The 288,358-nt window shown below is 42.5% G+C and overlaps 2 protein-coding genes, 1 long non-coding RNA gene, 1 other non-coding gene and 1 pseudogene across 6 annotated transcripts in view; 1 reads left to right on the top strand and 4 right to left on the bottom strand.

The window, feature by feature from the left end:
• Positions 1-49,787: 49,787 nt before the first annotated feature.
• Mcph1 (microcephalin 1) lies at positions 49,788-268,414 on the top strand. 3 transcript variants are annotated; one of them, XM_074055297.1, is made up of 14 exons: positions 49,788-49,894; positions 51,423-51,514; positions 56,037-56,155; positions 75,397-75,484; positions 78,200-78,314; positions 79,187-79,327; positions 82,165-82,254; positions 84,444-85,586; positions 92,503-92,612; positions 116,972-117,009; positions 119,823-119,985; positions 144,400-144,477; positions 246,142-246,379; positions 260,209-268,412. In XM_074055297.1, the coding sequence occupies exons 1-14, from the start codon at positions 49,855-49,857 to the stop codon at positions 260,259-260,261; spliced, it is 2,508 nt and encodes an 835-aa protein (XP_073911398.1). In that variant the 5' UTR covers positions 49,788-49,854; the 3' UTR covers positions 260,262-268,412. The 3 variants fall into 3 exon arrangements, with proteins under 3 accessions (XP_073911398.1, XP_073911399.1, XP_020037191.2); XM_020181602.2 differs by lacking the exons at positions 49,788-49,894; positions 51,423-51,514 and adding an exon at positions 51,567-51,605 and having other exon boundaries at positions 260,209-268,414; XM_074055298.1 differs by lacking the exons at positions 116,972-117,009; positions 119,823-119,985; positions 144,400-144,477; positions 246,142-246,379; positions 260,209-268,412 and adding an exon at positions 100,121-100,878.
• On the bottom strand, positions 99,306-99,813 carry LOC109697737 (large ribosomal subunit protein eL43-like; annotated as a pseudogene).
• Angpt2 (angiopoietin 2) lies at positions 141,570-195,659 on the bottom strand. Its single transcript, XM_020181614.2, has 9 exons — positions 194,656-195,659; positions 169,458-169,613; positions 166,340-166,461; positions 161,008-161,240; positions 158,992-159,119; positions 153,994-154,095; positions 153,303-153,469; positions 150,048-150,178; positions 141,570-147,394 (listed from the first exon to the last, which is right to left on the bottom strand). Exons 1-9 carry the CDS (start codon positions 194,941-194,943, stop codon positions 147,234-147,236), a joined length of 1,488 nt encoding a protein of 495 aa, XP_020037203.1. The 5' UTR covers positions 194,944-195,659; the 3' UTR covers positions 141,570-147,233.
• Positions 189,581-189,770, bottom strand: LOC141416972 (U2 spliceosomal RNA). The gene has a single exon (XR_012441616.1). It is a non-coding gene; the product is annotated as a U2 spliceosomal RNA (small nuclear RNA).
• Positions 268,415-284,537: 16,123 nt separating the features above from the next.
• The window catches only part of LOC141416945 (uncharacterized), an 8,818-nt gene continuing 4,997 nt past the window's right edge, over positions 284,538-288,358 (bottom strand). Inside the window, exon 3 of the long non-coding RNA XR_012441588.1 lies at positions 284,538-288,358. This exon is cut by the window's right edge and continues 1,718 nt beyond it. This is a non-coding gene — a long non-coding RNA (uncharacterized lncRNA).

Here is a 288,358-nt window from a genome sequence, read left to right as displayed (position 1 = left end):
CTTTCTAACAAGATTCACTGTGCTGCTTTCAAGCTTTTGTTTTTCTTCGAATAAATGTTTGGACTGATTGTTTCCCCAGATGAATTAATTCACCATTTCCTTGTTTAAAATATTTCCTTTCCTGCCCAGATTTCTGATCTCTGAAATTGGTTTTATTTCTTGGCTACCACTATCAAAGATGTTTACCTAGGGCACAAATCTATACACACGTCTTCAGGCTCATTGTGAGGGTCAGAAGATTTTCTTCTTTGGAAGGCCACATAGAAGAGTAGTTAAAAATTAAGACACATGAGCAAATAAACAAATAACCTGGGCTCTGGAATCAGCAGACCAGGTGGCTGTTCTTGCTACTGCGTAATGGACGTGACCCAAGACACCTCTTCCCCCCAGCTACATTTTTTTATTTTAAAAAAGAAAGATAATTTAAATATCTATGTATGGAGTTTATGAATAATAAATGTGGTCATGCATGTTCACCTAAGAGAAACTTGTCACATTTTGTGCTTAATAGTAGCAATCATTATTTCATTAAGTATTATGTATAATTCCTCTGGATTTTTTGAGTAATATAGTAATAATTACATTTATTAAACATGTTTCCTTAGGATAGACTTTGCTCTGAAATTTTTATATATCTTACCCTATGTTTTAAAACCCCTTTAAGGCTGATCTGATTTTCATCAATTTTGCAAATGAAGCAGCCCAGTGCCTTTGACCATACAATTATTAGAGCCAGAGAAACCTAAATTTCACTGCTGTTTCTATAATTTCTATAAGTTTCACTGCTGCTTCTTGGACCAGTTGTTCAGTTTCTCTGGGTCTTAGATTCCTCATCTGAAAAAATAAAATATATTAATCACAAGCCTATGTGAACTTTGTGTGCACTGAGTGTGACATACTTGCAAACTATGAAACCCAGTTCCTTGAGCATAACAAGCATCAACAAATCTCAGTCACTTTTACTATTGTCTTAAAGAAATTGAGATTCTGAGAGTGAGTAGTGTGCTGAAGGCCGCAGAGCTGGTAAGTGTCAAAGCCAATATCTCAAAGCAGACCTAACGCAAAGTCTGTGTTCTTTGCAGGGTACGAGTGGAGTGAGTAAGCTTGACCCCCCTTATATAATGAACAGCTTGTCTCCTTGCAGGCACTGTTAGATACAAGTGAGTTAATAGATTGTGGTCAGTCAGCTACTATAGTTACTTAATTTATTAGCTGCCTTGTTTCCTCCTAAGGGTGGTTACTTATACCTTACAAAGTCATCTATCTTAATCTCAGGCTATTGCAGAAAGAAGTTGGAGAAGAGATCATCCACAGAGATAAATGCATATGGACCAGAAGGACTTGACCTCATACCAAATCCTCCATCTGAATAAAAGTGATATGAACATGCTGAAAAAAAAGAGCTTTTCTGCTTAGGAGAAGATATATTGTCTTCCAAATAGGGCTTTTCTGCCTTATGATGTTTTTATACAGTGAAAAGGCAAGTCAGTATTGAGTACATTATTCAGTGCTTATTTCAAATATGTTATCTGTGAGCAGGTTATGTGGTCAACAGCAATGTTCCCTGAAATGTGAACTTGAAGTTAACAACTATTTCCTCTGATAGAATTAGAAGGAAGCACTTATAGAAAATAAGCCAGTCATCTGTAGAAGGAATTGTCTGCCGTAATAATAAGCAGCATCTTATTAAGACTGTCTAACAGCTCCTGTACCTGGTGTGAAGAATTGTGTAGTGTGAGAAGATGGAGAGTAGACTAATCTGGATCCCACCTGCGTGCCAGATGCTCTCATGTATCTCTTGTTCATTAAATTCCTACAACAATGGGGGAAGAGTTGCTGCTTCAGAGGTGAGCAAACACAAAAACATGGAGGCGTCATATTGTCCAGGAGCTCAGAGGTAAAATTTGAGTCAGAGTGTAACTCTAATCTGGTTCCCATTAAAAGAGACTTCTCTACAGCAAAATTGAAGATTTCAGGTGATCATAGCTTGGAATTCTCTGACAGTGGGGCCATTGACGGCTCAGATTCTCTGAGCACCAAGCAAACTTCTGCTCTCACACAGTGCCCCACGTGCCTCCCCCAGCAGGAAGCACACCAGCTCCTTAACACTTTTTCTTTCAAGTTTAATTAATAAAAGGTCATTCTGATTCATCCACTTGCTGGGTCAATCTCCAAGAGTCATTCTCCAGCCTCTTTGGGCTCCCCAAAAACAGTTTCTAGCCTCAGAGAGCTTCTCTGTGACAGCTCTCCCACCGCCTTTGTTAGCAGACCTTGTGAACAAAGAGTATTTGTACTTATTGGGTTTGTAAGATGTATTCCATTAATTAGTGTGAAGTCAGAGCCCCCAATCCTGGAATAACATTCATTCTCTCAACTGTTTCATAAAGAATTCAACAAATATTCTTAGTACCTATGCCAGGCACTAGACTAAATGATAAGGGTTAGGTTGACGCTAATTCAAGTATTGATGGCATCTGCCTCTGCCCTTAGGGATATCAGTCTAGTATAGGAACTCACGACTTCTCAGGAAAAGGTAAGAAATCATTTGACCAAATGCAGAGAAGTCCATTTTGCTGTAGAACAGAACATGGGGACATCAGCTTCAATAACCCTCACCAAATCTGAGGCTATCACAGGGAGCAAGGGTAAAAAGCCTGTGCTGAGAGAAGGGAAGTGCCATCTGGTTACTGTGGGGCTCCCCACAGTCTCTCCCCACTCAGTCTCTGTTGACACCCAAGGCAGATGAGCCCTCCTTGCTGCTGGATGGGGCAGTGGGTCTTGATAGGCCTCGGGTCTTGAGGGTCATAGCTGTCTGCCGCCTTCCGCCTTTCAGAGTCTTCTTCTGTTTGCTTTATGTACAATCTCCAGGGTTTTTAGTTGATTTCACTGGAAGAATGGAGAAGGTACTTCCCCTCCATCTCCCAGAAACCATACATCAATCCAGAGCTGGCTTGCCTTTAGGGACTCCAGACGATGGGGATTCAAGCCTTGTTTCAAGCTTACGCCCCACTTGCAATAAAGATACCTTCATCGCCCCCACCTCTATCATGCCTTCGATCTCTCAGCAGAGCCATACACCATAACTACTCGTTCCTGGAAAGGGGGAAGGACTGAGAATTACCTGAGAGAACAGTCATTTGTCTCTGGATTTACTCTGTTCTTGCCAAGTACCAGAATGAGTCAGACGCTGTGCTATATTCCTGGCTAATAACCCACAAAGAGGAAATGAACCCATTTCTCAACTACCTTGTTGATGCTCTTCACTTTGCAAATCTGAGAGTTATTTTAAGTACCATCTCTGCCAAAATAATCACTTCCCACCACTGATGTCTCATTGTGAAATAACCTTAGAAATTTTCTTCTTTATGTCGCATGTTCATCTTTACATTTTTAATTTACTTCTAACCTACAAGGCTTAATTCTGCAATGGCCACTGGCATACCAAGAATCAAAGCAGCAACAGTAACTAGAAAGATGCTGATGCCTGTCTGCCAGGAATACAAAAAAAAGGAGGAACTGTCAATACTTGGATTGCTGATGTCTATTTAAATATATCAAAAAATATTTTCAGCATAAAATTTAAGCAAATTCAGATATATTACTGAAAAAGCTACCTTTGAAATAGAAGTCAGTGCTAAATCCTGGCAAAAACACAATAAAATAAGATATAAACATTCTTCCAAGTGAAAACAGAAACTAAATGAAATGGAGTTTGCTCTTTGTTCTCCATTGTCTTTAAGTTTCTGCTCCTGCGTGTGATCTCCACTGACTGCATATTCAGCTCACTTTCATACGCTCCTTAATCTGTGCTACTGCATTTTGTAAATATACAAACCTCAAGAACCTGCTCATAGCTTAAGAGATACCTCATCCTTTTGCCTTCCTCTCCATGTACCCTAAAATATCCACAAGCACAAAGTGGAAAATGATGGTTAGCCAACTCCATAGACTAAAGGATCAACAGGCAGTGTACAGAAAAAAACTGATGACAAAAAATGTGGGCCTCTGGGGTGAAGGCAACACCCCAACAGGCAACAAAAGAAGAGACTTAGGAAACCAGTTTCAAGGCATGGTGGTTCACATCGCAATCCCAACACTTAGGAGACATAGGCAGAAGGATCATAAGTTTGGCCAGGCTGGGCTACATGGCGAGACCCTGTCTCAGAAAAAAAAAATCTCATGTTTCTAATCTCCTGTGAAATCTTACAAAAGCAATGAGTCTACCTCTGTGTCTTAAAGCTAGGAGAACACATCCCAAAAATGAAATGTCCTGAACTGGGAGTGTGGTTCAAGTGGTGGAGTACTTGACTAGGAAGTGTGAGGCCCTAAGTTCATTCTGCAACACCACCAAAAAAAAAAAAAAAAAAAGAAAGAACAGAAGGAGGGAGGGAGAGAGGGAAGAGAGAGGAGAGAGACAGAGAGAAAGAAGGGAGGAAGGAAAGAAGGAAAGAAAGAAAGAGAGAGAAAGGAAGGAAGGAAGAAAAGAATGCCATCCCCACCCTGCCACTAGACATAGCAAATTAATAAAAACCAATCACGGGTTCTGGTCTGCCTGCAGATTAAATCCCAATGTCTTTTCTTCTTATTTGTTGCCCTCCCAATGCTGCTTCCCACCTGATCCACGTAAAGCCTCCCCCTAAACAAGTCATCTATTGATTCCCTGTCCCTGTGGCATGTCATTTGCATGCTCACTGTCATTCGTCCACATTTGCGTGCATTCATGCACAAGTGTGCATGAAGCATCTGCTCCATGCCAGGTACCATGCTAAGCAAGGTGGGTGAAAAGAACAAACCACAGCCCTGCTGTGCATGCCTGTGCTCACGCTCTTTGTTCTCACCCTCCCTACGCAAAATCTACTCATGTCCAGAAGCCCCATTTCTTCCATGAAACCATGCTCTGGTGTCCTATACCACTCGTGTATACCTGAACTAAGATGCTCACACATGCTTGTGGCAAATGATGCTCTCAAATAGTGCCAAGTGTCTCAATCCACACACCATGCTGAAGTTTACAAGGGGTTTTTCAAAAGAGGATTCAAGTCCCACAGTAGTTGCACAGCAAAGGTTCAAACCCCAAAGTCTAGGAGACTCTGAAGTGGGATGACAAGTTTCACCCCTTGGCAATGGTGAGGAATTAACATTTCTTGGCCCTTTGAGTCAATATTTCACTTACTCTGTGCTAATAGCACACGAATTCTTCCCATTTTTATGAACAAAAGTGAGGCACCTACAGAGTCTCCATCCAACTAGAGAATCATGGAGTCCTTCTTTTGTGACTGGCTTAAGTCACTTAGCACAATGTCCTCAACACTTAGCCTTTGGGTCACACAGGTTATAGCTTCCTTTTTTAAGAGCGTCTACAACAATACTATTCCATGCTATGTATTTTATCTTATTTTATCATATTGTGTTTATCCATTCATCCACTGATGGACACTCAGGCAGCTTCCATCTCCTGGCCAATGTGACCAGTGTGCTGTTACCTGCATTTTACATTTAAAACACACACACCACTGAAGTTCTCTTACCACAGACTTGGGGCTGGGATTCAAACCCAGGAGAGCAAGACATACATCTTGCTGTCTGTCAGGCTGGCTCTTCTGCATTTATATAAAGGAATTTATCAACCTGGTCATCACTGGACCTATGAGGAACCAAAGAGATACTAAAATTCCCTGCGAGTTTGCTCACAACTTTCTCTGCTCCCACAGACCTCCTCCTGCTCTACCCTAAACTCAGAAAAACAACTGGGGTGAAAGACAGACAGATAGGCAAGCAGCCAGGTGAGAAGGGGGTACTTCAGCACCTTGTAGGTAAGGGCCCCTTGGGCTCAGCTTCCCAGCTTTCCGGTGTTCACTGCATGCAGGCACAATGATGGTCCAAGTGAGTGCTTAACGACAGGCTGTGATTCCCTACAAATCTGGTGTTGACCATTTATGTGCTGTGTGAACTGGACACAGTCCCAGAAAAGCCCCAGCTGCATCAGCTGTGAAATGAGTGTTAGGATCCCAATGCTACTGAGCAGTCTGGTGCAGACACCCTTTCTTCCTCACACAGTTCTCAGTGAGGAGCCAAAGGAAACTGTGTAGGAGAAAGAAAGGGCTTTTCAAACTCCAGAAATCTCCTCCAATCAGTCACGGCACCTTCTCTCTCTTCTCCATCACTGCTCCCGCATGTGCAGCCCCCCACAGCACCATCCCTCTGCCTGTGTCTTCTTCTGCAGGATAGCACTGGGTCCCTCATCCTGCACCTTCCAATCTCCACCTCTCTGGGAAGCAGAGCATGAGTTCAGGTCCCCAGGCTTTGCAGCCAGGCCACCTGGAATTGCATCCCCTGGAGTGCAACTCCAAGCAAGTCTCTAAGCCACTCAATGCCTGGGTTTCCTCATTTATAAAATGGCCATATCCATTTTATAATGGAACCTGCCTCATGGGAATTGACGAGGGAGAATAGAGCAACATGTGCTTAGGGAAGCACCCGGCTCCTGCACAACTTTCCTGGGTAAGGTCATGGTCCCTTTCCCACCATCCTATCTGAGATGAGCTCCTCCTTTTGGCCTTTTCTTTCCATCCTTCTCTCCTCATGTTGGACATGATTTTCTTTCATGGCTCCCTGGGAACAGAAATTACATCTTTGTCATCCATGGAGTCTAGTCCTGGTTCTGGCACACAGATGAATGTGCAGTAATGAATCAGTAGACGACAAGCGAGAGAATGAGCACAGCCTTCCATCCCTCACACCTCAAGCTGGTGCTCGTTATGCAACACCCGAGGATGAAGACTGGATCTGATTCTGGGTGTGTTCTTGCAGCAAGGAGAAGGGATGTGTGTACAGAGGCTCTCCGTGCTGCTTACCCAGTAAGAACCGCCACCTCCTTTCTTCTTAGATGGAGCCTGGCAACCGTAAAAACTAGTGTGATGGACGTGGAAATAGGAGCACGGGAAATCCCTCCTGGGAATAGTTATTTATTTGTTTATTGACTTATTTTTTATTGGTGTATTGTACTCAGTAAAGGGTTCTGTCATGACATTTCCATACATGCATACAATGTCCTCTATGCTTGCTTTTTTTTTCTTGGCAGGACTGGGGATTGAACCTAGAACCTCACGAATGGTAGGCAAGTGCAGTACCACTTGAGCCACATCTCCAGCCCCATATGTGCACCTACGTGCTTTGACCACTTTCACCCTCTCTTATACTTTCTCTTCCTCCTCTTTCCTTTGCCCTTCACCTCCCTAATTGTCCCCTGCTTACATTCATGACTGTGGTTTTTGTTTTGTTCTGCTTTTCCCATGCTTCTACAAATGAGAGAAAACCAGTGGTGTTTGCCTTTGTGGGGCTGGCTTAGTTCACTGTACATGATCTCCAGATCCATCCACTTTCCAACAAAAACTTAATTTCATTCTTCTTTAGGGCTGAATGGTACTCCACTGATGGGCACTTAGAGTGGTTCGTTAATTTGACTATTGTTACTAGTGCTGTGATAAACATGGATGTACAGGTTCCTCCACAGCAAGCTGACGTGGATTCTTTTGAATATGTACCCAGATGTAGATGGCTGGATCTTATGGGAATTCTGTTTTAATTTTTTGAGGAACCCAGGTAATACTTAATGGTTGTCTTAAACCCAAGGAGCATGTGTACAGTGGAGGCACGGCACACACCGCAACCAGCCTCATGCGCTGGGGTAAAGCCAGCTTCGCTGATGCGGCCCTTGAGTTAGCAGCACTTCAGCTATGGGTAAGACAGTTTTGTCACAGGTCCTGTGCCACTGCACAAATCTCTTAACTCAACTCAGAATCAACAAACTCAAGACATTTGCTTTGCTGGGAGCAGGAGAAAATCTTGCCAAGTGAAAACAGAGTATTTTTCTCTGCACTGGTGCTAAGTACACTTAAGGAGCGTGTGTCCATATGTTCATACATGGTGCACACACACCATGATCATCCCTCTTGGTCATCTCCAGAGCACAGCATGGACCTATGTGTATGTGTGCTTCCCAAGATAGACTCCATTCCTTCCCAGCAAAGCTTTGGGCAGCCAAGGGTCTGGTGTGATGGGGGAAGAGAATGTGTTCTTTCCACTGTCCTCCATCAGCCATTACAAGTCAAACCTGCTAAAATATTACAAGAATGTCAATAGGTCAATTAAATCTTCTCAATTTTATGTTGTAGGAAGAAAAAATGTCTTAAGAGATACTTTCTCCTTATGTTGATCTGCACCATGCAATCTAAGAAAAAGTCTTCTTGTCTCTGAATCCAGCCTTAAGACATCCTCACTGATCCTTCTCCTTCCTCCAGCCAGATCTCCACCTTGCCCCCACAACACCTCAGTGAAGGCTTCCCAGACCAACCAGAGATGGGGACAGAGGTCCTCACAGGAGGCACAAAATCTATGGCAGTAGCTAATGCTTGGTGGAAGAGGCTGACAGAAAGAGAAGTCAGATTTATAGAGACAGACTGGAGGTTGGGGCCCACTGAGGCACAAGAGGGTCCCGTAAAACCAAAGAGCTGGTGCAAAGGAAGAGGTGAAAGGGCCAGGTTGCTGTCAGACAGGAAAATGTCCACACTTAAGACCCCAAGGGACAGTGATATTGAACTATATGCGTGGTAACCAGAAAGGCTTAAAATACAAAGAGAACAAACAACGAGGCACCTCTTTGCTGAGTGCCAGGTTGGGGAGGAAATAAAGGTCATTGTAATTGAAAGAGTCTGGGAAAGTAACTGCAGGACCTCAGAGCTCCATAAACAAGGATCCTGCAGGTCTCTGAGGACAGAGCCTGCGTTTAACAGAAGACTGTTTTCTGGGGCGAAACCAAAAAAGGAAAACTTCATCAGTTTTCTAGGGGGAAAGCATTCCTATTTATATACTTGGTTCTTATCTAGTCACCCTGCATTGTGCTCCAAAGGAAAAAGACCTTGATGGGCATGAGCAGAACAAAGAAAAGCCAAAAGCCAATTGAGACACAGAGAGAAACTGAACACGAATGAGACAGGATGGATAGGAAAAATTAATTATATAAGCCAAATAACAATAAAATTACAGGATGAGTAAAGTATTCTGAGCACAGAATCCTTTTTGAAAAAGTAGTTCCAAGTGGTTCTTTTGTATCCTCCCAGATGAAATTTTTTTAAGAAAAAGAATGCTTCTTCAGGATTCATTTTGGTTATAATATTGAAAACAGAGACTATAATATGGAGAAAAAAATAGTTTTATCCTTTTATTAACAATAAGAATATAGACTGAATAATAATAAAACTGTCTCATTAATGTATGTATTGTTTAAAAAGTAAATATCTGTGCTCTGGGGACATAGCTCAGTGACAGACCCTTGCCTAGATACTTGAGGCCCTGGGTTTCATCCCCAGTACCACAAAAATAAAGATACAAATAAATAAACATAAATACATGAGTTGCCTCTATTTGAACTCTAAACAGGCCACTGAAGATTCATAGCAGCGAAGGAGGAAACCCTCTGTTCAATGTCACCATAATCGGCATAGTCTTAAGAGAAACATTTACCAAGACCTTTTCCTCAACGTACAGTACAGCACACGGAACCCCCAAACCCCTGTGGCTCTGCTCTCCCCACACCTGAGTGCCTGAAAACTCAGTTTTTCTTCAGTTCTAGGATGTAATTTTCCAACAGTCAGATTGACAGTTCTAGACTAGAGAACATCATGACAAGATTATCTGTCCCCAGCTTGGTGACAATGGCCTCCAGTCCATTTCTGCCACACAATCATTCCTAATATTTGACCGTGTCCAGTCCCCAGACCACACACTAACTTGTCATTAGATACTCACCTTTGAAATTCCAATGTCAGAAATGGAATTCCTCAGAGGAGCCCTCCTTCAGCTCACATGCTGCAGCAGCAGGAATGCTGCACCAGTGAGCCTCCAACCTCAAACCCTTCCATCATCCTCTGCCTTGTCACTTAACACTCACTGACTCACTCCCTGTGGACCCTGTCACTTCAGCCACTCCTTGCAATATTGCAGATTCTCTTTTCCCAGAGCTCATTCTCCTCACTGAGAGGCTCATCCAGTTTGACTGGAAACTCCCACTCATTCTGTAAATTCCAGACGAGGCTCTTGTAACTATGATCAGACACTCTGACCCACGGAGGAGTGACAGCAGCTCACGACTTCCAACCATATCATCTCTTGCTTTTCTCTTTTTACAATAGATGTGAGGGACCTGCTACATTATGGAGGAAACATCACAGAAATGGAAAACCTAGTTAGAAAAACACAGTGAGGCCACTACAAGATACCACAGTCAGGAGTTTATGACTAACGTGAAATTACAAATGATTCCAGCTCCTTTGGCAAAGACTGGAAATCCAGTCACACAAGGTGAACTGATAGAGCCATCGTGAATGTTTCTAATTATACAAAAGTGACAAATGGGTAGGCATACGCTCCACTGGCTCACTCTGTTAGTGGTCCTGTCAGCCATTTTGAGTAAAGAGAGAGACTTTTCAATATTCTTTCTTTATCTGTCAACCTTTAATACAAAAGCTAGGAAAAAAAAATTATTATTTAGTAGCTGGTGGCTGGGCCAAGGCACAGTCAACCTAAATTAGGGATTCTACAAATAAATACCTGAGCCCTGTCTGGAGCATCCAGAACATTTTCTGCTGTGTACCACTCTTGCACCAGAGTATCACTCCCTGGGAAAGCCCCGGGTTCTGGAGGAGACACAAGACAGAAGAAATATCTACTGTGCGCCCAACGGTTTATGTTCTCTAATCCTGAAAAATCCTTCCATCTGGAAGGATTTGGACATTTGGGAAAGTGGAGTAACTTGGCCAAGATCACAAGATCAGAACCATCACACCACCGCTGCCCCCCCCTTCCCCACGGTGAATGACGGCATTGCATTAAGCTAAGAGAAACTTCTGGGAAGTAAATTAGTCCAGGAATATCAAGACCACTGAGAGAGATCGACACTTTACACGTCTCCTAATGTATGTGTTTATGTAAATGGCAATAAACAAGCCTGATTTACATCGGTATCTGCGGTGTGAGTTTCCTTTGACTTTGCATAATGAATTTTAACCTTCAACACTGGGTAGGTGAAATTTAGAAACAAAAGTCAAAGCAGTGGGGGAAGCTCTCCTAAAGAGAAGGGAAGTACTGACAAGCAAGCCCTCGCCAGGCTCCTGGAAGACCTGGAAAAGGAAAACATAAGGTGGGGCAAGGGAAACAAGTGTTCTTTAGATTGGGGAAGAGGATGAGAAAGCAGGTCAGGATTATGGCGATGATGAAGAACTGCAGGTGGAACTAGATAATTTCCAAAGCCCACCGTGCAACTGCATCAAAGGAGCAGTCCTAAGTGAGCAAGGGGCCCTTTGTGGGGAGACTTCAGGGAGCCCCAAATCTCATCCCTGCTTCCTTGGCTCAAAGAGCCCAGCTGAGTCTTTAGAGTCCTCAACTCAGAACACGAGCTGGGTTGGCTCTTTACCCAGTGAACTTTCATCCTCTGGAATCCAAAGCCACCTGTGGCTGCCTGATGAAAGAGAGAGTCAATTGGCAGCATTTTCCAAAAGGAGAGAAACTATTGGCTTAGTGACGCTCAGATTCAGCTACTAGGCCTAACGCACACTTTTTTTTTAATTTTTTTAATATCTCTTTTATTCATATGTGTATACAGTGTTTGGGTCATTTCTTCCCCCTTCCCCCACTTCATTTGCCCCCTACCCCCTCCCTCTCCTCCTTCCCCCCTACCCCCTCACTTCCAGGCAGAAACTATTTTGCCCTTATCTCTAATTTTGTTGAAGAGAGAGTATAAGCAATAACAGGAAGGACCAAGGATTTTTGCTAGTTGAGATAAGGATAGCTATACAGGGAGTTGACTTGCATTGCTTTCCTGTGCATGTGTGTTACATTCTAAGTTGATTCTTCTCGAACTAAACTTTTCTCTAGTTTCTGGTCCCCTTCTCCTATTGGCCTCTGTCACTTTAAAGTTTCTGCTTTAGTTTCTCTGCATTGAGGACATCAAATGCTATCATGTTTTGTGGGGTTTCTTACCTATTCCCATACCTCCCTTGTGTGCTCTCACCTGGACTGTGACCAAAGTCCAGTCCCCTTGCTATATTTGCCCTTGATCTAAAGTCTGCATATGAGGGATAACATATGATTTTTGGCTTTTTGAGCCTGGCTAACCTCACTCAAGATGATGTTCTCAGTTCCATCCATTTACTTGTAACACACACTTTTAAAAGCCAGGTCCTTATAAATGTTCTCATAATAATCCTGGATGATGGGCATTCCTGATTTTCTTTCTTGGTACATCATCTAAATTAAGGTATAACTTGTATACAAAAATGCACCTATTCTAAGTGTTCAATGTGATGTGCTTTGACGTGTGTGTGTGTGTGTGTATGTGTGTGTGTGTGCAACCACCAACACAACCAAGGTGTTCAACATATTTATTCAGTCACAAAGCTTCCCCCTGCTCCAGCCCAGCTCTAAGCACCATTGATGCTTATTTTTACCTTTCCTAGACTTGCATGTAAAAGAAACCATACGGCACTGCACATTTGTGTTTAGTTTATTCCACTCCACACCACATCATCAAGGTTCACCCACATGGCTGCACATAGCAATAGCTCCTTTCTTTTCATGTTAAGTGGTATTCCTTGCCTACGTTGCATGGATATAAGATACTATAGTATATCTGTACTTTACCTGTTTATGGCTGTTTTCAGTTTGGGTCTTTTATGAGTTAACAACATTCATGAACAAGTCTTTGTTTTGATATAGCCTGAGTACACACCTGAGAGTGAAATTTCTGGGTAATGTATGCTTCATTTTGTAAGAAATTGTTCTTCAAAGTAGACTCCCTCTTTTATACTTCTACCAGGAATGGATGAGAGTTCTAATTGTTCTACAGCCTCACCAACACTTTGGAGTGCTAGCTTTTCCTGTGGGTGTGAGATGGTATCCTATTGTAATTTCAGTTCACATTTTCCTGAAGACGAATGATAGTGTGCATCTTTTCATGCATACTGCCATCTGCTCACCTTCTGTTCAGATCTTTTGCCCAGTTCTCCCCATTAGGTTATCTTTTATTAATAATTTAAGCTACTTAAATAAGTCTTCTGTCTGATATACATCTTGATGATATTCCATGCCTCTAGCTTACCTTTTCTTGTTATGGTAGTACTTTTGAAGAACATACATTCTTAATTGTAATGAAGTCAAGTTTATCAATGTTTTTATATCCCATACTTTTTGTGTTCTAGCTAAGTAATATTTACCTTCCCTAAGATCACTAGTAATCTCCCTGATGTGGACATTAAATCAAGGGCAAACACAACAAGGGGATTGAACTTTGATCACATGATAAAGCGAGAGCACACAGGGGAGGGGTGAGGATAGGTAAGACACTTAAAAAACTTGATAGCATTTGTTGCCCTCAACGCAGATACCTTAAAAGCAACTGAGGCCAAGAGGAGAAGGGGACCAGGAACTAGAGAAAAGGTTAGATCAAGAAGAATTAACCTAGAAGGTAACACACATGCACAGGAAATTAATGTGAGTCAATTAATGTATAGCTATCCTTATCTTAACTAGCAAAAACCCTTGTTCCTTCCTATTTTTGCTTATACTCTCTCTACAACAAAATTAGAGATAAGGGCAAAATAGTTTCTGCCTGGTAGTGAGGGGGTGGGGGGAGGAGAGTGGGTGGGGGGAAGGGAGGGGGTAGGGGGAAGGGGGGAGAAATGACCCAAACATTGTATGCACATATGAATAAAAGAAAAGAAAAATAAACAGGTTATAGTTGCATTATTTACATTTGAACTAGGATCTATTTTGAGTTCAGATTTTGTGTATGGTGTGGGGTTCACTTTTCCAAATGAACCAAATGTTCCAAATGTTACTCCAGCACTTTAAAGGTTGTTCTTTTCATTATCTTGGCCCCTTTATTGAAAGTGGTTGATTTTATATATATATATATATATATATATATATATATATATAGGTTTCATGTTAACAACAAAGAAACCAATGGGGGAAAAATAATGTATTCTCAGTCTCACTGCCTTTTTTTATGTGTTTACTAATTTTTATTCCCAGTCTTTTGGAAAGTTCTGATGCAGTTAAGCAACAATGAGTAAAAACAGCAAACAATCAAATCAGGGCTTCTGTTACTTATTTATTTATTTATTTGGGCAGTGCTGTGGTTTGTACCCAGGACCTCCCACTGTCTAGGCACCCACACCTCCAGCCCACTCAAATCAGCTTCTAATCCCAATTCACTGCCTTTTTCCTTTTCCTAGATTGTCCGACTACCCAGCAGCTGACACCCCTCCCCAGGTTAATTCCCACTGTGCTCCAATATTACTCAGAGGCTAAAGCTAGCCCTTCAAGAGCAATTATCCTAGAGGAGACAAAATGTAAACACACCACAGATAAACACATGGAGAGCGAGAAAAAAAATGAGATAGGTAAAATTTTCCGGCACTAGCAAAAAATGATAAGATACAGTAATTCAGTAGAAGAATTACTAACGAAGGACTACCATCACTCATGAAAGGACGACCTAGATCATAAAGAGGATAAAAGACAGCAAAAGGAACAGACAGTGCAAGTTCCTGAAATGAACTCAGTGAGGTGGAAACAAGGCTGGGAGACACGGGAAACAAGGGGGAAAATGGGGATGATGGAGTCATGTCCAATCTCATAGGCTGTAACGAAGTCTCTGCACTTTATCCTGACACTAAGAGGAGCCGCTGGAGGATCTGAAGCAGGGCAGGAATGATCTGATTTACACTTGGCGGGATCACTTCCAGCTGTCCTGGGATGAAGGCAAGGAGGCCATGGCAGCTGCAGGAGGCAGAAAGAGGTGACGCTGGGGAAGACTGGTGTTTACACAGAGGAGGTGTGGACAAGTGGTCAGTCAATATCCATCCCCATGTTGGAATCATCTACAGGAGTACTGCAGAAGTGAGCATCCAGAAGAGGGAAAGAGGAATACTGTCTCAAGCATTTGGATCAGGACTACCATTTGCTGAGAAGGGGCTGTTTTGATGGGGTTGGTTTGGGGAAAGTGAAATGAAAACAGGTTAGATCTATTTGGACCCTATCAAGTTTAAGGTACTCAAGAAATATTCCAGAAAGATTCTGAGTTAGCTGTTTGATGCACTCAGGAACTCAGGAAACAGTCCAGCACAGAGGTGTAAACTTGAGGGTACCGGCTAGGGATGATACGTGAGACCATGAAATAACAGGGGGTGAGCACATTGATGGAGGCCCCAATTTCTGATGTGAAGATTGGAGAAGAGCGACAAGACTTTTCTGACAACTATGCATATGATATGCAGTAGAGTTCAGAATTCGTGGAAGAAATTATGACTTTTATAATGTCCATTTACTGCAACGTCTAATGATCAGTGGTTGTGAGCACTTACTGGTTGTGTATCATGTTCCTGAAACAATGCTAAGCGAGTCAAATGAATTATCTCCAAAAGAGACAGACACTGTCATCGTCCTTTTACAGGCAGGAAACCAAGCATTAGAAAGGTTCAGTACCATCAAGCAGGCATGGTACTGTCCTTTTTGTGTCTTATAGCACTAAGCGGGTGAACTCTAACTCGTACAGTGTTGGTTAGTATAAGAATAACTAGGTTAACATTGGCTTCCTCTGTTCCATATCATTTAAATATCCTTTCCATGAGATGCACGGTTTATAAAACAAAAAGAAAAATATTCTTTCCACTTAAACTAAGACACAATTATCACATAGGATATCCATAAATAATTCTTGAAAGAACTCACTTAGACTACACTAGACAAAGATTTATTTAATACTTTAATTTGGTACGTTAAGGGGGGAGAAATGTAAGCCAAATGAATCCTGAAGATTGGTCTAACACTTTTCTTGTTTGACTCCAACACTTCTGAAACACTTTTTTTTCAGTGCTCTGAAGGTAAGTATATTTTTCACCTAAAATCATCCTTTGCATCATTTAACGTGTTGGGGATGTCGCCTCTCTCAAAAGAATCCATAATTCAACTAACAGCTGTTGTCGCTGGGCTTATCAGCCTGCTTCGCAATTAGGGAAGATATCGGCAAATGCCCCGTTTTCCCACCTTCCTGCTTACAGGAGTTAAAAGGAGGGGCGCTTGCGGTTTTTTCTCTTGCAGACCGAAGGCCGCAGCACTGCCGCCACCTGGCGGCCAGAGGTGGTCAGACAGCTCGGTGCCGAGGAAGTCCTAGCGGCAGAAACCCACGTGCTTGAAACCCCGGACAGGAGCGAGGGGACACTGGGAAGTAGGGCACCGCCGCAGAAGGACAGACAGGGTCCACACTTCAGCCTTTTGGTTTTCTAGATTTCCCGTATCACCGAAGCAAACCAGCCTAGCTCCTGTGAAAGCTCTGTTGACCGATCGCAGTTTTCCGGTCCTTTTGACCGTCTGCGCCTTCTAACTTTCCTAAATCAAGCCTCGATGACATGCGCGCTGCTTTTGAGGCGGTATTCGGCGGTGCCATGTTTCGTGGCTCCACCGAGGGTAATTGCAACAGCCCTCACATCTCCATCCCCCAGGCCCCTGTGAACAGAGTGACTGCGTCGCTGCGAGGCTGGGCACGCGTGTGCGACGCTCGGCCCAGCGATGCGTCCCCGGGGCTGCCCCGCATCAGCGCGGTCGGCGGGCTTCGGGTCCCCACCGTTTTCATGGCGGAGCGGCGCCACCTGGTGGTTCAGACCAGAACTGCATGCCTTCGCCATGCGGGTCACGCTGCAGTCATGAAACTAAAGGCAGGTCCTCAGTTTTGTCGAGAAGACAGTTACACAGTCAAGTGTCTGTTTCAGGCACTGATACGAGCCTTATAAGGGACCACAAAAAATGTCAAAACTTCAGAATTCTTCATAAGTAGTGGTGCACCTCTCCAGGATATCTTGTAAAACTTTACAGTAACTTTTCAAAGCTTCTTGTTTGTTTTTTACAAAATCTGGATTATATTGGCAAGCTGAGACATTTTACCTAAACATAGATGTGTTACAATGATGAAAGAATTGTTTCTATTATAAGATTGCATTAGAGTGTGAATCCTATTCATAATTCACCCATCATTATTAAATTATTTTGCAAATTTCCATGAGAACCTGGTCTAGGTTTATTGTCTTTTTATTACTTATCCTTAATGAATTTTTAGAAATTTTTAACTGGATAGGCTTTTATGATGAAGATATTTTCCACTAATCCTTCCTTGAGATAGACACTTTCTGGTACTTTAACAAGTTACATTTCTGGGATAATTTATAAAACATGACAGATAACCAATTCTACATTGAGTGTTAAGCTACTATGTGTGAAATTAAACTACTTGCCAGGAATACTGGTTTTATTTTGATCCTCAGTTCGCTGATTCTTTTGCATTTTTCATCAGAATTGTGTACTTTTAAATTGTTTTCCTATCTTCTTTCTTCAGTGAATCGCAGCACTAGTGTAAAGGGTTTTGATTGGTCAGAGTGTCTCTTAACTGTTACTTCCCCGTTTCTGGGCTATCATGAAACTTGATGTGCATGGATGTCCTATGCCAGCACTGTTCCCCTCCCTTGTGACATCAGACTCTACTTACCTTTTCTCTGTATTTCCGACCTGCATATGATCTGAAGTCACCAGACTGGGAGCAAGTCAAGAAAAAAATATTCAAAACTGGATGCAAGACAAAAGGTGAGTGAAATCTCCTTCCTTGTGAGAGGGAGGAAAGGCCCGAGGGGTATTGAGTACAGTTCCCAGACTTGGTGAAGACTTGTTAACATAGATTTTTTTTTCCAGTAGAGATACAAATATCTTCTGTTCAGAGGAAAGGCTAACCACATAAACGCTGGCTCTTTGGCCTGTACTTTAGCCAGTTCTGTTTCTACCCTAAATTGTCCAAAAGTACACAGCTTCTCAAATGCCCTCGAAGTAGCCTTGATCGCTTACAGATTGCCTCAGTAATTAGCAAATTGAATAAAATCTCCAAAATGTGTTCAGATTTCATATTGACAGGATTCCGCCTTTTGAATACCAGGTTTTAGCAGTTTGGACTGTGATTAGCTCATCTCTGAACCCTGGGCTGAACACTGTGCGTGAAGTACCGAAGGATGTTTGAATGAATGCTGAGTGGCGGGGAATGTTGCTGGAGTTACTTACACAGCAGAGGGTTTGCTCAGTTAGCCAGGGCTTACTGATCTGTTTTATATCTCCGTGTTAGTTTCCTATTGCCATCACAAATTTAATGGCTTTAAAACCCACACACTTATTATCTTAACCATTTCAGAAGTCTGAAATCTACCAGGAGTTTCCCTGGGCTCAGATCAAAGGGCTGTTAGGGCTGTGCTCCTTCTGCAGGCTCCAGGGGGCACCTATCACTGGCCTTGTCCAGCATCTAAAGGTGCCCGCATTCTTTGGCTCACAGTTCCACATCACCCAGCCTCTGCTGCTGTGGTCATGGCTCCATCTCTGACTCTGCCCTTCCTGCCTCCTTGTGAAAGGACCTTTCCCATGACATTGAGCCCACAATCTGCTTCTCCCAAGTCACATCTGCAAAGGCCATTTTGCCATAAAGGTACCACATTCACACATTCCTGGAATTAGGAAGTGGGTCTCTTTGCCCATCACAGCTCCTATTCTAATACAATCAACATATGCATTTGGAACTATTTTAGAAAAGAATAATACTGACCTGTTTTACCTGTCACAGGGCTATATACAGCCTTTAAAAATTCCAAAACAATTTGGTTCACCCATGTATTGGATAACTTAACAAATTACATTTTTAGTGGTTAATTGCTGGCTTCTGACCTTAACAGCAGTGTTCCATTTCTTAGTACCTTTTATGAATTTTCTTTAATTTCATAGAATTTAGTATTACATAGTTAGTTGTCAACATTTTGGGGTCAAACGGGTTCAATCCAATCCTAGCTATAAGCATTCTATCTTGGTCATATTATCTGACCATTTTCACCATCTATTTAAGCAGAAATGATTGTGCCTACAGTAAGAGTTTGTTGAGAGGCTAAGTGAGATGATGTTTGCAGTGTGCTAAGCAGAGCTCCTCGTGCACAACGAACACTCAAGACGGGAGCATTTGCTGTTCTCATCCCTGAAATCTGCCCTGACCAATCACTACAACCACCACTGTCTCAGGCACCTCGTCCTCGTGCGATAACAGTGATCACTTCACAACTGTTCTTCTGTAAGTCCATCTTTGTACCTGGCAATCTGTTCTAAAAATAGCAGGTGGAGTAATCCCAGTAACACTCAGTCAGATCCTGCCACTCTTTTCCATGTCCTGCAATGATTCTGTTGCCTCAAAGTCCTACTTGCTGCATCCCCAGCAAACCAAGTTTGCCCCAAGATTAGGACTTGGCAGGGTCTGTCTGATCCAGCAAGGGCCCTGGCCCACACCTGCCAGGTCCAGTGCCCCTCCTCCTTCAAGTAATTTCCTCCACCTCTTTTGTTCACATGTCACCTTGCCAGTGAGCCCGATCCTTGCTGCCTTTTAAAAATTCAGTCCCCCTCCCCCACCTCCACTGCAAGCATTCCCTACCCCTTCCTTACCTAAATGTTTTCCCAGGACTTGCCATCGGCTACGATATTCTACCCCACTTAGCTATCGTGATCCCTATGTGTCTCCCTTGGCTAAGATATAATTTCCATGAGGACAAGAACTATCTTTTATTTAGTTAGTAAATGAGTAAATAAATCCTCACATTGATTGCTGGAGCCAATCGTGTTTCCCAGTTTTCTTTGTTCCTTATTTCAGTCCATCATCTGCTGCCACTATCCACCTGACTGCCACAAGTACCGCAAGTGCCCAGTCGGTAAGGAGATATGAACTACTGTTTCCATACCATCCTGGTGTTCGCTTAGGAAAGTTAAAGAAGCTGGAAAATGTAAAAACCATCTCTTTCTCTAAAAATGTAGGGCCTCCTATCTGGGGGCTGTGAAAAAGGTAGAGGTTGGTCGTCAATGTGTTGAGCTCTGTCACCTAGGAGCCACACATTTTTCCCTGGTCACTTAACTTCACCCACTCTTCATTCTCCTATGCCTTTGCTTAATTTGCACCATTACTGTTCCAATCAAGCCCTATGAAGGTGCTTTATAAATATTAAGGTGCTATAAAAATACAAGTTTTAAAAAACATTTTATCATGAAAAATTGCCACATATTCACACAAATGTGAGAAATATATATGAGTCATTTCACATCCACTCAAATGGCTGAGACAAAAATAAATATAGAGAGGGTTGTGGAAAATGAGAACACTAATACATACGGGTGGGAATGTAAAATGGTGCAGCCACTGGAAAATAGCTCAACTGTCTCTCAAAAAGTGAAACATAAAACTTCTGTATGGGCCAACAATTCAACTCAGGAAATATGGAAAGAAGACTTGTATAGGACTGTTTGCAGCAGTATCATTCACAATTCTGAAAACAATCTGTCCATCAAGTGACAAATGGAACGACAAAATGTGAACCTCCACGATGGCACACTATGGCCATGGATGAGCATATAAACCATTTTGTTGAAACAGTACAGTAAGGACCTCCAAATGTCTGCCACTCCTCCTTCAGAGCAAGAAAAATACCCATGACATGGTCAAAATCGACTTGTCCAGCACTATGGAAATTAACAAGAGACTTACAACAATCTGTGACATGTTTATTCTAGGAAAAAAACAACTAAATTGCAGTAATAACACTGTCATGTCATGGTAGTGAGCCCTGTCCCCAAGCCCCTCTCTCCTGCTGGGCTGTAGCCTCGAAAACCAACAGCAGCAACCACTAGAGAGAAAGAGTTGGCTTGGAGGAGCTCCCCAAATTCCACCCCCAAAGAGTTGTGATTATTTGATCTGTATAATCACACCCCACCCCTCCCCCACTCCTCCCCACCCCCTCAATACCCAGCAGAAACTATTTTGCCCTTATCTCTAATTTTGTTGTAGAGAGAATATAAGCAATAATAGGAAGGACCAAGGGTTTTTGCTGGTTGAGATAAGGATAGCTATACAGGGCATTGACTCACATTGATTTCCTGTGCGTGTGTGTTACCTTCTAGGTTAATTCTTTTTGATCTAACCTTTTCTCTAGTTCCTGGTCCCCTTTTCCTATTGGCCTCAGTTGCTTTTAAGGTATCTGCTTTAGTTTCTCTGCACTGAGGGCAACAAATGCTAGCTAATTTTTTAGGCGTCTTACCTATCCTCACCCCTCCCTTGTGTGCTCTCGCTTTTATCATGTGCTCATAGTCCAATCCCCTTGTTGTGTTTGCCCTTGATCTAATGTCCACATATGAGGGAGAACATACGATTTTTGGTCTTTTGGGCCAGGCTAACCTCACTCAGAATGATGTTCTCCAATTCCATCCATTTACCAGCGAATGATAACATTTCGTTCTTCTTCGTGGCTCATTAAATTCCATTGTGTATAGATACCACATTTTCTTAATCCATTCGTCAGTGCTGGGGCATCTTGGCTGTTTCCATAACTTGGCTATTGTGAATAGTGCCGCAATAAACATGGATGTGCAGGTGCCTCTGGAGTAACCTGTGTCACAGTCTTTTGGGTATATCCCCAAGAGTGGTATTGCTGGATCAAATGGTAGATCGATGTCCAGCTTTTTAAGTAGCCTCCGAATTTTTTTCCAGAGTGGTTGTACTAGTCTACATTCCCACCAACAGTGTAAGAGGGTTCCTTTTTCCCCCGCATCCTCGCCAACACCTGTTGTTGGTGGTGTTGCTGATGATGGCTATTCTAACAGGGGTGAGGTGGAATCTTAGTGTGGTTTTAATTTGCATTTCCTTTATTGCTAGAGATGGTGAGCATTTTTCCATGTCTTCTTTGGCCATTTGAATTTTTTCTTTTGAGAAAGTTCTGTTTAGTTCACTTGCCCATTTCTTTAATGCTTCATTGATTTTGGAAGAATTTAATTTTTGAGTTCCCTATATATTCTGGTTATCAGTCCTTTGTCTGATGTGTAGTTGGCAAATATTTTCTCCCACTCTGTGGGTGTTCTCTTCAGTTTAGAGACCATTTCTTTTGTTGAGCAGAAGTTTTTAGTTTTATGAAGTCCCATTTATCTATGCTATCTCTTAGTTGCTGAGCTGCTGAGGTTCCATTGAGAAAGTCCTTGCTTATACCTATTTGTTCCAAAGAAATACCTACTCTTTCCTGTACCAACTTTAGAGTTTGGGGTCAGATATTAAGATCCTTGATCCATTTTGAGTTAATATTGGTATAGGGTGATAAACATGGATCTAGTTTCAGTTTTTTGCAGACTGCTAACCAGTTTTCCCAGCAGTTTTTGTTGAAGAGGCTGTCTTTTCTCCATCATATATTTTTAGCTCCTTTGTCAAAGACAAGTTGGTTATAGTTGTGTGGCTTCATATCTGGATCCTCTATTCTGTTCCACTGGTCTTCATGTCTGTTTTTGTGCCAGTACCATGCTGTTTTTATTGTTATTGCTTTGTGATATAGTTTGAAGTCAGGTATCGTGATACCTCCAGCATTGTTCTTTTGACTGAGTATTGCCTTGGCTATTCATGGCCTCTTGTGTTTCTATATAAATTTAACAAGACCACATTTTCTTAATCCTTTTGTCAGTAGTGGGACATCTTGGCTGTTTCCATAACTTGGCTATTATGAATACCATTGCAACAAACATGGGTGTGCAGAGTAACCTGTGTCACATTCTTTTGGGTATATCCCCAGGAGTGGTATTGCTGGATCATATGGCAGATCTATGTTTAGTTTTTTAAGAAGCCTCCATATTGTTTTCCAAAGTGGTTGCACCAGCTTGCATTCCCACCAGCAGTGTATCAGGGTTCCAAGCATCCTCGCCAACGTTTGTTACTGGTAGTGTTTTTGATGATAGCTATTCTAACAGGGGTGACGTGGAATCTTAGTATGGTTTTGATTTGCATTTCCTTTATGGCCAGAGATGGTGAGCATTTTTTCATGTGTTTTTTTTGGCCATTTGGATTTCTTCTTTGAGAAAGTTCTGTTTAGTTCAGTTGCCCATTTCTTTATTGCTTCATTGATTTGGGGAGGGTTTAGATTTTTGAGCTCCCTGTATATTCTGGTTATCAGTCTCTTGTCTGATGTGTAGCTAGCAAATGTTTTCTCCCACTCTGTGGGTGGTCTCTTCAGTTTAGAGACCATTTCTTTTGTTGTGCAAAAGCTTTTTAATTATATTAGTCCCATTTGTCCGTCATTTCTCTTAGTTGCTGAGCTGCTGGGGTTCTATTGAGGAAGTCCTTGCCTATACCTATTGCTTCCAGAGAATTCTCTGCTCTTTTCTGTATTTGCTTCAGAGTTTTAGGTCTGATATTAAGGTTCTTGACCCATGTTGACTTGATACTAGTACAGGGTGACAGACATGGATCAAGTTTCATTTTTCTGCAGGCAGATAACCACTTTTCCCAGCAACATTTGTTGAAGAGACTGTCTATTTTCCATCGTATATTTTTGGCACCTTTGTCAAAAATAAGGTGGGCATAGCTGTGTGGATTCATATCTGGGTCCTCTATTCTGTTCCACTGGTCTTCATATCTGTTTTTGTGCCAGGACCATGCTGCTTTTATATTGCTCTGTAATATAGTTTGAAGTCAGGTATTGTGATACCTCCACAATTGCTCTTTTTGCTGAATATTGCCTTGGCTATTCGTGCTCTCTTGTGTTTCCAAATGAACTTTAGGGTAGATTTTTCTATCTCTGTGATGAATGTCAGTGGGATTTTGATGGGAATTGCATTAAACATGTAGATTGCTTTTGGTAGTATAGCCATTTTTACTATGTTGATTCTACCAGTCCATGAGCACAGGAGATCTTTCCATCTTCTGTAGTCTTCCTCGAGCTCGTTCTTTAGAGGTTTGTAGTTCTCCTTCTAGAGGTCATTTACACCCTTTCTCAAGTTTACTCCTAGGTATTTGATTTTTTTTTTGAGGCTATTGTAAATGGAATTGTTTTCATATATTCTTTCTCAATTTGTTCATTGTTGTTGTATAGAAAAGCTAATGAGTTTTATAAGTTGATTTTGTATCCTGCCATCTTGTTGAAGCTGTTTATGGTGTCTAGGAGTTTTTGGGTAGAGTTTTTTGGTCTTTGAGGTATAGGATCATGTCATCTGCAAATAGGGATATCTTGACAGTTTCTTTACCTATGTGTATTCCTTTTATTTCTTCTTCTTGCCCAATTGCTCTGGCTAGGAATTCCAGTACTATGTTGAATAGGAGTGGAGATAGTGGGCATCCTTGTCTGGTTCCTGATTTTAGAGGGAATGGTTTCAGTTTTTCTCCGTTAAGTATAATGCTGGCTGTAGGTTTGTCATATATAGCTTTTATAATGTTGAGGTACTTTCCTTCTATTCCTAGTTTTCTTAAAGCTTTTATCATGAAATGGTGTTAGATCTTATCATAGGCTTTTTCTGCATCTATTGAGATGATCAAGTAGTTTTTGTCTTTGCTTCTGTTAATGTGGTTTATTACATTTATTGATTTTCGTATGTTGAACCACCCTGCATCCCTGGGATGAAGCCTACTTGGTTGTGGTGAATGATCTTTATGATGTGTTGTTGGATTCGGTTTCCCATTATTTTATTGAGGATTTTTGCATCGATGTTTATTAAGGAGATTGGCCTGTAGTTCTCTTTTTTTGATGTGTCCTTATCTGATTTTGGAATGAGTGTAATACTGGCTTCAAAGAATGAGTTAGTTAATATTTCTTCCCTTTCTTTTTCATGGAAAAGTTTAAGGAGAGTTGGTATTAGTTCTTCTTTAAAGGTCTAATAGAATTCAGCAGAGAATCCATCGGGTCCTGGACTTTTCTTTTTGGGAGACTCTTTATTGCTGCTTCAATTTCATTTTGTGTTATAGATCTATTCAGGTGGTTAATATCCTCTTGGTTCAGTTTTGGATGGTCATAAGTATCTAGAAATTTGTCCATTTCTTCAAGATATTCCAGTTTATTGGAATATAGGTTCTCCAAGTAGTCTTTGATGAGTCCCTGGATTTCTGTGGTGTTTGTTGTCATCTCCTCATTTGCATTTCAGATTTTACTGATTTGAGTTTTTTCTCTCCTCATTTTAGTTAGATTTGCCAGGGTTCTGTCAATCTTGTTTATTTTTTCAAAGGACCAGTTTTTTGTTTCATTGATTCTTTGTATGGTTTATTCATTTATTTATTTATTTATTTAGGTCTCTATTTCATTAATTTCAGCCCTTATTTTTATTATTTCTCTCCTTCTATTTGTTTTGGGCTTTGCTTGTTCTTGTTTTTCTAGGAATTTGAGATGTAGCATTAGGTCATTTATTTGAGATCTTTCTGTCCTTTTAATATATGCACTCATGGCTATAAACTTTCCTCTTAGAACTGCCTTTGCAGTGTCCCCTTGGTTCTGGTAGGCTGTGTTTTCATTTTCATTAACTTCCAGGAAACTTTTAGTTGCCTCTTTTATTTCATCAATGATCCACTGATCATTGAGCAATGTATTATTCAGCTTCCAATTGTTTGCATATTTTCTGCTGTTGTTTTTGTTGTTGAATTCTAGTTTTATTGCATTGTGATCAGATAGAATACACAGGATTATTTCTATTTTTTTATATTTGCTGAGGCTTGCTTTGTGCCCTAAAATATGATCAATTTTGGAGAAAGTTCCATGGGTTGCTGAGAAGAACGTATAGTGTGTGGATGTTAGATGTAATATTCTGTAGACATCAACTAGTTCCATTTGATCTATGGTGTGACTTGGTTCTAGAATTTCTTTGTTGATTTTTTGTTTTGATGACCTATCTATTGGTGATAGAGGGATATTAAAGTCTCCCACCACCACTGTATTGGAGTCTATTTATGTTTTTAGGTCCTTCAAGGTATGTTTGATGGAATTGGGTGCATTGACGTTGGGTGCATATAGGTTGATAACTGTTACTTCCTTTTGGTGTGTTTCCCCTTTTATTAGTATGGAGTGTCCTTCTTTATCTCGTTTGATGTCTACTTTGTCTGAGATAAGTATTGCTACTCCTGCCTGTTTTCCGGGGCCATTGGCTTGGTAAATCTTCTTCCAACCTTTCACCCTAAGCCAGTGCTTGTTTCTGTCAACAAGATGAGTCTCCTGTAAGCAACAAGATTGTTGGATCTTTCTTTTTAATCCAGTTTACCAAATGGTTCTTTTGATGGGGGAGTTGAGTCCATTAACATTCAGTGTTATTATTGATAGGTATGTGGTGATTCCTGTCATTTAGTCATTTTTGTTGTCTGAGGGTTTGATTGTGTGCAGCTGAATCATTGCTACTCTCTGATTCTTTGTCTTTTCTTCTCCTGTGGTTTGATCTGTCTGTCCTCTTGTGGTTTTGTTTGCTTTCATCTTCCGTGTGCAGAATTCCTTGAGAATCTTTTGTAGTGGTGGCTTAGTGGTCATACATTGTTTTAGTATCTGTTTATCATGGAAGATTTTTATTGCTCCATCTGTCTTGAATGATAGTTTTGCTGAGTAGAGTATCCTAGGCAGAAGTTATTTTTATTCAGTGCCTCACTCCATGCCCTTCTTGCTTTTAAGGTTTCCATTGGGAAATCTGCTATGATTTTGATGGGTTTACCTTTGTATGTTATTTGTTTTTACCCTCTTACAGCCTTCAATAGGGGTCAGTTCCTCTGTAATACTGTCTATTTATAGCTTTAATTCATTTATCTCTCTATTTATGGTGTTCTCTGTTTCACTCTGGTATTTATTTAGGGTTCCTATGAGTTCATTTATTTGTTTTTGTGGCTTCTCATAGTCTTTATTTTTGGTGTCTTGAAATTTTTTGAGTGCTTCTTGTATGTTTTGGTTAACTGTGCCTAGTATCTTCTCCATGAAATTCTCAGTGATTACTTGCAGGATTTCTTCTTTGAGGATGTTTTTGTAGACATCGTTGGGTTCCTTGGTGTCCTTTATCTTTGTTTTGTTGGAGTCCGGAACTGGGTATCCGTTTTCTTCATTTCCCTCTAAATCTTGTATCAAATTATTTTGGGGAGGAGAATGGTTTCCATCCCTTTTTCGTCTTCCCACCACTCCACTCGGTACTGTACAACTATGTTCTTGATAGGCTAGTTGGTGTTTTCAGTCACTTGTTTTCTTTCCCTTGATTTAATTTTTGTTTTGTGGGTATCTTGGGTTTTTAGCTAAGGTGGTGTGCAATTTCTGTCCCTGGTCTGGATGTAATTTTGTAATAACTAATCCACAGGTTTAATACCCAACCAGTAGTTCCAATGTTATACCCCTTGGTGATAATATCTACAAGCAGTGGGATTTGGAGGGTGTTAACATTTGTAAGGCTATCTATAGAAATTTGGGAAGTTGGATAGGATGGTACTAAAGGGGGAGGTGGGAACTGGGGTGGGTGAGTGGGAGAAGCAGTGTGGGGGCTGTTGGTTTTTGTGGTCCTTGTGTGTGTTTGGGTGTTTTCCTGTTGTTGTAGTAGAGGGTGCTTCTGCTAGGGATTGCAGGGTTTGTGTAAAGTTGGTACAGTAGGTTGGCCAGTGGGTGATGAGTGTGTAGGAGGGAGGGGTAGTCTGGTGACAGGTTGAGGGAGACTGGGAGGGGAAGGTGAGGGCTGGGGGAAGAGCACATGAGAAGGGGCAGAATGAGTTGTTGGGGAGGGGAGCAATCAATTTTAGCACAGAAGAAGGAGGGAGAGTGAAGGGGATGATAGTATGGATGAGAAGATGATGATGATAAAGTTGATAGTATAGAAAGAGAAAGCAAAAATAGATAATAGGAATAAAAATAAAAATAGAAAACTCTCAATAACAAAACAAAGAAAATAATGAAATCAACAGGAAAAAATGAACAAACAAACATAAACCAAACAAAAGGAAAAACACCAGGTTCAGGAACAACAGAATTTCAGTCTTAGTTTAAGTTCTGAAGTTACTCCTCCAACATCCAGTCCTGGTATTGGCATATAAACAGAAGCTCTGACATGGTCTATCCAGGTGATGGCTTGTGAGTAGTGTCTTGTTCTTCTGTCTGCCAGTTAAATTGAAATTGTGAGGTGAGGTAGCTTTGCCAGATCACACAGGGTGGTCAGAGATATTGATTTCCTCAGGTGATAGCTATGTTACCCTTCAGCTGCAGCTGCTTGGTCAGCTCCTGCCCAAGTAAGGTGTGGCAGTTTTAGTTTGAATGCTGCCCTCAGGTTCAGGAGGTCATGGCTGTAGTCCACTAGTTGCCCTGCTTTGGATGTGGTTTTTCAATGTACTTTTTTACTAGGATTTCCATGCTGGGAGCTTATTTCTTTGCCCCACCCCTTTCTCTGGGACATGGTCAGTGTTCCATCAGCCCTGTTTTGAAAACTGTTTGTTTTCAGTTTTGCATAGCAGTTTGACTTTGGGTGCTGTTCACTGGTTCAGGAGATGTGCTCTGTGATCTGCGACCTGCCCTGCTTTGGGGAGTGGCTTATTGCCCACCTGCTCTTGGCCTTCCTGCCATTTCAGCATTCATGCTGAGATTAGCTCCTTGCTCCTTCCCCCTTCTCTGGTGCATTTTCAGCATTCCCACCCCCTCTGCTATTGTACTAGATTACAATTTGCTGTTTATGATTCAGGGTTTTTTGGGGGGGTGGTTAAGTCTCCCATGGGCTGTGCTGGTTTATCCCAGGGGAGGCTGGGGAATTTCCACATGACATGTGGTGCTCACTTGTTTGGTATGTAGAATGTCTCGCAGGCAGCTTTGGAGCCAGCTGCAGCAGCTGCAGCAGTGGTGGCAGCCCTCAAATTTTCTCAGCGTAATGTGTTGTAGAGATGCCTTCCACAGGCTAAGGACTCAGAGTGTTGAAGGCATGATTCTGATTCCGCCAAGTGTGGCTCCAGTGTCTCAGTGAGGTATTGGAATCAGAGCTCAGGCTATCTGCTTCCATACCGTAGTCACCATCTTGGATCGCCCCGAGATAGATATTACAAACAAGAACCAAATAAAAAGTCTGGAGCTAATTGCTGAGGGAGTGGCTCAGGTGGTAGAAAGCCTGCCTAGCAAGCACAAGGCTCAGTTCAAACTCCAGTACCATCCAAAAAGAAGTCTGAACTGGGAGCCAGTGGCTCACACCTGGAATCCTACCTACTCTGAGCAAAGATTAGGAGGATCATGATTCAAAGTCAGCCCCAGCAAATCATTCCAAGAGACCCTATCTCAAAAAAAAAAATCACAAAAAAAGGACTGGAGGAGTCATTCAAGGTGTAGGCCCTTTTTTTGTGTACCACAAAAAAAGAAAGAAAGAACTTGAAGCTCAATTGTAATTGTCCAGTAGGAAAAGCAGGAAAAAAAATGAAAAATGAACAGAGCCTCAGAGACCTGTGGACTCTACCAGGTATACCAACATGTGCATCACAGGAATAACAAAAGGAGAGAAGCAGACAAATATTTAAAGAAATAATGACAGGAAACTTTGTCAGGATTGATGAAATGATCAGTCTACAAATCCACTCAATTCAACAAATTTCAGCTAGTATTAACTCAAAGAGAACCATGCCCAAAACACATTGCAACCAAAGTATCAAATGCCAAATGCAGAGAATTTTAAAAGCAGAAGAGAACAGACTCACCACGTACAACAGAACCTCAATAAGGCTAATGACTGAATTCTCATCTGAAACCTGGAAGGCCAGAAGGCAGTAAGATGAGATAACTCAAAGTAATATCTGTCAACCAAAAGTTCTATATCTGTCAAAAATATTCTGCCACCAGGCACTGCTGAGAGATAAAGATCAGGAGGAGAGTGTTGGAAGTGAGCCTTGGCAAATAGTTCATGAGACCCTATCTTGAAAATACCCAATAGAAAAAAGGGCTGCTAGAATGGCTCAGTGGTAGAATTCCAGAATGCCTGCCTAGCAAGCTCAAGGGCCTGAGTTTGAAGAGAAAGAGACAGAGAGAGAAAGAGAGAGATCTTCAGAAATTAAGAAAAATTAACAATACATTTGCTGATGGCCTCTTTATTCACATTTAATGGTATGTATAAAAATTTAGGGGAAATGTCTTATAAAACATAAAAATATTCTACTATGAAATGAATGTACTTGTTAAATTTTGATGTTGAACAAATGATTTTACCATATCTTTAGTCTAACATGCATGTTTCTTTCAAAAAGTAGAGTATGAACATCAAAGCTTTTCAAATCATAGCAGAAGACATTTAATAGCTTAGCCACCAGTGACTTTCATAAATTCTTTGGAGAACAGGAATTAAAGCAATGTGCTAATCTGTCTAGAATTGTAGTGGTTTTGTTCATCGTGTTTCAGTGCTACAATTTTACCAAAGGTTTGATTTAATATTTAACATGTATATAGACACAATTCTAGAAATTCCTTGTGAGATACCTATTGCTTAACAGTTAGAAATGTTTTATACTTCCTGAATAAAATACATACACACTATCTTTGTTGTTTTCTATCACATTTTACCTAATGAGGAGCAACTGAGTTGATAATTAACCTGCCTCGATTTTAGAACAAGTGGTAAACTTTCTTTTTTTTTTTATTCATATGTGCCTACAATGCTTGGGTCATTTCTCCCTTCTTCCCCCACCCTCTCCCTTACCCCCCACCCCCTCCCTCTCCCCCCAACCCCCTCCATACCCAGCAGAAACTATTTTGCCCTTATCTCTAATTTTGTTGAAGAGAGAGTATAAGCAATAATAGGAAGGAACAAGGGTTTTTGCTAGTTGAGATAAGGATAGCTATACAGGGCATTGACTCACATTGATTTCCTGTGCGTGGGTGTTACCTTCTAAGTTAATTCTTCTTGATCTAACCTTTTCTCTAGTTCCTGGTCCCCTTTTCCTATTGGCCTCAGTTGCTTTAAGGTATCTGCTTTAGTTTCTCTGTATTGAGGGCAACAAATGCTATCTAGTTGTTTAGGTGTCTTACCTATCTTCATACCTCCCTTGTGTGCTCTTGCTTTATCATGTGATCAAAGTAAATGGTAAACTTTCTAAAACTGCCTCAGCCTCCACTGATTTGGCGAAGTCTTTTTTTCACAGAATAGTGCATTTAAATTCTGAAGCTGAGCCAGATTGTAACCACTGTACCATTTATTGAGGATATCCTTGAGCCAAATCTGCAGCACTCATTAGGTCTAATTCTCCCAGCAGCCCAACAGATGGCTGTCACTATTACCCTCATGTTGTACATCAATAACACAAGGATCACCTTGCTGAAGCCCATGTTTAGTAAGTGATAAAGCTGTGATGTGAAGCTACACCCCAAGCCTGTACTCATTCTTACTCACCGTACTGCCAAAATAAGAGGGCTTAGCCCAGAAGCACACCTTCCATACCTCTCGCAACCTGAATCTGCTCTCAAGGTCCCCAACACAGACCCAACCCTTCAACATCTGACATAGTTGGAAACAGCCTCTCTCCTGCTTTCTGCAACACCAGGACTCTTCTGGTTTGTTTCTTCTCAGCCATTCCCTCTCAGACTGCCTTTCCTATGGCTCTTCCTCTACCTCACAGCAAAATGAGGGAGCCCTACACAGATTCTTTCTGAACTGCTTGTCTGCTCTCTCCATTCCTCTATTCACCAATTCAACAAAGATTTCTTGAAGCTCTGCTGTGAACAAGCACTTACTGTGCTTGCGGATCAGGCAGTGAGCAAGAGAGGCAAGCATTGAGCAGATTGTCATCTGATGAAGAATGAAAGATAAAAGGAGACATGGAAGGTGGGGAGTACCTGAGAAAGGGTGCAGCCTTGGGAGGCAGGGGGCAGAAGGAATGGCTGCTCAGGGCAGTTTTCCTGAGGAAATCACATTGAAGTTGCCATTTGAAGGACCAGTGGAAGTTTTTTCCTAAAGATAACAAAGTCATTGAAAGACTTGAGGATCTTATTTATGTTTTCACCAGACCACTCAGCTGTGGCAGTGAGAATAGATTGGGGAGGGAAGTGCAAATACCTTTGTAGCTTTGAATATTTTTTCATATGTGTTGCTGTCCTCCAGTGTGATTTTCCCCACCCCCAGTACTTTATTGCATTTTTTAAAATTCAAGAGTAGTATAGGCAAGAACTTCCTCAGTAGAACTCCAGCAGCCCAGCAACTAAGAGAAAGGATGGACAAGTGGGACTACATGAAATTAAAAAGCTTCTGTACAACAAAAGAAATGGTCTGTAAATTGAAGAGACCAACCACAGAATGGGAGAAAATCTTTGCTAGCTATACTTCAGACAAAGGATTGATAAATAGAATATACAGGGAGCTCAAAAACTAAACTCCCCCCAAAAAATAAAGAAGTAGGCAACTGAACTAAACAACTTTTTCTAAGAAAGAAATCCAAATGGCCAAAAAACATATGAAAAAAATGCTCACCATCCCTGGCCAAAAAGGAAATAGAATATTAGAATAGCTAGCATCAAGAACACCACCAACAACAAATGTTGGCGAGGATGTGGGGAAAAAGGAACCCTCTTACACTGCTGGTGGAAATGCAAGCTGGTGCAACCACTTTGGAAAACAATATGGAGGCTTCTTAAAAAACTAAACATAGATCTGCCATATGCTCCAGAAATACCACTCCTAGGGATATCCCCAAAGGAATTCTACTCAGGTTATTACAAAGACACCTGCACACCCATGTTTATTGCAGCACTATTCACAATATCTAAGCTACGGAAACAGCCAAGATATTCCACTACTGACAAATGGATTAAGAAAATGTGGTATTTATACACAATAGAATTTTACTTGGCCACAAAGAAGAATGAAATTTTGTCATTCGCAAGTAAATGGATGGAACTGGAAAACTGGCTAAGCGGTTAGCCAGGCTCAGAAGGCCAAAAACCATATGTTCTCCCTCAAATGCAGATTGTAGACCTAAAACAAATGCAATAATATTTTTGGACATGGGTCACACACTGAGGGCAGAACGCATGGGAGGAATAGGGAAAGGGAAGGAAACCTAAACCTTGAATGTGGCTGAGGTGCCCACTGTAGGTAAGCAAATATAGTAATCTTAAACTGGCAGAGGCCACTATGGGAAGGTGACCAGGAAGTAGTGAAGTGAAGAGGTCTGGTAGAGATGAACCAACGTGAGTTGTAATACACAAGTGCATGGAAACAATGCTTGGAATCTTTCTGCACAGCTATCTCTATCTCTACTAGCAAAAATGCTGTCTTTCTTATCTCTTATGTTTTCTCTTCAACAAAATTGGGGAACAAGAGGACAGAACTAGTTCTGCCTGGAAGTTAGGGGGAGTATGGGGAGGGGAGGAGGGAAGGGGAAAGGGGGGTGGGGGGCAGAAGGAGGGGCAGTGGCCCTAACAATGTATACACATGTAAGTAAATGTAAAAATGATGAAATGAAAGGAGAAACGAAAAAAAAATAAACTCTCACTGTCCAAAATGGGGGGAAAAAAGAGTAATATATGAATACACATTCATTGTGCAAAAGAAAAAAAACCATTTTTTTGGCAGTACTAAGGTCTGAACCTGGGGCCTCATGCTTCCTAAGCAGGTGCTGTACCTCTTCAAGCATGCCCACAGCCCTTTTTGCTGTAGCTATTTTTTGGATAGATTCTCACGTTTTTGCCAAAGGCTGGCCTCAGACAACAATCCTCCTACCGAACCTCCTTGTAGCTAGGATCACAAGCATACACCAGCATCCCCAACGTATGGATTGAGATGGAGTCTTGTTAAAGTTTTACTCAGGCTGGCCTCAAACCATGATCCTGTCAATCTGCGCCACCTGAGTAGCTGAGATTGCATTCATGAGCCACCGGACCACCATACAAAGTAAAAAGTGAGCATCTACTTTGGCTCTCTTCTGTAGAGCACTTCTTCTTTCCAGAAGGGAGCCAAACAGGATCATCGTTATGTGTTTTCATGCCAAGGGAAAAAGCAAATGTGCAATCAGGATAGTTTGGAATGCTTATTTCCATATGGTGATGCTATCATAAAGTAAACCCATCATTATGAAGGAAAGCTGGTAGACTCTTACTGGACCTGCCACAATTGCTTTTTGTTGAACAGGTCCCATGTTTTTGAGGAACCTTCTGCTTCAAATGTATTACGACGTTAAGAAAGGCAATGGTGTGGATTGGGTAGCTTGCTGTACTAGTCTGCTCAGGCTACATAACAAAATAGCACAGACTGAGGGGCTTGAAGAACAGAAATTTGTTCCCCACAGTTCTAGAGGCTGGAAAGCCAAGGTCAATGTGCCGCATATTTGGTTTCTGGTGAGGGCTCCTTTTCTGTCTTAAAAGCCACGTCTCAGTGCGTCCTCAGATTATCTTTTCTCCATGGCATTTGTAAAGAGAGACAGACAGACAGACACACACACACACACACTCACACACACACTCACACAGAGAGAGAGAGAGAGAGAAAGAAAAAGAGAGAGAGAGAGGGAGAGAATCCACACCCTTACGACCCGTATGACATCTTTTGACCTTAATCCCCTTCTTAAAGGCCGTGTCTCCACATGCAGCCATACTGGGGGACAGGGCTTCAACATTTGAGGTTTACGAGGACACAGTCAGTTTGTAAAACTGCCTGTTACTCTTGTTTCGGTCTGCATCGTTGGAGCACGCACTTCTCCTTCTGTACTGCAGAACTAGGCTATGAAATACTCCACTGCTTCAGCCGTCAGTATGTATCTGAACACAAGGCACTGACTTGAGGGACAGATGGTGACAGCAGGTGCACAGTGAAAACTGGACTCACACTGGCCATGTTCTGAGTCCAGCTGATCTTGAAATCTTGTCTCTGTCTACTTGGAGTCATGCAAGTGCAGGCTGGGAGAAGGGTTCCATTATAGCAAGCAGTTCCAGCCTCCCTGCATCACACTGTGAACCCAAATGACAGGGACCTTAACTTTCACTTCTGGATAGTTTTCAAGTCCACACAATTAATAGAATGGTCAAAGGTTCCATTAAATTAGTTTGATCACCTGCTATTGAATCCTCCACTCCAGGTGGGTTTCAGATAACAGAAAGTAGAGTCCTGGACAGAGCCATGGAGCTGGCCCACCCCTCAGGAGCTACTTAACTGAACTTCAAAGTCTCCATTCTGATGCCTCCCTGTGTTTGTAATCAAAAAATATTTTTGACTATTCAGTTTATTAAAGCTAGTGAAATTTTTGCTACCTTGACTCTTTAATTAGATTTATTTTAAAGGATTGTTATTGGAGTAAGAATCACCTAAGTAAATTCTCTTCTAGAAAATGAAAATTGAACACACTACTAAATGAAATTGAGATGAAAAGAAAATAAGTTTAAAAATTTAAAATGCTGTTAAACTTGTCAGTTCTTCTACCCCGAGGAGAGAACGGAGGCGGCTGTAGCCTCAGAGGCTCCGACAGATGCTCGGGGAAGAGCTCTGTCTATGGTGGTTTTCTAAAAGCACTTTTATATCACTTTCTGATCCAGATTTTATATGAAAAAGTCACCTAAAATTTCAATGGGAATATAGACAGCACTTCCCTCCACAATGTGAGGCAGTGTTTTCATTCTCTCTCTCTTTTTTTCTTTCCAATCTTTCTATCTCTAGCCAGTTCTTATTTGGTCCTTCTCAGTTCCTTGGGGCTGTGAAATTTAATACTACTCTCCAAGGTGTCATATCTATCCTTCTCTTACCTGGCTCACTTATAAGATCTTCTTTTTATGACTGAGTGTTTAAGGAGTAAAGAATCGAAGCGGTATTGACTGAAAAAAAGAAGAATATTAGAATATAGTAATGGATGTGTATTTATATCTATGCTTAGGTTTCTGTGAGTTTGATAAATAAACACTGATGTGTATGCACCACTATAGTGTCACACAGACTTCTGTCTAAAAACCCTCTATGCTTCCCCTTTCTCCTTCCCCTGCCCAGACCCCTGACAACCACTGCTCTTCTCACTGTCTCTGTGGTTTTGCCTTTTCCAGAAGGTCATATAGATGCAATCTCAGTCTGCAGCCTGTCCAGATTGGCACATGACATAAATAAAGTTAGTAACTGTGACACTCTCACATATGCAAATGTACATGTATTTACATGCATAATGTATTTCAAGTAGAATTACTAATTGCAATGGTTCTATCTTATCTTCTGTCTGATGGTCAGTTTCTCAAGGATGTGTACAAATCTCCAACTATAGTTGTTAATTTACTTGTCCCTTATAAGTTTGTGAGTTGTTGCTTTGAATATTTTTTCTGTCCATATTATGCTCATGGAAAACGATCTGTTCTACTTTAAGTCTTCAATTAGTCATCCTGTATTGAGTTCCATTCTCTGCTTAGTTTCCCTGTCAATAGCCAGTAAGTCTATTGTCCCAGGTCTTCCCCAATGGCCAAGTGGCTGCCACAGTTTAGCCTTTATATGATTCGTGTGTCATTTGGGAGCACCCTCCCTCAGGACCAGAACCTGCTGACTCCCTCTGGTGGAGGAGGAGAAATACAAAATGCTCTGAATGAGTCCCAGGCAATGATGGTCAGCTAGACTGCTTCTACTTTTCAGCTTTGGTTCTCGAATCTATTTATTCCATCTTTGGGGGACATAGCACCATAAAGGAACCCACAGTCATATTGGATCCTGCACCCTGCAAAACAGTGTCTGCACCAGCCACAGAACTGTGGCCAAAGATTGCCAGAAAGCAGAGGGAAGGACTGGCAGATTCTCCCTCACTGCCAGCATTTAATTTTGGACTTCCAGCCTCCATAACTTTAAGCCACCCAGCTGTAGAACCTTGTAGCAAATGAAGGCAAGTGATGGATGTGTGATTCTCCCACTGGTGCTCCTCAGCGACTCCACGGACGACTTCATCAACCAGAGGAATCTCTAGGACCATGGAATCTGCCAGGCCACATAATTCAAGTGGCAGTGCTGCTTGTGTCTGACTTTGACCCTCTCTGCATCTAATTTCCATTCAAAGCTGCAGTCCAGGACTAGAGGCATGGTTCAAGTGGAAGAATGCCTGACTCACAAGTGCAAAGCCCTGAGTTCAAACCCGAGAGAGAGAGAGAGAGAGAGAGAGAGAGAGAGAGAGAGAGAGAGAGAGAGAGAAAGAGAGAAAGGGAGAGAGAAAAAGGAGAAAGAGAGAGTTAGTGGGGGGGGGAAGGAAGGAGGAAGGAGGAGGGAAGTTGAGGTCCTTTGCGTGATACAGGGTAAGAGAATATTCCCACATGTGGAAAATGTTGCCTGCAAAACCCCAAAAGCTTGCCAAGTGTTGCACCCGTCTTTCTAAGGAATGGGAAGCACCATGTATGATAACATGTCTCTTGTCTCTAAGGGACATCCTGAGGAGCCCAGGACCACCACCCTCAAACCCTGTCACGTTCTCCAGTACATCCATAGTTAGTACAGCCCTATGAAGGTGAGAGCGCTCTGTTCGCAGGTGAACCTGAACTGCTCCCTTTTCCTGAAAGACGGAAAAGAATGATCTGGCCAGGTTAATAACACAGACCAGAAGGCAGAGCCATGGCCATCTGTTCTAGGAAGGCCACCACACCCAAGACAGCAGCTGAAACTAGAATGTGGTTATATTTTGGCAATCCTCTGTCTTCCACTGTCTTCCAGGGATCATGCAGGCAAGTAAAAGAGGGACGCACTGAGGTCCACTATGTCTTTTAAATCCTTAGGGGGGTAGTGATCTCAGTCCTCCAAACCTGGCAGGGTTGTTCTGTATACTTTGACTGATGGTGGAGGCAGTTTTGGGGTCATCCCACTGTCTCTTTTTTCCTACTACAATAGCTCTTACACCCCAGGTCAAGGAGCCAGTGTGAGATTTTGTCAACTGATAAGTTTTTGCATTCTGATGACATGTTTGGGATCTGTAGAAATGACCACAAAGTGTATCCATGGATGCAGCAGAACCATGTTGAGATAAACCTGGGCCGGGACTCCATTTGTACCAGGACAAGAGGCCATGCTGGCCCTTTGGCTCCCAGGGGTCAATGTCGACTTGGAGACTGTACCCAGCTGTCCTCAAAATTCAATTTATGTCTTCCCTTATTATTCAGGGCCCAAGAATATGACCACTGGTCTCTTTGTAGAAGGTTGAGGAAATCCCCTCTCTATATACCTGTTTTTATAGGGTCTTCCCTCAGGGAGACCTGGCCCTTACTTCTACTGGTGGGCTGTGGATCTAGAACAGGTTCACATCTGGTGTCTGACATGGAATCATGACTTTTCATTACAGTGGCTGACCCTGGCTTTCTGCTCATCCATTCTTGACCTTTCTGTAATATATACATATGTATGTACTATACAATTTATTACGATTATGTAACATTATATAACATGTTAGTGCTACAGAATTATTACATTATATAAAAAACATCATATATTACATTTATCTGGATCACCTATTATAGGAGTCTATGCCATCTGCAGCTGGAAATACACACCATTCAAAAAGCATCCCTGGTGAGCTACTGAGCCCTGGCAGAGACAGAATACCTGAGAGATATCAAGTAGCCAGGTGACCAGAGTTATCCATCCTGAACTGGGGGTAAGGGAAGAACATAAATCCTATTTGGAGGAGGACAGCTGGATACAGAATCCAAGTGGACACTCATACCCTGGCAATCAAAGGGCCATGGTGGTCTCCTATTGGAATGGGGCCCATGGAGTCCTAGCCCAAGTTTATGTCAAGAGGTCCACTGCATCCATAAGTACACTCATGGTCATCATGTCTTGTATATATGCATATTAATGTCCTGTGCAATGCCCCTCTGTCTTGGTGGTGGGAATGCCATGCCCTGTGAGCCATTTCCATGGAAGATCAGAGCCCTGCCTGCCTATCTGACCGTGTTGCCATTACAGTCATCACACTCACTTTGCCTTTCATTGCCCCCTGGACTCTTCCTAGCAGACCATCTGAAACTTCAACAGCTACCTTCAACAGAGCACAACTGCTGGGCTTCTCAGTGATGCTCTTGTGTCCTTCTAAAGTGTAGGACTCGTTGCCTTGGGCAAGGAACCACCTACTAATTCTCTGAAGTACAGTTAAATCATGGGATTTGGGATCCTCTATGATAGCATAACATCTCTGAACCATTTGATTTTTTTTCCCTCCATACTCCACCAAAGTAGTTCTGCCTTTCCTTTTTTTTTCTCACAATTTCCAAGAGCCATTGCAGCAGTACCTCAAGGTTGATCCCTAGCACCCTTGTCAGGGTTTTAAGTCCTGTGTCAAGGGAAATTGTCCTCATGTGGTCAAACCTTCATCCCTTCTTCTATGTTTCATGACCTACCTGCACTAATGTCAAACCAACAGAATTCATGAAGTAGATTCCCTGACTCCTTCTGGTTTGTACTGTTCAGGCCTTAAGTTTTCCATAATCCAATCCTTTTTCCACTTGGGTCATATGACAGCTCAACCCAAGTGTCTTGTTCCATTTTCCATTGCTATAATAAAACTCTTGGGAGCAGTAATTTATAATTAATAAAGGTTTATTTGGCCCATGGTTCTAGAGACTGGGAAGTCCACAAGGATTGTGCTGGCCTCTGCTTGGCATTTGGTTTGGGGCTCCTTACTGCATTATGGTGGAGGGCATCAGACAGTGAGTGTGCCTGCTGGCTCTGGTCTTTTGTCTCTTAAAGCCACTAATGTCATTATGAAGGCCCCACCCTCATGATCTCATCTAATCTGACTGACCTCCCAAAGGGCCCACCTCTAAATCTGATCAACATAAGACCTTGAGGATTGAGACATCAGTCCCTGGAAGCACAGACAAATCACAGTACCCAAATGGTCTGGTGTCCAGAAGGGGAGATGGCAGCAGGGTCTGAAGGGGAAGAGCATGGCCTGGGAGGCAGCTTCCTCATTTGAAGCCTTGGCAGAGCTCCCAAGCAAGACAAGAATGGCATATTATCTTCTAACTCCTCAGAGGGGGCTACTTTTACAGGTTGTTGAGCGAGGCTGTCTTCCCTGAGTCCTGAGCATTCCTGCAAACTCTTACTGGGTACACAAAGAATCAAGACACGGTCACCCTTTACCCAACCCATTTATCATGATTGACGTTGCAATGAGAATCCGAGAGGGGCTGAGTTAAACTCTTCCATCTGGAGGAAGAGAGGCTTACTTACTATATAAAAGGAGTAAATTCACCAGGCTCAACGCTCCTCTCTTTATCACTCAACCCCCTGCATGTGCAGACCCTCCGTGTCACCCCTGTTGCAATCAAAGGGCAATGGATGCAAAGACTCTGACTCCTGCCTTTGCAGTGGGTAATAAAGTCCTATCTCTGACACAAGAGTCATGCATCTTGTGTCAGTGTCCATGAAACAGAACAGGTCAGTTTGTCAGCTTGCAAACATAACAAGATCCTAGAGTGAAGGCACTGCTACTCCATGCTTAAGGACCCATTCCTTCCCCCTCTGAGGTATTCCTATGCCCACATTCAAGGGAGAGAGTTCCCAATGAATGCAGCTGGATCCATGAGTTACTCTTGACTGATAAATATGGCAGAAGTAACACTGAAGTCTTCTGAAACCAGGTCTTAATTCCTTCTCTTTGCCTGGGTTTCTTGGAACACTTGCCCAGGGGGAAGCCAGCTATCCTTCAGGAAGTTCTACCGCCCTGGCACCATGGTGTTCAGAAGAAGCTCAGAATATTACTAGCTGCTGTCTGTGTCCTACAAATAACATCTGACTCATCCTCCCATCCCAATCCCATCACCTCCAATCTCCAGAAAGCACTTCCAGTGACACTGGCTTCCTGTTGTCCTTAGAATGAATTCCAGATTGCTTACCCTGCCCCACAAGAAGCTGATGCCTGGCCCTGCTTCCTCTTAACCTGTGCTCACACTGACCACTTGTAGACTCTAGCTCTTCAGCTCTGTGTGGCTCAGGGCCTTTGCATACGCTGCACTGCTCCTGGAGAGTCTCTCCCAGCTTTTCTGTCTCAGTGGAGACAGGAGTGGGGAGGAGGAATGAAGGTTTTAGAGAATAAGAAAGTGAGGGCAGGGGGTAATAAACAAAGCATTTTTACTCTGGAGCAAAACTTAAAATCTATGTAAGTAAAAGATAACAAATGCTGTCAAGGACATGGAGAAAGGTGAACTCTACTGTAGGCAGGAATATAAATCAATACGACTATGATGGAGAAAAGTGTGAAGGTTCCTCAAAAATTAAAATTAGAGCTACCAAATGGGCAAGTGAACTAAACAGAACTTTCTCAAAAGAAGAAATTCAAATGACCAAAAACACATGAAAAAATGCTCACCATCTCTAGCAATAAAGGAAATGCAAATTAAAACCACACTAAGATTCCACCTCACCCCTGTTAGAATAGCCATCATCAGCAACACCACCAACAACAGGTGTTGGCGAGGATGCGGGGAAAAAGGAACCCTCTTACACTGCTGGTGGGAATGTAGACTAGTACAACCACTCTGGAAAAAAATTTGGAGGCTACTTAAAAAGTTGGACATCAATCTACCGTTTGATCCAGCAATACCACTCTTGGGGATAGACCCAAAAGACTGTTACTCCAGAGGCACCTGCACACCCATGTTTATTGCAGCACTATTCACAATAGCCAAGTTATGAAAACAGCCAAGATGCCCCACCACTGATGAATGGATTAAGAAAATGTGGTATCTATACACAATGGAATTTTATGCAGCCATGAAGAAGAACGAAATGTTATCATTCGCTGGTAAATGGATGGAATTGGAGAACATCATTCTGAGTGAGGTTAGCCTGGCCCAAAAGACCAAAAATCGTATGTTCTCCCTCATATGTGGACATTAGATCAAGGGCAAACACAACAAGGGGATTGGACTATGAGCACATGATAAAAGCGAGAGCACACAAGGGAGGGGTGAGGATAGGTAAGACACCTAAAAAACTAGCTAGCATTTGTTGCCCTTAACACAGAGAAACTAAAGCAGATACCTTAAAAGCAACTGAGGCCAATAGGAAAAGGGGACCAGGAACTAGAGAAAAGGTTAGATCAAAAAGAATTAACCTAGAAGGTAACACACACGCACAGGAAATCAATGTGAGTCAACTCCCTGTATAGCTATCCTTATCTCAACCAGCAAAACCCCTTGTTCCTTCCTATTATTGCTTATACTCTCTCTTCAACAAAATTAGAAATAAGGGCAAAATAGTTTCTGCTGGGTATTGAGGGGGTGGGGGGAGAGGGAGGGGGCGGAGTGGGTGGTAAGGGAGGGGGTGGGGGCAGGGGGGAGAAATGACCCAAGCCTTGTATGCACATATGAATAATAAAAGAAAAAAAATTTAAACCATACAAAAAAAAAATTAGAGCTACCATATTATCCAGCAATCTCACTCCTTTGCATATACCCAAAGACAATGAAGTGAACTCTGGTGTTTATTGCAGCACTATTCACATTCGTCAAGATATAGAATCAGTCTGTGGGTCCATTCATGGATGAGTGCATCCGAAAGTGGCATAGATGCATAATGGAATACTATTCAGCAACACAAAAGAATGAAAATCTGTCATTTGTAGTAACATGGATGGACCTAGAGGACACAATGCTAAGTGAAATAAGCCAGACACAGAAAGACCCACACACTGGGATTTCACTCGTTCGGGATCTAAAAACTCTGAGTTTAGAGGAGTGGAGAGTAGAGTAATTTCCCAGAGGATGGGTCAGGGACCTGGGGGAGATGAGGTGAGATTAGTTAACAGGTACAAGGTTGTGGCGAGGCAGCAGGAATAGGGCTAGTGTACCATTACTATTAAACGAACAGCGATTATAGTTAACGAGATTGTGGGGGTATATTTCAAAATAGCTAGAAAAGAGGGTTTTGAATGTTCTCATCACAGACGTGCTAAATGTTTACCATGACGGACACCCTAATGACCATCTTCACACTGAATACATGTATCAAAACATCAGACTGTACCCCATGAGGGTGTACAACTATTATGTTAACTAATTTTTTGTAGTTTTAAAAACTTAAGATTTTGAGCTCAGCAGAACAGTCTTCAGGTTTCCAGTCCTGGACATTCAAGGCCCTACTCAGTCATTGCAAATGGCCTTATCAATGAAATAAGCCAAAGCTAGATGCAGCGGGGAATGACCACTTCAAAAACAGGAAGTGAGACCAACAGGAAGAGAGCATTGCTTCCAGTAATGAGGACATTGGAGAGTAAACAGAATAAGATGTCTAGCACTGTTGCAGCCATTTTGTAACCATGAAGGAATATATTGCTGATATCCTCCAAATGGCAGAGAAGAAAGATAGAAATAAGGTTGGGCCTCATGCTTTTGCCTGGGCAGCCTTTGACCTTGGACTTCCTACCACCTCAATCTCCACCTCAATCTTCCTATACTGCCTCTCAAGTAGCTTGGGGCCACAAACACATGCCCCTAAAATTGTTTTAGATAAGCTTCAACATGTATTGGGAAATGAAATTACCTAATGGCAGGTCCTATAGTGTGTATTTCTCAAATATACGTCAAGTCTGAACATTTCCCCACCAAAAAATAAATAAATAAAAAACTAAAAGAAAATAAAAACTTAAAAGTTAGAGACAAGAGCAGCTACAGTCAGGTTTCTGTATTAGTAAAAAGTTATTTCTGCATATACACAGGAATAATTATTAAAAATATACACAGGAATAATTATTAAAAATATTCAACTGCAAGTATGGCCCAGACAGCACAGGTCGAGGGACATCAGCACGGGTCTGGGGCTGAGCCCACAGTCCCTGTTGGGCCTGGTGTGAACACCCCAGTCGCTGGGGCATCGGAAGCCAGGTGGGAACCAACAGAGGGGTGCAGGTGACTGGGCAGCACACCCTAGGTTCAGGACAGCAGCCATTTCTAAGTGACCCACAAGTACCCCTTCCTGTACTTCAGCAAGTCACACAGCTATAAGAGTGCATCCGGCCTGAGGATGGAGGTCCAGCTGTAATTTGGTACCCCACTTCTTTTCAGTTTATATTTCGTGAACATTTTCTACGTGTACCTCTATATGAACAGTGCACACTTTCTATGTGTACCTCTGCTTCAGAAAAGGATTTGAGGCAATTTAGTTTTGAACCAGAATAAGAGTGTTAAGGAAAAACTGCTTTAGACCTCAGGAAATTCTTTTGAACAATCTTTTGTAATAGTGACTTATTCTCCCTTTCATGGGGACAGGGACTGTATTTATTTGGTTCACTGGTGGATCCGTAGATCCCTCTGGGGTGCCTGGACCGCAGGAGACAGGCAGTAAACACCAGAGAGGCAAGTGGAAACACAGGCACAGGCAGTTTAAAAAAAATGAGGAGGGAGAGAGCTAGCTTACATTTTTAAATTGTTATTACCTGGGTAACAGAAAATATTTTCTAGCATTTTCAGTAAAGTCAATTCCCTGATCGTCTGTCTTGCCATTTTTCATGAGTTCAGGACACTAAAGACAATAGTTCTAGATTTTCTGAATGAGTTTTACTGAGATCGTCCTAGGACTAACGATTATGATTACATAGTTCTTAGCACGTAAGTCAAGTGGCCAGTCAATAAATTCCAATCTGAACTCATCTTTGAGTTCATCAGGACTAAAAACCCGACTGCCCCGGTTTCTTCATTTAGCCACTAAGTTCCATTTTTCTTGCTGCAACACCTTGCCATGACATAAAACTAAAACAGCTCATTATTTTCCTCCAGTTTGTTTGTATCCTCTGCCTTTTCTTCTCCTATCCGCTATTCACTCAGCTCTGTTCATTTACTCCTAGCTTCTAAAATGCTTTACTGTGGACTAGGATGCAACTCAGTGGTAAAGGGCTTGCCTAGCATGTGCAAGGTCCTTAACAATGAAAAAAAAAAAGTGAAACTGCTTTGATGTTTGTAAGTGCAAGAATAATTGTTATATTACATCATCAAATAATATTTTCACTTTAGAACATACAAAGCTTTCATTTAAAAAAATTATGCTGGGTGCCATTGGCTCATGCCTGTAATCTTAACTGCTCAGAAGGCAGAGATCAAGAGGATCAAGGTTCAAAGCCAGCCTGGGCAAATGGTTCCTCAAGACCCTATCTGGATAAAACCCTTCACAAAAAAGGACTGGTGGAGTGGCTCAAGGTGTAGGCCCTGAGTTCAAGCCCCAGGGCTGCAAAAAAAAAATTAAAAGAAGGGTGTTTTGCTGTTACTATTGAAAGAAAAATGGCAGATCAGCTTATAATATAAAGAACAATGAAGAGATATAATTTTAATAGAAAATAAAGTTTTTAAAAATAGATTTAATGTCTTCCTTCCAGCTTTGTCTTCTGTTCTGTTTGGTTTTTTGCACAGAATCATCACAGAAGGAAAGTGTACTGCATGGGCTTCACCTGTGAAATTCATGAACTCCTAAAAGCCCCAGATCGACGGCTGCCTTAAATGTCTATGCTGTGCTGTTGAGAATCGAACCTTCTGACCCTAGGGTGCCAGGGTTTTCCCTCTGAAGCAGCATATTTTATCTGACTAGTTTGCCGGGACTTCTCAGAGATGTTCAGTCCACGTGCTGTCAAGTGGCTGGGGAGAAATCTGTGGGAGGTCACTTCCTGCTGGGCCCAAGTAATGCCTCACAAAACTTAGTCTTTTTGTCTTTCCCTAGCCCTGAGTGTGCTCAAAAGGGCTTTCTAGTACCCATCCCTTTTGTGACAGGTGACTATTGGTAGAGAAAATGGCTTTCATCCTCCATCCTTCTGTGGGGAATAAAAAAGGAAGAAGCAGAGTTGCTCTATTTTAGTCTTTACCAGATCCTTTCTTTAGATGGAATTATTTTATTTAAAATCCTGAAGAGAAATGTAATGACAAAATAATAAACTAGAACACATTAGTGCAAAATCAGGGTTTCCTTACGCTCATTAATTTTAATTTCCTTTATTCTTAATACTGAATTTTCAGTCCTGTGTTTCAACGATAGTCTTTTTTGTAATTTGTTTTTTTTCCTTTTAAAATTTTCCTTTTGTGGAGAGTCTTTCTAATATGTAGAGGGAGTCAAATAATAGCTTTACTACCTAGGATATAAGAGGTGCTCAGTAAATGTCTACAGAAAGAGTGGGACGCCCATGGCTCACACCTGTAACCCTAGCTACTTGGGAGGCTGCTATCAGGAGGATCGTCATTCTTGTAGGAGGCTTAAATGGGTAGGATTGCCACCCAGGACAGTGAAACCCCATCTCAACAGAAAAAATCTAGGTGATGTATCATGTGCCTGTCATTCTGGTGATGGTGGATAGCACAAGGTAGAATTGTAGCCCAGGCAGTCTGGGCAAAAACCAAGACCCTATCTCCAAAATAACCAGCACAAAAAGGACTGGAGATAGGGCTCAAGCAGTAGGGCCTGACTAGGAAGTGTGAAGTCCTGAGTTCAAACCCCAATTCTGGACCTCCCTCCCAAAAATTTAAATAGGGAGAAAGATTGAAAAATGAATAAACTGAGCCTGATGACAAGATTTTGAATTCCAGAATGGATACATTTTTCTTGGCGGGGAGTGTTTAAGACAGACTTTCACTATGTAGCCCAGGCTGATCTCAAACTCAAGATCTTCCAGCCTTAGCCCTCCAAACTGCTGGAATTAAAGGTATGAGCCATCAGCCTGGCAAGTAATACTAATTTAAGTGGCCCTGTGCCCTTTAACCTTATTTCTCTAATCAATGAAATAAGTAGGTTGAGTTGGAGGAAAACATCATCTGTGTGTGTGTGTTTGCTGTTTGCTCAGCCAAGCTTTTTTTTTTTTTTTTGCAAAGGAAGGCTTTTTGATGCAGCTCTAAAACTGTTGCCACATCAACAGTAGTAAAAAAGTAAAAAATTAATTTAAAAAATCCCTTTCTTTTGATACATTTTCTGGACTGAGTGAATATATTTCCAAGATCTATACATGGATTAGGTTTTTAAAGTATATTTTATGCCAGCATTTCCTTAGACATAAGAATTCCATACTAAATTCATCCACCCTTAACAGAATGATTTTAAATTGGTTAGCAAAAATGTTTTTCACTAATGGAGTTGGCTCAAATGATGATAAAGTGCCTGCCTAGCAAACATGAGGCCCCAGAAATGCCAAAGAGATTATAAAAGAAACAAAGAAAGATAAGAAAGATTTTTCTGTTTTAGGTTGAGATTTTGCTACAGTCTAATGTTTGTGTCTCCCCAAAGTTCATGTGTTGGAATCTCCCCGCAGGTGGAACTGGATGGTATTAGGAGGTGAGTGAGGTCTTCAGGGGTGATTAGGTCATGAGGGCAGAGGCCTTTTGAGTAAATTTAGTGCTCTTCTAAGAGATCCTAGAGAACTCAGTCAGTGAGAAGTCATCCAGACACGCAGGCAGGCTCAAAGCAGACACTGAATCGGCCGGCAACTTGTCCTCGGACTTCCAGCTTCCAGAAATAAGTTTCTGTGGTTTTTAAACCACCCAGTTTATGGTATTTCGTTGTAGCAGCCCTGATCAGATTAAGAGATTAAATTAATACATTAATTGATTTCTTGCTTGCATCTTCTTGGACCCCTTCATTGACTGTTACCACGTGCATAAGCTTGAGTGGTTACAACCACTCCAGACCGGGTATTTTGCTTCAACATGTTAACATTTTGCCATACTTGCTCTTTCTGTATGTTCTACCCTATTCTTCCACTGGAACTTCTTCATTGACTAGAAGCCCATCTTCAAATATTTGCGACTATGTGCTCCACCACTATGGAGCTAACTAACTGTGTCACATTCTTGACATGATGTTAATGCCTCCTTTCAGAAAACCTACATCTCCTAAGAACTATGTGTTGAGACTGGAAATCTTAAAATCATGGTAACTGAGGGTAGTGTTAACGCCACAAGTTTTGGGAGAGAGTGTGACCCAAGGGGGAAGCTGTTAAAACAAAAATTATGGGTGGAGCCAGGTGCTGGTGGCTCTTACCTGTAATCATAGCTACTTGGGAGACTGAGATGTACAGGACTCTGGTTCAAGGCCAACCCCGGCAAATAGTTCTCAAGACCCCCATCTCTAAAAATAACCAGAGTAAAGTGAACTGGAGGTATGGTTCGAGCCACAGAGTACCTGTTTTGCAAGTACAAGGCCCTGAGTTCAAACACCAGTCCCACCAAAAAAATAAAGATAAATAATAAAAATAAACATGGGAATCCAGTGTTTTGGATTGAGCTCCTGTACTAGGCCTGACCAAATCAAAATGGAGTCACTCATGCTAAGTGTCATGTATCCAAATGAAAGTTTAAAGAAGCAGACAACTACCCAAACAGACCAGCTTTTTTTTTTAAGAACAGGAGATTCTAGTCTACCTCAACCAAATAAGGAAGTCCCCTCTACTTTGTTACAAAAAAAACCCCAAAAAACAAAAAACTTAATGTTAAGCAATAAGTCTTTTTCCATTGTTCTGTTTTCTTGGTCCCTCCTTACAAAGCCCAAGTTCTGCTGGTGCCCAGCAGGAGCATCTCGCATCCCTTCTATTTGTACAATGGAGTGGAGCTACCTCAATTCATGAACCCCAAATAAACGCCAATGAGATTGGTAACTAAATTAGTTGTAATTTTGGATTCTCTGTTTTTCACATTTTGTTATTTACTCAGGGATGGCCTCCAAGGAAGGAATGCCAGTCGTTCCTCAGCCTCCTCAGTGCTAGAATTACAAACCTGTACGACCACACCCAGCATAATTTTGTGTTTTGAGAAAAACAGAAGTTGAGACAATTAAGACAAATTTTCTCTGAGGGCTGGCAAAGTGAGACAAAGAGCTTAGAGTGTAATTAACTCATCCATGCCTTATAGTTAATGGCCAATACAGGTTTTCCAGGTCCAGTCTGACTAAACGACCAAAGCACCAGGTAAAAGGAGTCCCTTTAACTTTTAAGACTGTTATTCATTAACCTTGGGCACGGGATGCGTTCTCCATGGTGAAACAAGGGTGGTATTGAACTCAGCACTAAAAACAAGGTTCTTACACATTTTGTTCATTTTTTAAAAAATGTTTTAAATAAACAAAGTGCTTTAAATGGTCTGTGAGTCCAAGATATTAACTGGAGAGGTTTATCAACCCACAAGCAAGGCCTTCCCTGATTCAGAGTCACCCCCAGGGCAGCTCAGGAACTGCCCCACCGCCTCCAGGCAGCCAAAGCTCAGGAGGCCTGGGAAGGGGGTGCTCGGAGGCTGGGCGTTTGAACCCCTGGCAGCCCACCGCCCAGCAGGGTTGCTCTAGAGGCCTCGCTCCCCGCTCCGCTCCGGAATTTGCGGGGCGCCGCCAGCGACCTACGGGGGTTCTCGGTCTAGGGGTTACTTGGATCCAAGTTCTCAGGACCCCCACATCCCCCTGCGTGATCAGAGGTCTCAGGGTCCTGCACGGGGTCCAGGTCCACTCGCGGCGTGTGAGGTCTCGGGCACCCTCCGTGGGATCCGAGGTCTCACAGGCTTCCCGCGGGGGTCTGTGATCTCGGGGTTCCCCTCTCTGGCTCCCCCATCGGAGGTCTGGGTCACTAAGGTAGTTGAGCAGAGGAAGGTCGCGGGTGCAGCACGGAGAGGTGACGCTTGGCGCCGAGCACAACGCGCCCGAATGTCGCTCGCCTTGCTGCTTCTTGGTGCCCGGGCTGGGGGGGTGACCTCGGCGTCTTCATTCTAAGAAAGGTCGCTCTTTGAGGCCCCCGAGCCTGCCAGATGGGATCGTGCGCCCCCTCCCACGGCCAGACGCGGCCAGGAGCTTCTAAGTGGCCCCACGGAAAGCGATCGCTGCCGCGAAGGCTCCCTCGGAGAACCCCGCGCAGCCGCGGCGAGGCCCCGCCCACCAGTGGGAGGAGCCTCGCCGGTTCCCCGCCCCCTTCGGCGGCTCCCAAAACCCGGACGGGCGGAACCAGAGGAGCGGAGGGCGCGCGCTCGCCGGCCGCGCATGCCCAGTGCCCGCCCGCCCCTTCAGGCTCCCCGCGCGCGGTCCCACCGCCGTGATCCGCCGCGCGTCATGGCCGCTCCCGGAGCTGCAGGGGGTGCCATCCTAAAAGGTGAGGGGACGTCCTACTCAGGCAGAGGGTGGGATTGAGGACGCTGATGGGGGAACCCCGTAGCTCGCTCCCCCCAGACTGTTGTATCCGCTCCTGCCCACCCTGCGTGTCCCCCTCCGCCACCCGCGTGTCCCCCCACTTCCTGCGTGCCCTCCCCACTCCTGTGTCCCCTACCTGCTTATCTCCCCATTTCCCGCGTGCCCCCGCCGCTCGGTGAGCCCCCCCACTTCCCGTGTCCCTGTCACTCTTATGTCCCCGCCTCCCGCGTGTCCCCAAAGCCCAAGGGACATGAGGGGGTGCAGGCTCGAGGGCCCCCGTGGGCGTGGGGAGCCGACTTGAGGAGCTGGCCGGTGCTTGGCTCTAAAGACAGCGACCCCTGCCAGGTGTCCGCGCCTGCGGAGAGGGGAGCCTGTCCCAACTCGATGCATGTGGCAGCTTCTCTTTTATCCGCTCAAGCCGCTTTGTTACTCAGTTTACAGGCAGACGGGCCGAGGCGTGGGGAGGGCGCTCGGGGCTGTCTCCGGTCCCCGGGGCCGGGCTGTGCCGCGGGGGAGCGGCTGGCGACCTGTCTGTCCCCCGCCTACTTGGCACCTTGCAGGGGCGCTGGAGTTGTCGGTAGGGAAAGGGGCCCTGGAGTAGAATGAAGAAAAATAGTCGAAAGAAAAGACCAGCGTTTTACACAAACTCTAATCAGATACGGCTATTTTCCTAATATTATTAGTGTTTTGTTAAATGAACCTGGCTTTCCTTAGCTGTTTTTGCCAATGGCACACCTGGAAAAATCTTCTAAAATATCAGCATTTTAGAAGAAAATATTCACTAGAACAGGGTTCACCAAATCTGGGCTGCTGCTTGTTTTTGTAGGGCCTTGCAAACCAATAATTTTTTTTTTTTCATTTTCAAGTTAAATGAAAAAAAAATAGAAGAATGACAAATGAAATATATCAAATTCAAATTTCCTTCTCCATAAATAAAGTTTTATTAGAAAGCAGCTCTGCTGGCTCATTAACATACTGCCTATGGCTACATTTTTGCTATGAATCTGAATAGTTGGAAGATACTATCTGGCCTTGCACAAAGCGTAAAACACTTACTGTCTGTCCCTTTACACAAAGCAGACCCTATGCTGGGCATTTTGGGATTTGGGAGGGAAGTGCAAGACGTGTTAGGAATGTAAACTGTAATGTGTATATGAGTAAAGCTCTTCCTTGCTTAAAGTTTAAAGTGCCATAAACAGCACTATTGCTGTTTTAAATAGGTTTTAATTTTTTTAATTGCCTAGTTGTTTTTTATTGTTGTGCTGGGTGGGAATGCATTGTGGCATTTACAAAAGTTCTTACACTATATCAAACATATCATACTTGAATTCACCCTCCACCATTCTCCTTCACCCCTCCTCCCCTGAATGGGATTTTAATAGGAGTTTTAAATTTATTTTTTAACATAACTAGAACAAGAGAAAAATTCATGGCAGGGGATGTTGAAATTACCAGTGTGTCCTTCAGGCTCAAATTTTATGTGTTTTCAGATGTAGTGGCCTATGTAGAAGTGTGGTCTTCCACGGGGACAGAAAATTACTCAAAGACATTTACAAACCAACTTGTGGATATGGGGGCAAAGGTAAGAAGTTTGTTTTGCTGTTGCTACACACGATATTTGCATTTTCTTACTTAGGGAGCTTTCTTCTTAGAACATGAAGACATGGCAGTGGGTAAGTAGTGGGAGGGAAAAAAAAGAAAAGAACCAAAATATGAAGAATGTAGAACCAGATTGCTTACAGAGCAGCTGGTCTTCGAGGCAGTGAGGGAGAAGGAGGGATCTGGGTGGAACCTGGTACATGGCGCTCCTAGTCAAAAGGAGGAATGCAGGAGGAGCAGGTTTTTAAGGGAAAGGTTGTGTCATGACCTATCAAAGATAGAGGTCAGGATTGGGGGGGCGGCGTCAAGACCTCGGGTCAGGTGAGATGTTGTCCCACTTAGGGCCTGGTTAGAATGCAGAGTACTGAAGGAGGAGGCCTCTTGAGTATTTAAAGGAAAGGGATGGCACCAGTGACCCAGGGACAGAGATAGAGAAAAATCGGGAGAAGGAGGAAAGCCAAGTATGGAAGTCAGAGAAGGGAAGAAATTCAAAGGTGGAGTTTCAGAACACTGCACAGCCTTCGAGAGACGTAAGATAGTGAATATACTTTAGTTTGAAAACTGTGAGGTTAGTGTTCAACTTTGTGAAATTTTCCATGAGATGAGTAGAGAAGATCAAGATTAGTCCAGGAATTGCTGACCGACTAGGAAATGGAGACAGTGAACATTGACTGCTCTGCTGGGGAGTTTTGCATGAGCAAAACATGTTTGCCTGCATGCCTTCATGGTATTTGGAAGAGGCTGGCTGATTGAGTGAAAAGGACCAGAAGATAATGAAGGCAGTCTCAGGATTAGGGTAAGGCAAGCAGGTGCCCTCAGGCCAAGTGAGTTCTTAAATCTTGTACCCTTTTTTTTTTCTGTTTTTTAAATCGCTTTATTGAGATATCATTTACATACCATGGAGTTCAGCTGTTAAAACTGATCGTGTCAATGGTTGTTGGTTGTTTGTTTTGCTTTTTATTCATTTATTCATATGTGCATACATTGTGTGGACCATTTCTACCCTCTGCCTCCTGCCCTCACATGCTCCCCTCCCCCCTTCCAGGCAGAACCTGTTCTGCCCTCTTCTCCAATGTTGTTGAAGAGAAGACATAAGCAATAACAAGAAAGACATAGCGTTTTTTGCTGGTTTGAGATAAGGCTAGCTATACAGAGAGATTCCTAGCATTGCTTGCATGCACAAGTGTATTACACCACAAATTGATTCATCTCTACCTGACCTCTTCACTTAGTTCCTTCAGAGAAAGAGATCAAAGGGGGAGAACAGAATTGAGTGGAGAAGATCAGTACTGATGCTCTTCCACCTAGGGTTATATAAATCCATCATAAGGTAAAATACTGTAAGCTGGAAATGCATTTAATACACCTAAGCTGCATAGCTTCAGCATTGAACACCGTGGCATGTTGGCTCTGCTGATCGAGTAGATGCCACTGCCCAGTATATATGTCCTGCCACATGTTGCCTGCAGGTGAAGATCAAAGTTCAAAATACGGTTTCTGTTGAATGCAGATTGCTTTTGCACCATATTAAAGTCAAAATCGCAAGTGGAACCAGGACCCTTCTGTATAGAGGGTCAGCCCACTTTTGCAAGGAGGAGACACCATTGTTTTGATTCTTTGGAACGTGGGAAGCTCAGGAGTTTCCATCTTAGGAGGGTCAGTGTAGCTTGTGGTTCACTTAAGGACAGCCCTTGGTGTCTCATCCCAAGGTGTAGGGTTTTATTAGAGCCCTTTCTCCTGTTCTGAGATTTGTATTCCCATTTTTGTCCCACCTTCTCCCAAAAGGCATTTAGAAGTGCTGCTTCATGTCTGCTAAATTTGATAAAAACCTCGGAAACTCTCCCAAGTACTAGCCTCACCTTTCTTGGTCTTGTTCTAGAATCTCAGCCTAGTCATTCTTTATTGCCTTGACAGCAGTCATTTATTTTTTTTTTTTCATTTTTCTTTTATTATTCATATGTGCATACAAGGCTTGGTTTATTTCTCCCCCCTGCCCCCACCCCCTCCCTTACCACCCACTCCACCCCCTCCCGCTCCCCCCCTCAATACCCAGCAGAAACTATTTTGCCCTTATCTCTAATTTTGTTGTAGAGAGAGTATAAGCAATAATAGGAAGGAACAAGGGGTTTTGCTGGTTGAGATAAGGATAGCTATACAGGGCATTGACTCACATTGATTTCCTGTGCGTGGGTGTTACCTTCTAGGTTAATAATTTTTTATCTAACCTTTTCTGTAGTTCCTGGTCTCCTTTTCCTATTGGCTTCAGTTGCTTTAAGGTATCTGCTTTAGTTTCTCTGCATTAAGGGCAACAAATGCTAGCTAGTTTTTTAGGTGTCTTACCTATCCTCACCCCTCCCTTGTGTGCTCTCGCTTTTATCATGTGCTCATAGTTCAATCCCCTTGTTGTGTTTGCCCTTGATCTAATGTCCACATATGAGGGAGAACATACGATTTTTGGTCTTTTGAGCCAGGCTAACCTCACTCAGAATGATGTTCTCCAATTCCATCCATTTACCAGCGAATGATAACATTTCGTTCTTCTTCATGGCTGCATAAAATTCCATTGTGTATAGATACCACATTTTCTTAATCCATTCGTCAGTGCTGGGGCATCTTGGCTGTTTCCATAACTTGGCTATTGTGAATAGTGCCGCAATAAACATGGATGTGCAGGTGCCTCTGGAGTAACAGTCTTTTGGGTATATCCCCAAGAGTGGTATTGCTGGATCAAATGGTAGATCGATGTCCAGCTTTTTAAGTAGCCTCCAAATTTTTTTCCAGAGTGGTTGTACTAGTCTACATTCCCACCAACAGTGTAAGAGGGTTCCTTTTTCCCCGCATCCTCGCCAACACCTGTTGTTGGTGGTGTTGCTGATGATGGCTATTCTAACAGGGGTGAGGTGGAATCTTAGTGTGGTTTTAATTTGCATTTCCTTTATTGCTAGAGATGGTGAGCATTTTTTCATGTGTTTTCTGGCCATTTGAATTTCTTCTTTTGAGAAAGTTCTGTTTAGTTCACCTGCCCATTTCTTTATTGGTTCATTAGTTTTGGGAGAATTTAGTTTTTTAAGTTCCCTGTATATTCTGGTTATCAGGCCTTTGTCTGATGTATAGTTGGCAAATATTTTCTCCCACTCTGTGGGTGTTCTCTTCAGTTTAGAGACCATTTCTTTTGATGAACAGAAGCTTTTTAGTTTTATGAGGTCCCATTTATCTATGCTATCTCTTAGTTGCTGTGCTGCTGGGGTTTCATTGAGAAAGTTCTTACCTATACCTACTAACTCCAGAGTATTTCCTACTCTTTCTTGTATCAACTTAAGAGTTTGGGGTCTGATATTAAGATCCTTGATCCATTTTGAGTTAATCTTGGTATAGGGTGATATACATGGATCTAGTTTCAGTTTTTTGCAGACTGACAGCAGTCATTTATAAAAGTACTGTCTGTACACTCTTGGAATGGCTAATGGGCACAGCTGTGAAATTCATAATCTAAAGAAAGAAAAACGAGCCATCCTGTGTTCTGTAGTCTTTTTGAGACGCTTGGGATTGAATTTAGGGCCTCTCCCAGGCCAGACAATGGTTCACCAATTGAGCTACAACCTCAGCCCATCCCTTTCCATTTTCAAAAGACAGTTGCTTTTCAATCTGTTGTACCTGTTTTTGGTATTGCCTTCATATTGCCAGTGTACAGTAGTTAACCCTTTTCCACAGGGTCTATCTTCCAAGACTCCAGTGGATGCCTGAAGCCATGAGTATTAACAAATCCTATACTTTGTTTTTCCTATGCATACATACTTATCATAAAGTGCAGTAAGGGATAACAGCAATAACTACTAATAAAAAATAGAACACTATAACAACACTGTAATAAAAGTTATGTGAATGTAGCCTCTCTTCAAATCGTGTATCATACTCACCCTTCTCTCATGTGTAGTAATACAATGCCTATGAGGTGAAGCAAAGTGAGGTTAGGTCTCTGATCTTTTGTAAAATAATGTCGTCTTACCACATGAGCACAGTCTCCTCTGAAAATTTCAAGTCCTTTCATTTTAATTAATGTGTTCCCTTTCTTGTCTCTGTTTCCTGAGTTTCATTTTGCTTCTCTTTGATGTTGAGAGCTTTTCTTTCATATCCTTAGTTGTGTGACATGGCTTCCTGTCGTCCCAGCTGTGAGCACGTGGTGCCCTCTTATCTACTTTTTCTGTTCTGCTCTCTTGATCCTCATGGGGCTCTACTTGACTTTGTTCTTTCTATCATTCTTCAGGGCTTTTTGAGGGGGCATAAAGGTAAACACATGAGTGTGGTTCCCTGTTCTAAGGAGCAGCATTAAGCATGTGCTAGATAAGGTGATTCTGTCACATATTCCAGGAATTGGAATGCTGGGGTAGTTTTGAACATTTTTATTTTGAAAAATTTTGAATAAAATATTCTTTTTGATCAATTATACTTAAGAAATTGTGAGTAGATTGTAATGTATATCTTCTTTTCTGCATTTTTGTCTATAGGTCTCAAAGACTTTCAACAAACAAGTAACTCATGTGGTTTTCAAGGATGGCTACCAGAGCACTTGGGACAAGGCCCAGAAGACAGGGGCCAAGCTTGTTTCTGTGCTCTGGGTTGAGAAGTAAGTGCTTCTTTCATTAGTTTCCTGGTATTGCTGAAAATCTACTGTTGCTATTTTGCGTGGCTCACAGAACCAGGGGAACTTTGATTTTCGTCTTTTCTTGGCCTCCTATTGGACAAGTAACTTGACATCTTCAAGCTCTATTTCTGTGAGTGGAAAATGGGTTTGGGAAAACACATGTAATCACACTTCTCACACCAAATGTGTGGGTTTTTTCCACACCAAGCCATTCTGCCACTCCTGAACACCAACTGGGTGTCTGAGAGTTCAATTTTGACCTTCTCTTCCTGGAGTTAGGGTCAGATCCCACAAGGTACCAGCTCAGTCCTACAAGTCTGTCCCCACTTGAGATGCCAGTCAAAGTTCAGGTCTCTGCCACTTCTGACTGACCAGCTATAAATCATTGTTCTATGACACCTGCCTTGGTTTGATAATTTGCAACCACAGCTCACAGAACTCAGGGAAGCACTTTCCTTACCTGTACTGGCTTATCACAGGGGCACAGAGCAAGGTATGGGGTGGTTGTGCATGGAGCTTCCATGCTCTCCTGCAAATGGGTTCTGCATCCTGAAAGGACCGTTTCCTCATTGAAGAGCTGTGCAGAGGTTAATCTCCAGCCCCTCCCTTTGCTGGAGGTGGGTGAGTGGGACTAGAAGTTCCAGCCTCTAATCCTCATCTGGTCTTTCTGGTGCCTAGCTCCCCCTGGGCTATCCAGGGCCCACCCTAAGCCACTCATAATTTAAGGGGATTATTATGAATAACCTGAGGCTCACTCAGGAGTTTTGAAGGGTTTTAGGAACTCTGTGATGAGACAAAGACTAAGTACCTTTCAAATTATACCAGTTTAGGTTTGTAGCAAAATTGATCAGAAAGTATAAATTTCCACATACCTGGCACCCCTTGCCCCCAGAGCTCCCTTACCATCAGCTTCCTGTGTGGAATGGAACCTTGCCTTCACCTGTCATTGTCACCCAAAGCCAGGCCTATGTTTGCTTTGCTGCTTTCATTTAAATTCACTCTAGTTTTCTAAAAAGGAAGCAGTGTGACTTCTTTGCGTCCGTGGGCTTCACGGAACACTCCATTCATTCTCCAGAGGTCTTTGTGAAATTACCTTTTGCCAAAGACAGTCAGAAATTTGCTGCTACAGTTTTTCCTCCACCTTGGTTAGTTACCTGATGGGATAGAGCCAGAACAAGAACACATGGGTTCTGATCTAGTGAGTGTGTTTTCAGGGAGAATGTGAAAAGAGGTTCAACTTCCATCACCATGTGTCTGTGCAGTGCCATATAATTCCTGTGTGGCTTTGCAGGGTGGCTGTTTTAGTGGTGTGGACTTCATAGATAGCCACTTTTAGGAAGAACATTCACAGGAGGCTGAATGACAACTAAATTAAAAAAGAGTAACAGCGTCACGTTTCTATGAAGAAACACCTGAGATAATTAAAATATGCAAAGGGAAGGGCTTATTCTCGCTCACAATTTTGGACCTTCCAGACTGTGCTGGGCATCTGAAGTGAGCCCATCAGGGCAGGAGCACCTGGCAGTGCAGACTGCTTACTCCATGACAAGGAGCTGGGGTCCCACAGTCACCTAAAGGTTCCTCCCACTGGTTCCGCCATCTCCCATAGGATTATCCTGGGACCAGGCCTATAACACATGAGCCTTTGGGGAACACTTACCCAACCATAGCATTAGAGCTATTTCATCAGAAAATGAAGTTTTCTCCTTTTGAAATTCCCATCTGAAACCGTATCTAGGAAATCTGTTTTGAATGTGTCAGAATTTTGCCACATACCCTAGCCGTGCCCCTTGTAGCTTATTGTTCTAACTCCAACACAAGATCTAGTCTGTGATCTCACATTGTACTTAATTGTTGTGTTTCTTTCATCTCCTTTGGTCTGGACTGCTTCTTTGTCTTTTATGACATGGGTGATGTTGAATACTATTCTGTCATTCCCACCATTTTCTTTAAATTAAGATGCCCTTCCTTTGGGTTTGTCCAGTTGGATCAGGGTAATCTTGAGTGATGCCCTGTCCTTCTCAGAGCATCCCACCCTGGCATACTGTTTCCTGTCCTTAGTGGTCATGTTTGGTTCAGCCACCTGGCAAGGTATTTGCTGAGTCTCACTGTGTAATTAAAGCAGCCAGTGGGGAACAGACAGTTTACAATCAGAGATGGGTCTTCCTATCTCTCCCTGCCCTCCAGGTGTAACATCCATGGGTAATTCTTGTGAAGCAGTTTTAACTCTGACTCTTACAATTTGATTATCTTCCAAGTCTACCACTTTCTCCATTTTTTTCCTGTTAGTGCTGGGCAGGGACTGTAATCATTGATTGATTAATTAATCTCTACTCATTGATACCTGTTTTTTTTTTCAGTTGCTTATAATTCATTACTGTTTGGTGCTTAAATTATCCAGATTTGGAAAGTGGGAACTTTAGGATGATTTTTGTGTCTTTGCGTCATGACCCTTAGTGTGTTCTTTTGAGTACTCCCTGGCATAAGACGTTCTAGGTTTATCTCGTGCCTATCTACTCTACCCATGGAATCAGCCATTTCTACAAAAGTCCTTGTTCCTTTTACTGAGGAATAGTGTCAGAGACTGAGATCTGGTTGCTAGCATGCTCAGTGCTACCCGGACATCGCTGTGCTGAACTTTGAGCAAAGTGAGATAGCCATTTTGTGCCTTTCTGCCCCTTTATTTTCCTATTTGGGATTACTTCATTTGTTGACTTTTAAAACAAAAATCTTTGCATTGTTTCCATTTTTTAAAAAACTTTTAGTGATTACTTTAGGAATTATATATTCCTTTTTTTTTTTTTTCCCGGTACTGGGGCTTAAACTCAGGGCCTACACTTTGAGCCACTCCACCAGCCCTTTTTTTTGTGATGGGCTTTTCAATTGGGTCTTGAACTATTTGCCCCAGCTGGCTTCAAACCATGATCCTCCTGATCTCTGCCTCCTGAGTAGCTAGGATTACAGGCATGAGCCACTGGTGCCTGGCCATATATATCCTTTTCTAGGTCTGCTTGAGTTAATATTGTACAGGTTTTGTATCCCATAATCAAAATGCTTAGGACAAAAATGTTCCAGATTTTGAAGTTCTTTGAATTTAGGAAAATCTGCACAGACTCTGTCAGTTAAACATCCCTCATCTGAAATTGTCTGAAATTGGAACTGTTCCAGAATCCAGCATCAGGTTTTCAAATTAATGACATTAACCTGGACCACTTCTGACAGAATACAGAAGTCTAGTGGTTGTATGTGTCCGTTGACTCTGCCCTGCTTTATGTTAGGGTTGTTATTTGCATTATATCTGTATGCATTCCAGGTTCCGTTCTAGTATAACTTTGCTTTACGCAGTTGTATTTTAAATATATTAAGAGAGAACAGCCTGTCATTCGTTGATGTATCTACTATTTCTATTGGTTATCTTTCATTCCAAAGATTTGAGTTTCCTCTGGCATAGTTTCCTTTAAATGTATAATTAAGTAATTCAGTGAAATAATTATTCATTAAATAATTATGAATAATTCTGTCAATCATTTCTTTTAAAAAATTAAAATGAAATTCAGATGTCACAAATTCACCCCTTTAGTGTGCAAATTCAGTGGTTTGAGTATTTCCTATTCACAGAGTTGTGCAACCCTCACTACTGTGTACTTCAAAACATTTCATTAGCCCCAAAAGAACTCCATATCTGTGAGGAATCAGGCCTCCTGCCTTTCTGCCCCCAACCCCGACAACCTCTAATCTACCTTTCGTTTTCATGACTTACCTGTTGTCACACACATGGAATCCTACACTGTGTGGCCTTTCATGTTGGGTTCCTTCAGTTAGCAAAATTTGAACATTTTTTAAAGTCATAGAATGTCAGTACTTGTGGCTGAATAATATTCTATCATGTGGATAATACCACGCTTTGCTTATATACTAATGAGTTGATGGACATTTGCTTTCTTTACACTTTTTGGCTATTATGAACATTTGTGTACAAGTTTTTGTGTGAATATATTCAATTATACATATATATACACATTCAATATACTGCTAGGCTACATGGGAACTACATGTATGCTTAGCTGTCTGAGGAACTGCTAAATTGTTTTCCAAAGTGGCTGCATTGTTCTACCTTTCCAACACTGATATATGAGGCTTCTAAATTCTATACATTCTTACTCATTATCTCTCTCTCTCTTTTTTTTTTTTTTTTTTCACTGGAGCATGGCTCAAGCATGAGGCCTTAAGTTCAAGAGGAAGGAGAGAGGGAGGAAGGAAGGAAGGAAGGAAGCTAGGAAGCTATAAAACTGTACTCTTTGACTTTTGTTTTTGCTGTGCTGGTGATTGAGCTCACCTGATGATTGCTAGGCACGCACTCTACCATTGAGCTACAAGCTTAGCCCAAGTTGTAAGATTCTTTACACATTCCAGCCGTAAAACCGTTACCACATACGTTATTTAAGCATTTTTCTCATCTTGTGGTCTCTCTTTTTCACTTCCTTGCTAGTGTTCCTTTGATGTTGTTTTGGATGGGAGTGGAGTTTGAACTCAAGGCTTCACAGCAGGTGCTATACTGTAGTGCTCCTTTGAAATGTGAATTTTTTTTAATTAAGTTCAGTTCATCTATTTTTTTCTTATGTTGCTTATGTTTTAAATGTCATATTGAAGAACTCATTGCCTAATCCCAGGGCTCAAAGATTTACACCTTGGCTTTCTTGTAGGAATTTTGTAGAATTTACCTCTCACCTGTATGTCTGTAATCAGTGAGAGGTCACTTTTGTGGTGTAAGGTGGTTCCACTTCCACTTCAGTTGTTTCTCGTTTGGTATGTAATTGCCCAGTACCATTTGTTGAAGGGACCGTTCTTTTCCCAATAGGTGATCTTGGCCCCCTTGTTGAAGACTGGCCACCTGCAAATGCGTGGGTTGCTTCTAGGCTCTGTGCTCTTAATGACTGTGTGTTCACCTTTGCACCACCACCACAGTCTCGGTCATTGTGCCTTTACTTTGGATAAGTTTGAAACTGTTACGCGAGTCCAACTTTTTTTTCGAGATTGGTTGGCTGCTATGGATTCTTTGCATTTCTATGTGAATTTTAGGATCAGCATATCAATTTATGTTAAAAAAAAACATGGTGAGGACAACTAGGATTTGATAGATTATCTTACATTAATTAGGAGACTGTTACCATATCAACAATACTTAATCTTCCAATCCATGAACATGGGATATGTTTTCAGTGAACAAGTCTTAAACCCTGTAGGTAAATTTATTCCTGAATATTTTGTTCACTTCATGCAAATGAAGTTGTCGTAGCATCGTTTTAAGTTGTGGTGGTCAGCATGGTCAGTATGGCTGCCTTTTGTGTGTTGATCTTGCATCCTGCAACTTTGCTGAGCTTGTGTGTTAGCTTGCGTGTTTTTGTGAATTCCTTAGGATTTTCTATATATAAATTGAGTAGGCTGTAAGTTGAGATAATTTTATTTCTTCCTTCCCAATCTGGCTGCTTTTTATTTCTGTTTCTTGCCTGATTGTTGTGGGTAGAACCTTTGGCACAAGCTTGAATAGAAGGGATAGTGGGAGTACATTTCTACATCTTGTTCCTGATCTTAGGTGAGAAGACTTCCGTATTTCATTATTAAGTATAATCATAGTTGTGGGTGTTCTGTAGGCGTCCCTTTGTGGGTTGAGGAGTTCCCTTCTATTCCTGGCTTTTGTTTTCTATATTAATTTTTTTATCATTAAACTGTGTTAATTTTGTCAAGTGCTTTTACTGCATCTGTCGAAAGTCATGTGGGTTGTGCAGGGCACGATAGGATAAAGTACTTTGTATGGTGAACCAATCTTGAATTCCTAGAATCAATCCCACTTGGTCATGGTGCATACTTCTTTCCTTTTTAAATTGCTAAATAGATTTGTTAGTATTTTAATTGGAAATTATATATGTTTATAGGCTGTGATGTGATAATTTGATACATGTATGCAAAATCAGGGTAGTTAGTGTTTCTTTGTGTTGGGAACCTTTGAACTCCTCTCTTCTAGCTATTTTGAGATATGTATAATAAATGGTTATAAACTATAGTCATGCTGTGTGCTACTGAATACCACAACTAATTTCTCCATCTAACTTTTTTTATACCTATTAGCTAACCTGTCTTGCCCCACCACCCCATCCTCCCTAGTTTCTAGTAACCTCTATTCTACTCTGTACTTCTGTGAGATCCACGTTTTAGCTTCCACAAATGAGTGTGAGCATCCAGTATTCATCTCTCTGTGTCTAGCTTATTTCACTTAACATAATGTCCTCCAAGTCCATTCAAGTTGCTACAGATGACAGGATCACATTCCTTTTATGACACCCCACTTTCTCTTTTTTCTGATTAGCCATATATCAGGGATTGGAAAAGTTTTCCTATAAAAAGATAATGACTGCTTCTGGCTTTGAGGGCTCAGCTCCCTGGAGTGTGAGAGGCTGTGGCTGTGTTGCAAGCCTGGCTTTAACACCTGGCAGTAGGCCTCCTTTCCCGTTCCTCCTGTGCATTACACCTGTAGACGTTTTTCCATTTGCCCTGAAGCTTTGCTTTTTGTTATTCTTCAGTCTTTTCTCTGTCAAGACTGATGTCTTCATGATCTTTGACTGCTTCATCAACTGTTATTTATCTATGGAGTATACTCAGATACTTTTTAGTTCTAACTTTCCAGTTGTCTCTTTTTTGTGCTTTTTAACCTGAGATTTCTTGTCTTTGCTTTTCCTGTCTTTTATTATGAGTGTGTTTTCCATTACCTTTGTGAGTGCACTTAAAAATACTTGCTTTAATAGTCTTGTCTTAGTATTTCAGCATCTTGAAGTTAGCATTTTTTCCCTACAGTGTGTTGTATTTTCCTGGCTCTTCATATAGCAGGTAAGTTGGGCTTGTATTTGAATATTGGATATCATAAATATTATACTCTGGGTTTTTGTTGTTGTTTTTTTACAGTCAGATCTCTATGTAGCCAGGTGGCCTCAAATTCTTCCTGTGTCAGCCTTCTGTGTGCTGGGATTTCAGGAGTGCTGAGGATTCTTTTGTATTGTAATGGAGTACTGATATTTTTGTTTTAGCAAGTAGTTTACTTGTCATTGAAAGCTAAATGCAAACTAACTAAAATGCAGGCTGTGCAAGGGGATTGGACTTTGGTCACATGATAATATGAGAGCACACAAGGGAGGTGTGAGGATAGGTAAGAAACCCAAAAAACAAGGTAACATTTGATGTCCTCAGTGCAAAGGAACTAATGCAGAAACTTTAAAGTGACAGAGGTCAATAGAAGGGGACCAGGAACTAGAGAAAAGGTTAGTTCGAGAAGAATTAACTTAGAAGGTAACACACATGTACAGGAAATCAATACGAGTCAACTCCCTGTATATCTCTTTACCTCAACTAGTAAAAACCCTTGGTCCTTATTATTATTTCTTACACTCTCTCTTCAACAAAATCAGAGATAAGGGCAAAACAGTTTCTGCCTGGAAGCGAGAGGATGTAGGGGGAGAGGGGGGAGAAATGACCCAAACATTGTATGCACATATGCATATATAAAGATATAAAATTTTTTTAAATGCAGGCTGTGATTCTGAGACAGCGGTGGCATTGGCTTTGATTCATTCAGTCCTTACGCCTTAGCCACAGGCTGATTTATTTGCCTCAAGAACATGTAGTTCAGGGTCAGCCAGAAACTTGGGTCTTTGTACTCAGAATTTGAAGTTCTTCTGGTTCTTGTATTTTCTGGATCCTTACCTCATCTCTGATGGCCCAAATTGTCCAGGCCCGGTTCTTGAGCCGGAAGACAACAGTTGTTGGAATGGCTCTGAGCTGCCTAGCGTTACCCCCTCCCACAGAGACCTCCACCCTCAGGTGTGGACACAGGAAGTGTGAGAAATCCACAGGGATTTTGCTTTGCTTTGTTTAAAAATCTGCCTTTCCCTCCAGCTTCCAAAGAAACCCTGGGGTAGTTGCTCTTTGTTTTTCATAGTGTGTCTGCTAGAGTTGGTTTGTTGTCTTTGCCTTGGGACTCTGGGCTTTTTCTTCTGTAAAGTCTAGACAGTGACTTACTATCATATTTTTGGGTTGATTTTTCTAGTTCTGGTTGGCTTTCTCCACAAATTCAGGTCTTTATTTCAAAAATTTTCTTGAATTATTGTTTTAAATATTACATTCTACTTTGCCTCATTGTTTTGCTTTTCTCTTCTGGGACTCCAAGCATGTACATGCTGGGCCTCCTTTGCTATCTTTTTTAAAAGCCATCTTGACTGACTCTTTCACTTCTTTTCTTTTAATCTTATTTTCATTTATTACTTTTTCCTACTTTTCTTCATTCCTCCTTATTAAAATTACATTTGAATCTACTTAGTCTTTGGCACTTTATATTCATCTCATCTCTGACATGATTTTGTCTTTTTCTTTCTTGAGTTTAATGCTTCTTACTTAGTTTCTTCTTTTTTTCTTAGTTGTGTTCCTACTCTGCCTTGTTCTGTCCCACTCATTCTCTGGAGTGGCTCCTGGTCGCAGAGCTTGCACTGTAAGTTCTGCCATCTTGCCGTTTTTTGGTAGAGAATTTTGATGATGGAGGGAGACAGGAGGGCTCCAGTATCTCCTTTGCTTTTTCTTTCTGTAAGATCCTTAAATGTTTCCATTTTGCTCTCCATTGCTCTAATAGAATTGATGGTTTTCAGAGACTGCTGGTTCTGGTCCTGCATCCATTAAAGCCCCTTCCCTGGAACTGGTGCAGTGACCAGCTCGTGCTCTCTGAATGTTGGACATCCCTCCTTTTGAGACTCACTGTACGCATGCTTCTTCTGAGTCCCTCAGGTCCCTCTGTCTCTTTCTTCTTCTTTTGAGGGAGAAGGGGCAGTAACAGGGTTTGAACTCAGGGCCTCACACTTGCTAGGCAGGCACTCCTACCACTTGAACCACTTTGACAGCCCTTTTTTGTAATGGTTACAATACAAAATCGAGGTAGGATCTCACGATTTGCCCAGTCTGGCTTTGAATTCCTGTCTTCCTGATCCCTGCCTCCTAAGTAGCTAAGATTATAGGTGTGAGCCACCAGCACCTGACTCCCTCTCTTTTTCTCTCTCTTGAGAAGAGGTCTATGTTGCTTATCCATTCCTTGGGCTCAAAGGATCCTTCTGCCTCACCCTCCCCAGTGCCTGGGATTACAGGCATGCTTCACTGGCCAGCTTCATGCTCCTCTGGTTTTATGGACTCTTTAAGCCTGTTCCCCCCCTCTACATACACACACCTTGTTCTCCATCTACAGACTTGCAGCCCCATTAGGATTTGCATTTTTCTGCTTAAAGTTCATTTGAATTTGTGCCTCTGTCTCCCCTGTTGGTGAGAATATCAGTCACATGTATCCTTTGTCTAAGTTCCTTTTTCAGTTTCTATTTTCTTGAGGCTGTGGGTGAAGATTCAAAATCAGGCAGCTGTTATTCTTCCTCCGTATCTTCAGGAAGTCCATCAAAATGGCCTATTGATTTTCATCCCAAAATGGACTTCATCCATCCTTATCTCCACTGTTACTCACTCCTGCCTCCCTTTCATCCATTTCTTCTACATCAGCAAATGTAACAAATACATTGGTTTCATCCCTCTTGCTGAGATAAAATGACTTAGAATTAAGTGGTTCACAGGAAGGAATGACAAATGGCCCATGGGCCAAATCCACCTTACCATCCTGTTGTTTTTCTTTTGAATGGCCCATGTGTCATATTTTTTGCAGTTTTAAAAGGTTGCAGCAAACTAAGAGACTATTTCATGACATATTTAAATTACGTAAGTTCCAATTTCAGAGTCTGTAAGTAAAGTTTATTGGAGCAGAATTATGACTATGTGTTATCTTTTTTTGGTGCTGGGGGGTTGAACCGAGGGCCTTATGCCAGCTACGCAAGTGCTGTACCACTGAGCCACATCTCCATCCCTGATATATTGTCAGTGGCTGCTTTTGTACTGCAAAACTGGATAGTTGTGGCAGAGACCATCTGGCCCGCAAAGGCTAAGGTAGTCACTGCCCTTTTTACTGACAGCTTCTGACATCTGATCTGAGCGCTGTGTGAGTCTAATGCTTCTGTTCCAGCCCCTGCTATCCCGCCCTGTGTGTGTCCCCAGATGCTCTGCTCTTCCAGGTCCCGGGGACAGCGGACTGCTTGGCCTTTGCTTCTTGCCTCCTGCTCCCAGAGTGTGCACTTTCCTGATTCTGAACCCCGTGTGTACCCAGCTCCTTCATACACACATTTCCAAGTCACCTCCTCAGGAGAGCTTTCTCCACCCTCCCCATCTACAGTAGTCCTATTTGTTATTCTTTCTCTATTTCCTTTTTGAGCTATTAAAACTTTTGACTGTCTTTTCTGCCTGTATAATACATTGTAGCACACACTCTGTAAGTGTGGCTACTCCGTGTTTCTTGTTCCATTTCCAGTAAGTAGCTACGCTGGCTCACAGCAGGTGCTCAGTAGGCATTTGTTCTAACAAGTAATGGGCAAAGGAGAATTTAGTAAAGTGGCCTAAAGATGTCGGAGAGCATTTCACTTGGGAGGTGACGTGCTGCATTCAGAAGGATATAGAGAAATGTGTAGGGGAGAGCCCAGGGAGATTAGATTTACTGAGTGCTTAAGTAATGAAGATTTATGGACAACGTGTAAAGCTGACTACTGGGCATTTCTGCACTTGAATAAATTATTCTAACTGATCTCTCCCCAGAGTCCTGGCTTCTTGCTCTTGTTTGCTGGTCTGTGCCCTGATTCCCTCTCCTCAGCTTCACCCCTATCTCTCAGGTCTGATCCTTCCCCCAACTCCTGTTTCTCAGTGGATTCTTGGAACCCCTAAACACTTGTATTGTCCCCCCAAAAATTTAAAGGTCCTTGAAAATCTACTGGCATTTGTAATACAAATTCTTTTTCTTATTATCCTTTATTATAATCACACTTTAATTATTACATGCACTTAATTACTGGATTTTGAATCTCCTTTGCTATTGTGAAAACATAACTTTCTTTTGAATTAAGCATGTATATATTTTTTAGAGTGAGAAATCCCCCTAATCTACTCCTTGTCTTATTTTCCTTTCCCTACACTGGGGGATACCCTCTGCGGGTAATCTAGACCATGGATAATTTAGCATGTAAAAGCATGCAAATACTACACACTTACACATTTATATTTATATATGTCCATACAAGTAACTAGGTCTTCTTTTTTAATAGAACACATACAGTCCTTTAGCTAAGTATGTATGAGAGAGCATCTTCCCCTGTTTATATACAGATATGTCGCACTGTTTTTGATATGTAAAATCATCTTTTGTGATGTCTAATAATTTATGTCTGATCTGTGAGTGTGGGATTTTTCCTTCTGTTCTTTTTTTCCAATCAGAAATAGTATGACATTGAGCCTCTGCATTTGTTACTTCCCTGCAGATGTGTACATCCTGTCACAGTTTTAAATTTCATACGTGAACTGAGTTCAAAGGGTTTGACTATTAGAGTTTATGATAGATGTTGCCAAGATATTTGGGAAGAGTGTCCTAGTGTCCCTTTTTTTTAAAACTGTGTAAAAGGGCACCATTCTCAGTACCTTTCTTTCCTAATTTGTAGGTGACAAATAATGTTTTCCTTTGCATTTTCCTGATTTTAAGTGAGCCATACTGACCTTGGTACATGTCTACTGTCCCTTTGCTGAGTGTGACAGTAAATGTGTGCAGTCACTAGGTGTCACTAGAATTCCACTTTGTGGGTCTGTTTAAAGAATGAGTGTTCTAAGAGCAGGCTGCACACTATGGAACGTTCTATAAAAAATTAAAAATACTTTGCACACATCTAGAAAATTTCACAATGCAACTCCCTCATGCTATTAATGATAAAAAATTAAAATTAAAAATTATAAAATTAAAAATAGTAATCCCGTAAGATACAGCCATGCCATTTCTGGGTGTATACCCAGAAGAATCATAGTCAGCTTACTACAGAGGCACCTGCACACCTATGCTTATCACAGCACCATTCACAATAGCCAAATTTTGGAATCAGGCTAGGTGTCCATCAATGGATGAGTGGATAAAAAAAATGTGGTAGACATATAGTGGAGTTTTACTCAACCATAAAAAGAATGACACTGTGTCACATGCAGGAAAGTGGATGGGACTAGATATCGTCACGTTAGGTGAAATAAGCCAGACTCACAAAGATAAGTGTCATATTTTCTCTCCTTTGTGACAGCTGGAGGGAAAAAAAGAAGAACAAGAAAATAAGAGCAGTTATTAACAGATGTGAAAGGCTAAAGGGGGGGTGGGAAGGAGAGATAAGAAAGAGTAATGGGGTGGGGGTGAATATGGAAATGTCATGACGAAACTGCTTACTTTGTTCAACTAGTATGCACTAATTAAAAATAAGTGAATGAAAAGGTAGAGCAGGCTATATAAAAACCACTGCTAGCATTCTGGCATTTCCTTTGGATAGTAGGAAATTTTGTCAAAGAAGAAATTCAGGTGAAAGAAATAAAGTTAACTTAGGGCTCACCTCCAGGTTGTCTAAAAGAAAGCTGACCTGTCTGGAAGCCCATCACCCCTGACAGGGGACATGTTCCTGTCCAACCACAGGCAGCAAGCAGCCTTAGGAACCCTGTTGGGGACCTTCTGCTCCTGGACTCTTCAGGCCCATCATCCTGTGCCCTGCAGTCCCAAAAGGCATCAGTGAGGCTGAACCTTATGGTATTGCTGAGGCGGCTTTACCTTTCCCCTGGCAGCTGGTCCAGCTGACAGGTGCCGCTGCAGCACTTTGGGTGCTGAAGCAGGTGGCAGACTCCAAGTATTTGTCATTTGCATCTCTGGTCATGCCACTTTATGTTTTGTTCGGAAAAAAATTTTTTTTAAATAAAAGCTATTATAATGAGTATTATTGTCATTTTCAAATGAATTAACAAATAAAAACTGCTCAGTTTTAATTTTGTTAGCCATAAGTAATAACTCAGATAAAAAAACTTGTTAGCATCCTCAAATTGTTTGAGCTTAAAGAGCTCTCATGTTCATGCAGTTAGAGAGCTACTGCTTGAAAGTTGCAAGTGTCAGTGGTTTCCAGCTGTGCCAGGTGAGTCTGAGCAGCAGCACTTCCTCAGCAGCCATCCTGGATGCTCCCCACAGTGCCTTGTCCTGCCCGGCTGTTGCAGGGGTCCCACTCCTGCAGGTGGTCAGTGCCTCCCAGGGCTCCAGAGTATGGTGGGTGAAGCCGCGTGAGTCAGGTGAAGCTCCTAGAGAAGGACAGAGGGACGGGGTTCACTCTACAGACATAGTCGGGAGGCAGCCACTGTCAGGGACATGTCCTGAAAATGGGTGTTGACTGCTGGACATTTGCACAAATAAATAAGTGGGAAATGCTACTGAACACGAGGCACCTCTTCACCAAGGAAGGTGCGGCACTTGGCGGTTGGTGGGAAACGGAAAAGGCCAACTCTTTTTCCCACCCCGCTCTAGAGTTTTTCTGAATTCAACACGGACTAGAATACCTTGGGGTTGAAGCCTGTTTCACCCTTGACAGGAATATTTGTATAGAGCAAGGCAAGTTTGAGCTTCTGATAAGTTATTAAAGAATAAGCCATAATATTAATTCCACTTTTTTTTATTCTAGAGCTGTTTTACTCCGTGGTAAAATCCAGGATGGAGTTCGGCAGCCTGTTAACCACAACTCCAAAGGCCCCATTTCAGGGTCAGGGCTGGGACTGGTAGTGGAGGACACCCCTTTTCCCCCAGGGTTCAGTGTGGGTGGGGGCTGTCGGGAGCTCTAGGTGCTTAGTTCAGTTTTCAGAAGGAACACTTGAGAGAAGCTGGTGATCAGGAAATTCATTGCCTTAAAAATTCTCCCAGTGTTGCTGCCCTTTGGAAAGTCTTTGGCACCCTCTACTTAGATGAGTGAGTGGGCTGGTCATCATGCTGGGTTCTGCCCTGGGCAGGGTCGGCAGGACCTCAGTTGTATTAAAGTTCTTTCTTAATGGCCTAGTTCAAATGGCATCTCCTCTGATAGCTGACCCAAGCAGCAGTACCATGCGTTGCAGAGATGCAGGCATGGAGACTGGCAAGTGGTCCATGGGCTCTGGGAGAACTCGAACCTCACTGGATAGAGCTGGGTGCTCAGGGTACAGTCCACAGTGGGGGTCCACGCTTATGCCATAGCTCAGATCTACCTGTGCATTCTGTGCTGTACTCCCAACTCCTCAGGTGGTGCTTGTGTGTTAGGATAATATAACTTGCAGGCTGGAATCTTGAAAAGTTGTTGCTTTTGCTTTTTTGTTTTTGTTTTTTGGGTATTTTTTTTTTTTTGGTGGGACTGGGGTTTGAACTCAGGGCTTTGTGCTTGCAAAGCAAGTGCTCTGCCACTTGAGCCATACTGCTCCATTAATTTTGGAGGTGGAGTCTTGCAAAGTATATGCCCAGTCTGGCCTTGAGCTATGATCCTACAGTTCTCAGCCTCTTTTAAGGCTAAGGTGTCACTTTTAAAATCCCCTAGTGCCCAACACAATACTACCTCTGTGGGAGGTTAATGAACTTTCACTGGATTGACTTAATGACTGTGTTTGTGGAATGAACTGGTGACACCAGGTGGCTTGGTAGAGAAGAGGAAGAAGCAGCAAGTTGGCCCAGGTAAGGGCTGGAGGGAGTTAGGCCCGCAGAGCTAGTGGGCACGCAGGGGAAGGCTGTGTGAAGTGTCATGGGGAGAAGAGCTCAGTGCGGGGCTTCCAAGAGGAAGGGCGTTCCTGGTCTCTGGGCTCTGACATAGCATCAGAAAGAGAAAGGTCCAAAAGTTGGCTGTTTTTAGGGCATCTCTTCAGACACTTCTCTTTTTGATCACTAGATGGGGGGCTAACATTTTACATTTCTGAATAAACAGAAATCTAGTAGGAAGCTTTTTTGGTCTATTCAGTGTATCTTGACTGAGCAGCTGGTTTGAACTCAGGGCTTTGAGACTGCAAAGCAGACACCCTCCTGCTTGAGCCACATCTCCAGCCCTAAGTATGGGTTCAGTCTATGCAAGCGCGCAAGTTGTTTGCATGTAGAGGACATTATCAGTGTTACGAGCAGTTTCTTCATTGTGTGAAATCATACTTAAACCCAGGCAGGCTGGATTCAGGGTGTGTCTGTACGCATCTTTACACCCTATCACTCTGAGAGATAAGTGTAGAAAGCCTCTTTTCCAAGTAGACAGAATACCTCTTCTACACTGGTATCACCTGTCAGGCAACATCTTGCTGGTTATGTCAAGCCTTTCTCAAACTACTAACTGCACAGGACTGAACCTCCTGCTGCAAAACAGAGAACGTTACCACTGGAGTTGTTGGGAGACTGACTTCCCACAAGCTAGCCGAACCTTGTCCTTAAGGTGACTGTGCTCTTGATGCTATGCATTTGAGAGTAGGATTGCCCAGCTTCTGTTCATCCCACCTTGTGTGCAGGTACAGCCTAGCTACCCTGTCCTTTTGCCATTCAGTCACTGGCAATAGTGGTAATAGTTGACATTTCACTTGCGGGGAGGAGAAGCTGGTTAAAATTCATAATTTAAAGAGGCAGTTCCCACCTGTTCTCTCCCAGCCTCCTGTGGCTCCATCTCCCATTAGGTTCCACTCATCTTGAGTTGCAGGCTTTCTGCAGACTTGGATGACCGCTGTGTTTCTTAAAATGTACCCGTGTTGAGTTTTGACAAATGTGTTAGTGATTTCACAGCCACAACAATCAAAATGTACAGCATCTTCATCACTCTGAAGTTCCCCATGGCCCTTTGCGGTCACTGTCTCTTCTGCCCCAGTCCTGCCCAGGGCAGCTGCTACTCTTGATGCTGTGGCTAGAGATTATCTTCACCACTGGGGTTTTACACGGATGGTCTCACCCAGCAGGCACTATTTTGTTCTGGCTTCTCTCGCTCAACATGATGGCTTTGATATTTACCCATGTCATTGTGCATAGCAGTGGTTTTATTTCTTTTTTATAGCTAAGTAGTGTTCTAGTGCGTGCATGCACCACCACCCATCTCCTCTTTCCCAGTTGGCAGTGTGGATAGTTTTCCACTTTTGGTTATTGTGCATGGAGTTGCCATGGATGCTCATGTTTGTGTCTTTGTGTTTTCGTCTCTCTTGAATTATCACCCAAACAAGGTGGTCATGTGGCCCTGCGCCCCACCGCAATGGGGATGTTCTGTTTGTTGCACGGCTTCACCAACACTTGGAATTTGTCCACCTTTGCAATTTCAGCCATTAGAGTAGTTATGTAAATATGCCTCATGTTTTCTCTTCTGTGTTTTCATGTCTCGTTGGCATGCCATACGACTTAACTATTTCACGTTCACGATCCGCTGCTTTTGAACCTTCACAGAGGTGTGCAGCTACCACCATGAGTTTAAAGCATTTTTATCATCTCAAAATGAAGCCATCCCTCAGCCAGGGCGACTGCTAATGCACTTTCTGTTTCTATGGATTTTCCTATTCTGGACATTTCGTTAAAAAATGCAGTCACATAACATGTGGCCTTTGTGTAGGCTTCTTAGCAAGGTCTTTCCTGTTGTCTGCCATATCAGGATTTCATTCCTTTTTCTGATTCAGTAATGCTGCATTGCATGTGTACACATACCCAGAGTAGAGAGAAGACCCAGGCATGACAGGACTCATGGTGAAAAGCAACCATCCCTTTCTCAGTCCCCTGTTCCGATCCCTTGGAGGGATCCGGCTGTTCTGCAGTCCTTAACTCTCACCTCCACGTGTCTGCGGTGGTCACAGCCTGATCTTTGATTTGGATGTTATCTAGTGATGTCTGATAGGGAAGGGGAGGAGTTAGTTTTCAACTGGCGCCCTCCCAGGCTACCTCGTCCCACGCGCACGTGTGTGCACGTCAGTACAAACACGCTCTTTTTTCTTCTCTTCATTTCAGTGTACATGGTAAATTTAGGCTAAGTCAGCAGTGTGTGTGTGCATTACTGTGACTGTGAAAGTGTGTAGCTGAATCTCAGAGATTACCATGAATACGTTTCCTTTCATGTAAACCTTTTGTTTTCCCGAGCTTGGCCTGGCATCCCTCAGTTCAGAGCTTCTGGGTTCCAGTTGCCTCAAAGTGACCCTGCGCCTCCACTGTGGTGGCGCTTGAGGGTGAGTGTGTGGCGAGGGTTGCAGCTCCCCCAGTGTCCCAGCAGCCCTCTGCTCAGCTCTGCTGCCCAGTCCTGGGGGCTGCTGCACCTGAGCCCCTGAGGCTGGCAGCCATGACTCCTCCCAACCTCACCCCGCCCAAGCCCTGGTTTCCTTTTTCTTTATTTGTTTGCCTTTTGGTTCCCCAGACAGCTCTTATCTCCTCCTTATTTTTGTTGGTTTATGTCTTTTTGTTTTGTTTTACTGTCATTTTATTGGGAGTTTGGGGTCAAGAGAAGACTGTGTACGTATTCTACCAGATTTAACTAGAGGTCAAGAACTTTTCATTTTTATTACCTAAACATTGCTCAGTTTAGCCCTGCCCCCACTGCCCCTGCTGAACCCTCAGCACCTCCTGTCCAGTTATTACAGTTCTGTGACTGGCCTCCTGCCCCAGTATCGTCTCCTGGAAGCTGTCCCCCAGGCGGCCTGACCAGCCTTCCCTGCCAGCTCCAGGTTCTTCAGCATGGCACGTGCAACCCCATGGTGACCTGAGCTCCTTCTTCATGGTGGATCTCTGACTTGCATTCATTCACTTAGTCATTTAGATACTCTGTTTCCCAGGAACTCTGCTCTCACCCTGTGGTGATTTTGTCTGTTTCTGGGGGCGGGGGGGGTGGGGAGGGGAGTGGGAGGCCCCTGTCTTCCCAAATCTGCACCCATCAGAACTGAGTCTGGTAAACTGTCTGGGGCATTGTTCAGATTTTGAGTGACTCAATGCTAAGAAGCAGGTAATGGTTGGAGAATCCAAAGACTAGAGGGTCAAGTGGTGTAATGAGAAGAGAAATGGCAGGTGTGGAAAGGGCACAACTACAGGAGCTGGGATGGCACACCTGGAACTCCAGGTGTCTTGACCGAAACACACAAAGGAAAATCAGTTTGGGAGGAAGGGAACAGTCTCTGGCTTCGGTGTTATTAGGCCCCTCATAGCTCTAAAGTGTCTGTTTTATGTCCTGTTTACTCTTACTTTATACAGCTAATAGCGTCTGCTTTTACAGTTTGAAATTTGTTACATGGCTAAAATTGGTGCATAAAAATTGTACTTCATACACTGCCTCTCATTTCTGTTCTTTTTTTTTTTTGAGACAGAGTCTCACTATATAGCCCAGGCTGGCCTCGAACTTGTGATCCTTCTGCCTCAGCTCCCTGGGTGCTGGGATGACGAGTATAAGCCATCACACTGGGCTCCCTTCTGCTCTTATGCTTTTTTAATGTGCTGTTTTTAATTAGCCTATAATAGTTGTATAGGGGATACATTGTGACGTCTACAAATGTGCTTATAGTCTGTCTTAGATTAACCACCACTATCATTCTCCCTCTTCTCTCCTCATCTCCTTCTTAGAACAATTTCAGCGGGTTTCATACTTCTGTTTTCATGTATGAATACAAAATACATCCACCATACTCACCTTCATTCACCCTTTCCCTATGTCTTCCCCCTCCCACTTGAACTCACCCTGAGAAAGACCTGTTTTACTTTACTGTTCTTCATTTTTTTTTAAGTGTATACTAATAATCCATGGGGATTTCACCTTGGCATTTCAGACATGTATATATTGTGCTTTAATCAACTCCCCCACCATTGCTTACTCTTTCTCTGTCACCACGCTCCCTGATTACTCAACACTTACGGTGTTACGTTATATTATACTCATTTATAGATGGATTGTTTCAATATTTTTCATTCTCTAACATTTTCTTTCCCTCTCAGACAGACCCGCCAATACAATCTTGGTCTGTCTCGATCATATATGTATTTATGTATACATTTAACTTACAGCTCTAGCCTCCACGTATGAGAGAAAACGTGTGACCTTTAATGTTTTTGTCTGCTCTTACACTAAAATGAATAAACAATAACAAAAAACCCTACCATGGAAAAGAGATTTTGACAGTGTCATTTAGACTGATATTTGCATTAGGTATTGTATATACGTATTGTAAAAGAAATGTCTACTAAAATCACCTGTGCATGGGTTTCTGCCACAAGTACGGTGGACTGCCGTGTGACTCCAGTAGAGACACGCGCTTACTGGGCTTCTTGACTTGTTACACAGATGCAGGACAGCCGGAGCACACGTGGATGAGTCCTTGTTCCCCGCGGCCAGTACCAATGAGCGCTTACCAAGCCTGGTAAGAAAAAAGGTGAGTCCGCAACTTCCATGTAGATGGGCATGTGAATTCACTCATTCCTAGAAAATAAGACTGTTAGAAATATTTTCAGGAGTGTCTTAACCATACTGTTGATCTTACTGTTCTTCTCACGGGGTGTTTTAGCTCACTGTGGGCACCGCCTAGTCCTATAAATGCTTTGATATAATCTGTAGAAATGGAAGAGGCTGTGGTGGGAAGCTGCAAGTGGCCCAAGGGTTGGCCAGCCCTTAGGGTTCACTTCAGAATTTGGGGCTCACTTTAGAATTTTCTTGTTGTGTCTGTAGTATTGTGTCTTGGTTCCTCTCGACTGGAAAGTCTCAGAAGTCTGATGCAGATATACCCAAGTGTGCAAAGTCATTTATTACAGAAAGCTTGCTTTAGAAGTAGAGTTCAAGACACTGCTCTCCTTGAAAGTCTCTTTCGCATTTGAACTGCGGCCTTTTCAGTTTTTTATTTTTGAAAAGTTTAGTTTCTTTATTTGATGATAACCTAGTTTTCTATGAAACATCTAAACTACTTTGTTTTTACTTAAGAACCTCTGTTAGAAGATATGATGACTTTCTCCAGACTGAATTAGGTACAGGAGAACTGTACTAAAGATTAAAATAGAAGTAGCTTTGGCCTCTCCACATTTCCTAAAACTCGTACATGATAGATCTCCATGGCACTTACCTCAGCCACTGGCCAGGCAGGGACGGAGAAACAAACGTCCCTCAGTCTCCTTCAGAACTTCTTATCTGATGGCAGCCAGAAAGTGTTTGGCAGAGTGTCCTGACAGTGACATGCTAAAACAAAGGATTTCTGGTAAAAACATACCACCATGCATATTTTCATTTAAAGCACTGTGACGAGTCTCCTTTGGGTTTAGAGTCCGCAAGACTCATTACTCACGTACAGACACACAGGCTCCTCATGAGCCAACTCTGCCGTGTTAGGCATAAAACTTGCTGGGTTGTTTTTGGTCATACCATACCAATTCCACTTCATGTAACTACTCATTTCTCTGCCATACAGTGTGAATGTGCCCTTCCTGTACTCAAGCACGTTCAAGTCATTGTCAGTTTTACTAAGCATATCACCTGTGTGATACGTGTGAGCTGTTCTTCCAGGTTGTGTGTCTAGAAACAGAATTACTGGCTCAGTGTATACACATTTCGAGTTTTACAGCTGCATCAGTAGTGTACATGAGTGACCAATGCTGTGTATTACTAACCTTCTTCATTTTTCCTAATCTGATGTGTAAATAATGACTACTTACATACTTTGCTGCTTGAATTTTTACTCATGTCTGAAACCTTCCCCTTTCCAAGTGTAATTGCAAATTCAATATGACTTGATACCTTATTATTTTGGGTTCTTGGAGGAAGTTCTCTTTTTTTCTCCCTGTCACTCTTTCTGCTACCAGCCTAACCAGCTAGCTTGCTGCTCAAAACATACCAAGTATGTTTCTATTTAGAGCCATTCTTTGCATTGTCTGTTCCAACTACCCAGCATCTGGGAACTGGGGACACAAGGCGGAGCCTCCATCCTGCTGACAGTTTCCCATGTGACCCTGCCCAACTGGTAGAGCCTTCCAGGCCAGCTGCTAATCCCCGTGATAATAGACAGTGTGGAAAAGCTATCCCCACTATCCTCACACTCCTTGGACCTATGGTTACAAAGTGGCACCGTTCATTTGTGTATCTCATGCTGTGCAGCAGGATGCCTGCTGAAATTAACCTCCCAGCACAATGCAGTATAGCTTAGTCATTTACTAGGTTCCATTCTGGTCGTTACTTCTTAGAATACAAGATCAAATCTTTCTAGGCTCAAGACCAGTGCCTGACACATACAATGTTTGTCAATGAATGAGTGAATAATTAGCAGATAGAGCAAGATCCCAAGTCAAGAACACAACTGAGACATGAGCCTTAAAGGGTCATGTGTCCTACAAGATGGCAATAAGAAGCTAGACCAGGCACCTATATAAACAAGTTTGTGTTGTAGCATCAACCTTAAAAGCCAGAGACTTCCACAGAAGACCTAAACTTTTCTGCGATGCTTGCTGGGAGGGCTCGGGCAGAGAAGTAGTAGGTTTAGTCAGTGTGTAAGGTGAAGCTGGACTGTAGAGAGGCACAGTGAGAGGATCTGAAGAAGAGAAAGTGGGTGAGGCACAGAGGCCAGCTGTCTTAAGATGGTAAGATACGCAAGTTAACCAAGGCTTTCTGGGGGGTTCACCTGTGTGTGTAGCTAAAACTTTAGTGTTTTACTGGCTGAATGGAGGACATGTGGCTTAAAGACAAGAAGGCAAGCTTAAATAATGGTTTCTTTTTCCTTGGTAATGATGCCTTTGTGCTTTATGGAAATGTTAGGAGTTTGGAGGAGGATATGTGAGAATAGTGAAGAATGGAAAGCAGCTAGCTTTCCTGAGAGCCTTAGGAGATGCTAGGAATACTGGCATCCTGAAAATGCTCAGAAAACAGCTATGCACAGCCTTTCGTTTGATCTTTCAAAATCTGTCCCTTTAAAAAATAATTGTACAAAAAGAAATACTGTCAATTCACATGTAGTGCAAAAAACACCCCTTTAAGAAATTTTTTTCCATTATCCAAGAAATTCTAATTATTGGTATTATGAAAGGTATTAGAAATGTTTGGGAAAGGGTATTTTCCTGTCTTAGAAACAATCGCAATATGGAATTAATAATTTTTATGTCCTTTTGCACAGCGTAAGTGTATGCAACCCAAAGATTTTATTCCAAAAACACCAGAAAATGATAGAAGACTTCAAAAGAAATTTGAAAAGATGTCTGAAGAGCTACAAAGGCAAAAGACAACTCTAGGTGAGCCAAGAAACATAAAATAGCACTTGCCTGATTGCTCAGGGTACAGAGGACCAGATAACTGAGGAAGACTGCAGTTGTGTTAGGCTAGGAAGGAGAGCACAGAGGTGAGTTGAACACCAGAGGCTCAACCAGAAGCTGTAACAACTACAGGGTAGAGGGAATCGAACAGAGTCTTCATCATTTATTAAGTTCATGGAACTTTGTATTTTTAGGAATGGTTATAGAAGAAAAGCAAACTTTGATAAAGTTTTTTGAAATAAATCTCATTTATTTATTTTTTATGTTTCACTTTTTTTACTTAATACTTGATCTCTTGTTACTCAAAACAGGCAAATCTTTGGTGATATACTTTTAATGATTTAGTAAGACACTCTGAGCATACTTCATGTAGTTAGGTTCACAGGTGTGGGCATGCATTGAGAGTGAGCTGTGGTTAGTAGGGAGCTTTCCGAAACTTGGGTGTGAAACCACCTTTAGGTTGCGTTCTGTTTTCACAGCTTCTTGCTGGTTGTATGATTCTGGGTGAGGCATTGAACTTCCTCCTGTGTCTTGGTTTCTTTATCTTTAAATGAGGATGCTGGCACCTGGTGTGACTGGCATAGGGCCTGGGTACAGTAGGGCACTGAGTTAGCACAGTGCCCCGCATGTGGTAGGAACTCAGCAGGTGTCAGCCAGCAGTGGCTGCATGGCAGTGCCATGGCCATGGAGGTGGAGGGGCACGCACCCTGTTAGTGGAAGGAGCTGATACTATTGAAAGGGAAAGGAAAGGCTGGCGGCAGGGGGTGGGGGGGGTTCCTTAAAAGGAGTCATGCTGTTGGTGTCTGAAGGCATTTTCTTGAGCTTAAACTTGAATTCTTCTTTGTTTTCAGAGGACGATGTCCCTGTCCTCTTGTTTGAATCCTGTGGCTCACTGATGTATAGCCCCACAAATAAAATTAGCAGTCACCACAGTGCCATGGAGAAGAGATTACAAGAGATGAAAGAGAAGAGGGAAAATCTTTCCCCTACCTGTAAGTGATCAGTTCTAAAATGAAAAGAAAGCAAATTGTTGAATAGCTGTTTTTTTTTTTTTTCTTACCTAGTTTTTTGTTTTGTTCTAGCTTTTGCAGTGCTGGGGATTGCAAGCAGGGCCTCACACCTGCTAGGCAAGCGCCACACCACTGAGCTGTACCTACATCTCTCTTTACCTGTTCTTAGTGTTAATTGATTCTAACGCCTTGACTTATTTCAGTGAAAACCTTACTAGTATTCCAGAAAATCTTACACTTCATTAAGATTTTTGAAGCATATATTAGGGGTGTAGTATTCTCTCCATTTAAAATCCTCTTTGTCATAGCTTATCATTTGTAATATCTTTTTTATTTTTTAAAAGATTAAGTTAGTCAGTTCTGTGTCTTTCAAAGGAATTTACTTTGCATTAACGTATCAGCTTTTTTTTTATATCTAACTACTGAGCACTAAGTACATTTTAATAAAGCATTTAACATAGCTAATTGTAGAAAGTCAATCTTATTCTACCTAGTTGCTCTTTTTTGCTGGAGGATAGCCTGCTTTAACTTGATGTGTTCTTCCAGATTTTTTTAAGCCCCTGTCTTCTCCATGAATGCATGGAAATGAGACAGGTCTGGTTTCTGTGTAGAGGTGAGATTTATCTTTTTATTTAGATTGAATGATGGCATATGCATTTTTACTTAGCTCTTTCCCCTACTTTTTACTGTTTTACCTGCCCTACCTGTGTCTAACATGGACACTTATATTCCTTTATACTTTATGTACTTTAATGTTAATTCCTTCTTTTTTTTTGGTGGCATTGGGGTTTAAACTCAGGGCCTCGTGCTTGCTAAGCAGGCACTCTTACCACGTGAGCCACTCTGCCAGCCCTCACTATTAATTCATAAAGACAGGATTTAAAATTTTTGATATAGTCAAACTACCCTTCAAAAAATTGGGGCTATTTTACCCTTCATCAATTATATACAACAATGCCAGTTTCAATCAGATGTGGTAGCAGACCCCTGTAATCATAGCTACTTAGAAGCCAGAGTCAGGAAGATCGCATTCATCGCCAGCCTGGGCACAGGTAGCAGTGAGATTCCGTCTCAAAACAAAATTTAAAAAGGGCTGGGTTATAACTTGAGTGGTAGAGTGCCAGTCATGTGCAAGGACCTAGCTTTAATTGTCCAGTACTGAAAAAGAGAAAAGAAAAACCAGAAAAACCAGTTTCCCCATACTCAGAAAATTAGATGGCATTATCCTTTAAGTCACTTCTAATCTGAAGAGTAAAAACTATTTTGCTTAATCTGCTTCGGATTATTAGTGAGATTGAGTGACTTCATATGTTGTCTTGCTAAGTGTAACTTCTAATGTGTTACCAACAATTGCCTCTGAATTTTTTGTCCATTGACCATCTGCCTATTAATGTTTTTCATTTCTTTAAAGTTTGATATTTAATCTGTCTTGGGTTTATATGTGTTTATGACCTAAAGTGGACACCTGTATCAGTTAAGGTTAGTTTGAGCTGCACATAACAAAGAAACACAAAGCCAATGGTGTAAATGAGATAGAAGAGCATTTTTCTGCATGTCAAGTCTGGAAATAGGCAGATGGGGCTCAGGTGGCCTTGCTGTGGAGTCTTTAAGAATCTGGTTCCATCTTTCTGTTTTGCCTTCCTTGGTACTTCCCTTCAGTTCCAAGCATATGTGCCTCCAGCCGAGTCAGCTCCCCGTAGCAGCTGTAAAGACTCCCCATCTGATATCCCTGCCTATTCTGGTGTCTGGGACCTGGCCATATGGCCACGCTTGGTTACAGGCAAGACTGCAATGTGGTCTTTCCTAAGATGCAGTCGGGGTTCTGTTGCTAAGAGGGAGCTGAGAATAGATATTGAACAAGTAGCCACCTGGATGTTAGGCTAGCCAGGTGGCTTCCTCGTGTAGTTAAGCATACGGACTCATCTATCCATGACTCTGCACTGTTGAATCTGTTGCTGAACTGCATCCAGTGCAGTTTAAACCTCAGCAGCTGGGCACTCAGCCCTGTGCTCACCTTCCTTATCCAAATTGGCCCTCTTTCTACAATCATTTCGAGTTTTCTCCGAACAGTAGTACCCTTTGAGTCTCTGTTAAAGTTGTCTTTGGGCATGATACCCAAACATTGCTTTTGTTTCTTATCTGTTGCACACACAGCCTTTGAAGATAACTTTTATGGTTTTATTTGTTAAATCACTGATGTCCTGGATATTTTCTATGAGACCTGGAGGCTTGTCAACCTTGGCACTATTGACATCTTAGGACAGTTCTTTGTGTTGGGCACTGAACGTTGCATGGTAAATGTTTAATAATGTCCTCAGCCCTTGCCCACTCCACAATACCAGTACCATCCTCAGCCCCCACACTGAAACATCCAACAAGGCCTCCAGGCTTGACCAGGTGTCTTCTGAGAGCCCAAATCAGTCCTGATGAGAACAGCTGCTCTAGTTATAGAAGTAACCACTATGAGTTTCCTTAAGAAAGAGCCATGATTTTCAACAGAAGACATACTGAAAACATCCATTTGCCTTTATTGAGCTTCTTACTAGATTCAGGCAAGTTTGTTTTTCAAATCTCTTCGATCTTTTATGATTTTATCACATTTTTAATAATGAGCAGTACAGGTATTTTTGATGACTCTCATCACCTGCAGTGGACTCACTTGGGGTCTTTGTGCTGTTCTAAGTCTGGGATATGCAGCAGAAGGAGGGAGTCAATGTGTGAGAAAGACATAATCGCAGAACAGCAGACTTACTGTGTGATGTCTTACCTACCAGAAAACAATGCAGTGGATTTAGTGAAGTGGTTAATTCTCTCATCAGCTTCCCAGATGACTGAGCAATCTCAGGAGAACCCAGATACCTCTCTGTGTGAAGCATCTTTGAACATTTCACAGAATCCTTTGTGTTCAGGTAAAATTTTTATTGTCTTTGTTGTGATAGATTTACCATTCCAGAATCCTATGACTTTTCTATTTAGAATTTCATGTTGTTAACCGATCATGGCAGGGAATGCCAGTAATCCCAGCTACTCAGGAGGCATAGATAGCAGGATTGTGGTCCAAGGCCAACCCTTGGCAAAACGAGCAAAGCCCTATCTGAAAAATAACTAAAGCAAAAGGGGTCGAGGTTGGCTTAAGTGGTAGAACACCTGCCTAGCAAGCTCAAGACCCTGAGTTTAGACCCTAATACTGCCAAAAAAAAGAATTTCATGTAGTTTCTTCTACTGAAATGAACAACTGGTAAAACTAGAACTCACAGATTTAGTATTGTAATAATATTGACAAATGAGAAATTCCTTAGTTAAACCTCTTTTTGGCTCCTGTGGGTTCTCTCCTGCGTAATTGTTTTCTTGCTACAGAGTCAATTGCTCACTTTAAAAAATTCTTGTGCCCTTACACGAACCGATCTGCATGCAATTTAAACTGTGTAGAATTGAGTCAGAGCTAAGAAAAAATGGCTTTGCACATGCATAATGAACATGTGGAACGTGTTATTGAAGGGGGTCGCTGTGTGTGTGCATGTCTGTGTATCTTTAGTGTGAGGGTTCTTGACTTGCTTGGGATGATAATTTCTCAAGTTATAGCTTTCCTTTGGTGGTATCAAATCTCTTACACTTTTCTTGCCCAGCCTCAAGAGCTGTCCAAAGTGCGTGAAATGTATGGATGCCTTGTGAAGGCCACAGCAGTGACAAGCACACCCAGGGTGAAGGTCCTGGGTTTAACCTGAGGCTTCCTGGTTTGTTCTTTCTGTAGCTCCTGTATGTGTTGGAATTATTTACACATTTATCGTAAATAATCTTTTTAAATGCTGGATACATTTATTTTGCGTAGGTCAGAGGTGGATGATGGTAACCTAATACTGATTTCACTTCTGCCGCATGAGGTGCTGCTCCCCACAGCTCACTTACTGCATCTCCTTTAGTCTCCCTTAGCCCTGTGAAGGAGGTAGCATCACCTTCCGCATTTTGCCACAGAGAAAACCAGGACACATGCTGCATATCACCTTTTCAAAAAGTGCAGTGAAAGTATTCAGCTGTTAAAACCAAAGTGACATATACTCCCAACTTCTGCCTAAAGGCACACTGGCACCAGCCCGCTGTGCCTCCCTGCCTTCCCAGAGCACAGCTGCAGGGAAAGGGCTTCTCAAGAGCGAGTGCCCGTGTCCTTCCTTTGTAAAAGTAGACTTCAGTGATTTCAGTCAGCGTTACAGCACCCTCATTGCCTCCAGACCGTGTGGGGTTCTCTAAATTGGTGGTCCTCATCCAGGCAGCCATCTCTGCACCCCACTGGGGAACCAGCAGCAGCCTTGGGTAGAGTTCAGATTGCCAAATGAAAAGAAAGTGGAGTCCATCCTCTGGCAGCTCATACTGTGCCAGAGGGACTCATCGCTTCAGTGTGGTGTGATGTGTGTTGCTGTGTGACAGGAGGGTGTGACTGACTGCACCTGGAGAGACCACGGGGTGGCGGTGGTGGGGGGTGAGGGGGTAGAGAGATTTGCAGGAATGCTGACACCCAGATGGTTTGAAGGGCGAGTCCTACTTACTCACAGTGAAGTGTGGAGGAAAGGCAGGTGTAAAAGACGTGGAAATCTCAGAAGGTGGGTGGCAGTCTAGCACCACTCTCAAGAAAGACATGCTGTGCAGGAAACCAGAACATTAAGGGGTCCTGGATGCTCACTTCTGAGTATATATACACACACTTGCTAGAAGACAGGGAAGGTAAAGGTGAGCTATGTTAATTAGGGGAATGTTGCATTGGAGACCAGAACAGTAGCAATTGCTGTGTTCTAGAGATACTGACCTCCTAGAGAATTTATTGATGAACTGTTAAGTGCACGTGCATATGGACACTTGGCTAGTCTCTAGAGGTTCATTACCTCTCACAACTGCTATCCATCTATGAGCAGAAGCCCTGGTTCCCTAGTATAAAGTACAGGCCTTAAAGATGGTCCCTGAATGGAAATGAGAAGAACCAGAACAGGGCCAGTACTTTTCTTAACTAATAACTATGCTTTAAAAATTATTTTAATGATTAGCTGAAATTATTTTTATAGTAACTTAAACCATTTTTAAAAGTTAATTATTTATGAATATTTTCCAGATGAATCCTTTGCTGGTGGTTTACACTCATCTTTTGATGGTCTGTGTGGAAAATCAGAATGTGGAAATCAGGAAAGGAAATGGGGAGAATCTGTTAATGAAATTAGAAGTGATGCATGCACCTCCTCACCTGGGTTGATGACAAATATCCACTTGTCAGCATCATCCAGTGACCTCAGTCAATCCAGTCCTCAGAAACCCATGAGCAGTTTTGCAAAGGAAGAAATAAATCAGGAGAGAGATATTACAGCTGAAGCAGTGGCCCCGGGCCAAACACAAGTCGAAGGTGTGTCTAAGGCGATGCTAGGGAAATGCATTTTGTCTCCTACCATATCTACCACAAAAGACCTCCTTTTAGTTCATTCAAGACCCAAAAGTTCCTCAGCAAAGAGAAAAAAAGTGGCAGTGGACATACATTCACCTCCACGGCAAAAACTGAAGAGAAGGAGGTGCAGCAGCAGGGCTGCCACGCAGCACCTGCAGCTGTTCAAGTTGGAGCGCCACCTGCCAACCATGGCCACAGCTGCTCTGGAGTCTCCTGATGCTGGAGGCTCCTCTTACGAGGACTACTTTTCACCTAACAACCTTAAGGAAAGGAGTCCCAGGCCTCTTCCTTCCCACTTCGCCTGTGGAAGTCTCTCTAAAAGGGAAAGAACAAGCATTCTAGGGATGGCTGACTTTTCCTGCATTGGGGAAAAACCCTCAACAGTCAACATTACCGATTTAACAGCAAAACCTAGCTTCAGTCTTCAGAAACCCACAAACGACAAAGGGAATACAACATCTGCTAGCATGGCTTTTGGAGAAACATCTGCAGCTGAAGAAAACCCAGTGCTTGGTAGCCAGTCTGGCCCTCAGCAGAGGGACACTGCCTGCCCAGAGGGAAGCAGCCGGCCTTACGCCGTGGACAGCCCCACTCATCCGAAAGGACACCCTGGCTGTTTAATGCCTAAGAAGGGAAGCAGTAGGGTAGTGAGAGGAGTGGTTGGCATAAAAAGTATGCAGGAAGAAGGTGCCACCTCCAGAGGGCCGGGCTCTCCTGAGGATGAAGCAAAAAACGATTGTACACCAAAGTTTGAAGGTGATTATGATGTAGAGAAGTCGACGGAAGACAAGGAAAATGTGACTGCAGGACGTAGTGAAAGTATGTGACTCCTTCCCAGGTTCCTTTGTTATACCAATGTGTAACAGTGTGTCCATGTTTTATAGTAATGACAGCTTTATAATTTAAATTATTCCTCCCCCCCTTTATTTTAAAAAATGTGCCCTCGCTATTTCCCCAACCACACACTGTTTAGGCATGGGTGACTTGCCACCCTGTGGGATTTCTAGGCTTACTGGTTAAATCCATTATAAATACTTCCCCCCATCATTTTCCTTGTCCTGACTCAAAAGAGTAGGGCGTCCCTACTGTGAACAGCTGACTTGAGCTTTCCCTGCTCAAGGCGGCCTCTCCCTCCAGTGTGACTGTGATAAAGAGACAATTTGACAGCAGTTTTTAAATCTGGGTTCAAACAATGAGGCTGTTTGTTTTTTGTAGAAAAAATTAAAGTAGCATCAGTCATTGATTCTGCCAAAAATGAGGAGGTATGAAAAAGTCAGTTTTGAAAGGTGCCGTCAGTATTTATTTTTGAAGAAACTGGTAATGTTAAATATAAAGAAATATTTATAGAGCATTTTTTCCTCAGGAAAGAGGTTTATTTGTGATAGGTCTTGACTGGCTTCTGTTTATCTTGTTTCAAGCCTGTCATTCAAACAGGTTGATTCCCATCTGTAATTTAACTGTAACCATTAAAAGGACTCCTTTGTTGAGCATAACAATGTACTATATAATTGTAGTAACCACAGCAAAGGTCAATAATAATAATAAAAACACTTTGCACTTAGTTCCAGTGGTCAGAACTGAAGAGATAATAAACTTTGACCATCATTATCTAACAATTTGGTTAATCTGAGTAAGACTAAGTTGACTCATCATCATTTCTCTGCTGTTCAAATGATTTTAACCACTGTGTTTTCAAGATGGAGAAGTCTTAGAAGTGAAACTATCAGATTTATTACATATCTTTTCCTTTAAAGAAGTAAAATTTTTTTTTACATTTTATGCCTACTGTTTGTAGCTTAGCTCTCTGAAACTGTACCTTTATGTCTAACTAGGATTAATATGTGTTTTACAGGTATAATATGAAATTATCTTGCTCTACTGTTAGTGGGAAACCATGTGTGGGTAGAATTGTTTTGGTAGTTCAGAAGATCCTGTTCTTAAAACTTTCGTTCTGATTCTGTTTTTATCTAGAGTGTTTTCTACATTTTTTGAATAATACTTAGTGACACATTAATGAAAATTTGGTGGAAAAAAACCTGGTTCCAGTGTGGCACACCATAAATCTCAGTGCTGTTGGAGTGCAGTGATCCCTGGAAGCAGGTGTATTTCCTGTTCACCAGGGCTGAGCCTTCTGTGTTCGTAGGCCTGAGTGTCTGGGTGGAGTAGAAGAGGATGAGGGGCACAGCCATTGGTTGGCCCTGAACTTAGTGGAGATTTGAACGTTAGGGCAATGACATGGTATGGATCATCTTTCATCTCACAGGTGTGCAGGCAAGCCTGGTGTGACTCAGTGTGACTCAGTTGGGAACACTTTGTGTGCCCTATTATAGGGTGACGTATAGTGTCATGTCATGCCCACGGGACAGAAAACTTTTGCACCCTAGGGTAAGAAAAGACTTACACATTGCCTAGCTTAGATCTAAGCCCTTTCTTTTATGCTAAACATTAAGACTCATTGATGTTTTAAATTATCAACTGTCAGTCCAACTGAAATTAACTCTTGGGGAATCTACCTTATGTAAAACCTTAAAGCCTTCCATTTAAATGGACAGGTATATCTGCCAAAACCATGGAGCAGGGATGACTACTACCAGACTTCTCCAAATCTTTTATGTTGAAATAAAGTCTTTTCAATTGATGTTTCCAACTCACTTGTACTTGTCGTCTATCTAAGATAGCGTGTAATAAAATTTCACTAGCAAGTCAAAAAGGGCTCAACAGTGGACACTAATTGAACATGAGTGGAGGGAGAGCGTAAGTTCCTTTTTTAGAATAATCCTTAAAAGCAGTAATTTTATGTTAATTCTCTAACTGTAAACAACATACAGGTACATTCCCATTGGAACAAAGATTGTTAAAAAGAATAAATACTCCTGTGTCACGCTCTTCTCCCTACCTCCTTTCTCTGCTCGATTAATTACTTACGTCTTGCGCACTTCTAGCTTTAGGGGAGACAGGAGGAAACAACCTGTACTCCCCTAATGCATCCCCCTGCTGCATTAGAGGCTGTGTTCTGTGGAGAAGACAGTAAATCCACATATGAAGAGGGTCAGCTAGTGGGCAGCACGTAAAATACACAGAAAAACGTCAGGCATAAAAGCACAGGTGGGTAGATGTGCGGTCAGTGAAGGCTTCTCTAAGGAGGTAGGGAGGGCAGGGAAGTGGACCTGTGACTGCTAACGTCATGTTTCAATCCAAGCTATGGGCAAATACGAATGTCCAGCAGTAGAAGAAAGCCGGCAGGAAAAGAGGCCGGTGTAGTGACACGCCATCGAGCTTTAGGGAGGCGGCTAGGAACTGGATCAGAAAGGCAGAGGGAGCCAGACCATGAGGGCCGCCAGTCCTCACCAGGAAGAGTTGTTTTCATTTGTTTTCCAGTGTGATGAGATGAGAAGCCACTGGGGATTTTGAGTAGGGGAGTAACCAAATCTGATTGATTTTAAGCGTAAGCCTGGGTACTTTGGAGAACAGGCTGGTTTAGCATGTTCACTAGAGGCCATCGTTGTCAGCCTTGTGCTCCCCTCCAGACAGCTGTGAGCACAGGTTCACAAATGCTAACAATTCAATGGGTGTTTTCGCATACAGAGAATTTTATTCGGTTGCTTTAAATTTACCTTTTTAAAGTTAGTATGTCAGATGTGTTTCCATATTGGTTATCAGTAGATCGTCATTTTTTTGGTATTAGTATCAAAGACTGAAATTTTGAGTAATGGATCAGATTAGGTTTATGGGTCAAACTGAGGAAGGAGGTACTTACCTAGATAAATAATGAGAGAAAGATGTTTTCACAAAGTTTTTATTTGACACTCAGATTTGAGTACAATTTTTTGTACTGATAAGAACGGAGTATTTTTGAGGGGGAGAGTTGTATTTCATTTAGTTGGGGCTCAAATAATTGAAAATTCCCAACTGATAGTAAGTATTCATCAAGGCTGATGCAAAGTAAGATTTTCTTTTTGCATGTGGGACTGGGGCCTGAATTCAGTGTTTCGTGCTTACAGAGCACCACAAAGCAGGTGCTCTACAACTTGAACCACACCTCTGGTCCGTGTTGCTCTGGTTATTTTGGAGATGGGGTTCTCAAGAACTATTTGCCTAGGCTGGCCCCAAACCACGATCCGAGATCCTCAGGCTCGCAGGCACCCAAGTAGCTAGCGTTATAGGTGTGAGCCACTGGCCCCTGACTCAAAATAAGCTTTTCTGTCTTTCACCTTGAATATGACCAATAGCACAGATGGGTACTGCCAAATTCTGAGTCCAATCCACAAGCAGGGGGTTTCCATCACCTGCTAAGAGGTTATTTATGCTGATTTTTGCTAAGAGGGCATTTAGGGAATTCTAATAGATTCATCTCGGCATGCGCCTTCCAGTGTGTCCTTACACTGTAGGTTAATCACTTGAGATTGGAAGCCAGCAGAAGCTCTGCAGCAGTGCAGTAGAAAGATCTTGAAATCTTGAAGAGATCATCCCTTTGCTCTTGTGTCAGGTCTGGAAACCCTGCTGTAACTGGCCAGAGCCTAGGAAAAATGTCCATGACAAATTTTTCTGGGCATGGACACCTTGCTTCTTGTTTAACTTTTATTTATTTATTTATTTTTTGAGAAAGACATTGCCTTTGTTGGCCTTGAACTCAAATTCTCCTTCCCTAGCTTTCCAAGTGCTGGGACTACAGGCATATCCCACTGCACTCAGCTGTTTTAACTTTTGACACCACAAGAGAGGAAGCGTATAAAGCAGTTCAACAGTATTTAGTTATTGAAATGATACCCCTCCTGTCCCCGCACTGCTAATGATAGCTCTTCACTCTCCTGAAGTCAGTTTGAATTGCCAAGTAGATAAATCCAGTTGGTCAACCTAAGCCTGTGCACAGTGGTGCTCCTAGCTGTCTCTCACCAATGAAAGTGACTTGGGCTCCACAGGTGTCACTTAGCCACCACAGAAGCAAGTTCTTTCCACACCCACACCCCACTGTTGACTGTTGCTTTAGTGCAGATTTTCTTTTGTGCTGTGTGTGATGGGATTTTACATGTCGGCATTTTGTACATGTGTGTTAGCTTATCTGAGCAGTGTGGGCATACCCATCTGCTAGGTTCTTTCATAGACAGTGGTCACCAACTGTTGAAAGTTGATTATTCTATCGCCAGCTCCAGCTGCCAGATATTAATGAAAGCAAGTCACAGACACATGTGAAACGTTTGTTGTCAAGTAGATAAGACACAGTCCACCAAGCAGAAAAATAGCTGCCATCCCAATCTCTATCCCTTAGTTGACTGTCTATATGTTACCTGAAAAGCTTATTAGAAGGCAGACAAAGTTGTAAGCACAAGTTCCTATAACCTTTTTGTCAGTACAGGCTACCGGTGATACTTTGACCCTGTACTTTGTCATAGGGGATCAGGGCTTGGTTAGCATCCCTGTAACACTTGTTACAGCACGTATTAGACTTTCATGCTTTACTCATGCATGAAAGTCTAATACCCCTGTGATGTTCAAACCATTTTGTCTTTCTTGAGTCCATGAATTAGTCAAGGAGAAACTTCCTGACATCCATTATGCTGGTTAACCAGCTGGTGGTATCACTATTACAGCTCACTTGTATCAGCCATTGGGCAGCAAAGGATCCAGTACTGGGCTGAATGATGTGGATTGTCTTTGGAGTGTGTTGTCTGTTAGCATGGTAACTGACCACCTCTGGAGTGGGCTTTTCTTGGGGATGAAATAACACGTGTGCTTAATACCATATAACCTGTGCTGAAGTATTATAAATGATTACTGCTATTGTCACAAAATGTTTAGTCTTAATGCATCAGTCTCTGATGGAAAGGGCAAATACTGCCTGTGCGGATCTCAGGTTGGTGGTCACTGCCTATGGCCCTAGGCTAGAATAGATGATGAGGTTGCACCCTGGCATTCAAGAAAAGTGACATGCATTGCAATGTATGCCTAGAGAAATGATTAATATGGTTTAAGGTGGGGTTATATTTAGATTATAATTTTGGTGGAAAATTATAGGCAAAAATGCTACAGTAATTGTAAAAGTTATATATATATAACATGTATATGTAACTTATAGGATATATATACATATATATATATGTACATAATCCTAAAGCAGGGAACTGTGTTTATAACTTCAGACTGGATTCATGATACAAGCAAGTTTGATAATGCTACTAGTATTTTTGATGCATTTCACTGAAGCATCAGCAGTACCATTTTGAAAATGCTTCAGCTTGAGATGTGAGTCAGTTGGTAGAGCACCTGCACAGCAAGTGCAAGACTCTGAGTTTAATGCCCAGTAGTCTTTCCCCCCAGAAAAAAGTTTAGACTATTTTGCATATTCTGAGTATTTCTTCATCAAGAGGAAGTGAGTTGTTACTGTAGCAAATAAGTTATAGCGTGTATTTCTTAAACATTTTAAGTTGAAGGGTAGTTATTGCAGTTTTTAACTCAGTCCACAAATATATTCAGAGCCCTGTTTCTCTCTCTATGTGTCTTCCCCGAGGGTGCCGGCGTTCCTCATAGGCTAGAGATGGGGTGGAAGCAGTCCTGAGAGCCGGACGTGGTCAGTCAGGTTTAACATGAAGGCTGGCCACAGGGAGGGTGGCTACTGATTATTCAGCTGATGGCTTGGTTTGTTTGTTTATTCACTTTTTCACTACCCCACATCTACTGTGCTCAAAGTATTCAAATAGGCAGCATGAGTGACACTGATAATAGGAAGCTCTGTCCCTTCCCTTCCCTTGACAAGCTTGGACAAGTAGGGAAGAGAGACCATCAACATAACCCGTGTACAAGTATCAGGGAATTGAAAAGATGGAGAAAACTCCCAGTGGGAAAATTATGTAGTGTTAAAATTAATTTACACAAAATTGTCTTTATGGCAATTTTAAATGAAAATCTTCAACATTATCTTCGGAAGATCATGCTTAGATTTTGTCAAAGCAAGGTTGTTATTTTAGCAGATGAGTGAGCCCAGTCTCAGGTTATGTGGCCCATGTATATCATCCTTAAAAATGTCAACTAATTCATCAAGCAGGGACCTGTTGGGGCGTCGGGAGAAGAACAAGGAGCACATGTAAGGCGGTAGCAGTTGGAGTCAACTCTAAACATTCCACATTGCATTTGTGTGGTTTATAGGATCTCTACAGAGCTCAGCATCAGACAAAACCACATTTCACTTGATGGGTGTCTTAGTTTGTGTGTCTTGGTGGCAAGATGTTGGCCTAAGGTGGAAATCTGGGGACTGATGATGGAAACAAAATAGTTATCATTTGTAGTTTGAAACCTAAGCTTTGTACTGAGGACTGTTTTCTAGAGAAACTTACCCCAAAGCTGGGATTGCTTAATGCATTAATATTGCCTTCTCTGACAATCTGGGTTCTGTTCGGTTTTTTTAATCTAAGAATTGAAGTTTGAAGAACACACAAGATATAGGCACAGATTTTCTTAAAGTATCAAATTGACAAATGTGATACTATACGACATTGTAAGCAAATGGGAGAAATTGTTTCTGACAACTGAGTTAAGTGAATCACGAGGTATTTCGGTGGAGAAAAGTGAAAGTTCTCAATAGATCTAAAAGAGCAGGACCGATGCATTGTTTATTTAAAGGCCCTATAGTTTCCTGTTACCATTATGCATAAATGTGATTTTTAATTTTTATTTTGCTTAAATTGCATTAGTATTCAGTCCATGTAAGTTCTAACTAACCTTCAATCCACTTGGGTTTTAGATGTTAAAAATGGACCAACATGGCGTGATGTTTCAGACAGCTCCAGTGAAGGCTTTCAGAACCTTGCCAAGCCTCATGAGGAACCAAAGAAAAGTTGGAAAGGCAAAAAGGTCAGTGCGCGAAAATATTATTTTAAACTTTCAATACTGCTAAATCTTAATGTTCTACTCTGGGTTAATGAAACATAAACTAGTCTATGCAATTTGTATTTATTTAAAAAGTTGATTATTGGTGAATGCTGGAAAAGTCTTGAGTATAAAGCTGAGCACGTTGGTCTCATTCAGGGTGCGGAGTTAGAATTGATGGACTGTGCTTGTTAGGTCACTTGGCAGTGCTTTCCTGGCTTGGGCTTGCGAAAGTACCTACAGCTTCTCTCCAGCACAGTGACTTTCTGCAATCAGCATAAATGTTTCCTAGGTGAGAAATCTTTCATTTGTGAACTAATCAAGGTATGATGTAAGACCCCCAGCGTCTTGGTTTTATGAGGTCCATGAAATATGGTGAACCTGAATTCAGAATGAGAGGGGAAAACTGGGTCTAGGGAGATGAGTCAGCGAGTGGTAGAGTGCTTCCCGCATGCACAAGACCCCAGGCTTGATCCCCAGCACCACACACACACACACAAAGATCCAGAATGCTGGGGGAAAATGTACTAATGAACCACAAATGAAAAACGATAGTAGTTAACAGGAGATTTGTTTGTGGTTTGAGTATTTTAGAAATGGAAATTTAGATAGTAGCATAGAGAAGGATCATGGCTTATTATTTTACAGGCTAAAAGGAAGAATGCAATTTTAGATTTTAAAGATACAACATTCTACTATCTTGACAGAGGGAGTGAGGAGAAGAGTTTATTTGGCAATTGTAGTAAATTTTTAATACCAAAAACCTGAATCTAATGTTTTTGTTGACTCATTGCACATAAGATGTCAAATAAACTCTTCTCCTCACCCCCACATTTCATACATGTATGAAAATATCATAATGAAACTCATTATTTATGTACAATTACTATATACTAATCTAAAAAGTACTGCAGAACTGTAGATTGGTGAATTGAATAGAAGTTCCTGACTTGTAACCTACAGTACAGTGTTAGTCTTGAAGGTTGTGTTGGTGTCTTGCTCATCCCCTTTTCCCCACTAAGACAGAGGTTTTTACCTGCTTGTTTTTATTTCCCTATTAGAGTTTAAGATAATTTATGTTAGGCTGAAATTTGAGACTTTTTAACAGTCCTGTTTTTTGTATGAGTATATATTAAGAAATTAGATTTTATTAAGCACAAAAGTTGTTGCTAGTTTTTAAAAAATCTCGCAATTGAATTTTAATGTGGGGAAAAAAGCAGTCTGTAGCAACTGTCTTTCATCGGTGAATTGCCGCAGGACAGGCCTCTGCGATGCAGGGCTGGTGCCCCGAGCACAGGATGGGCATGTTGGCTCTCTGGTGTGAGCTGGTCACATGCTGCTGGTGTGGTAGGAAAACAGCTTGGAATCCAGGTGTGCCTCATGGCCCTGGTGAGCTCCTTCTGCTTTTCTTCTTAATCTTGAAGTCGCACATACAAGTAATGCCCTATCTTGTCAGCCCCCTGCACAGTGGGTCGGATAAGAGCTATTGATCCTGAATTCTGTGTAATATGAAGGTGTGGGGAGAAGGTAGGAAGTCAATGATCGGAAGCGTGGCGCCTGGGGGAAGGTGTGGCCGGAGAGATGCTGAACTTGGTCCCAGCGCAGGTTCAGGGCAGGCATGGTTCTGATCCTTGGTTTTCTGTGGCTTTCCCATGTCTCTGCACCACAGTGCTGTTCCTGTTGTTAGCTTTCTGGCGGGTCACAGGCTTTCCTGCCTGATCTGTTCTAGAGAATTCTCAGCTATTATTTCTTCTGCCTGTTTTCTCAAGCCGCCACTGCTGGGAAAGTGGTCCTCATGATATCCTCTACCCCATCTTTTTCTATCTCTTAGTGCATTCTGGATTTTTTTTTTATTGATTTCTCTTCCATTCCCCTTTCACTCACTCTTTTTAAGTATTATCAGATGTTAAACCTACTAAATCTAGCATTTTGTGTATTGTACTTGATGTACTTATCAGCCCATATACTTCTATTTATTTTATCATTTTTAGTTCTCTGCCGAAATTACTAGTCTTGCATTTTATTTTTTGAGCACATGAAGCATACTTATTTTTGAAATCTGTACCCTGCAACTCCATTTTCTGGCTCCACTTTGTTACTGTTTTTACTTTTTTGTTTCGTTTTTAAGTTTTTTATTATTATTGTTGTACTGGGGGTACATTGTGACATTTACAAAAGTACTTACAATATATCTTAATTAAATTCACTCCCTCCCTCATTCTCCTTTATCCCCCCTCCCCATTCTTAGAATAGTTTCAACAGGTCTCATTTTTCCATTTTCATACATGAGTACATAAAATTTTCACAATATTCACCCCCCTATACCCTTTCCTGTTACTGTTTTTACTTTCTGTTTTTTTCTCTTAAGTTTCAATCATATGTTCCATGTCTAATAGTATACCTAGTAAGTTTTGGTTTATCTTCCAATCAGGAATTAAGATGATTTAAAGTTGGGCTCCTATCTCTGGGAGGCTGCTATCCCCAGGGACCAAGAACTTCAGGTGCTGCTTTTTCCTCTTCTTCCATAACTCAGCATCAAACTAGCTGGGCGGTGTCTTCACATAGCTGGTGCTAGTTTGTGTCTTGTCCAGCTTTTCTAATTGACCACAGTGAGGAGGTTGTTCCAAACTATTTGATCCACCATTTCTGGAAATAACAGGTGAATTTTAATGACACTTTTAAAAAAGAAGATTTACAGTGTTTTTTGATATCAACCCCTTGAGAAGAGAGCATTGAAAGACCCAGAGAAAGGATTTTTAAGTTGAACTTTCTAAGCAGGGCGCCAGTGGCTCATGCCTGTAATCCTAGCTACTCAGGAGGCAAAGATCAGGAGGATTTTAGTTCAAAGCCATCCAAGGCAAATAGTTCAAGAGATCCTATCGCAAAAATACCCAACACAAAAAAGGGTTGATGGAGTGGCTCAAGGTATCGGTCCTGAGTTTAAACCCCAGTACCAGAAAGAAAAAAAAAGATGAACTTTCTAGTTATTGTTTGCAAGAGATCCACTGAACATCTAAAACCATCTTAATTCAGCTTCTCTTAAAGAGTGAAAATAAGTATGATTCAATAAAGAATGATAGAATCTCAGAATTACAACTTCCATTTGAGCATTTTTGGTTTAAGACCCACTTTCAATGAGAAAAGTCACTGCATAAATAGTGGGAAAACCTGTTGTCCATTTCAGACTTAGGATTTTCAGTATATACCAGTTTGTTGACTCTGTTTGTTTTGAAGATCTAGGTAAACAGTTTTGTTACCTCGGTGCTCTTAGCTTATAATATATAAGTCACAGGCAATGGAAGGCATCTTTTCAGAGGGAGAAATGTAAGCTGTCAAAATTTGACCTGATTTTCCTTGTTGAATATTGTCAAGTATAGAACATGAAGTAGTTCAGTTGTAGGATTAATGATAGTATTCTGATAAAAATATTTTTTCTCCAAAGTTTTTTATTCTACTACTTCTGAGTTTGTTATTGGGGTTATTGTTGTTCAAAAGATTATTATCCTCAGCAAAATTTTTAAACTGAGTCATCAACTGGGTTGCTTTTCATAAGTGGCTTTTACATCTCGTTTTGGAGCCATACCTGCCAATCCAGATTGTTCCATAAGAGGGCAAACTGTGGGTCAGAGCTCAGAAATGTTTACAGATGACTTTCCTGAGCTTGGAGACCTGGGGAGAACAGAGGACCAAATGCAGTGCCCTTTTTGACAGTGATTTTTTGTTGGTTTTTTGTTTTGTTGCTTTTTAAAACAAAAGGAACTGTACACATCAGATAGAATGCTTACATTCCTAAAAGTTTCTTAACTATGTTAGGAGACACGTGACTAATAGCTTTCATATGTTTTGGTAATTGCTTAATCTTATATTTTTTTGCTGGAATATGAGCCCATTAGGACATAAACTATGCTACGTCCTATGCATCTCTAAGTCCTCAATATAATATAGCACCACACACAAAAAAAGCATACAGTAAATATTTTCTAAGCAAACAAGGAATATAGTGAGATGCCTTTTACTTTTTGTTGAATGAGTGTAAATCATTTCTAGCACGCCTGCCCCTCACCCAGGAGTGTAATCATCACCTACTACTTCATCTCTTTGTGGACATTCTTCCTCACCTTGAGAGATGGTCTTGCATCAATGAAAGATAAATTCTCTTCTCCATCATTGCGTGTTGCAGTTTGTTGTTGCTAAAGGATTGACTGGGTTGAATCCTGCCATTTCCTCTACCCCAAGAAAAACGTCCTGAATGAGTATTTCATTGCTATAAGGAGGCAGTAATATTTTATGAGTGTGGTTTTCCAGTTTGTGGTAATCCTAGGACTTTGGCTATTTGCCACAGGATAGTGAATTTGTCTGGAAGCATCATACTTCTGTAGGTGGTTTTGATTTAAAATTTAACTTTCAAGTTGACATAGCAGTGACTCATGCAAATGACAGGTGATTTTTTTTTTCTTTTGCTTAAAAATTCAGTTCCAAAATTTTGTTAGTAAAGATTTAGGGGAATTGCCACACTTCCTCAAGAACGACACTCTGTAAATGTCCCTGTAAACAATTTCCCATTGTTCATTCCTGCTGCTGTACACAGTGAGATAGGGCCTATCTCATGGGTAGGTCCTTTCAGTGCAGATCACTTAACAGATGGACTTACCAAAACTGAAAGTGCCCTAGATTTCTAACACAGGTGGTCAGTGGTCTGTAATTACTTTGATGAACTCCTGTTGGCAGAGGCGCTCATTGTGATAGGTGTGAGGTCCATTGGCTGGTGCTACTTCATGAAGCCATTTAAAATCAGCTGCTTCTTGATGGCCCACAGTTGATTTCAGCTCCATTAGCATGTTAGTTTTTTTCTTGTTATGCAAAAGAGAAAATATTTCCATAGAAAACATTAAATGGAATCTTCAGAGTACTGCCTCATTTCTTTAATGTGCTTTCGATGTTTAATAAGAATGGCTTTTAAGCCACACATTAGATGTGTGTGGTTCAGAACATCAGATGTGTTTGGAGTGGAGGTAGTGGAAGTGAGGGCCATCATTGTGGCCCCCTATGCACTCAGTGGTCATCTTGAGCCACAAAGACTGGAAGCCAAGGTTGGAGTACTTTCCCCACTGGGAATGACCCGTGTGGAACAGAGGGGAGCTGTTTGGGGAAACTTGTCTTAAGATCTACCATCAACAGCCTTGTCTGATGACAGGGCTCGGGTAGAGTGTGGAGGCCCAATTTAAACATGTGTAGCTGCTAATTTCTAAGCCCTGGCTTAATCAATTGAGTGATGTTAGCTAAATGCCGGTAAATCATGGGATTTGCTTTAGACGGATCAAGTTATTTAGCTTGAGATAGGTGGAAACTCAAAAAATAATTTACTGAAGTAACAAACTTAAAACTGAAATAAAGTTAAGAAAAATTAAAAGAGGATTTCTTTGGGAATAAAAGAACTGTGCATAAGTAAAATGATGCTCAACTGCGCACTTCCTTAGCACAAATACCTATTTTTCAGTGAGGGCCACTCTGCCAGGGAGCTATTTGAACTTAATCACTGTCTTCCCACCTCCCCAGTGTCCATTCTGTCCCCAGACGACTCATCTAAGCAAATCATGGTCACTGTGTTCTTACCAGTAATTAGTTTGGGAATATGACTCACTTCTGTCCAATAAGACGTGAAGGGAAGTCTTACTGGGAGGTTTCTGGAAAAAGTGTTCTCTCACTCGGGATGGCCCTGGGAAGAAATGGCTGGATGTGTCCCCTGGAACAGCCACAGCCTGAGGTTGAAGCCAAAAGAGTGAACTAAAGAAAGGAAGGAGCAGGGAGAGTCCGAAAGTCTTATGGCTTATTTCCACTGACATCAGAAAGATGTTTTCACAGGGTGGAGCTGCTTTGTTCGTTATGTGCCTCGGGAGGGATATCATGTGTACGTATACAAGGCATAGCTGTGTCCGTCTGTCCAAAAGGCTGGACCTCACTTTACACATGCATGGTTTTCCCAAGCAGGTTTGATGTCTGTCTCTTCTTTGGAAGACAAATGATTTCCTCCCCCATCAGCAGGTTTTTATTACTTCGCCCTTGCTTCACTCTTTTTAAATGTTATTGTTTTCTAAATATTCAGGGGTGTAAATTGTTTAGATATTAATCTGAGGTAATTTTGACTTCTGAAAAAATAAAAACAGGATTATTCAGAAAGAAAGGGGGTATAGAGTGACAAGTTAAAAGCTGAAATTTAGCATCAGAGAGGCATTACAGAGTTTGCTAAAAAATAAAATATGAGGCATTTCAACTAGTTTTTGGCATAAGCTTCTGTGGCTTTTGACCATGAGTTAAGGTTTAGTTCTTATATCAGCAGGGAGTCTGAGTAAGAAAGCGATACCCCGTGCAATGTTTGACCGGAGCAAGTCAGTATGAGCACTCATTTAATCTTATCAGTGATCTTCAATCTCGAGTACATTTTTTATGTTATGCTATTTTAATTTTCTGCGGTATCGTCTTCTGCTTCTCATTTTCTTTTGCTACATATTTATAATCTAATTCTGTATAAAAGACACTAAGATCTATCTTGGTATTTTTACCCTTTTTGTTGGTTTTTTTTTTTTTTTCCTTTACTATTTTCGTTCTACTTCTTGGGTGAACTTTAACAAAAAGGAGGGACCAGGACTAAGGAAACGAGGAGTCATTGTGGCCCTTGAGGACTTTGCAGGTGGTGGCTCATGTCAAAATAACAGCACTAGCCCGGAAACCCACAAATTTGCATAAGCCCACTTGGTTTGGTAAGTTCGAAGTTGTAGGTAGAATGCTAGGTGAAAGTAGTTTCTGCCCTACACCTGAACTTAAGCAATTTGAGCAGGATATTTTTAAATATAAATCAGCCCATTTTATTGTAGGCTAGGAATGTCTCACATGGTAGAATTTCTTCTGGTCTTTCAATTCCTTCAGTCTTCTGATGGCAGGCTTGACTGTGACCGCTGAAGTGGTGGTGTAGGTCTAGGCACCACCAGCCTCTGTTTTCATGCAGGAACCACAGTGCCAGATCCCCACAGCCTATCTGTCCATTTTGAATTTGCCACAGAGGAGCAGGTGTACTTGGCATGCTGGCTGAGTTCAGTTTTCTTCACCATTTTCCAGAGGGAGGCACCATAGCAGGTCCTGCTGTATTTACTGCTGATCGTGATCCGACCTTCTTGATGTGTTTGGCCATGTCTCTGTGACCTGGGCCCGAGCCAGAGAGGCTTGAGCAGGATTTTTAAAGGTCTTGCCGCCTCCCTTTATGCATATGACAAGAGGCTGAGGTGCCCCAGCCTTCGCTTCCTAACCTCTTCCACGCTCTAAAGCTGCTCTGCCTGTGCCACCACTCCACATAGTCCTATGCATTCTTATTTTATTTAGTGTTTGTAATTCATTGCCGCCAATTTTTTTGGGGGGGAAGCAAGTGCCCAGGTTGTCCCAGATCTAGCCTGGGAGAGTCCTCTGAAGATATCCTTTCCTTATGTGTCCTTCTCCTCCAGGACACTGATGTGCTGTGGCTCGTTCCCCTCTGTTCACGTGAAGAATGGCTCAGCAGAGTCTGGCATTGTGTGTGCTCCTCACTGCAGCATCATTGCTTCAGCCCCTCTCCACCTGCAGGGCCAGGAGATGGGTATGAGTATTGACCCACTCAGAATTGTAGTTCTACATGTTAGGTTTCCTTCATTAAACATCTGAGTAAGTGAGGCAATGTACATGTATTTTGTATTTTTTTTTAACAGCTTGGACTTGAATGATGACTTCCTGAATGTACATTGGCTCTGTGTATTTTTTAAAATTATCTAGTACAGTGAACATTCACAATTGACACTGATGCTGTATTGGTCACTATTATTACACTTGAGAACATTTAGAAAAGGCACATCATTCAGAAGAAGTAGATTGACTATTAGGAGACTGGAATTCTAGTAAAAATGTCATATAAAGAAGGACAGTTAAGTTATGAAACTGCTAATATAAGAGAGAAAGAATTTACACGCAGTTTTCTGCAGTGAGCCCCACTGGAGTGCGTGGACTTCATTTAGCGATATCAAGGGTGCATGTAGTGAGCAGGCGGACTGAAAAGAACCCAGGTCCTACAGGAGCTGCTTTAAGTGATGTCACTGCCAGGGTCTGGATAATAGGAAACCCTCAGGGAGTTCCAAAATTTATCTTTTGTGATATTTGATTTTTCTCTGTAGTCAAAATTCATATGATTCAAAGGTTTCATTTGTGCCCATACATTTCAATGGACTCTTATCAGTAGTGAGCAAGACCAATGTTTGCAAATTCCTGTATTGGCTCATTTCACTTCTTTTTAAGGAAAAGCAGTTTTACTATTTGTCTAAAAACTGGCTCTAAACCCAAAAGATTTCAAAGAATGTTTTGTTTTTAAAGTGTTTTTTTTAATCACTAATAAAACAAGTTCATTTGTTTAATTTGACTTACCTTTGATCTTATTAAAACAGTCAACCACACTACTTCCTAGAAGTCATTCTCCCATTTCCTCCATCCTTCCGTCTTTTCTTCCTCACCTCCCCTCTCCACCCACTCCTTTTGAACTTCCAAAGCATGCTTCTGCTTAAATTCACTGCAGTACTCCATATGGTAAGGGTTCCATGGCTCTTTGGTACTCTGTTACTGTGAGGACCAGCACTTTTTCTGCTCAGAAACAGAGTCCTGCCTGTTCTTTTTCCACTGAGTAAAAATGTTAGAAACACAAACGCGATCTCCTTCTTTCTGTAATGCATACCTTGAAATGTGAGAACATGTGACCAGAAGAAGGATGAGAAAGTTAAATTTTATATTAGTGTATTATTCATAATAGTAACAAAGTCTTCAGCTTTTCTTGGGGCTGCCCACATAATGCAGTTTTGGTAGACCTTTTTTTTCATTTCTGAGGTCCTTATACTTTTAACTAAAATGTTTGGATGTATGTTTTCTTCTTGTGTTTGATGAATACAAGTAAATCTATGAATCCTATAAACTCCAGGGCTAGACTGTGACCCACAGCCCTACCAGAGCAATCAGAGCTGTCCCTCCACTGTGTGGTCACCTATGTCACCATTACCAGCCCTGGTAACAGATGTGGGGAGGGTTCTTAACCTGTGTTATCTCAGACTGAAGGAGAAAATCTGTGGTATTCCTAAAAGATGTGTGAGCTAAGTGGTACCCATCCTCCTGTCCTAGTGAGAACTAGGAAAAGTCCCTTTTCTCTGCAAAAACTCACGTTCTTCCAAAGTGGTTTGCCTAATTCTCTCAGTAGAGCTCCTGCAACAGAGACTGCCGCAGGTTAGAGAATCGTAGCTCTCTTTTAAAACTGTATTGCTGATTTCCAGACCTCCTGTCTTGTGTTGAGTAGAAATAAAAGGTGTTCCCTGCTAACTGCATGGTCCTCCAGAGTTCACCAAATGTAAACAATGTGTGAAGGCTCAGTGTGTTCAGAGCTCAAGTTTTTATTTTTCCTCCTGCGTCTTCATGCTCATTCTCTCCCCATTCCCTGCCCACCTCACTCTCACCCTCCTGTACCCTTGAACGCTGCCCGCTCCAGTATCCTCAGTCGGGCTTCATCTTTTTGTCTTCCTTGCTGTTGGCTTGGTGCTGACCTCCACCCTTTCTTATCCAGGCTTCTGCAAACTCTGACCATTTTATCTTTCACCTTACCTCTGGTCTGGCCACAGTTCTTTCCAAGATTATTTTCTTTACTGCCTTCAGGAGCTTTTGTAATGTTTGTCTCCTAAGTGACATCTTGGAGAAGTCCTACAGACTTGTCCCAGGCTCCCAGCAGAGCCTTTCTCTCACCTGCACTTTCACCACGTTTATTCTCTCTGTCTGGAGGCAGTACAGACCATACCCTGTTGGCCAAACTCCTTTTCCTCCTTGAAGCCTTTGCATGGTCAGTTGTTTCTTTTAAGACTTTCCTGGCCATCTTTCCAGGTGAGCAGATAGCTTTCTTTCCTTACTCCAGGCCACATTTATATCTGGCCCTAGCTAAAATCTGATTGGATGGTGATTGTTTATTTAGTGCTCATGGCCTCAGAGTACTGCATGCACTTGGGTCCCTTGTGCCTGGTTTTATGATGCAGTATTGTCCTGACTCACTAAATATTCAATTCACGAATACTGAATGTCTGACAGCGTTCTTTCTCAGGGGTTGAACGATTCTGTTCCCATTAATCATTCAAGTGTTTCCTCATCTTTGCATCAATTTTTACTTAAAACTGGCCAAAGGTAAACTTGAACTTTGAAATCAAAACAAAAGTTATTTATCCTGCAGAACTGTTGCTGCAGTGGTCATGAATAACCTAATCTGCCAGTTGTGCCTTGGGTATCTAAGACAAGCACATGAGTGACATGTGCCCTGGACAGCAGAGGAGCTAGCTTTGTTCAGAGTACAGTGACAGAGCAGATGCCCTGATGAGGAGCACTCAGAGGCAAGCACAAGACATCACTAAGAAGCCTGCAGGCCCCTTGAGCATGGGAAAGGTGGGGATGGACAAGATGGAGCAGTTAGCCTGTTCCTCATACCTGGGAGACAGGGGAGACTGGGCTTCTGACCCAGTTGTCCAGGAGCACAGGCTCTGTTCAGCATTATCAGTCGAAGCTGGGTCAAAGTGAGTATCATTTCCCTTCAAGCAACTCAGCCTGAGAAGGGACTCCTCAGGGACATCCTGCAAAACCAGTTGGATCTTTGGTTGAGATGTGGTGGTAAGCCTCACTTTCTTAGGGTGTGGAGATCTTAAAACAAGAAAAACAGGAGTTGCTGAAATGAAAAGGAGACCTATTAATTAATACAATAGGTTGTCTTACAGGGGAGAGCTAGGATGGAGCCCTGAGGGTGAGGGTCCAGGGGATTCCAGGAGGTAAGTGGAGAGGTTTTGCAGCCTCAGCTAGTTGAGTGTCTCTAGGCTCTTGAGTGAGGCCATCAGTGGTATTTGCCCACAGGCTTGGTTAGTTCTCATACAAAGGAATCTGTGGCCCAAGCATGGTGCTGTTCTGCAGCCAGTACAAGGAGAATCCAGCCTAAGTGGTCAGCTTCAGTGCCAACTTCTGCAAGGTTTGTACCAAATTGTCGGCCTCAGGTCCTGGGGAGATGGTTAGTTCCACTATAACCATAGCAGCCAGGCCCTGAATCAATTTTGAGAAACCACCGTGATTGTAGCAACGTATTAAAGGAAACCAAAAGGAAGGAAAATTTAGTAAAGACTAAGCATGTAACAGGATCTGGTATAACAAGCAGGTAAGTACTGAAACTGGTCTTTCCATCAGGGAAAACAGTCATCTAAATCACTACCAAACAAAACAGAGTCTCTATAACCACCAGCAGCATGCAAAAGAGGTTCAAAACCCACTCAAAGATGGCGACAGGACTAGTGGATAACTGAAAAGGGCGTACTATAGACATTGCACTGTGTCCCATGGACACATTTTCCTCTGTGTTCCCTCTTCTGTTGATCAAAGAAAATCTCAAAGAAAGATTATTCATGGTCACAAAATAAGACCGGTTTCATTGTATTTGTTTACACAGATGTAACAGGAATGGTAATTTCCCAGTAAGCCCTTAAGTTTCATTTGTGGGATATTTCTTAAAGAATCTTAGATCACATATGTAGCAATCTCTTAGGCTGGAAAGCTAAGCCAGGATCTGACTGTCACATTTCACCTACAATTCCTATAAATTTGGGTGAATTTCCTTTATCTGAGATCTCCAACATACGCCCTATAGCTCTTGAGCTTACCACGAGGTGACCCATAGTCACCTGTAAGCTAAGGATCCTGCAAGACAGGTCCTAAGCTTGGTTTCCCAAGAGGGCTTTGTAAGTGCTCACTCCATGAAGCCAACCTTGTTTCCCTAAGTGTCTGATTATTTCTGTGAAATGCGTCATTATCAAATATGACAAGGCACGGCCATGGGTGAGAGCCATGTTGTCACTTATTTCTGGATAACAAGGAAGAAAATTGCTTTTGGACTATGCAAATAACTATATTGCCCTGGAAATAAGCGTACTCACTAACAGTTTCTGAATTTCAGAGACGTCAGTGAGAGTAAGATGTCATTTCCAAATGTTTCCCTTCTGTTTACAAATGCAGCTTATAAAACTGGTATGATATAGCATAAAAAGAGAAAGGCTCCTTTTTACATTTGCAGTACAGAGCATTAAAACACCAACAGGACTCCAAGAAAAGACCCTGTCTTCCCTCAGCAGTTCACCTAGGCCTAGTAATTACTTGTTCTGCTGGACTCTGGTCTAGCATTCCCTTGGGTCCAGCTGCTTTTGGACTAGAGCTCTGGAAATCCTGATTTAATCCCTGGGGAAGGTCAAAGCGAGCCAAACCCTGTAGATGACTGTGGTTAACTTATTTCTGGGAATATTCAAAATTAAAAGATCTGATGAAAGTTAATTGTAAGAATAATGGCAAATGACAGGTAAAGTTGGCGAGGGTGTGCAAAACACAAAGCTTTAGAGAAAGCACTTATAAGCAATCATTCACCTTAATCTCCAAGAACAGAAGAAGTAATCTGATTGATAATAATGGAAGAAAAAAACATCAAGTCTAACAAATCAGTCTTGAGATATATTCATAAATATGTCAAACACAAAATTGGAACAGAGCAAGAATATAGAATAAAGTGATTCTGGGGTAAAACCTACACTTCTGTATATTGCTAACATTTTTACCCATATGCATTAAACATAGGGAAGGCTGAACATTGTTTTTTGGTTTGACAATTTTTCCCATACTCCTCACTAATCTTAGCACTTTTGTGCTAAATGGACTCAATTATTTCTGGTACCTGTACTTCATAAAGTAAAAGAGCAGATCTTTGTCATTTTCTAGGTAGCCGGTAAATCTCACAGCTTTACATGCAAAGATCATTCATGGCTTTATTTGGGGAAGTCAGGAAATTTCAAATGCCTGGTTTAAGTCAGGGTCATAGGTTGCTTGGAAATATCAAGTACTTGCGTATTAGTCCAGCAAATCTGGATAGCTCTTGGAAGAACATGCAAGAGTAGAATGAACATGTATACTCTTATATTTCCTCCCAGTTGCTCACAGAAGACGTAGTTATTTTTATTAAACAAAAATATTCAGTTTGTTTCACTGCCAAAGATTTACCTAAATATCTAAATGTGAATTATTAAAATGTTTGAGCCGTATAAGGATTTTTTTTTAGTACTGTTGAAAATATTTTGGGAAATCAATTTCCCTAAGTTCTGGGAGTTTTAGGAATACTCAGCTATTTATCTCTAAGCCGATCAGAACAGAGCTTCTTCCATAGCTGGTACAGACTCATTTAGTGACACTCTCATGAGGGTTGTCTCTGGACAGGACTTAATGGCTGTTTGAGAACCTCCAGATAAGTTGGGGTTCCAGTAACAGAGCGGCTAACAACCTTGCCATGACAGGGTGTGGGGATGCTAGGGAGCTGACCTGTGCTCACTTGTATCTTTCACAGGGTACTTCTTTCACCTGGAGAACAGCCTGGTTCCTAGTTCAATCTATGACCAGGGGTCTCTCATACAGGAAATTCATTTATGTGGCCAGCACTCTTGTGCTCTTAGCTGATGTGTGTCCAGTTTATACTAGCCTGGTGTCACTCTGATTTGAAGAATCAATTTGAGGTTGATTCTTCAAATGGGAAGTGAAAATTCAACACACCGCACAATAGGGAATACGTTCAAAGATTTAACACTTATACATCCTGGTCTGGGAGGGTGGACTTCGATGCTTGTTGTATAGACACCTGGTTGTATAGACCTGGATCAGCCACATTGAGACCTTCAAGGGAGAGAGTATAGAACTAACTAGGAATCACGACAAAGGTGACTGAGCCCTGCTTCTGTTTGAAACAGTTAATGCTTACATTTAAAACGCATGCTGAGGCAGTATAAAATTTTAAGTGTTCATGGCAGTAGCATTCTGGAGTACACACACAGACACAAAGTATGTATGACTTTAAATTTAAAATTTCCAGTGTGGGTCAGGCATAATCACAGAAGTACTAGAAGTCTAGGTATCTAATTTGTGGTGGCATGAAATTCTTAGTTGTTCTAAGCTCATAACTGAAAAGCAAATTGAAAAAAGTAACCTGGTTCTATTATGTTCATCAAAGGAGACAAGTTCTCTATAAACTATCCATCCACCCTATGCAGAGATCACCCAGTTGCCATACATGAAACCAAAAGGCACTGGCACCAGAAATCAAAAAGAACAGAAATCAAGGTCCTACCTGCTACCAGCAGGTGAGGGTCTAGCACAGGGTCAGGAACTGGACTCCGAAGTGGGTCCCTACACCTGCAGTCAGGAATGAGCACAAAGGACTCCTGGGCCCCTTTCCTGGACAAGGAAACAAAGCTAGATTCCCTGTGGAAGAGCTGGGAATGACAAGCACGCCCATTAAGGTTGGATGGAGCGTGCCTGTAATTCCACCTACAAGGGAGGTATAGGTACGAGGATCGTGGTCTGAGGCCAGCCTGGGAAAAACTTGAGACCCTGTGCAAAAAATAACTAAAACAAAAAGATCTAAGGCCGTGGCTCAAGTGGTAGAGTACCTGTCTGGCAAGCATCAGGTCCTGAGTTAAAACCCCAGTGCTGAAAAAAAAAAAAACCACACAACCCACACACACCCATTACGATCCTCCTTTTCAGACCTGACATGGGCTAGGGTGTCATTTTGTACTCAAGGACAGGGCAGTGCTTTGGCTCAGCCTTTGCTAAAAATGTAAATAGCTGAGGAGATTGTATAGCTAATGGTGTGTTTTTCTAGAAGCAATCAGGCTCAACTTTGTCACAGGTAAAATTCAACTTTGTCACAGAGAGTGAAAGTTCAGTAAAGAGGGGTGCATGTTACAGCCCATCCAGGCCTCAGTTATAAACATCTGTTTAGTTTCCAACATTGACTCATGTAAATGTTAGTTTCTCCTTTGGTCTTTTCCAATCATTTTTAACATTTTAAACAAGGTTTCCTGATTTACATTAGATCTGTACATTATGACTATAATTTTACACCGTAGATTTCACTGGGGGTGGGGGTTGTCAGGTTACCCTCATTAAAAAGAATAAGGTACCCAAACTTTCACATAAACGTGACTAAGTTAGGACATGGCTCATATTCTCATGTAATTGCAGGCTATGCAGGTTGTAATTTACAAAACTGTTGATGTCAGTACTTACTGTTAACAGAATTATCAATCACACACACTCAGGAAGTAATTTAGTATAGCGTCTGTTACGTAGATCACATGAGACATAGCGAGGCCAAGTGGCCTGTCAAGTATAAAAACCGCCACCCCAGGAACTTCAGAAAGACTTCCTGAATGCGGTCTCATTCTGGATCTGCTAGCAGCTGGTAATATTTCTTGTACCTTCTATGTTCTTTTTCGTAATTGAGTGTGATTAGAGGTCTTGTGGATTTTCTAACAGTGATAGGGATGAAACACATTGAGTTTTACATACAGGAGTTGTATTCAGCTGGTGCTGGCTGTATTCAAAGTACCTTAGAGGTAAAGGGCAAAGAGACCTTCACCCCCATTTCTGAAGTTTCCATGATTGAGTCTGCCAAAATAAACTGGCAGTGGTGCAGACTGACAGAAGAAAAGGCATACGAATTTATCTACATGCACGTACACAGGAGTTGGGCCAGGTATGGAACACAAAGGAATAACAGATTGTTGAAGCTTCAGTAGTGAGATACAGAAAGTTTCTGTGAGGAGGAATTTGATTGGTCTCCCAGTTTTGATTGACTAACATTGATTGACTCCACTCTCTGTCATCATTGTAATGGACTTATTTGGTCTCAATATGGATCTTACAAGTCACAGTGTCACTTCAGTTGAATGATTATGTTCTTATAATCTCGTCAAAGTATCACCTCTGAACAGGCCATGACTGGCTGCATACAAACACTGAAGAAGACACAATACACCAGGGTACAATTATGATGACTGTCAGGATACTAATTCCAAAAGACTGAAGTATATTCCTTGCCAGGAGACCCTGTGAGCCAAACCAATCAAAATGACAGACATATGGACGGTTCGCGAGTATTTGAGTCCAGTTAGTCATAGGCCATGTTCATAGGGTGTTAGCAACTCAGGACTGTAGTTTACTGTAGAATGTCCTGATTTAAAGGCTGGGTATGGTGGTGCATACCTGTAATTCGAACTAGTGGGGGAGTGAAAATAGGATTGTAGTTCCAGGCCAGCCTGGGCAAAAGTGTGAGACTCCATTTGAAAAACAAAACTAAAAGGGCTGGAGGCATGGTGCAAGTGGTAGAGTGTGAACACAAGGCCCTGCCCCCATCTCCTGATTGCCAAAAAGAATGCACAGATAAAAATTTTTAAAATTAAAGAGCAGTCTGGCAGAGTGGCTCAAGTGGTAGAGCATCTGCCTAGCAAGTGTGACCCTAAGTCAAACCCCAATACTGCCAAAAAAGAAAATTAAAGAGGTATCCATTTTTTCATTAGCCTGATAACAAAAGTCAGAGTACCCTAGAGATCCACTGGAAGAAATTAAAAGGTTGAAAAGTCTTGGAAAACTCAAGCTTGTCACCACCATCTAGGATTCTTGCAAACCATTAGCTGTCCCCATTAGCACAGAAAGGAGACAAAAGCTGTGTGATGGTCCATGACATGTTTTTGCCAAACAGGTGTGTTGTCATCCAGGGTGACTTTTACCCTTCTGCACTCCTGGGAGTTCTGTTTGGCCCCAAAGTCCAAGACTTTTCTCAATTAATAGGTTAATTTCAAATTCCACACTGCCCTACAACTGTCAGGAGTGAGTCTCCTAGAAATCCCACTGAAATCTTCCTTAGTAGAAAATGCAAATTAGGTCATCTTCATAAACCTGACAGTTGTCCTAGGTTTCTGTTGTTATTGTTTTTACCTAAAGCAGAAATCTTTTAGCTGAGAAAGTAACTAAACAAAAAAAGTTAGTAAATTCTGCACAGGGTAGATAAAGGCCAGGAAAAGGTACATTTGGAATCACCAGTCAATGTAAAATACTTTCTAGCATCAATTAGTCACTTAAGTTTTTCTTTTAAAAAGCTCTGTATGCCAGTCAAAAATGTATCAGATTGTTTCTGAGCCATTTAGAATCTCTCTCTCTGTCTATCTATCTATCTCTCCCTTCTCCATTTTTCCTCTCCAAACCACCCCATAAATGAGCGATTTTCTTTTAGTTAAATTTTCCCCATTGTGGCATGGTAACTGTTGAGCAGGTAGGGAAGGTTCACCTGCTGCCCTAGAAAAGAATAGCTTCCAACATGGAGGCATTCCAAGTTCCAAGATGGAGGCATTGCAGCCTCCTTGGTTTCATATGAACCTCCACTTCTCTGTCTTCTTATTCCATTAGCCACCTCCTGAACACAGTCCAGTTTCTGTCTGAGCCATCAGCATCTAAGGCCTCCAACTAGATCCTCCAGTTATTAATTAGATAATAATTGGTCCTGTTCAGTCCAAACATTGCTCAAATAAACTCAGAGAGCTTAAGACACGGGTTCATGGAGTTTGAAGCCAAGGGAGAACTGTCCCATTGCCCCACGTGATCGGGGTGATTGTGGCCCCAGCAGGTACTTTCACTTGGTCACGATGTTAGGGTAGCTAGCCATCTGCTCTGGATCCCACTTCTGACATCAAACCGTTAAAGCTTTAGACAAATTAGATTTAATAGAGTTTAATGGAGCAAAGAGTGATCTGTAAATTGGGCGATCTGAACTGGAAGAGATTTAGAGAGCTCTGCTCCTGCAACATAGGTTGGCAGCAGTGTGGGCAGAGATTGGAAGTGAGTACAACGCAGCTCGCATTGGCTTTCTCTGAATGAGGTCTGATTCTGTGGACTCTGTAGTTGACCAAAGTCCAGTGGCTGTGTGTGGCTGGGACTCAACTGTTTGTTGCAAAAGTTTTGCTCTAAGTTAGGCTTTCTGTGAGTGGGTACTAACTTAGATTACAGTTCATGACATAAGGAGTCAAGGACAGAGGAGGCATTCTCAAGCTAGACTTAACCTAACTTAACAATTATGAAAATAGATTAACAAAGTAGGTCCTGTGTTGTGTCTTACCCAGAAGAAAATGGATCTCTGTTTTAATCCGTTTACACAGAACACAAAATAATTGGGCCATACTACCAGATTCTGAAACATTGCTTTTCTAATGGGGAGCAATTTATCCATAAATGAAACAAAAAAAGCAAAAGCTACTAGGGAGGAAAATTAAAACTAGAACAACAGAGTTAGCAGCATTCTGAAGATCTTCTGGAAGCCACTGAAAGACGCACCTGGGTCTGAGCACCTGTGATGCTGCTCTTGGCTAAAGAAATTCCCTGGGTGTGTGTGGTCAGCAGTACAAAATATTTCATGGTGCTGCTCTCCAGCTCGATTCTTCAAGTGTCACTTTTAGGGGTATGTTTACTTTCTCCTGTGCTATCCATTTCTCCGCCCATCAACCATCTCGAGTTTAAACTCATTTCCAGGTACTGCCTGTAGCATGGTATGAGTTCTTTGGTTGATCACAAAGGACATGTTTTCACACCCCTATTTACAAGATGAGATAAGCAGATGTGCTGGCCCTCATCCAAGATTGCTCTTTTCACTGTCATTGCACTTCAGGACAGGGCCCATTTGTCACACAGCCAAGCATGTGCCATCCATCTTTGCGTCAGTTGACACCGTACACTAAAGGGTGCTTGCCTCTTTTAGACTTTGTCACTGGAACAGGAAAATGAACCCTTAGGTGTCTAGATTTCTTATGACATCTACAAATCAATGGAATGGAAAAGCTGTTATTTTCTAGCCTTCTTTATATTTTTTCTTTCTATTTTGGGTTTGGAGTTTGTTTATTAAGCCAATTCCTCTCCCTCTTCCTGGAATGGGACGTGCTACCAAGCCTTCAGTTGGCTTGGAATTGTCCAAGCCATCCAACACCCAGACACTGTAGAGATCTTGTTCATGGTTCTGTTTGCTTGAGTGATAGTAATAAGACTTCAGAATAGATTAATAGATAACACAAAACATTTGTGTGTAAATGAAGTGTATGTATGTAAAGTATATAGAGACAAATAGATACCGACTTTTATTTTCCGTTTTTTATTGATCCATTGATATTAAATATTTAACAATTTGTTAAGTGCTTGCTGGCTGCCAGGCACTGTTCTGGGTGCTGGAGATGAAGTAGTAAACAGAAGTTCCTGCCTCCATGAGTCACTTTCTTTATGGGAGAGGCAAAGATAGACAGTAAGCAAGGTGAGTAAGTAAAGCATATGTTGTGGTAAGTGCTTTGAAGAAATAAAGAAGAGGGGGAGTGGTGTGGGGCTGCAGTTTCAGTGAGGTGGTCAAGGCACATGCTCCCTGGGAGGGTGCCTGAATAAAGTCTAAAGGAGATACGGGGAGAACCCTGCTGGGTCTAAGGAAGGAACATTTCAGAAAGAAGGGAACTCAGGACAAAGACTGGGCTGACACTGTGTAACTCGTGTACAAGGAAACGTGTGACTGACACCATGTGAGAGGAGGGGGAGAGAGTGGGAGGCAGTCACCAGGGTGCCTCGCACCAGGCCTTTTGCTCAGAGTGGGCTGTGAATCCGGCAGACGCTTTGAGAGTCAGAGCAATGCAGTCAGCCTAGGATTGAGCAGTTGGACTGAATTCTGTGTTGGGCACTGATGAGAGAAGACACGATGGTAGGAGTGGAGGAGCTGAGGAGGGGTTAGACTCTGTGCAGCCAAGAGACTGAGCGATAGGAAACGTTGATGGTTTGTGTGTGCAAGTAGGACAAAGTGAAAGTCAGTGGTGATGAAAAATGCTTTTGGCCTGAGTGGAATTGTCCTTACCAGCTGAAGCAGGGAAGGAGCAGGCTTGTGGAAGAAGACTGGGGCTTCTTTTCTTTTACTGTGATAATAAATATTACAACACACTTTGACCATTTTAATTACGTTCATGGTGTTGTTTGTACAGCCTTCACCACTATTGCTCTTTAAAACTTTTCCCTCCACCCAGACTAGAGCAGTATACCCCATTCTGCAACCCACCCCTAGTCCCTGATAACTTCTAATCTACTTTCCGTCTCCCGATAAATTGCCTTTCTAGAAACCTCATGTAAGTGGAATTGCGGTATTTGTCCTTTTGTGTCTGACTTTTTTTCACATAACATAATGCTTTCAAGGTTCATCCATATTGCAGCATGTGCCAGAAACTCATTCCTTTCTACAGCTGAATAATACTGCATTGTATGCCACATTTTGTTTAGCCATTCATCTGTTGATGGACGCTGGATTGCACTATGAGTTGTCTGTACCTCCGCACAAGTTCATGTTTTGGAAACCTAATCCCCTGTGCAGCCCTGTTGAGAGGTGAGACTTTCAAGAGGTGATGAGGTCATGAGGGTTCTGAGCTCCTGAATGGATTAGTGTTAGTGGATTTCTCATGCTCACTGAAGTGAGTTGGGATCTCTTTTGTTGTCTCACCCTTCCACCTTCCACCACAGGATAACACAACGTGATGGCCCTCGACAGAAACCGACTCCTGGGTGTAGACTTTCAGGCCTCCAGAACCATGTGAAATAAATGTCTTCTCTTCATGAGTTACCAGTCTGAGGTTATACCGTCATCAGACAGCTTGTTAATACTCTAATGAAAATTCGCGTACAAACATCTGAGTTCTCACTTCTTTTTGTTACCATCCTAGAAGTAGAAATGATGACCCCGTGGTGGTCATGCACCTGACTTGGGAGGAACTGTGAACTCTCCCACCATGGCTGCGCCCTTGTGCGTTCCCACCAGCAACGGATGAGGCTTCTGCTTCTTCACATCCCCGGGGTGTTTGCTATGCTCCATTCTGTTTGTTCTTAGTTTTTGTTGTTTTTTATTAAAATTTTTTATTAGCATTTTTATAGATGTCTCAATTAAATTCACTTCCTCCCTTTTTCTGCCTTGTCCACCCTCTACCCCTTTATAGAGCAATTTCAACAGGTTCCATTGTTCTGTTTTCATTTGTGGATACAAAATGCATCGGGCACATTCACCCTCCTCCACCCTTTCCTTGTGTCCTCCCCAAGTAGGTATGAAATGTCACATCGAAGGGTTTCCTTTGAATGCCCCTAGTTACTAGTGAGCTGTAACTTCTTGTCATGTGCTCATTGGCTATTTGATTTTTTTTTTTGAGCAATGTTTACTCAGGTTGTTCACTTACTCTTATTCGGGTTTTGGTCTTTTTTTTATTGAGTTGTAGGTGGGATGGATAAATATATATCTAAATCTATATATCTCCTGTGTATTAAACTCATATTAGCTGTCTAGTTGGGAAATGTTTAATGTTTTTTCTTATTCTGTGGGTTACCTTTTCGCTCTCCTAATAGTGTTCCTTGATATATAAAAATACTTAATTTTGACTAAGTCCAATTTACTGACTTTTTCTTTGCCTGTAATTTTGGTAACATATTTAAGGAAATATTGCCAAATCCAATGTAATGTTTTCTGTTTTTTCTTATAAGAATTTTATAGTTTTCACCCTTAAATTTAGGTATTTAATCTATCTTCAGTTAATTTTTATATTTGGTATGAGATTAAGGTCCCACTTCATGCTCTTCCCAGTGACTATCCAGTGTTCCAGGCAGTGTTCTTTACCCATTGTATAGTCTTTACAGTTGACTTGGTTAAAAGGAAATCAATTGGCCATAGTTGTAAAAATTTATTTATGGACTCTCAATTCTATCCCTTTGGTCTATATGTCTATCCTTATGCCTCTACCTTAATTTTCTTTATGTAGCTTTGCAGTAAGTTTTCAGATTGGGAACTATGAGTCTTGAAATCCCGTGTGGATTTTGACATTCCTGCAACATCAGAACAGAAACGCCAGTGGGATTTTGATAGGGATCTCATGGACTCTGTCGATTGTTTTGGGTAGTACCGATGTCTTCACAATGTTTGATCTACTGTTAGGTTTATTAGGTCATCTCTAATCTGTTTCAGCACCATTTAAAAAATTTTAATGTACAAATCTCCTTAAGTTTATTAGTGAATATTTTATTTTTCCTGATATAAATGGAAGTATTTTTTAAATTTTCTTCTCAGATTGTTCATAAGTAATTTATGGGCATCTGTAACTGATTTAGTGTGTTAATTTTACATCCTGTAATGTTGTTGACTTTATTAGTTCTCCACGTTTTCTTTCCTGACTCTTCAGAGTTTTCTGCATGTAAACTCATCTCATCTGTGGACAAAGAACGTACTACTTCTTTTCCAATTTGGAGCTCTTATTTCTTTTTCTTGCCTAATTACCTGGCGAGCACAGTGATTTCATTTTGGACATGATAATTTGAGATCTTATTCACCCTCCAAGTGGAGATGTCAAGTAGGCAAAATATTCGAGTCTGGAGGTCAGAGCATGTCTGTGCTGGAGGTGCTGACATGGCTGATACTTAAAACCACTCGTCCACTATGTCAGGAGTGAGCACAGGAAAGAAGAGAATGGTGGAGGATGAGGCATGGAAAGGAAGCCTGACACTGTAGAATCCCAGTAGTAGTCAGCCAACTTGTTTTCCTTTCCTCTGTTCCTCATGTCCCTAAGAGATGGGCTGTCCCCAAGGGAGAAGCCTCATGGCCTTCTTTTGGGTGGTTCAATAAGGCTGTGTGTAGGACTGGGCACATCACTGGGCTGGCGTGGTGCTTGCTCAAGGATGACATCTTTTTTGATGGTTACAGATTCCCAAGTTCAGGTCTTGTCTCCAGACTTAACCCACAGAGTTATACTACAGCCATCCCATGTGTGGTGTCAGAAATACAGAAGAGCTAATGGTAGAATATTCTGGAGGACAGCTGAAAGGACAGGGAAGCAGTCATCTGTCAGCTTATCTGTCACTCCTCGGAGCTCTTCCTGCGGTTATCTTTCCCTTTTTTTTTTTTTTGCAGCACCAAGGTTTGTTTGTTTGTTTGTTTGTTTTTTTTAGCAGCACCAAGATTTGAACTCGGGACCTTACTCTTCCTAAGCAGGCACTCTACCACTTGAGCCACGTCACCAACTCAGTTATCTTTTTGATTCATATTCTGTCTTCACTCTACTTTCTCCACCTTCCCCAAATGTAGAGTACTTGGCCCTTCGAGTTGTTCATTTTTGTCAGCCTGAGACCCTTTGAGTACCGATTGTTCTCTCGTTTACCACCTTTTGACTGTTGGCCCTCCAAGATGTGAGTGAGGATGCAGTGTTCACGTTTACACTGTGCAGTTGTGAAGAACCTTACATGAACCGCACAAGTACGCAACTAACTTGGATCCACATAAAATTGTACACACACGCACACTGCCGTGAACTGCATGCCTGGCTGAGTATAGCACCAAATTGTTAAAATTGTCGTTTCTAGTGAGAACTGCGAAGTTTTCACATTTCTAACCATTTATTACCACATATTTAAATTTTTTCCCAGTCAGTATGCACTTTTTTTTTTTTTAATTTTGGTGAGATCGGTGTTTGAACTCAGGACTTCATGCTTGTAAAAGCAGGTGTTCTGTCACTGGAGCCACGCCCCCCGTCCATTTTACTCTGGTTATTTTGGAGATGAGGTCTCATGAACTATTTACCCAGGCTGGCCTCAAAACACAATCTTCCTGATCTCAGCCTCCTAAGTAACTAGGATTTACAGGCGGCAGTCACTGGCACCGAGCCTCTGTGCTCTTCTTGTTAAGCAAAAGAGTATTTACAGTCATTTTTTTGGCTGGACATAGTGGTATACATCTGTAATCCCAGGCCTCGAGAGGCTGAGGCAGGAGGATCACAAGTTCAAAAACAGCCTGGGCTACATAGTGAGACCCTGTCTCCAAAAAAGAAAACAAAAGAAAAACTTTTAAGAAAACATATGCAGTGCTAGGTATCAGCAGATGTCAACCTAATAATGAAGGTCTCTGTTGCTGGATGGGGTGGGGATTTGCTTGACTGTGCAGCAGAACACAAGTGGTGCTCGACGTGGATTCTGGAATGAGGCCATGGCTGTGCAGCAGCCATGGAGAAGTGTCAAGCCTACGGAACATGCCATCCCCACATGTCCCTAACTTTAAAGTCCGTATGTCGACACTTCTGGAGGTCTGCTAGCTAACTGGCAGATCAGACTTATGCAGGAATTTTTTTGTGCGAGTGTGCCTTTCTACCTCATGTTTAGATTATTTTGGACTAGTTTTGGAATTTCTATCTCTTGGGCTGTTTTTTTTCCAGGAATATAAAGGGTTTTTTTTGTTGTTGTTGTTTGATATATGCTTAAATGTTTGTTTTTAGGTGATGCAACTTTTCAAAAAAACTTATTAAAATTTATTTCTGTGGGAAAAATATTTTTATATTTTTAACTGTTTTTTGTTCCTTCTCTTTTAAAATCTTTAGCCAACAAGAACATTAGTCATGACAAGCATGCCGTCTGAGTAAGTACTTGTTGTTTTGATAACTTTCTATTCAATGTAAAATTTACTCTTTTCTCATATATACTGTAGTTGTGTGTGCTTTTAGGCAACTCATACACTATACTCTATCACTTTTAATTGGTGTAATTAGTTCCAGCTTCAGAAGATCATTGAACATAAAATTGTGATGAAATGTGACAGTTTAGTAGTAAAAAGCTTTTGGGGTTGTTTAGACAAGGCTAAGAGGTTTTGTGCTATTCTTGCTTCTTTTTTTTCAATTGCTGATTCCTAATGGCTTTGTTTGTACACCCCTCACCCTACGGATGTTCAGTAAACCGAGCAATGCCAGGCAGAAACATTTTCCTTAACGATCTTAAAGAAACACCGCAGTAGAAAGCTTTCCATATCAGTATTAAAGCAGCTATCTCTGCATCTGGTGGAAGGGTTAATGGCTTTTGCTGGCATGCTCTTATCATCTTCCTTAAACATTTAGCATAGTAAAGACCATCCAACAAAAATACAGGACTATATTCTTTGCAACAGATTTTCAAATTCCTATTTAAAGGGGAAAACCACATTTTTTATACCAATTTTAGGTTTGAGGTTTTAAAACATTCATCAAAACTTTGGTACATTGCAGTGAAAAATACACTGGGGAAAGAGTGTATTGAGGCCACCCTCTGCAGAGGCTCCCTTTCTAACCCCGGCATGAAAATAAAAGCACTGATACTTGTACATTATGTGTAGAAAAGCAGCCCACTCTTTACTTTTGTAAATATATTATGTAATAGTTTCAACATTCAAGATAGTTAAATACAGAAATGAATCTTGAATATGGGTGTGATATTTTTTAAAGTTGCCTAATTTTGCTCCCTAAATTTAAAAAAAAAAAAAAACCAAACATTAATAACGAGTTATTTTCTCATTGAAAGCTTTAAAAAGAATTTTTTTCATTTAGGCCTTATTCTAGTCATATTCTTCCTTATCTCAGTTTTGTGCATCTTAAGATCAAGACTGGCATGTCATCTGTTCTTAAATTTTGTTTACGATGATAATTTTAGTGTCTCTCGTTTTTTTAAGTGTCCCATTTCAAATTTGTTAAATTTTCTCTAACATTTATTTTGCTAACCAATCAGAATATTTAGATATAAAGGATGGAGTATCACTGATATGCTGTCTGATCCCTCTGGGACACTTTAAAACTCTGTGGATGTCTGTATTTTAATTTCCTATTTATGTGTACATTCCATCATAAGCTCCCCACAGGAAGATAACTGTATCTCCTTTGTTTCTTATTGCATAAAATCTTGACTGTAAGTTAAGTTGAATTAATTATTGAGCTATTGAGTTATTAGCTATTTCATCCCAGCAGCCTTTTCCTTGTGCTGTCTTTGCGAATACCAGCTCCTTGCTAACAGGCAGGACTTCAGTCTGTTTTGTTAACTGATTTTCCTTAGCACCTAGAGCAATGCCACAGCACTGTTAAAATACAGAAACTTAATAAATATTGTTTCACAAAAAAAAAAAACAAAAAAACAAAAAGGAACGAGATTGGACCTTCTGATTCACATGGGTGAGCTCTGGCTTAAAAAAAAATACAGGTGTTACTAACTAGCACACCCAAGAAACTGCAGGAAAGCTGCAAGTTTTGGCATGGAAGAAGTCAGATGTCCAGAAAGGAAATGGTCTTGAGATCTAGTTTGAGGTTTTTTCTTCTTTTGCTTTTATTTCAGTTTCCTTTCATCTTTCTTGCCTTTATTTTTTTCTAAATTTAATACTTGTCATGACGCTAAAAAGCGTAGCTTCTCTGGTTCCAGTGATGGCAGAGGAGGACCAAGGCCCATTCATCCTGTGCCCTACAGAGCTCTGAAAGCATGGCATACCAGCCCTCATGTCACAGGTGGAGACAGAGCTCTTGAGATTAAACAAAGAAGCACTGAAAGGTGGGAGGAAGAGCACAGAACAGCATGCACAGGCAGGGGTGGGGGTGGTAGCCGCCTCTGTCCCTGTAATAGTCCAAAGAGAGCAGAGGCCCTTATTACTTATTTTAACTCACGGAGTATGTTGGAGCGCGGCTTAGGAAGACTCTGTGTGCTTCATGTGTCACTGATATCTCCAGGTCTTGCTGGGAGAGAGGAGCAATGCCTTGCAGCTAATGGTACAAGACAGGGCATTGCACACAGAGGGGGGCAGCCCCAAGGGTTGTTTGCCAAGGAATTTAGATGGGAAGAATATTAAAATGGTAAATAAAAAATTAAAAGACACATAAATACATTAAGAGAATGATAGACCAGAAGGTATACAGTAATGAGCTTTGTAAAATTAAGAATACTCTGTCAAAATTTACCCTAAGATTTGATTGGATGATTTAATATTTTAAAGGGTCTTTTTTTCTTTTCCAGTAGGAAATCTATGTGTTTGACAATTAAAAATATTTTTCAAAATAAAACAAGTAAATAAGAATTTTGGTCCTGCTATATACCCTTTATTCAAATATGCCTGGAAAGTAAATAACTGTTATGAAGGGTAGACCCCTGGGCTGGTGTCAGGGGTCTGGTTTCTAGTGCTGGCTCTGTCCCTACCCAGCTGGTGACCCTGGGAAAGCCGTGTACAGCCTCCATGCCTGACTTCTCAGTCTTTGAAAAAGATGAGTTGGAGCTGGATCTGAAGGTTTCTTGTTTCCCCAAATTTTGTGTCACTGACTATAAAGACATTAAGACATGAGGACTATAACCAAAATCAGCTGAAGCATCTAGTTTTCTATTGTTCAGAATTATCACCTGGACATTTTGCGCAGCTGATGCTCATCTTGTTGACTCTTCCATTTTTAACAGGAAGCAGAACATCGTCATCCAGGTGGTGAATGAGCTCAAGGACTTTGCTTTTGCACCCGAGGTCTGTGAGACCACCACTCACGTGCTGGCTGGGGAGCCTCTTCGTACCCTGAATGTGCTGCTGGGGATCGCCCGAGGCTGCTGGGTCCTCTCTTACGAGTGGGTAAGTTCTGGCTTGAATGACAGATTTTCAGACAGGAGGCGTTTGATAGATGTGGTCATCCTAAGGTGGTGACCCTAGGAGTCGTGTCAGTATGCATGTCTCCCTGAGAGCAGGAAATGAGTACTTCCTTCAGCCAGTGCTGGCCTCACTCAGGAGAGGAGGGTGGTGAGACTGGAGGGCAGGAGAACAGGGGGTCTGCAGGACAGACTCCACCAGCAGCAGAAATAAGATCAGAACAGACTTGGACCGAAAACACCAAGTGCGTTTTCTCACACTCAAATGAGTTTTGCTCTGTGTTTGACCAAGAAATAATGTGTTCTATGCTAGGGATGGTTTGAAAAGCCAAAAGAATTCAGTGATTGTTTTTACAGATGGATTTACTTAGGATGAAACATGTTCACTTAACTCCATTTGGATTCATCTTGGGTACATCTATCCATAGCATTGTTTGTCCTATTTCTGCGCATTAAAGGTAGCCTTTAAAAATATATCATTATTTTCATCATTCATAAAAATTGAAATGGTCTGTTATTCACTTTGTTTTCACTTTGATCCTCAACCTAAGGTCACCCTGAAGTAGCATCATTTGTTACTGTGTTACACTTTGCATCCCCCGCTTTCCTCCCTCAAGAATGTGTAGTATTAATACTGTGTTAATTTAAGCCAGTAGAATTATACTGTGCAAACAAACTACAGATGTATTTTTAAGAATGGCTTTCATCGTTCTCCTGTGTCATAGCTTAACCCCACAGCTCTCTGTTAAGGGGTTTAAGAAATTTGTGGTTAAAGTCACGAAGTACAAAAGGTTGACATTTTTTTAAAAGTTCTATTTGCATTGGAGTCAGCCGGGGATTACTTTACCTAATTATATACTAGCACTGCTGTGTGCTTATCTGTATAAAATCTAATTTATAACTCTGGCTTCAGTGGGTGAATCCCCTGCTTTCTTTCCAATTCAAAATGTCTCTATCTTCATCAGTCAGCACCTCCTTCCTTCAAGTTTCAGAAGAAAAGTGTTTTACCTTTAATAAAGGTACACATCTGTACTTGGTTCTGCACCCAGTCTGTTATTCAGGAACTTTGAGCAGTCCAGAGAGACAAGACAAGAGGACTTAGCAGTTCTGTTAACTTGTGTAAAGATGCACGCCTCCGTGCCTGGATGCCTCTGCTCGGATTCTGGCCCTTCTTCTCCACTAATCACTTATGGAAACAAGTGAGTGCAGGTTTAGGTTATGGTAACTCTACATGGGGTTAGCTGAAATGCACTTTATTTAATAAACTTCTAATGTTCAGGCTGGACTCCTGGCCTGGAGGATAAGCCTGGGATACTCCATCACACAGTGAATGAAGCAAGTACTGGTGCAACATGGCATGAAAAAGACATAAAAGGCACTTGGGTTAGCACGGAAGAAATAACTCCATCTTCACTCAAGTGCAGCACGATTGTCCGTATAGACAATTGGAAGAAATCTACTAAGAAGCTCTTAGAACTAGTACCAATGTAACAAGTTGTCAAGATACAAAGTCAACCCTGAAATCAAGTATGAGTTTAGTAAGGTATGTGTAAGAGCTCTATGCTAAAAACTGTACATCCACACAGAATCAGAGACATGCTGTGTTCGTGGGTTGAAGTACTCAATACAGTCACAGTGTCATCCCTCCCCAAAAAGATGGGTGGATTTGACACATTCCCAGGTGACATCAGCAGGCTGGAGATGTGGGCAAGCTGCTTGTAGAATTTATGGAGGGATCAGGGAACTGGTAAAGCTCAATCCATTCTGAAGAGAAGAGTGAAGTTGGAAGACTAGCTCTACTGGATGTTAACTCATCCTTTAAAGCTGCAGTGACCACAGTGGTGATGGATCACCAGGTACAATGGAGCAGAGCAGAGTTCAGAAAGACACCCACAAAAACATGGCCTATTAGTTGTGACAAAGCACAAAGGCAATCCAGAGGAAATGCTCAGTGTTTTCAACAAATGGTGCTAGAGCAAGTGAACATTCACAAACAAAAAAGGGACCCTCAGTGTGTGCCTTATTCAGTATCCAATAGTCATCTCCAGAACCAGGCACAGTGGCTCAAGCCTGTCATCCTAGCTACTTGGGAGGCAGAGATTGGAAGGATAGTGGTTGGAGGCCACCTTGGGCAAAACGTTTACGAAAAGCCATCAATCAAAGACTGCATGCTGTGTTGCACACCTCGTCCCAGCTATACAGGGAAGCTTAAATAGAAGGATCACAGTTTAGGTTGGCCTGAGCATAAAGTGACACCCTGTCACAAAAATAACCAACATGAAAAGGGCTGTCAGAGTGGCTCAAGTGGCAGAGCACCTGCCTAGAATTCCCAGTAACCACTAAAAGAAGAAAAAGAGTCATTTCAAATAGTTCACCGACTAGATTTAAAAGTATAAAACTCTTTGAAATAGGCTTAGGAGAAAAATCTTCATAACCTCAACTCAGGCAAAGAGCTCTCTGACACAACACCAAAAGCAGAATGTACCATAGAAAAAATTTGATAAATCAGACTTCCTCAAAATTGAATTTTTTTAGTCTGTTAGAGCCAAAGTAAAGACTACAAAAGGCTATTAGTATCACTAATATTTGCAAATCTTTTATCTGACAAAGAAATGACTTCCAAAATACATAAAGAACTCTCAAAACTCAACATGAGCTGAGGGTGTGGCTAAAGTGGTAGTACACCTGCCTAGCAAGCATGTGGCCTTGAGCTCAAGCCCCAGTTCTGCCAAAAAAAACAAAACCCCAAACAACAAAGCTCTCAACATGAAAATAGCAACCTAAATAAAAATTGGCAAAAAGAATTCTTTGAGCAAATATTTTACCAAAGATAAACAGATGGCAATTATGCACTGCATACATGTTAGAATAGCTGACAGAAACACCAGTGATGCCCCGGCAAAGAGTCAGGCATTGGGATTCTTATATGCAGCGAGTGGAGTGGAAAGTTTGATGACCAGTCTGAAAAGCAGTGTGACAGTTTCATGTACAGTCAAAGTGCAGTTACTACCTCACCCAGCAGTCCCACTCCCAGGAATTTCCCACCTTAGAGAGATGACAGCTTACGTTCACACAAAAATCTGTGCACAAGTGTTTGCAGCACCTTTACTTGTAGTTGTCTGAACCTGGAGACAACACAGACATTGTCTGAGTGTCTGAGCATCCATCCGGGTAAGGGGCTACTACTCAGCCATGAAAAGAATAGCAATGTGTGCCAACTTGGATGATTCTAGGTGAACAAGCCGGTGTCAGAGGTCATATACCTTATGACCCCGTTTACATACCGCTGCAGGAAAGGTGGAACTGTTGGGCAGAAGAACAGATGAGTGGTTGTCAGGGGTCAAGGTCAGAGCAGGGTCTGAATGCCAAGGGTAACACCTGAGACTGCTGAGGTGTTAGAAGCATTTGGTGTTCTGTTGTGTTGACACATGGAGGACTGTATGCACATGCACCCATGTGCACACACAAGTAAACTTGACTGTAAACTTTTTGTAAAATGTCCATCTAATGAGGCTCTGCACACTGCTGTGGTTCTGGAACCCAAAACCGTTTTCAGCCCTTTGCATCTTCACTACCTCCCCACCTCTGATCTCACTGCCTCCTGACAGCATTTAATCTTTTTTCATTTCTTCAATTTTTTTTTAATTTTAAAAAATAGCTTTCCTGGCTTCTTCTTTGCTGTCTGTGCTACCTTTCCATCTCTTTTATGACAAATTTCACAAATGCTCGTCTTTTCTTGTCCCCACTTCCCAGAGTGCCATCCAGTCTTCCACACATCCCATCCAGCCAGTGCACCAGCGCTGTGCTTGTGAGGGTCACCAGGACCCACTGCGTACTTCTGAATTGCGTAAGTCACACACACCGCCAATTCTCAAAATCTAAGAATGCAGTTTAACAGCAGTTATAAAGCCAGCACTACAGAACCTGCCACCCAGACCAAGGAAGAGAGCTTCAATGCTCTAGGAGCCCTGGCACACCCCTTCTCTGTCTCCCTAAAGGGCTGTGTCTTGACTGATGATGGCCAACCCTTTCTTTTCCTTAGAGTTAGTGTTTAAAGTCAGTCTAGCCTGTTGTCCTACATTTTTTTAATCAATACATAATCACACGGATTGTGTTGGAATTGACCAAATTGCAAACTGTTTCTCTGCTCACTCCCTGGACCATCTATTGATGGACATTTTTTTTTAATTTTTTTATTCATTTATTCACATGTGCGTACATTGTTTGGGTCATTTCTCCCCACCTTCTTCTCCCCTCCCCCTCCATCTCCTCCTCCCCCTCCTTTGCTTCCACGCAGAACTTGTTCTGCCCTTTCCTCCAATTTTGTTGAAGAGAAGACATAAACATAGTAAGAAAGACAAAGCGTTTTTGTTAGTTGAGTTAAGGATAGCTATACAGAGCGATTCCTAGCATTGCTTGCATACACAAATGTGTTACAACCCAGGTTGGTTCATCTCTAACTGATCTTTACACTGGTTCCTGATCCCCTTCTCGTGTTGACCTCTGTCGCTTTAAGGTTTCTGTATTAGTTCCTCTGGAGTGGGGACATCAAACGCTTTCATGTTTTGGGTTTCCTGCCTATCCTCATACCACCCGTATGTGCTCTCCCCTTGTCATGTGACCCAAGTCCAACAACATTGCTGTGTTTGCCCTAGATCTAAAGTCTGCATATGATGGAGAACATAACGAGTTTTGGTCTTCTGAGCCTGGCTAACCTCATTCAGTATGATGTTCTCAAGTTCCGTCCATTTACTTGTGAATGATAACATTTTGTTCTTCTTCATGGCTGAGTAAAACTCCACTGTGTATAAGTACCACATTTGCTTAATACATTCATTGTATTGGGGCATCTTGGCTGTTCCTGGACTACCTTTATGAACTAGGTTCCTGGAGTAGATGGTCCCCTTCCCCCTTAGAAGAGCCAACCCAAGCTCATCCCCCAGAAGTCCTGTCCCCTTCTCCACCAAGGACCCCAGGCCTTAAGGTTCTGGCTTTTGGCATTCCCAGAGAGATCCTGTTATGAGCCACACCAGATCAAGACTGTGAGGAGGAGGGGTACCCTCTTTTAGGAGGTTGTAACCTGGGGGTCGGCTGTGCTCCATCCTGGCCACTCCTCCCTCCCTGAGCAAGAGGAATCCTGCCTGCACACCAGGCCTTGCACTTTTGTGACTGACTCTTTTGGATCAATCTTACCTCTTACATTGTTGTATCATTGGATGGATTTCATGATTTTTCACTTGATGTTTCAATATCACTTTATTTACTTTTATAAGAAAAAAGGCTTCATTTTAGCTCACAATTCAGCAGCATTTTAAGCAGCTGATGGTAGCTATTTTTCAAATGTTCTCACCACTTGACCTCCGTGTGGCACCTTGCCAAGCTGACCCTTGCACACAGAATAAGTTGCTCTTTCTCTCTCCCATTACTTCAGGCTTCGGGCTGCCTTGAGCTTCTCATTAGCACCTGTTCTTATTGATCCTCTCTCTGTGGTTTCTCTGTGACCTACTTCACCAGAAGCCACACACTCCGGAGCCTTCAGGGTGGAGCAGGTTGGGACAGCTCACTGTGCAGGAACTCTAGAGTGTTACCGCAGCCAATGACAGGGTATCTGTGTCCCTGTGAAGACAGTCAGTGCCTCCAGAAATCTAAGCAGCACTCCTACCACACAGGCTTCTAGACTGACCTGCTTTAAATAGTCTTACACATCGAAGGCTCCTACATTTAAAGCTGAGGACTGCTCTCTTAACATCTAGACTCCTGTCTAGAGCCTACGAATTCTTGCTCCCATGTTTTCTGCTCAACTTGTATCTTCCCTGGCCTCAGATATGTACCTCCCCCATCTCTCTCTGTCCACTCCATTGGCCTTGCCAGAAATTGAAAAGAATCCTTCATTCTTACCACCCCAGGTTCATCAGTGCTACTGACAAATAAGGCTACATCTATACATGCCGTCCATCTCTTCTACACACCGGGTGGCCCTCATCCCTCTGCGACATGCTGGGCTTCCTGTCATCTCTGTCCTTTTACAGAAACAAGGGGAGGGGGCCGCTGACTTCCATCAGCTCATTGCCCACCTTCAGCTCCTGCAACTCGTGCCAACTGTTTCATCCTCCTCACCTCTCCTTCCTTCCCCAGAGCTAGGTTATTCCAAAGGCAAATCCAGACATCATATCACTTTGCCCAAAACTACCTGTACATATATCTCTAAAACTTAAACACTTAAAAAAATCATAATACCGTTAGCAGTAATTCCTTAATACCACGTCCTTGCTCAGATTTCCCCGGTTACCTCATTTTAAAATCATTAATTTAAAACTGGAGCCATTTAAATAAACCATTTTCCATGCACTTGCAGGGGTAGCTGCTGGCTCTGGTTACCATTATTTTGTTGGTTAAATTTATACAATTGTGGCTTGTCATAGCAGTTAGACTGAAGCTCCATCCTGAGCAGGGTGTGACTGTCTGGCTTGCTTGTCCTTCTGAGTTGGTGTGTTCCCATTCTCCCCTCTGTGCATCTCAGCCTCACCCATCCCCTTCTCTTCTCCCATATAGAGCCTCAGCCCAGATACCCCATAGGTCTCTGTCTAGCTATGGCTCATGCTTCACGTCTCTCCTGGTGTTTCTTCTTTAGGAAAATCTTCTGTGATCTGCTCCCCCAGAAAGGAATAGGTTTGGCTATATTTGCACTTTTTAGGCAGCATTTGTCAAAACTATAATTAATCACTTCTGTGATCATTTAACACCTTTGTCCTCCTTTAGACTATAGCCATATGGGCCCAAAGACCATGACTGTTTTGCTCACTTCTATCTCACCACTCCTGTTGCATGAATACTTGAGTAGAGGAAGAAAGCAGAGAATGCCACCTCAGTTGCAGAGTCTTAGTAAGTATACATTCATTACATGTAAGGAATGCCACATGTCTCTGATGGCTTCCCTCCACACACCCACACACACTTTGCTTACCTCCTTTTTGTTGTTCACATGCAGACATGATCAGATACTTTAATGTGCCCGTTATTATCACCATTACACTCTGAGTTCTGTGTGTGATAGCTCAGCTATCCCACTGTATGGAAAGAGCATTAGAGAGAAATCCTTACCATGTTGTCTGTTAGTGGCATTCCTTTTTTCTTTTTCTTTTTAGTACTGGGATTTGAACCCAGGGCCTTGTGCTTGCTAGGCAGGCAGTCTACCACTTGAGCAACATCTCCATCCCTTTTTGCTCTAAGTTATTTTTCAGATAGGGTCTTTCTTTTTGCCCAAGGCCAGTTTCAGACTGTGCTGCTGCTACCTGCAGTCCCCTGTATAGTTAGAATAACAGGCACACACCTGGCTTATTTTGTTGAAATGGAGTTTTGCGAACATGTTGCCTAGGCTGACATCAAACCATCATCCGCCCAATCTCCACCTTCCAAGTGGCTGGGATTATAAGCATGCACCACCTGTTCCTTCTGTCTCATTGTTTCCAGCCTAGTCCTGTATAGGGCAGATATAAGGAAAATCCTCAGCAGTTGTAGGTCACCTAGGTTTCGGTTAGAGTTTGGTGACAGTCCATCCTGTTTGCATGGTAACGCATGCCAAGATCAGCACTCACCCCATACTCCATTGCCTACACCTCACACAAGCAAGCAAATATGTCAGTAACACTATGCAGGATTTCAAAAACTATGCTTCGTTCAAACACCAGTACCACAAAAAAAAGGCAAATATGTACATAAATCTAAATTAAATTAATACTGGCTGTATAAAACAAAAACTATTACTATCTAAGTGTGAGAAGCATGAGGCTCTGAGTACAAACCCCAGTGTCACCAAAAAAAGAGAGAGAGAACACTTAAGAATGTTCCACTTATTTATTTACAGGTAGCATTTATTTACAGGTAGCATATTCACAGGTGCAGGAATTAGGATGCAGACACCTGGGGGGCTGTTCCATGTGCAACCTAGGTCCTAATGCACTAACCCATGAAAGCAGTAGAGTATGGTTCATGGTGTTCTCAGTTGATAACTTTCAGTTTATTTGAATGCAATAAGGATAAGCCTTCAAAAGGTCTAGAAAGACTAGAAGAAGGCCACATGCACACAGAGGCAGAGCCTCAAGTGTTGCTTCTAGAAACCCAGAGGCTGGGTGAAAGCCCTGGACCAGGTCTGGAGTCTGCTAGCACCTAGGCTTAGGGTGTCCAGCCTTCAGAACTGGCCTCGTCTAGTATAACCAAAAGGAAGATTCAGAAATGCAAAATGAAGGAAAATTTAGGGAGGAAATTTAAAGAAAGAGGAAAGTGATCACCTTAGCCCTCAAATCCAGTTGTTCCTACTCCCTTGGGAGGTGTTGTTCACTTGGTGATGTGGGGGAGAGGGGGAGTAGCAGCCCCCGGGGACTGCAAGCTCCTTTTTGGACTCCACAGGAAAGTCAGACCTGTCCTCAAAGAGAGCTACAATAACACTGGAACCTGAGCATCTCTCCAGGAACTGTGTTTAACACTGGCAAGGTGCATGCCTAGAAGCTTTAGGTGACATTGTCAAATGACATGTTTTTAATGCAGTATAGTATTTTAGGTAAAGCACTACTTATGGTTGTGTATTTCCTTTATGAAGCCACTACTTAAACACAGGTGCTTCTATAAAGATGACTTCTGATAGGTTCATATATTTTATTTATCTAGATTCCTTCTACTCAGCAAAAACAAAAAATACGTATTCAGAGAAGAGCAGAAGGAATAGAGACTTTCTGTTTAAATGTTACACTGCAAGCACACACATCTGTAAACAAGTACTTGCCTGTTCTGCTTAGAGCTTACTGTGTATGGCTATTTTATTATTGTACTTATAGTGTCCTAATCAGCAGTGTATTTACATTCAAACTATTTTGAAATAGAAGAAAACGCCTAAAACTATGCCACACATCCCAGGCCTCCGATGTTTTAACAACTAGAGGAATGAGTACATGAAATGAAATAATAATAGTAAGTTCAGTGCAGTATAGGTAAGTTCCATGCTACACTGCTGCATTCAGATTTGGGGATCTGCTGTGTTACCTTCCATCTCACTGCCTGGCATGCGGAACTTCCTAGGGCCATAGGCTTGGGCAAGACACTCCAGCTCTCTAACTCACAGTCTCCCCTTTGTTCATGGAGCTGATGACAACACTAACAGGTGAACCTGCACAGTGCTCATGATAGTGACTGACATAGAGGAAGAACTTAGCCCACACTACCCCTACAACAAAAATAACAACCTGTTAATTTTCCCTCAAACAATCAATTATGTATTGTCACCATTGTTTTATGTATTAAGAAATTGCAGTAGCCTTAAAATCAAAAATAAAATGCAAAGATAATTTTGCTCTGGACTGGTGAAAACTTTACCATGTTGGATCCACAGCAGTGTGTGACCAGCATGTGTGAATGTGTGGTGCCACAGCTTACAGGAGAAAGTAGCCCTGGGATCTGTCAGGTCTGGGGACACCTAGGAGAGGAAGCAGAGCCCGAGATGTGGCATAGCTGGGGAGATAGCAGGCAGTGTGTCTGCACTGTCCTTTTAGATGCCTCAGAAGACAGCTCTTCCCTCATCTGAAGTTGGAGCCGTGTTAAGTTTTCTTAAAGGCACTATAGCCTGATGTTCATGTGTTTTAACTTTTCCCAAAACTGCTGGGCAGTAGCACTGCAAGTGACCACTTCAGCTGTTGAGAAGAATGGTTTGGAGGCTTTCTATGAAGACAACTATGGGCATTGCGTTTATTAGCAATACTTAGAAGCTTCACTGTTTGTGAAAAGTACCAATACCAATACCCGGCATGCTGGGAAGGATCAGACAAACTTACATGAGGTTTAAAGAAGAGTAACTGTAACGGTGCATAATCATGACGGGTGTCAGGTGTTTCCCTTCTCTACTCTGACATGCATATTAGTACGAACAGGTTATTGCTGACTGCACCCTCAAAAATAAGTTTAGAGCTGGGTGCCAGTGATTTACACCTGGGAGGCTTCTATAGGGAGGATCATGGATTGAGGCCAGCTCAGGCCAAAAAAAAGTTAGCAAGACCCCATTTCAACCAGCATCTGGTCGCAGTGGCATGTGCCTGTCATCCCAAGTTGAGAGGAGGCTTGTAGTTAGGGAGGATTGCTGTTTCAGGCCAGTCCTGCAAAAACCGTTTGCAAGACCCCATCTCAGCAGAAAAAATCTGGGTGTGGTGGCATGGACCTGTTACCCATGTGACATTGGGAAGCTTAAAATACGAGGATCGAGGTTCAGGCCAGCCTGGGGAAAAAAATGAGACCCCATCTCCAAAATAATCAGAGCAAAAAAAGCTGGAGGCGTGGCTTAAAAGGTAGAACCCATGCCTAGCAAGTACAAAGCCCTGAATTCAACGCCTCCCCCACCAATAATAATAATAAGTTTAGAAATTAGCTGAATCTCTTTCTGTGTGTAACTCAGTCTTCAATGAAACGGTTAACTACTGCTTCTTCTATGGCCTCCCTCCTTGAAATCTTAGAGGAAATTCAGTAGTATAAACATAACACATTTCTTTGGGAAAAGACGGTTCCTGCCACCATCAAGAAATCTGCTTTGCATAATATCTAAAGCATCCTATCCAACTTAACATACAGTTATATATAACATTAGATGACTTTTCACGGGTTGCAATCTTTTAGGGTCAAGATTTGGTGCGTCCATATTATGTATTGAAGGATCACATTGACTTTGTTGTAAAAGGAATCGCTCTCTCTCTCTGGCCCTCCTTCTTCTAACCCTCCTTCTTCTGGGGGATTCTTAAAATATTCTCTTTGGCTAGCATTAGAAACTTGTCTCCAAGGAAAACATTACTGAGAATGTTATTATTTCAGGGTTTGTGTCATGTTCTCTGGAAATTTCTGTAAAGGATCATTGTAACAGTTCTTCAAAATTAGATGGTTGTCTGTGGCCAGTTAGTCATATCAAAAAAAATGATGATTTTATAACAAAATTCAGTTTGAACTTTTGCCTCATCTTTTTGTTGTTGTTTTTAGACTTTGTTGTGATTTCTACATGTTCACAGGAGTTCGTTCTTCCCATGTTAACTCAACTTTCAGGAAAGACAATGATTCGTGTTTTTCCTACCTCATGACTGAATTGTCTGGCAGATACATAGAAAAGAAAACCATGTCCGGAGTTGCTCTGTTTCCTGTTCATGGGAGACAGGAAGTAACACAACAGAAAATAAAGAAATTGATTTGACCACAGTGTCCCTTGAGGTTGAAGTTGCTTTGTCACTGTTTGTTCGAGCAAATTGCTATGTGAATCTTTAGATACTCTCATCATCTCGTTCTTACTTGATTGGTGTCTCCCACATTCTTTCTGACTTGTGTGCACTTGTACACTGCCTTAAGTCCCTTTGTGCTCAAGTGGAGTGTCCTGTGACCCAGCCACCTCCCTCTCCCAGCCCCCACTCCATGGGGCTGTGACCTCCCCCTCCCCATCAAAGACTGCAGAACAGTGATACAGAATTCAGCCTCTAGTCTGGTTTCAAAATACAGGTTCTGGCTGCCTCGTGAATAAAGCTTGATAATAGCGAAATCAGTTATGAATGCAAATACAGGTTTGTAATCTAAATCTTAATCGGACCACTAAATGTTAAGAGGTTATTCACAAATAGCCAAGTGTGTCATAAATAATGAGTGGATTGTCTTGAAATAATGTGATCCAGTTTGGGCTCCCTCACACTGGGTTCAGTTGGCAGTAGGCGCAAAGATACATTTTGCTGGTGATGAGCATACAATCAGATGTTATGAATAGAGAAGAATATGTACTTCGTGTCGTTTGTACAGCAGGACTGCTAGTCCCTCTGCTAGAGTTGAACAGAAGTAGAACTTGAGCCAGAGTCTGTCTTCTCTTGTTAATGTATCACACTGCCTTCCCAAGACTGCTCGCTCACAAGGAACCATCTGGAAAACCGTTGTCCTTTTTCATCTTGAATTAGCATAATAGCTTAACACATCCTGAGAGTGTGTTTCAGGCCGATTGCACTTGGCCTGTCATACCTGCAGCCAGTTTCAGCACTGTTTTTCAGTCCTCTCTAGTGGGCATCTGTGGTATAGCTAGTTACATGCTAGCCCTGGCCACCTCCGGCTGGTTAAGGACCTTGAGCTTTGGTCTTTGAACTTTCATGGACTTGTTTCCAAAGTTCTTTTTACTCTGTCACAGATTAGGCCTTGGTAAAGGACTTTCCATGTTACAGAGCATTTTCACATGCACCAAAGCACTGGGTTCCCACAGAACATTTTTGCAGTGGAAAAGGACCCTGCAAGATGGTGAATGTTGGTAGGGATGGGAACCCAAGGCAGAAACAGCTTGAATGTGTGTCTTTGAAATGGTTTTGGTAAAGGCACTCTCCTAAAGCAGTGACCAGGAGTGGTTATCTCAGAGCACACCTGATTTATAGATTTTCATCATCAACTCATAGGTTCTTTTCAGATAGACATGTAAGCTGTGGAGTCCCTCTGTTCCTTTCCCTTGAGGTCACCAAATGGTTTCTCAGTGCTTCCTTGCAGGACAACTGGCCGTAGACCACCACAGTAGGGGTTCTTCCTGGAGTCCTCCAGGTCCATCCTTTCATCATCCTGGCAAGACCCCAGTGTGCTTTCCTCACATTGCACACACTGTACTGTGTAGTCACATGATCTCATGATTGAAGAAAGAGTTTTCAAAAACATGATTCTCCCGGAAATTGAGGGCTTTGGTACTGTCCTCCATGAGAACAGGGGAGAAAAGAGCACAGACAACAGTGGCTGCCATTGAGGAGGGCAAGTGCTGGAGTATGACAGGGTCAGCTACTTTTTAGAGAGAAGACCACAAAGTCATCGTGAACTGTAGACCACAGACTTTATTCTAAGAGAGATTCCACCATCATTTTCCTATCTTTAGTAATACTTTCTTTAATTTTGTCAAGGTGCTATTAAAAATTGACATAATACACCTGGCACAAAAAAGCAAGTGCACAGGTCCTAAGGATGCAGCTTTGCAGTGGAGAGAACTACCCACCTGAGGACCGGTGCTTAGAGAGGCTGTCAGGGACCAAGTGTGGCTTTGAAGTCACAATTAGGAGTGTGGGAAGCCACTCCAACTTGTGTGCAGGGTAGACTTCTGCCTCTCTGGTCTCTGCACAGAATGGACATCAGGGAGGGGGAGCAGAAGCAGAGTGACCCGAGCAGGCAGTACAGTGATCCAGGGGAGATCAGCCCTGGGCAGGCAGGGAGAAGAGAACAGGTTGGCAGATTTTGTAAGAAGACCTAACAGACTAGATGATGTGTGGTATATGGGAATGGAGGAGGCATAATCACTCCCACCTACATTGTTTTGCTGGAACTACTGACAGAATATAGGGGTGCCATTTCCTGAGATGGGGTAACCAGGGGAGAAAATGTGGGCAGTAGAGAATTCTGTTTAGGCTTATTGAGTTGGAGATTCCTTTCAGACACTCAAGTAGAGGTATCATGTATCAAATTATATACGTTGAGAAGAGAGGCTATGGCTATAAATGTATATTTGGGGACCATTGGTATGAATTTCCTACATAGCCATGGTACCTAGGGAAGGAGTGTAGGATAGGACTAAATACTGGGATGGGCTGACACTGAGGAGTCAGGAGGGAGGGCTCCCTGTAGGTAGGGGGAATCCGAAAGGCCATGATGTTGCAGGAGAAATTTTTGTCAGGAGAAAATCCAAAAAAGTGGGTTAAGGTTAGTTATATTAAAACTATAGTTAGTTGCTATGTTGGGCAAGTAATTTAAGTGGATTAGGCCAAAATTCAACAAGTAAAGTGATTCAGCCTTACTCAGTTTATCACCATTTGTCCTTTTCAAAATCTGGATGTAGGGTACCACTAGTTTTCCTTCATTTTAACTTGCAGCAGCTGACCCCATCTTTAACTTGTTTAAAGCTCTGTTGTCCCAACCTTGCCTTATGATTGAGAACACTAGGATCTCACCTTGGCCCATGCCGCATTGTAACACAAGTCCAGAGCTCACTTCAGCTGTGTCTAAGGTGCATCTCTATCTAACCTTCAAAACTTCCTGGTTGTTAAATTTTCACGTGTTTCTAGCATCTCAATCAAGTAGTTCATGCTTCAATGACACAAAATATCTTAACTCTGGGTGCAAAATATCTTGAGCACTGGGTGCTCCGTGGGAGGTTCTCCCATGATTTCATTGTCAAAAAGCTGTGTTCTCCTGTCTGTCATTTAGACATCTGTCAGTGACTATGGGGATGTTGTTGAATGTCTACTCAAAGGGTTTCTGAACACTATCCCTGATTAAAACACATTGCCAGAGAGCATCAGACGTGAATGACATTGATCCATGTGTGCCTAAGGGCCCTCTGTGACCTAGGCCTTAGTGACAGTGTCAGCTTCTGAAGAGAGCTGACAGAAGAAATACATGCTGGATTTTAGAAAAGAACAGTTGATATTATTCATTTTGCTACCTGAAACTTTCTGTGTCTGATCCATACAACACATTTCTCCTAACATGTATGTCATAGAAAACAAATTTTATGGAAAGCCTTTTGAGCATTCCTTTGACAGAGAACGAGAAGTGTACGGCTCAGTGAGAATCTGGCAACTGAGATAGCCTGCTCTAGGTTCAGAATAAGCCCAGTTCTCAGTTCTTTTTAATTGGTTTTTGTTTCCGTAGAAGGGTGCTTCCCTGCCTGAATATTAAAATTCTGCATAGGTAATAATTTCTCAAGCATTGATGACCTTGGGTTGTGCACAGAATTGTGGACCTTAGATTTCACACATAAAAACCGTCATGTGTATGCTGGTTGTGGGGCTGGGGAGGCCACAGCAGAGAATTGGACTATTGTCTTAGACCCAGTCTTCTCTTCCTCTGCGGGCTGCTGCAGTTGACCACTGTTCATGCCTCAAATGAGCTGAGCACAGAGACACGGCTCCCCTAAAGGTTACAGGATTCTTTATTAGTTTGTTTTTGTTGGGTTGCAGCAAAATAAGAAAGAATAATCTACAAATACTCAATTTTGCTACTAAGGTTTTTTAATCTCTTTAAGTATTTCCAGTATTGTGTGTACACTTTCCAGTATTGTAGCAGAACATTTGTTTCCATTGTTAAATTGTAAACACTGTTTTTGACATATAACTTAGAGACAGCCATACTCCTCTTGCCACGTGAAGAATGTTTCAAACATGGAAGAAGAACCTCTTTATTTGACACTGGTCATTTAGGGATAAGTAAATAAGGTCCCAAGACCTAGGACCAGACATGGAACTCAGTACCTGTTTTTCAAATGAACAGATAAGAAGGTAGATGACTTCCTTCTTTCTTAAATCTCAAAATTTCTTCTTCCTTCTAATGAGGCATATTGTGATCATTCAAAATTACAGAAGTACTCATGTAGTTAATATCTTTCTTTTTTAAACTCTTTAAAATAAAATGACTTGGTGTTCATTAAAAACCACAACAACTATCATTTGAATGCATGGAAAGAATGAAAAACAGTGGTTCTCTTGGTAGCCATAATACTCAGCAGCTTGTCTGTGTTGGCAGTAATAATATCTGCTTTGGTTTCATACAGTGAAGTGATGTTAGTGCTATTTGTTTTAGTTACATTGGAATTTGTTATGCTTGTTCCTTTGTTTTCCTTTTGATAAGAGAAGTCCGTGCTCATGTTATTTAAAAAGAAGTTTGGACTTCTCTGTGTAAGCACGGTGGTGAAATGCTGGGTCACTCTGGTCATTGCTTAGCAATATTTAGAAAGTGCCTATGACTGAGCACTTTAGTCATAGGATCTGAGAACAACCCACTTTCATTTTGGGAAACCAGAAAGGATTGGGTCAAATAACTAGGCGAGTAAATCAAACTTAAGATGCCTGTACACAACAGAGCTCAACCTTTTGTGAGCTCGAGAATCTGTTAACACACACCTTGCTTATCCTTTCATCAACTTATAGTCTCTATCAGCTAATATCTTTTAAGGAGGAAAAAGAGTCCTTAATGCTTATTTTTAGTACTTTATTGCTAATCTTCTCTGTATAATTAGTGTTAAATTTTAAATCTCTTGCCACTCTTTTTCATGACACAGCTAGAGCTATGCTTTAAAACCTTAATAGCGTACAAGTCACCCACGGTCATCATTTCAAATGCAGGTTTTGATTCAAGAGGTCTTGGTCCAGAGCTGTTTCATGTGCTACAGGTACCGGTTGACATCCATATGGCCAGTCCTTAACCCTGTTAAATAGGAAGAAGCAGGGGGTCAAATAGACATTTTTAGGGGGTGGGACTGGGGCTGCTTCTTGGTGGTGTTAGTTGCAGAAAAATTGAAGACATGGCGCTACTTTGTTAGCCAATTGGACAGTGATAATTTTCTGGAGACTCCAGCCTGAATGCTTATAGCTTATCATCACAACGTGGTGTGTTGTGGATTTGAACTCAGCTCTTCATATACCATGGTCCATATCATTCTGATGTCCACTTCCAAAGGCAGCCTACAGAATAGTTCCATTTTCTATAGCCTTAAGCTTCATTCATTCTGGGATTACACCACCTTGTGTGTTTTTAGATTAGTGGATATGTCAGTGATTTTAAGGCTAACCTTGCCACTCCCTGTCTGTGTGACCTTAAGTAAACAGTTAAACTCTAAGCCTGCTTCCTAATCTTCCTTGTATTCTCTTCCTAAGAGAATACAAAGATCATCTGAATAAAGTGCCCAGTAAGCACTTAGTAAATACTAAGTCCTGTTATTCATGTATTTTTGACACCTTTTCACTAGCCTTTTTTAAAATAAGTCAGAGAAGTCTTGACAACATTGGCTAAATGAAACAAGCGACAAAACATGTCACACATTGTGTGAGACCCTTCAGAAGTTACTTCCAGAACAGGCAAGTCCAGAGGAATGGGGGTTGGTTAGTAGCTATCACAGACTGGGGGAGAGAAAATGGAAAGTGGTTTCCTAATGAGCACAGGGATGATTAAAAAAAGAGGTGGTGGCCACACACCATGTGAATGTACTGGAAGCCAGTGAATTGCTCACTTCAAAGTGGTCAATTGTATGTTTGGCAAATCTCACTTCAGTTTTAAAAAGTCATATGAAAAATTGCTTCAGTGCGACAGGCATTACATCTACTAAATAGGTTTGTAATTTTAAGAGAACTTTTTGAAATTATAGGAAGCATTTCTTGATCTTCTGAGATGTGTTGGAAATACAGTAGAATGGCTTATTTTGGAGCAGTTTATTGCCTTGAAACTTTGCCAGTTCAAGCTGGTTTCTTTGGAAGACTAGAGCTCCTCTGTTTTCTGGCTCCAAAGTGCACAGGACCTAAGTACCCACTTATTTTGTCACTAGAGGTTGTAACACTGGCACCTCACCTTTTTTTCTCCTGGAAATAACTTCATTGCCACCCGATTTCATAAACTGCATGGGCGCTTTGTAGTTGGTAACCATGGATAATGTACCCATGTGACAGAACCCTTTGTCACAAACCAGTACTTCATTACAGTGTAACTGGGGAGGAGTCACGGATACTATTTTTCTTTCCCTAGGGTGGAAAAATGCATAGTAGTAAATGCTGTCAAGTTTTGTTGTTTGAGAAAATTACCCTAATAACTGAGACAAAGACTCTATGAAATCATGTGAGAAAATATTTATAACTTATTTTTTCATCATTTTGTTAGCTTAAAATAGTAACAGATTAGTTTGTTTCTCTTGTAATGACGAAGAAGTTGCAGATGCCGAGTATGTCTCTACACCTTTCACAACCTCTGTCAAAACTTTTACCGCAGTTGGTGGGGGAGGCTAGGGAGGACAGCTAGTGGCCAACACCCCGTCACTTTGCCTTGGATGAAGTGGACAGAAACAGACGTCCACTCTATCTACTGATAAAGTAGAGGAAAAGTAGACTTTGGAACTATGTAGAATTAACTCTTTTTCCATGGAATAAATTTGTGGCCCAAATTTCTGTCAGGTTTGATTTTTAATTAATTAGCCGGTGTTTTATATAACAGGAAGTCTCGTATGCAAAGACTTTTGTGGACTCTTGGCTGAAAGAAGGCCCTGTTTTTGTTCCTTGCCAGGTTGAGTCCACAAGAGATCTTAGTAGAACAGCTGCAGTTGGGTTTAACCTAGGCAACATGCCCTGGTGACAGGCTCCAAACTAGAGATTGACAAAGCTGGTTATTTAGAAATTTGAAGTAAACTTAGTATTAGAATTATAATAAATTTGCTTATCAAAACTGGGGTCTGTTAATAAGTGTTTTCAACATCACAGGAAATGTTTTCAAGGTAATTAAATCAACTTCATGTTACAGATGTATTTTTCACACCAGTGGTTAGTCTGGATGTTGGTTGTTAACTTTTTCAAGCCCAACCTAAAATCTCCCATGTAAATGTGTTTCCACTTTACTCTCAGCCTACACTCATCTTTTCTAATTAAAATAATTTGGTATGCCGTGCTTAAAGGTTTTGCTAATGAAATACTTTGTGAATAAGTACATTTTTCCTCACACAGCCAAAGAGAATTTTTTAAGCAGTTAAGAAAATACTAAGAAGCCAGGTGAATCTTAAGAAAAGTTACTTTGATTGGTACTGGTTGGGGATGTGGCAAGTACTGATCTTGAGCAGGAAGCCAAAGCAGCCAAGGGATGCAGCATGGGCACCATCCACCCTACCCCCACCCTCATGGTGTGCACTTCTCTACTTACCAGAAACATCAAAGTGGACCTCGGGCAACAATGATGCCTCCATGTCAGGTCATATTGCAACCAAAGCACAAAGCACTCTGGAGGGGGGAGCGGTCTGTATGGAAAATCTGTGTACTTTCATCTTCATTTTGCTGTGAATCTAAAACTGCTCTAAAATAGTAAGCTCTTTAAAAATAGCTAAAGAAAGAACTTGTGCTTTCCATAGATAAATTACTTTGTACACGGGACACTTTTTTTTACAGTACTCTATTACTATAATAAACCAAATTAAGCTGCCTGTGGAGAGTGGATTATGAGAACTGAACATTGCAAGGAGAGATGCAGCTCAGCTGCTTTTCCTAAGATGTTTATCTGTAGGCTGAGATTGACACAGCCCCGGCCACAGAACAGGAAAATGCAGAACAGCTTTTTCTCCTAAACTGTTTACATTTAGAGAAGCAAGAATGCAGGTTACTCCTGTTATAATGTCATATCTCTCCCCAAGAGGTTTTATACCCTGTTTACCACTGGGTATGAAAGACTCACTGAGGAGGACTTTTGCTGCTTGCTTTGAGGCTTTTCACTTTGGGACTTTTGCTTTGGAGGCTTTTGGCTTTTCAGCTTTTGGCTTTTTGATGTGGGAGGCTTTGGAAGGGAAAAAGATTGCTGAAGGGAAAAGGATTACCAAAGGGAAAAAGATAGCTAAAGGGGAATTGCTAAAGAGGGGTTGATAGAAAGTCTCCACCGAGAACTTTAACATAGGCTTGAGAAAAGCTAAAGAGAACTGGGACAGAGAGAGTCTGGGGGCAAAGACTTTAGGAGAGATTATGCTAAAAACAGCTAAGAGAAAACATGGGACAGTGCGAGTCTAAGAAGAGAGACTTTAAAGAACAGAAAAAGAAGACTTTAAAAGCAAGGTTTTAAGAAAAAACTTTAGAAGCAAGGTTTTAAAGAATTTTAAAGGAGTAAGGCCTTAAAGAATAAAGGTAGAAAAAAGAAGCAATGAGGTTGGGCATCTCCACCTGAGCGCCCACAAACCTGACTGACCCCAGCTTTCTATCTGTCTGTCTATCCTGTGTCTTTTCTGCATCTCCAGTCACCCCCAGTTAGCCCCAGTTAGGTTCAGTAATAACCAGGAGCGAGAGAAAAAGCTTGCTCTCCACTGCCTCACAAAGTAGTTCAGTTTTAATGTTTTATGTGTGCAGGTTTGTGTGTATGTGTGAACACATGTATGTGAATACCATGTGACTACTGGGTCACTGAGCCAGTTAGTGTACTAAGATTCTATTGCATTTCTGGAATTTTTTTGGTTTTTTGTGAGTTAATAACCGACCATCATTTTGATTGCTCAATTTTTTTTGTACCTATCACCAACTCACTGCAAAAGTATCCAAGTCACATTTCTTCCCAAGTCACATTTCTTCCCTCAGGTCAGCCTGCACATCAGAGAGACTTTGCACTCTGATCACTTTTTCTTAGAGATATGACTCATGAGTCCCTTGGTTGTTCTGCCCCCCCCACACCCCCGCCTCCATCAAAACTGGTTTCTTGTAGATTCACAGATGGATGTTCTCTTGGGACTTCCCTTCCCCGTGATCCAGGAATTCCCCTTTTCTTTGGTTTGATTCATATTTCCCTGCCAGAGGCGCTCTCAGATGGCTGTAAAACCACGTCTAACACAGGCAACTGAGAAGTGGCTTGACCCTGTCTGGGTGGAGCGTGCAATCTGATACGGATGGAGATTTTGATGAGGAAGGTCCAAATGTTAGTATTTGTACGCTTTCCCCCACACCACTACCACCAGGATGACAAGTGTCCTCAAAAAAGACTGGCCAGGGTCCTGCCTGAGTATGCTGCTCCTGACAGCATCCAGAGTGAAGCTGAACTGGAGTTGGAGATTGCCTCTCCTTACCCACTCTGCACCCGCGTTTCAGAGGTGTCTAGTGCACCCGACTCTCGGGGACTTGGCGGAGGGAATTGGATGTTCCTATCGCCTTCCTTCTCCAGAGGCTTGAGTGTCTGCTTTCTCAGCCGGCCACTCTGCTACCAGAATATTGTTGTTTTCTCTCCTGTGGACATTTCACTTAGTACTGGGAGATGGAGGCGCTTGCGTGGAGGCTCATTTTGCTATACTGGTCATACTTCAGCTTCATTTTCTTCACGGCATAAATGCCATTCTGGTTTTTTTTTTTTTTTTTTGTGGTACTGGAGTTTGAACCCAGAGCTTCATGCTCGATAGGCAGGCACTCCAACACTTGAGCACTATGGCAGCCCTTTTTTGGGTTGGGTATTTTTTGAAATAGGGTTTCGTGAACTATTTGCTTGGCTGACCTCAAACCTCGATCCTCCTGATCTCTGCCTTCTGAATAGTTAGGATTACAAGCGTGACTACCAGTGCCCGGCTAAATGCTGTTCTTCACCTGCAATGAACAGCAGCACCATTTTCTGGCTTTGGTTCACTGCAGCTAACCCACCTCTCACTCTGCTAGTAGAGACCATTTGTATTCTCCCTGTAGTGAATGAACTGCCTGGTCTGTCCTACATGGTGGGAAGTTGGCTCTTTGGGAGCTATTCATCTAAGAATAAAGCAAGAAGATGGTTCCTTTGTAAATCCATCATCAAAATTTGGGTTTTATGAGTGATAGTTTTCAAATGTCAGAAACACCGTTTCCATTATCTGGTTGTCATGTGCAAGACACTGACTTTTTGTTGCAGTGGATACTAAAATAACTTCATCGCCCTATTAAGGGCTGCACACATAGGATGTGATCCTCTGCATCATGCAGCCCCACTCCTTACTTTATTTAACTTCTCGATTATTTTTGTTTCATTGAATATTTTATGGGAAATATGTCAGGTCAACCTTTTGTTTTTGAGTTCATCTAAAGCCCCACCTGTGGTGCTGCAAAGTAGCATTTCCCCTGTTTGTGACACTCTGCTATAGTAAGGATAGGTTTGACTAGCAGACGTGCTGGAACACACAGAGTTTGCACTGGATTTCTCACTGAATGACTTTAGTGCAAACAGGTCCATGTCATTTGCTATCTCTGTACAATATTAATTGCTGGGATACTAATTAAATTAAATTTACCAAGTTACTCACCAGAATTCTACTGCAACTGCCTTACAGTTTTGTTTTCTTAACATTTACAGAAGGACAAATTGAGAGAACATGAATTTTCTCCGCGAGGTTGTTTAAATTCAGTTGACATTTTATGTGGATTATAGTTGAACTTTAGTACGACATGCATTTTTAAGAACAGTTCCCTGGCTTCTGTCACCAGCAGGTTGTTTTTCCATTCATGCTGTCTTACATTGGCTGAGTCTGAAATGAACCCGGTTTTGAAACTTAACATTTTATTTTCTGAGCTAACTATATGAGTTTGTAGAGACCTACACGTATTGATAGTGTATCTGTAAATGATAAAAGTAAGGTAAATACTTAAATGTTTTTATCCACCCATAAAGAGCCATATAGAAACAGGATTTTGGTGTCAAGTTACCAATTTTCTAATACGTCCTTTCATTAAACTTAGTCTTTCTCTTTTCTCTCTTTCTTTTTTTTGGGGGGGGGGCAGTGTTGTTTAGACAATTAAAATTAGGGGAAAACAAAAAGAGACTGAGAAGACAGACTGCTCCTGCCTACAGAGATCTAATTGCAGATTGACATTCACACTTAATACAGGAACAGGGCTCCTGTGAACATTCTCCATCTCTAATGAAGACAGACTTTCCCACACTATTCTCTGTTGCAACACCCTCAGCTGCTTCTCCAGCTCATCAGGGTTGTCTTCTGACTCTGGTACCCTGTGCTACGCCACTTGGCACTCTGGGTAGAAATCATGTATCACACCTCACCATCAGGACCCAGCCAACCCTATTTCCTCACCACTTTCCAAAACTCCATCTCTCTTGCCAACGATAAGTAGACAACTTAGTCTCCTTCCCAATGTCATTGTCTTTGCCTAATGAACTTTCTGCATCATCCGTAATCCAGCTTGAAATGTCAGCTCATCTTTGGGCCTTCCCTTGATTCTTCAGGATGGAGTTTGCTTGCTTCCCCTAAAGGTTCCCAGAACACTACTTGAGAGAACCCATCTTGTGTGGTATACCTCCCGCTTCCCACCTCCCAGAGAGTGGACTCTTTGGGTTTGAAGTTGTGGTCCAGCACCCATCCTGGGTTTTCACTGGTCATGGGTTCTTGCTGAATTTTTCACAGGTGAAAGGATAGTGCCAGTGTTGAATAAATAAATGCATCTGTTTAAAGCAAGAACCAGGTTGGTGCTGCAAACTGAATTTAGCTTCTCCATTCTGTATTTATTCTACCATTAAGCCTTTGTTTTCTTAGAAAAAGTATCGTTATACTTATCAAAATAAGTAGTAGCTATAATATAGCAGAAGAAAGTTCTGTAAGACAGAGCACCCATCGACAGTAGTGAGCATTATGAAATGTCAAAAGGCCTCATTCCTGGTCATCCAACAAAAAGCAAAAAGAGATTTAGGTAGCAACTACAGAAATAAAGGATGGACTCCCTGAATGTGAGAAATAAACATGGGTATGTAGTTCAGTTTGATTATCTTAGCTGTAGAATTCTGGTATAGAGAAACATACATATTTTTAGGGGCTCTGGACAGGGCATAGAGATGACTGAAGAATTGCAAATATTGTTGTATTAAAAATGCAAATATTGTTTGGACTGTTTAAAAATGTGCTGATTGAAATAACTATAATAATAAAATGATAGTTGAGGTTATTCTGATGATAGAAGCTGATTTATGAAATTTTATTCTTCCAAACTCTAGGAAGGATTTCCAGGTGGGTTATGAAGAACCATTTTTTCTGACGATATTGGCCAATATTGGAAATAAAGTTACAAGTCGAAGAGACTGCCTTTTGAATTTGGACTTGTAGCCTGTCTTTTCCCTATTTGTGGCTGGTCATTCATTTGTTTTATTTATTCATTTATTTTTGCAGTACCAGGGATCAAATGCAGGGCCTTTTGCTCAAACCAGGCAAGCACTCAATCACTGAGACACACCCTAACCCTATTTATTTTTTTAATTAATAAAATGGAATATTTGTGGTGCATTATTTGTAAATACCTCTGTAAATTAGTGAATTGAATTATTTTAATGTATTGTGCTTCATGTGCTTAAAAACAGGTTGACATTTAAATATTTGGCCTCACTAAGATAATGACCTAGATTTCTGGTCCTGGTGTTGAGGCAGGTTAGGTTAGGGATAGTCTGGGACTGCTCCCCTCTTGACTCAAGAGCTCCTCCCCCCGGCCCGCCAGGTGATGATGATGTATTCTCTCTCTACCTCCAATTTCAAGGTGATATAAAAATGACCTTCCAAGAGACCCCAGCCTTTCTTCTGCTCTTCTCTGACCTGGCAGAACCAGTGACTCCCCTTCCCTCAATAAAGCTATTCTACCTCACCTCATCCACGTGTTCGCCCAGAACACAAGGACCAAAATCTTCTGGAAACACTGTTTGACGTCAACAGTGTGAATTTTTTTTTCTTAGCCAAGTGTTTGATATTCATAACATTTATGCAGCACAACCGTTCTGAGGGCACCGTGGTGTCCAGAAAGCATTTGTGTCAGACCTGTGACACGTCACCGCTGTTTGTTGTTTTGTTTTGCTTTTACTATAATCATTGTGATTCTTGGCTATTACCCACTAATACCCCAAAAAGCCTATAATCCATTTTCTGTTGTGTCCCTTGTAGGTACTCTGGTCTTTGGAAATGGGTCACTGGATTTCCGAAGAGCCTTTCGAACTTTCTAACTACTTCCCTGCAGCTCCCGTAAGTCTAGTTGTTTTGTGATATAACTGTAATTTGGTGCTCTCAGGAAGTTACTACAAGCATAAACTCAACTTGTTACCGCAAGAGCAGTCATGCTCAAACTAAAAAGACATATCCACAGAACTTAGCACCTTTTTCCCCCATTTATTTGTGAGATCACATGGGAGAATGTGTGCATATTCTGCAGAAAAGTAGTAAGACATGTAATCTCAAGAAAATTGAATTATGAAAGCTGCAGGAATGAGGAAAACAGAAATGAAAAATAAACTGGATTCTTGGGATGGTAGCATCCTATCTTGTTCACTTTTTTAAAAAAGTAGCTAATGCTTTCCCTGTTAGTAATTGAGATTGAACTGATAAGTGTAAAAACTGTGACTTGCTGCATTATGGTAATGGTCATTGTATTTTGATGTTTTTCCTAAATCTACTTCAACTTTATTGATTTTTTTCAAGAGTTTCAAATGTTTAATGGAAAAATTCCAGATTCTAATTTTCTTTTTAGGATTAAGGAATAATGGAGTAGAAATTTAAGGTCTGATTGGAAGCAGAATTGTGCAGATGTTGGCTTTCATTTTCAAAAGTGTTGTCAGGTTTGAGACAGTTTATTCTTTCTAAAGAGGCGTATCTGAAAGGTAACGGATCTCTGTCTGCCTCCGTCTTGCGCAGTTGTGTGCACAGGCACTGGCTAGCCCTGTGACTGTGGCCCAGCAGGGGGGCAACTCCACACTCCAGTCACTATAGTCGTTTAGATTGCTGCACTGTTTTGCTTTCATTTTTAAGATTACTCTTTTGGTTTCCTTTCAACTTTGTAAATGTTTTCTTAAGGAGAGAAAAAAATTCCTCCCCAAAATACTGTTTGTTTGAAATACGGGTTAAGGAGTTGACGTATAAAGTGAAACACATATTCCTCCCACTCTCTATCGTGAGAGGTATGGATAACTCTGAGTAATGTAACAAGGCTTGTCTCTCACATTCCTTTTTCCTGTCTCCATGAGAAATTGTGACAAACTAGGCAGGTGGCTGCCAGTTTTTCCTGTATGGTCATCTCCCCACTTCAGTACGTCATTTTGGTCATCACTGGAATACCAAACATTGGTTGTCTTTTGAAGCTGTGAGGTTTTTCTTACTATCAGATGTGCTTTTAACTTGACACAAAACCCTGTTGCGATTTTCAAGCCTTTTTGGTTGTAACAAGAGTCCTCAAAGGAGAAGGGTCTTCACTTGGGAGAGCAGCTTGGAAGGGCAGCACGGCAGTTGTGGATCAGGGCCTGAGCCCTTGCGAGTCCACAGACTGACTCAGAGCACAGGGCAATGCATGCAGGTCTAAGGGAAGTGGAGATGAAATGAATTAATGAAAAATGGAATTCAGAAAAAATAGTGTCATGGCAGGGTGGAAGAAACAGTTCCATAAGAAAAGCTAGCTGCAGATTTGACTCTCAGCTTCCCAGCAGTTGACTCAAAAATGAGTTCTTAATTCATTACACTAACATTCATTAATATAAATTGTACTATGAAAACCTCAAAAGGAGTCAATATGATCGGAGTTAGGTTTTTCGGTCCTGAGCATAAAGCTGTGCTCTCAAACTTTTCTATAAACGTTTGAGTATGCTATGAGTAGCAGATTTTATTTTTGCATTCTAAAAAAATCTCATTTTCAGTTTGCTGATGGACACGAAAATATTATTAATGCAAATTGTATGTTTCCTTAAATAAATTTAGAAGTGAGTCTTGAGAAATATAGCTTTGTAAGAGGCTTAAATGGAATAATTGTTCTCAGCCACAAATTAAATTTTAGCATAGTTTTCTAAAATACATCTTGCTAGAGAGAAAGTAGAGCTCTGTATAAAACTGAGAAGATAGTCTCTGTCTTGAAGTTAAATGCATAATTTTCTTCACTATATTTCACGCTTTCCCTTGTCATAATGGCATAGCTGTTTCATAACTGAATTCCAAAATTGTAAATATTATCATAAAAGTTAAACAGAATCGTTTCACCTAATAAGTTATATTTAATTGCTAAAAATGCCTTCATATTTAATAGCCAGGCAGAAAGGATAAAACACTCTCCATATAAACCGATGTGACACATACTCCTACTGGAGTATTCAGAGCCCCTGGAAGTTTTCACCTTAGAAACTTGGAATATATATTCGAGCATTAACTTAAAAACTAAGCTAAATGTGCTGTTTTCAGAATGAAAATTTAAAGCACCTAAGCGAAGTAATGCACTAGCTGTGTTTTTTCCCAAATATTAAAACTGTACTTAGAAAATCCCTGAATATATATTGATATGGCTTGGAGAAGGCTGTCTTCCTTTTAACTGGGACAGTGACGCTGTGTTCAGGACCCAAGGCTGTTTGCACAGTCTATACCCAGTGCGTGGAGAACCGCGGTTCTAAGACTCTGTAGTGTGTAGCGTAACACTCTGCTTTCCAGTTATTTACTGATACGCTCGCAGATGCTTGGTTGCGACAGCACAGCCAAGTCACAGCAGTCACTGGTCTGGCTCTCTCACCTTCGCACAGATATTCTGCCAGACCACAGTACCAGGGCACTGCTTGCTTTGGATTTTCCCTTGGTTCGTTAAGCGATGCAGGCTTCAGTGACAAAGTTCATAGGCTCTAGCCTGGTGCGTGTGTTCTGTGGCACCCAGGAGCACGGTCTGAGGCAGAGAGGAGAAGGGTGCAGCGGTGTCTGTCAGTGCTGTGGGAGGAGCCTTTGAAAACAGAACCCTCTTCCCAGGTGTGCGTGGGCCTTTAGAAATCTGCTGGCCGGATCATCATGGTTGTAGCCTTGAGCGAGTAACCTGACCCCTTCCAGTAGTACCACTTAATTCCGTTGAACTTGTTCATGTTCTGCCTTTGTGGATAGTACATTCCATTCAAGTTGGACGGACCACATGCATCAAACCACCAGCCTGTGAAAGCAAAACACAGAAGGGATTACGACCTGGGTACCACCACCTCCCCCACCCCCTTCCCCCGCTTGGAAGTGCTCGGCTGAGCTGCCGGTCACATTCTCCACCCCTGATGCAGACACACACGCGTTGTCATGGCTGGGGCGAGCTACACTACACTGACATGCAGTCAGAGTTTCGTCGTGGCAAATGTCCTTATAAGTTTTCTAGCTTCTATTGTCTTGCTCTGTAGAAAAACCATCAGGTGTCCTGATGTGATAAAGGCATAACCTCATTGGAAAAGTAGAAGTGAGTGAGTAGAAATCTCCAGAACCATTGGATGACTCTCAGCCAACATTACTTTCCAGCCCTGGCCTCATGGTGGCCTGCACGATTCAGGCTTCCCTCTACCGAAATTGCTTTGGTTGAAATAGAACCCACATGTCAGGTACTCAGTGCTAGATTTAAAAAGAACTTTAAAGCTAGAGCTGGTCAGCAGGGGGCGCCCGGCACAGAGGCAGGGAGAGGACCTCCCCCCTACTCTCAGCACACTCACATGGCAGCCCCCATCATAACCCACACACAGGAGCACGCAGGAGCCTGGGGTTGCCAGAAGAAGGAATGACATCCACGTACGTGTGCCGATCTGAGTACATCTCAAAAGCGTGGTGTGGGAGGGGCACAACTTGTGCAATGTCATTTCAGTACAGCAAACAACCTGAGTGTTATTGATGTCTTCATACTGAGTAAAACAAAGTGAATGAACCTCAACTCAGCGTCCACTCTAGGGCAGGTAGTATTAGGAGGGAAGCTTCTCCAGTATCTGTAATATTCTACTCTTGAAAAAAAATTCAAGTCAGGCATGGTGGCATTAACCTATAATCCCAGCATTTGGGAGGCTGAGGCAGGAGGAGTGTGAATTCCAGGCCAACCTGGGCTACGTAGCAAGACCCTGACTCAAAACAAAACAAACAAACAAAAATTGCTTGTAATGAATCATATATCTAGTGTTTCCACATCACCATGTGTCCTCATGATGGACTCCCAGCATGAGAAGTTCACACTAGTGTAGGTGTGGCAAGAAGTCTGTGTGTTACTCAGACTTCTTGGAATATTCAGGAAATCCAGTCACAGAGCTGTCCCTTTCGGAGCCTGTTGCCTGCCCATCTACAGAACTCACACTCTAAAAACACCCAGCTGCTTGAATGGCTGCTTCCTTGTGGTCCAGACCAGTGGCTGGAACTTGGCCTCTGTACAGCCCAGACTCCACTTTCTCTCTTGGGTTGTTTTGCTTCTCTCCAGTCAATCCCCCAGTTCCATTCTCAGACCCTAAATCTTGATCTGGGTAAATAAATACACTGTTTCCTTGGCTATCACTGCAACTTTCCTGTCCTGGAGCAGCAACCCACATACGGGTGGTCTAAAGACCACTAGCCTCTCCAGCGTGTGGGAATGGCCAGCAGGAAAGGATTATATGGTTGTGTCCCCAGGTCCCTCACCCTGACCCTCCTCCTCTTTGTCATTTGGCTTTAAAGAAGATCATTATGGTGGGATGAGGAAGGCTAGCAGCTTTTTACAAAATCTGTACAGTACTTTTCTCTCCTTGAAATAAGTGTGGCTAATGGCCAAGACCCATGTCCTTGAGTGGCCACTATCTGGTCTCAAGAACCACACTATTGATTTTGTAGTGGGGCCTAATTCTTCCAGTAGTAAAGAAATGCAATTTAAAGTCCTGACAACTACTGAATTTCACAAATAAATCCTCTACTGTCAGCAATATTTAACTGAAGTGCAAATACAGGATAAGCTTAGATCTTTACTCCTTTTAGCAGTGACTTTGCTCATACAATTTGGGTTCTCCACTAATTAACCTCTGCCAATGTCCGTTTGCACTGTTGGCAGAGTTCTTGTTGCTATTTTAAACCTTTCAATGTTTTTAAGAACTAACTTGACAGCATTTGTCAGACTTTTTCCTTATCTGAGTCACTACTAACTGGTCCCATCACTCAATTTCTAAACTTCGACAAAATCAGAAGAATGAGTTTTCTTATAGTTGCTTCCTCTCATTGAGCTCTTTCTGAGCACCAACCCAGCTGTCTACGTGACGACCACAACAGGTTTTTGCTTGTGGGGACAGTCTCCATTTTCATTTTTAAAGCCAGCTGAAACAAAGGGTGGAAAATAAGAAAGGTCTTGTTTTAAACTCAGCAACCACCCATTTTAGTCTGCTGCACTATGAAAGCAGGTTGATTAATTCGTTGTTTGTGTTCATAAGTGTTTCCTGTGTATTAACAGATCTCTATGAGAAAAAGACAGCTAAAAACTCCTTGTTCAAACATTAAATTATTAGTTGGAAAGAGAGCAAAATGGAGTCAAGCCTTCTCTCTGCCATCTGATATTCGGCAAGTACAAACTGAGGAGAGCTTGTTTGATTTCAAGCACCCCTCTGTGTGCCAAGCCTGCGTCCACAGGACTTGCAGCTGACCTTAATTCATGTTCTCACTTCAACCTCAGGTCAAAAAAGGGAAAAGCAGATTTACCTGTGTCAAGCTAATCTGTGTATTTATGAGATTTTGGACACTGTCATCAGTCAGTTTGAGGTCCAAATTGCCAGCCTCTCAGACTGTGAAACCACTGCTTGCCAACACAAATAGGAAGAAGGAGCATCACCTACCTCCTGTGAGCATCTGCGAGCATTTGCAGATACATTTGTCGTTGTCTGCATCCTTTGTGCTAAAATCATTTCCTGGTTGGCTTATGCTGCTTATTTTGCCAGCCGTGCCTGTAAGTCCTTTAAGGTGAATCCTGTAAGCATGCAAAGGAAAAAATAAAAGCTGTAATTGGCTTGGGTTGTTGATTTGCTGTAGTGGAAAGTTTTTCACGGTGAAGAATTCCATTCTTCAGCATGCATTCTGTGCTGGTCAGTGCATGCCAGTGCCTACTCTGAACAAAATATTTTGCACTGGTATAAACAGGAACCAACTTATCATCAAATCCTTCGGCAATGAGGGATGTTTTCATGAAAACTACAACACATAATCGCTTGCACGAGTATCAGCAGGGACCATGGGGCCCTATAATTTATTTTCCTGCTGCTTTCAGATAAACAGAAGAGGGGACTGTTCTATGAAGGGACCTCCCCGACCCCCAGTGGAAAGGAGTCTGAGATGACTGGACAGCCTCACAGACATCATTGTTTTCCGTGGGGGTGGGGCTGTGGATGGAGTAGGCAACAGACAAGGAATGGCCTTGACTTCGGGGTAAAAATCTACACAACTGTTTATAAACAGGCATCTGTGTGCCAGCAAGGAGAACCCAAGGAAAGAGACAAGTGCGTGATTTTTTTTTTTTAATTTCCCCTAAGACCACATGATTGCTATAGATAGCCCATGGGCAGGTGGTGCAGGACAGGTCAGAGCTGGCATTCACATGGTGGGGTGGTTGTGGGAATTTGATGCTACAGTGTTGGCACACAGGCCTCTTATGCTCAGAGCTGGCTCAGCGTTCCCGTGTCCTGGATGGAGACATACATGTGAAGGTCAGGGTCAGGGTCCCCCAGAGCAAAATCCTGTAGTGGTGGCAAGGAAGTGTCCTTTGAGTGCCCCCAAATTATGCTCATCTTTGTGAAGACTAATGACACTTGCTGACTACTATCTTGGAAGTAATGCAGTTTTGCAGCACCCATGTTGGAACAGAGTGCCAAGAAGACAGGGGAGGTCCCTCGGCTCTAGGCACGGATGCAGGTGTGTGCAGGGAGAGCTCATGATGGTCTCCAAACACTTGCTAAGTTCTCATCATAGTAGGGATTCTGAAACACTTCTCTCTTTCCAGATCCTTCCCATCTAGGTAGACCCGAACTACCTCCCTAGCTTTCCTTCCTTCAACTGTCTCCTTTAAACAGTCAGTTTTTATGGGACTCATTAAATATCCCCAAACAGATTAAGGGAGATTGCTATTTTTTTATTAGTCTCTTACTGAAACTTTGTATAATTTTAGATCCTTCAATGGCAAACTGGTTTAAAGTGTTTTTTAAGGATAGCCATGTCCTTGAAATTGGTTTAAATTGGTCTTGGTTCATTTTTTATGACTATGGGTTAAAAAGGCAATACACCATTTAACAGTTAAATCTTAGTTTTTGGTATAAAACTGCCAGAACGTTTGTGAAAAGTGGCCAGTTTTTAAGGTTTAGTGTAGTTTATTGAGTCCTGTGCTGCTGGTGCAATTATCTGTTTCTTCCAACATTGTTTTAGAGGAAAAGCAGCTGCTACACATGACTGGTGTTCCAAAGCATTTGGAGTTGTTGAAGGTGTCGGTCACATCAGCACCACGTTTCTTTAGCACAGCAGTTTTTAGGTAGTATCAGTTTTATGTTGCCAAGTAAAGAAAGCTTTATACCAGTGTGTGTTTTTAAATGGCGTATTCTAAAGCTGATTGCATTTCTAAATGAGATGTCTGCTGAAAACATCTTGGTCTAAAATATGTTTATAACATCAGCATATGACTATAATGACCCATTTTGTAAAATCTTCTTCTGCAAACAGCCTAATCCTTAATTTTGTGTGTTTTCTTTAGTTTATTTTTTTCAATTCCTCTATTGTAGATTCGTAATTGTTACCAGTTGAGAAAATATTTATCTTGGAGGTAACTCAGTGAGGACCACTTGGGTTTCAGGATTCATTGGTGTTCTGATGTCTTTGGAGTGAATTGGGCCCTGCGGGGAGGCCCAACACCTATCTTTCCATTCATCTCCCTCTCGCCTCTCCAGGGGAGCCTCGCTGGCTCTGTAATGAGAACTGATAGACTGTGCTTCGCTCAGTTTTCAAAAGCCACGTCAGTGATTTCTAAAAGAGCCTTCTGAATCTTGAGTCACTGTCTGTAAGGTGGCTGTCCCGAGCATCGCACAGCATTCAGGTGTTGTGCCCTGGCCCCTGGCCTCAGCTGGCTTTCCTGCACTGTCCATGACATGCCTTAAGATGCCAGCTAAAGGCTCTACACTTGAGTCACTCTCCCAAGGGTCTCAGCAAGGTATTAATGAGGTGGCGATGACTATTTTCTATGGAGTTCCCATTGAAAGTCTCTTGCTCACAGTGGCCCCACTGGTGCTCTGTGGTTGCCAAACACCACAAGTCCATGTGGAATTTGGACTCTTATTGTGCAGTGTTGGTAACAGCTGTTCTCAGACCACTTCCTTTGGTGCCACTAGCCCACTCCCACTTACTACCCACCTCCACGTAGCATGCACTTGAGAGCACCAGCACCTCTGTGTGCAAGGTTGCTGTGCTCAACCTGCAGAGGGCCATGTACCTTGCTCCTCTCTGTCTCTGCCTGCATGGTGTTTTAGAGCCAGAAAGTAAATCCCTGGTCAGTGTTGCACATGGGATTTACATTGGTGGGTAGAAAACAAATCCTGAAAGGCTGCTGTGGATCAGATGCGCTTTTCTACTCCAGAGAGCAGAGCAGTTGGATAACCATCCACCTAATCTTGCCATTTTAAAACTTGGTCACTAATCCTGCCTTTGGAGCTCAACGTTAATGTGTTCAAACTTCAAAAATACGCTCGTTTTTAATACCTTTTGGAAGAAAACAGTATCCCCTCCCCCAGATATCTGTCATTATGATATCCTCATTATAATAGAGACCCAGTATTCACTTTTTCTGCAAGTAGTTATGAGCTCCGATTATCTGCTGTGCAAGATACACAGAAAACACAATAAATAAGCGACTACCCTCGTGAAGGGTCCTTTGTATTGTTTTAACCAAAGTTAGAATTTTGAAACTAGAGAAACCTAGCCAAAGACAGTAGTGACTGTAAGAAACATGACAGTCTATGGTAGTCTGTGTCTAGATCTTGATTGAATGAATATAGCTTTCACTTTGTGGGATAACCACGCAGCAAATCCTCTAATTTTTGCAGTTACAAATGACTTACCTATAATTGAGTTCTTCACTGGACAGATAGAAATGTTCATAGAGTGAGTAAGCCTCATTCCCTTCCCAGTCCTTCAGGTGTATCTTCAGCATGTAGCGTTGCTGGTTTGTCACTTGTGAGACAAACTCGTTCCCCAGCCAGTACTCTCCCGAAGGGTTACCAAATCCCTGTGGTCCAAGTGGTAAGATTCAGTTACCTCATTTGTTTTTTCTTTATGTACTTAAAATCAGCAGTTCATCAATTGCCCATGGAATAACAGTCAGATAGCACAAACTCCTTGAACTATGGAAATAAGGGGTCTTTCCTGTAGAAAATGGAGTTTTAAAAGGTCATTTTAACAAAACTAAGCCATTCCTGGAAGATGATTAGTGTTAGAATAATTAGAATTACTTGGGGGAACCACTAGCAGAGACTAGAAAGTGGAATAGCTAAATTTATCAGTGTGAAACCTCATGACAGAGCAGCTGCTCAGAGTACCAGGTGCTCTGTTTTAATGCACAGATTCAGTTCGTTTGACGGGACCATTCTTTAATGGGGAAACTGGAACACCAGTTGAGAAGAACTCTTTCCTAAAATATTTCAGAAATCATTGGTTAATGTAGAATTTGTGGTTAAGGTTCTGAAAATCTTGAAAGTTTTCACAAAAGAAATTATTTCTTTTGAGATGGTTTCAAAAAAAGAAAAAACATACCACTTTATATTCTTTCCATGTCCTCTGAAAATCAACACTGCCATCTTCACGACGCTGAATGACCGTCCAGCCACCTCCACCTGTCTCCATGTCACAGTAGGCCTGCAGGGGGAAGGGCACAATTACTGACCCCGATCTGACCCGGCCCTTCATGTCCGTGATGGAGTGAGATGGCTGTGGACACCCACTTTAAGATGTGCTCTGCAGGGTCTCTGGGATAACTCGGGGTAAATCTCCACTCTTAACTTTTTAAAGAGTGAGTTGGAAACATTTAAACGATGACGATGAAAAATAGGCAGTAATGTAATACAATGTGCTGATGAAAATATGGTCAGCATACGTTCTAGACTAAAGATCCCACCCCATAGTTGACCCAAAGATCACTGATTTTGGGAGTTTCATTGTGAAAGGGGTGAGGAGAGATTGGCTCCAAGCCTTACGTCTCCCACCTGTAGAAAGCCATCAGATTGCCTTGTATTCCCAGCCCTGCCATCCCCGTCCACTCTGCTCTCATATCACAAAGTGCCAAGACTCCTGTCACCTTCTCATGCTGTTGAGCTGTCAGGATTCCTCTGTTTGCATCAAAAACAGGATTTCTGTGTCCAACCATGAGCACAAGGGCCCTGAGGCACCAGCGTGCCAGTACCACTGACCCATGCTTGGCTGGGCAGTTCTGTACCCGGGACTGCCTGTGGTATCATTCTTCCCAAATCTTTATTTCTGCTTTTAAACTGGCTCACTAGGTTCCAACTTTATCCAGAACACAGAATTCTTTCTTGGGTTAAGAGGATGCATGCTTAATTTCAACTCAGCTGGAGTTTTATTATGAAATCAAAGCCCCCTGAAAATAAGGTTGCGTAAGTAATTTTTAATAATTGGATTCTAGCAGGACAAACTAGTTTTCCAGAAAGTAAGATAATTTCCCTACAGCATACAAGGTAGAAAACACTAAAGCTAAGCAAAGCAAAGCACAAATACTCTTCCTTTGTTGTTTTTCGTGGTCTTTTGGAGAATAAGGGAGAATGTTTTGGCAGAATAAGCTTCATGTGAACTGGTCTTATGGATCTTCGGGACAAAACTAAAAAGGAACCAAGAGGGACCAGAGCCTCAAGGAAGCCAAGCAGGCCTCCCTCTCTCATGGAACTAGAAACGTTCCCTGGAACTCCTCTGGGGACTTCTTTCCATCACTGTTCCTGTCTCTGTCCATGAAGATCACTGGCTCATATCGCCTTCCCCAGTGGAAGACCCCCCGTTGGAAAGATGGGGGCCGTGCAGGACAATCACATTTATTAATAAGAAAATCATTTCCCCAGTGTAAACTAATCACATATATAAATTGGTGAAAAGGAAACTTCTTTTGTCACCCTGTGTTGACATTGTTTTTATTATTACTCTTATCATTGAGACAAGCCACCCTTTTCTAAGATATTTTCTGCGATCTCACAGCCGCTCTGCTGTGATAGCCTCATTCCTCAATGTGTGAATTTTGACATATGAAAAAAATTTCATGAAAGTTGATTAGTCCGATCCATCACTCAGCTATTAAATAGTGTATAGGATTTGAATAAGGTCCCTTAATTCCTGTGTAAATTTTTCCCCCACTGCTTCATGCTGCCAAAAACAGAGAAACTTGACCCTTTTGTTAATAGGCCAAAAGTCCCTCAAGCCAGCTCCAAGTTGAAATCAGCTCATGGATAACCCTGTCTCTTATTTGCCTGTGGTCAACAAAATGGTCAGCGTTGCTCGAGTCTGTCATTGTCTTTTTAAAAATCCATTTAGTAAACTCACTGAACAAGCTACAATGGTTTGAGGATCCATGTGTATATGCAGAAGTTAATGCTTCAGTATCCTAAGTGGCCTGGTGTTAGCTGAAAGAATCCACAGGGTGCCTAGTGAGCCTACCCTTGTTCTACGAGTATTTGATTCTTCGGTGTCGAATCACCATCATGAAGTTAGTGGTATTTAATGGTATTTACAGATATGCTATATCTTGTTCAGAGGACAAGTTTATTTTGTTATGGGAGTCAGAGGCGAGATTCTCAAATGTCAGGAGTCATTGCCCATGCACAAATGACCTGAGCCATGTCATTTTCTTAATACTTCACCCATATTAAAAAAAAAAAAACAGATCAGAGGATTTATAAAAACTAAAGAATTATGGTTCATTGGGTCATGAAACTCAGAGAGAGTGTTCAAATATTTATCCACATAGCCAGAGGACATTGAGTGAAAATGATGTAGATCTATCAGATCAGAAAGGCAGAAGTACTCAGGTATTGCCCAAGACCTGGCCCTCCAGTTGCAACAAACCTGGAGGCATTTAATACTTTTGCTAAACTTGGCACTGCAGGGCTCAGGGATCTGAACTCTTGCTGTAAAGCTTGATGCTGTCAGCAGGTAATGCTTGATTTAAGTGTGGTGCTTCAGCTCCAAGTCTTAGGTTAAATCACTAGCAAACACAGATGAACATTGGGAATCAGGTGTCCTGAGAAACTGAGGGAAAGAAACTTAAACTTCTAACTAGCAAAAACATTCTTTCATGCTTCTGATGAGTGCTCTCTTGCAATATCTTGTATTAAAAAAAAATGACTTTAAAAAAAATAAATTGTAGTATTTAGATCTTTAGTTAAAAAAAAAAAAAGAAGCTCCCCAAAGAGCTACTGTACAGACCCAGGGCAAAAGCTAGAATCTAAACCCAGGTCCATCCAGATCTGTCCCTAGATTGCATTGGGAATTATGGAGTCTTAAGCCTGGAAGGGAATCAGAGGTAACTTAATCTAGACCATTTATTTTAGAGAAAAGTTGAGGTTTTGAAAGATTATTGTTCCCTGCTGTGTAAATGATTTTTTTTACTGCAAATGTTTAAAAGGAATATAAATCCTAATGTTTCCAACCGTGACCTGTGACCTGAGACTCACCTAATCCCAGAGTGCTAGATCTTTTCGTCTTTCTACAGAGCATGTGGGTCGTCCAGAGCTGGTATGGTACGTGGGTAGGAACACTCTGTTAGCCACAAAAGCATCCCTGCAGCGGGAGGATGGATCTGTAGGATCAGCGCCTCCCCCAGGATGTGCCCGTCTCCCCTGTTCTGTCCCCATGCTCCCCAGGCCAAGAATATGCAAACATCTGGTGACACACAATCACATGCAAAACATTGCCATGAAAACCAGATAGCAAAGGTAGGGGGGTGGGGGGGGGCGGTGAAAGGCTTAGCCTTGAGTTCATAGCTTTCCATCTACAGCAGACTGCTTTCTTTTTTCCCTCCTCTTAATGCACTGCCTTCTGGCCTCTAGGGACATTAACTGATTTTCAAGGTTGGTTTAAAGCAGCATGAATGAATTAGAACAATTTCTTTGGAAAGTATTATCTTAAATAGCACTGTATTTATCTTTTAATTCATAATCAAAGTATATGTTACTGTTTCAAATTCCACATCTTTAAACCTTTAAATGCTTGTGTTTTTCTTTGATACCATGTTAAATACTGAAGAAAATAGTGACTTCAAAAAAGATACAACTTCCAGGAGTCTCTAAAATCTCCATTTTGACATAGTACCCAGTGCTTTTTTTTTGTAGAGTTGTTTTTGTTGGTTCAATATGTAGCTGCTTCTAATTATTTTATTTTTTGGTACTGGGGTTTGAAATCAAGGTCTTGTGCTTGCTGCACAGGCTCTCTAGCACTTGAGCCCACCCCCAGCCCTTTTCTGCGGGAGGTATTTTTCAGGTTGGGTCTCACACTTTTTGCCTGAAGCCTGCCTCATACTGATCCTCCCATCTACATCTCCCAGTAGCTGAAACCATAGGCACATACCACGATGCCTGGCTTCTTGAGATAGGGTCTCACTAACTTCCCTGTCCCCACCCCTCCTACCCCAGGCTGGTCTTAAACCATAATCTTCCAGATCTCACGCCTGGCATGGTTTTCCTTTTACATACAGCCATCTTCATACACGTTTAGTGAATACAGCCATCCTAAGTTTCAGAGTCCCTCACACTAATTCTCAAGCAGGGCTATTCTACCTCATCAGACCTCAGAGAGAAGCCACACTGAAATATTTCCCGGGAGAGTGATTCTCTTTAACACATCTAAAGCTCCAAGACTGCTTAGTCTCTCAGGAGGCATGCTCACTGAGTAATGCAGAATATCTGGGAAAGGTCAAGTTCGGCCATGCGGAAACTTGGCCTCTGGAAAGTGCTGGTGGCTCCTGCACTCTCCCTGCGGTCATGGAACCAGCACCATGAAGTAAGCTCCCCGTGGAGGGGAAGATGAGGAATCGCTCTCCTGGGTGGTGTGTTCTAGGTCTTCCAGCTGTTACTTAGTCCATAGCCTGCCCAGTGGCCCTTCCAGTATGGACTGGGGACCTTGTCTGTAGGTCTGAAAGGTTGTAGCTGAGATGTCCCTGGCCTGTGGCACTGTGTTGGTGTCTACACTGCACTGAGGATGCAGAGAGTTGGTGGTAAAGTGGCTCGTGCCCTGATGTGAAGCAGGCAGAGGCAGCACACTGCACTGGAGTCCCTACGATCTGCAAGGCTCACCCTCAGCATAAAGAAAAGAAAGCCAGTAGTACTTAAAGAAGCCTTCAGTAAGGCAGTAAAAGTTATTTTTTGTTGTTTTTGGTTTTTGTTGTGATAGTCTTACTATGTTACCCGGTTGGTCTTGAACTCCAGGGCTCAAGGGATCCTTCCATCACAGTAATAATAAATGACAGGGGAAATATGTACAAATGACTTCAGCATACCAAAATGCCACCATTGTCTCAAATAAGTCGCATTTGCCTGATTGCTTTAAGTGTGAGCTGGAAGAGCCTGGCAGGTTTTTTGTTTTGTTTTGTTTTCCTTATGGAATTCAGCCGTTGCTTGAAAGATGATCAAAAGACAAGCTAATGTGTGGAAATACCTCAATGAAACCCCTTACTTTGTGCACGCATTATACGCTGAGTGAGGCTGGGGGATGAGTGGAAGCTCTGCTCAGGAAGGGGATACAGTTAGAGAGAGTTACCTTTATCTCGTCTGTGGAGTTCGGGAACGTTAGCACATAGATACCGTTGGCGGTGTGCCCCGATCTGAGCACTTCAGCACAGTCTCTGAAAACAATTCGTTCTTCTTTGGCAGCAAAGGAGTTCTTCACTGTGTTTAGAAAACAGTAAAGCATTTCATTGGAGTTTGTGAAAAGATGGAAGCTTGCTTGTTATTTCAGGACCCAGTCATGGGGTGAATTTGAATACACTGCAATTCTTCTATTAGAATTCCTATTAGGCCAGAAGCTAGGCCAGTTTTTCACCTTCCTCCAAAAGCCACCCTTTCAGCAAGCTTTCTATTAATTCTGAAAGATGGTTACAAACAAGCCAAGCTTCCCTTTTTAAATCATCAATAACATGTAAAACAAGTACTTCATAATAAGCTATTACTTTTTGAAAATTTCCTGTCTTGAGTAGAATTGGGTAAACTTATTACAAAAATTTTTATTTAAAAAGAGACTATAGCTAAAACAGCGCTACCTCCACCTCGGCCCCATTGCATGTCTCTTTAGGGCACTGTCCCAGCAGAGCTAATGTATGCCTTTCTTTCCTTTCTTTTTCTATATCTGAGGCTAAGCCTTTTTATTTTAGAGTATTGGGTGGAGACATTTAGTGTTTTTTGGATCTTTAGCAACTACACCATAACAGCTTACTTTTTAGAGGAACATAACATTTATTTACTTGTGTGTTTTACCTTTTTCTAATTCTAAAACTTGTAAGTCTATTAAAATGCCTTCAGTTTTTAATTCTGCTCTCAATGCTTGGATTTCCCGTTCCTTTTTGCCACATTTTTTAAAAAAACGTGTGTGAGTGTGCATGTGTGCACACATGCTTGCATCTCTGTGTTTCATTCTAGAGCCTGCAGTGCACAGGTTTCCGTGCTCCAGGGGGTGCAGGCAGGCATCACAGGCAGACAGAGGCCGTCTTTACTAGCTAGCGAGCTGCCCATATATAGGAGGAAGCCTGTTTTGGTGCTTCTTTTTGCCAAAATCTGAGCTATAAGGTTCTCTCTGTTTTGGCTTATCAAATTGGTGGCTCACGTTATCAGTCCCACCAAATGCTGTCAGATGATTACCTTTTCTTTTTCTATGAATATAGTAAAAGCAAGATGTTTCTAAGTTGGAAGAGAGTGAAACGAAACTCCTATTTGGAAAACATTCTGTCAAGTGTCACCCTGCACTTATGTCAGGATTGTGGTCCTATTGCTTATGTACTTGGTTGGATAGGCACTTTGTTTAGTGCTTTTGTTGAAATCAAGATAACTACATCACTCGAGAAAAATAGTGGGGCGTGCTTACTTTTTGAAAGTGAAGAGCACATTATTCACACCCATGAATCCACATGACTAACACACAAAGCATATCTGTGTCAAGAGTTCAAGTCGGAAGGACGTTTTGAAAACCACAGTAAGAATTAGATCAAATTTGGTTAAGAAAAAAAATCTTAAAGAAAAATGACACAAAGATTGTATAGCTCATCTTTAATTAATGACAACATTCTTCCCTTCTTCTCTCCTGTATCCAAGAAAAGCTAAAAGATAAAACAGTAGTAAAGAAGGTGAAGTATGCTGAAAGGCCTGGCTTCACATGGGCCCTGGTGTCTCCTTAGTGACAGTTTTATCAGTCACTGGAAGTGTTGTCTCACTTAATCTCCTCATCCATCCTATAGACCTGGTTGTGTTGTTCCCATTTTAAAAACAAAGAAATGAAGATCTGTATGGTTTAGTAACTTCCCAGCCTCATCCATCCAACTAACGACACGATGAGTTCAAAGTAGGCTCTCTACAGCCTTGAATCAAAAGTATTTTTGGGGTGTTTTGCTTCGTGATAAAAAATTAATATAATGTATATTTCCTCTCCTCCTCCTGTTCTACTTTGAAACCCTTTTGAACTTGCATATGAATTATACAAGAGAAATTGTAACTTCCCTGAAAGATAAGAATTGGTAAGAATTTTGGGAGTTCACTGAAGAAAAAGTGAGCTGTAAACTCTACTTACAGTTTGATGTTGATATCATGGTCAATAAATTATTAACGGTCTCCATCAGATCGTGTTGCTGCTTTTGGAGGACTGAGTTGTTCACGGTGGCAGTAACTAACTGTTTCTCCAGTTCCTCGAGGACAGAGTTTTGCCGTGATACCAGCACTTGGAGCTGATCTTTCTCCTCTTTTATCGACTGCAGTTGTACTACATGTTTGTCTTCCATGTCTAGCACTTTCTTTTCTAGGAAACTTACGGGGAAAGTACTTGTTAGTTAGTGCTAGGAATTCTAATTGTCACATGACCATCAGAGCCAAGTGCTTTATAAACATCTAATCATTCTCATAATTCTAAGAAAATCTTTTATACTTATTGCATTTCTATTCTGGTAAAATGTAATTGAAGTTATAAAGTAGTAAGATTTGTCTCAGTCCTCTCAAACTCTCAAACTTGCTGAGATTAAATACATACATGTGTATATGATGTGTCTATATAGATGACGTGATGGTAAACCTTGCTAAACAGATTAACCTGTTTAGTCAGAGGCTTCCTCTGATAACTCATTTTGAGTCTGGATTATATCTTACCTTCCATCTATTTATTACATAATCCTTTTAACAGAGATGTAGTGAGCACCTACCACATGCATGGTGTTTTTTAGGTTTTAGGAGAAAAATTAAGAGGTGAAAATATGAACCATAATCATGAAGCATAAATTCTGCAAATTCAGATATCTTGATGGTCTTCAGACCGACCAACTGAAGTGAAAAAGCTGTGTATGTCCCCACTGATGGAGAAATACCCTTATGAAACTGAAACATCCCTAATTAGGAGTTATCACATGGTGTGTATATGAAGACCATGTAACACTGAGAAGTCTTCAGTGTAACCAACACCTGTGGGTAAGTGGAAGGAGCATCAGCTGAGAGGCCACCTCTGCTGGTGGCTACACGGGCAGCCTTGGGCAGGCCACCATTCTGAGGACTTGTCTAACAATCCTATTCAGATAAATCCATATCTAAAATGAAGACAATGGACTGATAACCTCAAAGACCTCTTCCAGTTGAATTTATCAAGGTACATATTCTCCTTTTTTTTTTTTTTGGCAATAACATTTTCTGACTCTTTAACTCCGCAAACAACATCAACCAACCAAGAAGCTAGGCTACCCATTACAAATCTCGTCCATATGTATTAATAATTAATAAGTATTAATAATTATTATTAGAAATTTAATTATAGCTCTTACGTTATTCCACAGCCCTCTCTGGTCATTACAGATTTATGGTGGTAAATATACTATCAATATACTAATAAATAGTCCATTATTGTAACATAGACATTTCCATTAGAATTTTACCAGTTTAGTATTCTAGTGTTCAACTATTATTTCTTAACATTTTTCCTGGTATTAGCTATTCATTTTAAAAGAAACTCATATAGCACTTTCATTAATTTGTAAATCAAGATGACTCCAGTAAGTAAAAGATAAGTGCATCTTAAAATAAGTGCATAGATTTTTTTTCCTGCTTTCCACCTAAATTCATTTTTAGTGCCCAGCACTCTGAAGTATGCTTTGGGAACCACTCCTGTAGGGCTTGATCTAGAAAATTAACACAAGAAACATCGGGCACCCTTAAACCATTCATCTTCATGCCTTCACAGTGCTGTCACTGAGATTGGCTATCCAACCTCTTGTTTTTAGTAATCTATGAGAGAGGCACAAAAAAAGGATGTGCATTTGCACAGTCTAGAGTGTGAAGTGGAGTTCAGTATCTTGAGATGGACAATTAAAAAACAACTACTGCTTCTTTCTCCCACAAGCCTATACCAGTACTGCTCCAGAGGGCAGTCGTACCCTGATCTGAGAGATCTAATCTTAAGATTAAATGCAATCATGTATTTAAGAATGAAACCCAGCATTGGGTCATCCCATTCCAGACTGGCTCTGAGAGCAGTGAATTGAATGAATTCAACAGACAGCTTGCTACATTTAAAAAACCGTTAGCAGTCTTGGCAGTCATATTGTAGAACGGAATTTTGCAAAATGCAGATCAGGACCCATTAGTGGCTTGTGGTATCAATATAGTGAGTTGCAACCAGTATTTTTTAATGAAATAAATGGGATTAAAAAACAGATGAAAATACAGAGTAACTTCGTAGCAGTTTATGTATTGTTACAAAAACCATGGCCAATTATTGACAAGCACTGAAGTTTAAAAGGACACAGAGCATTGACTGGTAATAATTCATCTGATATTTTGCTTACCAACATCTTACTTAGCTTTCAGATGTAGGGTAAGTATGATCACCGTAAAAGTTAGACTTAGGTACAGCTTCATTTTATATTAGAACAATTCATGGTTGAGAACTGTGGGGAACTGCAATGTTGGCAGAAATATCAAGGGTTTGAATCACATTTGTTATGATTTGGATATGGCTTGAACATGTGCTCCAAACATTCATATGTTGGAAGCTTGATCCCCATGTGGCAAGGTGGGAGGCAGCAGAACCTGTAACGGGTGGGATATAGGGGAAAGTCCTTAGCTTGGGGGAGGCGGGGGCTGCCTTCGGAAGGCATTAAAGTATGTCTCTTGGGACCTCTGAGCCCTCGCCAGAGTGACGTGAGGGAGCCCACCCTTGACTCTGCATGTGACCTCTTCCTCCCACAGGGCTCCCAACATTGTTACACATCTGCCATGAGGTCCTACTGCAGCCAGTCCCGAGGGGTTGGCCTGCCTCAGCTGTTTCATTGTAGCCATGAAGACTGGCGAGCAATCTTTCTATTATGAGTCTCACTACATCTCTTCCAAAGGGGAGGGAATCAATGAGAACATGGCTCACGGCCAGTTATTTAAGTGAACTGGTACAGGTGGTCCCTAAGTTAACCGTTTATTTTTGGAAGAAAAAAAAAAGATGAAAAAATGCACAGTAATTTTTGTATTAAGTATTTTGACTTAGTTTAAGCCTATTCTATAACCAAAATAATACTTGGCATAATTGAAGGTTATTGAAAATAGGGTTTGTCAAATGTGGACCACCATTCACATGTCTTTGTAATTATGTTCTTGAAAAGAAATCTTAGGCCAAAGTTTAAGGCAGGAAATTTACTCATTGAAATATCGAAAATCATAACCAAAATTTTATTTTTGTTTTTTAAAGTTATTGGTGAAGAAACATATTGTTATCTCATTTTTTTAACCAAAGAGAAGACAATTTCTGTAGCTTCTAAGATATTCTTGCTTTGTGTATAGATTTTGTTACATAGGGTTTTATGGCAAACCTTCTGATAGAAACTGCACATTTTTGTGCCTGTCCTAACTCTAACTCTGAGTTAGATTTTTTTTTTCAACCTAAATAGTATAGCACCACTTTTGCAGGGCACATAAAATTTTTGTTTTCTTAGATATGTTTGATAAGGTAATTTTATGGAGAAAATGTTGTGCTATTTAAACTAACTCATAAAGCTAGATTTGAATTACTAGAAAAGTACATTATTGATCCATGTAAATTAAACTAGGGGGAAAATGTGATGCTTTTCAGTGTAAAAAATGTAAAGAATCTTAAATTTTCAGAAAGTTACAGAGTGGTTAATCACGATTCTATGCATTGTAAAACCTTGAATGCAAGGAAATTTTTGCCAGGTCCTGACATGATCAAAAAAAAAAAAAAATGTGGTAAAAGTTGTTGATTGTATTTCCAAGGAGTTCTCCGAATAGCTGACTTTGTACCGAAGTTTGCCAATTCTAAATGAGTCTGAACCAAGGAATGAGTTCATTCTTCTAAAGTAAAAAACAATGTGATTTGACAAAAACAGTTGTCCCTTCATGTCCATGAGTTTTGAATCTGGATTCAACCAACCTTGAGTTGAAAATATTTGGGAAAAATGTGCCTGTGTACTACACACGCATAGACTTTTTTGCCTTGTCATTATTCTCTAAACCCTAAATTACATTAGCTGCTGAAGTATCTAGAGATGACCAACCTATATAGGAAGATTATGTAGGCTCTATGCCAATACTATGCCATTTTATATAAGGGACTTGGGCATCCATGGATTTTGGTATCTGAAGGGGGACCTTGAAACCAATCTCTGGTGGACAGTGAAGGCTGAATTTACAAAGAGGCATTGGATGACAAAATTGACACATTTTACTGGCCTTGAAACCTACAGGGAGAAAGTGATTAGTGCTAGGATTTGTTCAATAAACCAGGCATGTCTCTGGCTTCTGAGAGACATGCACACTATGGTAAAAGTAACTACCAGCTTTGACGTGTTTCCAACATTACTCTAACCTGAGACGGGCAACATTGCCTTAGCTCATTATTGGTCTCAAACTTACATTTCCTACTGTACAGAAGAGAGATTTTGAAACATGAATGAAAAACATTTGGCTAAGAAAAATCTACGCTTGGGGGCATGGCTTAAGTGATAGAGCACCTGCCTAGCAAGCACAAAGCCCTGAATTCAAATCCCAGAATCACCCCAAAAGTGAAGAGGAAAAATATATTTGCTTTTCATCCCCTAAATCAATAATCAGTTGAACTTGAAACCCAAAGAACAGCAGGATAATTGCAGTGTCTTTAGTTCGTGATTAAGATTGATTATGAAATAATATTTTCCTCATTTCGGGTTAAGACTGGAGGATTATTTAAATTGTGAAATAGAAGGACTATCGTCTTGTGACTGCTCTCCATGTCAAATGCATGTCTTTATTTAAAACAAGTACATGTGCAAAATTACTTTCACGTGTCCCTGACTAGAGTAAGCCTATGACTACAGTCCCCACCTAGCACCTGAAATTCTTCATTTTTGTATTGTTTATCTTAGGATTTTTCTACATTTGATTTAAATACTAATGCCATCATTGAACAGTAACTTTTGGTTTTACTTTTTCGTAAGTTTTAAAAGGAAGTATGGCGTGACATCAGGAAACACATTCTGACTTAATGCAAGTGTAGTTTTCCTACCGTTAATCATTTGTGTTGAAGGAAGGAAAGTGCCCCATAGGGAAGTTGGTGAAGTTAGTATTAAAGTGCCTGTAAGGCAGTGTTACTCCACACATGAGCTGTGTTTTCATAGGTAAATCTGCATGGTATTTAGACAGTTTGGAGGATTACTGTCAGAAGGTCTTTAAGGGACCAGAGAATGAAAAACAAAATCCACGGCTGAATTAGAAGTGCATGATTTTTCTCAAAATCTTCTGCCTGTCTTTTCTTCACAAGGTTTCTGATCTGTATACTGTACATGAAGGAGTCCATTGTTTTGGAAGTCACACTTATAATTAAGTCACATGAGATAGGTTTATATCTGGAATTATGAATTACAAATATTTTTAACTCTTATTACCTGTTCTTATCTTGCAATTTGTTTATTTCACTGGTCTGGTCCAAAATCTGTTTTTCCAGTTTGTTCGTGGAAAGGGAATGTTCCAGGAGCTGAAGTTCAAGCCTTGTTGTCTGATTTAATACCTGCACATAATAAAATGAGAGTCCTAGTTATCGCTTAATCAGTGCACTTTTATTACTTCCTTTTAATTCAGTTATCAAAAGTATCAGAAAATATAATACATTATTTATTAGTCCAAGTGTCTTATTTTGTCATGTTTTTCACTTTCAGACAAGACTTGGTGCCTTGAATTGCCTCTAAGCGTGTTAAACTTTTTCCATGTTTTTATTTAGAACATGTTTAATAGTTCTGTACAATAGCATTTGTGTCAAATACATAATACCATTTTTCTACTTCTGTGGTATTTTATTGTTTCACATAATGGGTCACATGGGAGTACAAAATGGCTGTATTTTATAAATCAAGTGTCATGGACAAATCAAAAACATTTTCCTTATTCTCAGATGAAATACTGTTCTCATGGTTATTTGTCAGTAGACAACAGGATGAAGGATCACAAGCTCATGTTTAAACTGGCACTTCCCAGTTCGTGTCCACTTGTTTAGTGTTTTCCTTTTTCTGCCATTTTTCCTTTTCCTATTTGATAATTCTCTTCAACCAATTAGGGAGCAATAAAATCTCAATACAAAGTGGAAACCCAGTTTTGCACCATGGGCCTTTCTGAGGGGTCACATAGGTGGGCTCCTTTTCCCACTGTGATCAAGTATCTTTAAAGACGGGTTCTTTAGTGTCTGGCTGCCTTGCAGCAGGAAGAATTGATTACTCACATCCTGTACCATGGTCATTCAGGATGTGATGTCACCTGTAAATGTAAGTCAGGATTGTTGCCAAGGAGTCAGGGCCCTGAGGAGTCATCGTTTGCTGGGTGTCTTTGTGCCTCATGGTGCAGGTCTCAGGGACAGTCTGGTTCTTAGTCCCTGCGGTTGAGCTCCTTGCACAAGAGCTGCTCTGTAAGTGAGTAGTAACACCTGGATTATAGACTTGAACTGCATCTTCTTTGGTGCAAGCATCCCATGTTGGTTATTTCCCAGAAAGCTGGGAAATCAGCTCCTCTGTTTAATTAACTGAGTGCAACTCATTTTTCAAGGCAGAGAAGGATGCAGATAGATCCTGCTTGACTGGGAATGACTGCGGTGTTTCCCACATCCCTTCATCTGAAGTCATATAGCTGCACAGATGCCAAGGCAGTCTTCAGGCGACTGTCCAAATTGTCCAGGTCAGATCATTGTTCCCTCTAACATCTCAGACCTCCAGCCACCCATCAGAACCCAGGTCATAGTCTCCCACTTGGACAGGCTGGAAGAATCTTGAGTCTAAGCTGAAGTTTCCACAGTGGAGTTTCAACTATTTCATATAAGCAAATGCCTCCAAGTGAGTTGGGTTCCTAATTCAATCTCTTGATGTCCTTATGTAGGCTCAGCCATGCCACTGTATTTGAACTTTATGGACTGTTTTCTTCTCATCCATTTTCCTCCTATTCTGGGCCATAAGAGAACCAATTCATAATAACTTTAAAAAAAATAATGTGACCCATAAAAGCACATTAAATCCAACTTAAATAGAACGTGGCAAAAGTTTACATGGTTGGTATATATCTTAATTGTTTTTTGTTACTATTATCTGAAAACACAAGAAATGTTATATTTATGGAACATTTTTTGGATGAGCCTGAGCTGCCAGGTTTATTATCAGAAAGACAGGGAATGGCCCTAAACCATTGCTAGTTGATTTTACTCATTTACCATGGACACATGTTATATTTACTTCTAAATTCTTTTCATCTTTAGCTTTTATTACTAACTAGAATTAAATTTTAGTATCTTATACTATTCTCCACTGAATAAAATATTTATTTCTTTTGTTCCTAGACTGATCTGATATTGCTTAAAGACAGTAATCAAATGATTTGTTATTCTAGCCTATTATAAAAATTGTTAGCCTACTGTCACTTTCCTTCTGTTTTCTCTACCTCACCCAACAGTTTTTGGACAGTCAGTCAATGAAAAGCATGTACTATTCTGAAAGTCCTGTCATTTCTCCTTCTTCACATTCCATCCTGACTGACGTCTAGTAGTTGTTGGTTCTTTCAGCTGAGGCAGCACAGAGGGACAAAATGTAGTGGAAATGGTTTACAGTTAAATCCACCATCTTTGAAAGCATTGCTTATGGCTCATAGTACAAAGGTGCTAACTTCATAACCTACAAAGGAACTCGGAGTAGGAGTCAGAGAGCAGACTCCTGGAGAGGCAAGCCTACAGTACAGCGGAGCATGGAGCCCGTCCATAAGTCCACCTGAACCTCTTCTTTCGCACCTGGACTGTTCTTACTGGGTCACAAGTTGTGTATGACTAAGCATGATTCTGGATGATTTTTTTTCTATTGTTTTGATATTTTAATATTTTGCTGCCCTTTGGTATTTTCATTTGTATATTCTTGTTTCTGCTACTGTTAAGCAGTAGCTCACAGAACCTTAAGGCTGAATGAGAACCGAGCAATCACGCATGACCCAGCTCCTCACTGTGCAGTTAGAACCACTGAGGCACTGCTGAGGACCAGGCCTTGTTCAGACTTATGTGCCAGCTTGCGGAGGAAGGGGACCGTGGCAACACTCGGGCTCTTGGCTCATGGCCACACCTGAGTTCTGTTGTGCGCTGTTTCTCACTCTTCCTTCTGTTTCTTTCTCTATAAAGTCAGTCCACGCATTGTGTTCGACTCCAGAGTTAGATTTAAGAGTAAAGTTTCTAGCTCTCTGCCTCAGTGATTTTGACTTCTCAGATGCACAGAAACAGTGCAGGACTTGGAAATGAAATGTATCTGCAGTCCACCAAAGACCTGTGATATTAAGGAGCATTCTTCTTGCAGTAGTCAGGTACAGTACCATGAAAATGACGAGAGTGCCCTGAACAGAACAAATGTAATTTAATCACAGTGGAAAAATGAAAACGTATCTGCTGACTAAGTCCATAAGTAGCCATAAATTCCTGGTTCCTTAGAAAGTGGCCAAGTGCTGTCCTCTAGCCGGCTGGACCGTGCGTGTGAGAGTGTGTTTCTTACTCACCTGGGCCTCCACGTCCGTTAGTTTCCGTGTCTGCTCTGCTGTTTGGTTTAGCAGGTTCGTTCCTATTTCTATCATCACGGCGGTCTGATTCTGCACTGCATTCTGTTGAATCTCTACCATTTCTTTCTTCATGTTGTCCTGGATATAATTCTCCAGCTGGAAAAGAACAGATGTTAGAAAGGTAGTCGTTAGTCAAATGACCACAAACCTTATTCCTAGTATTTGTCATCTTTTCCTTCTCTTTAAAAAAATGAGTCCAGATGTGGTGGCTCACTCCCGTAATCCTAGTTGCTCAGCAGGCAGAGATTGGGAGAATTATGGTTCTGGTCCAGCCAGGGCAAAACATTTGCAAAATCCCTATCTTAACCAATGGCCTCGGCCTGCACCTGTCATCACAGCTACATGGGAAGTGCAAATTGGAGAATTATGGTCCAGCCAGCATGTGCATAAATGGAAGATTCTATTTGAAAAATAGCTAAAGAAAACAGGGATGGGGGCATGACTCAAGTGGTACAGTACCTGCCTTGCAAGCACAAGGCCCTGAGTTCAAATCTCAGTACCACAAAAAAAAAAAAGTATTTGGAGACCTGTGCCTTCCCCTAGTGAGAAAATCAATGTGAAGTAGAGCATTTCTCTCTTAGGGCTAGGGCTTCTTGCTGACACAGTTCCTAACTGTGTCTTGTGACTGACTGTTAGTATGTGGTCCAAGAATGAGTACTAGAATTATAAATTTACTGCTTCTATTGCTTGTTTGCTATTGACTCTGTGCCTCCTCCTGTCTGCTTCCGTCTCCCCCCATACCACTTAGCCTGATAATTAGTGGTCACTCCTTTACCCAGCAGTTTGTAATCCCTGTCACCATGGGACTGATGGAATCTGTGAGGTTAAGGTTAAAGCCAGGCCATCAGAGGAGTTGTCTGCGTTACTTAGTTACTTTTAACACCCAGCAAAGACAATATTTACAAAGATTGATTTTGGGAAGTTTGGAACTACAAAGATGTACTCGAGCTGTAGTTTAGTTTAGACCCATCCCCAAGAAACAATAATTTACAAAGTAGTATAAATAAAAATGTTAACCTTCATTTTTATTTCAGTATTTAAGACTTAAGTAAAAAAATAATTCCGTCTTCACTCTCTAAAGCACATAACTAGAGAGGGAAGACAAACTCTTCAGACTTCCCTCCCATTTTCCGAGCAACTGGGTCAAATGTGGTTTCAACTGTCAAGAGTCATGAGAGGGTTGTTTAGAATTTGAATATTTAAAGTTGAGTTCCAATTTAAAATTAGACTTAGCATCTTTAAAAGACATACAGGCCTGGTCTTTTAGAAATAAAACTTCTTTACTTTATTGCTTTAACTTTTTCTAAGCTTGAAAGCCAAAGAATACTTAAATGTTTTTAAAATTACCATTGGTCAACTATTTTTGATAATAAAGTGTATGCGAGTGTAAATCTTAGAATGACTGCAAATTCCAGACACGTGTATATGTGCTACGTATTTGTATACAATGTATATAATTCATCTGTGTACAACATACACAGTTTTTGAAGGCATGTATCATTTAAATAAATTCCATATGATCCTGACCTGATTGCTAAGAGTTGAAGTCATTGGGAGAAAAATTAAACAGAAACATCAAATAATAGACATTTTACATTGATGTAAGAATTTTGTGTTCTTATGCTGAAAGTAGTGAAATTAAAGGTATGAGAGAAACGTATGACCTGATAGCTGGTTTCTTTTGCAGAACATTTGTTCTTCAGAAGCATTTACACCAGTAACAGTCACAGTAACAAAGGTTAATGTTATTGGTCACCTGCCATGTCTCAGCTGCTCAGTAAATCTTTTGGGGGCTGGGGATTCCAGGTGTCTAATTGCATGCTGGTGTTTGTAAACCAAACTTAGTCCCACCCAGAGGCCAAGTCCAGCATTGCTCTGCCTTTTAGCCATCAAAAGTGGCGACTGTCTCAAAACTGGCATGAGCGTGTCTTCCTGTGGTGGGTTCCACAGTGTCTCAAGGAGCAGATGGACTGACTGCCACTGTTAATGACCATTTTTACCAACAAGAAATCCTGGAATTAAAAATTACCAGTGCCAGTTGTATCTCCTGAGAGCATCATGACAAAAGAACCTGTGGGTTTTTTTTTTTCTTCAGAACTCTTACTAATTGTTACAGATAGGAAGAACATGAAAGCTTATCATATATTATACAAATGTGCATCTCTTATTTAATGTGACCTTGCAATAAAGTCACCACGTCTCAGGGAGTGTAAGACCCAGTCTAGAAAGGATGTCCCTTTGGCTGCCGCACTCTGAGAGCTGTACCTTGAGATTTCTCTGTTTCTGGAGTTCGATGAATTGGTTCTTTTTTATTACCCTGAAATATCGTTCTGGTATTTGTTTCTCTTATTTTTATTGTCTGTGACTACCACCCAGAAATACAAAAATCTGCCCAGTGAAATTCGTTTCTGGTGTAAGGAAGTCTTAGTGCAAGAGGGGAATGAGGTAAATAGGGCTGTGTGCTTGACAGCTGCTTCCCTTCCTTCCCACTACACCTAGCTGCACTTACCAAGAGCAGTTCTAAGATACCTTAGCCTCCTCCCTCCCGTGGGAAGGGACATGGTTCTTTCTAACGCCACAAGCACAGCCTCACATATTCACGTTTTGCAGGAGCGTTTGACGTTATCTTTATTTCTAAAGATGGTTATGCAGCGGGCACAATTGTGAGAGGATACCATGCACATGCTTTGTCCTTTTCTGTGTGGCTGAAGCACTCTTGCAAATGTGGAGCCTGGAGCTGCTCCTCTTTGCTCAGAAAACACATGGATTTTCCAAATTTCACATCTCAGGGCTGTAGCTGGTGTTATTTTGCAGTTACTCAGATTGTTGCAGTGTTGTTTGATTTATTTAAAAGAGCTGCACTCCTAACAGCCTTTAAAACTTTAATATTTTAACACAACACACACACGCGCGCACATGTGTGTCATGTAAAATATTCTGGAGTTCTTTATTACTCCCTAACCTTTTGAATGATCAAAATTGATAGGAAAAATAAGACCATTTGTGATGCAACTATGGCAGATCGGTTACACATTAAAATGTTCCTCTGGCTATCTTCCTTACCACAATTATCATCCTTTTTTTTTTATACCAAAAGAAAAGTCATCTTGCAGTTGCTGGGGAAGGAAAACATTGATAGTATACAGAAATTATCCAAGCTTGGGGTTCTGATGTTGGTCCCTGACCAACCTTGCTGCTTGTTTCTACTCAAATAAAGCCGAGTCCTCAATTCCTTTTCACTAGCTAGTTTTTGGCTATTTGAGGAACCTAATTTTCCTAAAAAATTGACAAATTATCTGAAGTTTACTTAGAAACATTTCACTCTAGCATCTAAATCTGTTAATGAGAATTGCAACTGTTCTCTCTGTCTCTGTCTCTCTTTCTCTCTCTCTCTCTCTCTCTCTCTCTCTCTCTCTTATTCCCTCATACACACACATACACACACAGGATGCTTTTTATACCTAAGTGATCCCTTCTTCCCACACAACTTATGCAGTGCTCTCTTGTCTGAGTCCTCATGCAGCCCCCACCTTGTCTCCCACCACCCCCACCTTCGGTCAGGAAGTCAAGTGCAAATGTGATCAATCCTTCAGTGGTTCACATTATTCCCTGCACCTTTGCCTGTTGCATGAAGTTCAGATTCCTTCACTTGATAACATACAGGATTGACATCCTCTGATCTCTTTAGCCTCTATGTTAGTCTGTTTTGCATTACTATGACAAAATTCCTGAGGCTGGGTATTTTGCAAAGAAAAGAGCTTTGAGCTAGCTGTGGTGGTACATGCCTGTAGTTATTCAGGAAGTGGAGTAGGAGGATCACAGTTGGGCGCCAGCCCTGGCAAAAGACCCTGTCTTAAAAACAAGCCAGTCACGGTATACATACTTGTAATTCCAACTGCTTGGGAGGTGGAGTTAGGAGGAATGAGGTCTGAGGCCAACCTGGGAAAAAATGTAAGACCTTATCTGTAAAACAAACTAAAAGCAAAAAGGACTGGGGGCTTGGCTCAAAATGTAGCGCACTTACCTAACAAGCAGGAGGCCTTGAGCTAATCCCTTATATCACTAGAAGTGGAGGGTGGGGTGGTCAGGGAAGGAGGGAAGGAGGGAGAGAGCTTTATTTAGCTCACGGTTTGGGATACTGAAACTCCAAACAGCATGGCCCCGAGGCCCTCTCTGGCCACTTTACATCATGATGGCGGATACCATCACAGCAGGAGCTCACGCAAGCGGGAAAGATCCATGGTGAGGCAGGAAGCCAGGGGGACAGCAGAGGAGCCAGCCTTGCTCTGTTACAGCAGTGCTCTTGAGAGAACTAACTAGGGTCCCAAGAGAACTGCCTGAATCCTTTTCCAGGGCAGTACCCCCGTGACCCTCAACTAGGCTTTAACTCTAAGGTCCCACCACCTCCCCAAATTTCCGCACTGGTGACCTAGCTTCCAACACACAAGCCCACGAGGGCACCCTCTGTCCATACTCACACCAGAATAACCTGCTGCTCTGAGCACAGTAGCCTCCTCGCTCTGCCACCTCTGAGACTGCTCTGTCCCTCCCACCTTGCCTCTCCTTTGCCCGGAGTCCTTCCCCTCCTAAGTCACCCCTCCCCCACTGTATTCCCTCATCGGACACTGTTGTATGCTGCATTTTGATACCAAAAACCATTTTGTATTGTCTCATTTATTTTTAAAATCTGCTAACACTGAAGGTTGATATTCGTGTTTGCTTCTGATGCTCAAATTCTGTAACCATTTTCCGTACATACCCTAGGAATGACAGGCAAAGCATTTGCTCTCATAATTAACTTGAAAACTTGACTGCAAGATTATTAAATCCAGGGATATTTGGAAGGCTTTTGACCTAATGTTCTTGGTTCTCTTGTTATGAGGAGACTCTTGAAACATCATTTGAGGTCTCCAGACAAAAGTGACAAAACTGGGCTTTCTTCCCCCCCACCCCACCCCCATAGAGCTGCTTTCTTCATTTTGGTTTTTAAGTCAGAATCTGCTGGCTAAGCAGTTCTGTTCTCTGCAGTGCTGCTGGGAGATGCTGAGATTAAAGGGGAATGGGCTGGGAGATGCACGTTTGGGACAAGCCTCTGTCCTACAACTCAAAAGAGGCCAGGAGAGGCATGTTGCCATAGGTTAGAGGTCATGTTCGGATGCCCCTGCAGCTGGGAAGCAGGTTTGTCCCTGGTTGCTCTGCATGTTGATGCCAGAGGTGAATTACGTAACCTAGAAACGTGCACATCAGAGCAGCCCTCCTCATTGGCTCTCCAGGTTTGCCCCTTCCTTTGCACATTCAGTGCAAGGTAGCGTAGAACGTCCCGGAGGAGGAATGAAAGCTGAGGTGGTTCATAGGGATTCTCTTAAGAAGCAGACGTGTTTCCACCTGCTGTGAACATGGAACCCCTCCTCACCTAGGTAGGGTCTTCCAGGAACTTCCCATCACTAATCCCTTCTGATCTGCCGTTTTGTACCTTTTGTCTGTTAACATTCGGATGACTTTCTGTTCTATGATGCTAGGTCTGGAAAGTCAGCCTCTTTCCCGTGTCACAGGAATGAAGAGACTACACATCGTCGTGGTGACCTCTGTAAGCCAGGGTTGCAGGCCTAAGTTGGGGGTGTTGTCCTCTCCTGAGATGACAGAACTTTCACAGAATTTGTGTGAGCCAGTTTCCATCCGGTCCCATCAGCTTGTTCTTGCCTTGCTGTGACCGCATTTCTTCACATGTGCCCACACCTCTGTCCTCTGTGTTTCTCTTGCCATTGCTCCAGTGTCTAGGAAGGGAATCCGCTGTTCCCCTCAAAACATTCCTGTCATTTCCCCCATACTGTGGCTACTTTATCAGAGGCAACAAGTGTGGCTGTGGGTAGGTCTAACGGGACTGGTTTAGCGATGTCATGTAGGCTGGAATGAACATTCATTTTGGCCCAAGGTATCTGATTTTACACAACTGTTATCTAGAATGTTCTTGGGGTGAATATGTTTTTACCTAAATACCTGTTAGAGCTCAGGCTCACAGCCCCTTCTAGATATCTGACACTTGTACAGACACCTGTATGTCAAGGAACAACAACAACAAGAAAAATGCAGCAGACTTTGGAAGGTCAAATATCCCCATAGATAGCAGGAACCACTAGAGCAATCTGTAATAGCAGAAATGCTTTTTATATACATCTTTTTTTATCTCAGTGGATTCTCACATTCCTAGCTTGGGTTTCCCCAGGAGCAGAGCCTGAGACCAAGGCAGGCATGCAGGAAGTTTATTTAGGAAGTAGTCCCAGAGAGCGGCTGTGGAGGACAGGCAAGGGAGGCAGAGAGGAGAGACGGCCAGTTCAAACACGTGTACTCAGCCGGCCACCACTGTGGTGGCTGGCGAGAAATCCCACAAGACCTTCCAGGGAACCCTGGGAACTATGTCTCAGACCCGTCACCTGGGGCATGAAGGAGCACACCCGCATCCCTCAGCGGGCAGGGGTGGCCCTGGGGGCATGAACCCATACACTTTGGGTTGTGTGGTGGAGGTTCCCACTGTTGTCTCAAAGCAGCGTTGAGTCCAGGAATCCCAGGCGGGGGCAGGGAACTGTGGGAAGGCCCATGACCAGGCCTCTGTCTGGGAATGGCCCAGAGGGCTCACAGAGGTTACAAGAGACACTCCCTAAGATGACAGGCTGGTACTATGAAGAAGAGGAAACTGAGGCTCAGAAAAGTTAAATGCCTCCCACCAAGTCTTGTGGACCAGGGTCTGGGCAGTGACAAGACAGGCTGGGTGGGGGGATTCAGGGAGCTGTGTCGAATGGGTCCTTTTGATTATAACTGCCACTCAGCCATCCACCACAGTGAGTGCCTGGGAGAGCACAGCTGTGGCAAGAGCAAACATTCTGAAAATGACAGATCAGAGAGGGCAAGGCCGGAGACAGGAAATGCAGGCCGAAGTCACCATGAGGGGAGGACTGTCACCACCAAGCCACTGAGAAGAAATTCCATTATCCTCAGAAAATGCCCAGTTGCATCTAAAAGATGCTGAAAGGCCCACTGCTGTCTACTGCTGGGATGGTTTCAGGTCAGTTCTAGGAGGCACTGGTCATCTTTCCTGCAGAGGGAGGGAGATGAAAGCTATTCTGTTCTTTTTTAAATGCACTAAATTAGAAACGATTACACAAAGTAGCGGTCGAACTTCAACTCCTGGAATGAGATGGATGAACTTAGACTAAGTACAAGAAGGATTTCTTTTTTAACCATAGCGAAGTGCTCTTACCTTTCTGGATTTAAGGCACACTGAGAGAGAAAAACAGAAAAATACAGAGCAAATTTCTCACTGTCTTTCTAAGCCAGACAGAATCTTTGAAACTTACATATCTGCAGACATATATGCATATATAGGCCTGCACTGCCAGATGCATGTGTGTATGTATGTATCTATGTATATCCTTCTCAGTGCTCTGTGGAACCGTGGGTGCTGGGAAGTTTGGTTGGGGTAAGGCTTTAGACCTCTTTGTCCAGACCACTACACTGACAAACCCATACTTACCTGTAAAAGCTGTGCTACCCAAGGGTGCACATTCTTAGTTTTTCACTTTTGTGATGAAGTGTTCAGGTATCAGAAGTTATCTGTGCCTTTCTTGTCCTGTTTCTCCCCTCTTTCTGTGTTATATGAATTTGCTAAACTCCTGGGCAGATCTCTTGGACAAGACAGTGTGATTATTACCAAGGCAACCTTTTTCTTTTTAACAGAAACTGGATTTTATGCCACAATGACTGCATTAAATGACTGAAGAACGGAAAAGGTGAAAGAACGTCAGGTGTTTTTGTTCAGAAGCCACGTACAAGGCACAGTCATTCGCTGGCCTTTGCATGGATGCAGGAAATTTGTGTTTTGTCTTTTCAAAGGCAGTGTGGGCCTGGGAATGCCAACAGGATTCTCAAATGGGCTCAGATGTCCAGCTGGGTGCTGCTGCTCTGGAGAGACCCCAACTAAGCCCTCATGCTTCTGTATCCCCTCTTCTGCTAGCACCCCACTAGTGTGAAGGATTCCAGGGTGCAGAATGCTTGGGGTGACGTTGGGAGATACTGGTATGCAGGATTGAATTCCATGAGAGCTTATGGCACCCAAGCCATCCTTTGCCTAGGAATATGTGCTCCTGCTTTTGCAGGTGTCTCCTCAGGGATGGTGGCTCTCCTTCAGAGACCCCAATACCTTGTCTCTGCTTTACCTTGGATTAGAATGCCAGGATGTGATGTGTACGGTCTCCAGCCACAGCCAGGCATGATGGTACATCGTGTGCACATGAGGCTCCCATCTGCAAGATGACGCTGCCCAGACCCAGTGAGAGTTCCTGCCATATGACCCCAGGATTTAGACTAGAAGTGCGGTCATAATGCTATACCTGCAACTTTTATAATTTAGCAACTTTTTTTTAATTACAGCTAAACTTCATGCTTTTCTGAACTATTTAACAGGGAAATTCAGCTCTACTATTTGATTAGATTATCTCTCCTTAACCTCTGGTTCAATTCCCATTTTCCCAAGTGTTTAAAACTACAAGTCTTCTCATATTCCATATTTATTTACACAATTTCAGTCCCCTTGTGTGCACATAGTTTACAGAATTGTACATCTGCCTGTGCTTTGCAGAAGCTAAAAGTGACCAATCTTTTTATAACTCACATTAGAAGCCCAAATTACTTATTTAACAAGGCACTGTTTTGCACATTAATCTTTGTGTGTGTGTGCGTGTGTGTTTGTGTATGTGTTTGTGTGTGCATGTGTGTGTGTGTGCGTGTTTGCGTGTGTGTGTGTGTGTGTGTGTTACTGGTGATTGACCCCAGGGCCTCACACACTTGAGCTATGCCCTCAGCCTAGTTTTGTTTGCCTTTTCATTTTGTTCTTGAGACAGGGTCTTTCTACCTGAGCCAGAGCTGGTCTGGAACTCCCGATTCTCCATTGATCTTCCTGCTTCTGCTTCTTGAGTAGCTGGAATTATAGGTGTGTACCACCATGTATATTAATCTTTAAAGTAGTAATAGATGTATGTGTATATGTAAATATCTGTCTGTGTAGATATATATATATTTTTTGTTGTTGGTTTAAGGTTTGAACTCAGAGCGTTCCATTTACAAAGCAGGTGCTCTACTGCTAAAGTCACACCTCCAGACCATTTTGCTCTGGTTATTTTGGATATAGGGTGTCACGAATTATTTGCCTGGCTGGCCTTGAACCGTGATCCTCCAGATCTCAACCTCTCAAGTAGCTAGCATTATAGGCGAAAGCCACTGGTGCCTGGCTTAAAGTTATAACTTATTTTTTAACCATTTTAGCAAACTTATTTTAAATCTGATTAGCAGTAGAATTTTTAAAAGAAGCAGGAAATATATTAAGTATACACCAGTTTATTTACTGTTTGCCATTTAAGACTTTGAAAGTTAAGCTGGGTCCCCTGTTCACTTTGGAAGGTTGTAGGAAAACTCTTAAGCATGTCTACTTCTGTCTGTGGCTTGCAGTCCAGCAAAGATGTCCTGAAAACCACACGCACTGTGTTCTGTGGATGGTCATAGTTTGAGTCCACTGAGAAGAGAGACTCAGCTGGAAACTGCAAGTGGTGATTATGACTGTAGGCAATCATCAGGCTTCTAATTAGGTCTTCCAAGGCCTCCTGACCCCAAATAACCAAGGATCTCGCCACAAAATATATGTTGCGCCCAACTTCTCATTACAAAATACCAGATCTGAGGGCGATGTTGTTTCTGATTCATTTTTCAGAGGGAATTGATCAGATTTCTGTCTCAGAGGGGTGTCATTCATGTTGAAGTGGGAGAGGGGCCACTTTTTGTCCAGTGATCGAGTAGGAGATACATAAAATCTGGCCTTAAAATGAAGGTATGCTGCTCCATGTGGAATTTAAACGCACATTGTTTTATTTCTATAGCTTTAATTATTTATGATAAAGTAAATCTTGCATTAAATTGCACTCTAAGAAGGAATTCATCTAAGGTCCAGAAATACAGATGTGGTATCCCAAGTCACCGTCTGCCATGGAAGAAGCTTTCTTTTACTTTCTAACTTGCTGTATGTAACGTGTCCTGAATTGTCCAAATCCTGAGGAATTGAAGTCTGTTTTAAGGTCAGTTATGTGATTCCAAATGGAACCTACCAACCTTCTTAGGGAGAGGCATTTTTCACCTGTTCTTTTCCTACAGTACGCTCTTTAATTTGTGCATGTTGCTCCATGGAAATGGGTGCATTAATGCTCTGTGACTCAGTTTGCTAAAACAATGTAATATTGTCAAAATCCAGTGCTGCCACATGGAGCAAAGGAGGCACAGGAAAGAGTCCTTGCTGACACCAAGCTCAAGAATAGATCGAACTTACTGGTGGGGATAGAAGTCAGAACAACAGCTTCTAGTGGGAGGAATTTGGGGCCTGCAGGAGCCAAGGATGTTCTGCATCTGAGTCTTGGTGCCAGTAATTGAATGAATTCACATTTCAAAAGCTCACTTAGCCACATGTGTAAGGACAGTAAGTACACTTTGTACATCTCCTATGCTTCATATCTCAATGCAAAGGTTTTTAAAAGGATAAGATATTTTAAAATGAAATGTTTGACAATTTTTTTCCTGAGAAACCATGACTCTAGTCACAAGGCTTGATTTTATTTATCTCTGGACCTTTCATCTAGGAGTGCCTAAAAGGGACTTTGGGGAAGTAATTTTAAAGTCACTGTCTGCAGAGAACTGTGAATTAAACCACCCCATCTGCCTGAGGAGGGTTAAAAGTATTCAGTTAGGTAAATTAGTAATTTAACATTCCGAAACATGACTCTTCCCGGATCAAGCATAAAAGGCATGTGCTCTTGGAAGGCCAAGAAAGAATTCATACAGTTCCCATTAGTCTAAAAATAAATAATAAATAAATAAATGTCTGAGTCATGTATTGCACTTTGTTGGAGTTCAGTGGCTTCAAGTGTAGGGAGAAATCTGCTCTGAATAGTTCTCCTGCCCAGCACCCCCTGTGATGAATACAAAACGACTCTGAGAAAAGTGAAATGAACCCATTGAATTTAATTCTGTTTGAGTTCCTCTAGGGCAATAGCATAAAGACCTGAATAAAACAGCTTTATCCATGCTGAGTGTGACTGGGGAAGAAGGTATATTTGTGGTCCTTGAGGCTGTTATGGAGGCATCATTGCAACAGGTGTGGGGATGAAATAGAGCTGTGTGGGAATCCCAGCTCTGCTCCACAGGAGCTATGGGTTCACGCTTTTACACTTCCTATTTCTTGGTGGTAAAACCAGAATGTAAACACTTACTGTGCTAGGTTGGTGTGAAAATTAAATGGAACAAATTAGCACAGTTTTCAAACTGTGTGACAAGGTACCTGAGTCCCTGTGGCAAACTGATAGCACCACTGGGACATAGTTTAAGTGTTTGAGGGAACCAATATTACTCAACATGCGTCAGTTGCTGGGAGAATTGGGAGCACAAGCCACTGTACTAGCACACTGTGCCTCTCTGTAAAGCTGGGTTTCTGGTGGTTAGTGTTGAAAAAAGAAAACACAGGCAGTACAGGAAAATCATGAGGTTGAAATGAGGGGACAGTGTCTGATCTGATTCCAAAGTCTGACAGGCTGACTATCACCTCCCTGCAAGTCTGTTCTATCCATAAGTCACTGGGGCTACTCAAGAAATAAAGCATTTTTTTTTCTTTTAATATACTTGTTTGGTTTCCAAATGACCACTGAATTGTCAGGACATAACTATTTTAAGTTGTTTGAACCTAACCAGTTACTAAAAGCAGCTCTTACGTATTTCTTTTGGTCTAGAGTTGCTGTAAAAAAAAGTAATGAAAAAGATACTGTGGGTCCCAGGAGCTGAGAAAGTTTGAGAACACATCATCAAGAACCTTGCATTGGGTAGAATGGAAGGTTGACCCACTCTCTTCTTTCCCTGCCCCCCAATCCAGGTTCTGTCTTTAATCATAATCTCTATATTTATTGGGAAACTAGAAATTCAAAAAGAGTACATAAATTTTGTGAGACCTTCATTAAGACACAGACTTCAGTATTTTCCTAACTTCTGATACCGTCGAAGAAAACACAACCATGTTCCTTGCAAGCGCGCTGCTTGGCTTTGTGTCTCAGGTAGGCAAACAGCCTTTGGAGGTGGAAATGCCTTAGTGCAGTGGTCCTTGTGCTGTGGAGAGCCATGGCTGCCCCAAGGCTGGTGCCTTTGGGATGGTGGGTGGAAGTCCAAAATGTACACCAGCTTTACAAAGAGTAATGTGGCCCATTTCTGCTTGTGATCTGGAGTTTGCGGGTCTACCATCTTCGCTTGTTCTAAGGTGAACTAGTTCTATTCCATTAAGTTATACAGAAAAGCCAAATTGTCTTGAACACCACAGCAATTTGGGAAGGAACGTATCAGCACTATTCTCCAAATGCTTGTGGTAAAAAGTACAAGGGACTTGAATCATTTTCCCATAATTAGTTTCAGTTCTGGAGGTCTGCCCCCTCTCCCTCGCCTTGCATGCATGGCTATTCCAATGGAAGCTAGTGGAAAATTCCTGTCCCCTTTCACTCTGCTGCCATGAGTTATAAAAAGCATGCCATTCAGAAACGACTTTTCTTCTGCATGCTTGGATTTTTCTTACAACCGGAGGGAAAAAAATCATTTCAAGAGCTCTTTTTCTACTTATCAATGGGGTGAGGAGCTGCAACATCACTGTGGTCCCCCACAGAATGGCTGGCCCAGACTGCTGCTTCTTTAGGGGCTCACATATCCCTAGCAGTAAGAGCTTTTGGGGTGCAACTCTTTTTCGGAGCCACAGGGTCACAGAGCACACAGGTCACTGGAGATCCCATCCTGAGTGGGGCACTCGGTGGGAACGGAGTGTTGAGTGCAGGAAGATAGAGCAGTAGCAGAGGTTTTCTTTGTTAGATTGGTTTGTTTGTTTCAATCAAAATATGAGTCATCGTGCCCCCATTTTTAAACCAAAGCTCACTGTGGTCACTTCTGTAATTTGGTCTTGAGTCCTACAAGCCAGTTTAATTTTATCAGTGGTACTGAATTCTTGAAAACTTCCCTCAGCTGTAGAAATTTAGTTTCAAATTCAAGAGGTCCAAGTGCCAGCCTAAACTTTGTGGCTCTGCGTCTTTATTGAATCCCCTGGCAGAAGGACCTACACTGGAGTTTGGGCTGCTCATTGGGATCCAAATTATGAGTATTTGATTCCACTGGAATCTTGGCTGGCTCCTGGGGAGGCTTTAGGAGGCCAAAGTTAGAACTTAAGTGCAGGTTTTGCCCCCGATGCCTTTCCTGCACCCCAGCATTTTCCAGGTGGCATGTGTAGACCTAAGAGCACCTTGCTTCTTCCTAGCCCCTCAGCCACCCGTCCACTGCAGCTTGGTTGCCTTTGAGGCAAAGTTCATACCGGCCCAGGAAATTCCCTCAAAATGGCAATGTGAAAACTAGGAATCAGGACATGAATCTCCAGCAGCCTTAAGCTCCACTTGGCCCACCTTCAGCAAAAAGCTCCTGGTTTGTCATGGCACTTTCGTGCCTTCCTATGGTCCCAGCAGTGGCTCAGGAAGTAAGATGAGGTGGTCAGTTCTGAGAGAGGAGCTGATGTGAGCAGCACAGGAAGCATTCTCCATGGGCTTTCATACTGATGCCCACAGGTCACACACACTGAAGCATAATGCTATTAAAAAGATCTGATGAAAAGAAAGAAAAGTCCAGGTGCTCACAGATGCAAACTCTGATCTGGAAAATCATTTTGTGTGTAACGCTCTCTCTGATGGTGCTAGAAAATGAAGGTGTTGGGAACCAGTGATGGTCTGACAGCAGCGAGGGAGACTTGTGGGTGTTTTCTTTATTCCCAGCTTTTCTGTCGAAATGTTGCTATGCTTCAGTCTTTCATCTGTTGTCCTTATGTCAACATCTCCTGTGAACCTCTGATTGTAACCTTAGGTGAAATTGTGTTTGGCCGGTACTTAAAGCCACCAAAGCAATCTATTCCTTAAAGTTTCTCCCTGGGCACGTCAGGAATGAGCACCAAGACCTCTCCTCAATGTGTGTTCTGAAGAGCAGATGTCATTAGAAAGAACATGCACCTTGGAACTCACTCAAGGCAGCTTTAAGTCAATCCAACTGTATAGATTCCAAAGATAACAGTACAAGAAAAGCAGCACATGGATTTAGCCAATTAAGGAATATTTTATAGGCGGAGGGAAGTTATGGAAGAACCCCGCTAGGCCTTGCCTGCCTACCATGACTGAAAATAAAAATATTTTATATACACCTGTAGTGGGACAGGGGTATGTGAATTGTGTTATATGATGGAATATATGTATGCATGTGCAGTAATGAGGGGAGGCACATTTTAATATGCACAACAACATGGTTGAGCCACAGAAATAATAAAAGTAGCCAAAAAAATAATATATGGTGTGTTGTTCAATTATGTGAAATTTAAAACTTAGCTAAATTAAACAACGGTGGGTGGTAGAGAGCAAAACCAAGGTGAATTTTGACAGGAGGGGACATGCAGCCAGCGGCAGTGCTAGGCACGCTCAGTGTGTCTGGACCTGGGTGGCCATTACACAGGCATGCACAAATGTAAGTACTCATCAAGCTATGTGCTTTGGATGGGTAAATTTTATTCTGTGTGACTTATTCCTTTAAAAAGAAAATGGTAGTTTTTGTAAAACAGCACAGCACAGATTCTGAGGCAGCTAAGCCACCATCTTGATTCAGTAGAATTGTTGTGTATTTTCACAGGGACAAGAGAACAAGTTTGTACGCTTCAAGTTTTATTTTGTTCACTCTTTGTTCCTGCAATCTGCCTTCCAGAGAGGACCTTTTTTCCAGTTTTGCCATCCTCCCCATCTCTGAAAACCTCACCCTGTCATCCTTTGTCTCCAGACCTAATAGCTGCCTCTGTGGTGCACCTGGGTCTTGTGCTGGCCAAGGTGGCAGCTCTCCTCTCTACTCCACCAGAGTTGAGTCAGATGGAGGGTTTAGCCTTGTGCTTATCATGCTAGGCTCTAGGCAGGAATAAAGAAGCAAAGCCAAGGAAGGTGGACTTGTCACTGATCTCAGGCTCCAGCCAGACCGATGTGGGTGTAAGTCTTGCTTCACTCTGCCCAACCCCTGACCTCACACCTCAGCACTTCATAGCAAAGCACAGTCCCCAGAGTCAGCCTTCTCACTGTTCCATTTCCTCTCTTTTAGCTCATTCATGGTAAGGTGACAGTCGTGTGCTGAGATAGAATGGCAGGTGTTAGGGAATGAAGTAAAGTCCATTATCTGTCCTGAGCCATGCAAAAAGATGTGTGGGTTTGTTGTTCAAATGTTTTGAAAATCTGCTTTCTTGTAAGGAGCTCTGAAATGAAGAAACTGTCTCAGTCTTGCTGTCTGTGTTCTCTACCATACCTTCCTGAACCAGGTTCCTCATCTCCAAAGGGAGGAGAAAGCATCAACCTGACAGGGTGCCCTGAAGTTAAATGAAGTTAAGTCCAGTTAATAAAAAAGCATGTATGGATTTCTTGTGCTTGTTACCCAGAGGGAACCATATTTTAAAATGTGGACAACGAATTACACATCACAAAATGATCAGTTGTTCTTTGAGGGGATAGTGTTCTGGTTAGTCTTGATTTTTAACTTGTAACATCTTCTTTTTTATATATCCCAAACCTTAACTGGTTTTGAGAATATTTCACTGTATGGTTTACTTAAAAATTATACTTGTCAGGAATTCCTGTTAACACTTTGTTATATTAAAATCAGACAAGTCTTATTCTAAGGAAAATTGAAGAATCATCCCTTGATAGTTAAAAATAACAAGGAGTTTCATACACATACCTCAAATATTAAGCACAGATAATTAGCTTGTGGTTGGAATTTGATGGTTTTATTTTACTCAGCAAAATACAATGTATTCTCTCCGGCAGCATTTTTGCACCAAAATTTCCCATTAAAAAGCCCAGTTTATCAGGGAATTTTTAAGCTACATCTGTATGTAATAATTTTTCAAGATTCCAAAGACTAGATAGTCTAATAAAACTCAGTACTTAAGTTATCTTCAGACCAGTATTTATCGTTCTGAAGTAGATAACCAAGAATTGATATCATCTGTTGATTCCGGAAACTTAATGACAAGGAAAATGCTGCAGAGACCCAGAGAAAATCAGACGAAATTGTACCTTAGAATTTCTGTGTCTTACCCACCCAGCTCTGCGGGTGGACTGGTGAGCCTCAAGAGAGAGATGGTAGTGTGGGGCTCCCCTTCAACTCGTTCAGATTCTGTCCCCGAAAAGAAAACATGAAGGGACCAGCACTGCACACCTTACTGAAGCATAAAAATGCATTTAAAAGTAAAGTGTGGCCATTTTACTAGGCTCAGTGCAGTACTGTGAGCACAATGGGAACTAGCCAGGTGGCTTCTGTTTGTGGGGTGCTGATGATGGGGGAGGCTGGGTAGGTAGGCACAGGTTGTGTATGGGAAGTCTCTGTACTTTTCTCTCAACTTTGCTATCTATATTTCATTCACATAGGAACAAACAAAACAACAACAATGAATCTATTCTGTAGCTTCAGGTTGCACCAGTAAATCTAGCCAGTACTCATTTAGGTCTTTTGATGGTGATATGGTTAAGTAAACACTCAAATTCAGACCCTAGGAAAATAACTTCAACGGAACCTCATCTAATGATAATAGCATGGGCTTCATATATAAGCTTTTTTTATATTTAGATTTTTTCCAATCTGACTGCCTCCAAGATTCTCTCTTCTTGTGATATAGAATGCCTTTACTCAAACCCTGGGAGAATATGAACGATGTATCTCCCTCATTACTGGCTCAGAGCAGAAAAGAAATCTCTGAAACAATCTCAGTTTTTTCCCCTCTTCCTTTTTCCTTCTGGCTAGTGGTCCTGAAGGACTCAGGCCCCTCAGCTAGAGGGAGTGCACAGCATCCCAGCTCCCTTTCAGTGCATCTTGGAACAGAAAGACTAATGTCAGACCATCCTTCAAATTCATATGCAGCTCAGACTATTCTGCTGAGGAGGACAGTGGCCTCCTTGCCATGCATTCACAAAGAAGATAATTTAATGACATATATTTTCCCTGTTGTTGACTATAACACTCAAGGTATGCTTTGGGCAGCCAAAGTAGACAGTGGATACTAGCTGTTAATTGGTGACATACAGAGATGAACCCAGATTCAGGCTTACCCTTCATCACGGGAATTCATTGGAACAGCCATAATGAAGGTGCCAGTGTGTGTCCTGGAGTACTGACAAATCCTACAACAGGGCGATATAGGTGGTCTCATCAGCAGACTGATGACCAGGTTAACCCACCTGGGGGAGTAGGTCACATCCCATCAACAGGAGTGTTAGCAAACATGTGAGCAGGTGCTGACACATGCCCATTTGTTCTGGATGGAATGTGACAAAATGGAGACATGGGAAGACTGGGTGCTTGCTTCATTTAGTAGTTTACTAATATTCTCTCTGCAAACATACAACAGCGGTCAATACTCACCATACAGAAAGTGAGCTGAGAGTATGGCTCAGTGGCAGAGCATTTACATAAGAACTTTGCTTGATCCCCAGAGCCACAAAAAAGAAAGGGGGCAGAGGGGAGGAAGAGAGAGGGAGGGAAAAAAAGAAAGATGAGAAAATGGTCCAGTCTCTACGTGATTTCATCATCATGATAAAACAATAAAATAATGTATTTCCTAAGACCTCTGGATTTTAGTATCTCTTCCCAAATAAACTCCATTTTTATGAAAAAAATAAAATTATTATATTACAAATTATGGATTAGATTTAATGTGTACTTTTAATTTATTTTCTTGTTGATTTTTTAAATACTAAATATTGATTTACTACTTTGTATTGTTATCAAATTGATTCTAAAGGTGATTCAAAGACAAGTGAAAAGTTGCTCCAAAGAAGAACTGAAGCTGATTTTGGAGCAAAGTAATTACCATCTGAGGAGCCCCAGGGAGGGAAAAGGCCAGAGAGGCCTTAATTGATTCTAGTTGAATTACAAAGATAATGGTTTTCCCTGGTTAAAGGAGTGATGGAGTAAAAGGATTAGGTCCACTTCTCAGGAGATTTTTAATAGTTTTCTCATCTTTTGTCAACCCAGGCAAGGTAGGATTAGGACATGAAAGAAAGGTAATTTCATGGGGAAATCTAATTAAAATATTAATTTAAAGACAGTCATTTAACATGCATGACCCACAGTTCAGGTGGAAGACAGACTTCCTTCTCTTATTGTCAAACCTCACATAAAACACTCATTTTTATCCCAATAAATTGTTGAAACTTTTACTCTAAAACATTGCCCATGAATTGTTTTTATTTTCATCAAATCATTCAGCTTTATACTATTTTCTCATTCTAAGTCAGACCGTCTTTGGTAATTCCCGACATGGAATGCCAGATGGGACAGAGACTTCAAGTGGCTTCTAAAGTCACATAGTGGAAAGGGAAGGCCACACAGTACTTCCCAAGCTGGATTGTATGGCCTTTCAAATGTTTTGCTGTGAAACTGAGGATTTCACCCTCCATCAACTTCCGGGAAAGGACTGGGGCTAGATGTATGATTTCCAAGAGTTTCCACATATACTTTCTCTGGGTTATCATAGTTTGTTTTCACTCTTCTGAACTAACAAGTAGAGCTTCTTGTCATTACTTGGCACAGGATATATTCCCAGTTGCTTTCCCCTCATGTTGGCAGTTTGGCCTTGTCCTCACCTGGAAAGGGTGGTATGTCTCGCCTATCTGGTTTGGTAACAAAGTTGTCCACTGAGCAGCCATGGTGGGCTCAGTCTGCTGATGCCACATGACAGTCCCATGCCCGTGAAGGCTGGGCGTCACTTCCATTACTGACGGGATGGTGGCTTACTTAGCCTCTCGGGCTCACTTCTCTTTTACTTTTAACTGAAAACCAAATTATTGACTACGTCTAGTTCTACATAAGTATGATCGTATACACAGTATGTTTTAATATTATTACTCATTTATAGACATTCATATATACATGAAATATCAAGAATGGTTTCTTTAGGATGGTAGAACACAATGTTTACTTCTGTGCCTCTGTGCCTACTCCATTTTCTACAATAACTGTGCATTTCTTGGGTAATGTCCATTTAGAAATAGTTCCAGTTGATTTTCTTTTCTTAAAAGGTTTCAGTATAGTGACAAAAGGGCTTCACATGGCCTTCCTACCACTCTCCAACACTCCTGGCCCGTCTCCCCCATTAATTGTTTTCTTTCTCCGGCAACATTTTTATCCCTCTGTGTCAGGCCTACATCCCACCACACAGAATGTTCTGAGAATGTAGTTGGCTATCATCATGTGTTCACAAGGGACAAGAATCAAGGATTTACCTACCTTCCATTTATCCCAGCACCTGGAACAAATGCCACTTAGACACGTGTAGGCCCTCAAGAAATATTTTTTGCGCAAATGAATGAATTTTAATGACTTGCCCCAAACCAGAAATACCCAAAAATAATATCCACATATGTCAATTAGCTAAGAAATAACAGCACCTCTACAAAAGTCCATGTTCACACACCCCTCTCAGGCTGGCCCAAGTTTGTTTTCCTTTTGTGTGGTCCCCAGGACTGCTAAACCACAGGGTGTGTGGGTGTCACTGTGCCCAGTTCATAAATGACTTTAAAAAATAGTATACTTTTTTAAATGAAGGACAGGAAGGTGAAACAGGTCCTGTTTGGGGGTGAGTAGCAGTGGGAGAGGGGAAAGTAGTGAAGGTAAATGTGATTCTTGTACTTCGTATACCTGTTTGACTGTAGAACAATAAAAGACATACATGAAGAGAACCATCCACCACACCTGTTGAGTGAGTTCTTGGGGCAAAAAGAGTGAGGTGTGGATTAAAGCAGTTCAGTGCTGTACCTATTTCTGTCTCCCCACTGCAACATTACCACAGCTGCATCAGCAAGGAAAGCCCAGCTTGGAAGTTCGGTGTCTCACTATATCAGAGGAGCTCTAGGAAGACAGGAGAATTCTCACTGTCGGCTCCTTTTTTTTTGTGCACCGATCCTGGAGGTACTGCGATACCAGGCCGATGCGTGGAGTAGATGGAGCAAGCTCCTATTCCATCTCCTGCTCCCAAAAATCCATTTAATGTATTGTCCTCGGATAGAGATGTATCAGCTATTAAACTGATAGGAACAGATACTACACTTGATCTTAGCCAAAAGGCCGAGAAGCAATTGTCAGTTCCTTCAAGTCAAAAAAAAGAGACATAGTAAAAAGAAAACAGACCATGTCTAGATGAGCCCTGTTTAATTAGAATACACTTTATGGGTGGCCAATAAACCCTGTTTTAAAGGCCCATTATATAGAACAAATACACACACAAAATACAGAGAGACAGAGGCGGGGCGGGGGGTGGGGAAGAGAGAGAATAGTTTGCCTGCTGGGCTGTCATTATCATAAAGTAATAGAAATACTCTGCAAATTTTGGGCACCTGATTTGGACCTGGTCTGCCCCTGTCATGACTCGTTGTTTAGGTCCTTTTGACCTCGACTCGGGAAATCCCCAAAACTGCTCCGTCCCACCATCATTTCGTGGGCAGATGTTTGAGGACCGTCATTCCATGTGCTGTCTGTCTTCCTTACCTCCATGATGGCACAGGCATCCTGTCCCTCCCTCCCTCCCTTCCTTCTTTGCTCCCGTTCCCTTATACATGCACCTCTGACCCATGCACTTCTTCACGTCAGTCTTGTGATCTTTTGGGTTTTTTTGGAGGCACTGGGGTTTGAACTCAGGGCCTCATGCTTGCTAGGCAGGCACTCTACCACTTAAGTCACTCCACTAGCCCTTCCCCTAAATAAAACCTTTCTTCCAACTTCCTTTCTGTCACTTGTGAGCTAGAGAGACTCTGACTGTGGCATAGTGCCTGTGCACATGGTTTAAGAAGGAAAGCCACACATACTTATGTTAAATCTGTCACAGAAAAGGACTGTATACGTCTCTAAGTGCTAATCTCAAAGAAGGGGACTGAGTGTGTGGGAAAAGAAGTAGCTTCCTATTTTTTATCATTTTCATAGTTTGACCTTTATTTTTACATTGCTCATATCTTACTTTCATAATACTTTTGGTTTTTGTTTGCCCATATGGTGATAAAATTGATTTGGCCGATTTTCAGAATTTCAGTTATATTATGGCTTAAAATAGGCACAATGGGGCCAGCCTGAGCCTATGATTACTATTTATAAGATCATTATCCTTATCAACTTCCAAATATAGTGAACTGGCTTACAGATGAACTTTTGGATTACAACCTCTTTGTCAACTCTGTCCAGCCGTATTCGTTAAAAAGCAACAGATTGTCAAATGTCAGTATTGAGACCAAAGGGATGGCCTCGTGTCTCAACAGGAAGTACAGTATTATGAAGTCCACTTCCTACCTTAGACTCTGCAGGTGAGTCATCTCCCCATGGTCGGATACCTAAGTCGTTAATCAAGTGAGTCGGAAGAGTCCATTTTATAAGCAGAGACTGCTTGACTACAGAAAGCACATATTTTCTATACATATATAATATCCACACATGGTAAACTTTTATTATGCTTTATATGCTATGCGTGCTTAGCACATACTGTACTCCTTACGCTGCATAAAGTGCATGCTTGTCTTGGGAGCGCGTACGATCCATTGCAAAAGGTACACAGTAAACTGTAATGTACTTGTACTTTTCAAACTTCAGTGTATTAAACTTCCCCTACCATAGTGAGACTTTCTCTTCCCCCTTATAATGATATCAACATATAGTTAACATAATAATGGCAATTGTTTCCCTGTGAGCTTGAATAGAAGTTTAATCAGCCCATCTGAATGCACAAAATTTGCTTCTAATACTGAACACACTCTTTAACAATTCAGGATTTAGCTGGAGGAGCACAGCCATGGATATTGTGGGGCTGTCTTTCCTGTAATGGACCAGTCTCTGTATGTTTTTGTTGTTGTTTGTTTTGTTTTGTTTTTGAAGATACAGCTAAGAGTGAATTACAGCCATGCATGATCTCACACACACACACACACACACGCACACACACACACACACCCCCTGACGGGTGGGGAGGAACTGCTGGGCTGAGTTCCTCTATGAACCGTATGTCATTTGTTCTTCCCGTTGACAGCAGTGATGCTCTTAGGAGCCTAACAAAATTGTTCCCTGTGCATGGGCTGAGGGACTGCAGCTCTCATACCTTATTAAAAGGATTTATTATTATTGCTATAATGGAAAAAAAAGGGCAGTTGCAGCTCATGTTTACAGTTCCTAGCCTGTACTTCTGCTGTGGCAGAGGAAGTGTTTACATCAGTTTAATAGGCATCAGCTTTATTTTGAAGTCCTTCTGTTTTTACATAGCTGCACAGTCGGTAGATGTTTATAGGATCCAAGGCATTCCTCAGTGTGAAGTAGTTGTTTATTTCCTCTAATCAGAAAAATAATAAATTTGATTTCCTAGCAAAATATAATCTGTTTGCTCAGTTGTGAGTTTTTATAAAGTATGTTTAATATCACTGGGACAGAGGTTTAGAATAGTTGCAAGGGAAACATGACATAGTGGTCTTTCAGGTGGTGGTGATAAGATTGGTGCACTGACTATCATGAATGTATCTTACCCTGTTTAACCACTACACAGAAAGCGAGCCTTCCCTGTATTGTTTCATTCATGCTCCTCCTCATTCATTCAGAAGTCTGATGCTTCCTTTGCCTGCCAGATTAAAGGGGTGGTGTGGGGCCTTTTGATGATGTGCAAACGGCTTTCTTAGCCTGAGCTCCCTGAGCTATGCTCACCACTTACAAGTTCAAATAGTATTCATTGCCTTCAAGCTAACCAGAAATTTGGTCTTATTTTCCTTCCAGGCAACTTTTTAAACTTTTAATAAGGCTTAAAGTTTTTTTGTTTTGATGTATCTCTTATTTTTAATGTAAATCGGGGGAAGAACAAAACAACAGCCCAAAAAAACATGTGACAATCTATAGCCAGGTGTTAGGTCTATGATGTTGGTTCTTTCTTTGTGGGGTTTATCTAGCATTCCACTAGACATCATTTTCTTCCTTAGGACAAAAGCAGTGTTTATTATTGCAGGTGCCAAAATATGGAAGAGAAAAACAGCAGAAAGGCTGTATTCATCACTCCAAGTGGGCTTCATATTTGCCCTTTTGCTTTCATTCCCAAGCTGGGAGTCTGGAAATCAAACAAATGAGTGGTCAAATTGCCTTTCTCAGGTGTGCATCACCCAGATGGAGCAGGTGGTGAGAGGAGCAGGTGCTGAGCTGATGAGAAGATAAGCAAGAAGTCACTCTTGGTGATACTCAGCTAGGAAGCTAAAGCAGGGCTTTCCAAATACCATTGTGCTGCTGTTCAAATATTTACTAATCCACCCTGGGAAGCAAGAGATTGTAGTTATCTAACAGAGGATTGCTCGTCCTGTTTCATCCTTAAGCAGTGTCTCAAAAACCTGGAGAAGGGTGGTTTGCCTCAGAAGGAATTCAAGCTTTCCTTACAGAGCAGCAGGTACACCCCATGTGGACTGAATAAAGCGAGTACAGCTTAGCAGCCCTGCCTTTGGCAAAACATCCTTTTACATATGGTGACTTTATTTCAGCAGATGTTTACTAAATGAGATGCCTTCCTCCCTCTCTGGGTTCTGCTCCATGGGATATGGGAGGCAGATATGGGAAGTCACTAACCTGAGCCTGAGCTTCTCACAGAAGCAGAAAGAGATAAGCAAACATGGGCCGGGGTGGGGGGGGGTGCAATGTGCCTTTCAAGTATTAGAACCTGAGTTGCTGCATATTTTAAAGTTTAGTGTAACTATTTGCACATCTGTAAATAAAAGAGCATATAGCACAGTGACCTTAGGAAAGGAGGAAAAAATGGAGAATTCATCCACAAACTGATAAAGACACTGCCGAGAACTTTTTGGTATATTGTCTTTGCCAGGGTCTTTTTGGTAAGTTTTTGTTGTTTTCTGGCCTTTGATTTGAAAGACCTCTCGCCACAATAGCCAGCAGTGCTGGGACGGTCATTCATTTAGACTCATTCGCTTCCTCTCTGAAGGTCGGGGAGCTAATGAGAAACACAGATTAGCATCCCAGATCTATTCTGAGATTAAGGTAGTGTCCTAACAAGAAGCTTATGATGAAGTGAAAGATTGAGAAAATAATCGTACTTTTATGGGAGAAAGTGTTGAATGAAGCCCACCAACTCTTAAAAGATCGTGTATTGCTTGAAATAATTGCCCTATACTGTTTAAGCACTGTGATGCAGTGTCACTGTTACAATGTTTAAGGATTAATCTATTATTTACATGTTTTGTTAAAAACTTCCTGTAGAATGCATATGGTTCATATAAAGAAAATTCCAGGGTCATTTGGGGTTTTTATGAAAACAATCATTTGTGAAAGAAAAACAGAGCTTGCAATATCTTATTTTGGTTAAGCTCTCTATAAAAAGGCTGTGCAGCCCTGAGAACAAACTGTCAGACCGTCTCGGCTTGGCATAACTGAGCATGACAGTCCCACGTGGGGACGTACACAGAGCCGGGACGCTTGCAAAATACACCTCCGTTTCCAGATGGCAAACCCTTGGCAGTGGAGTTCTGAGATTCTGAGAAACATGAGGTCCACTTTATTTAATTTCCTCTCGTTTACCAAGAGTCAAGATCTATTTTTGTAAAGAAATTCAGGAAATTGGTAAAGCACTTGACTCTGCCCCTTAAGTGTCAGTAATTAACATGATTGTCACGCTTTTCCTGGCCCCAAGCTGCCTTGCTGGCAGCCTCCCTCACATGCCTGCCCCCTGAAGGTCCGGGAATGGGTGCTCTGAGCTCCAGCCCTTCAAGCAGCACAGCCACAGATTTGCACACATGCTTCCTCTGCATCCTGGTGAAGATTCCCAGCCTCAGACTTTCCCTACCGATCCTGGTATCCTTTCCATTGCCCCTTGTCACTGGCCACCCACGAAAGAAATGGCGCTTCATTCAAGGATGCCGGCCACCACGTCCCTCCAGCCCTGATCCCCGTTAACACAGGGCTGGGACTTAGTGGTTTTGCCTGCTCCAAAGGCAGCCCATCCTCCTACCTTCATCAGCCACTGCGTGTTGTTCTCCATGATGTTCTCCAGCACCTGCAGCCTCTGCACCGAGTCGTCGTAGTCAAGGGGCGCGTCCCTCTGCACAGCATTAGACACGTAGGGACTGGAGGAAGAGCGGCAGCCGTCCGTCTCCGGCAGCAGGAACGTGTAGCTGCAGGGCCCGTGCTGGACCTGGTACTGCTTTTTCCCCGTGCTGTCCACGCTCTTCCGAAAGTTGTTGTAGGCTGCGGCCAAGACAAGATCACAGCCCAAAGTAAAGAAAACAATCTGCCACATTCTCTCTCTCTTTGGGTGATAAACCGCGGGCTCAGCAGACTTCCAGGCACATGCGAGTCCAGAGCCTTCGGTGGCCGTCTAGAGCGTGGGGCCGTGCTGCATGGCTGAGCCCATCAATGAAAGCTTTTTTCTCCCTTCCTCCTTTCCCGGTGGCAGGCTCACTTCCTAACACTGTCTTCTCTCCCGGCTCGCAGGGAGCTGTCAGGCTGCAGAGGGGAGAGCGGTCCTGCTCACTCCGAGGACTGCACTGGCTCTACAGAGCAGCTCTCATGGTTCTTTGTTTCTTTCCCTAGATTCTACAGTGTCAGTATCCGAATCAATCACTTTCCTTTCCTTATATGATAAGTTGATAAGAGCAGCCAGACATGTGTAGGGAGCTGCTCCACCCTCCCGGCTTATTCGTTATCTTCCTGTAGGGGGGTCACTAGCTAGGCAACAGGAAAAATCCGAGCATGACGCTTGCCGTCCAACCGGGACTGTATACTGCAGAAGCCCTCTGGGAACAGGGATCTGTCACAGGACCCCTGAGCATATCCAAGGCACCACCCTAATTAAGTGTTTCCTAGAGCGCACATTGGGCTCTGTTGTCTGAAGCTCACTTAACCGTGCTAGGCTGGGAGTCTATCTGAGGTAATAACTTTTAAAGCACAATGAAAGTTCCTGTTTTTTCCTTTAGGAATAAAAACACTACAAATATGTCAGGACTTCGGCTTATTTTTGTTATTACAAATAAAGAGGAAGACGTTTGGCTTTTGTAAACTGTACCTTTTCAGAGGGAAAATAGTTTCATTAATATTGCTTGATTTTTAAGCTATTAGCTAAGTTATGTAAAATATTCACTTTAAATTAGCTTCATATTATTAAATCAAGTTAGAAAGGTCAGTTTCCAATCTCTGACATCATTCTTAAAACTAAATATCCCCTTAATATTCAAAACAAACTTAAAATATACTGGATTAGCAGTGCAGAGTTGCAATAGATGGAGGAATCAGAATTGAAATAGAAGTATGTTGAGAAAGGAACCTAACCTTTCCTTTTATCTTACCAGAATCTGCTGAAATCTCATTTTGTAACATGTTGGCAATGCTGAGCTCAGGCAAACCACTTCCCCTTTTTAATGAAGCTCTACTGTCCTTACCTATAAAATTCAGGAGGTGCACTAACTTTTAAGACTCTCTTGCTTCAGTTCTGTGGCTCTGTACATCCTATGAGTTACTTCCTTTACTAACTGAAGGCTGACATTGTGCTGACTCGCCAGCCCACACACACAGGGAAACACTCCAAACCTGTTTCCATCCCAGTGCTCAGGATTAATTACCCCAGAGAGGGACAGCGTGTCTGACACCCTGACTTACAGGGCCACCTCTACGTGTGAATGCCGAGTACCTGTCCACACGATACAAGATTTCTCAGTGAATTTTGTTGTACTGGAGTCTGTTTCAGAGACCCTAAGTAGACCTTTGAAAATTCAGTCGTACTAGTGAAGTTCGTAACCTGAGGTCCGTCGGCAGAACTCGTGGAGTCCATAATCTTGGAGAGGAGAAAAATGTTCTTACTTTTCACAAAGCCCTATCTGAACTACAGCCTTTCCTTTAGCTATGAAAAGTTAACAAACAATTAATTGTTGATACATGTGATTATCTCATCAGTTGAAGTCACAGATATTTTATTATAGATATGCGAGCTGTGGTTCATACTCCACACTGTGTCATCAGCAGCCCCATCTTCAGATCTTGGCATTGATCTTTTGAATAAAATCACACACATCATCTTCTGAGAAGGGGTTAGGTGCTACAAACTACCAAAAGGTTCTGGCTCAGAAAAGCCAAAACTCGTGCCTTGGATGAGCTACTAGCAGAAGAGGGAGTTTGATTCCACCAAGACCCAGGTGCATGGTTTGCACAAGGGACCAAACCAAAGAAGATGTTCATGCTCAGAGAGTGCACCGTGGAGGGTAGCAGATAGGTCTTAAATGTGAGCCTGTGCTGTGTGACCTCAGCAAATGCTTAACTCTCCTGGCTTATTTCCCTTCTTGTAAAAAATGGGTACCATTCTTTCTCTGTAGAGTTTTTCAGGTTAAGGTGCTGGAATACTAGTTTCCTTCCTCACAGGCACTTTATTCAGTGGAAATCACTTCTCCCTATTCAATAGTGCAACTGTTATTCTCGTATTCAATATGAAGCAGTAGTGTAGGGTGTGAATTTCTTCTGAGCGTATTCCTTGTTTGGAAAATCATATTATAAGGTATGAATATTGCATGTGTGGCTTTAGGACCCATGCAGTTGTCTGCCAGGTAAATGAGGTGGTGTAACAAGCAGCAGGAAGAGGAGATACACCAAGTGCTGCCTGTCCACCAGTTTTGTGTCAGTCGCTCTGTGGGACACAGGGGTGAAGACTCACACATCTGGGCTTCTGACCTGAAGGAACTCCTGGTGCAGGGGGAGGAAGCCCCATAAGCAAGGGACAGTGAGTGCACATAGAAAAAGGGGACGCTGCTTCTTAGGGACACCAGGCCTGCATGCTGTTGGCTTGGACCTCATCCTCATCCAGTCCCCTTGGGGTCAGAACATGGGAGGAGCCACTCTGTAGGTTCCAAAATGGAAATTGTTGGAGCTAGAGAGTAGGGGAAAGCTCTAGTTAGACCAGGGTTTGGCACACATTTCTGGGAAGGATCAGGCATTGCAGCCACCGTGTTTGCAACTACTCAGCTCTGTGCCTGCAGTGCATGCTGGGGCCGCGAATGCCGAACTGTGACTTTCTTGTAATTTTCACACTCGTGAACTAGTCTCCTTACACTTTTTTAACCACATAAGAATGTTGAAAACATTCTTACCTCACCAACCAAAGCTGACTTCTGCGTTAGAGCCTGAGGGGATGTGGTGGGTAAGGCCACTGTGCAGTGTGCAACCAGCACAGCAGGGAGAGCTCCCCTGCTCCCCTCACCCATGACTCCAGCATGACACGTGCCAGGGCAAGGTATGTATGACTGGTCTAAAGAGAAAATCCTGTGGCGTGAGAAGTCATGCTAGGAACATGAGGCCAACGTCGAGCAAAGTGTGGCACGAGGACCATGGAAAACGTCGCAAGACGCAGATCCAGGGGAGGCCAGCAGTGACCCAGAAGGTCCGAGTTTTGCCCAGGTTGTAAGTGCACCTGCTGTGGCTGTGTAGGACACGCCACCAGTAAGTGGCCTGCGATTCCTAACACTGGCCTAGGGGTAGAGGTTAAATTCAGCTTGGGGACCTCCACCCTCGAAATGGGCTTTGCTGTGGTTCTCCAAACTGCTCGTTTTCTGTAGAATCTGGGGTTTTTTTCAGACTCTTGCTGACAGGATAGCTAAAGGCAGATAAAGATATAAAATGTGAAATATTATAACAGACTTCCCAAACGCTGCCTGCCTGCTCGCCCAACCAATATTTTTCCTAACAGTTCTGAACAGCTGTGCATGTGCTCTTTGTTTTTTTTAATAATGTTTGTTTTCTACTCATATTGTATGTCATCGGCTAAAACTTCAGAGGCTCCATTTATTTGCTGTTGGATGTTCCCAGGTTTATATTAAGCTATTTGACAGCACCAAAATTACCAACTCCCCAAAAGAAAGAGGCCAGCATTACAAAGAACCTTACAGCAGGACTCTTTGCTTCATTTTACTCTGTTCAGCCAAAGCACTAGCACATGGTAAAGCAAAATACTGTCCCTAATCTGTGACCTCTCTGGTCCCCCAAGAATGTATGATGACACAGCTCTGCTGCCGTCTTGATCACACAGAATCATGGTGGTCACTACCCTCCAGGCACCCCTGCTCACCCAGTGCAATCTGCATGCCTTTCAGAAATTTTCTGTTTTACTGGTGTTTCAGGAAGCCAGAAACCAAGTTTGATGCCAACTTTAAATCAACACAAAGTAGGGCAGCCACAAAGGCACAGGTACCAAACAGAACTTGTGAGTGGAGTGATCTGGTCCCATGTGGCCTCAGCTTTTGGCCAGGGAGCCACTTTACATCAGTATTTCACTCATCTGTGCTTAGTCAGATCAGTGGGTGGGAGTGGAAGCTTGGACCTGACCTGGGAGAGGGCTGGGGCTGCCCTCCCAGCCCATGAAGCACTGATATTACACCGTAAGGAGTGCCTTGCAAAAGCCCTGCTCATTGAGAACTGCTTGGAGAGCTCAGATGTCTCACAGGCACACCAGTCTTTGCATTTGGAGCAGTGCCTGCTGAGCCAGCCTCCTGTCCTCACCCCTGCCCTACGCAGCGGGTCCACTGTCCTCATGTCATCACTGCCTTTAGCCTGGGGGGTGGTGACTGGCGCAGGCATATTTGGCCAGCATGCCCTTAATTTTCAGAAAGTGCATGTTGGTATCTGAGGAACTGCAAGTACTGAATTACCCTAAAAAATGAAGCTGGGACATTATGTTTTTGCAGAAGGATGGGCACACTGGACATTCGGGCGCCTGGCACACTAGAGCTGGGAGGGAATTGAGAGACATCTTGGCCACCTCTCCTTCCTACCCTTGGCGTCTTTTAAATTGGTGAAATAAAGTCAGTCAGCATGTCTGTGTACAACATAATGTTCAGTGTGCAGGACAACCCATTAGAAAGTCCACTGGACACAAAGCCATTGTCAAGAGAAAAAGTTATTTTTACTATTCCTCTCCCTCTAAATTGTATGCAGAAATGAGAACCAACTAAGCATACATAACTGGCCAAAAAAAAAAGGAAAAGGAGCATTTCACCCTTCTCAAAATAGGCCTCCATGTCTTGGTTCCTTGACATGCCTCTGTTTCCACTCCATTTCCATGTACGTTGAACTGGATTTGAAAAATACGAAGGTAGTCCAGGGCCATTGGCAAAGACCTGTGTACACCAACTGTCACCACTGTCCAGAGCTTGCCCATCACATCGGCCTAGTATGAAACCCGGAATCTGGAATGCTATGAAAAGATAATCCCAACCATGGGAACTGAGAAAAGTACCAGAGGAAAATCCCTTGAAGTTACTATAAAGACAGAAGCAAAGGAAGAAAAGTATAAACACACACACAGATCCTTAAACATGTAAGGTAGCCTTTTCCCTGTAACAGATGAGAAAAGAAGAATGCTATCAGCTGAGGCATTCGTGTGCCTTCAGTTTATATCAATGGTGATGAATTTAAGGAGAATTGAAGGCAATAATTTTTATCCTGATGTTAATCTGGCAAAACCCAACCTCCTTTGGAGAGGATCAAGATGTACCATTTAGTACCAGCTGTCATCTCTGTATAGCAGGAGCATACATCCTAGTGACAGAATCCATTTAACAGCTTTTGTGGCCTTTGGTCACCCACACTGAAGCTGCTAGGTCTTGTGTGGAAGCTTACCAAGCAAGCATCAATATGGCGGACCTGTGGCCTTCTGTGCACAGGGACAGTCCTCATGTGAGTGCAGGCTTAGGATCGCATGGTAACTGACCAGCCCAGGACAGAACCTGTGGAAACACAGCATATGACTAAATGTATCAGTGAACTGCATACACACATTCCATCCACTCCTTCATTTCTGGCTTTAACAGTCCTTTTCCACTTCATCGGCTCTTCAGTTTCATCCTATGTAGAGAGCTGGAAAAGTCTGATGTACCCTTTAGAACAGCATCTGAAATAACTTTATGTAACGGGATGCTGAGCTGAGCACCATTTCCTGTTCTCATTGCCATTGATATAAAATAGCTGTTCTAAAATACTTAGAGTATAAGATTAAGTGTCATCTGCTTAGAATCGAGCATTGGCTCCACAGAATTCACCTTGGTAAGAGGTGAGGAAATGTGTATTTTGTTTAAAAAAAAAAAAAAAGTCTGTGACTACCAAAGAAGGAGAAAGAGCCTCTGCCAGATGTGTTTTCAGGCCACTTCCTTTCCGGGGAAACAGCTATTTCCCCCACATGACCAGCATGTCTTCCTCTGCAGTAGAGGAAGATGAGCTGGTCCCTAAGGATGAGGGCTACATGGCTCACCCTTACGGCACTCAGTTACCTTCCTCATTGCAGCTGTGTGACTCCTGTGATCTTGTCTGAATGACATTTTAGATAGGACAGATTATTTTTACAAGAAACTTAAAAGATTCTAAAAATTGTTTACTGTTTGCTTAAGCATGAGCCAGCATAGCATCTGTTGAAGTGCTTTTGTGTCATGATGGTACCCTGTAGATCATATGCAGCCTACAGATTTTGAAAGGGGAAGCTTCTTATTTACTAGAAACTTGGGAGCTATCCAAGGAAATATTTTTTTAAGATTGCACCACAAATTCTTTGAATTTTAGGAATATTTTAGTTTATATAATTATCCTGTTATATAAAGTTATTTCAAATGCTGTTTGATTTTTAAATATTTTCATTCTAATATTTTTATGGAATAGTTTATCTTCCCGTCAGAAAACAAATACCTGAATGGTCAAGATACAAATCACAGGTTAAAAAGGCAGCAAGTGAAATTCTTAAGCAGTGGATGAGTGAATTAACCTGACAGTATTTTTGCCAGCAATTCTGTGTCCTGTTTCTCCTTGGAGAAAGAAATGCTACACATTCTTTTCAATCGTGTGATGTCAGTTTTTCCCATGACCTGAGTTAAGTCATCTAGAATCTTTTGAACTAACACAGTATTTCACCTGAGATGCCAAGGTTGGTTTATTAGCGATAATTTTACATAAATGTTCCTAAATCCATTTTAGCAAAGTTGTGGGGAATTCGGAGTCCGTTGCTTCTGAGCCATTGTGCACTCTTTTGGTCACAGCCATGTGAATAAAGAACTGTCCAAACTTCTCACAGAGTGAATTTTCATTTGAAAGTGACTTAGTGCCATCTAAAATTAATCTTTGTTTAATCTAAATTTGTAAAAATTTTTATCTTAATTACTGAGAAACATTTTTAAAAGAGAGATAAAAATGTCATATGCACTATTTACATTAAGATATATTATCTCTCTTGGTTATAGGTTAACATAAATAAAATTGCTTATGTCAAAGATGTTTAAAAAAAAAAATCACATGACCCCCCTCTTGGTATTCCCATCTATCTGGCTGACTTACTATGAAAAAGTCTTCCTGTGGGAAATTGTTCTTGATTATGGAGTTATATGGACCAAAAGTAGTTTGTGAAAGTTGTATTAGAACTAGGATAGTTATATATGGAAGTTATGCATATAAAAATACTCTTGCATTTAAGTAAGTGGAGATACTCCGTGCCGTCCTTGTCTCCTCTGGAGTCTTGAGTGTCTGATGAGGGCTTGCGCTCCCCTATGGTCTTCCACGTGTGCCCCATGCTTTTTCTCTCAGTCGGTGTGTCCAGCAGCGCATCTGTTAGGAACAAACCACATTTCCCCAGAATCTCACTGTTCCAGGAAGAGGGCTCTAGTCAAAGAAAGACTGACACAAAAGAGAAAATAAAAGGAAGTAAATTGTGCAAAGACCATAAAGACAGGACATTTATAGCAGTATTAAGGCACCAAGTTCCTGACATCTGTTTCCCTCGAGAAAAAAAATTCAGTAATGTTTTTTAAAGCCCAAAAACTATTCTAGTAGAATATTTACAGGAAAAAAAATTGTATTCTCCCCCAAAATCCTTCCTTTAAATGGCCTTTTTATTTACATGTCAAAAAGTCTTGCTTAATTACAATAAAAATTAAACCAACAGAAAACTGCTAAAGCTAGTGCCTACCAGAGAATGCCTCATCAGACCCACTTACACTACTCAGCTGCTCCCTCTGCTGGTCTCATGACAAGTGACAGGCAAAATGAAACTCATGACTAGAACTAACAGACAATTCAGGACATAAGTCACTTGCAACTAATAAACAATCTTGAATGCTTTTATTGTAGCTTTAATGCAGAAGATCAGTACACAGCCTGCAGAATTAAACATCAATGCATAAGTGCACACACATGCACTCAGTGAGGAAATACTTTTAAGCATTCATTTAGCATACACAGAGCCTGTATGGTCTGGGGATGTAGAGTGACTGCCCAAGTGAGGAGAGACCGCTGTTCTGACAGCAGAAAAAATAGAGGTCTGTACTGCCAGTCTCTACATAAGGAATGAAGAGCGGTGCGGTCTTGCCCACAGTAAGGCTACAGTCTAAGCAGACTCCACAGGCAGCCCAGCTGCAGAGGGCAGCCCTGAGGGCAGGTGAGGACTGAGAGAGCCACTAGAATGCTTTCAGTGTTTATCCAGATCCAAAATTGTTGATTTAATTAAGAAAAAGAGGTCCCCGTAGAGTAGCCCTGACTTAGAGAAATTACATCCCAGGCTGAGAAGATTGTGCAATTAAAAGAAGGAAGTAAAGAAGGAAAGAGGGAAGGAGAGAGGAGGGAGGGAGGGAAGGAGGAAGGAAGGAGGGAAGGAGGGAAGGAGGGAAAGAAGGAAGGAGGGAAAGAAGGAAGGAACTTACTTGACCATGCAACTTAAGGGAAATGAACTGTAACTAAGCAAAGGGCTCAGGAAGGTGGGAGCCTTTACCTGCTGTCCAGGACTAACTCCTAAAGCAGCTGGGGGGTTGCTGAAGAAAAGCAAAGCCAGACTCAGGGGAGGGGCCAGATCAAAGCTGTGCTGGCTTTGGGTTGCTGTCAGGGGAGAGGTTGACAGAGGTAGAGGCAGGGCGGCCCGAGGAGCAGCTGCTATGGTAATTGAGGCTGGATATTTCAGTGGCCTAAGCCAGGGCATTAAGGCGCGGGGCTCAAGGATATTGAACAGGCACAGCAGTAGGACTTCTAGGCTGCTGGCTATGGGAATTGCAGAAGGGTTTGCCTGGGCATTGGGATTTACTGTCCCACTTAATTCAGCTAAGAATGCCAGGTGAGGCAGGGGGTGTTGCTCACTGGTAGACCACTTGCCTAGGACATGCAAGGTCCTAGATTCCATCACCCACAATGCAAAAAATCAAAGTAATCGCAAACCAATTTTTTTAAATTTAAATGCAGATAAAATATTTGCAGAACCATTTAGACAGAATCAACAAAATAATAATTTTAAAAAATTATGTTTAAGTGAAGGCAGGAACGCAGGGAGCCAAGTGGAATATGAAAACAGCTTGGCTCTGGAGTCCTTTGCCAAACTTGGGGCTCCTAGGTCTGCACAGAAGATGAAGACCAGGGCCCAAACAAGTGAGAAAGTCTAAGTTGAGGCTCCTCCCAGGAAAACCCAATTGCAGCAAACCTGCCCCTCCCCCTTCTCCAGGAGAATGCAAGAAAATGTGCCTTGAAAGGGGGACCCCACCTCTGAGAACTGTCAGTAGGGGCTCACTCTTCTTACACTGCAAGCTAAGTTTTTCTAAAGGCGTCCCCAGGTGATTATACTAATCCTCGCCCCCTCTGGTTCTAGTGGAAGCTAAAGCAAATCCTTTCTGAAAGGGTGTGCCTTCACCTACTCTTGAAATATTCTGATAGTTTCTCAGGGAAACTGAGGAATTCACAAGCAAAAATAAATACGCACACAAGGAATCCTAGTGCCACTAGCAAAAATCAGCAGAAAGACAAAATAGAGAGAACTGGCAAGACCTTCATGGGGGACTACCCTGCACATTTTGCAAAATAATTGTCCTTGCAAGATAAGCTTCCTGCAGCTGCTGTGGAATAGAAGGTACCATAAACGGGTATCCTACCACAAAAATCTATTGTCTTACAATTCTCAAAGCTAAAATTCCAAAACAAGGCACCGGAAGGGCCACCATGCTCCTTCTGAAATCTGTAGGGGCATCTGTCCTTGCCCCCTCCCAGCTTCTGATGGTTTGCTGGTGATCCTTGGCGTTCTTTAGCCTATAGCCTCATCACTCCCAGCTCCATGTCCTGTCGTGGCGTGTTCCCCGGGCATGTCTCTGCCTTACGCGACTGTATCTTACAATGAGCAGTCCTATTGCATTAGGAACCCACCCTATTACTGTGACCTCACTTCACCTGTTACGTCTGCAGTGACCCCATTTACAAGCGAAGCCATGCTCTTCAGTACTGGGGTGACAATTTAGATCTTTTCTGTCCTATCCATGACGCTTATCCTGTTTAAAGATGTAAAATTAAATTTTTATAACTCCTAACTGAGACAGAAAGCTAATGGAGGGAAAAAAATGAGGATTTTTAAATAAAAACTCAGAGAAATAAAAAATACAGTCATTGGAATTTGTTGTTTAAACATGGTTTTTAACAAGACTAGACACAGAAGAAGATTTAAAGAGCCTCAGTGAGCTGAAATATCTGTGATGAGCAGAGGTCCCAGGTGCAGCACAGGGGCGAGAGGAGGGGCAGGCCCTGGAGCAGGGAGTGCAAGGGCTGAGTCCAGCTAGAATTCCAATGTTGGCAGACACCTTAGAGGTGACAATCCTAGAGGTTTTCTGGACGTGATGAAAGAAGCCCAGCTCAGATTCAAAAGGAGAGTGGGAGAGGGGGTGAATTGAAGTATGATATTTTTGATACATGGTAAGAACTTTTGTAAATGCCATGATGCACCCCCACCCAGCCCAACAGTAAAAAAAAGAATAACATTGATAATCAGAAAAAAACAAAAAGCAACAGTGAAGGGTAGGCAGGACTGGAAAAAGCAGCAAAGGAGATGGAGAATGAATGGTTCTCCAGTTCCTGGGCTGAGAAGTGGACGGTGATGCCACAGGAGAGCTGGGGGAGAGGAAAGCGGTCAGGGTGATGAAGGCAGCCTTGCACAGGTTCATGTAAGCTGGTAACGACACACCTGGATAAATCTGTCCTGCCAGTATGTGGGTCTGAGGTCTGAGGGTCACCTGGGCTGGAGCAGAGACTGGCTGGTTTCACCGTCAGTGTCAAAGCCGTGCGTCACCAGCTTGCAGCAATGCGTGATGTGAATGTCGAGCAAGGCATGTCAGTTACAGAGCTTTGTACTCTGGGTTTTCTAAAGTGAAGTACCAAAACCACTCCGTCAACAGTGGCCCTTCACCACAGTGTCACCAGGGCAGGTTCTGTGAGTTCTGACCAGTTCTCTAGATTTCTGCTGTCCAGAAAAGATAATACTGGTAAACAAAAAGAATCCTAGTTCAGTGGGTGAAATGGTAGGTCATAGTGTCTGAGATGTGTGAGTGATTCAAAGTAGAATAAAACCTGCAGGATGCAATTAGTAGCAAGGTAACTTTCTATAAATGTGTCGTTTCATTGAGACCTTTGTCAAGGGTTAGATTCTGTTCCCCCTGTATTCTTGTTGAAATCTAACCCCCAGGACTTCAGACAGTGACTGTATTTATAAGTAGGGTCGTTGCAGATGTTATTAATGAAGCTGAGGCCATTCAGATGTAGCATGGGCCCTAATCCAGTAGGACTTGTGTCTTTACAAGAAGACAGCCACATGAAGACAAAGTCTTCTCAGGGAGAACACCATGTGACATAGACGGCAAACATCAAGTGATGCTTCCATACGCAAAGCAACACTAAAGATGGCCAACAGCTTCTAGAAGCCAGAGAAGATTCTCCTTCATCCCCAGGCCTCCGAGGAACCAACCCTGCCAACACCCGATCTCAGGCTTCTGGCCTCCTAAGCTGTGAAAGGGTAGATTTGTGTGTTTAACTCATTCAGTTTGTGGCACTTGATTAGAGCAGTCCTAGAGGACTAATTAGTTAGCAGGCAGGTTGTGACCACGGCAGCCTCCACCTGACACTGCAGTCATCTTGTTTGTAGGCTTCCTATTTAGCTGAAGTGGAAGATGCAGGCAGCTCGCAGGTTTTAATGACCAGTATAGTCATACAGAGCTTCAGCTTGCAGCCATAGACTGTTTCCTGGGTCCTAAGGATCTGTGATTGCAGCCAGCCCAAACATAGCTTGCTCTTGGAGCTTCCTATCTCTCTCAGGAAAGGTCTAGCATGCCACCCTCAGAGCCCCCACACTTGCCCACACCTCCATAATAGCCTGGTTGTGAGGCTGGTGGATAATGACTGGTTATCTCTGCTAAGTTGTGGACTGGTTATAATCTGATGCCAGGCCTTTTTAGGCACCAGCTGCTGCTGTTTTAAAAAGATGAGTGCGTGTTCTTGGGCAGTGCCTGTTCAGACAGAGACAGTGCCCCTTCCATGCTGTCTGAGACACTGAGGCAGGGATCACACCCATTCTTCAGTTATTTATCTCAGCTGCCTGTGTGGCAAAGGCAAGGGCCCCTTCTCCATCCAGCGTGCAGGTCCTGCTATGGATGAGCCACAGTCCTGTCCCAGCCCTCTTGTTATAGTAGGGGTGTCCAGGAAGTTGTTATAAGCCTGTGGGCTGTGAAATCTAAACAGCAGAAGCCTTTTCCTCAGCATCTTCAGGTTCATGACTTCTTCCTTAGGCGCTTCTGTCCTTCAAGCCATGCTGCTGTAGGTCTTTGTTAATGGAGCCTCTCTTCTCTATACCGCATGTGTTCCAGAGCCTGTTGTATTTGAATGAAGCCAAGCTGAACTAAACCGTCAGATGCACAGCATCTGACACAGGAGCAAGTGATCTCAGGTAAACCAGTTCACGGATCCCCAGCATACAAGTGACTGTCTACTGAGCATACTAGAACTTCCATTTAAGAGTCTCATCCTTAAGATTATTTTTCTAGATTTTATACCACACTTATTCTGCTGCCCATCTTAGACCCATTTTTAGAACAGCTATTAAAAGCCACAGGGCTTGCATTGAATATCTTCCATAGTGATAAATCTTAAGAACAGAATAGTTTTTAACTCTGCCCACACACAGCAGTGTTCTTATGTATGATATTAAAGTTCTGTGGTGTTTCAGTGTCGTTCCTTTTTATTTGCTTCTGTAAATGGGAACTTGTACAAGAGATGCAAAGCAAGGTATTCTTAATAACTTTATAGCCTAGAAATGTGTTCTCCTACAGATCTAAGTGATCCAGAGACTGATCAATCCATAATCTATGTTTTCCACCCACCTGCAAAGTCACTGTAAGAAAACTGAAGCCATTTGGAGATGGAGTGTGGTGAGAACTAGACCTCCTCTGTCCACTGCCTTCCCATGAAGCAGAGTATGTCCTCTGTCTCTGATTCTGAACCACAGGGGTTCCCTGCTGTGTTTAGGGAGAATCTTATCCCTACCAGGCAGGTCTCAAGTGGGCTTTTATTTCACCAACTGCAAAAATACCACACTGGCTTTGTCCCACACATACTTCATTGTTCTGGTAAACATGTGGCCTGTGATCTTTGAGCACAGTTAAGCTTGAGTCACGCTGGTGGCTCATGGGAGAAGAAAGTGGGTAGAAATTCTTTCCGAAATTGGTATTTCTAGGAAAATACTCAGTCAGAACCTGCAGCTGTTCACTATCCAGGATTAATTCTAAACAACATTTTAGTTGGCAAAAGAAAAGTGAGAAAACAATAAGGCTTGACACCTAAAACTTTGGGAATCCCCTTTCCATAGTGTGCTTATTTAGGGATTTAAAATATGCCTGTTTGTAGAATGCAAGAACTAATGCCTATTTAGGATACATTTGAAATGTCAAAGTGATAAAAAGAGAAAAATAGTTAATCATTTTCTGAACAGAAATAGTCTGTTTTACCACTACCAAAATGCCAGTAATTTGGAGAAAATATGAAAGACTAGAATCAAATGTAAGGCACAGCAGTACAAAACTCTGTGTGGGAGATGGATACTTTGGACACGTGTTCACTGAGGTTAACCCAGGCATACTGTCTGATGATTTCAAAAGGACCAGCACCCCCAGAAGAGAGCAAGGGCTGAGCGGGGTCCTCAGTCTTCTCAGGACAAACAGGCTCATTAAGGGTCTGATGAAATGTCCACTCCTCAGGGAGACAGAGCTGATAAACACCATAAAAAGTGTCCTACAAAGTTCAAACTCAGCCACTGGCCTCACAGAGCTGCTTCTAGCTTATCTGGAATAGGTTAGACCTGGAGAGCAGTTTGGCTTCTAGGACTTATGGACTTGATTATTCCTGGAGCTACTTCACAAGGCAGAGTCATGGTTTTTAGGTAGAAATGGCCCAGAAATCCTAAGCATTGGGCCAGCCATCCAGAACAAAGAGGAGCTGGGTAATCTGAGCTGGAGATGCTTCAGACCAGGGCCTCTGGGATGAGGCCCCCTCAGAATGTTTGGAAACTGCCCTGGCAGGCGGTCTCCATTTCCTTAGAACACAACAGCAACTAACTCCCCATCTCAGCATCCATGCTGGCAGTGCCAGCTCTCTTTAATGGGAGGGAGGGGGGGTTCTTGAGAAATAAGTGACATTGGCCAAATACCTGGTAGGGTGGTGCTTGGATCAGTTCCCTTTCTCAGCCACATTCTTCTCCACTTGACTAACGGCCAAAGAAAGATTTTGGTAGTGAATGAGATAGGTCATATCATTCCCTTTAAAATGGTGGAGGTCATTACACCACTCTGTCCACCTTAGATGCCGAAGACCATGTCCTTCTGTTGGTAGAGCTGAACTGTCTGTGATGCTCTGTCTAACTCTTGCATGTGCTCAAGCAATTATATTTGTGTAGTTAATATGTAGCGTTTGGACCTCTTGTTCATACTTTCATTGTTGTTGCAGACAACAGCAAATCAGTGCCTAAGGCATATGTCAAGTACTTTGCATGTTATACTGACTGAAAATAAGATGATTTTAGAAAAAAGACAAACAAGCAGAGGAAACCCAACAGGTCTTTACAACCCCAAAAGCTCATGTCACCAGGAGTCACAACGAGGCTCTTGGTTATAGGAAGGAGAAGTAATGGGTATCTTCTAATTTACATATAAATGGAATTTCTTACATAGATATTGGGTGGTGAGTAAGAATAAGGAGGAGCTGTGGGGTCAATGCCATGGTCACAGTTCCCAGGAGAAGAGGCCTGGAGATACATCACTTGCCCTTTAGCAAGCAGGCATCCATATCTGCCACCAGTACAGCCAGTGTGGCTGGACTCTGCTGCCCACATGTGTCCTCCTGGGAGCTGGACGCTGCTGCCATCTCCCTGCTTGTTCACTGTCACATTCGCAGGTGATGGGTCTGATTGGCTCAGTTCAGGTGGGTACCTGTTCTCTAGCGGGCCTGTGCACTGGGAAAGTGAGAGCTCAGCAGACTCCATGGTGGGAAAGTAGCTCTGCATTCCACCCAGCCTCATTCAGTGGGGAATTGCCAAGCATAATGTGGAACATATCAACCAACCAAAAGAAAAGACCCCCCTCCATCCCAGTGTAATTCCATGACTCTGTCACTCTGTAGGAATTGTAGTAGTTTCAAGCACTAGCAGGTATTGGCACCTTCATGATGCAGCATCTCAGAGTTAGAGACTGGGAGCGATCCCTTGTGTCACAGATAAGGAATCAAAGACAGCGAAATGACTTCCCCAAGGGCCATGATGCTAGTTAGTGTATCACTTGAACACAAGTCTTCTGATTCCCACTCCAATAAATAACTGTGCAAGTAATGCTTTTGTACATTTAATGTTCTTGACACAGAGTCAATTACTATATTACTTTGTCCCCAGATGATGGATTTACTACTAGTATGGATTTTTCAATCCAGAAATCCAATACCCCTGCACTGTTTACTGTGGAGCCAAGAAAAGCTATTGAACAGTGGATATAATCAAGAAGAGTACAAAGACATGAATAAAGCAGTCATCCCCTCTTCTTCCATTGGTTTTCTTTTTTCATATTTTTATTAGTACATATTAATTGTACAGTGTGGAGTAGACTTTATTGTGGTAGTTCCATATATACATATGGCATACTTTGATCTTTTTGATTATTACACACCCAGATCTCACATGAAAACTGAATAATATCTTCTGACATTCTCACAATACAAGCATTCTCACAAGAAAGTTAGGGAATTTTATGAAGAAAACACCCAATTAAATGTTTAATGTCTGGTTTCCACAGTCCTGAAGAAAGTTTAAATTATATTGAAACTTTTTAAAACTGGTATTTTAGTCCATTCAGGCTGCTGTACCAAAGTACCAGAAACGGAGTGGCTTATGAACAACAGAAATTATTTCCTGTAGCTTTGGAGGCTGAGAGGTCATCTCCAGCAAATCCATTGTCTAGTGAAGACCTGCTGCCTGCTTCACAGATGGCACCTTATTGCTGTGTGCTCACATGATGGAAGGGGCAAATCGAGCCCTCTGTGCCTTTTGTATAAAGGAACAAATCCCCATACGTGTGGATCATGCCCTAATCACCTCCCAAAGGCCCTGCCTCCTAGGAGTATACATTGAGGTTTAGGTGTCAACATCTGAATTTGGAAGGACCAAGCATTCAGACCATCTTGAGTGGTCAGCACTTGCACCTGCAGTGCCTAGTCCAGTGACTGCTAGGATGGGCAATATGTGCTGTGAGCAGTATCCGAGTAGGATGGGTCCAGCTTTCCGACAGCCCACACCATGGCATCTAACGTCAGCTATGAGATGAATATTGCAGCTGTATTCAGCTGTGCATGTGAAACACTGAGAATAATGCTTCCATATTAAAATAGCAATAACAGCTAACTGTTATGGTTGTTTATCAGCCATTTTACTTCCAGTATCTCTTTGACTCCTCATAGAAACTCTTCAAGGCAAGATGCTCCATTGTGGTTGAAGAAACTGGAGCTCAGGGAAGTGGCACTGCACAGCTGGAGTTTAAGCCCAAGTCTGACTTCTGTCTGAACAGTTATTTATTTACCCTCTGGTGCAGTGAATGGGATTAATGAGAGTCCTGGATTCGGGACTGTTCTCTTCAAGTGCTCCTTCATTGCTGCCTTTTAACTTTCAGAGTTATTCTTTGTTTGCTTTTAATAACTGGATAGACACTCCCGTGTTCCTGCACCCATCACTTGCCATCCAAGAACACATCGTTTATAAACCTTTGTCGTTCAAGGCATTTCACAGGACGACTCTTCCTAGTCTTTCATCTTCCTTTTTCTCCTCAACACAAACGCTGTGCTCACAGACACGAGGGCTTCTAGTTCTCCAGCTCTGCTGCAATTGTTCCTTCAAGTCTTTCTTCTAGAGTCTTTTACCCCCAAACAAGGCTCTCTGCTTTTCAAAAAAGCTTTCCCAATCCTCAAAGTTCTTACTTCCTTTTCCACATGAAGTCTTCTCTGAGGGCCATGATTCTTGGGGAGTGATATCTGTTTCCTCTGAAGTTCTACGCTTACTCAGTACATATAAGAATTTTGCAATCCATCACATTGAAATCCAGCTATGGCCAGTGTGGTCATATTTTGTAGTAAACCAAAATGTACTTTTCATCTTGACAGACTCCACCCTGAGTAAAACAATAGATACCTTGGTGAATGTTAGGTAGCATACTGTTAAGGATGGTTGAAGGAGAAAGGACTAAGATCAGTAATAACTGATAGAGTGTCCCATGAAAGACATCTAAGGAAGATGGCATACATATACACAAACAGACTTACACAGATATTGACTGCGCTTTTCCATGTGCTTGCAAGACACTAGTTGCATAGTGAGGAATAAAACCAAAACTTCTGCTGGATGGGATATGCATGTTCCCTTAACACAGGGGTGAGTTCTTCTGCTAAGCAGGTTGGGTTTAACTGTGTTAACCCCATATTTACCCCATATTTGATTCACAGTTAGCAAAATGGAGACAATCTCAGAAGTAGTCAAGAGCCTAAAAGCCCAAATATAATATAGGAGACATCCTGGTAAGTCTTAGCTACCATTTTAATCAGCAGGGCTCAGTGAATCGGTACCCAGCTCCTCCTCCCCACTGGAGGGCCAGTGTTCTTGGCAGTGTAATAAGAATACTGTTTTATAAGTATAAACTTCTCTTCAGCAATTCAGTTTGAAAATTGGTGACAAAACTGTATTTTTCTAGAACTAGTGCATAGAGAGAGAGAAAGAGGTGGTGGTCTTTACAGTAAAGTAAAAGGTGGTTAATGAATGGAAAATGATAGTGTTGAGAACCTGGCCAAGACAAATCTCTCAGATAAAGGTGGCTGAATGAAGAGCAGCCATCTTTGTCCTAGCCAAGGAGCAAAGTATCTGAGGAAGGAACCAGCAGCAGGTGGAAGAAAGGTGAGTGAGTGGGGGCTGGAAGGTAGGAAATGTGTCTCTGGGATGCAAAGCCATCTCTGTTTCATAAACAGCTATCAGAGGTAGCTCAGATGGGTTACTCTGGGTGAAGGCCCAAAGGCCCTTACTGCAAAGAGGCCTACATACAGAACTTCGTTTTAAAGCCCTGGTTTCTCTACATTACTGGCATTTGTTTCTTTATTTGCTTTCAAGTGTCATGCTCTTTGGTGCTCTATGTGTACCTTATGTGGCCCTAAATTTTGAATTATCACTTCTTTGGGTGGACGGACTTGTTTAGGTGGCTATTTGGAGGTTCTCTGTACAAACGTGGTGAGATTTTAAATGCCCACTAGTGAACAGATGCACTGATCATTTGGAAAGATTAAGATTAGCAGTCTACAATACTGAAAGTTGTCTTTGATCACCTTCGATCCCTTAAGACATTCCTGTCCTGGTCACTTCTTGGAAACTCTTGCTCATTCCAGGCTTGTCTGTAATTGAAATCCTCAGATTACTATGTTGAATTTAAAATCAAAATCTCAAATTGCTTTCAGGATGAATACACACTTTGAAAATAATTCTACAGATTTAGAAGCTCCGGGTGGAAGGGAGTCAAGCCAGTCTGTGCAGCACTCACCAGAGACGTGAATTCTTCCTCCTCGTGAAATGTTTACATTCATATCAAATCTAGGCTTTAGTGAACCATAAAAGTTAGAAGTTAATGCAAACAAAAGCCACCCCAAAACATATTTCAACTGATTTAAAAGGAGACAAAGCAGATGGCAATTATTGTGAAAAGCACTCTTAGCACACTGCTTTTTCTTTATTTTAATCTCTGCTTATACCAGTCCTTTTAGCTGTGTAGACTAATGCATTCCAAACACACAATGAACTTATTACCAGAACCTAATTCATGGCAGTCCTGGCCTTCTTAGACCATTAGAACCAGGAGAGAAAAAACATAAAGAAGACTTGTGTCATAAGATGCTTCTTGGTATTGGCTACAACTTCTCTTAATCTTTTGCAAAATTTGACAGTATGCAGTGCAGTTTGTACTGACTTCTTAAAGTGATTTCGCAATACAGTGGTTCTTTCCTGCTCACATATTTCATGTACAGTGGTCTTCTGACAAGACGTAGCTAGCTGTTTCGGGAAGTCATTTCTTGCAAACACAGTTCTTCTACTAAACAGGTTAGGTTTAACTGTGTTATCCCCATATTTACCCCATATTTGATTCACAAATAGCAAAATGGAGACAATCTCAGAAGTAGTCAAGAGCCTAAAAGCCCAAATATGATATAGGAAATACCCTGGTAAGTCTTAGCTACCATTTTAATCAGCAGGGCTCAGTGAATCGGTACCCAGCTCCTCCTCCCCACTGGAGGGCCAGTGTTCTTGGCAGTGCAATAAGGAGACTGTTTTATAAGTATAAACTTCTCTTCAGCAATTCAGTTTGAAAATTGGTGACAAAACTGTATTTTTCTAGGACTAGTGCACAGTGTCTGTTTTCTGAGTTTTTCTGTGGCAAAGAAAAGGAGTAATCAGGAATGCAGAGACACCTCTCCCAGGTTGCAGCTCCTTAGGGAAAGGAAGTGGGTTTTGCTAGGCACAGCCAAGGTGAGAGGCAGTGTGAATTCCGTGGAGAGCTGCATCCACCCACAACTGTTGTCCCTGGAGCTTCCTGTCTAAATGAGACAGTTTGGGTGAGCACTACAGAGAAGCAGAATCTGCATGTGGTCGCCAAGGCTGGAAATGTGACCTGCGCTTTAGTCACAGCTGCAGGTCCCTAGGGCTGCCTGGCAGCCAGAGCCCAACAGTTTTCCTGCCTCAGGCCTGTAATTAGGATGCTTTAGAAGTCTACACACACACACACACACACACACACACACACACACACCCCTCTGCCCCAGGTCTGCCTTTGTAAATGCCACAAAATAAAAGAATACTGTACATATTTTTCTCTTACTAAAATATCAGGCATCACTTTCACCATCAGATTCCCATGCGTAATTAGTAGCCTTTCTGTGTTGTCGATCAGAAGAACTGAAATTGCCTGTGCATGAAGCAGCTTTCTTCTCCTCATGAAGTGAAGTTGGTGCCTGAAGCGTCACCTGTGCTTTATTCTTCATGACCTGTCGAGTGCAGGGCAGACACTCGCCCAGGGTCTGACATGGAAGCTTGCTGACAGTGCAGTGGTGGTGCACGGTTTCCTGTTGCCTGTGTCTGTTAACTCAAGTTCAGTCATAGCTCTGACTCCAAGTTTTTCTCAGAGCAAATGAAGCCATCCTTTCTTTAAAGCAGACAGTTGAGCAATGATACTACTGGGACCAACTAAATTTTGCAAGTTACTCTGAGAAGATAGTTTTGCCTAGACAAAATATACTGCCTGCCAACTGCCCTGCCTTTAGAAACGGATCCCGGGGCCTCCCTGCTGTCCTGCAACCTCTGTGTGCTTCGTTGTGCACTGACTCTGTGCAGAGGCACAAACTGACTGTGCTCATGCAGGTGCACTGTCACATTCATGAGACCATGGTCCTTTCATCAGTTACCGGTCATCCATCATCTGCCATTGGGACTTAGACATGTACATTTCAGGCAGAAGTGTGGCTCAAGTGGTAGAGTGTCTGCCTAGCATGTGTAAGGTCCTGAGTTCAAACCCCAGTACCACCAAAAAAAGAAAAGAAAAGAAATGCATATTTAAGAGAAATTCTAGCAACAAGAACCCAAAATAAAGGCAGAAGAAGCATGAACGCTGTAGAGAAGAAATGGTGAGTGTTCTGTTGTGGATGGGTCAGAGATGAGGCTGCGAAAGGGAACAGGAGGCTGAGCTCAGAGCTGTCCATGTTGATGGCAAAGGACCTTCTGGGAGCTGGGAGCGAGGTACCTGGCAGTACTGTTCAGGATGGGTTGAAGGGGTAAGAGTAGTGGAACTGCTTCTCCTGAGTCCTGGCACTGGTTTTTTTTTTTTGGGGGGGGGTGTTTTTTTGGTCACAAAAACTTCTCTTATGAAAACTCCCTGAGATGATCAGTGGGGGGAAATCCTCCCACCAACTGTGTGCCAGCCGTGGGGTCATTGCTTATTAGCCCTGCACTCAGCAAGGGCCTCTTTTGCACCCAGAACTCTTCATTCAGCCGAGAGCCCAAGGCTTTGCTTCCGCTTCTCCACATGGCAAGTAGCCATTTAATTTCGAGTATGAGTACGTTGACTGTCTCTGCTGGTCTGAATTGTATAGACCAGAAGTCAGCTCGATGCCTCTTTCAACGAGAGATAGAGAGAGAAGAGAGAGAAGAAGACTGAAAAGAAAAATGACTCCCTGGAGTCTGGCAATTCTGGAGACCTCTGAACTGACTTCTAACGTGGACACGCTGACATTGACTGGGTGTCCTCTGACTTCTCTGTCACAGGATCTGCTTCTGGCTCAGCTTCTGTTTTGTTCTGCTCTGTTTCAGCTCATGGTTCTTGTCCCCCCAGCTGTATTTTTTAACATAATTTCCGCACAGGAGGGTTCCCCCACTTCCGTCATGTGGTTTGTGGGCTCTGGGCACCGTTTTGCAGATGCTGGGTCACCACTGCTCTTTGGCTGTAGAACACTATCAGTTATTCAGCAGCTGATGGCTGGACATTTGAGTAGTTTCCAGTTTTCAACTACCATGAATCTGATTACAACTCCTGGCACAGATTTGTAGTTCTAAGTCACTTGGTAACTGTTCAGGGGACTAGCCATCTCCAGGCCTGGATGGTTTATTACGGTCTCAGAAGGTTCTGAATGATAAGGAGTAGCCCTGTGCATCTGCATAAGAATTCATCATTATTTGCAGGGAAGCTTGGACAAATGAGAAGAAAAGCCAGTACTTCTGGGAGACTGGCCCGAGAGTCCAGACATAGACAAACCAAAGGACTGCAACTAGCAGTAAATACCTAGGAGCATGTCACAGGGCTCTGTCTCTTTGGTTCTGTTGATGATATAATTTGAGTCTGGGGTCCCTTCAAGTGAGGTCCTCTGATGGGCTTGTTGGGGAACCGTCTCCCCTCCCCTTGAATAGGCCCTTCCAATGTAGTCCAGAGTACTTCAATCCAAGCCTTCTCTGAGCCATTTTGTCTTAAGCTGTCCAGAGTCTGGCCATCTTGAGAAAACAGAGGTAAAGGAGAATTTCCACTTCACAGGCTAGAATATGTAGAGACTTGTGGGTAGAGTTGATCCTGGTTGGGGGTGGAGTGCGTTTCTGATGGTATCTACAGGATTAGGTCTCGAGGCAGGCCGATGTCAGCTCTGGCAGAACACAACAGCACCTCAGCATATCTGTGGTCCTGGGAGGCTGCAACTGCAGTCCACAGTCTACAGACCCACGAGCCATTACTGGAGCAAGTACTATGAAGTCACTTAAAATATTTTTAAAAGATAGCAACCAAAGGAAAACTGTATTTATGCAAACCTTTGGGAAACATGCTTATGACTGGAAGGAACCATTTGAAAAGTTCTTTGAGGGGAGGATGAGATGCCTACCGCCTCCCCAGGGCCATGAGAGCATCCTAAGAGAGGCTCAGACATCTTCCAGGGAGGTTGGGTTCCCTTGGTTTTGTAGCTTGGAGGTACATCAGGTTGGACCAGCACTGAGCTACATAGGACAATATAAATGCTGAACCATGCATTGGGGGCCTCCTCTGCATTTCCTCCAGCTCTTGCCCATCCCCCAAGTAGAGGCCAGACACTCCTGAGTCAACATCAGTTTTAAATGTTACTGAATTATTAACCCATCTACTTCCAAGTCTCAGTCTAGCTGCCTCCTCCTCCTTATATGTGCCTGTCTCCCCCACTGCCTTGATCCAAGGGTGTCCTGTGCTCCAAAATGGGTCAGAATGCCAAACCTAGTGGGAAAGCCTCAAGTGGGCAACTTTACATCATTTATAGCCCAGTTGTTACTTACAGACCATCAGAAAAAAATGATCAAGAAAGCTGAAGGGCAGTAGTCACAACCCTGGAAGAATGGGATGGGTAACCATTGAAAATACTCTTTTGCTTTTACAAGTAAATTTTTCTTGAGGTACCTGGGGATCAAACCCATTGTGCATGCTAGGAAAGTGCTCTACCACTGGGCTACCTCCCCAGCTCTAGATTTCTCTTAAATAACCACTGTACAAAAATTAAAGTAAAAGACTTTCAAAACACAGGTGATAAATTAATAAGAAGAACCCCCCCCAGAACATCCTCCTCCCATAGTCTTGGGGAAGCCAGGAGTGTTCCAGAGTGACAGACAGCAGAGAAATGTAGAGGTGAGAAAATTATTTTATGGAGCTCAGACCTTAATAATTTTTTTTTCACTTATTAAGGATACTTTTTTCCTCTTGAAGAACAATTTATACCTTAATTTATGGGACTCTCTTTCAGTACAAATTGGGAGTGAGGAATATTTGTACATTCTGCTTCCTCTCTTCCCTTCTATTTTATTACTAAGGATATTGACATGAAAACACAGTCTTTGTGTCCAGTGAGTTCATCTACTGCCGGTTTCCCGCCAGAAATTCCGGCTTTGTGACATCAGTGTGTATTGCTCTAGGTGTCATTTCAAGAGCAGGCATCTGGAAATGATGAAATCCTGAACAACAAAGTTTTTGTTTTCAGAAAACAACTTGGTGGGGAAAGGGAAGGAAGCTAAACTTGACAGAGTGCCTACTATGTGCGAGTCACTGTCCTCTCTGGCCTCACTTTGAGTTTTACTAAGCTGAGTGTGGAGCACAAGTAAATACTGCCAGTCGAACCCCTCCCAGGTTCCTCAGTGATTCCAAGGGTTGCAACTAAGTGTGAGTAGACTCGCAGGATGTGTTGATTTTTAAGTCACTACCCAGCCTTCGGAATGCCTTGTATCTTGTTATAAAATATCTAAAAGACATGCCTTAAGAAGGCATATATTATCCCTAGAAATTATTTCTGCATTTCAAATGCTACCTCACTGTAAAACTTTGTGCATTAAAAAGTGGTTTACCGTTATTGGTGATAAGGTTGTTTGGAGTCAGAGCTTAAACTTGCTCAGCAGGTACTCACTCTACCACTTGAACCAAAAACACAGCCCTTTTTTATTTTTCAGGTAGTGTCTCATGGTTTTTGTCCAGGGTTGGCCTCAGACTGTGATGCTCCTTCCTAAGGCCTCCCTTGAAGCTGGCTGGCATGACAGGTGTGTGCTACCCACCCAGCTTTATTGATTGTGATGGGGTCTCACTCACTTTTTGCCTGGGCTAGACTTAAAGCATGATTCTCCCAAGCTCTGCCTCCTAAGTAGTGGGATTACGGAAGTAAACCACTGTGTCCAGCTTAAGAAGCGCTTTACAATAGCAAAAGGTGAGAGCAGAGGAACATTCAGGAGCAGAAGAATAGTTGAGTAACACACACAGAGTGAAAAATCATTCTTGCAGTGCTCAGTTCCATGGGCAGTGTTTTAATGTTAAGGTGGGGATGTTTGAGCTGTGAGGTAAAAGAACGAACAACAGAGGCTGAGTGGCACTTGCTGGAGACCTGGGGGTGTAATGACCTTCAGTCTTACATACGCTTCGACGGTAGGCATTTCACGCATGGAAACAGTGAAAGTGGTTTGGTGTGTGTTTTCTGCAACATGTCATTAACCACTGTAACCAAAAACTAAGCAACAAACAAAACAGGACAGACCCAGACTCTTTGTCTCTGGGTTCAGATTAGTCAGGGGGCCTAACCAGGAATTTGACTCTAAAACCAGTTTTTTGGGAACCTCTGCACTGATTTGCACAGCGGCTGCCCTCATGTATATTCCCATCAGTGGTGTAGAGGAGCTCCTCCTCCACCCCGTGTTGCCCGCGTTTGATGTTTTCTTGATGATAGCCATTCTGACCAGGTTGCAGTCGAATCTCAGCATCATGGAGTATTATTCAGCCATAAATAAGAATGAAGTTCTGTTGTTTGCAGGAAAATGGATTAAACTGGAGATCATTGTGTTAAGCAAAATAAGCTGCACTCAGAAAGACAAATTCCACGTTTTCTCTCAGATGCAGAATCTTGATCTAAAAGAAAAATGATGTGAATGGTTAAGGGGAACTGTTTGGGGGAGGAACCAAAGAGAGGGAATGGTGGGGTGAATCTGACCAAAGTACGTTATGCTTGTGAACGGAAATATCACAAAGAAACCCTTTATATACTAATATATGCTAATTTTTTAAAGCTCAAATAAATAACACCAGTTTTTCTTGTATACACTGGATACCAGTCTGAATGGAGACACTGTCACAAACAATAGTTTATGAAAAGGTAAACAAAAGAACAAATAAACAGAATAATGCACTTTAAAGATGAACTTTGAAGAGCAGGTTAGAGTTCCCAAGTTTATGTACTGACTATATAGTGACTTACTCAACCCTCACAGTGAGTAGAGTGGTGATCTCTGTCGTCAGTGAGCACTTCCTGGCTGTGAGGCCACCAGTGGGGTCAAGACCCCGAGGCCCTGTTCTTTGGCTGCAGTGAGATACTCTCTGTGGACAGTGAGAGTAAAAACCATTCTCGTTGGCTACACGCCCGCATTTGGTAGACAGACCTTACTGTTTTTTTGGCAACATCATAGTTGAACTCTGGGACTGTCGGTTGTATTAAGGTCTTGATCTCATGTGGTGTTTGTAGCTCATTGAATGTTGAGTGACAGACCCTGGTAACATGACTCTCCTCACTGTTGGCAGGTGAAGTCAGTTTGTGCATAAATCATGGAAATTTCCCCATGGAAATCACCCCATGTGTGGAATGAATGGTGAGAGGAGCATAATATCTTCCCCTGTTGTCCTGTAAGTTTTTAAAAGCCTGCATTAACGTAGGAGCCCTTCAGAAATGTCTTTGCATGCTAAAAGTGAGACCCTATTTCCAAAATAACGATTGCAAATAGGGCTGGAGGCTTGGCTCAAGTGGCAGAGTACTTTCGTTGCAAGCATGGTGCCCTGAGTTCAAACCCTGTACCTCAAAAAAAGGAAAGAAAGTGATTTTTATGCTTGTATCCAGTGGTAGGTGTATTCAGTGCTACTGTATATTCAGAATTCTTCAGAATAAAATGCTGGGGAAAACCTCTAGGATAGGAGTCAGGGAAAATTCCAAGGAGCAGACAGAACTGAAAACCATGTGAGGCTGTGCAGGGATATCGTTGCTGGTCACTTTACTCTTTTATGTCTGTGTCCATGAAGGATTTCAAGCACACAGAGAACAATAAAAACTGTATAGTATCTGTGTTCCCCACTCAGTCTGTCAAATCCCAGTTATTTTATTATATTGTTTCCATTTTTATTTGCTTTTCATAAATAATATTTTACCAAGTATATCAACATAGAGCCCTTTTAACCTCCCTCCCTCCCCAACTCTGTCCCTCTTCCTCCCTCTCTGGAGGTAAACGTCAGCCTGGCGTGTATCACACACTCATCAGGTGAATTGTTTTGAACAGGGAGGTCACTTGCATAGGGTCAGAGCACTGGTTCTGGTCAGTGTCTCTGGACAGGAATGCAGACTGCAGCACTTCCTAGGGAACAGAAGTGGTTCTTCTGAGCCTTGAGCCTTGGTTTCTTCATCTGTTAAATGGGCACAATAGTTAACACTTCCCAGGGTTGCTGTGAGGCGCTAATGAGACATCTGAAAGCACTTTGCACAGCTCCTAGCAGGTGAGGTCATTCAGTAAGTGGTGGGAAGCTAAAACTGTAGATATTTAAAGTCTCTCAATAGGAATCAGGCACAAGGCAGTGTGACTCTTGACCTTTTATAAAACCCAAAGGGAACCAACTTAGTGACAGAGTCCTTGAGCTGTGAGCAACCTCAGAGTGCCTCCTGGGACATCAGCCCTTTTACTGGGCATGGCCCATTCCACCACCAGCACCTCAGAAGACATCTGCCGGAAGCCAGCCAGCACTCCCCTTGCTGGGTGGAAACACTTATTATAAATCTCATTTGATTATAACTCAAATACACAATGGTTTTCCTCTAAGAGTCAGTTTATTGCTTTCTCTTTTGAAATCAAATACACTGTAATATTTAAGCTATTTTTATTATTTTAAAACAATCTTGGTTCTGTCTCTCTGTTATTTGTGGTTTTGGGTTTTTGGGGTTTGTTTTTTTTTAATAAACAGAACGTCATGCTTGCCTGCTCAGTCAAATTGTTGCCTGGAGGCTATGGTTCAGATGTTCCTTTTTAATGAGGGACTTGTGTCTTTGCTAGGTGAGAAGCTGACTCGGGCAACTTTGCAAATCTGGGTTTGAGTGCAGAGTATGGTGGCACACACCTGCAATCCCAGCACCTAGGAGGCTGAGGCAGGAGGATAGAGATGTCAAGGCCAGCCTGGGCTACATAGCAAGACCATGACTGAAATTAAAAAAACTAAGAAATCCAGGTTTGAAGAGACTATGACCAGTGTGTTTTTATTGAGGCAGCACTTTGACAAGAGAATAGACTCTTCCTTGCAGAGGTTTTCTTTTATAAAGATTGAAATCATTCCATTACAGCAGACATGTTTAATCTCCTTCCTATGTGAAGAGGATCCAGCCGGCATGGCAGTCAGCCTTCAACTAAGCAGAGCTTCAGTGGCAATCCTGCATCTCTTCCTTCCTGTCTCTCCTTGGGTTTTCATATGCCCACATTTTCTTGTCATCACTCCATCAGCAAGTGCCTGTTCAAGCAAGGCCTCTGACTTGTGGGAACCAGGACACCAAGGAGAGCTAAAGTGTGGCTGCCACTCAGGGAGAGGCCAGAGCACGACACGTGGCCTGTCCCCAAGACTCTGCTTGCTCAGAACAGACTTCAGCAGGGACATTGCTTTTGCAGGATGCTGGAGAATCGCTGTGGGAAAGGCTTCTTTGTTTAAAATCCACTGAAATAAAACAGCACTGTGCGCCAGGTCCCAGAGTGTGATAAGTGTGACACCTCCTTACCAGGGGAGTCATTATGGAATTTTACCCGTATGTTCACTGCCCTCCAGCCCTAGGATAGGATAGAAAGGGCTTCTGCTCCCTGGGCTGTGGTAATTTTTCCACAAGGCTCCCTCATGGGCTGTGTGGACTCTCTCCAGAACACTGTCAGACGCAAGCCTTCGATCGTATCCAACAGCATTAAAGCTGTAAATAAGCATAAGACCTCGCCCATCCACATGGCTCGGGTGCCCCAGGGGTAGATCCCATTCACCTCTGTTGCAGTAAATGGCCCGGGCCCCAAGATGTGGCTGTGCTCAGGCCAGTCCCCTGGAGAGCGCAGCCCACTGGGCATTCCTCTGCAGACGGAATCCTTGTACCAGACACCTGTATTCTCTCGCAGAGGACAGAGAGGATGGTGCAGCCACTCATATGCCCTGTCTCATTTCTGAGATGGTAAAGAGAAAAGGAAGGGCTTAGATGGAGCAGGTTTAAATTAGCCTGTAGTATAAAAGCCTCTGCTCAAGATGTCCAAGAATTAGCCTGGGAAGTCACTAATTGAAAAGATTCCAAGAGATTATTTTAGCTCCCTCTCCTTAGTAGCTCCATAATGGTCTCAGACTTTTCTGTATAATGGAAGTGTTTCCAAACTACTTCATATGGATTATTAACAAATAACCTTTATAAATCTTAAAGACAATGTAACTTCAATGATCAGGAGTGTTTAGGGCCAGCCTGCTGTTAAGTTGGGACTTTAGACTTTAGACAAATCACTTTATCTTCCAGATCCTTAGTGCCCACACAGAAAACAAATATGCTCATTGATGTAAGGTCTTTGCTGAGCAACCTCTGTGCCAAGTATGGGTCAGGACTCAGGATACAGCAAGGATCCAAAGAGGCAATGACCCCTGCACCCTGGAAATTTCGCTCAGCAGAGGAGAGCGACTGTCATGAATGACCAGAATAAGCAAGGATAGCAAGGGTTGAAAAAGTGGTAGATGGTGGGGAGGTAGGGGTGTTGTTCGGGGTTTTGTTGACAAGGTGAGTGAGTTGAAGGAGGGAGGGATGTAGCCAAGTGGGAAAGTGAGGCAAAGCATTGCAGCAGAACAGTGGCCCTGGAGGGAGCTCTTACCAAACTGATTATAAGACACAGCAGGAGCAGAGCTGGCAGGTGAGGGACAGCAGGGTTTGCTATGACCAAGATGTGGGAAGAGGAACAAGTGTGAGTAAAAAGGACACCATCTGAATCATTGCTTCAGGGATGCCTTGGGGCTACTGTGGTGGGGAAGGGACTCTTGGGGGCAAGAGGAGATGTGGGTAGTAAGAGACAGTTGGAAAGTCAGATGAAACTCTGCAGGAAAAGGCACTTTACAAACTCAGAGCACCACACAAGTGTAGATGCTAATCCCCAAAAAGGGGCCCTGAAAGTCAGGTGAAGAATTTAAGTAATAACTAACAATGGCCAAATGGGAAAGTTTCTTTTTAAAATTTTATTCACGTATTTTTTTTTTTAAACGATGCTTTGGTATCCCTCAAGGCAGTTTTTACATGTGTTTAATGCACATTTGTGGAGGGCCTCTTCTGGGACAGCTGGCCATGATGAAAGAGTAAACCGTGAAAGACACAATTTTCATCTACATGGAAAGGGTATGGAAGATTTCTGATTGTTTCTTTGGGCTCCAGTCATCTCGGCTTTGCTGCTAACTGGCCCTGCACCTTTAACCAAGGCCTCCCTGCCTTTGGTTGAGTTTACCCATGGGGATGCAGAGGAAAGGATATGGTGAGCTCTCTGGTTCTTCCTGAGTCATCTCTGGCTACAGACAGTAAAGGAACTGAAGGGTCTGTCTGCTGAGATGCCTCTAGATGGGCTAGTTGGCCACTACCACAGTGTAGGTATCTGTGCCTGCACACAGAATAGTCAAGGTTGTCTAACTGCTAGAATGGAAGGGGGTAACCCTGCTGCAATAGAGGGACAAGGAAGGAAGCCAATCGTCTGGAGCCAATGTGAAGAGTAGGGAGCCTGTGAGTACAGGTGAGAGGCACAGAGAGGCTCCCGGATCTGTGAGGGTCCCCAGGAAACAGCACAATGGCAGTTGACTTTGTATTACCGGAATAAAACCAGAACAGGATAGCTGCCCACAAACTGTAGAACTGGAAGAATCCAGCTGGATCAATGCTCTCGTGCTGGAATTCATGGCCTTCTCAAAAGGGAACACATTTGCAGTGGAGACTACACATTATCAAGTAGAAAATGGCTCAGACTGAACTGACAAAATGCAGAAGGATATATCGTAAAGAAAGAAAACCGTGTTGATGATATGCTAAGATTTAGCAACCAGTCGGTTTGCAGGCACATTAAACCACCAGAGAGCCTAGCTATGTACCCTATACTTGGAGGCAGGAAAACTGCTGTGCACACCAGTCCAGAGAACAGCTGGAGTCCAGGAAGGCTGGACACACCACCCTCTTAGCTCCTGGTGCCTGGTTCTTCCCTGAGCTGCAGAGAGGGCCGTCAGACTGCTGCGATGAGCTACTGCTGAATAAAAGTGAATGTGCACATGCATCCTCAGAATTCTGCTTGATGTTAATATGGAGGCAAAATTGAGAGAAAGGAAACATGCAGTTCACAGGGTTTCTGCCTCAGGTAGCTGTCAGACACCTAGAAGGGGAGTCCTTAAAGTCAGGGCTGGCTGCTTTGTTCATAAGTCACAGATATGCATGGGAAGGTGGATTTGATCACTTGTGGCCAGTGCTGCTTGGCCGTAGAAACATTGTCAGGAGTGCAGGGAAAACAACAGTCATCAGCCTAGGGTCCTGGAGCCCCCACCCATCTGTAATGTCCACCCTGCTCAGCTGGTTGTCCAGAGTTTCTCCAGGGGCTGTTGCTGCTCCAGTGAGAGATCGATGCTAGGAAGCAAGAGAGCAGAAGGGCTCCCTTCCCTTTCCCCATTTATCTGTATCTAGCAGCATGTTCTTCAAGATGGTCTTGGTGTTCTCAGCTCTGACTCTAACATGGTGCCTCGGAACTCCCTCCTTTCCTAAATGTGCACATTGTCCCCTAAGAGTCCACATGACCTTCTTCCTCTCCCCGGAAGTTCCTCCTACCAGGTGCTTGCCTTTCATGTGTCTGACTCTTCAGAAGAACCATGAGATCCTCGAAGGCAAAGACAGAATCCTGCCTTTTGGTCTTTCTACTCCTGGCACTTGATATTGGAGCCTTTCCTTGGATAAACCTGTGTCAGTGCTTACTGTGGCCACATTCCCAGATGACCTTGTCCTTTTCCAAACAGCATTACCTCAACATGTCTGCAAGTGCCTAATTACCCCTGAGCACACACAAAGGTGAGCACATTCCCCAAGCTCAGAAATTGGCAACTCAATAAGAAGGCGGAAAGGGGACAACCCTGGGACTGTACAAAGGCAGTCAACCAGAGCCACTAATCGGAGACTTCATATGTACCTTGCAAAGACAGAGTGTTCCCTCACTGGGCTTGGGGAGCCAGGCTTAAGAAAGGGTCCATAGAGCAAGTCTGGGGAGCGACCCAGGAGTGAGCATTTCAGAATCCCACAGGCAGAAGCAGAATTCATGCAGGGAATGGAGGAATTTGAAAGGAAGACAAAGCAGATGCTCCAGAACCAGGGACTGAGAGAGCTCGTCCTCAGCCTCGGCCACCAATGAGAGAGGAAAGCAGTTTTCCATGCTGTTGGGCTATGAGGAATGCCATCGCCCGGCCAGCTCTGGGGTCCCCCAGCCCGAAGGAGTGTGCTGTGGAGAGCTTTCTCCTCTGACAGTGTAGAGGCTTTGTTCCCTCATAGTCAGGAGGCTCTACAAAGGCTGTTGCTGGTCCCCACGTGACCCCCTATCTGCTGCTACTCTTCTCCACCAAAGCGAACATGCAGCGCAAGCTGAGGGGCTTCAGGTGGCCTCAGTCCAAGCAGGAGCTATATGCTCTTGGGCTTTTGCTGCTGCCGTTCATCTTCCGAGAAGGACACGCAGGGCAGCGCTCGCCTCACCGTGGGCTCCCTCCTACCTGTCGATTAAAACTGGGAACAAGGATCACGGTCCGCTCTTCTGCGACCCCATCGTTTCTGACTGCATCAAACTGCTGCTGTGGCTTTCCTGTTCAACACATTTCAGAAAGTGAGGTTTCCAAATTATGGCACTTTCAAATTAAAACAAGCAGAGCTTTTGCTCTCGGTCCTCAAAGGAATGCATGCGCACACCTGCTTCACTGGGGGGCAGAGGGAGAGCATAAAGAGGCCTTGGTGACCTTGGATTTCTTAAGCCACGCAGTTTGAAAGGCATTAAGCCTATTTAGGTAGTGCTTCTTACAGCAAATACTCGCTGGACTTTTAGAAGTCTTGATAAAAGTGAAAATTTAAAGAGCGCCTGGGAAGTGACAATGTTCCTTTCAACTCCACTTCCGCAGGCATGTAAATAGAAAGGCCTCTTCCTTGTCTCAGTGTCTTAAAAAGAATCCTTGATGTTGTTACGTGATTGCCTAGAGGAATGTCTTCCTCCTCGGACGGAAGGATATTCTTAAGAGAATGCCAAGCTTGTGACAGGAATTATTGATACCTTTGGAATTTTTTTCAAGTGACTCAGGCTTCTTGAAGCTGTTACCTAGGAATTAGTCAGGGACGGCATGACGCCAGTCCCCAACTGTTTAAAAGTAGAGCAGAACTCAGCGAGAGAGTGAGACAACGAGGATGTGCTTTTGTGCATTATTCTTAGTGTGGTGAATGATGCTTGTTTTCCTCCCCACTTTAATTAGAATGTTTCTACATTTGCCAAAGAAAATGTTGGAATGGATACAAAACCCTGAAATTATAGGAACAGGGCTTGATGTAATAGCTTATTTGTGAAGGAAACACAACTTGTTTGGTATTTCATTGAAGCAGGAAGTTCCGAACCTCAGAACACACAAGTACAACAAATTCTCAGGTGCTGGCTGAGTCATCTGTTGATGGAAATAGGCTCTGGTAGTTTTCCCCTGATTTACTTTGTATCTTCATTTTTTTTTTTTTATTGAAAGTAATGTGTCAGGTGGGGGTAGGAAATTACACAGAGATTCAGTGAGAGATTATACACATTTTTAAAGTCAGCTATCAAGATTAAAATTCTCTCCTTAAGCATGTGTGTGTGCATTTTTGTAATTACCTGCATATAAAATGAAGAAAAACAAAATAAAACAATAATTTGCCTCAATGAGTTACCATTTCAAAAGTAACCATGAGTCAGGGGGATCGTATTGGAGATTAATAGAAAGGCAACAAGTATTGTGCTTTATTGCTTTATGTTTTACTGCTACTAAGTGATCAATAGAGTAAGCTTTTATAACCACAGGCTAGTTAACAGTTTGAAGCATTAGAAAGCTGATGTGTGGAGCTGAGTTAGTTTAGACAGAAATCTTTAGGTTGGAACTTTTCCTTTTCTGAAAAATTAGGCCAAGATGCTACTCTAAATACTGGCACAATCCAGTAGTTTAAAATCTTGCAAGTATCCTAACAAGCCAGGCTCTCATTCCAGTAGAACATGGTGAAGAGCCCAGGAGGGGACCACAGTACAGTGGAGGTAAGGTGCAGGGGCATAAGGGTCTCTCACGTGCTGAAGACTCTGCCTGGCATCCCCACCCCTCTGCTCAGCAAGTTCAGGATGTAACTGGCATTCCTCCCAGAAGCAACACTGCCTCTTCTGGATGTGTAAGGCCTGCTTCTTTCAGGACATTTTCGATCGCCCACCCTTGTGGATGGAGTGCAGGCCCTTCTCCCGGCCCACTCTCTCCGTGCCACGATGTCTTTGCTGGGGCCCAGGCAGGGAGCCTGTTTCACCTCACGCTGTTCCCGTCTCCAGCATGCACCTATGAGAACACATCTTTCGTTCCTGGACTGGCCAGAGGCTACACTGTGATGGGGCTTCATGGTAAATGACTACTTCTAGTAGTGTTCTGGTTCACTGACCAGGTAGCACTGAACAAAGCAATATAGCTGTGAAGTAAAAGGAGCTCTGTAGGTTTTTTTAACCATTTTTTACATAGATAAACAGATACCAGAGACAATAAGGTAAATCAAGAAATGGTACAGGCCATTAGCTGAAGATCTGGTGCCTCCAACAGACACCTGTGGGCTCCTTTCATAACTGTAAGTGTCTTGCCAAGGTGAAGCTTTCAGGAACCATTACCTGCAACTGCTGGACACACACCCGCCCAGGTTGGGGATGGGCTAGTGAGCAGTTCCTAGGTGCTAAACTCTACCTTGTAGAGACAGATAACAAGGCTACCACAAGGTAGAGAAGGTAGAAAATAAAGATGAGCGCCCCCGGAGGGAGCAAGTGGGGCCCCTGTGAACAGGTGTCACCGGTCTACAGCGTACAGAGGATAGCCTAGTGCGCCTTTGTGCCTTGAGTGTGGGGTGCAGCCTGGCAGCCACATTTTCTTGCATGTCCCCTCCCTGCACTCGGTTGTCTTCGAAAAATGTGTGTCTGGAAGACAGATCTCATCAAATTGTACTCTGCTTTTGAATTTCTAGTGATTTCCCTTGTCTGCAGGTTCAAGTTCAAACTCTTGAGCACAGGATTCAAGTCCTCTCCCAAACCTGCCCTCCCTCCCCACTGGCTACCTTGCATTCACCTTTCCTTCCCTTCTGCCCAAATGCCAGCAGCCTGCCTCCACAGGGCTCACCCTGCCCCATAAGTCTTTGAATCCGACTGGAAGGATAGTGGATAGTTTGGGACAACCAGTGTCTTTAAGCGGAAGGTCTGAGAATGGCCTCTGGTTAGGATGGGGAGTGCAGGGGGTCGATGGTAGAGGGCCTTGTAGGCCAAGCAATGGGCCTCATTCCTCACTGGCAGGTTTTGGAGCAAGACAGACACATGCCAGCCATGTTTGATGAGTCTCTCCATGGCAATAAACTAAAGGCAGGCAACGAAGTGACAGCAGACGGAAGTACACCTAAGTCCCAATGGAGGTGGCAGCCACACAAGTGCCCATTTGACCACTGAGCTACACCAGTGCCAGGAAAACCTGAGGGAGTCCACTTTTGGCACTTAAAGAGTCCACGGGCCCAGGAAGAATGCCTGTGAGGGAGTGGGGAAGGGTCCCGCCCCACAGGTCACTTCCTCTCCGCTTGCGCAGCAATCCCTGGTCAGCTTTGTTGTCCTGGTTTGGTTTGTCGCTTTCCTTGTTGTTTACACCTCCAGGTATTTGTAGACAGATCTTATCTCCTTCCCTGTTAGTCACCGCTTGGCCCGGCTCTGCATATTTTATTCTTTTCAGCTCTGTTCCTGGGCCTGACCTCTCACCATTCTCTCAAACATGTTTTGTGTTTTCAGATGTTATTCCGTTAGGACTATTTTAAGAGATGCAATAAACTAAATACAGTCTGGCCTAAATAAGAATGGTCTTGAAATAGAAAAAAATTTTAAATGTATTTGAGTGGGTGTGCATATGTGCCTGAGTGTGTGCCTGTGTGTATATCCATGTGTGTACACACAATCACCTGCAAAGTTAGCCCAAGACTCTATGTGAAAAACAAACTTAAAAAAGAAGAGATGCAGGCCGGGGCTTAGTAACTCACTGTAGCTGTAAAGCCAGTGCTGGCCGTGTGCACTCACCTGGGTCATGTTCCGTGTAATAATACTCTGTGTTATAGTAAAAAGTAAGTTTACCAAAGTACCTGATTTCCATGTCTTTAAATGTGCTTTTTAATAATGCTTGATGTATGTATCAGTTTTTAAAATAATTTGGCAAAAAATAGCAACATTTATAAGACTACAAGTCAACTAGTTATTTTATTTGTGTGTGTGTACACATGCCTTGTAGTGACAGTCAGCTTTAGCAAGGTCCCTTGCACTGGTTTCTTGTTTCCTTTGGTTCTCCATCCTCTCGGGTGGGCGGGAAACAGGTTTGAAAGCTTGAGGTGTTTGTGCTGAGCCTGGCCCTGGCCTGCCCTGTCGCTGCTGTTTCAAGCCTTCATAGTGGTAGCTGTCCACAGTGAAGTGGTGTTCCAGAGTTTCATTGATCCTCTACCTTGTCACTCTGCAGAGCCCTGGTCCCAGCCCAGGGAAGCCAGCACATGTGCTTTTCCACTGGCTCACCCATTTCCCACCAGTGGAAAAGACTTTGAGAGAGAGGAGGAAATGGTTCAGATTGAAGTGCAGTGGCCAGTGGTTGCTGATAAACCTTTGGACTCTTTGCTTGTTTGGGTTAAAATGCAATGGAATGTGAGAGCGAATGTCACACTCTCCAGCATAATTTTGTAATATAGACAAAGCTTCTTAGAATTATCAAGGGAAAGCCAGGCACATTGGTGCATGCCTGTAATCCTAGCTACGTGGGGGATGGAGATTGGGAGGATCTCAGTTTGAGACCAGCTCAGACAAATAGTTCATGAGACCTCATCTCAAGCAATAGTTGGGTATAGTTGTCCCCCCCTGTCATCTCAGCTACATGGGAAGCATAAATAGAAGAATTACAGTCCAGGCATGAATATGAGACCCTTGTTGAAACAATAACTAAAGCAAAAAGGGCTGGGGGCATGGCTCAAGTAGTAGAATGCCTGACAAGAAAGGGGAAGAAGGCCCTGAGTTCAAACCCCAGTACAACTTAAAAAGAGAGAAAGAAAAGAATTACAAAGAGAAGTGCAATGGAAGTTTTTGAGGTTATCTGGGAGCAAATTGAGTTGCAAAGTATTAAGAAGTAGAGAGAAAGAACCAAAGAATCAAAAATATTTAAATGAAAAGAAAATTAGGAAATTATCCAGGACATTCCCTTTATTTATAGATGAAGAACTAACGACTAGATGATGCTGACCACTGACCATACCTTATGTCACTTCACGGGCCGCTTATGCCTTCTCATCCTGATGTCACCATGGCTCGTTGTTCCTGCCTCACAGCTGCTAGTGAGAAGAGGTCCAGGAGAGCCAAGCTCCTGACGCTTGGTTCCTGTTCTGCTGAGTCTCCAAAGTCGGGTGTGATCACCCACAGCTTGGGTAGTTTTTATGTCTTTTCCCAAATGATGATGTCCAAATAGGGCCTTTCCCCCAAAGAGCTTGCTGGCTGCCCATTCTCTCCTCCTCCAGTGTCCCTGCTGCCTCAGGAATTCGTGATGGCCACCCAAGACCCTCTTCACCCTGCCTCACACTTGGATGAATTCCCCAAACGCCCCAAGAGGCAGATCATGGAAAAGTGTGAGGGCTCAGAGGTTGTGTTTCTGACCAAAGACTCAGCAGCCAGTAAATCATGGAAATGAGCAACAGCACTGATCCTTACTCACACAGCACCTCCAGTCTCAGAACAATATGACATGCTTTGAGTGGCTGGACTCTGAGGGGACGAGGACAAATTCAACACAGTTCTGCCTGCCAAGCTTGGACAGTGGGCAGAGATGAGAGTCGTGGCCACTGGCCTGTGCCTTCATTTGAAGGAAGTAAGAGATGGAATTTTATTAAGCTTTGGGAATTACAGAAATTATTTTCATAAATTTTTAAGTTAATTTGCTTTAGAAAAATAAATCCAGATTTGAAAGTTTTGTTTAGATAATAAAATTTGTAAGCAAGTCTTTTAATGTTCAATTGGTTTTATGGCTCTTACAGGCATCCAGTTACTGCTAGATCCTAGAGAATGCTTTTCTTTTGCTTTGGAAATGTACCTGATTATAAACATTAGGAAACACAAGTTCTTCAAATCTTGAAATGATAAAGTTCTTTAAATTTACTTGTACACAGAATGAAATAGCTAAAACATCTACTGACTCAAAAGGAAAGGGAAAAAGCTTCTGTAGAAATGAAATGTAATTCATCCCATTTCAAACCTAAGAAATCACAGCAGGTCACTGTTGCATTTTATAAATGTTAAACCAAAATATGGCCATAAACAAATGCTTCATTAAAAAAAATCCTGACCTACATTTGGGGATGTAGTTCAGTAGTAGAGTACTTGCTTAGCAAGTGCAAGACCCTGCATTCAGTCCCCACCACACACACACACACACACACACACACTGAAAACCTGACTTATAGAAGGTGTGTGGTCACTTTCTGTTAAACAAGGTCCCTGCCCTAGTTAGAGTAGTCTTCCCTAGGTCCTGCAGCCAGTGCTGTCAACTAAAGGGAGGGGACATGAGTATGCACCACTCCCTGTCACCTCCTTCCATGGACACCAGCACTGTGCTGATCAGGAGACAGTAGAGTGCACATAAGTGTTGTGACCAAAGCAAAGTAAGGGCTGGAAACCCAAGAAAATAGTAGGGTTCAGAACAAACTGCCCAAAAGTGTGGAAGGTTGGCATTCCAGAAAACCGTAGAAGCAAGAAGATCATTCCCACTGCCCCTTGCACTTCTCTCATAAGACCCTCTAGAGGAAGTGTCCTCATTTCTGCAGAGACAGGACACGGAGAAGGATCTGAACAACTGGCCAGTTTATTACCATGAGATCATACATCATCTTTGCCCATTCCCACTTCTGCTGGACAGCTCACACTCCATCACATGTAGTAGGAGTTTCCCTGTTTCTGTAAGTGAGCATTTCCTAACAAAGGCTCCCATACCACGTAAGACTTACAGTAAGTACATCTGTCTTCTTTTGTCTTGTTAATCTGCCTTTTGTCATAGATATGACATAGCTAGCCCTGAACCTAGCAACAGCAGAGGAAATATATCTTTCCTCCCCACTGGGCCCAGCATGCACTTGGCAACAAACAACCAGGTCTCCCCAAGAATGTGGTACAGATGCAGAGGCCAGAACAACCATCTGAAATCCTGGTCTTGTTTGACCCCCAGGAAGTAAGGAGTGGCCATGACTCAGGTGAGCAAAGTGAGCTGGAGTCTTGCAGGGCTCGAACCTTGGTAGAATTGGAGGGCAAACCAGGAAGGATGAGCAGGCACTGACCTCCATACCAGGTGCACAAACAGCTCAAGGCCTGCCTGAGCCTTGAGAGACTGAGCACAGCCAGTATGACCCCAGGCCCCACCAGGCAGGACTCACCTGATGGGGGCAGCAGGGCTGGCCTAGGTGTTACAGATGCTTATAGATTACTAACCTAAAGATAATCTAGAAAGAATAACACAGTGAGAAATGTAGAGCTATATTTATATAAAAGAAAGCTAGTCCTTTACTGGCATGACTAATTTATTTTAGGACTGAAATTGTATTTGGATGAACTATTTGTTTTCATGAACTTTTCCTCACCTTTCAAGCTTTTTTAAGATGGGGGGCTTATTTTATTCTGTCATAAATGGGTAACGAAATAGTGCCCACTTAATAAAGTACTTAGTTCTAACAGTCACTGGCTGTTAGAACTGTAAATGGGCCTGTGTACAGGTCTGTTTTGCTTGCTCTTCTGAGCCTTTGGAGTTCTAATTCAGTACTTCTGTCTCAGAATCACCTGGGGAGATCTTGGAAATACCAGCTACTCCAACCACACCTCCTTTAATTGAATCAGCACATCTGGCATCAGGGTCCATGTTGCTGGCACCTTTTAAACTCGCGGATGAATACAGTAGCATGAATTTACAATCCTTTCTCAGCCTGCGCATCCCATGAGACTCAGCTGGGGAGCTTCAGACGTTACCAGAGCTCAGGCCTCATGCCATGTGTTCTGACTTAATCGGTATATGGTAGGCGCTTGCAGCAGTATTTTAACAGCTTCCCAGGCAATTCTAACGTAAGACTAAGAATGCTTCTCTGAAAGATAATGACCCACAAAACACTGTCAGGTTGTTGGGGTGTGGTCTTTCCAAAATTTTGCTTAGAACTCCCAGCTTTCACTACACAATGGACATGTGCCAGTATTTTTAAAGGACCATATAAAAGATTCAGTAAAACCAGTGTGTGACTTCCACATGTATTTTATCATGATTTTTGAAAAAGTGACAATTAAGAGCAATGAAAGGTGATTCTGAGCCAAGCGTTGCAGAGCAGTCCATGTTGTTATCACCACAGTGTATGGAAAAGGCCAGAGCAGCCCAACACTGCAGGGAGGAAGAACTACTGGGTTCAAGTTTTGACATCCCTCTTGCAGTTGTTGAAAACTATGAGGCATGAAATCCAGATTTATGACTTTTTGAAAAGTTATTTATGGATTCCCAAGACAGCTATGTTCCCATCACTTATGTAGCCTTTAAAACTCAAATGACGCTTTAAAAAAAACTCGGTTTGGCACCCATTGAGTTCTGACTTTGGTTGTCTAAGTAGAATTCAGCCTCTGCCTTTTCTTAGCTGATCATCCATTATAGAAAACAGAAAATGTCATTTGTATGTAACTTTTTGGAAAAGCTGAGCCAGCAGTTATCCTCTGTGTGCACTTTATTTTACCTTTTGCATGAAGCAAGAATTTGAGGACAGGGTCTCAGGAGAGTGAGCTCCTTCTCACCTGGCCAGCCTTTCATCTCATCCACACCACAGACTCTGTTTTTACTGGGAGTTCCCTTATCAAAGTGAGGCCACCTACATACTGCCAGGTCACCTCATACTGACAGCCGCAGTCAGGCATTACTCTCCTATACCCTGTCCTCTACCCTCACTCTACTTGTTTCTTCTGAATAAGTTCTTTGGAATTTCCCTCAATTTTTGTCTCTGAAACATTCTAAAACATTGCAGTGTTAAAAGCAAGGCAGATTATATAAGCTGTACTCCCAGGCTTGACAACACATGTTTTTGTCTGAGGTCTTTACTGCCAAGAACATAAAGATTCTCTCAGTCATTTGCACCGTCTGTACTGACCTTCGGAGTCTCCTTGCTTTGACGTGCTCTCCTCTCCCGTCATCAGCCTGTTAAATGTTCCCTGCATCCAGTTTTCTTAACTAGATGCAGATGGTGTGGGGCTGAGTCGCTACTAGGATGGAGACAGAGGCCCTTTCCACCCATCCGCAGAGCTCAGGCTTGAGAAAATAGCCATCTCCTGTGACCTTGTACAGGTTAACCGCCTCTCTAAATTGAACTAACAACGCTAGCTCTTTTTTAATTCTTTAACGGAATTAAATGAGCTAATTCATACGAAGTACATAGAAGTGCCTAGTACACAGTAGGCACTTAATACCTGTTGACTACTAGAAACCAGGATCAGGGTTGAAGATGAAGAGCACTAGTGAAGCTTTGATGGGTTGAGTGTAAGTCAACCAGAGCAAGAGCCAGGCAGACACTGGACTGGAGCCCCAGGGGCAGAGGGAATCTGGGAAAAGATGGTGTGCCAAGCAGGAGGTTGGGAGCAGTAGACTCTAGCTGGGCAGAGTGAAGAGGGTAGAAGGCTATGAGGAGTTCCCAGCATCCACGGGCATCGGGGAAGGAGGATCAGACAGGCAAGGACTGTGAAGAAAAGGAAGGTGCATGTCACAGAAGCCACGGGCAAAGACAGGGGAGGGAGCCACCTTGTCCACAGAGATGAAGCTACTGAGAAATATGTGGAACAAAGGTGGCCGTCCATGCCTTGGTAAATCATGGATCCCTCTGCAGGGAGAGAGCCAGGCTAGCAAGTGGACTCCGTGCATTTCTCAGTTGACTTCAAGTGCTCTCAAGGAAGTACAGGGTACCTCTGGGGAGTTAAGAGTGTGTGTATGTGTGTGTGTGTGTGTGTGTGTGTGTGTGTGAGAGAGAGAGAGAGAGAGAGAAGATATAAATGTATACCTTTTAAGAATCCTTATACAAAGGCCAACATGATAGCCGATAAAGGAAAACAAAGTCCAGATCCTATATAACTGTCCTCCTCATCCTCCCTCCAACGACCTGAAGTGCCTGCCTGCATTGCCCTGTGTGTTTGTGCCCATCCAGCAGCACCTGCCATCTCACTGCAGGAAGCTCACAAATCCAGGGCTGCACTGTGGGTCACAGAACTGGGATTGGAGGGAGGGTGCCCTTGTTTTAACCCCCTGGTAGGGGGTTTTCTGCACCACACACAGTGTCCAGCCCCTCAGGATATAGGAATATGGGGTGGGAACAACAGAGATTCTGGGTTGGGACACACTAGTCTTTATCCACTCTGTGGCCTCATGCCTAGCTTCTCTAGGCTTTGGTGTGCTCTAGGTTTTGATCAGCAAAGTGGAGAAGCTGGGCTAGAACATCCCATTCTTAGTGTGGGCAGCTTTGAGAAATGTGTCTTCAGAAGTTACTCTACCAGACACCGGTGTCTGATGAGAAAAACCTGCTCACCTGTAGCCATGCATCTCCAAGGTCAGAGGGCAGAATCACCTTCAGACCCCCTGGGAAAATCGTATGGATCTTTACACCATTTCCCCCAAGTCTAAGGATTTCTTTTTTTAACAGAAAAACTCCCTTCTAGTTTTTTTTGGTTTTGTTTTTTTTGAGGGTTTTTTTGGTACTGGGGTTTGAACTCACTGCCTACACCTTGAGCCACTCCATCAGCCCTTTTTGTGAAGAGTTTTTTCAAGATAGGGTCTTAAGAACTATTTGCGTGAGCTAGCTTCAAACTGTGGTCCTCCTGCTCTCTGCCTCCTAAGTAGCTAGGATTACAGGCATGAGCCACCACGCCTGGCTCCTTTCTAGCTCTTTCAGAGAGTGCTTCATTAACAATATTTCAAATTAAAGAATTCTGATTTGGATCTTTTGAATAGCAGATTAAGCAAGGAACAATCCATCCTCCAGTGGCTGTTGTCACCTCTGTTCAGATGAGCCCCAGACCCTGTTGTTGAGCAGTGAGCTGCCTGCAGAACTGTTCCTCCTGCTTTTCTCACACACACAGACTTTTGACACTGAACATGAAGGGATGTCCACACCAAACAGTTCTGCCATTCTCTGCAGATACCAGATAGGTGTCTGATAGTTCAATTCAGTTCTGATACTGCCAGACTGGTATTTGCTTCAGAACCCACAAATTAGGGGCTGGGTCCCACACAACTGGCCTCATTTCAATCACCAGGCCCAGGTCTCCAGTCTCTCTGACTTCTGGCCTAATTTATAGGCCTTCCCCTTCCTAAGGTTTAACAACTTGCCAGAATGCTTCAGAACTCAGAGACTTTACTTATACTTACCAATTTATTGCAAAAGATATTAGTAAGATAAATATCCTTTGTCCACTACCTCTGCTAATCCAGATTCTCATCCACCTGGTCAGAGCATGGTCTTGTCCTGTCACTCTCTGTTCAGCCTTCCTGGACCCTCACCCTCCTCTGGCACCACCAGTGGAAGATCCAGTCAGCATGCCCTATGCAGCCTGTGCCAGGCCGGCCTCTGCTCAGCCCTCTCCTGCCTGGGCTTCTGCTCATCTGACCACCTGCCTCCACCCACAACTCACTGTGCCTCTGCTCGGTGCTTTCCAATTCTAACTCCTCCTTCAGGTTGGCAGAAGGCCAACTGTGTAATTCTCTTCCAGAGGTCCTGTCCTTTTCAAAATTCCTTTTATCAACTGCTGCCCTGTTCTTCCCTCAGGATTAAGTTGTGCTTCCAACTTAATCACTAGAATCCCAGGCCTCCTGTGCACAATACTCTATAGCTACCCAATAAACTCATTAATTCAACAAATATAATGGAGCACTGACTGCATCCTGGCTCTGATGTAGGTGCTAGCAGTATATCATTAAACAAAGCAAAAATGATTCCTGCCCTTGGTTCCTAGGAAGAGAAACATAACATAAAATAAATGATATGTTTTGTTAGAAAGTGGTGAAACTTACAGCAGAAGGAAAGCAGATCAGGTTTGGGGTGGGGGTGGGGGGGCTGCTGTATTCAGTCTGGACCTTCTCAGTGGGTATGCCGGGCAGGCCTTGCAGAGAAGGTGACAGCTGAGTAAAGACTGGAAGTGTGAATGAGCCTTGTGGATGTGACAGAGGGACAGCCCAGGCAGAGAGGGAAGTCCATGCAGGAGCTCAAGGCAGACTTGTGCCCCGTGTGTCCCAGGAACAATAAGGAACCAGGTGAGAATGGAATGCAAGAGGAGGCAGAGGTAGGGTGGAAGCTCCAAGAGGCGAAAGGCCAGGGTGAACAGAAATTACGTGATGTGACTTAGGCTTCTAAAATTCCCACTTTGTTGAGCAGAATCTTTGGTGGGAGAAGTTTAGAAGGGACACCAGGCTAGCAGTGGCGTAGCTGTGCTTGGAGTTGTGTGCACAGCAGTGAAGAATCCTAGTCTGTGTGTATTTTGGTGATAAAGATGGCCAAAGACCATAAAGACCCCTTTTTGGTAGGATGAGATGCATGAGAGAAAGTGAGGCATCAGGGCTGCCCTTAGGGGCTCGACCTAGGCACCTGAAAGAATGGTATTCTCTGAAATTGAGGTGGAGAAGGCTGAAGGCAAAGCAGACCATAGGGAGAAAAGGAGGGGACATCATGAATAGGTTGGAGGGGTGTGTTAGACCCCCAAGTGGAATGGCACAAAAGTAGCTGGGCGTGAGACTCTGGGAAGAGGTCTGAGCTGGAGGTAAGATGTTGGAGTCAACAGTATACAGAGGCTATTTAAAGCCCTATGATCAGATGGGGTCACCAAGGGAAAAGAGCAGAAAGAGAAAAGGACCAAGGTCAATCCTGCAGGACTCCAGCATAAGAAGTCAGAAGGAAGAGAAACAACGAGACAAGAAGAAGCGGCTGGTGAAGTAGAAAGAAAATTCGGGGAGTGTTGAATGGAGACAATGACTCAATGAGGAGGGAGGGCTCCACAGTGTCCAATACTGTGAGTTGAGGACTGACCATCACCTGTGGTCTGCAGTAACTTGAGGGTGACTATGGCAGTGACAAGGCAGTTTCAAGGTCATATGAAAACAAGGCCACACAGAGTTTAGAAGGGGGTGGGAGCAGAGAGTGTGGGCCTCTCTTTCGAGGGGATTTGCTACAAAGAGATGCAGAGAAATAGAGACAGGGCAGTATCTGGCAAAGGCAGCAGAGAGGTGGGAAGGGATTGTTTTGGATGGAGAGAAATAAGAATGTTTTTGTTATTTGCTGAAGTGAAGATAGCATGAGTTTGGTGATCAGGCCGAGGAGGAAGAACTGGTGTTGACAGTCCACGAGTAGGCAAGAGGGATGCAGTCATGCCCGGCGAGGTGATCAGCTTTCCACGTGGACAGTCCATTTCAGCAGCTAGGGGGATGCAGGTTGTGTGGGTGCTGGGTCCATGGGAGTCCGTGAAATGTCTCTGTAAGACCTCCCTGTCCTCTGTGTGGTAGGAAGCAGGGCCATGGTTACATGTGAGAAATGACATGTTGTTGGAGATGGAGACCAGGCAGGTGTGGCAGCCTCTGAGAAGGACAGAGAGAGTCTAGAAATGGACCATTGCATTAAGGGTGTCTGTGTGGCCAAAAGGCAGAGCCTGACGTGAGCCAAAATTCACATGACCGTTAGGTGAAAGGCCCAAATCTGCAGGCAGCTTTATGAGTAATGGAAGTGAGTCAAGTCTCCATGTGACTGACATCAATATTTCTTGCCCAGTTGGTATTGAGTGTGGGAGAAAGAAGATCTGTTATTTATTGGAAACCTTCAAACTTCAATAGCTGCATCTTTCTACAAGCACTCACAGGAAGAGATAACATTACCGGATTCCTGGTGAATTTGCTTTCTCGTTCTGCCTTGAATCCCCTCACTATGTAGATGGGAGAAGAGCCACCTCTGCTGATCGTGGAAATTTTCAATTATTTTAACTATTTTAACCTTTTTTATTATTAAAAGAAAGAAAAACATCATAGCACCTCCCCTCCTGCTTGAACAGGCTGTTTTCTGGTAAGGGATACCACTGTGTCCTCCACTTGTCCTGCCTTTTTCCACCTGGTTCACTCAAAGTCATCTCTCCCCACCCTCGGTTACCTGTATGGGCTACTAGGGTTCTGCTTTCTGTATGACCAGGACATTAGCTCATAGCTTGAACCAGTGGCACCTGCTGAGTGTCAGGTAAGTGGAGCTGTTGTCAGGTGGGTGGGATTTGAGGGGCAAGCCCCTCAGAAAGGGCTCCCACAAAATGAGAGAATACTTAGACTATCCTTGAAGGGGAAAATGGGATATGGACAGGTGTGAAACTGAAAAAGCATAATTCTTATTTTTATTTTTCACTTTTTAATTAACATACAGTAAAATCAACACTTTTCATATACAGTTCTATTAGTTTAGCATAACCATCCTAAGCAGGAGAATTGAAAAAACCAAGGCCCACTCACATCAAAGAATTATGTGGCATATTTAGGGACAGGGTGGCAAGCTCAACAGGGCAGAGTGCATTTGGGATTTGAGAGGGAAAGTAGAGCCAGCCCCAGGCTATGGGATTAAATAAAGTTACCAATGAAACGCACCAGATTGTGGGATCAGAAACATTTACCCCAGAGGAAGTTATAAGTTGCTTGTCCTGATAATCTCACAGCTCTGGGAATTTACTAAAAACCACCCAGCTATACTCAAACCAGCTTCTTACCAGTTAGGAAGGTTTCAAGTCTTCCATATTTAAAATCTTAGACTTACTGATTATGGTTCCTACCAATGTTTTCTGTGGCACTCAAAGAAAGAATCTAGTGACACCCTCAACCCTCCCACACTGTAGACACACCCATACGTTATTGTTAAACTGTGCGTCTTACAATTAAGAAGTACGATATTTTTTCATTTGATGGGCATGACCACCTTCAATTCAAAGACACTACCCTGACTGGCGCGTGATCTCAGGTACCTCACAATCCTCAGCCTTTCTGCTGTAGGATTTTGCTACAAGAATTCTGTAAAGATCTGTTCCTCCTCGTCCACATATGGCTCACTACAGGGGCTGTGCAGAGTGTTAGTGAGCCAGAGAGATTCTGCAGGTGAGCTCTACCTGGAAGAGACCAGCTCACTGGCTAAAATCCAGAAGCATGGGGAACTATGTTCTGCTTAGCTTTGTCAACCACAGAGTCTGCTGGCACTTGCTTCTAAGTAAATGGATTTCAAGGGCCCAGCTAACCCCTGGTCAATCAGTAGCTTCTCTGAGAAGATAAATGCAAACGCAGGCAGCATTTTCCAAAGCAAAGCTGAAACTTACCCATAGCCATAAATGCATAGATATATATATGGAAGATTGCTTTATGTCCCCACCTGCAGAGAACAGCAGGAGCTGCTGAGCTCTGCCCAGAATTCACCCTAACAACTCCCCTGTCCTGTTTGTTTTAGATGCCCTTTTCCTCCATGACTCCTGAGGAGACACCCAGGTTCTGTCGGGAGGCAAACGTGCTCTATTGGAAAGCCATGCTTTCTTAGACTGCACATCCTTCCCACGTGTGGTTCTAGCTTTCCATGCCTTAAAGCTGATTTATGACCCCATGATTGTAAAGACCTGCTAGCCGGGCAGATAACTCTTGTCTGTAGCAGGAAATGAGTTTTGTGTGGTGGGAGGAATTTCTATCCCCCCAACCTCATAAAAGAGCCAATTTTCTAATCATCTCAATATCTAATCTACAAAAGTGACCTTCACATTATCCTTTGAGCACCATAAATATTCTTGCTGGATCTGTATGAGAGCTGCCATTTTAGCTTTCTCCTTTTATGCTTTCACCATTTTTAACTAGAAACTCATATGTTAGCATGGATAAGCCTGGCCATGACTGAGGTCCTTGTTCAGGTGACAGCATGAACAATGCACCACCATGGCCACCCAGCCATATGCTCACTGATCCACATGTGTCCCCATCTCCTCCCTTCTGTGATACCTGTGTACCTGGCTCACACCCCTTTTTCTCATGTTTATGTGTGTATAATTGTCTGCAATGGAATTGAAGTCTGATTCGTTGCCATGAATTGCTGTGACAAAGACGATGGGAAAGGCAATGAATATAATCAATGTAAGTTCACTTCAGAATTTGAGCTTTTCTCCTACATCTGGAAGTGACACATAAGCACCAAGGGTGAGGCCAGAGTGACACAGCAAGCAAGCTCCCTCTGGTGAACCCAGCACTCTTTGTCAGCTGCTCAATTAATCTTTTGTATAGTTTGCAGCCTTATAACTCTCAACTACCTTAAAATGTACCAACGGAGTTGGGGGAAAAATAATATATTACTAGGAGGAAAATGAAGAAGCCAAGATCTGAGGCAAGATGACAGCCAGCAGCAGCCAGGCACTTTTGTCCCGTGTGCCTTTAAAGGCAGGGAATGTCTCCAAGTGCAAGCCTGCATTGGTAATTGTGCTTTTAGACGATTTCACCCATCACTGAGGACCTGTGACATGATGAAAGTTCTAGGGGCTGAGATAATGAATCAGGGCTTCTGTCCTCAGGGAGCCCTGGGCAAGCATCCTGTTCGTAAGGGCTTCCGGTACTGGAAGGGCTTCACTAAAGCTAAATAATAAGCAGAATTGTATATCCTGTTGTTTTTCAAGTGAAATGTGCCAATCATCATAGTTTCTATGTCAATGAGCTCCTCGTACATGTATGTCCTTGTATTCACCAGGAGCATACTCACACAGTAAACGCCCAAAAGTCCTAGAGTAGGCTGCCCCAGAAATTCTGTTACTTAGGTTTGGAAAATCAGTGCTCATGCAGTCTCAGTTGTTTTGAATTAAGAACCAGATTTTTGTAATACTCTGCTGAACAAATAGATGAGAGGGAGAATTTTAATTTGTTGACTTTTATATTATAAACTAAAGTCAGGGACCCTGTCCTAGTCATCATTATTCTCTTCCAGTGCATGGCAGACATAAGTGCTCAGCAAATGTGAGTGAGGAAACGACAATGAACCACAGAAATTAGCTACTGAAGTCCCATTCTAAATATTTGAAAGGTTTACTTCCCTTTTACTGACTTAAAAACCAGATTGCTTACTGCTTATACAAATAGCAAGATAAGAGACTTGATCCCATTTTTAGTTAAGAAAAAGTGTATCATAAGTGTGCATGTGTACTCACTGTGTAAGCATTTTAAATATACAGCAAATTCTTAACAGTGGTTATCCCTTATAGTGGTGGGGATATGAAAACTGTATTATTCAGACACTTTAGGCTTCTAGAAACAAACGACTCAATAAAAAGTAGCTTAAAAATTTGTTTTCTGACCTAAAAAGGACAAAAAAGGCTCATCCCCTGTTTGGTCAATCCAGTGACTAAGAAATGTCATTCAGGATTTCGAGTGGTCATATTCCCAGTCAGCCATTGTCAGCATGTCCCAAGGCCTCAGTAATTCCACATATCCCATGTAGAGGTGACAGTGTCCAGAATAAAAAAGAGGTATTTTTGCTTATGCATTGATTTATAACAGTGAGAAAAAATTCCCCCAGAATCCCACCCAGGGTCACATCATTTGCAAGGGAAATGAGATCACCTTGATTGGCTTGGACCAACCTGGAGGCTTCCACTGGGCTGCAGGGGGCCCAGTCTTGAACATGGCTATGCCATGTGTTAGCTGAGGTTAGCACCTCCAAAAAAGTCCATGCTGCCTGCTTGCCTGCCATTAAAGAAGAAAAGAACCCGCGTTGACTGGAGTAACAGAAACAGTACTGAACATAGGGAGAGTCACTTTTTTTTTTATGTCCCTCAGTATTGTTTCAGTTGTCAATCACTTTTATAATTAATGTTTTAAATGTGTGTCTAGGTCCAGGATATTCTTCCTTGAGTCTCTGTTTCAGTGCAGTGTGGTCTGGTGATTCCCCAAGATAAGGGACATTAGTGACCTTGATTTCTTCCTTGTAGCTTCACTCACCACTTAGCCAAGGCAAATCTTTTGACCTGCTCCAGCTCAGTCTCTTCAACTCCAAAGCTAAATTAGTGACCCTTTCTCCTACCTAGCTCACAGGGATATTGGCATGGTGAAGTACTGTGTACTGCAGTTGTCACACAGGTAGATTTGCTCCATTGTTAGCACCCTGCGTCATTTGCCAGTCATATGAAAGCTGTTAAATTCCCAATATTATGTTGTAAAATAAGTGGGGGATGAGAAGAGTCCCACAGCCAAAAACAGGAATATGAGAACCAAGTGAAAGAACAGAAGGAACTTACTCTTTTCTAGCCACAGGGCTCTTCTGCTGCCCTCTGACAGAGGGCTCCCCCACACCCCCACCCAGGCTTGCACTTTTCTAAGAAGGACCTATTTATCCTTTTTGCCTTATTCCTCACATCAAAACTACCAACCTCTCTGAGCCAGTGATCTCAGATACTATAAGAGCAGGTTAAAATATTCAAAACAGATCATCCTCAACATCTCTGAGGGTATTTACTCTTAAAACAAGTTTTCATCAGTTTGTTACATAATAAAATGTGTGTTTAGGATAACAGACCTTCCCATTGTCCCATGGGTCAACCAGATGACCACAAATTTCTTAGCCTAAAGGGTATTGCCATTTTGCTTCCCTGTCCCTCCAGTGCTTCCAACTGTCTAGGAAACACTTGAAACCTTTTCATAATACCTCATTGAAACGTCCCCTAGACACCTGTTCCCAAGACCCACTATGCTTAGGTTCAACCTCTTATGTATTACCTCACTGTCCCTTTACCCACCTAAACTGTGGAGCTGGATCTGCAGTATTGCTTAGATCCTGTCGAAGTTATTTGCCAAAGAGCCCTTGAGCACCTTGGATTGAATGGCACCATCTGAGTGTGATGGCATTTGTAGAACGAGGGCATTTGTGACCTCCCTTCACCAACACAAGTTACCCAAGCTACTTAAGCAGGATTTATAGGATGTAACTACCAACCTATTGAACAGTTGATTGCTTTTCAATACTTTGCTTTAACATTTATAATAACTCAAAGGCAAAGCCATTTTTTTTACATACAAATTTGTTTTCTTGGGAGTTTTATTCACTTTAGAATAAAATTCCAGCTACTTTGGAAAATGTCGATTTTTTTTTTTGTCATTATCTTCTTGAGTTCTCATAATTTAAAATCCATCCAGGAATGGGCAACTGTTAGCAGTTTGCCTAGCAAGTGTCACCCAAAAAAGGGTCCTGTGTTAAGGCTTGATCCCCAGCTGGTGAGACTATTGAGGTGACTGGATCATGAGGATGCTAACTTCATCGGTGGATGAAGGAGTTCATAGCTGAACAGTTGTCGGGATGCGGGGCCTGGTTGGAGGAAGTAGGTCACTGAGTGCATGACTTGGAAAGGTTTATCTTGTCCCCTGACCCTTCTCCCTGTGCTCTCTGCTTCCCAGACATCACCAGGTGAGCAGCTTTGCTCCCCCATATCTTCTCTGCCATGACTCTGTGCCTCACCACAAGCCCATAGTGATGAGGACGAGCGACCACAGTCTGAAACCGCAGGAACCATGGGCCAAAATAAATCCTTCCTCCCTTAACTTGTTTCTCTCAGCATTTCGTCAAAGCAGCAGAAAGTGTCTAACACAGCAATCCTACCCTGAGTCTATTCTTTTCTCAAGAAAGGAAGTGAGCAGCACAAGTTAACCTGTTCTCCATAAATGAGGTGGTCGATGCCTGTGTGACTCTCCTGTCTTCCCCACAGGTCTGCCGACTTGAGCGACACTTGTCCACTGGGCAGTACCAGGGAACCCTCTTTGCTGATCAGCCGATGATGTTCATCACACCAGCCAGCAGCCCACCAATGGCCAAGCTGTGCAAACTGATCCTCCTGTCCGGTGGCCGAGTCAGCCCAGCCCTTCACCAGGCCAGCATTGTCATTGGACCCTACGGTGGAAAGAAGAAAGCGACCATCAAGTATCTGTCAGAAAAATGGGTCTTAGGTAGGAATCGAGGTGGTAGGAATCCAACAGGAAGGGACAGATGGACGGGGAAGCTCATGTAGCCATCAGAAGCTCACTAGAGAGACACTGTTTTGTGGTCCCAGTAGTCAGGGCAGGTTTCAAGAGAGGGACATACAGTGCCATGCCCCTGGTGCATTGGGGTGATGTCTCAGGCCCACACATCTGCTGTGACAGTCATGTGACTGTCATGGATGACCCCTGCCCCCCCACATTGGCTGAGGTATAGTGAACACAGAAAAGGAGTCACATGGCTTTACCTACTTCCCTACCCCAGGGTGTGTGGAAAACCTGGTCACCCACTGCTATACAAAATCTTCCAGCAATGAGCACAACGTGACCATGGTGGTCAGGTCTGGCTTTGGTTCCTTGTGCACCTGTGCCATGCTCTGAGTGAGATCCTGGGGAGAAGAAACTGGTGAGATGTAGACCTTAAGAGACTGTTCACCTGCATTATGGTGACAGGTAGGCTTGGCCTATAATGCTACTTCCAGGAGGCTCACAGAGCAAATTGTGCAGCCAGGCCACCGAGGTGAACATGCATGGGCTGGAACTGCAGCCTTTGTGGGGAACTCACCCATCCTGTGATGGAGTCACACGTGGTGGGATCAGCTTAGGGCTGGGCTTTGGGGATAAGCTGTACTTCTTCCTCTATGACGTTGTGACACATGTATTAATTGGTTAAGACTAAGCACCACAGACTAAACAACTTAACAGTGGGCAGTCGTTTTCTCTCACTGTTCTAGAGGTGGGAAGTCCAGGATTAGGTGGCAACATGGGTGCCTGAGGCCTCCCTCCTGTGCTTGCTGATGGTGTTTTCTCCCAGTGTATTTCCATGGTCTTCCCTCTGTACTCATTGCCCCCTGGTGTCTCTGTACGTCCACATTTCCTCTTCTTACAAGAGTGAGAATGAGTTAGAGTTCACACTAGTGCCCTTATTTTAACTTAATCACATCTTCGAAGGCCACATCACTGAGTACAGTCACATTCTGAAATACAGGGGTTGGGTCTTGAACACAAGGAATTGGGACACAGTTCAGCCCTAGCAATGGATTACTCCAGTATCAGAACCTGTGGCCAAGAACCTTACCTGGCTTCCTCAGATCTGCTTTCCTCCCTCCCTCTTTCCTATTCCCTCCCTCCCTCTTTCCTATTCCCTCCCTCCCTCTCTCTCTCCCTCCCCTCTTGCCTCCCTAAATCATTCTCCCTTCCGTGTGTTTCCTACTTGTCTCTAAATCCCAAACTTCTGGCTTTTCTCATGCATTGTAGACATTATCCTTTAATAGATAACTAGATACCATGTTTGTCCAAGTTACATTCATTCAGAACCACATACATTTCATGAAAATCTTTGCAGTGATTGATGATCATCCTGATACATTTTTAAAAGTATGGCAATCAAGAGTAATTTTTTTACTGTCTGGTACAGAGCAATTATCTTTTTTCCCAGAAACTAACTTCAGGGAAAAAAAAAAAAGAAAAAAAAAAACCTCCTCTCTAGCAATAGTCCAAAAGCCAAGGGGCTGTTTACTCTTTTCAGAATATAACCTTCAAACATCCTATGTTCTGAAGCAGAGGTTCTTGTTTTTTAGAAAAGTTATGTATCAAAATGACACCAACTGCAGACCAGAATTGTCTTTTCAAAATGTCCCTTTTGGCTAACGGAACTGTGCATATGATATCAACAACCTGTATCAACAGCTAATCTTTGCAAAGTTCGGGAACTGTGTGCCTGCGGAGGCTCCAGCCGGGTCTGTGCTGCTGTTATTTCCAGGTTGGGTGACTGTGGCCGGCTTCCTGTTGCTCCTGCACTCTCATGTGGGAGTCACACTCCGTCCAGCCGCCTGCTTGCTGCTTCCAGATGTTTTACAGGGCTGCCCTCTTGCTGGTGGGGTTTTAGGAGGTGGACGTCCACCTGCTCACCCGCAGGCTTAATCTGCACAAGGCCCTTTCACACATGCTTTGCCTGCCGGGTGGGCTTGCAGACCCCAGTCTCTGTTTCTTTCCTCTCTCTAATTGACGTCCTGTTTCTGATTTGTCATTGATTACACCACCTGCATGTGCCCTTGGCAGCATCCGGGTATTGTGTATGCTGCTGCCCTTGCCGCTGTCAGATGGGCCCCCCTGGCTCATGGGCAACCCCCGAACACGCTGGGTCCTCTAGCCTGGACCATTTATTTTTCAAATACATGTTAGCTGGTGTTTTCTCTTTCTGAATTGAATCACAATCCAGTAGCTCCAGCTGTGTGCAAATGCCGGAGGAGTTGTTTGTGTGTGTGCGTTCACACACACGCATCCCTACAAAATGTACCAGAGGCCTGCCTTTCCTGCCTAACCCAGGCTCTGCCGCTGGCTTAGACCTCACCCTGCTTTCTTCCTGTGGCCATCAGAGGAGACAGCCCGGGAGAGTGCAGAGCAGCAGGTAGGGGTTGGTGTTGTCCTGTGTCCCAGGGTGCATAGAACTGTCAACTCCTGACACTTTGACAGAGCAATGTGTGTCCTTTAAAGACTTTTTTCCTCCCACTATCCTTAATAGACATTTCTCTAGAGAATATTTTATTCTCAAAGTGGGGTAAGATTAAAATTAGGAATATATCAAACTGTTTTAAAGTATCAATTTGAAAGAAAAATTGTTACTTTGTGATAAGTTATGAAAGGCAATACTCAACATTTACAAGTTAAATTTATTCCAACTAGAATAATAGTAGCCATGTGAAGCTGGGCCCCTGGGAGTCTTAAGAGTAGTTGGATAAAGTACTTCAAAGTCTTAAATGTAGCTCACTGTATCCACTTCCAGGTTTATAAATGACTGTCAAAATGAAAATTCCAGGGCTTGGGGATAATTTTTGTTTGGCTTTTTTTTTTTTGGGGGGGGGGCGTGGATAGTTTCATGTTTATTCCTACAGTTTATGGGTTTTGTTTGAGACCTCTGAAAGGTTCCTTTTGCGGAAATAGAAAAGTGGGCACCAAAGCGGTCTTTCTGCAGGACCTCTGACATCCTAGCACTGTGACCCATGAGATAAGCCTTTCTCCCTGCTCCCAAAACAGCCACCCAACAATCACGAGCATGAAAAAAAATCAGTGATTAGTCTACTTGTAGGAATTTCTTCTGACCTCGGGTGTGAGTGACCCTTAAGCATTCAAGCAGCCTGCCCTCCCCGCCACTGCATGTTACTGGTGTAGAACGAGGGGTGAGCACACGAAGTCACCACAAGGGCTCAACATTAGCAATTGAAGCCCTGTCTTACTCATTTGCTCCACAGAAAATAGCATATATGCCACGCTGCCTTACAGCGAGGTCATGGTTATGTTCCCCCGTCAGTCCCTGGAGCCCATTTTCCCTGAAACAAACAGCGCTGTGCTTGGGCCAAGATTCTCAGTGAATCATTCAGCCAGAAGGAGAAATGGGGATTTTGAGCAAGAACATACTTGTGGGTACTTAAATAAGTACGAAAGTAAACAGGAAAACAAAAATCAGGTTCCTGGCACTAGGAACTAAAATGTTACCTTTACCTGCTATCTATGCTGCATGTGGCATTTGAAAGCAGTTTCTAATTGTTGGATTTCCCCCCAGCAGGGGCATGACATGTGCTCCCACTTTACAGACTGAGAAATAAAGACCCTGGTGTCTGAGGACCTTGGCTGGGAGGGAATGCAAGCCTGGTGGAGCTCTGGGCCTGCCAGTCTTGGCTGTGATATAGAGCTGTGGTCATTGCTGTCCTTGCTGTCACTGCCTCCTGGTATTATCACACAAGGCAGGTTTGGCCTTTCTCACAGGACCATTTCCAGTCTCAGGCGCCCTTTTATTGTCTGGGCTGTGTTCAAGAGATAAGACATACATTTATGCTATTGTGGGAACATAGTATAATATTCTCAACAGCGTTGCCAAAAAAAGAGTTGAGCCTTGACATGGTTTCCTTATAATTCACAAAGAGCATTAGATTTCACTGTTTCCCCATGCCGATATTTTCAGCAAAAAAGAGCCATGGTAGCCTAGAGGCCCTTATCAGCCTGGCATGGCTCGCTCACTATCCCCCACCCCCCCCCACCCCCTGCCATAGTTGTGTGTTAGCTGTGGCGTTTTGTGGAACTAGGCCACAAAGGAGGCTGTGGACCTTCAAGCTTTGTGTCTAAATGGTATGGGAAGTTTGTTCAAGTTCATATTGGTCCACATCGTCGTGGCATGGATGAGGAACTGGTCACAGAAGGCTGGAGGCCGGCTGCAAGTAGAGACAGTGGCAGAGAAGAAAACAGAAGGACAGGAGGCAGGTCCACCCCTTGCATCTAGCCCCTCTCTTCCCAAGGAGCCTAATTTATCCTCATCTAGGAATCCTGACACAGCAGCCCAGCAACCACTCAGAAAGTAATTGCCAAAACAGAGATGAATGGGAACCAAAACTGATGGAATACTATAATTCCAGTGTCTAACATTTAGAACCCTTTTTGAAAGTATACATGGATGTATGTACATAGCAATTTTAACCTGCTAGCCGATAAAGCCATTCTTTAGTGCGAGCCTTAAAAAGAGCGGGCTCAGAAAGGAAGTGCCTCAGTTCTTGAATTGCATACGTTGGCCACCAAATGGTTCTACCTGGCTGTCTCTGAAATTTCTTAACCCGCTGGGTCCCCTTTCTTAAATCTACACCAGTAGACTTCAACTCACAGGCTACAGATTTTTTCAGAGGTATATATACTAAAACCTGTAATAAAGGCAGGAACCAAACTGGAAAGTAAAAGTCCCTCCCTGCATCTTTACCAGCCAAAGGCACAGTCTTGAAGTCTCACTTTAAAACAAAACACTAACCTGGAACAGACTCAGATTTGAAAATATCATAAACAAGGCCACATTTTATATACATCAGTAGAAATGTGGTCGTTGGTTTGGAAAGTCAAAGTGGCTATTTAGCTGTGAGTGCTAGGTATTTGGGTTGTGAAAGTTAATTTTCTCAAGGCTTTTTTTTTTTTTTTGGTGGTACTGGGGTTTGACTCAGAGACTTGGTCTTGTGAGGTAGGTGTTCTACCACTTGAGTGTCTGCCGCCCTCCCCCCGCCCCCAGCCTTTTTGTTTTCAGTTATTTTCCAGAAATGGTCTCATGTTTTTGCCTGGACCTCAGTCCTCCTACTTAAGTCTCCCGCATAGTTAGGATGACAGAAATACACTACCGTGCCTAACTTGTTTGTTAAGAGAAGGTCTCACTAACTTTTTGCCCAACTAGCCTCAAACTACAGTACTCCCAAGATTTGCCTCCCAAGTAGCTGGGATTGCAGGCTTCTACCACTCAGCCTCAAGACTTTTGCTGTACACATTCACAGAGCCCTCTGAGTGAGTGCTCAAGACTGTAACAGCCTTTCTGTGGCTCTGGGGGCTGGAAGGTTAAGGACAGAAAAGAAACTTGAAAGCTCAGCCTCCCAACGGGGGTTGCTGATCGCTTTGCCCTGACTTTGCTATGGGCCTGGTTAATTAATGCTTTGGGTTATGACTCTAAAAGAGATTTTCTTATGGCTTTGGAGTTTGTTAGACTTTATTCCTTTTGTTGTTGTTGTGCATCAGACAGCTCATGTTGGACATCACGGAATCTAAAGTGATGGAGTTCATATCATGGCTGAATTCTTACGCTGAAGCCCTGTGGGTACCTTAGAATTTGACTGTGTTTGGAGATAGGGCTTTTAAAGAAGTAAAGAAGGTTAAATGAGGTCATGAGTTCGGGTCCTGATCCACTATGTTGGTTTTCCTTATAAGGAAAGGATGTCCACACACACAGAGAAAAGGCCATGAGAGGACACAGGGAGCAGGTGGCATCTGCAAGGCAAGGAGAGAGACCTCAGGAGAAACAACTTCAGAGTCACCTTGATCTCACACTTCCAGCCTCAGGAACTATGAAAGAGGAAATATCTAGTTTAACCTGCCCAATCTTTGGCCCTTTGTTATAGCAAGCCTAGCTGACTAATACAGCTCAAAATTAATTCTGAGGTCACCTATGGAAATCTACTTGTACACAGCATGAAGTAGAGGTCGAGCCTCCTGATTTCCAGGTCAGCATCTCCCTGTAAGAAAATCTTATTCTGGGCTCAGGAAGTAGAACTTCGTTTGGATAACTGTAGTGGTTCTCAAACTGTGCCCTGGAGAAACCAATATTCTATAAGCAGGCCTGAGACTGGGTGTCCCACACCAGAGCAAAACAACAATAAACTTTAACCAGTTTGCTGGAAGAGAAAATAGTCAGGTGAAATTATTATATTTTTAGCCAATTTTTTCTTAAACTTTGGTGCTTGAAGATAAATGTATATATAGCAGGAGATTAAGCCTGAAGAAAGTAGGAAGGAAAAAAATATCAAAGTCAATGCAAAGTAACAAAAGAGGAAAAGAAGCTTCACAATAACAAAGTCTGAATCCTTGGGTCCGAGGAAGTTTCTAAACGGTAAACATGCTAGCAGTGTTGTGAAAGAGAGGAAGGGAGCAATACAAAAATGAGATTGGGGCCATAACTGTAGGTCCAGTACAGATGTCACAACTCGGGGCAGCGTGATAAGCCACAGTGTGCTGATAAATGTGAGAACAGGAAAGACGGATGAATGTTAGAAAATGTCTGGCAAAATCAAGTCAAGGAATAGAAAATCTGAATAACTTCAACCACTTAAAAAAGTGAACAGGAAGCCGGGTACCAGTGACTCACAACTGTAATCCTACTACTTGGGAGACTGAGATCGAGGCCATCCCAGGCAAATAGTTAGCAAGACCCCATCTTCAAAATAACCAGAACAAAATGGACTGGAGGTGTGGTTCAAGTAGTGAAGCACCTGCTTTGCAAGTGTGAAGCCCTGAGTTCAAACCCCAGTCCCATCCAAAAGAAAAAAAAAGGTGAACAATAGTGTGCCTCTCACCACCTATCACATGTACTTCCTGTACAGAGAATGTCAACAAAATGGTGACCAGGGAGCTCCAAGTTCTCACCCCCCCCATTAAAACATCAGAAAACAAACCAGGAGCCCTCTGAACCAACTTTTCAGGAGCTCTATACAGCAATTAAAGGTTTTCAGCCACCAGACAGACCCCCAATGAAGGAAATCCATCCTCAAAACAGCGGGAGAGTTTATGGCCTGTGCTGGCAGCCTGGTTCCCAGATCCTCCTCACCTACTCCCCAGAGCTAGATGGAGCAGAACAGATTGCAGTGGCTCTCCTCTGGCTGGAAGTTCTACAGGACCCATCTTATTCTCCATCTCAGGTAACACAGAAGGTGGGAAGAAAAACCTGCAAGGGAGACAACAAAAGTAAAACCAGACCAATTTGAGGATATCAGAAATACAGACTTCAGTGCATCAAGAAGTCAACAACATGAAAGGCAGTCTACTGAAGAGAGGAAAATACTTGCAAATAATGAGGGTGAATATCTAGAAAAGCTCCTGCTACTAATCCACAACAAAAGACAAACAACCTAAGTAAAGAATGGGCAAAGAACTTGGGTAAACATTTTTTCCATAAAAGCTTACAAATGTACAATAAGCACATAAAAAAGTGCTCAACATCACTAATCATAGAGAAAGGTGAGTCAAAACCACAGTGAGATATCATCTTACACCCATTACGATGGTACCATCCAGAAACAAATAGCTAAAAATCAGCAAGTGTTTGAGAGGATGTGGGCAAATTGGAACCCTTGGCTCTGCTTAATAGAGCATAAATATTGTGGCCCACTATGGCAAACAGTATGGTGAGGTATCAGAAAGTGAAAACTAGAATTATCAGATGATCCAGAAATTCCACTTCTGGGTATATATCCAAAAAAGTGTAAGCATGGCCTCAAGAGAATACCTGTACATCCATAGTTATAGCAGCATTGTTTCACAATAGCCAAAAGGTAGGAGGAACCCAAGCGTCTACTGACAGATGAATGGAAAGACAAGATGTGAAGTGTTCTTACAGTACAGTATTACTGTGTCTTAAAAAGAAAGGCAAGCTGGGCATGGCATCCCACATCTATAATCCAGCACTCAAGAGGCTGAGGCAGGAGGATCACAAGTTCAAGGCTAGCTGCCTAAAGAAGGAAGGATGGAAAGAGAGAGGAAGGGAGAGCAAGAAAAAAGGAGGAAGAAGGGAGAGAGGGAGGAAGGGAAGGAAGAGAGAAGGGACAAGTGCTGACGATTCCACTCATATAAGATTTGTGTCCTAGACACGTAGAACAGGTAGAAAATATTCTACAGGTTGCAGAATAGCCTAGGGTTATTGATTGGTGGTTACAAGGATTCAGTTTGGGATGATGAAAACATTTTGGAACTTGATAGTGGTGACTCTACATAGCTCTGTGAATGTTATTAATGCCACTTACGTGTGTGCTTAAAAATAGTTAAAGTGATAAATTTATGTTTCATATATTTTACCAAAGAAAAATTTTTAAATGCCATCTAAAATAGTTTTAGTAATAAGTTTTATCAAAAGTTACAAGTCGTTACAGAGATAAACAAAGAAGGAAGTTATTAGCATCACTGTATAGGGACAGCCTGGCTTGAGCTAATACAGGTCCCAAATAAAAAATTAGAGCCCAAATTTATTATAAACATGAATATAAAAAAATCCAGAATAAAATATTAGCAAATCAAATTAAGTAGTGTGCAAAAAAAAAAAAAAGAACACAAAACCAAGTAGAAACCTAAGAATGTAAGAATGAAACCAACTCATGATAAAAAAAAAAACTCTTCAGACACTAGAAGTAGATGGGAAATTTCATAGCGTGATGAAGTAATCTGCAGTGCTTTCAACAGCGTTCTAGAGTTTCCACTCAAGAGAATAACATAAGAAAGAGAAACAAAGTGTAAGAATTCTAAAGGAAGAGAGAGATCATCTTACTTAGATGTGGTACAACTGTCTTCCAAGAGGATCCAGAAACTGTTGGAACTAATTCCGCAAGAATGTGCTTCATAAAATCTACTTACTGAAATTATTAGTGTCTACAACTATAATAGCTATAAAATATAATAAATAAAATAGTAAATAACAGCAAAGTTAGGTCTGGCCCTAAATTCATTTTATTCCCATTTCCTGGATAACCATCAAAAGTTGGTGCGCTAGGAATGCCAAGGAAGGCCAGACTGTCTTGTCCTTGGCCTGAGCCCTCAGTGCGCCCTCAGAGAAGGGTCGGGTATCTCCAGGCAGTGTGAGGGCCAAAAAGAACACAGAACTGCTACCTTATTAGAGCTGTTTCCTCCAAACATAGCCCATGGTATCAGGTCATCCATTTATTTAAGTCAACAGACATTTATTTTGCACTTCTCGTGTGCCAAGCATATTCCAGGCACTGAACGTACAGCTATCAACAGGAAAAATACCATTCTCACTCCTGTGGGACACACATACTAAGGGAGAAGGCGAAAGACAAATTTAGACAAAATTCTGCGGGGGTAAATGCTATGAGGAAAATAGGTACGTCGGGTGGCAGTAAGTGGGCTCCTTGCTGAGAGCTGCATTTGAGCCAGCATCAAATGAGGAAGAGGAGATGGACTCGTCAGATCTGCAGGTCTGCTCTGCCGGGCCAGGGAACAGGTAAGACAAAGGGTGAGTGATCAGGAGAAGCAGTAGGCCTGGAATGACTGACACAAAGGAGACAGGACAGTGGGACAGGAATGAGGCTGGGGAAGCAGGCAGTTTCTCGATGGACCATAGGACCATTCAAGGTCCGGATAGACAGTAATAAGAAGTGCGTGTTGTGCTAAGTGCAAGTCAGGAATGATTCTACTTAAGGGGCAAGGGCTCCAGTGCATGTTTTTAAGTGGAACACAGCAATTTTAGGCGGTTGCAGTGAGTCAGATGATCACTTCGGACGGGTAAGACTAGGTTAATGCTGACAGAAGTGTTATAAGTCACTTCAGAGTCAGCTGCAATCGCTGAAAGATTAACTGTGGAAAAAGAGAGGCATTGAAGATGATGCCAGACCTGAGTTCTGGGCATCAGAAGAATGTTGAGTGAGGTGCCTCATCGGCAGCACCAGGGGAGCCAAAGCGAGGGAACAAAAGGTTGGTTCCGCTGCAGAGGAGAGGACAGGAGAGACCTGGTCAGCTGGTTCTGGAGCAAACTGAGATCCATGATGAAAGTTCCCCAGCGGGTAGCTGTGAGCTCGGCGTGAGAAAGGACTTTGGGAACATTTCTAAGGACTGGGCTCTGCTGCTGCGGGGTGCCTCAAGTAGTTCAGCCCAGCCAAAGTGTCCCCAGAGACCACTGACCTTCATCCCATAGTGAAGTAGAGAAGACGCCTTAATTGACTGGATGTCTGGCTGCAGAGCCACTGATGTCTCTCCCAGCTCTGAAACTCTGCTTATTTGATAAGTAAAGCTAACCGCTCCTAGCAGCCCCCAGTGCTCTTGATCTCTGCGCACAGTATTACAGCCCTGTCGAGCCGTTGGCAGCTGGAGTTTTAGTTAAATAAGGTGGCCTGCCCACTACTTTTTAAAAAATTAATGTCGGCAGCATGTCAATTCCATCTCCTCACCGCAAGACCACACAGACGTATGGCTCGTAAACTTTAACTCGTGTAAAACGTGTGCCAAGGTTTGCTAAGTAACCTTATTTTTTTAAAAAAAGAAAAGGTTTTGGGTTTTTTTTTTTCCAATTTAAATTTCATGGAGCCGTTCTGTGCAGCTCAGTTTACTGTTCGTATCGCTTTCCTCTAGCTAGCACTGGCATTACTCTCACATCTGTCCCATGGTCACATTTTATTGGGTGTTTGAGGATTATTCATATGATGTGACATTGGAATTGAGGGACGTGGCTATCTTCAGATGCCAGATGAGCTTGGATAGAAACCATCTTTCCTGCGTGTGTTTACAGTTGGGAACTCGGAGCTGCGAGGGGCTCTGTGGGTATGGCTCCCGCAGCTGCCAGCCATCACTCAGCCGTCAAATGGGCTTTTGTTCTGACCCCCCCAGGGCACTGACTCTGTGCTCAGGCTGGACACACATGTGCCTCAGAACCTCTTCTCAGAAGTCCAAAACACAGCGTGTGAGGCGCAAGGGCGAGCTGTTGTGCTGGGAGGTGACCGTTAGGTGTCTGTTTTTATCTTTTTTAAAATTCAAAAGTCAGCTTGTCTCCAGCAGCCTTTTGATGGATGGATGGAAAGCGTGGGTGGATGGAGTGATATTTGATGTCATGATCAAAGAATTCAAGCAGTAGAGATGTACACTGGGTCCCCCAATCTTACTACACTTCCTTAAAGTAAGTTCCATAAAGATGGAAGTATATCTTGCGGCTGTTTTTAGGAAACAGATTTCCACAGAAATATAGGTAAACCTAGGTATTATTTGGGGATTTGTTTTTATGTAAATAAGATCACATATTTTCTATGAGCCTTAAGTAGCTGTTGAGTCTAGAAGATCCTTCCAGTTTGACATGTAGCTACTCCATTCTTTTTAAGCATCACAGGTACCGTGGTTAATTTTTCCACTTCCTGTCATTGAACATTTGGGTTATTTCCACTGTATCTGCTATTTAATCTCTCTCTGTCTCTCTCTGTCTCTTTTTCTCTGTGTCATAACTGAAATAATTTGAACTCAATTTTCAAGAAGTGTCTTGATATATAAATACTCTAGTCTAATCCACATGAGTATTTCTATGAGGTAGATTCTTAAGAGAGGAGTCGTTGTGCCCGAGGATGTGTATGCTGTAAATTTTTTTTTTTTTGTCTTTTCTTTTTTGGTGCTGGGGTTGAACCCAGGACCTCGCACATGCTAGGCTAACACTGTACCACCGAGCTACATCCCCGCCCCGGGTGCTGTAAATTCTGATGCATGAGGCTGCACCAGTCTGCATGCCTACTAACAGCATGCCAGTTGCATTTTCCCCACATCCTCACCAGTACTGGGCATCGCCCATATTTGCAGTGCTTGGTGATCTGATGAGTTAAAACAAACAGATCTCAATATGTAATTTTCGGTTCGCAGATGACTAAGTTACTGTTCAGTATGAAAATATGTGAGAAGGGATTAATATTTCACGCATTGCCTCTTCTCATCCTGGCCTATTTTTAATTGAATAATCTTTTTCACATTGTGTAATGACACTAATCACACATGCTAATCGTTTCTCTCTGGCTGTTGTCTTTAATTTTGTGGTGTCTTTAGTATGACAGGTTTTGATTTTTTTATTATTATCTTTTATAAAATCAAATACAAGGCTGGCAGAGTGGCTCGAGTGGTGGAGCACCTGCCTGGCAAGCGTGAAGCCCTGAGTTCAAACCACAGTACTACCAAAACAAATAAATAAATAAAATACATTTATCCCTCTGCTTGGTGTCTAACTTTCGTGCTACTGCGTGTAAAGTTTTTTTTCCCCGTGAGCATTAAAAATAGTCTCCTATGTCTTCTATTTAGAGCTTTTCTTAATGTCTGGAACTTTCATCTACCTGAGGTTTATTTTCTCTGTGGTACGAGAAGGGGAACATGTGATTTATTTAGCTCATCTATTTTCCACTGATCTGTAACGCCCCCGTGAGTCATCTCATAATTCCTCTTTATGGGTGTGTTTCCAGTTACTCTCCTCCATTGATCTGTTTGTCTGTTCTGTGGGAACCACATACGATTTTACTGCTGTAATTACACTACAGTACAATTGCTTTCAATATATGGTATGTGAAGTACTGTCTTATTAACCCTCGTTTTCAAAATTGTCTTCCTGTGAATCTTCTCTTTCATGTAAACATTTAAACAAATATATTAATTTTCATTTTCCAAAATTGGAAATTTTTTGGATTATGTTGAATGTTCATATTAAGTAGGAAAGCATCATCCTTTCTGCATCGTTTTCAGAAATGATATTGGTCAGCAGTCTAGTGTGAAAGTAGAATCCATAGAGCTTTTACAACCTGGAAGAAAATACAGCTGAATTACTTTATGAATGGTATAGGAAACAGCTCTTTACCTACAGCTCAACCAAGTCCAGTGAAACAAAATAGCCATAAAATATGAGTACATAAATAAGAAAAAAACTTTCTCATGGTAAAAGTTTGCACAAGAAAAGCCAAAGGCATTGAATGAACCCATTTTTTTCTTGGTTCTGTACATCATTATGGCTTTCCATCTTCCATGGTTCACCAGCGTGACTTCTTAAGGTCCTTCAAATGTAATTGTAGTTACGTAGCGTACGAAAGCCTTAAGCTTTCTAGTATTGAGGAAAGAGGGGAGGACTGTTAGGGCCAGCTGCCAGGCACACCTGTGCTGACTGTTCAGCAGCAGCTAATTTTCACAAAACAATCACTCTGCAAACCTACAGGCCTTTAGAGCCCACAAGTTGAGCCTCTTCAATTGAACCACAATAAACCAAGCAAGTTTTAGGAAGCATGTGCTTGTATTTCACATAAAATACCTGCCTAGCTGGATGAGACAGCACAGCTAGCTAGATCTTACAGTTAGTCTCATAGTTAAAACTAATTTAAAAATTTATTTACACCCTACCAAGAAGTATTTGAGATAACAGGTTAGATTTCAGGTCTCTTACATTGTAGACAGACAACCTTCCCATTCCGTCTAACAGAGCATCCTGCCATGGGGGGAATGGCCACTGTGTACTATAACCTAATACGATGAGTGGCCTGTTGAGTGCCTGTGTCCAGTGCTACTGGGAGACTGAATTACTTGTTTTGCTTTATTATATTTTACTTTATTTTTAAAAGCCACATGTGCCATCAGGATAGACTGGCCTATGGACAAGACAGCTCTGAACCATTTAAAGCTTTTAAAGTATGATTTAGTATATGCATAAAAAGGCTATTACTTTGCAGTGCTGCGACTGGCTGTAATAAATATCAAACTGCTTCTCTTTCCCTCTCTAGATTCGATCACTCAGCACAAGGTCTGTGCCTTCGAGAACTACTTGCAGCAATGACTAGACAATGGCATATGGCAGCTGCAGACACAGCACTCGAGCTGCCTGAACACTCAAGTGAGAAACAGCTGTGAGAAGAAGGAACTGACCTCCGAGAATGCCTGTGACTTCGGGTGTCTCCCTCACGCTTGATGAGGTTTTATGTTCAGAACTCTGTTCTATGACTTATCAAGACTGCATTTGTGTCTCAGAAAAGCATTGGCCAGCCCATTTGGGCTCCTTCTGCAGAATGCTAGTTTTATATCTTAGTAATGATCATAATTAAAAGGCCACAGAGCCTTTGTCATTAAAGAGTAGAAAATCATTAAAATTGCTTTATTACTGAGAACAGCTAAAGAACCCCATAATTTTTTTCTCTCAGAACTTTATAGACATGTCATATACTCGTTATAAAAGACACTCACTAGTCACTAAGGTTCATAGAAGTATCTGAGAGTCTTCCCACAGTAATTAAGGGAGACAGCTGGCAAGTGCTGCACAATGATGATGGCTTGGACTGTCTGAGTACCCTAGCACAAGTAACTAGATCTTACAGTTAGTGCCATAATTAAATCTCGTTTAAATATTTATTTACATGCTTCCAAGAAGTATTTTGGATAGCCGAGATTAGATTTCAGGTATCAGGTGTTGTAGACAGGCAACCTTCCCACACTAAAGGAACGTTCTACTTGATGGGAATGGCATCATCAACAGAGACCAGAGTCTGCACTGGCCACCCTAATGCCTACTGTCCCTACTGTCCCTCAAGGGGAGTCAGCTAGGGCTGAATCAAAGGGCACACTTTAGAAGGCTGGTCACAGTTTAAAGGAGAGACATGCTCAATCCCAGTGAGGTCAAAGACACCATTAAGAGTTCATCATGGCACTGTTCCTCTTCTGTGGAAGAGCTCTTGTTTCCACAAGGAGGTAGCAATGCAGCTAGAAATAACTCAGGGTCCCCCCCCAGGTTCATTAATAATGTAGACCCCCAAATAACCCCGAGAGGGGTCATCATCTTCAACAGCTAGACTTTAGCACATATCATCATGCCCAAGTCCATGTTCTTCACTCTGTCCACAGCCTCCTGGGCTTGGTTACCTCTCCCTACCTCCAAAAGTACTTTAGGAGGCTAACAAAAACTGCACTAATGTGGGGACATGCCACAGAAAAACTCAGCCATAGATGAGGCCCGCCTCAGCCTCTACTCAAGGCTGAATCCTCAGTGCTAAAATGACTTCCATGCTAGCCTACCAGTAACCAGCTGAGATTCTCTTTCTAAAAGGTGGTATGGTGTGGTATGAGGACTGGCTTGTGCCAGTGCACAAGTGGCTTGTGCACTTTACACACATGGTACCTCACTTTATCTTCCCAAAAATTCTGTGGGTCTCCAGTCTCTTACCCAAAACACATAGGGCTAAATGTTCTCAGAATTCTCAGTTTTGTTGTCTTTTTTTTTTTTTGAAAGTTAGCTTGTGGCCCTTACCAATTCTATTCAACATTGTAGTATAGATTCTACCAAGAGAAGAAATCAAGAAAAAGAAATTAAAGACATATAGGTTGGAAATACAGAAGTGAAACTCGTCATTCTCAGAGTATGTGGTACTACATATAAAAATTATAAGGAATCAAAGAAAACCCTACTCAAACTTAGAACAAGTTCAGCAAGATTATGGGTACAAAATCAATGCACAAAACCAACTGTTACATGTTATCAATAAGCAATTTGGAATAAAATGAAGAATGCAATTCACTTACAATAGCTTCTGAAAGGAATAAAACTGACGAAGTTTAAGGTCTGTGTACAGAAACCTATAAAACACTATAACTAGAAACTAAGGCCTACATCTGTGGAGAAAGGTATGAAGTTGATGGATTAGGAGACTCAGTATTGTTAAGAGGATAGTTCCCAACCTGACTTACAGATTCCATGTGACCACCATCAAAATCCTAGGCATCTCTTTTGTAGAACTTGGAAAGCTGATACCAAAATTTATATGAAAAAGCAAAGATCCTCTAATAGTCAAAACTTTTTTTTTTTAAGAACAAAGTTGGAACGTTGACAATACCTGATTTGGAAAATGACTAAAATTACAGCAATCAAGAAATGCAGTATTGGAGTAAAAAGAGACATGTAGATCAAAGAAACACAATAAGGAATCCAGGGCCAGGTAAAAGTGCTGCTGTTTATGCTCTGATTTCCTCAGTGGTATCGAGGTCATTCAGTGTAGCAGAATGTTCTCTTCAACAGTTGGTTCTGGAAAAAGTGGGGAAAATGCAGATAGAAATTGTAAAAGCTCTTAGATTCTCATCTCTTACCATACACAAAAGCATACTCAAAATGAAAGAAAAAACAGCCAGGGCTCCTCAACCTCAGCACTGTTGATGTTTTAGGTAGGAAAATGGTGTCCTAGTGGGGTGTCCTCTGCACTGTAGTGTGTTTTACAGTATCTCTGTCCTCAACATTTTAGCTGACAGCATCCCCCACCCAGCGTGAAAAACAAAATGTTTCCGTAGTCCCAAATGTCCCCTGGCTGAGAACCACTGACCTACGATGAGAACTAAAATTATGAACTGTGTAGCAAAAACACAGCAGGAAATCTAGCTTTAAGTTCGGCAAAGTTTTCTTAGATCTGACACTAAAGGTGCAATTCATAAAAGCAAAAGCTAGACTTCATCAAAATTAAAAATTTTGACTCCAGAATAAACAATTAATTAAATAAATGAAAAGAGCCAGGCAGGGTGGCTTATGTCTGTAATTCCAGTGCTTAGAAGGCTGAAGCAAGAGGGTCATAAGTTCACAACCAGCCTGGGCTACATAGTGATATCCTGTCTTAAAAAAAAAGAAAATAAGGCAGCCACAAATCATTTATCTGATAAAGGACTTCTATTCAGAGTATGTAAAGAACTCATAGCTCAGTAAGATAAACAATGGGTAAAAGACACTTCACACATGAAAATATGTAAACGAAGTCCAGGTGTGGTGGCTCGAATCTGCAATCCCAGCTTCTTGGAGGCAGACATAAGGAAAGATTGTGATTCAAGGCCAGGACAGGGAAGAAGTTCATGAGACCCCATCTCAGCCAATGGCTGGGTGCAATGGTGCATGCCTGTCTTACCAGCTATCCAGGAAACACAAATAGGAGGATTAAGATCTAGGCAGGTCCTAGCATAAAGTGAGACTCTATCTCAAAAATATCCAAAGCAAAAAGGAAAGGGCTGGAGGCATGGTGCAAGAGGGAGAGCACCTGCTTAGCAAGCGTGAAGCCATGAGTTCAATCTCCAGCACTGCCAAAAGAAAAAATATATGTGAATGGTGAAAAAGCACATGAAAGCACAAGGAGTCCTCATTGCACTGACCACAGAGTAATACATTGCAACTCCTATGTTGCTGGTCTGACAGGAAAATGATACAGTCACTCTGGAGAGCGATTTTGCAGTTTCTTAAAAAATTAAAGGTGTTTACCATATGGCCAGTAATTACACTCCTAGGTATGAACTCAGGAGATACAGATAGTGTCTAACCAGGACTCGAACACAAATGCTCATTGGTCCATTGTTCATACGGCCGGCAAGGAAACACCCGGAAACCTTAAATGGATAAACAAGATGTGATGCCTCCATCCCTACATCCCTCCTTCCCCTCGGCACCCACCCAGCAGTAAAGGAGAACAAACTACACTGTGTGCACAACATGGACGACCTTCAAAACATACAGGAAAGAGCCAGAGTCAAAAGGCTCCATGCTGTGTGGCTCTGCATGGGGAAGTATTTCTAGAGCAGGAAAATCTAGAGGAAAAACATAGATCAGTGGTTTCCTGTGGCTGGGAGGAGGAGTAAGAACACACAGCACACCTTTTTATTAGTGTATGTTATTGTATAAGGGGCTTCATTGTGATGGTCCCATAGATAGGTACAATGCACTTTGAACAAGTCCTCCCTATTATACTCCCAACTCCCCTGCCTTTTTCAAACATTTTAGTGGGTTTCATTGTGCTATCTTCACCCCCCCACACACACACATATATATGTACGTATGTATACATACATGTATGTGCAGCATACTGTAATCATGTTTACCCCAACACCCTCTCCTGTTCCCTTCCCCTCTTATGTTGATCCCTCCCCACCTTTTGGTGGTACTGGGAATTGAACTCAGGGTCCAGCTCTTGCTAGGTAGGCACTTTACCACTTAAACCCCATCCCAGCCCTTTTTGCTTTAGTTATTTTGGGGATAGGGTCTCTCATTTATGCCCCAGCCAGCCGAGACCTCAATCCTCCTATTTATGCTTCCTGTGTACTTGGGTCATAGCTATGCACCACCATACCCAGACTTCTGTCTGGTCTGGCCTTGAATCTTGATCCTCCCAATCTCTGCCTTCCTAGTATCTGAATTTATAGGCATAAGTCAATGTGCCTAGCCTAACAGATCCCTTTATACTCATTGTCCTGCTAGTAGTAGTAGTAATGGTGGTGGTGGTGTCATTTTAGGTCTAGATTCCACATAGGAGAGATGTGATATTTTGCTTTTTGAGTCTGGCTTATCTCACTCAACAAGATGATCTCCAGTTCCATGCATTTTCCTGAAAATGATGTAATTTCATTCTTCTTTATGGTTTAATAATACTCCATTGTTGTCCAGTCATTGGTCGTTGGGCATGTAGCCTGATTCTAAAGTTCAGCTATTATGGGTAGTGCCGTGCTAGACATGGATTAAAAGTCTGTCTTGGACACCGGCTTACACTCCTCCAGATCCATGCCCACGAGTGGATAGCAGGGTCATAAAGTAGGTCTAATTTTAGTTTTTGAGGAACCTCCATCCTGATCTCCAGAGAGGTTCGCTAGTTTGCATTCCCACCAGCAGTGGTTGAGGGTTCCTTTCCCCACATCCTCGCCCACATTTGGTGCTCATTTTCTTGGTGATTGCCAACTGGACTGGAGTGAGATGGAATCTCAGTGCAGTTTTGATTTGCATGTCCTTTATGGCGAAGGGTGTTGAACATTTCTTCATGCATTTATTGGCCATAACTTCCTCTGAGAACTCCATTTATTTACTCATTTATTAATTGGATTATCTGTTCTCTTGCTGTTTAGTTTTTCGAACTCTTTGTATATTTGGGATATTAATCCTGTATCTGTTGAATAGGTGAAAAAATTTTCTCCCATTCTGGTAATTAATTCCCTTGATGTGCAAAAGCTTTTCAATATGACCCAGCAAGCACTTCTGGGAAGTGGAAGCTTTCTGGAACTGGATTGTGACTTTGCACAGCTATGTGTTCACTAAAATCACTAAACAGTACTCACTCAGTGAGTGAATTTTATGGTGCATAAATGTCAAAGCTGTACCACTCCAACCTCTTCAAGAAAGAACTTTGTGTTCAGCCACCATGAGTGTAGGCAGCTAGCACACGCCAGTCTCCAGCTCTTGGTTCCTTTAAGGCTGGCCTCAGATGCCACACCATGGCCACCTCTTCCAAGGCAACCCTCAGCCACAATCTGGGCACAGCAGGCCAGGGACCTGGGTGGTTGTCCCTAACCCCAGACCCTTCCATTAGCCAATCCAGAACTCCCCACGGAGTTGGTCTCTGACTTGGCGGAGACCTTGTGCAATCTGCAACCTGGTCTTAGCTCTCAGGTCCCCCAGATGGCCTGAAGGCTTTCCTTATCCCATCCTATTTCCAGTTCCTTTTATTTTTCACAGGAATTTCCCACAATACACCTCTTGTTCTCAACTCAGCATCAGCCTCGGCTATCCTGAGGACACATTTGATGGAGGAAAATGATGCCTGTAAAAGTAATGTTCCCTCAGTGAGAACATTAAGCAGAAGAAACAAAAACTACTGATAGGTTCATATACAGTCACATCAAAGTTCGCCTCTAATTCAGCTACAAAAACCTGGTTTCCAGAGTGTGGAAAGTACAGATAAGGGACTGTGGGGTTTGTATTTGATTGCTTTTCAGCGATCCAACAACTTGCACACAGTCACATAAGCTGGGCGGTAGAAGAAGCAGCATTGGGTCCAGGCATCTAGCTCTGATCCATTGCTCTGTTCCCTACCCTATAGGACAGGCGTGTTCAGCCCTAGCCATGTGCTGTGGTTTGGATGCGGTTTGAGCATGTCCCGAAGGTTCATGTCTTAGAAGCCTGGTCTCCAGTTTGGCAATGTCAAAGGTGATGGGACCTTCGTGGGGTGAGGTTTAGTGGGAGGTTATTAGTATTGGGGCAGTGTGGGCTGTGTTCTTGGCTGTAGTTGTCATGGGACCCCAGGCTGTCTCTGGCTTCCTGTCTCACCATGTGACATCTCTCTCTTGGTCTGGTTCCAGACATTGTGGTGCCATCTACAATGTCCTCACCAGAGCCAAGCGTTATAAATAAGCCTCTTTTCTTATAAGGGTATTTCATTGTAGTGATGAGGACAGGCTAAACACAATGCAGCTATGAAAGTGTTTGATGCTTAGCAATCAATTTTTAAGTATTCACCATCCTCAGCGCTACATAATTGTCCTGCCTCTGATAGACCTGAGTGTCCATGGTCCTAACCTTCAATCAAAGCATTTGCATGACATTTGCTTTGAGCTTTAACTAGCAAACCCTTTTCTTCTGATGAGGTTGCATAAGGAAGTGCAACAGATAATGACAGATCACATCAGAACTGCTCCAGTTAAATTGGGGTGGAGAGAGGTGGGGGTTTGAGGTTTCAGATCCTCACCCAAGGAGCGCTTCCTTCCCCACAGGGGAACCTCCACGATGCCTGCATTGGCACCTTGTAGATGTTGTCCAGTCCGTCACTCCGTTGACAAAGAGACTGAGACCTCCAGAATCAAGCAATTAACTAGCAGGTATTCCACAAAAAGAATTTCAGTATCAGATCTCCTGACCCACGGTTTTTCACCCTTGGCACCCAAGAGAGCACCGACTGAAACTGTGCATGAATGATAATGTTGACCAAACCCAGAAAGCTGCTTTGACAGTCAAATGTAACACACCAAAGAGATGAGTCACAGTGAGACTTCATTTGATAAGTCAGGGCAAGCCTTTTATGTTCCATTTAGCTGTTCCTGTCATTTCTTTCATTCACTGCCATGATTTGGGGGAAAACATTTTCTACCATATGTTATATTAAATATTATCATGTCATGTTTTTGGAAGTTCCATTGAGGGGCTACCGAAATAAAATTTCTAGATAGTTATTGATAATCACACCCCTTATAATTTCATTTGAAGACTGAGAATAATCTGAGCAGACTAATTTAATAAAGGACAAGTGCTCTCAGACTTTAATGTGAACTCAGATCACCTGGGGATATTGCTAAGCTGCAGATTCTCATTCAGCCAGCCCAAGATGGGGCCAGCCAACAAGCCCCCAGATGAAGTGGATGCTGTTTGAGTAGCAAGGATTTAGTACTTAGAGGGTGTTATAAATTTGGATTCCATTTATTTCTGCACAAGAACTAATGATTTGGGGATTTTAATGTCTTATTAAGCCAAATTGCTATTTCTAGCAATGTGTTGCAAGCAAGTTGTAAAAGTCTTTCCAAGGTTTTCAAGAGTGGGTAAGGCAGTAACTCTGACAGGCCGTTAGAATCGACTGAAAAATTTGAAAATAAGTCTGCACAAACATCAGACACCCCGCACATGTGATTGAACTTGTCTGGATATCCATATATTCACGGGTAGTATTTGGCTATTTTGTTCTATTCAATTTATCAGATGTAGATTTGTGTGTCCACCACCATAGTAAATAAACAGAACATTTCTGTCACCAAAAGAGCCCTCTTGTCACCCCTTTATAACTGGTTTGTCTGCTTCTCTACTAGTCCCCCCTACCTTAACTACTGGAAATCACTAGTCATTCTCCCATTTCTATAATTTTGTCATTTCGTTAGTATTATGCAAACAGAATTACACAGTAATTTTTGTCACTGGCCTTGTTGACTGTGCATAATTCTCTGATGAGTTATCCTTCTTGAGTGTTTCACTACATCCTTCCTCTTTGTTGCCTAACCGTACTCTGTCCTATGGATGTACCACAGGTTTGTTTAATTAGTCACTCTTTGAATGGAGAAAAGTAAACTGGAAATTCCCTAACCTGATAGGTAGCATTGAAATGCTCACTAAATCTGGATTGGACTCCAATGGGGAATTAACAGCTAAAGAAGCCATCTGAAATTCTATGCGTGGTGTCATATTGTGATGGATGATCTATGAGTCATCTAGGGGTCACGTTTCTTGGCAAAGGTGAATCGTATGTTGATAGGAGTGGCAGAGACCCCATTTATCATTCTCCCACTCTTTTTTTTTTCTTTATTCATATGTGCAGACAACATTTGGGTCATTTCTCCCCCCTGCCCCCTGCCCCCTCCCTCTCTCCCTCTTTTCTATAGTCTGAATATTTGTGCTTCCTCCCCCAAGTTCATCTGTTGAAATCCTCACTCCTAAGGTGATGGTATTAGTAGGTGGAATCTTGGGAGGTGGTCAGTTGATGTGGTTAGAGTCCTCATGAGTGGGATTAGTGCCCTTAAAGAGACTGCTTTGCCTTCCACTGTGTGGAGACTCAGCAAGAAGGCGCCATTTATGGACCAGAAAGCAGACCTTCTTCACCCAACACTGAATCTGCTGGTGTGTTAATGTCAGGCTTCCAGCCTTCAGGAACTGAGAGCAGTAAATTTGTTATTTATAAGCTACTCCATCCTGTGGTATTTTGTTGTAACGGCCAGATGCACTGGGACAGTTCTCCTCGAACAGCTGCCTGTGTGAAATGAACACGAGGTCCAGCTCTCGTCCCGGTGGAAGTCACCAGAGTTCATGGTGCCGAGAGAGGCCATGGAGTTTAGTGGACTGTGTCAGTGGACAGACTCTGTGGGCATGGGTGATTAGGTCGTTTGTTTATTAACCTCAGCATCTAGTCCTCAGCTCTGCCCCCCACTCCCTGGACGTCATATTCACCAAAGACAACCCTGTGGTCAAGTGGTTCATCTTTCTGGTAACCAGCCCTCAACCTGAGGCTGTCTAGGGTCCTTGAGAATGCCTGGAGTGTTTTCCAACTCATGGGTTCACTCCCTGGTTTATTAAACTGCTTAAGTCACTGCTATCTCATTTTCACTGCAATTTCTAAGCCTCATTGTTGCTTGAGAAGGATTTCCTTTTTCTATAACAGCTCTTTGAGATTCTATAATTCAAAATAAATATCAAAGCCTAAAAGAAGGCATTTTCTACCCCTTTGCTCATCAGAAGTCCCATTAGCTCATTTGAAGACTTGAAACAAACAGCAACTTTGAAAAGAAATGAAACGGGGGAAAACGTATGACCCCATAAGACCAGCAAGGTCGGGCAAACTCACACGGCGGCGTGAGTTCAAACAACGCCTTGACAAAGCAATCTGTCAATCAACACAGACTCGTAAGGATGTTCACATCGTCCCTGCAAATAACGGTCAGAAAATGCCCCAGGAGAAGGAACATCACGCCAGCCAAGAATGCTCATTGTAGCACTGTTTATATTGAAAAAAACAACACAATTCAGTGTCCAGCAACACAGAAATTACTTAGTAAATTACACATCAGTCTGAAGAACTGTTAAACAGAAATTACAATTATACTTATGAAAGCCAATACAATGTAGGAAATGATTGTGCTATGAAGTAAAAAAAAATACAAAATTATATTTTACCACGATCAGAATCATACAAAATTGTGCATGTACAACACGGTGAAAATACAGGAAAATAACAGAGAAATGATTTAAGTGAGGTAAGTGATCATGATTGATTTTCATGTGGCTTTTGCTAATGTTACAATATTGGTCAGTTATATCACTCATTTGAAAAGAAAAGTGCAGGCGTCTACATAGTCAAGACCAATTCCACTAAAAGCTTTCGGCCCTTCACAGTGGGAGTGCTGAGTTTTGAGTATTTCCTGTTTCTTTGCCTGCATGTTCATCCAGTTTTCTGTGGCTGAATTATTCAAATACCCAGGTCTGAATTTCCTTACTCTCCAAGGGAATTGTGACACCTACTGAGGGCCTCCTTAGTGGGTCAAGTTTCTGAGGAGGTAAGACTCTGGTCAGCCTCTTATCCACTCTCCCTCACCTCCCCCCAACTTGATCCTTCTTTGTCTTCTTTTCATTCTTTTTTTTTTTCTATAGTCAATTCAATGCTTTTTTCCTTCTCTTCCATCTCCTATTTTTCCCTTTCTATCTGGAGGCCAAAATGGATTTCATGGAGGTACAAATGCTCTCACAAAAATCAAGATGTCGCAGACCTGTGTTTCTTTCTGACACTCTAGGATGGAGTACATTTTCTTGTATTTTTCAAATGCAGACACAGGCCTTTCTGGCTTCACACACCTTTTCTCCACTGTCAAAGCCACAATGGGGCATCATCTTTATTTCATCACTTCACTCTGACACTCTCCTGGCCCTTCTTCCTCAGTTAAACACCCCTGTGATCACATGGACTACCTTAGGCCTACCCAGATAATCAAGGATAATATTAGTGTTTGTTTTGAAGTCAGTTGACGATCCCTCTTTCCCATTTACAATCTTAACCCTCCCCAGTGTGTGAGGTACCCTAGTCCCTGGATCCTGGGTTGGGACTCAGACATCTTGGCAAGGCAAGTCCCACACTGCCCACTCCCCTCCTCACAGTAAACCCAAAGCAGACTCACTGACCAGCTGTTCTCAGTGGTACCCAGACTGAGACCTCTGATAAGGAATTTGCCTTTTCACAGCTGCAGTGTCCAACAGTCACAGTCATACCCTGAAGTCTGAGAGCACAGGTGCAGGTCGAGGGAGATGATGCCCTTACAGAAAACCTGTGAACAAACTCCAGTGCAGTTTGCATTATTCAGAGTTCTGCCTGCCACAAACACACATCAGCTCATCCATAGGGATTCTCGGCACGGATTAGGAAACACATAGCAAACAGGCCTCCCTCCAAACAATCTGAGCCATGGAGAAAGAGTACAAAATGTGTTTACTTATAATTATTGTGTGTGTTTAGCAATTATCTGACTTAATTGACCATAATGTAAGGCTGAAGTAGGTCTATTTCAGAGCTGTCTGTGGTTATAATTGAAGTGTTATGTTCCCTGCTCTCAATTTTGCTGCTTCTTCTACTTCGTTTTAATCTATAAAGATTATTTTTTGTGCCAGGAAGACAATATCTAGTTTTATCCATCTAATATTTGAACTGTTAACTGAGACAATAATTACAATTATTGACCCAAAACTAACCAAGAGCACACAAATATTCTTCAGGCTAAACTAATATTTTCTTTGGTGTGAGTTCCCAGTTTAGGCGTTAATATTTTCCCAAAGCCTTAAGACCTTGCAGGCACTGAGCTCCACCTAGAACTCTAAGATGTTGGCAACAGTTGTCACTTTATTAATCTGGTTTCAATTTTTGGATTCACAGCTTATCTATGGGAACAAATAGTTGTTCTATCTTTAATAGTCCAGAGGGAAGATTTACTTAAAAAGTTAATTTCATCTCCCCTCCTACAAGCCAACAAGTGCAATCTCAGCCAAAGCAAGGAGAGGGGACTGGTCAAGAAAAGCCGTCCTGGGCTGGGCCAGCACCCATCTGTCAACAGAAGACAAGACTGGGGCACATTACAAGGCAGCAGCCCTAGCAGCACGGGCCACACAGGGGCCAGGGAGAGCGGGAAAGGAAGAGGCTGCCAGACCGCAGGGCTCAGCACCAAGAGCCTGTTATCGGCCAGACCCTGGACTCGGCCAGCGACGTGAAACCCAATCATTAAATTATTGGGAACCAGTCAGAGAAAAGAGAAGGACTCTTTGTCCTGAGAGTGTGAAGCTGTGCATGGCGGGAGCAGGGGAAGGGCTGTGACTCACGAGGCAGCCACAGGTCTTGTTCCAAAAACAGAACCGGGACGCTGTGTGGGACAGCGCCAATGTGCACAGTAGGAGGTAGAAGGCTCAAGACTGACCTAATTTCAAAGGGGTGATGAAAGACTGTCACCCGCTTTTGTGGTCACAGAGCCCAGAAAGCACTATGGGGCAGCCTTCTAACATGGTCAGAGACTTACAGAGGAATTTGGGTATTTTTGCTTTCCTTGAGAAATTCCCACCACACCTTAGGGCTACCTTGTAATGTATCCTTTTAGCTCAAATGAGACTTCAGTGCATAACTTATCTGTGCTCCAGAATTACGGCCTCAGGGCCTTAATTCTGCACTCAAGGAGCAAAGAGATCTGATAAAATGACCCTCGTGACCCTTAAATTCGACGCAACTGAACAATTTGTCTGTCACCACAGGCAAAGGGACACCATTTTGTAAGAATCTTCTCCATCGTATTATTCAAAACAAGAGTGTTGTTCATCTTCCTGAAGGTTCAGCCTCACCTGTTCTCACCTGCAATCACTGTTCGTTCTTTATGCTTTCTGCCAACATTGCCCTTCTAGCAAATGTTTGAGATAAGTTCCCACCAAATAAAAACAGCCAAAATGAATGATGTTCACTGAGTACCTCTTCTATATCAGCTACTGTACCAGGTTCCAAGGACCAGCAATAACTAAGGCAGAGCACCTGCCCTCAGAGAGCTGATGGGCTTGAAGGGAGTGTGGTCAGAGAACCAGTTATGATGCCAGGTGATAAGTCCAGTAAAGACCAGGGAAAGACCCAGCTTTGAGGAAGGTGGTTATTTCTATCTGGAAAGAGAAAACCTTTAGAAAATGCTTCCAAAAGAAATGACATCAGTGGACAGGTACCAGGAAGGGGAGGCAGTTGGCTTCACCCTGGCTGGAGCATCCAGAGAGGGGCAACAAGGAGGAAGCACAGCAGAATCCCCATCAGATGTGAGCACAGCCACTGGAGAGAGGCTCTTCTAACTTCTATGTAAGAAATGGGTAGGCACAGGACTAGGGCTTGCAGAGAGGGAAAGAATAGGATGGATTTGAGAGATGCTCAAATAGGGAAAGAAAATTAACAGGACTTGTTGATTGGGCAACTGTGCAGGGTGAGCCAGGGGATAGACTTAAGTGAGGATGAGTCATGGGGTTCAGGCCTGAAGGGTTGGCATTCTCAGGCATTTCTTCCTTTAGAGGGATTGGCTTCCAAGCTGATTACAGGAGCATGCCGGCAGTGGACTTGAAGAATGGAAGTTCTTGTTGCTGAAGGCATTCATCTGACAGAGCAGGCAGAGGGACAAACACAGGCAGAACCCTGCCTCATAACTAAGTGTTAGGCATACCTGACATCCTAGAAACAACTGTCTGATTTCTAAACACAGCCATCTGTAATCCCATCACGTGAACTAGCGACTTACATTTCCAGCAACATAATGCCCATGATAATGAACCCCTAAAATGGCCAAATGATGTAGGGGGCATGCCTTGTGAAAGAGTGGATAGTCCTGTGAGGAAGTTGGAGAAATACTCCAGAATCAGAAGCACATCGAGAGGAGGTCAATGTTAGAGCGAGGAAGACTCTGGTGCCCAAGAATTGTGTGTTTCCACATTTGTGTGTGTGTGTATGTGTGTGATAGGAGAGATGGGCATTGAAATAGAGACCATCCTGATAAAACTGGCTGTCAGAAAGGGTTATATTATTTAGAAGAGGGTGATGAAGGGGGAAAGATAAGGTCTGTGCACAGAAAGGAAATGTGTCTTGTCCTCAGACCCCTAGAAAATGCAAACACATGGCTTCCAGGAAGAATATCCCTCAGCTGAGATTCTGACAATTCTTACAGATAGAATGACCATGAAGTTGAGTGCACACACACACATAATTCCAAATAAACCACATTTCTTTAGGAAAAACAAACTATAGGACCAAATAGGCCAAGGCTTCAGGAATTGGCATCATCAGACATAGACAATAGAATAAGGATGTTCAATATGTTAAAAGACATGAAAACATGAGAAAGGAGTGAAAAATCCTACCAAATAATTAGATCAAGTTAAAAAGAACAAAATAGTACTTACTGAACTTAAAAATAATAATAAGACTTAGAATTTAATAGTATTTGGATCTTTCTGAATCCCCAAATAAACATAGATGATCCAAGTAGAAAAATCAAATGATGGAATCTTCATGAACTCAAAAATATAGGCAGGTGGGGACAAAATACCAACAGCTACAAGCCCTGCATGGTACCAATGTCTACCCAGGGGAGGAAGAAGGAAGCCATGGGCAGTGACTGATGGCCCCAAAAGTAACAGAAAATAGTTATTTAGAGAGCACAGCAGCGCCAACTGGAGAAAAGGTCTTGCAGGTCCATTACTGTGAGTACAAAGGGTTCGCATAAGAAGGACTGAGAGTCCTGAAGTGGTCTACCTCTCTGAACTCTCAAAACTGATCCTGTTGAATGCCTGTACAGGCCAGCACTAAAACCTTGGGAGAAATATGGGAAATATAATAAAATCAATCAAGCTAGACATCACAGATACAAGAGAAAAAAATGCCAAGACCAGGCTTGGCAGTTTCTTCTTCAAAGAGCCAGATGGTAAAGATTTTATGCTTTGAAGGCCCGACAGCTCTGCAGTCATAGTACAAAATCTGCCACAGACAATCCAGAAATGAATTGACATGGCTGTGTTCCCATAATACTTTATTTATGGATGCTGCAATGTAAAACTTCACATCGTTTTCATGTGTCACAAAATAATACTCTTCTTTTGGTGGTTGATTTCTTTGAATCATTTAAGTGTACAAAAACAGTTCTTAATCAATAGACCATACAAAAACCAATGGGCCAGATTTTGTTTTCCAAATGCTGGTGTTGATCAAAGTGAGTTAGAAGAAAAGATACAAGAAAGTTCAGAAAGGAAACCGCCTTGTCTTTGAACACTTCCAAATGTTAGAAGAGAGAATTCTGTAAAGTTAGAAGAGTTTTCCCAAAGCAGGCCACATTCCAAAAGCCTAGACCAATTAATTGCACATAAAAATAACCAACAGCAAATTATCAAGGTCAAACCCTATTCAAAGTTGTCACACAAAAGAAAGAGGTTTGGGGCTGGTTCTGTGGCTCAGTGGGTCAAGTAGTAGTGCACCTGCCTAGCAAGCACAAAGCTCTGAGTTCAAACTCCAGTACTGCAAAAAAAGAAAAGAAAAACTTCCACAGAGAAGTTCAAGCAGAGGGAAACTCCAGCAGCAGGGGAGAGAACAGTGGTCAGACACGCCACCTTCCCTGGCCAAGAGTGAGTCCCTAATCTTCACCTGAAAATTAGGCAGACATGAAGCACTCTACAATAAACAAAAATTAAACAAGTTTGTGGCCACAACACTAGCACTGAAGAAGATACTTAAAGGAAACCTACACACAGAAGAGGGAGATAAATACAACCAGGAAAATACAAGAAAGAACAAATGCAATTAAACTAGTAGATTAGAAATGAGGATTCGAGAAAAAGCAAACATCACAAAAGCTACAAAATGATAGGAAAACTACACACTTTTCAATGTTTACACTGAATGTTAATGGTTCCTGTTCTGTAGTCAAAAGACATAGAATGTTTGGTTAAAAAGCAAGAGCCAACCATTTGTTGCCTACAAGAAATGCATCTCACTGACAGAAACAAATATTAACTTATGGTAAAAGGATGGAAATGATCTTCCAAGCAAATGGACCTGAAAGCAAACAGGACTAGCTATACTCATATCTGATAAAACAGACTTCAAATCAAAATTAGTCAGTAGAGACAAAGAAGGCCACTTCATATTAATAAAGGGAACAATTCATCAAGAGGAGAAAACAATTGTTAACATATATGCACCAAATGCCAGTGCACCCAATTTAATTTAAAAAATGCTACTGGATTTATAAGCAAATACAATAATAATAATAATATTAATAATAGTGAGAGATAGACCAATACAATAATAGTGAGAGACTTCAATACCCCCACTCCCACCAGAACAAAAATATCAACAAAGAAATTTCAGAATTAGATGGCACTATAGACCAATTGGACTTAGCAGACATCTATACAATATTTCATCCACTAAATGCACAATATACTTTCTTCTCAGTACTCCATTAAACTTTCTGTAAAAGAGATCATATTTTAGGATGCAAAGCAATTCTTAAAAAATATAAGTAAATTGAAATGACCCTCTGCATTCCATCAGAACACAGTGGAACAAAACTAGAAATCGACAGCAGAAGAAACTACAGAAAATATTCAAACACATGGAAATGGAGCAACACATCATTAAAGTAACAATGATTTGTGGTAAGTTTCTTCACATGTAGCTCACTGGTAGAGTATTTGCCTAGCATGCACAAGGCTGTGGGGGATGGGGAGGGAGAGGGACAGGGAGAGGGAGAGAGAGAGAGAGAGAGAATTTTAGGAGTGAAAGGGAACCAATATGTTACCATGAAAACTGCTAATAAAAAAAAGGTAAACAATCAAGCATTTACACTGTCTTTCCCTTAAAAACTGTATCACTGGATGAAGAAAATAGTAGATGAGAAAAATGTGTATTTTTATAAAAGTATTCCAATTAATAAACAAAAAATAAGTGCTAGAAGATTGCCCTTTGTAACTTTTCATGGATGAAACTGAATCTAAGTATAATCCAGTCAGTGGATCCAGCACCAATTTCCAGGAAGTACAGAAGGCCAAGGACCATGCAGAATCTTACCATGAATGTGCAGACACAAAAATCCAAATGGTGGGGCACTATACAGGTTGAATAACTCTGTTTCTTCAAAAGAAATTGAATAATTTAAAAGGAGGGAAGGGAATAGAGGGGGACCATAGATTTGTAAAAGACATATCAAGGGGCTTGAGGTGTGGCTCAAGTGGTAGACCACCTGCCTAGCAAGCACAAGGTTCTGAGTTTAAACCCCAGTATTGCCAGAAAAAAAGACATATCAAAATATTGTTAATAGCCAAGGGCAATAAATATATTTAGTGGAACTGTAATTGCAAATTAGACACAGCTCAAGAGAGAATTAGTAAAAATGAAAATTATATCCACAGAAAAATCTCAAAATGCATAAGAGAAGGACAAATAGAAAATATTAACTCAAAGCTGAAAAAAAAAGAAAATGAGAAAGTTCAACATACATCCTTACTGAGTTTCGGAATTAAATGATAGAGTACTGGTAAGGCAAAGATATCTAAAGATTATTTAGCAAATTACTTAACTACTGCCCCAGAGTTTCCAGAATTCAGGAATCACAGCTACATAAATAAAATGATTTCATACAGAGATACCTCTTAGTCATGCTACATACCATCAAAGACAAAATTAGAATAGCAGCTACAGAGGAAAGACCTATTATCACAAAAAGTCAGTTAGACTGACAGCAGACTTTGTAATAGTAAAAATGGAAGCTAGAAGATAGTGGAATTCCTTCAGTGTGTTAGAAAATAATTTTAAATCTAGAATTACAAATTCAGCGAAACCAATTTCCAAAACTGAGGTAACACTTTCAGACAAATAGAAAACGAGAATGTTTACCACCAAAAAACTCAGTAAAGACACATCGAAAGGATGTGCTTCAAGATTGAGATGAGGAGCTTGTGGAGTGGCTCAAGAGGTAGAACACCTGCCTGGCAAGTGAGGCCCTGAGTTCAAAACCCAGTGCTGCCAAAAAAAAAAAAAAGGAAGAAAGAAAGGAAGGAAGAAAGCAAGGAAGGAAGGAAGGACCATTGAGATAGTCCAGGAAGAAAGTGTGAAATGAAGGTTTGATAACTAAACAGTGACCAGTATATGGATAAATTAAAATATGTACTAAACGTAAAATAGTAACAGCACAACCAGTAAGATTAAAAACAGAGATTGATTCAAACACTGCCTCCCAGCAGCATGCAGGCCGGAAGCAGTGTCAGGGAAGCAAAAGCTTCCTGCTCAGGTAGATGTAAAACAGCCATTAACTTTAGGTTGCCAGTGGGTATAAAGGGTTTCAAAGATGATCATTAGCAGACAGAAATATGGCAAACTCTGGAGACGAGTGGATGGAATGCAAAAGCAGATGGAGAGCTAAGGTCCACCCTGTCCTTAAGTGAAGACAACTTTGGAATTTACAGATCTGCAAGCCTGCCCTAAGGGCTCAGGATGGCATCAGACTGTCCAGGAAAAGCCAGTGGGCAGTATTTTGATAGGCTCAGATGACAGCAAAGGGAAAGGAATTCCTTAGGCTTTCCTACCTGGAGCTGTAGTTCATGAGTGTTTAATACATTTCCTGGTTGTTAAAATATTTTGGATTACTTTTTAAATCTGTACCTATTCAATAGGTCTTTTCTGGTAGTGGGTACCCATGGGAGGGGGTGGGCATAAGGAAAGGGTGAACAAGGGTGACTATAGTGGATGTATTTTGTATTCATATATGAAAATACAAGAAAGAAACTTGCTGAAATTGTTGTAAGAAAGGGGAGGAAAATGAGGGAGAAGGATAGAGGGAGTGAATATAACTAAGATATATTGTAAGCTCATATGTAAATATTGCAATGTATCTCCCCATACTATTGTATCCTAATAAATATTTTTTTAAATCTTCACCAATTTAAAAGTGCCAGGGAAAATGGACTTTATGTAGATGGCCATATCCGTTCCTACCCCGCTCCCGCCCAAACAAGCGCACTGCCTTTCCCCTGCCCCGTTCCTTCCCTTGCTGCCTGAGGTACGCTGGTGCAGAACCCAAGGGCTGCTCAGGACCTCCTGTGTACAGAAATGGGGGCTGGGCCCTGCCCCAGCTCTGACATTCACTTAGGCTATTACTTAGGTCTTTTACCACAAGAAAAGGTAATTTGTGATTACAATTCAATGGAGATGATCAACACAATCTGCTACTCCAGTGAGAAACAGTCTCTAACCATTTTCAACCCATTCTTCAGGCTGATTAGTGAGTGAGTGAGTGAGTGTGTGTGTGTGTGTGTGTGTGTGTGTGTGTGTGTGTGTGTGTGTGTGTTTGTGTGTATGAGAGAGTGAGAGAGAGAGAGAAAATTTTAACGAAATTATCTGTGGTTTCCTTCAGTTTTACACTCTAACTTTGGCATTTGTTTTTACCTCCTGGACAGTGGACTTTGCCAAAAAGCTTCTATTTCTTTGGCTCCAGAGGACAGCCACAAAGTGTCCCTAGGATGCTTGAGTCCTAGCTGGCTAGATGCTATATCTGCTGACAGACCAGCTCCACACCCTCCTAAAAGCAAAAGTAATCTGGGAGAAATCACTCATGTCTGCATCTTACTAGCTACAAAACACCAATGGTCCCCAAGTGACAGCATGCCATACAAATTAATGAGCCAAGCATTTGGAGTTCTACAGAAACACTGTCTCGGCTGGTACTTGTTTTTTTCCTGACCATTATATAACTGTTATCCATAGCAAAATTGAAGCATTATAGGTTTGAAATAACCTCTGGAAAAGAATGCTGCAGCTTATCCATTTTTCTTAAACATTTATCAGTGCAGATTTAGTCTACAGGCTATTAAATAACTCACCTAAACATAAGATCTGCTGCCTCCATTTTTTGTTATTGTTTTTTCAGTCAGATCATTTAGTTTGTCCGAAACTGACCCCTGGCCCTATGGAGGGTGTGAGAATCGAAGGACCTGCTCTACAAAGGGTAAATACTGAAAGGCTCTTATCTTTGCATCTCCATCTTACCCTTTAGAGCAAGCAGGAAAAGAAAGGGGCCAGAGCAGGTGGGAGCCCACTGACCTGCAGGGCCAGCCAGAGGGCAGCTGGAAGAGCTACAGGGTGCCAGGTGCTCATGTCCTAAAGCAGAAGGGAGTAAGGAGGATGAACAGTTCACACAGGGTAACCCTCAGGTCTTCCAAGAACCTGAAGACAGGCAGGAAGTGGGGTGGGGGAAGGCTGAAAATTCCACCTCCTCCATCACTGCAAACTCTTGATAGGACACTTGGTTTTAGTTCAACACTTCCAATGTCAAGGCTACTGCATTGTGTTGACCACTGGGATGGCACCATTTAGGGGGAATTAAAACCTAAAGGGATTAAGAAGCAGAGTAAGGCCACAGTGGCAGTAGGAAGAGGGGAGAGCAGGCAACATGGATATGGAAAGGAATCAGGTCTACTGCAGCTGTGTAAGTGGAGAAAATGGTACAGGGTTGGTGTCCCTGGTGCCTGAGAAGAGGCAGGCTATGGATGATAAGGTGTGAGAAAGGCCCAGGACTCAGAGCCCAGATCTACCCTGTGGCATCCACAAAGTCTCATGGTGTTCTTCCTGCAGGATCTGGGGTAGTTCAGACTCTTTTTCTGTTCTCTCCATGCCCACAACAGAGGAATAAAGAGACTTGTGTGCATCTGAACTGTGCCCAGGCCACCGGCTCAAGGGAGCAGGGCAGCTATGCCTGGGGCGGGGGGGGGTTACCAGACAAGACACCGTGCCCTTCACAGAAGGTACCAAACCAACGCCCTCCCAGGGACAAGGGCTATGGGGACAGTCTGTTAGGACAATCTCTTGCATAGCTGGACACTTGATGGGGTCCTAAAAGAGAACTAATTTACTCAAAAAAATGTGCAGTGGACAGCAGGCTCAAGCACCACTATTCCGGAGACTTGCTCGTGGAGAATCCACCAACCATTGGCATCAAACACTTGATCCTTCTCAGCTCTCCCAACTACTGAGCAACTTCCTCAGAAAAGAGCTAAAGGTCTTCCAGGTGCAGCCAGGTGGGTGGAAAAAACGGAGGCCCAGAGGGAGTGAGCATCTGTGAGAGCCAGATGGCAGAACTGGGGAGGGCTACATCTGAACATCTTAGTTTGGGCTCTGTCCTCTCTGCATATTGACTTATTCATATGGTGGAGGCAGTAAAGTGCATTTAAGTCATTTTTACCCATCTTGCTGGTGCCTGCAAAGTCTAAGGCAGTGATGAGAGGTTATGCATCAGCTTAGAGGAATATTTGTTGCCTTCTTTTTTCATTTCAAGACTTAAGTGAACAAAAGAAAGTTAAGAGTGCAAACATCTATGTCTTTCCCTCAGTTTCCTCAGTGCTGAATCCTTAGTTTTGTAGCAGTATTTTTCAGAGATACAGGGACATCTTCTGTGCCTGATCCTCCAAGAGGAACCAAATAGACACAATAGTCTCCCCGTGTCCAGTGTTCCTTTCCATGGTTTCAGTTCTCCACCATCAACCATGCCCCAAATGGAAAGTTTCAGAAGTAAACCATTCAGTCTATGGCCACACCACCCTGAATGCACCCAACCTCACTTGATCTCAGAAGCTAAGCAGGGTTGGGCCTGGTCAGTACTTGGAAGGGAGAAATAAACCACTTATAAGGTTTAAGTTTCACACCATTCTGAGGAGCCTGATGGAATCTCCTACTGTCCCACTCTGTCCCACCCAGGACATACATCACATACACTGTGGCCCAGTGTATCCAGTTTGAATACACTGACATCCTGTCACTCACTTCGTAGCCATCTTGGTTCTCAGATCGACCATTGCAATATCTCAGTGTTTGCAATCCAGGAGTCATTCTATGGTAGCCCACATCACTCACCTCACTTCACAGCATCACGTGCTTTACGTCACTTCCTCAAAGAGGCATAAGTACGGTACATGAAAATGCTTGAAGAAAGAGAGACCACGCATAACCTTGATTGCAGTATATTGTAACTGTTCTCTTGTTAGTTCTTATCATTAATCTCTTACTGTGCCTAATTTATGAATTAAACTTTCTCATAGGTTTGTATGTGTAGGAAGACATACAGGACACTTAGGTTCTAGTGTTATCCATGGTCTCAATCACACACCTGGGTCTTGGATCATATACTTCAAAGATGGGGGAGGTCACTGCAATTTTATTTTTTATTTATTTATTTTTATTTTATTTTATTATTCATATGTACATACAAGGGTTGGGTCATTCCTCCCCCCGCCCCCATCCCCTCCCTTACCACCCACTCCGCCCCCTCCCTCTCCCCCCCACCCCCTCAACACCCAGCAGAAACTATTTTGCCCTTATTGCTAATGCTGCTGTAGACAAAGTATAAGCAATAATAGGAAGGAACAAGGGTTTTTGCTGGTGAGATAAGGATAGCTATACAGGGCATTGACTCACATTAATTTCCTGTGCGTGTGTGTTACCTTCTAGGTTAATTCTTTTTGATCTAACCTTTTCTCTAGTACCTGTTCCCCTTTTCCTGTTGGCCTCAGTTGCTTTTAAGGTATCTGCTTTAGTTTCTCTGCGTTAAGGGCAACAAATGCTAACTAATTTTTTAGGTGTCTTACTGATCCTCACTCCTCCCTTGTGTGCTCTCGCTTTTATCATGTGCTCAAAGTCCAATCCCCTTGTTGTGTTTGCCCTTGATCTAATGTCCACAGATGAGGGAGAACATACGATTTTTGGTCTTTGGGGCCAGGCTAACCTCACTCAGAATGATGTTCTCCAATTCCATCCATTTACCAGCGAATGATAACATTTCATTCTTCTTCATGGCTGCATAAAATTCCATTGTGTATAGATACCACATTTTCTTAATCCATTCGTCAGTGGTGGGGCATCTTGGCTGTTTCCATAACTTGGCTATTGTGAATAGTGCTGCAATAAACATGGGTGTGCAGGTGCCTCTGGAGTAACCTGTGTCACAGTCTTTTGGGTATATCCCCAAGAGTGGTATTGCTGGATCAAATGGCTTTTTAAGTAGCCTCCAAATTTTTTTCCAGAGTGGTTGTACTAGTTTACATTCCCACCAGCAGTGTAAGAGGGTTCCTTTTTCCCCGCATCCTCGCCAACACCTGTTGGTGGTGGTGTTGCCAATGATGGCTATTCTAACAGGGGTGAGGTGGAATCTTAGTGTGGTTTTAATTTGCATTTCCTTTATTGTGTACCTAAGTTGAGGTTACTCTCTACTGTCTTGCTTTTTCTTTTCCTGTGGTTTGGTGCTGCCTGCCTTTCCATGGTTAAGTTGGGTTTCACTTTCTGTGTGCAGAATCCCTTGCAGAATGTTTTGTAGTGGTGGCTTTGTGGTCACATATTGTTTTAGTTTCTGCTTATCATGGAAGACTTTTATTGCCCCATCTATTTTGAATGATAGCTTTGCTGGGTAGAGTATCCTGGGTTGAAGTTATTTTCGTTCAGTGCCTGGAAGATCTCACCCCACGCTCTTCTTGCTTTTAATGTTTCTGTTGAGAAGTTTGCTGTGATTTTGATGGGTTTACCTTTGTATGTTACTTGTTTTTTCTCTCTTACAGCCTTCAATATTCTTTCCTTAGTTTCTGAACTTGTTGTTTTAATGATGATATGTCGTGGAGTAGTTCTATTTTGATCTGGTCTGTTTGGTGTCCTGGAGGCCTCTTACATCTATATGGGATATCTTTCTCTAGATTTGGGAAATTTTCTGTTATTATTTTGTTGAATATATTACGCATTCCCTTTGCTTGCATCTCTTCTCCTTCTTCGATGCCCATGATTCTCAAGTTTGGTCTTTTGATGGAGTCAGTGAGTTGTTTAATTAATAGTTCTTCAGTTTTTCCTTTAATTACCATTTCATCTTCGAGTTCTGAGATTCTGTCTTCTGTTTGTTCTATTCTGCTGGATTGGCCTTCCGTTTTGTTTTGCAGTTCTGTTTCATTCTTTTTTCTGAGGTCTTCCATATCCTGGGTGGTTTCCTCTTTAATGTTGTCTATTTTTGTCCTGAGTTCATTTATCTGTTTATTCATCATGCTCTCTCTTTCACTTTGGTGTTTATACAGTGCTTTTATGGTTTCTTTTATTTCTTCTTTTGCTTTTTCAAATTCTTTATTTTTGTTGTCTTGGAATTTCTTGAGTGTCTCCTGTACATTTTGGTTGACCCTATACAGTATCATCTCTATAAAATTGTCATTGAGTACCTGTAGTGTGTCTTCTTTTAAATTATTCTTGTGGGCTTCATTGGGTCCTTTGGCATAGTTTATCTTCATTTTGTTGGAGTCTGGATCTGAGTATCTGTTTTCTTCATTCCCCTCTGGTTCCTGTACTAATTTTTTGCTGTGGGGAAATTGGTTTCCCTGTTTTTTTCTGTCTTCCCATCATTGTCTTTGGTGTTGTTACTGTCCCTGTACTGTGTGCAATTAAGTATTTTCTAGCTTGTGATAATAACAATGGTGATATTTAGAATGGAAGGATGAGCTGAGATGGAAAGCAAGAAGTTAAAGAAAAGGGAAAAACAAATACACAGACAAGAGGGAGAAAGCAGAACAAGGAATCAGACAAGAAAGTTTCAAAGGTATAAATAGGGAGTGTTAGTGTACTAATTGACAGTAAGCTGAACAGACGTTAGAGAGACAGAGAGAGGATTGAAAATCAAAAATTAAAAAAATAAAGGTAAGAATAAAAATAAAAAATAAGTAAATGAAAGAAATATCTATATATTAAAAATGAATTAAAATAAAATGGAAAATAGAAAATTAAAAAAAAAAAACCAAAAAACCCTCCAAGTTCAAATGCAATGAAGTTTCAGTCTTAATAATTTGGGTGTCCGTCTCAATCTCCAATCCTGGAGATGATGCCTCAGATGTTGTTCTGTAGTTGTCTCATCAAAGGGGATGCATAAAGTAGAACAAAACTACATACACACACACACACAAAAACCCCACCAAGTGTCCCAAGTTCAAATGCAATACAGTTTCAGTAAGTTTTTCAGCATGCAGGTGTAATTTGGTTGTTCTCTCATCAAAGGTAAAGAGAAAAAGCAAAAAAAGAGTCTGGAGACAGTTCTGAGAATGGTATCTGCAGCTGTGGTTTGCCTGCCCACTGCTGTCAGCCTGCTGTTGCTGGCGGCGTTATTTATGCAGATCTCTGGGGTGAGCTTAGCACTCACCTGCCCCTGCAGGCTTTGTTTGCTCAGATCTCTCCTGTGTGTGAGCCTCTACTACAGGCTTTCCCCTTTCCAAGCACACTGGGAAAGATGACACTGCACCCACGTTCTCAGGCCTGCATGTTTATTTACAGTTCACGTGGGAAGTGGGTCTTCCCTCCTCTCCTGTGGAGTTTTCCTCCCTCCGCCACTCTCACAAGCTTTCCCAGTCCTGGTTGCTGGGCGCGCGCCCCTGCTCCTGCCAGAGCCTCTTCGGCCCGCCCGGCTTGTTTATTTACAGTCCCGGGAAGGATTCCCTTCCCCCAATCTTCGGCGCTCAGTGTGCCCCACCCTCTTTCCCACGTGTCTTTATTGTTCTTATTGCTTATTAGTCAGTTTCTCTTTTTTTTCCCCAGGTGGAGGTCAGTCTGTCCAGGGGGCTATGCTGCTCTGGCTCAGGGTTGTCTGTGGGAGTACCGCGGTACTGTGAAGCTCACCTTGTTTGCGTCTTCCCAAGCTGTCTGGGCGCGGGCGACTGGCGGCCTGGGGGCCCTCCTGGTTTCTCTGTTTAACTTGAAGTGGAGATGCTCTGCGCCGGCTGGAGGTGTGGAGGGGTCAAAGTTATGCCTCTTTTCAGTGATTATGCCTGAAAAGTGTGTCTCCAGTGTCTCTCCAAGATTTCACTATAGGAGGCTCGCTTTCTGCTTCCTCCCTCTAGCCGCCATCTTGGAATCCGGTTACTGCAATTTTAAAAATGTGGAGGGAGCAGAGATCAAAGATGGAAGAAGACACAGTTCTCTGTTTCTTCTCTTCTCCTTCCATTGAAAGAAAAGTAAGATTTGGATCAAGAAGACTGTGCAGTCAGGAGGAAGAGATGTTACCTATGTAAGATGTGAACACCCCAGCTGTGGTAGCTTTGGTAATGACTTTGCCCGCAAAGAGGCATGTGGTCAAACCAGCTCCATTTTCTAGTCTCCTTCCTGGTCTCTGTGGGAGGGCTCTCCGAGTCTAAATCTGCACCTTGCTCAGGTCAGCTTGGAATTTCCGGGTTCCTTCCTTCCTTGGCCTTCGTCCTCTGCATCCTGTGTAAGGTATTTCACAGGGAGGTGAGCAGCCAACTGCCTCTTAGGGGATTAATAACACAACTGAAAGGGACTAAGAGGACCCTTTCTGAGTGGGGGCTTTATTTAATCACCCCATTGAATGCACAGAGCCACCAATTATAGATGAAATGTGTGCTATAAGGGTTTAGCAATTTGCCCAAGGTCATCCACTTCTAAGTGGCTGAGGGAGATTCAAATTCTATTTGTCTAATTCCAAAGCCTGTGTTCTTTGCAAAAGACAGAATATGTGAGAGAATGCTTTCCTTCAGGAAGAAGTGTTCTGTATGTATCAGTTACTTCGGGTTCATAATGTCCCTCCTTGTCCCCAGTGAAACCAATGCATATGATTAGTATTATAGCCGCACACCACTCCCTAGTACCCCAGGGAAATCTTTGGGATGGAATAATCACTGGAAGGAAGGAATGTGGGTTGGCACAAGAAAGGCAGCAACATGATAAAACACAAATCTGCCAGCGCAGTGTGGTCACTGCATTTCAGCTAGCATGAGATTTCCTTTTTAAAGTACCTCGGAGGTGACATGCCAGCACTTCCCAATTAAGCCATAGCAGCTAATAACAGCTTGTGAAGGAAAAGGGAAATAGAAGGATTTAAAACAATTCAATACACTTAGTCTTTACCATTCGAGTACTCACAAACTGAGATGCTAACTTGGGGACTACTTAGAATTAACTAACAATGCATGGCCCCCTCTGCCAAATAAGAGCAGTTACCCCTTAGGGATAAACATGACAAATGAATTAAGTATAAAGTTTGCATACTTTTCTCCAAGTGGATGAGATTCTCAAAGTCATGAATACAGGCAAATAAATTATGATGATAATCATGGGTAGACTTGAGAAAAGTTAAAATCATGTCAAGAACTCAATATCCTATCTAAATTGAATTATGCTAATACAATCAAACTAAGCTGTGGGGTTTAGTGAGGGAGGGGAGTTCAGAATTTTGCTTAGGTCCACAACTGCAGCTCTAGCCCATCAAGAAGATAATCACATTGTTTACTGCTTTCACATTTAATAAATCTTACACTAACCATGACATTCAGAGACAGGAATGCCATAGTTCTCTGAATTCCCTGGTTGAGATGGTTAACCAGAAAATGCTTTTTTAGTTCAATCCTTCTTTTGAAAAATCTTTCCAAAATTTCTCTGTTTTCTTGTCCTAGTATATACAATGTACTCTGCAAAGAATCTTTATTCCGGAACCTCAGAATGGCTATATTATGCTAGATTTGTAGAAAGTCTCAGAGATTGGACTGAATTTGTAACAACCCTGGGGAAGAGCTTGTTGCTTTTCATAAGTATCTGACAGGAATTTATAGAGTTTTAGTGAACTCTTCCAAAAAAAAAAAAAAATGGGGCACAGGAAGCCAAGGGATGTAGTTGAAGTTTCAGCTGGTTCCATATCAATAAACAAAGGTCCCCTTGAGTTTACCAGCTGGACTAGCATACTCTGCCCACCTATTTGACAGGAAGTCTTCCTATAATCCCTGTACCTGAGAGGCTCATAGGCAGAGGTGAATAATGGCTATAATCTGGTCTGTCCATAGACGTACATCGAGGTACAGGGAGGAGGGACTTAGGAATTAAATGGGCTGAAGGATTAAGAACAAAGAATGAAGGGGAGCTGCAGGGAAGATGGCATTGGAATCATCTCTAAAAATGTGTAAGAAGTTTCTAGACTGCATGAGAAGGATGGAGAAACTCAGCAGCATTGATGAAGTCACACAGATCTCAGTAGAGAGCACTTACAAAGGAGTGGTTTATCCATCGTGGAGACAGGCAGGTATGGCAGGGTGGTAAGATGCCAGGAGGGGGACGACATGAGTTAGTGGAAGGGTGGGTCGTTTGGCTAACATAGTCTGTCTCTGACTTTTGTAAGCACTAGAAAGTCATTAGAAACATAACCAGAGCAGTAAGGTCCCATCTGTGTTTGGGGAAGGTCATCCTGATAGCCATGTGGCAGATGGCCTGGGTAGGGCAAGACTGAAGACAAGAAGTCTCGTAGGTTGTTATAGGAGGCTGTTTGAAGATTATGAGTGTCCAGGCTAGGGGAGGACAGAGGAATCAGTTCATGAGTCTTTTTAAAAAAGGATCAATATAACTTATGTATTGCTTGATTTAAACTATAGAGTCTAGGCAGATGGAGGGATGGTTTTATTTTTGTAAAAATATGAAAGATAGAGAATAAAGAGGCTTAGGAGAAAGAATATGAATTAAGCCAGGCCTAGTGGTGCACTCTTGTAATACCAGCACAGGGAAGGCTGAGGCAGGAGAATTGAGA

Source organism: Castor canadensis, chromosome 14, assembly GCF_047511655.1.
Source record: "Castor canadensis chromosome 14, mCasCan1.hap1v2, whole genome shotgun sequence".
Lineage (NCBI taxonomy): Eukaryota > Metazoa > Chordata > Mammalia > Rodentia > Castoridae > Castor > Castor canadensis.
The sequence above is the reverse complement of the archived record's forward strand: the minus strand, read 5'-3'. Positions and strand labels throughout refer to the sequence as shown.

What these genes read in the sequence shown, in the direction of transcription:
- Mcph1 (XM_074055297.1), top strand. Translation starts at nt 49,855, where the DNA reads ATGGCCGCTCCCGGAGCTGCAGGGGGTGCCATCCTAAAAG. An exon ending in GGAAAATCTTTCCCCTACCT is followed by an intron (nt 79,328 to 82,164) that starts GTAAGTGATCAG and finishes TTCTCTCATCAG; the next exon opens with CTTCCCAGATGACTGAGCAA. An exon ending in GGGTCCTCTCTTACGAGTGG is followed by an intron (nt 119,986 to 144,399) that starts GTAAGTTCTGGC and finishes TGTCCCTTGTAG; the next exon opens with GTACTCTGGTCTTTGGAAAT.
- Angpt2 (XM_020181614.2), bottom strand. Translation starts at nt 194,943, where the DNA reads ATGTGGCAGATTGTTTTCTTTACTTTGGGCTGTGATCTTGTCTTGGCC. An exon ending in AAATTGCAAGATAAGAACAG is followed by an intron (nt 161,241 to 166,339) that starts GTAATAAGAGTT and finishes TTTCCCCGTAAG; the next exon opens with TTTCCTAGAAAAGAAAGTGC. An exon ending in ACTCCACAGACGAGATAAAG is followed by an intron (nt 154,096 to 158,991) that starts GTAACTCTCTCT and finishes TTCCCCCTGCAG; the next exon opens with GCCTACTGTGACATGGAGAC.